The sequence below is a fragment of the Hemitrygon akajei genome, chromosome 26, assembly GCF_048418815.1.
Source record: "Hemitrygon akajei chromosome 26, sHemAka1.3, whole genome shotgun sequence".
NCBI classification, from domain to species: Eukaryota; Metazoa; Chordata; class Chondrichthyes; order Myliobatiformes; family Dasyatidae; genus Hemitrygon; species Hemitrygon akajei.
Genome location: NC_133149.1, coordinates 33,646,032 through 33,891,908, shown reverse-complemented (window position 1 = coordinate 33,891,908; position 245,877 = coordinate 33,646,032). Strand labels below are relative to the sequence as shown.

The 245,877-nt window shown below is 41.4% G+C and overlaps 1 protein-coding gene across 2 annotated transcripts; it reads right to left on the bottom strand.

The window, feature by feature from the left end:
- Positions 1–4,228: 4,228 nt before the first annotated feature.
- On the bottom strand, positions 4,229–129,430 carry grik4 (glutamate receptor, ionotropic, kainate 4). 2 transcript variants are annotated; one of them, XM_073029805.1, is made up of 20 exons: positions 129,238–129,430; positions 114,708–114,836; positions 111,271–111,435; positions 103,113–103,210; positions 100,782–100,947; positions 89,112–89,290; positions 80,232–80,285; positions 72,736–72,897; positions 68,837–68,989; positions 62,872–62,976; positions 57,098–57,205; positions 50,088–50,291; positions 44,530–44,643; positions 34,816–34,925; positions 34,291–34,464; positions 24,572–24,737; positions 24,270–24,495; positions 16,593–16,721; positions 11,705–11,823; positions 4,229–5,250 (listed from the first exon to the last, which is right to left on the bottom strand). In XM_073029805.1, exons 2-20 carry the CDS (start codon positions 114,781–114,783, stop codon positions 4,885–4,887), a joined length of 2,874 nt encoding a protein of 957 aa, XP_072885906.1. In that variant the 5' UTR covers positions 114,784–114,836; positions 129,238–129,430; the 3' UTR covers positions 4,229–4,884. The 2 variants fall into 2 exon arrangements, with proteins under 2 accessions (XP_072885906.1, XP_072885907.1); XM_073029806.1 differs by lacking the exons at positions 103,113–103,210; positions 111,271–111,435; positions 114,708–114,836; positions 129,238–129,430 and having other exon boundaries at positions 89,112–89,243; positions 100,782–100,831.
- Positions 129,431–245,877: the final 116,447 nt, after the last annotated feature.

Here is a 245,877-nt window from a genome sequence, read left to right as displayed (position 1 = left end):
TAGTGTCTCTATAATTGCTATAGGTCATGACCACGTGTCTTCTAGTCAGGTTATACAGAAATCATCATAAATCATCATGTGGAATTATACCCATTTTACAGCTGGGAATCAACTTGCAATCCAACAAGTTTCTCAAGGATTGTGACACAGAAGCAGCATCAAATCCAAAGTGAACTTCTCTTGCCTCTGGATAACTTCCAGTCTTGTCACATATTAAATTATTTAGGTACACGTCACCTGTACAGGTGGGGAATTTTCAGCATCACTCTTGGATCAGTATTGGCTCAGAAGTTTGTGTGTTCCACTTCACACTTAGGGATCAGGTGATGTACTTGTAGACCTGAATCCTTTTTAGAGCCAAGTGCTCAATATGTTCATAGTAGCTTTCAGGTGAGTGTTGAATTGAAGATCCATCTGCTCATTCAACTGAATATAATCTCTTATTTAATAAAGGGCACATCTTTAAAATGTAAACCAAATCAAAACTGCTTGCCACTTTGATAACCATTTATCCTTGTGCCAGATATGGAATCTTACTGCATGCAAATTAGGTGCCAGATTTGCTCACAAGGATGCAAACATCAAATTAGTTGTAATTTACTTAGGATGTCCCAAGACTGTGAAAGTCATTTGTTTAGTCTACTTTCCTTCTGTGTTTGATTTACAGTATGTAATGCTCTGACCAGGATGAATACTTCTTTTCAATCCCTGCTTTAGGGAGTAGATCAAGCAGTGGTGGCTAACTTTGCCAGCCAGAAAAGTTGTGAGGATTGTTGGGCAAACCAAATTTTACTCTAGGGGTCAACTACTTCAATAGCAGTCTTATGAATTCAAGCAGTTGTGCCAGGTCCACCAATCTTAATTTTAGTGTTGGAATACGGATGCAACCCCCAACCTTCCCCATTTCTGCTTCCACATGAGAAAGAGGTATTCTGGCATAACCCATGTATTACTTGGCAATTGCTTTAATAGAGATCTCATTTTCAACGTTTAGAATGAAAGTGTTTTCAAGTCAGCTTGTTCTAAGTTCATGTATTTTTCACACAGTGAGTGGCTGGTTGTATTTAATACCCGGTACATTCTGAAGCAATTGAGACTAAAATAGTTCTAAAACTTGCTGTGTATCTTCAGAAGATATAGCATGGAATTGAAGTAAATTTGGTCAGATTTTTAATTTTCACATTTACCTGAATAAGGTGAGAAACAGTATGATCGAAGAAGAGGATATTGCTTCAATTGGTAATGATTAATAGAAAAGGCAATACACACAAAGTTCATTGCCTCAGGAATTAGGAAGCAGATTTATTATCATTGTTTTATATGACATTAAATTTGTTGTTTTGCACCAGCAGCATAGTGCAAAGACACAAAGTTACTATAAATTACAAAATAAATAAATTGTGCAAAAATAATGGAATAATGAGGTAGTGTTTGTGGATTCATGAACCACTCAGAAATCTGATGACGGCTGTGAAGAAGCTGATCCTGAATCATTGAGTGTGGGCCTTCAGGCTCCTGTACCTCCTCCCTAATGGTAGTAATGAGAAAAGAGCATGTCCTGGATAGTGAGGATCCTTCATGCTGGATGCCACCTTTCTGAGGCATTGCCTCTTGAAGATGTCCTTGATGGTGATAAAGTTTGTGCCTGTGATGGAGTTGGCTGAATCTACAATCCTTGGCAGCCTCTTGCGATCCTGTGCATTGGCACCTCCACACCAGGTTGAATGGTATGTCAAGTCAGAATGCTCTCCACCATAGACCCATAGAAATTTGTAAGAGTTTGTAGTGACTTCTCCTCAAACTCCTAACAAAGGGGAGCCATTCTTCATGATTTCATCAATTTGTTGGGCTCAGGACAGATCCTTGGAGATGTTGGCATTCATTTCTTTAAAGATGCTCACCCTTTCCATCACTGACACCTTAATTTTGAATTTTTGAATTTATTTAAATCTTACATCCATCCCACAACGTGAGTGAGTAAAAATCTTTGTGTTAGGACTCCATCACGATGTACAGACATGTGAATTTATGTCTAATGGTTTATAGAATGAAGCTGTCCCATAGCCAGTTGGTCCTGGCTTTAATGGTATGGAATCATTTGCCAGATGGAAACTGTTTATGGTTGGGGTGACTGGTGTTCCTGATGATCTTCCAGGCCTCCTTTACACACCTGCTGCTGTAAATGTCCTCAATGGAGAGAAGTTCACATCTACAGATGCACTGGGCTGTCTGTACCACTCTCTGCAGTGTCCAGCGATCAAGGTTGATGCAGTTTCCGTACCAGGCAGTGATACAGCCACTCAGGATGCTCTCAATGGTGCCCCTGTAGAAGGTCTTGAGTTTTTGCGGGCTTATGTCAAACTTCTTCAGTCATCTGAGGCAGAAGAGATGCTGTTGTGCTTTTCTTGCTACATAGCCTGTATGTACAGTCCAGGTGAGATCTTTGATGATGTGTATTCTGAGGAACTTAATGAGATCTGGCATGTGTTCCCCCTAACTTCCCCTTCCTATTGACCTTGCTGACACTGAGTGCCAGATTGTTGTTGCAACACAAATCAACCAGCCAATCTGTCTCACTTCTGAATGCCTCCTCATTGGCATCCGAAATTTTACCAAAAGCAATGGTGTCATCTGCAAACTTATAAATGGTTTTTGAGCTATGCTTAGCCAGTCATGGGCGTAGAGAAAATAGAACAGTGGGCTAAGCACACATCCTTGAAGTGCACCTATGTTGATTGTCAGCAGGGAGGAGATAGTAACACTGACCAGTACTGATGGTGGACTGAGAAAGCCAAAGATCCAGTTGCTGATAGTGGTTGAAAGACACGGGTTTAGAGGCTTGGTGATTAATACCCAGGGGATGATGGTATTGAATGCTGAACTGTGATCATTAAACAGCAGCCTGACAGGAGTCCTGATGAAGAGTCTCGGCCCAAAAAGTCAACTGTCTATTCATTTCCATAAATGCTGCCTGACTTGCTGAGTTCCTCCAGCATTTTGTGTGTGTTACTCTGGATTTCCAGCATACGCAGAATCTTTTGTATTTATGAGCCTGTCCTAGTTTTGCTGTTGTCTCTGTGCTTCAAAGCAGAGTGGAGAGCCAATGAGGTTTCATCTGCTGCAAACCTGGTGCAGCAGTAGGCAAATTGCAGGGTCCTTGAACACTCCAGACAGTTGTTTGTTACCGATTTTCACTGTCAGGGCCTGATGCCTTGTGAGGGTTCACCCTCTTGAAGGATATTCTGACATTGGCCTCTGAGATAAGCTTACAGGGTTGCTAGGTTTTATGGCATTTCATACAGGTGTAGTGTTACTTTTCCTTTCAAACCATGTATAAAAGGCAAGGAGCTCATCGGTGATAGAAACATCACTGCCATTTATGCTGTAAAATTTTGCCTTAAAGGAAGTAATGACAGGCAAACCCTGCCACAGTTTTCATGCACTCAAATGTGTCTCTAATTTCACATAGAATAGTCTTTTGCTCTCATAATGGCCTTCCATAGGTTGTGTCTGCACTTTTTTAAAAGTAGGATTCGTACCTTAAACTAGCAATGTATTCTGAGTGATTATCACTGCAGGAGGGTCTGGCTGCGGGTTGTCAGTTGTCGATCTTGATCATTTTGATGAATAAATTTTGTGCTGAAATATAAAACCTGACAATATCTACTTCTGAGACTAAGCATAATTTATATAAGAACCTTTTCTGATATTAATAGAGAGGAAAGCCATACATCCTGACAGAAACATAAATCCTTGAGATGAAGACAGCAGTTATGTTCTGTCCTCCCCCAACTCACTGCTGTAAAATAAGTCAAATCTGCAACAGTAATAGATGCTTTGATGGCCCAAAAAATCCTCTTGAATAATTTTATATTGTATGAAACAATGATTAAAGGGAAGGAGTTCTAAATAAATAATTAAAATCAAGTAATCTTTGGAGGTTTAGTTTCTTAAAATGGAATAACAAAAATACCAACTATAGCTCCAGGAGACCCTGGGTGTTTTTGGGAGAATGATAAATAATCCCTCAATGGGAATTTACTTTCTCCTCTTTAAATAGATATATTATACATGAAGTTAAATTCTGACAGATGGAAATGTCCATTCCAGCATGCTTATGTTATATATTAAGAAAGCTTTCAGCTATGTATTCTTTACAATAAAAGAGAAAATCCAGAAGGTGGAAAAGAGACAGCAATTAGTTTTTTTTTCTAAAAAAGGCAAAATGTGAAGATCCTTAATTAAAGTTTAATGTACCGATCTTTGTAACACAGGAATTGCATAGAATCATTTCACAAATTTCAATCTAGGTTAGTGTGTAAGTCCAATTTCTAGCACACAGGATGATGAAACAGAGATTGAGGACTTATATAGGAATTGTTCTCTTTTCCCCAAACAGTCACCCTGGGCTTGTGAGAAGGGGGATTCACATAACAAAAATAAGACCTGCAGGCATGGGATTTGTACGCCATTGTAGAAACTGTTCACCAATGGGTTTCTCTCTTTGCCACTTATTCAGTGACATTTAATTAACTTGTGTTGATCATGACCCCCTTCCAGGCCTAGGGAGAGGTTTACAGAAGTGCATAGCTTGAGGTTCAAAACCTTGCTGCTCTGAGAATGGGAATGTGAGATTTGGCACTTTGTTTTATATTAGAATTTACAGATAGAATTCTGCTGCTGCCCTGATTGGAGAGAGAAGATCCACACAGTGCATTGTTAATGTCATTTTGCGTAGGACGAAGAACATTCATTATTTCAGGATCTGCTGCCCAGGGCTTGCAATCTGCTTTATCTCACCACAAAGAATATTTCCCCTCTTGCCAAGGGCAGAGCTTGCGCGAGCACAGTGGTCTTTGAGATGGAGGTCTTTTTGTCATTGTCCTATTGTTCTTGGTCACTGCTGTTATTTGTGCCCTTTTCCCACTCTAGACTCTCTTCACTTTGTATCGGTGACTCTATAGGCCGGGGCCTCAGGCCCTGAAATCGGCGGCATTCTGGACAGACGCGAATGTGGGTGCAGCCTCTTACTGCCAGGGCAGCCTCGTGTGCCAGACGCTGGGAGACTGGGTCTGGCAGTGTGCCACTGCATAGCTTCCCATTGCTTAGGCTCATGGCATTAACATCACGAGAAGTTTCAGTTTGATTGAAACGTGTCCTAATCAAACGCCGCTTCCGCCGAGACTTAATGCTTTCCTGACATGACACAATACTCCGCAACTCTTTCAGCATCTCCTGACAAACAGAAATCTGGGGGAATAAACAAAGTAAAAATTAGTGAATACATACAATGTTATATAATGCCAGGTCTCTAGGCATTGATTTCACAATTAAGCTTCTCGCATCCAATGGAACAATCTTTAGCAATACACACAAAATGCTGGAGGAACTCAGCAGGCCAGGCAGCATTTGTGGAAAAAAGTACAGTTGATGTTTGGGGCTGAAACCCTTTGGCAGGAATGGAGAAAAAAAAAAGCTGAGGAGTAGATTTAAAAGTTGGGGGGAGGGAGAGAAAAACACCAGGTGATAGGTGAAACCTGTTGGGGGAGGGATGAAGTAAAGAGCTGGGAAGTTGATTGGTGAGATGAGGTATGAGAGGGGAAAAGGGGATGGGAAATAGAGAAGGGCGGTGGGGATGGGGTTGGGGGAGGCATTACCGGAAGTTCGAGAAATTGATGTTCATGCCATCAGATTGGAGGCTACCCAAATGGAATATAAGGTGTCGCTCCTCCAACCTGAGTGTGGCCTCATCATGACAGTGGGGGAGGCCATGGATGGACATATCGGAATGGGAATGGGAAGTGGAATTAAAAATGGGCCACTGGGACATCCCATTTGTTCTGGCAGACACAGCATTGACGCTTGGTGAAGTGGTCTCTCAATTTACATCGGGTCTCACCGATATACAGGAGGCCACACCGGGAGCACTGAACACAGTAAATGACCCCAACAGACTCACACACGAAGTGTCGCCTTACCGGGAGTGACTGCTTAGGGCCCTGGATGGTAGTGAGGGAGGAGGTGTAGGGGCAGGTGTAGCACTTGTTCCACTTGCAAGGATAAGTGCCAGGAGGGAGATCAGTGGGGAGGGATGAATGGACAAGGGAGTTGCGTAGGGAGCGATTCCTGTGGAAAGTGGGGGGGGGGGGGGGGGGGTGAGGGAAAGATGTGCTTGGTGGTGGAGTCCCATTGGAGATGGTGGAATTTTCAGAGAATTATGTGCTGGACGTGGAGGCTGGTCAGGTGGTAGGTGAGGACAAGAGGAATTCTGTCCTTGGTGGGGTAGTGGGAGGATAGGGTGAGGGCAGATATGTATGAAATGGAAGAGATGCAGTTGAGGGCAGCGTTGATGCTGGAGGAAGGGAAGCCCCTTTCTTTGAAAAAGGAGGACATCTCCTTCATTCTAGAATGAAAAGCCTCATCCTGAGAGCAGATGTGGTGGAGATGGAGGAATTGAAAAAAGGAGATGGCTTTTTTACAAGTAGTAGGGTGGGATGAGGTGTAGTCTAGGTAGCTGTGAGAGTCCGTGGGTTTGTCCATCTCCACCAGAGAGCAGATGCGGCGGAGACTCAACCGAATCTCATCCATTTCATGCACATCTGCTCTTACTCCATCCTCCCGCCACCCTACCAGGGAAAGGGTTCCTTTTGTCTTTAACTACCACCCCATCTTTTTAATCTACCCCTCAGTTTTTTTTTTCTCCAGTCCTGCCGAAGGGTTTTGGCCTGAAATGTCAACTGTACTTTTGACATAGATGCTGCCTGGCCTGCTGAGTTCCTTCAGCGTTCTGTGTGTGTTGCTCAGATTTCCAGCATCTGCAGATTTTCTCTTGTTTGTGGAAGAATCTATAGCCCTGCTGAAAATGGAGATTTTGCTATTAGAATAACCTTCCCCTTTGTTAATAAACTGATGCCTAAGAATGTCAAGAACATGAGTGTTAGAATATCTTTGACAGTAATTCTTAAACTTGAAATTTATAAGATAGGAATTTGGGGTTATTTATTTCCAGGGAATAAACTATGTCCACAGATCTTATTTTTGCTCTGGTATTTTAAAGTTGATGGACACACATTTCTTTTTTAAACTTCAATATCATTAACTAAAGTTTTCTTTGAAAATGATTTTGAATGTGAGTAACATTCACATTTATTGTTTATTTCTCCTTCCTCGGGGAAAGCAGCTTTGTTGTTTCTGTGAAACTATTATTTTCTTCACAGCCGAGTGCCTTGCTGAATGAGTTCAAATAGATAAAAGAGTCAAGTACTGGATAGCGGTGGAAAGATATCAACAAGCCAGTTAGATTTGAAGGAAATATCACACAGTGAGACAGGGTACATGTTTTACAAGGAAAACCATGTAGACTTATAATGGGATAACTGTGACAGAAGACCTAGACACCAAAATAATCACAGGGTTCTCATCCAAAATAGTGAAATGACTTTAAGGTGAGTACATTTAATGAGGAGAAAACCAACTATTGGCAGTTATCGTTTCAACTCTCCATTTCCTTGATTATTACAATGGCATTATGTGGAAATGGAAGAATGACAAGTCATAAGACAAAATAGTCCAAATAAAATCATGTTGCTAATAAAGAGGTATATAATTGCATCATTCTATTATTGTTATTGGAAGGTCTTCTAAGGGACTGGATATATGGGTATTTGGATAGACAGGGACTGCTTAAGGATAGTCAGCATAGTTTGTGCGTGGTAGGTCGTGCCTAACCAATCTTATCGAGTTCTTCGAGCAAGTTACTAGGAAAGCTGATGAAGGCAAGGCAGTGCATGTTGTCTACATGGACTTTAGTAAGGCATTTGACAAGGTCCCACATGTGAGACTGGTCATGAAGGTTTAGTCGCTTGTTCAGAATAAGGTAGTAAGTTGGATTAGACATTTGGCTTTGTGTGAGAAGCCAGAGAGTGGTAGTAGAGGGTTGCCTTTCTGACTGGAGGCTTTTGCTAGGAGTGTGCCTCTGGGATCGGTGCTGGGTTCTTTGTTGTTTGTCACCTATATCAAGGATCTGGATGATAATGTGGTTAACTGGATCAGCAAACTTGCGGATGACACCAAAACTGGAGGTGTAGTGGACATTGAGGAAGTCTATCAAAACTTACAGTGAAATCTGGACCAGCTGGAAAAATGGCAGATGGAATTTAATATTGACAAGTGTGAGGTGTTGCAGTTTGGGAGGACCAACCTTACACATTGAACGGTAGGGCATGGAGGAATGCGGTAGAACAAAGGGATCTGGGAATACAGGAACATAATTGATTGAAAGTGGTGTCACAGGCAGATAGGATCATAAAGAAAGATTTGGCACATTGGCCTTCATGAATCAATGTATTAATTACAGGAGTTGGGATGTTATATTGAAGTTGAATAAGATGTTGGCAAGTGCTAATTTGCAGTATTGTGTGCAATTTTAGTCACCTACCTACAGGAAAGATGAAAATAAGATTGAAAGAGTATAGAAAAAATTTACAAGGATATTGCCAGGACTGGAGGACTGAGTTACAGGAAAGATTGAGTAAGACAGAACTTTATTCTCTAGCAAGTATAAGATTGAGGGGGGATTTGATAGAGGTACACAAAACTATGAAGGATATTGATAGGGTAAATGCAAGCAAGCTTTTTCCACTGAGGTTGGGCGAGACTACAATTAGAGGTCATGGGTTAAGGGTGAAAGGTGAAATATGTTAGGGGAAACTTCTTTACTCAGAGGGTGGTGAGAGTGTAGAATGAGCTCCCAGCGCAAGTGGTGGATGCGATTTCAATTTCAGGATTTAAGCGAAGTTTGGATAGGTACATGGATGGGAGGGGTATGGCGGGCTGTGGTCTGGGTGCAGGACAATGGAACTAGGCAGTTTAATTGGTTTGACATGGACATGATGGGCCAAAAGGCTTGTGTCTGTACTGAAGCTTTCTATGACTTTATGACTCTTATAATGTTTTGAATATATAGAAGCATTTTTAACTATCAATGAACAATGTGTGAGAGGTGTAGTTATTGATCTTTCACATAATACCTGAAGGTAATCCTCATATATATCAGATGGGTAAGCAACAAACCTATATAGAAAACAGCGCAGCGGCACAACAAATACACCTGCTGCTTACAGTGCCAGAGACCCAGATTCAATCCTGACTACAGTGTGGAGTTTGCATGTTCCCCTGTGGCCACGTGGGTTTCCTCTGGGTGTTGTGGTTTCCTCCCATATCCCAAAGACATTGCAATTTGGCAAGTTCATTGCCACTAAGATTGCCTTCAATGTGTGGGAGTGCTGTAGAATTTGAGAATGTTGATGGAAATGTGGGGAGAATAAAAAAAATGGGGTGAATGTAGGAGTAGTTTAATGAGTGGTTGATAATTAGAGGGTTAAATGGCCTGTATCCTTCCATATCTTTCTCTCTCTATGACTCTTATGGAAGTGATTTAGAAATGTGACAGCCCTTATCTTGAAGCACCAGTTCCAGGTTGGGTTGGGTTAATACTGAAGGCCAGGTAAGAGACATGTGGACTTTAGGAGGCTTTTGACGAAGATCCCCACAGTAGACTAGTCTAGAAGGTTAAGGCAAATGGAATTCAAGTACATTGGCAAAACTGGATCCAAATTGGTGATAATAGGAGGCAGAGAGTAGTGGTTGAGGGGTATTTTTCTGAGTGGTTTCAGTGTCGGGACCATCATTGTTATGTGTTTAAATGACTTGGACAAGGATGTAGGAGGATTGATAGGTCAAATGCCGATGACAAAAAAAAATTGGTGGAGTTGTAGAATGCGAAGAGATTGTCAAAGGATATAGAGCAGGGGTTCCCAACCTTTTTTATGCCATGGAGCCTTACCATTAACCGAAAGGTCCGTGGACTTCAGGTTGAGAACCCCTGGTATAGACGGACATAGATCAAGATGGGTGGAGCTGTGACAGATGGAGTTTAATCCAGAAAAATGTGAAGATAAGCATTCTGAATTATCAAATACTAACAGTTAAGTGGCAAGGACCTCAGGAGTGCTGATGTACAGAGGGAATTTGGGGTTCAAGTTCATAGCTCCTGGAAAGTGTCAATACAGTGGATGGTGTAGTGAAGAAGATATCTGGCATGCTTGCCATTATAAGCTAAGGCATTGAGAATTGGGGTGTTACGTTGCGGCTGAAAAAACATTGGTCAGGCAGTCCTCGGAGTGTTATGTACAGTTCTAGTTGTCACACCCAGGAAAGACGTGGTAGGATTAGAAAGTGCAGAAGATCACTGGGATGTTGCCTGAAATGGAGGACATTTCTTACAAGGAGAGATTGCATAAGCTGGGTTTATTCTCATCTGAATGTAGGAGGTGGAATAGTTTATAAAATAGATATAATGGATGGACTTTAAATCTAGAGGACACAGTTTCAAGGTGAGAGGGGAGAAAGTTAAGGGAAAACTGAGGGGCATTTTCTTTTTACAGAGCTCTGTGGTTATCCAGGACAAGCAGTTAAGAGGAAGTGAAAAATGCAAATATGATTACAAAATTCAAGAGGCATTTGAACATGTACTTGGATAGAAAAGGAGTGGAGGGATACAGAGTAAATAGAGGCAAATGTGATTAATGTAAATAGACATCTCCATCAGCATGGATAAGTTGGACTAAAGGCCCTGTTTCTATGTTGTTCAACTCTTTGATTCTACTATAGGTTTGGCCACTTTAAGCTAAGTTCCAATCGGCAGAACATGCATCAGTGGACCCTGACTCGAAGGTGTTAATAAGACACCCATTTGAAAAGCCTGGCATTCTGCCAAGTGGAGTAGTAATATTTTGAGAGCCAAAATTCCATTTCATTGTAATGGATCCATGAATCAACCCCAGCATTCTTCCCAAAGCAGTAAGTATTTAAGTATAGCTTTTAATTTCATAGATTACCATTGAGAAGACTATGCTAGGCTATTGCTTGCTTGATGGGTGGAGGGTGCTGCTGCTTTTTGCTGAAGTATGTGAGGAAGAGGGAGGCTCAATGCTTTGCTGCTTGTGCATGGGAGCGGAGAGCATTGGGGAATCTAATGTTTTTACTGTCACTCATTCTTTGGGTGTTAACCAGATTAACTTTGTTGCTACTAGACATAATTTAAATGGTTTGGTCTAGAGTTGCTTAGGGAAGTCTATGATGTTGGGAATTTACTTGAGAAAGGCTTTCTTCACTAGAACATTAAAGAGATAGAAGTTTCTTTTAGAGAATATGCTGTTGGTTTGTTTCCATTTATCAAAAGCTGGAGACAAGGGGGCACAAAAAGGATTGATAAGAATGTAAGGTTTATATACAGCAGATGGCGAACTTGCAAAACAGTTTACTATCATTTGCTGTTGAAGATAAATTCATAAATATAAGGAGCGAAATAAAGATTATGTGTATGTGGAGTTAAATTTAAGTATTCCTTGTAGGGAACAATACCAGCAAAAAGCATACAGGCCTAATCACCTGTTTCTCTAGTAGAACAATCTACAGCACCAATCTCTGCTGTGTTAAAATTGCTTTGTTTTTGTGTTAGGATCGTAAAGGCTAATCTATGAAATAGACTATCAATTATCAGAATATTGATTACATCTTTATCTGACTTTATCCAAGGATTAACAATTAAATCAGCCTTCAAAGCTAATTTTTAACTTTTGTGTAATGAACTTTTCTGAGAGTTTGTTTAAGCTTAAAAAGTAATCCCTTCAGAAATCATTACCTCTGTTTCTGTGGAGTGTCTCATTGTCCACATGAATTCAATCACTGCCATGACAACAGCAACAATCAGGCCACAGATCAGAACCACAAAAATACCACCGATATTTTCCATTCCTAAACCTGTAATAAAATAACAAAAATACCAGCTTAAATTAGTGATCTGGGCTTCACTGGGCCCAGCAGTGTTTGAAGGGACTTTATTCCAAATTATTTTTTTTCTCTCAACTTGTTTAAATTGTTTATGTATATTCTCATGATATAGGAGAGCAAACAGTCTATATTGATTGGTCTCAATCAAAGATGGTGCCATTAAACAATGATACCACGGGTGACATTTTCCAAATGGTCCATGAAACTGTTTCTTATACTTCCTATACTTCATTTACATCTGATGTTTCTTTTAAATATGGTTCTGGTACTATTGGAGCATGTAATCTATAGTTTGATGGTGTGTTTTCAGGCTGATTAAGTGATCTGGTGCTTTGCTGGCTCCAAGAAGGTTCTGGGAGGTGAGCAGCCTGGAGGCCAAGAAGCTTAGAGACAGGGCACGAGTCCATGATCCACTCCATTTCTCACTGATATCGCCGATTAAAGTGTAAAATATGAATCCAATCCTTAACCAATCCTCAAAGAGGGATCAGAAGTGGAGAGAGTGAGCAGCTTCAAGTTCCTCGGTGTCAAGATCTCTGAGGATCTATCCTGGTCCCAACATATTGATATAGTCATAAAGAAGGCAAGACAGCGGCTATACTTTATTAAGAGTTTGAGGTGATTTGGCATGTCAACAAATACACTCAAAAACTTCTATAGTTGTATTGTGGAGAGCATTCTGACAGGCTGCATCACTGTCTGGTATGGAGGGGCTACTGCACAGGACCAAACGAAGCTGCAGAAGGTTGTATATCTTGTCAGCTCCATCTTGGGCACTAGCGTACAAAGTACCCAGGACATCTTTAGGGAGCGGTGTCTCAGAAAGGCAGCGTCCATTATTAAGGACCTCCAGCACCCAGGGCATGCCCTTTTCTCACTGTTACCATCAGGTAGGCAATACAGAAGCCTGAAGGCACACAGTCAGCGATTCAGGAACAGCATCTTCCCCTCTGCCATCCGATTCCTAAATGGACATTGAAGCTTTGGACACTAACTCATTTTTAAAAATATGCAGTATTTCTGTTTTTGCACATTTTTAAATAATCTATTTAATATATGTAATTTATTTACTTGTTTTTTATTATTATCATTAGTTATTTTCTCTGCTAGATTATGAACTGCATTGAACTGCTGCTGCTGAGTTAACAAATTTCATGTCACATTCCGGTGATAATAAACCTGATTCTGATTCCGAAAAGAAGATTGAAAAGATCGAGGCAAGTGTGGAAAGCAAGCAAGTGTTCAGTGCCATCAACCAGCCTCTTGCTCACTGCTTTCGGAGGAAGATATCTGTGTGCGATGGACTTCTCTCTCCCTCTCGCTTGCTGCTCCTAAGGGACGGCCTCTACGTTTTGAATGATCTTTCTCTACTTGATGCCAGAACAAAGTTTAATCAACACAGTTTGTGGATTAGACTGTAGTTCACAATATGATGTGTTTTCCGATTTAGTCGCTCCTTTTTCTGTTGCTATTTTGGGCAACTTTAAATTGAGGCGGCCTGCAGACAATGAACACGGAGCTGAACTAAATATGGACTCTTCGCGTTCCTATTTTATATTCTGTGCTTTCACTTGTTCTTGTTGCTGTTTGCGCGATTTGTTGTTTTTTTGCACAAAAGCTTGATGCTCTTGTTGCCATTTGCGCAATTTGTTTTTTGTGTGAAGGGAAGGGTTTGATGTTTTTCCTTTGACTGAGTTCCATGGTTTTCTTTGTTTTTTTGGCTGTCTGTGGGAAGAAGGGCCAAAAGGCCTGTTTCTGTGCTGTAATGTTCTATGTTCTATGAATCTTAGGGTTGTATACTGCACACATACTTTGATAATAAATGTACTTTGAATCCTTTGACTCTCAAAGCACATCCATCAGTCAGATTTCCTGACTTATCGCCATGAAACCCATTCTCTCCCAAGTGTCTATCAACTCTTCTTGATTCTACTGCCACACACCTATACTAGAGGCAATTTACAGTAGCCAATTAATCAACCAGCACCAGTGCACCTGGAGGAAACATATGAGATCACAGGTAGAACATGCAAACTCAACATGGAGAGTATCTCAAAGTTAGGACTGAACATGGATCACTGGAATTGTGTGGCAATAGCATTGACTATAACATCACTGTGTTCACGGTGTCTCCATTAAACTAGATTGGACAAATTCTTCCTGTAGGATCTTTTCCAACACTCAAGTAGAAATCGGTATTTTGGGAATTTGAAGAAAGGATGGACCTCAGAAAAATTATAGTGCAAGCTGACAAATCTCAGCATCCTGAAGAACTACAACTAAGGATCCTGAAAAAAGTTGCTTAGGGGAAAGTTGGTTTTAATTTTTCAAAATTCTAAGGTTCAGCTAAGGTTGCATTTAATAGTAAAATAGCAAATGTAACCCTTTTGTTCAAAAAGGGTTAGACAGGAAGTAAGAAACTACATAGAGAAAATATTAGAAGCTAATGTTAAAAATGTTATACCAGGGCACTTAGACAAGTTCAAGGTAATTTGGCAAAGCCAACATGATTTTGTGACAGGGAAATCACATTGGACAATTTTCTTTGCGTTCTCTGAAGAATCAATACAGGCTGTAGATAAGGGAAACTGCTGGATGTACTATACTTAGATTTCCAGAAGGCATTTGCTAATGTATTGCATTAATTATTATTGCAGAAAATAAAATCTCATGGTGTAGGAGGTAATATATTGGGGTAGGTGAAGATTGGCTAATAGGAAATGGAGAAAAGTCATACACAGTCAGCAAGATGCATTGAGAGGGGTGCCATGGGGATTGGTGGTGGGAATCAGCTTTCCAATTCATATAATGTAGTGGTTAAAGTCACACCATTACAGTGCCAGTGATCCAGGTTTAATTCCAACACTGTCTAAGGAGTTTGTACTTTCTCCCTGTGGGTTTTCCTCCAGGCACTCTGGTTACCTCCCACATTCCAAGGATGGACGGGTTAGTAGATTGATTGGTCACATGAGTGTAATTGAGTAGTGCAGGCTCATTAGGCTGGAAGGGGCTGTTACTGTGCTGCATCTATAAATAAGTAAAAACAACTAGGTTGAAGAAATCGAAGATTTCATTGACACAAAGATAAGTAGGAAAGTCAATTGTGGAGAAGGCACAAGATGGTTATAAAGAAACGTTTATGGGTTCAAAGAGTGGACAAAGATCTGTCCAATGTAGAAAAATGTGAAATTGTCTACCATGTTAAGAAAATTAAAATAATATATATTATTCAGTTAGTGAGAGACTGCACATATTGGGATGCAGCGGATTCCTGACACATCTGGATACTAATTTTATAGTTTCTGCAGTACATCTATGCCTAAGAACTACTTTTATAAAAGATTTCCAACTACTCATAACACTCAGCTACTATCTGTGTGGAGTTTTGAAGGTTCTTCCCATAACTGTGAGTTCTTCGAGGTGCTCCAGTGTCCTCCCACTTCTAAAATATGCGCTGGTTGTTAGGTTGGTTGGATGCAGTGACTTGCCCCTAGTGTGTGAACAAGTGGCGGAATTGGGGGAGTTGATGGGAATGTGGGGAAAATAGAATGGATAGGATTAGTACAAGTGCGAGCTGAAAAGTCATCATGGACTGTGGGCTGAAGGGCCCATTTCATGCGACATCATTCTGAGACTCTGACTTGTCTCTATTCAACATAAAATAGGCCTACCTGAACTGCTGCCAGACTGATACAGGGATCACAACTTACGTAGATCCCCAATATGTTATTAAAATGGCTCTTTACTTAGTTCTTCTTTAGGACTTAACCCCTTATTTCCACCATTCCTTCCCAAGGATGAGATTTCCTCCCTCATTAAGAAATAGTGACCCTGACTCGACTTTCAATCCTTCACCTCCAACCCCAAGCAAATGCAACTCATCATGCCCCCTCCATCAAACACCCCCTACACTGCAACTACTAAATGTTAATACCCATATGGAACCTATGTAGTTTGGCATCCAGGACCTATTGCTTTACAGCCATAGAGTCACAGAGCACTACAGCACAGAAACAGGCTCTGCAGTCCATCTGGTCCATGCCAGTCTGGTTTTCTGTCTAGTCTCATCTAACTGCACCAGGTGTATAGACTTCCAGACCTCTCTCATCATATGCCTATCCAAACTTTTCTTAAATGTTGCAATTTAACATGCATCTACCAACTCCAGTGGTAGCTCATTCCACACATCTCGCTTCCTTCATGTAAACCAAGTATTGGTAACAAGATAGGTAACTAAAGCAAGGCAAAATAGGAGCTGCACTTTTAGAAGGTGTCCAAAGACAAAGATTTGTAGTTTGAAGCAAATCTATTTATTCCTAAATACTCATCATGAATGTATTGGAGAAATTGTCTGCAGTCTTTCATGAAATTGAAATTAGAAAGTAAATGAAGCAAATGGCAAAATATTTTTATGGGAAACTAATCGCCTGAATACTTGCTATTTGAAACACGCACAAATAAATTTAACATTCTGCAGTAAAGATTGGGAATTGATACCCAAATTGGATTTTAGATCCTTCATTAAACTTCCTGAACTGTGTTGTGGTTGTCATGGTGACAGCACAAGACTAAACATTCACGGCCAACATGGCCTTGAGTTAAACATAGATAAAGAGGTTATACTGAGAAATCCATTCTTTGAAACAAGTTTGTTTCATTAAGAGGATCGAGTATAGACTTTGTATCAAAATATATACTTAGAGCAAAGCTACATTATTGAAGGAAAGCTTTTTCCTTACCTTTTGCCCCGTACTCTCCCTCTTTTGGGCATTTTCCTCCCTCCCACCATTTCCGTTTTAACATTTCCAGCCGGTTATTTTCCTGAAGTTGAAGAATGGCCAAGTCAAACTCATTTCGAAAAAGCGAAGCTGTAGGAATAACACACACAAAATGCTGTAGGAGTATATACAATAATTAGCAAATGTAACTGAAACTCTGGATCAATCACTAAAATTAGAGGTCTTGCCCTGACATGCAAGGCCTTTAGTGCTAGTTTAGAAATCAGCACCTCTCTTTCATCAAGCTCTCAACTATAGGTTGGCAACTGAAAACTGACACTCAGTTTTTATAGATGTGAAACTAGATATCAATGAAAGGTGATTTTGGAAGAGTTGTGTCTTATCTCCACTTATTGGTGTTGGCATCTAGTCTTTGAGTTAAGAGACTTGTACCAGGCTGCTATTCATAACTTGAACAATTTTCTAGTAATCCAAAACAATGAGTGGATTAAGTGTAAAACTTCAGTAGTTATCGAATAAGAGAGCTGACTTCAAAGTGGTGTGTACATAATGTAACAACATTTTAGTCAACAGTAAACATCATAAAACATCTTATCTCCTTCTACCTTAGGCCACGAACTTATCAATCACCCCTCATATATTGGTAAGCTATAATGCTATTGTTTTCTGCTAATTAGTTCTACTTTAATAATTTATGTTCCCTCAAAGTGGCATTACAGGTAGACAGGTTAGTGAAGAAGGCATGTGGCACACTGGCCTTCATTAGTTAGGGCACTGAGTTCAGGGGTTGGGTCATTATGTTGCAGTTGTACGAAATGTTCGCTGCACTTGGAGTATTGTGTACAGTTTTGGTCATCTTGTTATAGGGAAAATGATATTACGCTGCAAAAAGTGCAAAGAAGATTTAAGGGAGTGCTGCCAGAGCTCAAGGGCCCAAGTTACAGGGATAGGTTGGGTAGGCTAGGACTTTAATCCTTGGAACATACGAGATTGAGGGTTGACCTTACAGAGGTGTAAAGGAACATGAGGGACATAGGGTGAATGCAAACAGTTTTCCATGGAAAATAAATCACAAACTAGAGGGCACAGGCTAGAGGAGGAGAAGATTTAAAAGGAAGCTGAGGGGCAACTTCACACAGAGGGTAATGCATATATGGAACAAGCTGCCAGAGAAAGTGGTTGAAGCATTTACACTCAGTAGCCAGTTTATTAGGTACACCTGTGCACTTGCTCGTTAATGCAAATATCTAACAGCCAATCAAATGGCAGCAACTCAATGCATAAGCATGCAGACATGGTCAAGAGATTTAGTTGTTCAGACCTAATACCAGAATGGGGAAGATACGTGCTTTAAATTACTTTGACTATGGAACGATTGTTAGTGTCAGAAGGGACGGTTTGAGTATCTCAGAAACTTCTGATATCCTGGGATTTTCACATACATACAAAAGTCTCTGGAGTTTACAGAGAAAGGTGCAAAGAACAAACAAATGAAAAGAAAACATCCCGTGGGTGGCAGTTTTCTGAGCAAAAACACCTTGTTCATGAGAGAGGCTGGAGGAGAATAGCCAGACTGGTTCAAGTTGACAGAAAGGTGACAGTAACTTAAATAACCACACATTACAACAGTGGTGTGCAGGAGGGCTTCTCTGAATGCACAACACGTAGACCCTGGAAGAGAATGGACGACAGTGGTAGAAGACCCCAAACATACACCAGTGGCCAGTGAGTATACAATAATAACACTTAAAAGATATTTGGACAGATACGCAAATAGGAAAGGTTTAAGGAATATGGCCCAAATATGGGACCAGCTTAGATCAGCATCTTGGTTGGCATGAATAAATTAATCTGGAGGACTTGTTTCTGTGCTGTATACTTGATGACTCCATAAATATTTACCATGAACAGGACAAGAAGTCCTGGTCTGAGCAGGTATTCAGTTTACATGCTGATAAATCTAAGCATTTTAAGAAGGTACAAATTATATTCCTGTAGGTTAGAACAGTCATAAAATTATGGCAAGAATACTTTTTAATCAGCAACTGAGAGGAAAACAGACAAATTAACATATAGACGTTAGCCTTCATCAGATTACAATTTACACCTGAATTGCTAATTTATCTGCTGTGTCCACAGTTGCTGGCCAATGCACTGGTGTTGTGTTTTGTTCAGTCCTTAGGCTCCACTGTTATTTACAACTGTACTGGGTAGTTCCATGTGGGCTCCTAGGCTCTCATACAAATGACTGATAAGGGTGAATACAACAAACTGTATGAATTGTTAACACAGACGTCATATCAAAGTTCAAAGTAAATTTTTTATTAAAGTACATATATGTCTCCATATACAACCCTGAGATTCATTTTCTTGTGGACATACTCAATAAATCCAATAACCCTAATAGAATCAACAAAAGATAAACTTGGGCATTCAATCAGTGTGCAAAAGACACAAACTATGAAAATACAAAAGAAATAAATAATAGTAATAAATAATATCAAGAACATGAGATGAAGAATCCTTGAAAGTGAGTTCATTGGTTGTGGGAACATTTCAGTGATGGGCCAAATGGTTCAAGAGCCTGATGGTTGAGGGGTAATAATTATTCCTGAACATGGTGGTGGGAGTCCTGAGGTTCCTGTACATTCTTGATGGCAGCAGTGAAAAGAAAGCATGTTCTGAGTGGTGGGAGTCCTTGGTGATGGATGCTGCTTTCCTGCACCAACTTTGTGTGCAGATGTGCTCAGTGGTGGGCAGGGTTTTAACTGTGATGGACTGGGTCATAGGCACTACTTTTTGTAGGATTGTTGGAGTTTCCATACCAGACTGTGAATCAGCCAGTCAATATACTCTTCACTGCATATCTATAGAAGTTTGTCAAAGTTTTCGATGTCATGCCGAACCTTCGCAAACTCCTAAGGAAGCGGAGCCACTGCCGTGCTTTCTTTGTAATTACACTTCCATGCCGGACCCTCTCCACCTCTGATCCTCCGATGAGGGCTGGCCCATCAACCTCTGGTTTCCTCCTCCTTAAGTCAATATCAACTCATTGGTCTTGCTAACATCGAGTAAGAGGTGGTTGTTGTGGCACCACTCAGCTAGGTTTTCAATCTCCCTCCTATATGCTGATTCATCACCACCTTTGATTCGGCCAATGGCAATGGTGTCATCAGCAAGGTTGAAAATGGCTTTGGAGCTGTGTTTAGCCACACAGGCACAAGTGTAAAGTGAGTAGAGCAGGGGGCTAGGCACATAGCCTTGTGGTGCACCTGTGCTGATGGAGATTGTGGAGGGGATGTTGTTGCCAATCTGAACTGACCGGAGTCTGCAAGTGAGGAAACCGAGAATCCAATTGCAGAAGGACGTATTGAGGCCAAGGTCTTGAAGCTTTTTGATTAGTTTTGAAGAGATGATGGTATGAAATGCTGAGTTGTAGTCCATAAAGAGCATTCTGATGTATTCACCTTTGCTGTTCAGATGTTTCGGGGTTGAGTGAACAGCCAATGAGATGGCATCTGCTGTGTGTGTACCTGTTGTGTCAGTAGGCAAATTGAAGTAAATTCAAGTCGCTTCTCAGCAGGAGTTGATATGTTTCATCACCAACTTCTCAAAACATTTCACCACTGTGGATGTAAGTGCTGCTGGACGATCGTCATTGAGGCAGGTTACCACATTCATCTTGGGCACCAGAATAATTGAAATCTGCTTGAAGCAGGTGGGTACCTCAGACTGCCAAAACGAGAGGTTAAAGATCTCAGTGAACACTCTAGCCAGTTGAACAGCACAGGTTTTTAGTACTTGGCCAGGCACCTTGTCTGGGCTGGATATTTTTTGTGGGTTCACCCTCCTGAAGGCTGCTTGCACGTCGGCCTCAGAGACTGAAATCACAGGATCATCAGGGGCTGTGGTTCCTCCATGTTTTGACAGTCAAAGTGAACATAGAAGGCATGGAGCTCACCGGGAAGTGAAGCCCTGTTGTCACCTATGTCGCTTGGTTTAACTTTATAAGAGGTAATAGTATTCAAGACCTGCCACAACTATTGGGCATCCTTTGTTGATTCAAGTTTTGTCTGGAATTGCCACTTTGCCTGTGAGATGGCTTTCTAGAGATTGTACCCAGATTCTTGTATCTATCTTGGTCACCAGACTTGAATGCCTCTGATCTAGCCTTTAGCAGATTGTGGATCTCATGTTCATCTAGGGCATATATGTCAAACTCAAGGCCCACGGGCCAAATCTGGCCCACGGTGGAATTATCTTTGGCCCGCGAGATAATATCTAATTACTATTAAAGCTGGCCCCAGTAATCGAAGCGCTTATGGTGTATGATATGGCTAATGCTGAGTTTATTCAGGTACCAGGTTTTCAGGATTTTTAGTGTTTATTCGGCAGTCTTCTTCATAAGAAACGGAATTTGTAAAGTGAAACACTTTGTAGTTATAGCAGAGACTGAGACACATGAGAGCAGGCTGAAAAAACGGAGGCAACGAAAGCTGCGTTCGCTCGCGTCCGACTGATCCGGCCCGCATGAAGCTGCATTTTGCTCAATCCGGCCCATGACCTAAAATGAGTTTGACACCCCTGATAGGGCTTTTAGTTGGGAAGGCTGAATTATTTTGTGGGGACACACTGGTCTACAACTTTTTAAATATCTACTGCTGTTACTTAAAAAAGGATAGGGATGGTGACTTAGTGGGACTTTCAAAGAACATAGATCCCTCAAAGTTGCTGCACAAGTTGGTAGGATGGGGAAGAATGAAATTGAGTTCAAGAAACACAAGGTAATGTTGCAGCTTTATAAATCCCTAGCTAGATCACACTTTTGAGTATTGTGTTCATTTCTGATTGTCTCATTAGGAAGGATGTGGAAGCTTTAGAGAGTGTGCAGAGGAAATTTCCCAGGATGCTGTTGGATTAGAAAATATGTCTTAAGAGAAAAGGTTGAGTAAGCTTGGGCTTTTTTCTTTGGAGTGAAAAAAGATGAGAGGAGACTTGTTAGAGGTATATAGGATGATAAAAGGCATAGATAGAGTTCACAGCCAATGTCTAATAGGAAAGGACATATGTTTAGGGTAATTGGAGGAAAGTACAGCGGGGATGTCAAAGGTAGTTTTTTTTTTACACAGAGAGCTGCAAGTTCACAGAATGCACTGCCAGAGATAGATATATTAGGGACATTTAGGAACCCTTAGATAGACACATGGATGAAAGAGAATGGAGGACTGTGTGGGAGGGAAGGGTTAGATTGTAAGGCAGAGGGAGACTGGTTGGACAATTCGACTGTCAGTGATGTCAGCTAATTGCATAACCGTGAGTGCCTGAGATTTGGTTTTACACACTTAATTTGAATGCATCTATTCTCCACTTACTGCATTTTTCTGTAAAACTACTTTGTTTGGTTTGGGAGGGTTGCTATAGCTTAGTTCCCTCTGGTCTGAATGAATATTGTTTTTCATGTAAATAGACTTTGGCTTAAAATAGTCTATTTTCAGTGAGCTCAGACTAAAGACTCCACAGAGTCTCCAGCTCTTTTGCTGATGCATGTTTGATAGAGAATTATAAAGAGAAAAATGGGATTTGGAAATTTCCCAATCAAGATGAGTACTTAACAGAATGAAAAATTATTATTGATTGCATAAAATAACCTCCTTTGGTTGCAGGGGAAAAACACCAACACCCCAACACCCCTCCTTATAATGCTTTCCAGTCTATCTAAAATTATACCTTAAAAAAGCAAGTTGGAGTTACAAGGAAAGTCTCATGTAGCCTGAAAGCATTAGTTGGAGAAAGAGAATTTTTAAGAATACAAATACCAGACAAGGTTAACATTAACCTTTCTCTTTTGTGGGTAAACTAAAATCAAAATCTCAGAATGAGCATTAGGCCAACAATAAGCCTTCTCATACAAAAAAATATTGTAAATTGGCACTGATAGAAAGTAGGGAAACTGGATTCTGAAGGAGATAGTCTGAATGGAAGGACAGGTGTGATTCAGGGTCCTCACTTCTGTCTCAACGGTACAGTGCCAAGTTGTCTTTGGTCTCCTGTGTCTCCTCCATCCTTCAGGGGTCCAATGAAGTGCTGCCTTGATGGCGGAGTTTGCTTTTCTTCTCATCACGTGATTGACGGCGTTCAGGGCTTCCTTCATCGTGTCAGTAGCTTCTTCTCAGTTTTCACTACTGTCAGTCATGCAAGTCCCAGGTGGAGACTCAGGAATACCGTCACCCACAGATTTAGGATTCTTCATTGTCATTTTCGTACCAATTTTTTTGATGAGTCAGGGATTTTTATCCCTGAGCTGAACCTCTAAACCTGAAGGACTGGTGGACCACTCTTAGTCTGGCTTCTACCCTTTGACCTGTTTGGCATGGGTGTCCTTACTAAGAGCCAAAGCACAAGCCCCGACTCTCCAGATCATTGAGGCATGCAAGACTCCAAACCCTATGACAAGGTTATGGTCCTTCTGGAGGTTGGTATTCTAAGTTAGCTGTATTTTAACTTACCTTTTCCCTTTTACAGCATCTTTACTTCTGTATTTGTTTTCAGGGTCTGTAAGTTTTCAACCTGAATGATTTATGCAGTCACCTATTCTTATAACTGTGTGCCAGTGATTCAGTAATGGGTATTATATCTTTAAAAGGTATTGAAGAGAGGATTTACAGATCATTTGTTACTCCCTCAGGCACAAACTCATCACTGCCCCTCCCCCTCCCTGCCATTTTTAGTTTAATTAATCTTATTAAAATGCTTGCTCATCTTTCAGTCTTCAGTAATCGTGAAAGGTCACACATCATAATCTGTCTTTTTCCTTTACAACTGTTGACAAATTTGCTCTGTGGATTATTTCCAACATGCTTTGATTTTCAACTTGCAAGGTGTAATTTTCTTTCTCTTAGCTTTGGGGAAGACTTTTTATTAAAGATATGAAAGGTGCAACCTTCCTTTAAAAACATCACTTCAGTTATGAATCTTTCAAAATACACTCAGTGGTTACTATATTAGGTACACCTGTGCTCTTACTTGTTAATGCAAATATGTAATCAGCCATTCATGTGGTAGCAACTCAATGCATAAAAGCATGCAGACAGAGTTAAGAGGTTCATCTGCTGTTCAGACCAAACATCAGAATGGGGAAGAAATGTGATCTAAGTGACTTTGATTGTGGAATGATTGCTGTTACCAGATGGGGTGGTTGAGTATCTCAGAAATTGCTTTTCTCTTGAGATTTTCATGCACAGCAGTCTCCAGAGCTTACAGAGAATGGTGCAAACACAAAAAAAAATATCCAGTGAGCGGCAGTTCAGTGGGTGTAAATGTCTTGTTACAGAGGGAGGTCAGAGGAGAATGGCCAGACTGGTTCAAACTGACAGGAAGGCGACACTAACTCAAATAACCACTTGTTACAACAATGGTGTGCAGAAAGGCATCTCTGAATGCACAACACGTTGAACCTTGAAATGGATGGGTACAGCAGCAGACGACCATGAATGTACATTCGGTAGTCAGTTATTAGGTATAGGAGGTACCTAATAAAGTGGCCAATGAGTGTATACTTATAATCTATCTTGAAACTTGACAACTCCTAAATGTGGCTTAAAGTTCTAAAAATTATTACTGATGCTGCCATATCAACAAATACATCACATGCAAAGCTTGAAGAACTGTTGGACGCACCGAGTGGCAAGCCAATACCATATCCCTTGGTATCCAGAAGCCCACCAATCTGTGTAAGGTTGCAATTGCGTTGTCGGTGGTACTCATTCATTGTTGACTCTAGTAAGAAGGCATAGTTGGAGTTTAAAACGCGAGAAATTCCTTCTTCAGTGCTTTTCACAAATACACTTGGCTGTTTGGAATGCATGTAGTTCCACATTCGCTGGTAGGTCTGGTATCGAGAATTCTGAAAGCAAAAGAACATTACTCAGTAACATAGAACAAATTAATAGCAGGAAGTGAAACTACTGGCTATTCTGTACCTGGAAGAATGTCATGCTTGATCCTCTTTGAATAGTTCCATATTCAATGTTAGTCTGGTCGGCAAGGTCATCAACTGATTCTATCGGCACGTCCATTCTCTGTACTGTGAGGAAGGCAGCCAGATTGGCTGTATATGACGATATGATAATGAGTGTAAAAGCCCACCTGATGAGAAACAAAAATAATCAGGCAATTGAAATATAAACTCTTTGGAAAAGAACACTGATATCCAGATTGGCAGGAGTTTCTCTATGGTTTCACAATACTGAACATGTCCTATGAATGATTATGTAAATCAGCAGCTGTTTATAGTGTTAAAGTTTAATTATTGTAATAATCCCAAACAGCCCAAAATAACCCAGATTTCCTCCCCTTTTTTAACTGCTACAATATATTTTTTTTATTTCAGGCAGGAATTTCCTGACAAAGTTTTAAAGATGAAGAAACTTAAATTTTCTTTTTAGCTGTAAACCATGGCAAGTTCTATGTGTAATCACGCCAATTTGCTTTATAATTAATTGGCTTTGTATAGCCTCTGGTGTCATCACCTCATGGTGTCCTCTCACTATTGACTCCTCTCTCACTAGCAACAGTTTTTTCCTTATTTACTCTAAAATATTTGGAGATTTAGAGCACTTCTGTCAAGTTTTCTTTTAACCTGCCTGTTTTGAGGTACTTGAATTCATTGGAGAAATTGAGGCTTCTAAGTTTCTCTAGAGAATTCAAGGGCCTCAAACCTGATTCCATTCTGGTATATTTCTTCTTTACCCTCACAAAGGCCCTGATATTCTTTCTAGAATATGGATTCTGCAACTGGAAAACAAAAACTACACCAGAAGCCTAACTAGTATTTTACTCCAGTCTTACATAATTTCCTTGCTTCTTTTGTCCTCTTTCCCTCATGATCAAAATGCTTTTTAAACAGGGTTCTCAACTTATAACCATATAACAATCACAGCACGGAAACAGGCCAAGATCTTAAGGCACAAACTAACGGAGATGGGAGTAGACTCTCACATGGTGGATTGGATAGTGGACTACTTGACAGATAGACCTCAGTATGTGCGGTTGGGAGACTGTAGGTCTGACATGGTGGTCAGCAGCACAGGAGCGCCGCAGGGAACCGTACTCTCTCTGGTCCTGTTCACCCTGTACACATCAGACTTCCAATATAACTCGGAGTCCTGCCATGTGCAGAAGTTCGCTGATGACACGGCCATAGTGGGGTGTGTCAGGAATGGACAGGAGGAGGAGTATAGGAAACTGATACAAGACTTTGTGATATGGTGCAACTCAAACTACCTGCGTCTCAATATCACCAAGACCAAGGAGATGGTGGTGGACTTTAGGAGATCTAGGCCTCATATGGAGCCAGTGATCATTAATGGAGAATGTGTGGAGCAGGTTAAGACCTACAAGTATCTGGGAGTACAGTTAGATGAGAAGCTAGACTGGACTGCCAACACAGATGTCTTGTGCAGGAAGGCACAGAGGCGACTGTACTTCCTTAGAAGGTTGGCGTCATTCAATGTCTGTAGTGAGATGCTGAAGATGTTCTATAGGTCAGTTGTGGAGAGCGCCCTCTTCTTTGTGGTGGCGTGTTGGGGAGGAAGCATTAAGAAGAGGGACGCCTCACGTCTTAATAAGCTGGTAAGGAAGGCGGGCTCTGTCGTGGGCAAAGTACTGGAGAGTTTAACATCGGTAGCTGAGCGAAGGGCGCTGAGTAGGCTACGGTCAATTATGGAAAACTCTGAACATCCTCTACATAGCACCATCCAGAGACAGAGAAGCAGTTTCAGCGACAGGTTACTATCGATGCAATGCTCCTCAGACAGGATGAAGAGGTCAATACTCCCCAATGCCATCAGGCTTTACAATTCAACCGCCAGGACTTAAGAACTTTTTAAAAGCTATTATTAATGCTTTTTGAGATAGTGATTTAGATGCATATCATATTTTTTTACTGAGTTAAGTATTGTATGTTATTAGTTTTGCTACAACAAGTGTATGGGACATTGGAAAAAAAGTTGAATTTCCCCATGGGGATGAATAAAGTATCTATCTATCTATCTATCTATCTATCTATCATTCCGGCCCTCCTAGTCCGTGCCGAACTCTTAATCTCACCTAGTCCCACCTACCTGCACTCAGCCTATAACCCTCCACTCCTTTCTTGTCCATATACCTATCCAATTTTACCTTAAATGACACAACTGAACTGGCCTCTACTACTTCTACAGGAAGCTCATTCCACACAGCTATCACTCTCTGAGTAAAGAAATACCCCCTCGTGTTTCCCTTAAACTTTTGCCCCCTAACTCTCAAATCATGTCCTCTCGTTTGAATCTCCCCTATTCTCAATGGAAACAGCCTATTCATGTCAACTCTATCTATCCCTCTCAACATTTTAAATACCTCGATCAAATCCCCCCTCAACCTTCTACGCTCCAATGAATAGAGACGTAACTTGTTCAACCTTTCTCTGTAACTTAAGTGCTGAAACCCAGGTAACATCCTAGTAAATCGTCTCTGCACTCTCTCTAATTTATTGATATCTTTCCTATAATTCGGTGACCAGAACTGTACACAATATTCCAAATTTGGCCTTACCAATGCCTTGTACAATTTTAACATTACATCCCAACTTCTGTACTCAATGCTCTGATTTATAAAGGCCAGCATTCCAAAAGCCTTCTTCACCACCCTATCTACATGAGACTCCACCTTCAGGGAACTATGCACTGTTATTCCTAGATCTCTCTGTTCCACTGCATTCCTCAATGCCCTACCATTTACCCTGTATGTTCTATTTGGATTATTCCTGCCAAAATGTAGAACCTCACACTTCTCAGCATTAAACTCCATCTGCCAACGTTCAGCCCATTCTTCTAACTGGCATAAATCTCCCTGCAAGCTTTGAAAACCCACCTCATTATCCACAACACCTCCTACCTTAGTATCATCAGCATACTTACTAATCCAATTTACCACCCCATCATCCAGATCATTTATGTATATTACAAACAACATTGGGCCCAAAACAGATCCCTGAGGCACCCCGCTAGTCACCGGCCTCCATCCCGATAAACAATTATCCACCACTACTCTCTGGCATCTCCCATCTAGCCACTGTTGAATCTTACACTGCTTTCATCAAAAATTCTTTTTGTTTATTCAGCCATAGGATGTGGACATCTCTGGCAATGCTGGCATCTATTGTTCTCTCCTATCCAGAGTTATTTAATTATTTAAATGTAATTTTTCATGGAGGTAGTTGAATTTACCTCTCTGGATCAAAAGACTAGGCCTAAGGCTGCTTGTTCAGTTACTTAACCATTACACTACCAGAATAGTCAAATGTGGTAGTACTAAAGGCATTGATGAAAATTTAAACACTACACATACCACAAGGCCTTTCTCTTCCTACTTAAGACCGTAAGACATAGGAGCAGAAATAGGCCATTTAGCCCATTGAATTTCCTCCGCCATTCTTTCATGGCTGATCCAGGATCCCACTCAGTCCCAGCCTTCTCGCCATATCCTTTGATGTCCTGACTGATCAGGAAGCAATCAACTTCCACCTTAAATATACGCACAGACTTGGCCTCCTCCACAGTCTGTAGCACAGTATTCCACAGATTTACTACTCTCATGCTTAAAAAAATTCCTCCTTACCTCTGTTCTAAAGGGTCGCCCCTCAATTTTGAGGCTGTGCCCTCTAGTTCTGGATACCTGCACCATAGGAAACATCCTCTCCACATCCACCCTATCCAGTCCTTTCAACATTCGGTAGGTTTCAATGAGATCCCCACACATTCTTCTAAATTCCAGTGAGTACAGGCCAAAGCAGCAAACACTTCCCATATTTTAACCCCTTCATTCCCAGAATCATCCTCGTAAACCTCCTCTGGACTCTCTTCAATGACAACACATCCTTTCTGAGATACGGGGCCCCAAAACAGAGTGTCTTATAAAGCCTCAGCATTACCTCCTTGCTTTTATATTCTATTCCCCTTAAAATAAATGTTAACATTGCACTTGCCTTCTTTACCACAAACTCGACCTGTAAATTAACCTTCTGGGAGTCTTGCACGAGGATTCCTAAGTCCCTCCGCATCTCTGATGTTTGAACCTTCTTCCCACTTCACACTATTGTTCCTTTTACCAAAATACATTATCATACATTTTCCAACACTGTATTCCATCTGCCACTGTTTTGCCTATTCTTGCAATTTGTCTAAGACCTGCTTCAATTGCATTGCTTCCTCAACACTACCTACCCCTCCACCTATCTTCGTATTATCTGCAAACATTGCCACAAAGCCATCAATTTAATTATCCAAATCATTGACAATGTGAAAAGTAGCGGTCTAAATACCGGCCCCTGAGGAACACTGCTAGTCACCGGCAGCCAACCAGAAAGGTCACTTTTATTCCCACTTGCTGTCAGCCAATCCTCTATCCATGCCAGTATCTTTTCTGTGACGCCACAGGATTTTATCTTGTTAAGTAGCTTCATATGTGGCACCTTATCAAATATCTTCTGAAAATTCAAGTAAACGACATCCACTGCCTCTCCTTTGTCCAGCCTGCTTGTTACTTCCTCAAAGAACTCTAACAGATTTGTCAAGCAAGGTTTCCCTTCACAGAAACCATGGTGACTTTGACTTATTTTATCATCAGTCTCCAAGTACCCCAAAACCTCATCCTTAATAATGGATTCCAACACATTCCCAACCATTGAGGTTAGGCTAACTGGCCTATAATTTCCTTTCTTTTGACTTCCTCCCTTCTTAGAGTGGATTGACATTTGCAATCTTCCAGTCCTCCGGGACAATGCCAGAATCAAGTGATTCTTGAAAGATCATGACAAATGCATCTGTTATCTCTTCAGCAACCTCTCTCAGGACTCTGGGATGTAGTCCATCTGGTCCAGGTGACTTATCCACCTTAAGACCTTTGAGTTTGCCTGGCACTTTTTCCTTTGTAATGGCAATGGCACCCACTCCTGCTCCCTGACACTCACGGACCTCTGGCACACTGCTAGCGTCTTCCACAGTGAAGACTGATGCAAAGTACCCATTAAGTTCATCTGCCATTTCATTGCTCCCCCATTACTACCTCACCAGCATTATTTTCCAGTGGTCCAATATCAACTCTCACCTCCCTTTTACTCTTCATATAACTGGAAAAAAATGGTATCCTGCTTTATATTATTGGCTGGTCTGCCCTCATATTTAAACTTTTCACTTCTTATAATTTTTTTAGTTGCCTTTTGTTGGATTTTAAAAGCTTCTCAATCAACCAACTTCCCACTCTCTTTTGCTACCGTATATGCCTTTTCCTTGGCTTTTATGCCATCTTTAATTTCCTTTGTCAACCACAGTTGTCTACCCCTGCCATTTGAAAACCTCTTCCTCTGTGGGACATATCTATCCTGTGCCTTATGAACTATTCCCAGAGACTTCAACCATCTCTGCTCTACTGTCATCCCCGCCAGTATCCTCCTCCAATCCACCTGGGCAAGCTCCTCTGTCATGCCTCTGTAATTCCCTATATTCTGTTGTGATACTGATACGTGTGAGTTATGCTTCTCCTTCTCACATTGCAGTATGAATTCAATCATATTATGATCATCGCCTCCTCGGGGTTCCTTTACATTAAGCTCTCTAATAAGATCTGGGTTATTACAACACCGAATCTATGATAGCTTTCCCTGAGTAGGCTCAAGCACAAGCTGATCTAAAAAGCCATCTTGTAAGGCATTCAACAAATTTCCTCTCTTGCGATCCGCCACCAACCTGATTTTCCCAAACCCCTTGCCATACATCTGATTTGAAATTGCACCGCTTAACTTATTATGTCTCTCATGATTATTCCTACCAAAATTAACCACATCAGACCTCTATGTATTAAATTTATCTGCCAATTTTACCTCTTGGTCTACATCAGGGGTTACCAACCTTTTTTTTCATGCCAATGAGTCTTACAGTTAACTGAGAGGTCCAAGGGCCCCAGGTTGGGAAACCCTGGTCGACTTGCACCTGAAGTCTGCTACTATCCTTCACATCAGAGGCTTAATTTATAGATTCTGTAACATCTCCAAATTTTAAAATTAAGCCCAGTATACCCAATTGCAAGTTTGTGATACTTATAAAAAGTCATTCTACTTCTGACCTCTTAAAAACATTACTGTACACTTCACCGCATTCTGAATATTCAGTTACCCATTGGTTTACAACAACTAATTTAATATAATTTATGGCTCTCCTTTAACTTTTATTCACAGGTTCACGGTGTTGTATTTTATTAGCTTTTGGCCAGGACACAGGGTATATTTAAAGTGGAGGTTGATAGGTTGTTGATTAGTAAGGGCGTCAGAGGTTAAGGGGAGAAGGCAGAAGAGTGGGGTTGAGAAGGAAAATAAATTAGCCATGATTGAATGACAAAGCAGACTCGATGGGCCGAATGGCTTAATTTTGCTCCTGTTTTATGGTCACATGTCAAGCTCATACTCACTTTTTAACTTGCCTCATTAGATTTGTTTTAGCTACCAGTAGATGTGATTCCATCCACTTTGTTACCGCAACTTCTGCCACCAAACACATCCTTACTTTCCCTTCACATTCTGTCTAGGGAGTACAGTTCATACTCTGTCTGGGTAGCCTTCAATCTGAAGGCATGAATGACAATTTCTCCAACTTGTTGTAATTCTCCCCCCTTCTGCCTTCCTCTTCTTCAACTCCCCACTCTAACCCCATTCTTACCTCTTCTCTTCTCCTCACCTACCTCTCACCTCCACCTGGTGCCCCTCTTCCTTTCCTTTCTCCCATGGTCCACTGTCCTCTCCTATCATATCCTTTCTTCTCCAGCCCTTTACCTTTTCTACCTATCACCTCTCAGCTTCTTACTTCATCACCCCTCCCCCACCCACCTGGCTTCACCTATCACCTTCTAGCTTATACTCCTACCTCTCCTTGTACCTTCTTATTCTGGCTTCTTCCCCCTTCCTTTCTTATCCTAAAGAAGGGTCTTGGCCCGAATCGTCAACTGTTTATTTATTCTTGTAGATGTTGCCTGACCTGCTGAGTTTCCCTAGCATTTTCTGGTTGCTGTTATGACTTTCCAATACCTGCCGAATTTCCTGTGTTTACACTTTATATCCTTGCCAATTTTCACCCTCAGCAAATACCTTGCATCTTTACAGGAACATCACTGCATTCATTAAGAATAAGGGGTAGGTCATTTAGAATGGAGTTGAGGAAAAACTTTTTCATCCAGAGAGTTGTGGATCTATGGAATGCTCTGCTTCAGAAGGCAGTGGCGGTCAATTCTCTGGATGCTTTCAAGAAAGAGTTAGATAGAGCTCTTAAAGATAGCGGAGTCAAGGTCTATGGGGAGAAGGCAGGAACGGGGTACTGACTGTGGATGATCAGCCATGATCACATTGAATGGCAGTGCAGTCTCGAAGGGCCGAATGGCCTACTCCTGCACCTTTTGTCTATTGTCTATAATCTGGGTCACACTACAAGATAGGGTGCATCCTGTACTGTAATAAAAGCAGCATCAGTGTGTGGTAGCTTACAGTATTTCTTCTATTGTGGGTATCTGGCTGTCTGATTATTTAAACAGTTAACTGCCATATCCCTTAGTGGAACAGAACATTGTGCGACTCTTCCATTCAATTTGTACTTTCCAATTCAATCCTTCTCCCTAATTATAGGTTATATTCTTCTCACTCAATGACTGGTTCAAGAACAGCTACGCCCCTTCAACCATTCAGTTCTTGAACCAATTGGCAATACCCTAATCACGTCCCTCCCCACAGAACTCCCACCTGGCACTTATCCCTGCATGCGGAAATGCTACACCTGTCCCCACACCTCCCCCCACACCTCCCCCCTTACCACCATTCCGGGCCCCAGACAGTCCTTCCAGGTGAGGCAACACTTCACCTGCGAGTCTGCTGGAGTCGTCTATTGCATCCGGTGCTCCCGGTGCAGCCTCCTCTACATCGGCGAGACCCGATGCAGATTGGGGGACCGCTTCGTCGAGCACCTACGCTCCGTCCGTCACAATAGACAGGACCTCCCGGTTGCCACCCACTTCAACTCTGCCTCTCATTCCCATCTAGATATGTCCATTCATGGCCTCCTCTACTGCCATGATGAGGCCAAACTCAGGTTGGAGGAGCAACACCTCATCTACCATCTGGGTAGTCTCCAGCCTGGTGGTATGAACATTAAATTCTCCAATTTCTGGTAATTCCCTCACCCTCCCCCTTCCCCTATCCCAGGTCCCTTTCTGCCTCTCTCCCCTTTCAACTTTCTGCTTCTTTATCTCTACAGTTCTTTCATGCTTATCCCCTCCCCCTCCCCCCTTTATCTTTCCTCTGATTGGTTTTCCACCTGGCGCCTCTAGGCCCTTCCCCCTCCCCTATCTCTATTACTGGGCTTCGGCCCTCTCTTCCCCCCCATTCCTGATGAAGGGTCTCCGCCCGAAACGTTGGCTACTCTTTTCTCACGGATGCTGCCTGACCTGCTGAGTTCTTCCAATGTTGTGTACGTATTCTTTGATCCACAGCATCTGCAGTTGTATTTTTGTGCCCTAATCACTATAGTTTAGCAACACTATGACCACATTGATCACTTTGCACAAAAATGGACATGGTATTTTTGGTCCTAGTTTTGTTCTTTCTTGTAAAAATTGTGTGTAATTTATGTTTTCATGTGAATGCTGCTTGCATGATGCTGTGCCTGTGATGCTGCTTTTCATAGCATCTGTACAGTACTCGTGCATTTACAATAAAATCATCTTTGACTTTGATTTTCCATCAACAGGTTCAGTCTTCATTACTTGCTCTGTCTGCAATTCAAATTCTTATGCAGATAAGCGCCTGGCCAGATTGAAAAGATCAGGGTGTCAGGGACGGAGACAAGAGACGGGTCAATGTTCAGCTCACTGCTTGGCAAGGTTTACTTTTGTGCTGAACTGAGACTGTGGCCTGCAACTAATGGGCTCCTGATTCAGCTGCAGTGATGCCTGGCTTCATGTCTGTGGACTCACTTTTGTGAACTTTAACCCTGAATGCTATTTGGTTACTTTTATTATTTGCGCGATATTTTTTTCTCTGCACATTGGGCGTTCTATTTTTAACGGGTTCTATTGGGTTTCTTTGTTTAGTGGCTGCCTGTAAGGAAATGAATCTCAAGGTTGTATAAAGTATACACACTTTGATAATAAATGTATTTTGAACTTTGAAGTTTGAGGTAAGGAAATACTCCCTAATAATGGATAATAACTTCATCTATCATTTGCAAAGGATGCTCATTGGTTGTAAATGTCCCTTTTTTAAATCTCAAATTATTTCATATGTGGTTAAATTCTTTTGAAATAAATTAGGCTACACTGTGTTTTATCACTCTTTATTTTAACTATTAATCTCTGATAAAGAATCTTAGAAAAGGATACTGAATGAAAATCACCAGTCATGGCAGAAGTCTTTACTGCTTACATTAAAACAGGAATTTCAATTACTGAAAAAAGATTCTAAAGTTATTTTTAACTAAATATTAAAATATTTCCATAGGAATCAAAGCTTCCTGTTCAGAAGATAACAAAACAGTCTTACTTAGTGATGATGGTTTACAAAAATCTCTGTGATTAACCTTGCCAGATACCATTTGGTCCAAGTTTATACAAATTCTAGCTTTCTTACCATACTCCACTAACACAGCGTGTGGAAAGTGCTCGGGGCATAATCTCTGATCCTTGCTGCATGAAACCACCCACTGGGAACCAAAGGCTGTTTCCTAATGAGTATTGATTGACCAACACGTTGCATTTTCCTTTAAAGCAAGGCTGAGGGTTATACCACTCATACGGAGATAACCTGCAAAAGAAATCACTGCATCTAAAATTCAGCAACTTCAGTTAAGGAAGTGTATTCAGCATTGTATAGCAGCTAACTCGTCTAAAGCCATCAGCTTTATTACAGGACGCTAACAATTTTTGAGTCGCCTACATCACTAACTAAAAAAACCCTCAAATCTACAGAGATCATTAATGAGCTCTAACAAGAGCTTCTTAGCTCTTGTTTCATTAGATGTGACTTAGATAGATATGCTACTTTAATCAACATTAGGATTTGCAGACAATAATAAATGCATTGACATGCTCATGTACATACAGAAGAAATTAATAAAACAAACAATGGTTTCACAGGACTCCCAAGTGACTATACCTGGCTACAAGGAAGAGAACACAACTGACTGCAAGATAGGCAAGCACCATGAAGAGCCAAACACCAGGAGAGAAAGGGTCCAGGAAGGAAAAATAACCAGGTTTCCTACCCTGAAATACAGCAAGGAAAGGAGTCATTGGCATGGGGTCGTTGCACTACACAAGAGCAGGAATAACAATAAACAACATACATAGCAACAAGAATGAGGTGGGTGAAATGCAATTTCACAGATCTTTAAACAGTTTATAGACATCATCTTGCAGATGGATAAGTGGTTTGTGTTCAAATGAATAATAGTCTGTTTATTATCTGATCTCCTTAACCAGTAAATGACACTGGAACATTACTCTCTCCTCTGAAAGCAATGTCATGGTTCATTCAGTCTGATGCTGAGATAGAGCCAAGAATACGCAGGGACACATCATCAATGATGCAGCCTGGGGTCATTAAGTGATTTGGGTCTTTCAAAGTCAGACATTCTTATCCAGCCAGGGTTGATCAGGCCCTGGCTTGTGTCCCAGCAATATTGGTCCACGGGTCACACCTCTTGATCCATAGTCATCTGGAGGCTCGCTCAGCAGCCTCTGTGACGGTCCTGATGGCTTTTTCCTTTGCAGCCCCCATAATGCCAAAGAGATAGCAGGTTCTGCACAGTGAGCAGCCAGCAAAATCTCTACACCAAACCTCTACAGGACAACGATAGTTGACGTGGTCTGGAATCATCTATCAACACCTCGTTTGGCTATTACCTCAATGATATGGCTTACTGAATGTGCTTCACAATGCTTCCTTGCTATCAAGAACAATGCCATATCTGCTATTTATTTATTTGTTAGGATATGTATGTTGCTGGCAAGGTCAACAGATTTTGCTCGTCTTTAATTGCCCTAGGGAAGGTGGCAGTGAGCCACCTTTTTGAACTGTGTCAGTACTTCCTGGAAGGAATGCTGCAAGTTACACCTGGTGACAATGAAGGAATGGTTACATAATTTTAGGTCAGGATGGTGTGTCTTTTGAAGGAGAGTATACCTATGTACCTGTTGCCCTTGCACTTTGTTGTGGGATTTGGGAGATAAGCTGAGGTGAATAACTGCAGTGCATTTTTTAGATGGTACACAGAGTTTGGTTAGTGTGTTGAAATATACACCATGTGCCTGTGGCACTTACATAGCTTCCTTGTATCCTTTGTAGTTAGTTAATTTTTATTTTTGCAACCACACATATTAACCGGTGGGTTTTCTCCACATTAATTTTGATTACATGGTTTTGGGGAAATGGGGAAATTTGGAAAACAAGCCCCTCATTTGGCATTCTTGCATCTCTTTAGACAAATTTATAAAAAGCTCTCAGAGTACCTAAACCATTAACAAATGTATTAAGGTCAGCTCTTTAATATCCTGGCCATGTCTTGTTCCCCAATACTGGTCATATCTCCTCGCCTCATACGAATGGAACAGAAGCATAAAAATAAGCTGACCTCTTTAGTATTTACGCGACAAAGATTTTTACAGAAGGTAATGATCAAGCTGTCAAAAGTTAGTTTTCATCTTGCCTCTATAATTATAATAAACATTTTGTCAATAAATAATTTATTATTAACCTTATGCTCTATTTGATCTCCAAGTTCATAGAAATTCAATGGAGCTGTGAAGATAAAAGCAATTGCTCACATCAGGCTCATTTTACAGATAATTTCTGCATTTCTGTTCATTTTATTTTTACCAAACTCAACCGCAGCTTTGAACTACAAAAAAAATTGATTTTATGCAATTTACTTGTATGCATAGTAGCTGTTTTTTCAACCTTTGTAATGCTTTAGTGAACTCAAAGAGCTGGCCTTCATTCTTCTCTACTTATTCCTTCATGGGATATGAACACTACTGGTAAGACTGGAATTTATTGTCCAACATTTATTGCCCCTGAGTTGAGCATCAATAATATTGGTGGGTCCAGAGCTATATAGGGCAGGGATTAATGAACCAGACAGCTAAGGAGATTAATGAACCAGATGGATCTCTACAACAATCTGGTAGTATCATGATTACTGTTACATTATTCCTAATTTACTTAATTACTTGAATTTAAATTCCATACCTGTTGTCCCAAATTCAAACTCTCAGTTAAGGTCTCCGAACACCAGTCTATTAAATTAACCATTCTTACTCCATTGGTTCTAAAGCTAAAAGAACTCTTAATTTCTCTTTCCCTTGGATACATTTTTTAACTTTCTTATTCTTTAATAATGACTAGTTATTCATTCACTTGGAGTCCTGCCATGTGCAGAAGTTCGCTGATGACACGGCCATAGTGGGGTGTGTCAGGAATGGACAGGAGGAGGAGTATAGGAAACTGATACAGGACTTTGTGATATGGTGCAACTCAAACTACCTGCGTCTCAATATCACCAAGACCAAGGAGATGGTGGTGGACTTTAGGAGATCTAGGCCTCATATGGAGCCAGTGATCATTAATGGAGAATGTGTGGAGCAGGTTAAGACCTACAAGTATCTGGGAGTACAGTTAGACGAGAAGCTAGACTGGACTGCCAACACAGATGCCTTGTGCAGGAAGGCACAGAGTCGACTGTACTTCCTAAGAAGGTTGGCGTCATTCAATGTCTGTAGTGAGATGCTGAAGATGTTCTATAGGTCAGTTGTGGAGAGCGCCCTCTTCTTTGTGGTGGCGTGTTGGGGAGGAAGCATTAAGAAGAGGGACGCCTCACGTCTTAATAAGCTGGTAAGGAAGGCGGGCTCTGTCGTGGGCAAAGTACTGGAGAGTTTAACATCGGTAGCTGAGCGAAGGGCGCTGAGTAGGCTACAGTCAATTATGGATAACTCTGAACATCCTCTACATAGCACCATCCAGAGACAGAGAAGCAGTTTCAGCGACAGGTTACTATCGATGCAATGCTCCTCAGACAGGATGAAGAGGTCAATACTCCCCAATGCCGTTAGGCTTTACAATTCTACCGCCAGGACTTAAGAACTTTTTAAAAGCTATTATTAATGCTTTTTGAGATAGTGATTTAGATGCATATCATATTTTTTACTGAGTTAAGTATTGTATGTAATTAGTTTTGCTACAACAAGTGTATGGGACATTGGAAAAAAAGTTGAATTTCCCCATGGGGATGAATAAAGTATCTATCTATCTATCTATTCAGCTCCTTTCACTAGTTGAGGACACAGTGCAGCACCTCACAAAAACTGGTCTCCCTTCCATGGACTGTCTCCATTTTTTCCTGCCTCGGTAAAGCTGCCAGCAACATCAAAGACCCCACCTACCCTGTAGATTCTCTCTCTTTTCCTCCTTCCCATTGGGCAGAAGATAACAAAAGCCTGAAAGCACTGTCACAAGGCTCAAGGATAGACTTGATGTGGCTTTTGTATTGAATGGTCACTCACTATGATAAGATGGACTCTTGACCTCACGGTCTACCTGGTTGTCTGCCTTGCACCCTATTATCTGCCTGCATTGCACTTTTCTGTAACTGTAGCACCTTACCCTGCATTCTGTTATTGTTTTTCCTTGTATTGCCTCAATGCACTGATGTAATGAAATGATCTGCACGAATGGCATGCAAAACAGCATAGTACACATGACAAATATAAACCACCACTGTTCAATGGGACAGTCCATGTTGTCACCATTCGCTGCATTATAACATCTACCACTAAACTGACCAGGTAATGGATAGGAATGAAAATACAAGTAATACAAACAATGAATAGAACTTTAGGATGCAGGAACATGGGATCTAAGTCCAAGGACATGGTTGGGTTCCTGCTTTATGTTTGTTTCTCCTCTTTACTTCCTCCAACATCTGTCTTCTGCTCAACATACTAAATATCTATTCCTATGGAGAACTTGAAGTCTTTCATTTAGTGCTTCAACTGTCCCATGAAAGAAGATTAATTAGCAATGTTCGTTCAGTCATCATTGGCACAATAGAAGCTGTTGCAACAGTTATGAGACAGGTCATTAAAGGACCAACCAGGAGGTTGGCAGCAGGACATTTCACCCACTGGGAATCCGGCACAGTGCTGGCACATTACAGGGCACTGGACTGTGCAGTGGCATGGCATGCTGAGAAGCAACATGGAGCCATAAACTTCATTCCCTCTGTTTCCCTAATTCAAAAGGTTTATGCCCACTTATATTGAGCTTGTAGTAGTTTTTTTCCCCCTCCTGCTAATCCATCTTGACAAGATGGTAGGAGCAGGAGCAAAATTTTTACCTGGTTAATTGTGGTTAAGACATAGATAAGGAAAATATAAGGGGATGAGAAGATCATAACCTCCCATGAGTCCTAAGCTCTTGGACCATGGATCTGATGGCAGAATCCATGAGAGAGCTATTTAGTCATTTCTGACCAAAGGGTAGTGGAAAACAGTGATGGTACCATTTAAATTTTTTTAAAATTTTATTTAGAGAAACAGTACACTAATGGCCCTTCCAACCCAATGAGCCAACACCACCCAATTACACCCATGTGACAAATAACCTATTAACCCGTATGTCTTTGGACTTTGGGAGTAAACTGGAGCACCCGGAGAAACTCACGTGGTCATGGGGGAATATACAAACTCCTTACCAAAAACAGCGGAATTGAACTCAGGTCGCCAGCGCTGTAACAGCACTACGCTGACTGCTAAGTTACCGTGCTGCCCCTGAACCTCTTTGTAGCAGCTCTCCAAGTGAGTTGAAGAAAATGTTGGCTATTTCATGAGCATTAACTTCCCCCCCTTATACCTACTCGTAAATGATTCTACCTTTGCTCTTCCTGATCTATTAACCTTACAATGTCCCAGATTCTCAGTATTGCCAATAGTTATAATGTGTCAGTGCCTGTGCTAAATCTGAGAGAAGTACAAAATGAAACACTTTTTGCTAAGTATATTTAGCTCTGCTATAAAACAATGCTGTTACATTGTTTGCAACACATGAAGAAAGCAGAAGCAACATTATGGCCAAATAACTGCATGTCCAATTAAATATTGTATTGCCATTACATGAATTATTAAGCATCTGCAGATTGTGTATGGAAATATTAATGTAAGTTATGGAGCTAAGCATAAATGATGATCATGATGAACAGTTTGATCATGAAATGAATGTGTGCCTCTAAAGCCTTGAAGGGCTCTATGCTTCAAATCCTTTGCTATTATAGCAGCCTTTTCTTTGCCAGGGTTTTCCTTGCTGTGTCATTTATTCTGGTTCTTACTCTCCTACACCGGGCGACTTCTGATGTTAAAAATAAACACAAATGGAGCAGAAAGGACAAAGTTGATTTGATAATGGAACAGAGAGGGCAATCTTGATTTGATATTGAGCAACTCAGCTTATTTTCTATGCACTTTTCTATGTAGCTGTAACATTGGTTTGGGTCACCCTGCTTCTGAGCTGTATCTGCTGACTACGGTTTGCTCCATCCCATAGCCGCACACACATCTTGTAACTACTCTGCTCCCAACACACTGTTGGCGAGTTATGTGAGAAAATGTTTTTATTACATTTAAGTATTGCTAATGGTCAGAGATATTTGGAGAGTGCTGAAAAATATAAAATATAAATAATTAAAAATAACATTTTAAAACTCATGAAAATGTTAATTAATTTTTAAAAAATATTATAAATTTTAATAAAGTAAACATAAACCACACTTAAATTTTAATAGAAAATCTCTAATTTTATTTGAATGAATGCAGAAAGGATGAGGGCCCTGAGAGTATAGTGTTCAGTTTCTTGCTCAGCTATCAGAACAATGCAGTGAAGTACAGTCAATTTGGGTACATGCATGGAAATTCTTGAACGCAGCGAGCTGCTGGTTCATCATGGATCTGTTGGCTAACTAGAAACCTGCTCCGGCTTTTTTTAAAATTCAGTAAAATTGCGTTTTTGCTCTTATAGGTTTTAAACAGCTTGCCTTCTGAATGTTTGGCCATTTCATCTGGCGACCAGCGTTTTATTAGAGCATCTACAACAAGTCAGGCCATGGTCTGCAGTGTTCTGCTGGACTTCCCGCTTGCAAAAATACATTTTCTTGAAAAATTCTCTAGTTGCCTGCACTTCATCCTGGACTGCAAATTGTATTTGGCATAAAGCCACTAAGGTACAGCTTTGTTTTCTCCTGTGACCCAGACCTGCTGAATTAATGCATTAATGCAGGATTATTACAGATGTTTCATGTTTAGTCACTTTCCTCCAATTCACCACTGAGTTTCTAACATTAATTTGACAAGGAAATAAGTGGAAACTTTTTTTTTCTTTTGAATATAGAAAAACACAGAAGTATTTTCCTTACCTAAAACAGCAGAAGTATTAGAAAAAATGGGAAGGCTCTGAATGTAACACGCTCAATAAATTCAACTATATCAGGAGAAATAATTTAAAAAATATATGAGCTAGATGCTTTACGATGCCTGACGTGTCACATTAAAGTACCGTAGTTTAGTGTGAAATCTCCAGTAATGTAATTCTGTTGTACACACAGACTGCAAAACAGGCCTTGGCCACATTGCCTATAAGGAGGGGTGGGAGGGTTGGTTGAGGGAGTGGATATGGTGGATTAACCAGTATTCAAGCAGCAATTGGAGATGACCAGAGCTATTCCAGTGGCTCTTGGTCAGAAAGAAGCAAAGCATTCAGGATTATTGCTCATGCAGTACTGAGTAGCCAGAAGGAGAAAGCATGTTGGTGTGTACATACACTAGTAATTGTGGGTGTGCCCAAAGAAGTGACCTTTGTCCTTCATGATGATGAACACACATTGTCATTGATTTTCAAGTACTCAACCAAGCTTATATATCAGAATTGCTCATAATTTGGTGGCTACAAGAGCAGCCAATGCATAGGCCAAGAACTGCACAGAAGTGAATAATAAGATAATATTGCCAGATGATAAGTCTGTGTGCCAACTCAATGGTAGAGACTTCTAAAGATTTTAAAGATTAGCTTTATTTCCCACATGCACATCAAAAGATACAGTTAAGTGCATCGTTGTGCTGGGCAAGTGTCGCCACGCTTCCAGTGCCAACATGGCATGCCCATAACTTACAAACCCCAACCTGTAAATTTTTGGAATGTGGGAGGAAACCAGAGCACCCGGAGGAAACCCACGTGGTCACAGGGAGAACGTACACACTCCTTACAGACAGTGGCAGCAATCAAACCCTGATTGGTGATTGCTAGTGCTGTAAAGCTGGTTTCAATGGGCCAGGCTACAAATGGGAATGCAGAGTAACGTGCCTGATGGATCTGGAAGCCTGAAACCCTGCGGGCAGTGTTAAGCAGCATGAATTCCACCCTTTCCAGCTAACAGGTGGGTCCGTGCACTGATGGATCTGGTGGCCAATGTCATGGCCCCCAGTGCAACACAAAGAGCAACCATCCCAGGTCTGTTTGTTGCCATGCAAGTTCAAATGACTGCATCTTGGGTATAGACAGAAGAGATTTACCAGAATGCTGCCTGGATGCTTTTCTCTTTGGAACAAAGGATGATGAAAGGTGACTCAAAAGAGGTGTATCAAATTATAAGAGGCACAGATAGAGTGAATAGCCAGCACCTTTGTCCCAGGACAGCAATGATCAAAGGTCATCTGCTCAAGGTGAATGGAGGAAGTTATAGGGGAAATGTCAGAGTGGAGGGTACCTAGAGGGATGGCAGTAGAGGTTGGTGCGTGGCCAAGTGGTTAAGGCATTCGTCTAGTGATCTGTAGGTCACTAGTTCGAGACTTGGCTCAGGCTGCGTGTGTGTCCTTGAGCAAGGCACTTAACCACACATTGCCCTGTGACGACACCGGTGCCAAGCTGTATGGGTTCTAATGCCCTTCCCTTGGACAAGTGTGTTGATGGTCAGTGTGGACTCTGTGAGCTGAAGGGCTTGAAGAGCTTGTACCTCACTATGACTCTCAGAATTGTTTCCTGACCTCCCTGAGCAGGTATGTTTCTTGTTCTGAGCTTTTCCCATCATAATCCAGATGCCTGTCCTCTGTGCTCAGTTCTGTAATTTCAAAAGGAATGCTTAATAGTGCACCATGTCTCAGTACAATTGATTTGTGCAGACACCAGGAAATCACTGAAGCTCCTTCACCATGACCTGTTTAGAGATACAGCATGGTAACAGGCCCTTCTAGCCCAACGAGGCTGTGCTGCCCTATTACACCTATTAAGCATTCCTTTTAACCTACTAATCCATGTGTCTTTGTGATGTGGAAGAAAACTGGAGCACCCTGCAGCCACAGGGAGAATATACAGCAACAGAATTGGACCCAGTCACTGGTGCTGTAATAGCGTTATGCTAACTGATATGCTACCGTGCCACCCCTACAGACTTCTAGAACTTTCCCGACTGTAGAGAATTGAAATGGCCATCAGAATATATCAATGAAAAACAAAAAATGCAGTAATAGATGATAAACACAAGAAATTCTGGAGCTGCTGCAAATCCGGAGTGTGTACACACACACACACACACACACACACACACACACACACACACACACACACACACACACACACACACACACACACACACACACACACACACACACACACACACACACACACACACACACACACACACACACACACACACACACACACACACACACACACACACACGTCTCAGTCTGAAATGCTGGCTCTTTATCCCTCTGGATAGATGCAGCCTGACCTGCTGAGTTCCTCCAGCATTTTGTGTGTGTTACTCTGTAATAACTGATCTGTTTAATGAATATTTGATGGTTGTGAAGAGAGAATGGATGAGTAAAAGGGGTTCCTTTCTGCTATTCATCTTGTGTCGGATTTTGAAAGTTATTTTTAGCAAATTGCATTTCTGGAATCAAAGCCACACTGTACACTGATTGACACAATTATCTACCTGCCCTGCTTGATTGAGTGATAGCCTTTTAAACAATGAACCATTACCTAGAAATTATCCTAGTAAGTGTGTGAGTTCATCACAGTTGGTATTTTAAAATGCTCGAGGCACTCAAAAACAGGATTACTGCGCGCAATTTTGAGGTCATGTCTTTCGTCGTCAAAGGAATGTAATTTTGGATATCTTTCCCTTCCTCTTTGTGAAAATGTGTCTGCTCTCTGCCCATCCTATATCTGCTCAGATAGTCTTTTCTGCATTTTTGATTACAGTCCACTTGGGCAAATCTATTTCCAATTCATTGAGATCAGCCTTCTCCCTGATGAGTATTTTCACATTTGATTTCTCCATAATTACTTAAAACCTCATGGTGTTACAATCACTGTGCCCCACAATATTCCTTGAATGAAATGTCCCTTTCTGACATTTCTGCAGAGCCTGAACTGGAAACACACAGTTCAAGGAACATTTGTAAAGAGTTACTAGATTCTTTCACACTTGCTTAGATTGGTTACCTTTAGAACTCTACTTCAGCAAAGAAAGACTTGCATTTATGTCATGTCTTATATAATTCCAAGAGAAGATGAGGAGATAAGTGTGAGTGGTTGAGGAAAATGTGTTAGTCTGTTTTTTCCCCAAGAGTACCGTTGCATATTTATGTAACTAGAGGGGGAAGATGGGCCTCTGTTTCATACTTTACTCAAAGGTAACAACCAACTTGTTCTGCATTGCAGCAGAGACTGTCACTGCATTTGGCATTGTGTAAAAGGAAAGCAAATTGCACGAATAATTCGGTGCTATTTAATGGGATAGTGACAGGACGGCTGATCTCTTACCATCTGAACACGGTACAGGATGCTAATTCCAAGAGTCATAAATGGTTTGGAGAAATCGATGACCTTCTCACGTTCAGCTGTAATGGTTAAGCCTGCTACTGCCAGATCAGCTTTCTGTAAATACATGTATAACAGATAGATCAGAGGGGACTGAATAAGACATTTGCAGTATCTCTCTTTCTCTCTCTATCTCACATAAACACACACACACACGCCAAATTTCATCTAAATTGGTAAATTGGTTTATTATTGTCACATGAACCGAGATACAACATAAATCTTTGTTTGTGTGCCATCCAGTAACATCATGCCCTACACAAGTACATCAAGGTGGTAAAACAAAAACAGAATGCACAAAATGCTGTTGCAGACACAGGGAAAGTAAATATCACAAAGATAAAGATTACCTTTATGTAATATAACATGTACATCAAAACATTGAAACATACAATGAAATGCAAAGTTTGTGTCAACAAGCAACACAGTTCAAGGATGTGCTGGGGGCAGCCCACAAGTGTCACCGTGCTTTCATTGGCAACATAGCATGCCCACAACTTACTAAACCATCTGCCTTTGGAATCTGGGAGCGCCTGGAGGAAACTCACGTGGTCGTGGGGAGAACGTATAAGCTATTTACAGACGGGAGGGAATTGAACTCCAATCATTGACACTGTTAAAGTATTAAACTAACTGCTATGCTGCCATGCTGCAAAAGTCCGGTGCAAGTGGATAAATAAAGTGCAAGGCTATGATCATGTTTTCTGCAGCTCCACCTATGTTACTGGCTGCCCCAGTTCCTCATGGAGTCCAACTGTTCTGCCAGCTCGCAGGCCACAAAAACTGTCCCTCAACAAGTGCTGGGTGAAATCCTCCAGCACAAGCACCATGGATGGGAGACATTTTCTCCTGGGAAATGGGTAAGTAATTATGTTTTTATTATTTATGCAAGTTGTCAAAAAAAAAACCTGTGGCTGAGCAGGCATACAGGAGTGAGATAGATCAGATGGCTGAGTGGTGTTGCAAAATCAACCTTTCACGCAGTGTCAGCAAGGCCAAGGAATTGATCATGAATTTCAGGAAGAGGAAGTCAGGAGAACACACACCAATCCTCAGTGAGGGGCCAGTACAGGAAAGGGTGAGCAGCCTCAAGTTCCTGGACATCAACATTTCAGAGGATCTATTCTGGCCCCAACATATTGATGCAATCACACAGAAGGCAAGTCAGTTGCAATACTTCATAAGGAGCTTGAGGAAATTTGTTACGTCATTAAACTCTAGCAAATTTCAAAAGATGTACTGTGGAGAGCATTATAACTGGTTGCACCACTGCCTGGTGTGGAAGCTCCAATGCACAGGATCAAAAGAGACTGCAGAGTGTTGTAGACTCAGTCAGCTCCATCATGGGCACAAGCCTCCCCACTATCAAGGACATCTTCAAAAGGTGGTGCCTCTACTAGGCGGCTTCCATTGTTAAAGACTCTCACACCCCGGGCATGTACTCTACTCATTACTACCATTGGGAAGGAGGTAAAGGTGTACACTCAAGATCCTAAAACTTCTTCCCCTCTGCCATCAGATTTCTGAATGGTCTATTTCTTTATTTTATTTATTGAGATACATTGAAGATCAGGCCCTTTGAGCCACGCAGCTCAGCAACCCTAGTCTAAACATGAGACAATTTACATTGACCAACTAACCTAACCTACCAACTGGTACATCTTTGGATTGTGGGAGGAAACCGGAGCATCTGGAGGAAACCCATGCGGTCACAAGGAGAACATACAAACTCCTTACAGACAGTGGAGGGAATTGAACCCAGGTTGCCTGTATTGTAAAGCGTTGTCTATACTACTATGCTACCATGCGGTCCAAATGAACCCATGAACACTACCTCATAATTTGTCTCTTGCACTATTTACTTATTTTTATTGTAACTTAGGGTAATTTTTTACAAATGTTTTCCACACTACCTCTGCCACAGAACAACAAATTTCTCAACATATGTCAGGGATAATAAACGTGATTTTAACTGAGAATTCATGAGACACTTTTCCTCAACACCAGCTGCTTTTTGTTTTGTGCATTGAGAATGATAGAAACATTCACATGACAGTATTTTTACAGAAAATTCTAGACCACTGCATTTTTTTTGCAACATATGATATATATAGGTGAGTCTATTACTTGGATTTAACACAAATATCAATACTGTTATACATGGAATATCTTACATGAATAATACATACACAAAATGCTATACAATTTTTTTGTGGGTAGGTAAAGTCTAAACCACACGATGAATTACTATGCACACAAATAACCTCGAGCTATATATTTTTCCTTTCTCTTGCCCGTGTTATTATGTTTATTTGATCTTGTTTAAGTATGTATAATTTATGTTAATTTAAGTTTATGTTAACTTATGTTTGTGTTTGCCTTGAAATGTACTGCGCTGTTGCTGCAAAAAGCAAATTAGTATGGCATTTATTCCCCGTGTATGCATGTCTAAAAACAATAAACCTGAACTTAAGTGCCACTGGAAAAGGCATTCCTAATGTGGAAATTAAAAAAAGCAAGGAAGCAGTCAGTTGTGATACTGATCCAGATACTTGCAGCACATTGGAGCAGAGGGGACATGGTATGGCAGCAGGATTGACACTAAAAACTATTTCCATCGTTGCATCCCACCTATAATTATATTTCAAAGCTTCAAATTATTTGCACCAACAGTTCATAATGGGTTGAGTTACCTAGTACATATGAACCTGTGCTAATTGAATTTGGGAATTTGTGGGTCGTTAAGGAGAAAGAAACAATGAATGTTTTTGACCATAAAAACTAGAGCAGGAAATGGAACTAGTCACCCTGACAGAATCATCTTCATCCTATCACCTCATTACATTTGGCTCCATGAGACTTGACTACATTTCCCCAAACATCCTGGTCCATCACTCACGTAGGACATAGAAGAGTACAACACAGGAACAGGCCATTCGACCCACAATGTTGTGCTGAACCAGCTAAAAATCAACTCAAAAGACACCCAAACACTAATCCCTCCTACCTACACTATGTCTGTATCTCTCATCTTCCTTACATCCATGTGTCTATCCAAATGTCTCTTAAAAGCCTTTAATGTATTTGCCTCTACCACCATACCAGGCAGTGCATTCCAGGTATCCATCACCCTCTGAGTAAAAAAACTTATCCTTCATGTTCCCCTTGAACCTAGCCCCTCTCACCCTCAATGCATACCCTCTAGTATTAGACACTTGAACCCTGGGAAACAGATATTACCTATTTACTTTATCTACGCCTCTCATAATCTCTATCAGATCTCTCTCCTCAGTCTCCACTGCTCCAATGACAACAGCCCAAGTTTGTCCAGCCTCTCATGATAGCACATACCCTCAAAACCGGGCAGTATCTTGGTAAACCTCTTCTGCACCCTCTGCAAAGTCTCAACATCCCTCTTATAGTGGGTGGCCAGAACTGTATGCAATACTCCAGATGTGGCATCACCAGAGCTCTATAAAGTTGTACCATAACCTGTTGACTCTTGAAGAATTCCATAAGCCTTCTTTACCACTTTATCGACCTTTGTAGCCACTTTCAAGGAGCTATGAACTTGGATCCCGAGATCTCTCTGTACTGTCTCCTTGCATTTGCTCTACCAAGGTGCAACACCTCATATTTATCTGGGTTAAACTCTATCTGCTTGGCTTCCCTAACCTTGTCATCTTCAACAATCCTGACCACCATATCACTCTTAGCTCTAGCGTCCCTGTATCTTCTACCATCTATCACTTAATCTGATCACCCCGGTGCTGTTGGTTTATTGACAATTCCAATCCCGTGTTATAGCTGACTCACAGTGTTCTTACGCCAATCATGAATGATGATTTACTAATATTGAACTACGACTTGTATGTTACATCTTCTATATCTTTTCAAATGGAACTAAATGTTTTTTATTTGGCTAAAGGCGACTTGAGTTGCAATAGCATGTAAATATAATGGAGAGTGCAGAACAGAATGACAGAGAGAGGAAGCTAACTGTTAAATTGGTGCAGTACAGCATAAACATAAGAGATTCTGTGGATGCTGGAAATCTTGAGCAACACACACAAAACGTCAGTGGAACTTGGAAAGTCAGGCAGCATCTATGGAGGGGAACAAACAGTAGATGCTTTTGGCTGAAACCCTTCATCAGGACTGGAAAGGAAGGGGGCGGAAGCCAGAATGGTGGGGGCAGGGAAGAGAGTGCAAGCTGGCAGGTGACAGATGAGGCCAGGTTGAGGGGGAAATTGGGTGATTGGGGGAGGGAGGAATGAAGTAAGAAGGTGGGAGGGGATAGGTGGAAGATGTAGAGGGCTGAGAAGAGGGACTCTGATTGGAGAAGGCTGTGGACCATAGAAGACAGGGAAGGAGGAAGGGGCATCAGGGGAGGTGATGGGCAGGTAAAGAGAAGGGGTGAGAAGAGAACTAGAACGGGAATGGAAAAAGAGAGAAGGGGAGGGGGGAAAATGACCAGAAATGAGAAAAAACAATGTTCCTGCTATCAGGTTGGAGGCTACCTAGACAGAATAATAAAGGTACTGCTCTTACAGCTTGAGAGTGGCCTCATCATGGCAGTAGAGGAGGCCATGGACCACCATTTTAGAATGGGAATGGGAAGGCTAATTAAAATGGGTGGTCAATGGGAAATCCTGCCTTTTGCAGTGGACAGGGCAAACGTGCTCAATGATGCGGTCCCCCACTACATGAAGGATTTTACTGACGTAGAAAAGGCCACACTGAGAGTCCTAGATCCTAGTGTAGTACAAATAAGAGTGAATCTGGGTATAAAGTGAATGAAGATGATCTTCAGTTCTCTCTTTTATGCTATACGTCTCACCTGGGGGTGCTTGCTTCTGGTCAGGACTTAGCATGAGAGGTGCTCCATTTCCCTCATGATGATGAGCACCAAATTTACCAATGAAATATGATGAAGTGTTGTCATGTAGGCCAAAAAGAAAATGACTTGGCCCCTTGAGTGAAATCTCTAGTTCTGAGCTGGAATCTCAACTTCCAATCGATTGCTGTATGTCCACAAATTGCTGAACTACTCTGCTGATTTTCAGTGTTATTTTGAATAGCATAGAGAGGTTACTTAAGCCTTCCATTCTAAACTGATTATTAATTTATTTGCTGTATGCAACCTATCAAATATTGAAAGGGGTAGATAGAGTGGATATAGAGAGGATGTCTCCTATAGTGGGGAGTCTAGCACAGCCTCAGAATAGAGGCACGTCCTTTTAGAACAGAGGTGAGGAGGAATTTCTTTAGCCAGAGGGTGGGGAATCTGTGGAATTCATTGCCAAAGGCGGCTGTGGAGGCCATCGTTGGGTTATTTTAAAGTGGAGGTTGATAGGTTCTTGATTAGTCAGGGGATCAAAGGTTACGGGGGGATGGCAGGAAAGTGGGGCTGAGAGGGAAAATCAATCAGCCATGATGGAATGGCGGAGCAGCAATGGCCTAATTCTGTTCCTATGTCTTTTGGATTCTGCAGTACTTACCCTCGAAATCAGCTCACCAATCATTCCAGTCCAAGTGCCATTGGTCTCTGCTACCCCATAAACGCCATCAGCTACCAGTTGGATTTTGTAATGAAACTTCAGGATTTCTGATAACTCCTTCAGCATATCCACACAGAACCCCTCATACCGGTCATTCCCCTGGAGTTCCTGGTGGTTCGGTTTCAGCATCACGTATGGATTTTCCTGAAGGAAAAAGGGAATCTTATTTACACTGAGGCTACCAAGCACAGATGCTCCACTGGAGGAGAAATTAATCTATATTCAGCTTTTGGACATATTAAACAGGTCTGAGTTTCAATTATAAAAATTGTGACCAGAAAGCAGATCAGCAGCTGAAACTATGAATCACTGATAGTGACAGACAAAATCGCAGCATATCAATGCAGTGTTCGCCCCTCTGCAGTTTTAATATTAAATTCTTAAAATGATGAAAGGCAGCTGAAGACTATAAACATGGGATGATATGCTGAGTATCCCCTGGGAAGAATAAACAAAAGGTGCAATACCTGATTTTGATATTTGAACATAATGCATTCTACCACAGATGTGGTGACACAGCTAACACCACAAAATACATCTTTGTAAAAGTTATCCTTCCCTCCATAAATTGTGACTCTACAGGACAACAATCTCCAAACTGGCAAACTTTGACCTCAAGGCACAGTATAATTCCACTAAAGTTGCCATAACCCAGTCGGCTGATACAAGTTATTTAGCAAGTCTTGAACTACAATTAAAAGCTATTATGGAGCGTTAAGAGTGAAGTCTAACTGCAGAGACAGAACGAGCCCCATTCTGTTGATTTCTTTCTACCTCATTTAACTGCACTGAAACCCTGTACCTGAAACATAATATTCAGCAAGGGCTGGCGACTGAATCTTCCCTCCAATTCTGTATAGCTCACCAAATAAATTCACTAAAGATCTATGTGATTATTGGACTGAACTTTATATTGGTTCCCTTCAGGTTTTCAATATTTTCTTTCTTGTGGCATGGTGGCGGTGTGGGGGGGGGGGGGTGTGTGTGTGTGTGTGTGTGTGTGTGTGTGTGTGTGTGTGTGTGTGTGTGTGTGTGTGTGTGTGTGTGTGTGTGTGTGTGTGTGTGTGTGTGTGTGTGTGTGTGTGTGTGTGTGTGTGTGTGTGTGTGTGTGTGTGTGTGTGTGGTTTGATGCTACTGTTGCTGTTCTTTTCTGCGAGTGAGGGGGGTCAGGGATTGCTACTGTCACTGTTTTATTCCGCAAGTGAAGGGGTCAGGGATTGTTATTGTTGCTGGTTTTTTTCTCTGCAGGTGAGGGGTTCAGGGACTGTTACTGTCACCGTTTTTTTCTGTGGAGGGGGATTTTGGGGTCTGCAAGTTTTATTTCTTTTCTTTTTCATGCTGGAGGAGGGAGTTACGTCTTTTCTTTCATCAGCATCCATGGTCTTTCTGTACTTGATGGCTATTTGGAGCAGACATATATCAGAGTTGTATTGTACATGCATACTTTGACAGTAAAATGAACCTTTGAACCTCTAAACTACACACCAAACCCAATACTGTTTCTTTATTACTCAGCTCAAGCTTGCTTTGCAGATGATTGGAGAATGGGATGATTGTCCTTTAAGCAGAGAACAGAGTGAATAATGAAGATTAAAACAAAAATATAAATAAAAACAAAGATGCAATATGGACAAATAAAGACAGCCATAGGAGAGGTGAAGTTATTCAGTGTCACTGGCTGTACAATCCTACCATAGGGAGCCAAACATTGAGTTAATGGCACAACCAACAATCTGATGGAGGAACTCAGCTGGTTGAGCAGCATCTGTGAGAGGAAAGGTATTGACGACATTTCAGCTTGAAACCTTTCATCAGGAAAGGAACTGTTATGTTTTGGGTCAAAGTCCCAATGTTTCGACCCGAAACATTGACAATTCCCTTCCTCCCACAATTGCTGCTGAGTCCCTCCAGGAGATTGTTCACTGCTCCAGATTCCAGCTTCCGCAGTCTCGTGTCTCCATTGAGCTCCATTGAAAACTGTAGAAGTGTGACCAGAATTTTGGGGTGGGGCAGACCAAAATTAACTCAGAACCACAAAGAGTAGGGGTGAAGCAGAAACCCTATCATTTTGCATTAGTTTCAAAATAGCAGCTAGGCCACAATTAAACCAGGTGATTATTTGAGAATTGGTGCATTTCCTGCTCTTCCCACACACTGTTTTACAGCCAGTGAAGGACAGTCACTCTGTAATGCAGGAATTGTCACTGTTCATTTGTACAAGGCCAGATCTCTCAAGCAGCTCTGTGACACTGACCACATAACCTGTTGTTGAGATAACAATTGACCAGAAATATAGGGCCAAATTCTCTACTCCTTCTCAAAATTGTGTCAAGGGATCTTTTACATAAACTGAAGTAAGCAGGTGGAGCTTCAGTTAACCACCTCTCCCGAGGGCATGGAATGCAGATAGTCTGGAGAGAACATGGTTCTTACCATTTAACTTACAGTTTAGGTACAGTAATGCAATATGAGATCATGAAAATATAGGATGGTGGGGCCAGTGGTCCAAATGAAAGGTAGATTCAAATAGGCCAGCAGAAGGTGATAAATGTTTCTATTAATCTGCCAGGTGGGACAAAGGAACATGCATAGCATCTGGCGGGCGAAAGGAATAGCTTGCAACTCAAACTGTGAGCACAAAAACCGGCTGAGTGTCCTGGCTATGAATAATTAACGTTAGATGTGCAGAGAATTAACATCATGTGGTCTGTGTAATTAGCAGGTTGTGAAGATGTGCAAGCGTAGAATTCGTGGGAAGTAAGAAATCACAACATGGCAGGTTTGAACCACCTACAGAAGCTCAAAGAGACAGGCAAACTTTTCTTGCTCTTAGGTTCACCTATACCTTTTCCAGCTTGGTTTACTGCATTTGGTACTTGCGAAGTGCCCTCCTTTAAACTGGAGAAAACATGCATAGACTAGTAAGCTGTTCTGTGGAGCATCTGTGCTCTGTTGGTGATGGAGATCTCAAGTTTCTGGTTGCTTGCCATTTTAACTTTCCTTCTCACTCCAACTGGTTTGTTCTTGGCTTCCTCCATTGCTATGGGAAAGTCAATTTCAAACTGGAAGGACAACATACCATATTCTGCTTGGAACGCTTACAACCCAATGATATGAATACTGACTTGTCCAGTGTTTGTTACTCACTCCTGGTGCTCCTCTCCCGTTCAGACTCACTTGTCTACCTAATTTTCTTCTGTCCTTGTTCATCCCTCTCATCCCCTCCCCTCCCCTCCCCTCCATCTGGTTCTATCCACTCATCATCCCCTCCTCCTCTGACTCCACCTATCACCTGCCAGCCTCTCTCCCTGCCTGGCCTTCCCCACACTTGGCTCTATCCCCTCCCCAACTGGCTCTGCCCACCATCCACTAGCCTCTATCCCACCCACCTATGGGTGACTATATATTGAAAATCTTTCTTTTCCCCTCTCAGCCCTAATGCAGAATCTCAATCCAAACTGTTGTCTTCTATTTATTGCCTCCCAAGATGCTGAGTTCGTTCAGCATTGTTTTTATTTAAATTAAGAGTGGAGTTCTGAACTATGAAATGGCAGCAGTTTATAGCACTGATGGGGGTTACTTGGTCCAATGTGTGCATGACAACGTTTCAATACAAACCAATCTCGCTGTCCAATACTTTTCATTTACTCCTGTACCTTATCTTGCTTCAGAAGTACATTTCTTTTTGCAGGTGCTTCATTTGTGGCACGGTTCCCATATCCACTAACTTTGCACAAAAAATTTAGCCTCCCTCTGCTCCGAGAATGTTTTAATTTGTTGCATTTGCTTCACGAACAATTGATTCAATCAAAACTTTTATTTTCAGTCTTGTTAATTCCAGTGGAAATAGTTCCAGGACCTCCATCTTCTCTTTTGGCAACAATTTCTATGTTGCTGGCTCCCTACAATTTAATGTCCTTTCAACTGGCCAAATTCTTATATAAACCAAGATTAAAATTGCATCAGAAACCTAATAAATATAGACACCATTAAGTTCATCTTCTGTTCCAGATCTAGGTAGATGATGCTCCATATTGCAAATCCACTTAGCCACCTAAGGTAATGATACAAAAAAGTGACTTTGTTCAAATATATTAATATTTTGAATATATGCTTCTGGTTAGAGGATATGGTGAGCAATTTAGGTTTCCTTACCCAAGAAAGGATACAGTAACATGGAGGTAGTCCAATAATAATCACCAGGATATTTCCTGGGCTGAGAAGCTTGGCTTATCAAGAGAGACTAAATGGCTCTGTGTTTACTGCAGTTTAGAGGAATGAGAAGTGATCTTATTGACACAAGGAAGGCATTACAGAGTAGAAGTCTTAATATTTTTCCCAGTGGTAGAATGAGAGGTCATAGTTTCAAGATAAAGAACTGGTCATTTAAAATAGTCTTCTCACCTGCCTATTACTTGCTGGTTTCCCTCCTCCTTCCCTTTCTCCTATGGTCCACTCTCCTCTCCTATCAGATTCTTTCCTCTCCAGCCCTTTACCTCTCCTACCCACCTCATTTCACCTATCACCTTCCAGCTGTCCTCCTTCCCCTACTTCCACCTTTTTATCCTGGTGTCTTCCCCCTTCCTTTACAGCCCTGAAGAAGGCTCTTGGCCCGAAATGTTGACTGTTTATTTAATTCCATAGATGCTGCTTGACCTGCTGAGTTCCTCCAGAATTTTGTGTGTGTTGTTTTGGATTTACAGCATCTGTAGAACTTCTCGTGTTTTTCATTTAAAATCATGGTACTAAGGTTCCTAAGGTTGTCATATTTACGGGGATGGTAGTGGAGATAAGCTCCCACTACCTATGAAGTGCTCCAAATGGCATGTGACTCCAGCAGCCTCTGACAACCAAGTCCAATTCACGTGTGACTTAGCTACTAGGCCCATCAAAACAGTTTCTACTGACACGAGAAGGGGCAAAGGTAGACTACTGGCCCCTCAAAGCCAGTTGCTTTGGGCAAGTGGGGCTCGTCACCCTTGGACGGCAGCACACCGAGGAGAAGGGAAACTCTGATTTTAAACCTCCGCTGCCTTGCAGCCGGACCCCCCCCCCCCCCCCCAATGGGAAAGGCTTCAGGAGTAAACCCCAAGGAAGAAATCCGGAGCCGGGGTCCCTAAGGCAGTTTGATGTTGTTTACAACTTCACTCTGGCAACCTCTGCAACGACACTGGTGCCAAGCTGTATCGGCACTTGCCCTTCCCTTGGACTACATCAGTGACGTGGAGAGGGGGAACCCGCTGCATGGACAACAGCCGGTTCTTCAAATCTTCCCACCCAGGCTTGTGCCCTGGACAGGACACAGTCTACCAGAGGTGCAAAACCCATCATCCCCTGGGATTGACGGCTGCCTACTACTATGCTCCTAGAGAGGGGTGAATCTCTGGAACATTCTTTCGCAGAGGGTTGTCGAGGCTAGCTCACCTAAAGTGGAGGTAGATAGATCTTTTGAAAAATCAGGACATGGAGAACTAAGGGGATATGGGACAAGTAAAGAACTGAGGCCTGGGGTAGGACTGAAATGATACTGAATGATGGAACAAGCTTGCAGGACCAACAGTCTACATTTTCTCTTTTTTGCTGTGTTCTTGTGGTTATCCCCAAGCCACTGCTAAACTGGATGTCCTCAGGAGGGGAAAATCAGAATAGATCTGATTTCACTTTGCAGCTTGGTACGCACTTTGGTAGATGGAATAAAGGCATAGACTACTTTCTAAATTGAAAATTGTAAGCAATTATGGCCCCCATATCCAGGAAATGATGTGCTGGCATTGGAGAGAATCCAGAAGAGATTCACAAGAATGATTCTGGGAATGAAAGGGTTAATATTTGATGGCTCTGGTCCTGTATCCACTGGAGTTTAGAAGAATGGCGGGGATTTCACTGAAACCTACTGAATATTGAAAGGCCTAAATAGAGTGCATGTGGAGAGGATGTTTCCTTAAGTGGGGGAGTCTAGGACCCGAGGGTACAGCCTCAGAATAGAACAGAGATGAAGAGGAATTTCTTCAATAACAGTGTGGTGAATCTGTGGAATTCCTTGCCACAAATGGCTGTGGAGCCCAAGCCATTGGGTATATTTAAAGCAAAGGTTGATAGGTTCTTGATTAGTCAGGACATCAAAGGTGACAGAGAGACGGCAGGAGAATGAAGCTGAGAGGGAAAATAAATAAAACATGATGGAATGGCAGAGCAGAGCTGATGGGTTGATGGCCTGTTTCTGATCCTATGTTTTATTCCACTACAACTTGTGACCACTTTAGTGGTATTCAGGGGATCAATTCTGAAGTTTGTAACCATTGCCCCGATGTCCTAAAGCACAACTCGGAAGTGTCTGCCATTATACTGCAGCTACCTTGTGAATAATATTACACTTCTAGTGCAAGTTTGAATCATGATTAAATAATAATGTTAGAAATACAAGGGAACACATGCCAGGAATAGAGGTACAGATACTCAGTCTAGAGAAAAGAGCAATTAGTGTGATCTAACATTGGACTTTAGAGTGGATGCTGAGATGTTTCCCAATTATGAAGAGCAAAATGTAGGGGCCATGAACATAAGACAGGCACAAAAAAATTAATAGGAAGCATGAAAAGCTTGTGTGGATCTTATTACTACAAGTAATGGTTATACCATTAGTATTTAAGGAGGAAGCATATTAGGAAGAAGGAAACAGAGGGTTTGCTGATAAATTTAGGTGAGGTAAGACAGGAGAAGGCCTGAATGGAGTCTAGATACTGGCACAGGATAGCTTGTTCCTGTGCTGTATATCCTATATAATCTTAGGGAACAGATCCATAAATGGATGTTCTTGCTGTGTGCATCAGATGAACTGTTCTAACTTCCTCTCTGGCATAAAGGTTAAATGTACAATATGAACTGCTCTAACTTCATTTCTGGTATAGAGATCAAATGCACAGTAAGTACAACTTATTGCTATTTCTTACCAAGATAGTTGTCACTATCAGAGTCTTGTTGAATAAACTTTCTGAAGCATTTAAGAAATAAAATCTTCGGTCCATTACTAGTCCATTCTCTGAGTGCCAGACCCCAACCTACAGGAGGAAACAAAAGCTTAAACCTGTCAGAAGCTGAAGAAAAGGGGATAAATTAAAAATATGATATTCTTGCTCTTAACGTGACTAGAATTTCACCCAATACACATTAATATTCCAAACACACCTTTCAGGAGAGTGCTTCAGCATTTTATTCCTCACAATCTTTCAATTCTAAAGAACCTTCTAAACCAGGGGGACCACAGGCCCCTTGCTTAATGGTATTGGTCCATGATATAAAAAAAGGTTGGGAACCCCTGTTCTGAACTGACTTTCAATAAATTGTGAACACCTTCCTTTACCTCAGTAATGTCATTAATAGGATACCATAGATAGATTCATTTGCTAGTCTAGATACTGTATATGAAATAATTTAAAATTGACTGACTGTATGTGACTCGAATCTTTTGATTCTTCCAATGACAAATGAGTCAATTTTAACCTAATTTGTCCATTCTGAAACCCATATGACTGATAGCTGGTCTGGTTTTACACTCTAACCGTAAAGGAATACACTGATGAGGTGTAAAATTAGTGTTGCACTCAATCCTGTTGGTTTCTCAGTGGCCTTATTTGGTTAAAATTGTCCCCAAGACCTCTTTTTTATTCATTCTAGTGAGAATATAGAACATAATACAGTACAGCACAGGAACAGAGACTTTGGATCACAATGTCTGCACTAAACATAATGCAAAATTAAACTAAATCTCTTCAGCCTGCACATGATCCACATCCTTCCATTACTTATATATTTGGTGTCTATCTAAAAGTCTCTTAAAAGCCATTATTGTGTCTCTTCCAAAACTAAACCTGGGAGCCTGTTCCAGGCACCTAACAACCCTTGGGTAAAAAAACTTGCCATGCACATCTCCCTTAAAATTTCCCCCTCTTAAATTAAATGCATGTTCTTCAAATCTAGGAAAAAGCTTCTGACTATCTACTCTATCTACAGTATGCCTTTCATAATTTTATAAACTTCCTAACTATTTTTCCTCAATGCCTCAACCAATAAAGACAAGAATACAGTACCACATGCCTTCTTTACCACCCTGTCTACCTCACTTAATTGCTCATCATTCCCCCTTTGGTTGTTTTGCTCATGACCTACAGAAGGGGATAATTTACTGTTGGCCACTCAACCTTACTTGGGACATGCAAGGAAAGAGTTACACCTTGAGGAAATCCACCAACTTACAAAGCTCTCAGCTTATCTAACTTTTATCCATTGTCTGAAAAACTTGGCACAATATGGCCTTTTTTTTTTAACAAGCATTCCATGCTCCTCTGAATTTTATCCTTTGATTCTCAAACTCCTGATTAACATACCCTCACAATTTTCTTCCTCCTCTACATGGCCACAAGAAGTGTGCAGGAAAGGAGAAAAGAGAATAGAGAAAAATATAAAACAAGGGGAAAAATAGGACAGAGAAGGAAGAGATCAATAAATAAATGGGATTTTAAGAAAGAATAGCTCTAATATTTCCAGTGATCCCACATCTGGGTGATGTCTTTCTATATAAGACCCCATTGTGCCAGGATTTTGTTGTTCTAAATATGTTTAAAGCTTCAACATTAAAATTTTCTTTTTCTTGCAGAGATTGCAAAAACAAGGACTTCAAAATTAGTGACACTGATAGTAGCTATTATTCATCCCACATTACTGATGACCATTCTTTCTGATCTCTATTGTCTGTTGATCATTGGCTGAAGGCAAATTCCTATTTCCTTTTATTCATCTGATGCTGAGTAATACCAAATGTTGTGTAAAGTTCTGTTTGTGTGATGGGACTTTAATAGGCATCAAGTTTGATATGGATTGGGATGGGTAATGAGGAACAAGGGATTTTAACAGCCTAGTTTCACTGACACATGATTGGCAAGGTGTCTGTCTGATTGCAAGAGATGAGCTTATTCAGACCTCATGCCTCTGACTTGAAAGCCCAATGCATACTAAAGGGGGGGATGTTTGTGTTTAGTTCTCTGAGATGTCATTGCTGTATTCCTGGCCAGCGGTCAGGATTAATGGAGGTCAACTTTAATTGTTTGACATATGATCTAAGTGCATTGTTTTATGGTGTAGCTAATTTGATAAATTACTAATGAGAACGTTATGGATTATCTTTATGGTTATAAGGTTGCTAATGAATCGCTTTCCACCCCTTTTATAAAAAGCATCTTCCAAAGCCCTAACCTATTGCAGAAAATACTTTTCACCTTTGATCATTTTGTCAATGATATGAGCAGTGTCTTTTGATTAATGATGTTTCGACATATTGAACCTGTCCAAAACCTTTGTAGTTGTGAATGACTCTTATTAAAACTACACTTAATCTTTCTTGTTTGGAGAAGAAAAAGCTGCAGATGTCCCAGATCCTCCATGTAGCTGATCTCCCTCATCTTTGGTACTGGTCTCATGAATCTCTGCACTCTCAAGGCCCTAAAATCATTGACCAGCTGATGTGCCCATGAATTGGCACAATACTGTTGTCGAGGAATAACCAGTGTTTTATAAAGGATTAGTGTAATTTCTTAGCTCTTGTATATTACGTATTGATTTGAATTAATCCATTCTGGTATGCCAATTTGATTGTAACATAGAAACATAGAAAATAGGTGCAGGAGTAGGTCATTTGGCCCTTTGAGCCTGCACTGCCATTCAGTATGATCATGGCTGATCATCCAACTCAGAACCCTGTACCTGCTTTCTCTCCATACCCCCTGATCCCTCAACTGTTTCCTGTGGCAGAGAATTCCACAGATTCACCACTCTGTGTGAAGAAGTTTTTCCTCATCTCGGTCCTAAAAGGCTTCCCCTTTATCCTTAAACTGTGACCCCGTGTTCTGGACTTCCCCAACATCGGAAACAATCTTCCTGCATCTAGCCTGTCCAATCCCTTTAGAATTTTATACATTTCAATAAGATCCCCCCTCAATCTTCTAAACTCCAGTGAGTATAAGCCTAGTCGATCCAGTCTTTCTTCATATGAAAGTCCTGCCATCCCAGGAATCAATCTAGTGAACCTTCTCTGTACTCCCTCTATGGCAAGAATGTCTTTCCTCAGATTAGGGGACCAAAACTGCACACAATATTCTAGGTGCGGTCTCACCAAGGCCTTGTACAACTGCAGTAGAACCTCCCTGCTCCTGTACTCAAATCCTTTTGCTATGAATGCCAACATACCATTTGCCTTTTTCACCGCCTGCTGTACCTGCATGCCCACCTTCAATGACTGGTGTACAATGACACCCAGGTCTTGTTGCATCTCCCCTTTTCCTAATCGGCCACCATTCAGATAATAATCTGTTTTCCTGTTCTTGCAACCAAAGTGGATAACCTCATATTTATCCACATTAAATTGCATCTGCCGTGAATTTGCCCACTCACCTAACCTATCCAAGTCACCCTGCATCCTTTTAGCATCCTCCTCACAGCTAACACCGCCGCCCAGCTTCGTGTCATCCGCAAACTTGGAGATGCTGCATTTAATTCCCTCGTCTAAATCATTAATATATATTGTAAACAACTGGGGTCCCAGCACTGAACCTTGCGGTACCCCACTAGTCACTGCCTGCCATTCTGAAAAGGTCCCGTTTACTCCCACTCTTTGCTTCTTGTCTGCCAACCAATTCTCTATCCACATCAATACCATACCCCCAATACCGTGTGCTTTAAGTTTGCACACTAATCTCCTGTGTGGGACCTTGTCAAAAGCCTTTTGAAAATCTAAATATACCACATCCACTGGCTCTCCCCTATCCACTCTACTAGTTACATCTTCAAAAAATTCTATAAGATTTGTCAGACATGATTTTCCTTTCACAAATCCATGCTGACTTTGTCCAATGATTTCACCTCTTTCCAAATGTGCTGTTATCACATCTTTGATAACCGACTCTAGCATTTTCCCCACCACCGATGTCAGACTCACCGGTCTATAATTCCCCGGTTTCTCTCTCCCTTCTTTTTTAAAAAGTGGGGTTACATTAGCCACCCTCCAATCCTCAGGAACTAATCCAGAATCTAAGGAGTTTTGAAAGATTATCACTAATGCATCCACTATTTCTTGGGCTACTTCCTTAAACACTCTGGGATGCAGACCATCTGGCCCTGGGGATTTATCTGCCTTTAATCCCTTCAATTTACCTATCACCACTTCCCTACTAACATGTATTTCCCTCAGTTCCTCCATCTCACTAGACCCTCGGTCCCTTACTATTTCCGGAAGATTATTTATGTCCTCCTTAGTGAAGACAGAACCAAAGTAGTTATTCAATTGGTCTGCCATGTCTTTGTCCCCTATGATCAATTCACCTGTTTCTGACTGTAAAGGACCTACATTTGTCTTGACCGATCTTTTTCTTTTCACGCATCTATAAAAGCTTTTACAGTCAGTTTTTATGTTCCCTGCCAGCTTTCTCTCATAATCTTTTTTCCCTTTCCTAATTAAGCCCTTTGTCCTCCTCTGCTGGTCTCTGAATTTCTCCCAGTCCTCAGGTGTGCTGCTTTTTTTTGCTAATTTATATGTTTCTTCTTTGGACTTGATACTATCCCTAATTTCCCTTGTCAGCCACGGGTGCACTACCTTCCCTGGTTTATTCTTTTGCCAAACTGGGATGAACAATTGTTGTAGTTCATCCCTGTGATCTTGAAATGCTTGCCATTGCATATCCACCGTCAACCCTTTAAGTATCATTTGCCAGTCTATCTTAGCTAATTCACATCTCATACCTTCAAAGTTACTGTAACAGTATTCAGAGTTTTCCTGTTCATAAATCATAGTCTCTTTGTTCTTCCATTTGCAGCATTTACATTATATTGGCTCCCATTCTTCATCCAAAATGATTTTGTTTTCTGTATTCCCTTGCGGTAAATTTCATCCCACAATGTTCCTGACCATTTCACATCCAAGTCTATTTCCTGGTCAGTCACTATCCTCTACAGATTTTTACATCCCCTGTGATGTTCTTAAAATTAATTTATCTTCTCTGTCAATAAATTCTACCCATACTAAATCAAAATTTTAATACCTACATCCTATAATCTAAGTATTTGTGAATCTGATAAAAACACATGCAGAACAGAAGAAAATTCCTTAACTGTTATCTGCTAATTCTTCTAAGAATTTCACAACTTATTGTAGTGAAGGGATGCTGGAGCAAAAAAAATCTGGCTTAAACTTAGTTGTTACATTCCCATGTCTAATTGAGTGGGAAAGTGGCTTGTTTGCTCTGCTCAAGAAGAGAGGCACAGAAACACTATGGTGAATACTTACAAGGAAATGCTTAGTTTCATGGTGGAAATTAGAACTGCTTTCTCTTTTGTGAATCTCTGTAGCAGAGAGCTTGTTTCTGGCTCTTGGGTTTAAACTGATCTCATCCCAAATAATCTAGATGAGTAGCCTCTCAAGGTCCAAGTTCGATTAAACTGCTCTGTATGATTGGTGTCACAGTAAACGTTAACCTTCAACAATATAAATTCAGCACTAACAGTTCAGTATTTGGCCGGCAACAGGTAATTAAAAGCATCCCCTTCAAACTCAATAAATCAGCACTGTCCGTCATTGACACTGTCCAATTTCAAATTCTAACAAGTACTTTTCCAAGATCTAAAACACACTAGAGAAATTGCAAAAAGATTTGGAGAGGGTTGATAACAATCTGATTACCTGTTTGAGTCCTTCTTTACTGCGTTGAACTATCTTCAAAATGTAATTAGTTCTCTGACCCTTGCTGTTGAATTCGATGTGACCAGTTAGACCATCTAATTCCACCTGGACTCAGGCACACAGAAAATTGGTCACTGACATAGGTTCATTCTCAAAATAGTTCACTGCAAAAGCCTAAGCACAGAATTACTTGCATATATTGACATGCATTTTATCTCTACAGAGAAATGCGCGAAGGTCAATTTGTTGCATTTTTACAGTTCTAATTTTACATGATATACTAGTAACTTCCCTTGGCTAAATGACCACACTAGACTTTTCCCCATTGGTTGCAACATTTCAGGCAAATAGGAAAACGGGAGATGGTTGAAAGGGATTAGTCTAAACATGGTGAGTCTAATTATCAGGAAAGTTCAAATAGTCTCTTTTCTCTGAAGAGAAGGTTGAAAAATACCTTCACAATGAGGTCCTTTGATAAGATTTCAAAAAAAGAAGACTTTCTTCTATGTAATAACACTGTTCCTGAAAAGGCCAGCATTTATTGTGCGTCCTGAAATGACCTTCAGTGGAATGGCTTGCTGTAAATTCAGATCTCTGCTGGGGCTTTAAGTTATGTCTAGGGATGTTTGAAGGCTTCATCACCACTATTACTGACATGAACTTTTTGGTGCATATTATTTAATTAAATATATTTAAATACTCAGTTGCTGTGGCTGGATTAAACATTTGTTAGGATCCATTTTCAGAAGGTCTTTGACAAGGTGCCACACATGAGGCTGCTGAACAAGGTAAGAACTAATGGTATTAAAGGGAAGACACTAGCACAGATAGAACACTGGGTGATTGGGAGGAGGCAAAGAGTGGGAATAAAGGTAGCCTTTTCTGGTTGGCTACCAGTGACTAGTGGTGTTCCACAGGGGTTGGAGTTGGGACCGATTTATGTTGTGTGCTAATGATTTGGGTGACGGAATTATTGGCTTTGCGACCAAGTTTGTAGATGATACGGAGAGAGGTGGAGAAGCAGGAAGTGTTGAAGAAGCAGGGAGTCCGCAGAAGGACAGACAAATTAGGAGAATAGGCAAAGAAGTGGCAGATAGAATAGAATACAGCGTCAGGAAGTGTATGGTCATAAACAGGGAGAAATTTCAAAAATCCAAGGTGTAAAGGGACTTTGGAGCCCTCATGCAGGATTCCCCAAAGGTCAGTTTACAGGTTGAGTTGGAGTTGAGGAAGGCAAATGCAATATTTGTAGTTATTTCAAGAGGACTAGAATATAAAAGCATGGTTGTAATGCTGAGGCTGTATAAAGCACTGGTGAGGCCTCACTTGGAGTATTATGAGCAGTTTTGGGGCCCCTTATTTAAGAAAGGATGTGCTGACATTGGAGAGGGTTCAAAGAAGGTTCACAAAAATGAAGAGTAATTGGTGGCTCTGGGCCTTCACTCACTGAAAGTTAGAAGAATGGGGGGGGATCTCATTAAAACCTATCAAATGTTGAAAGACCTTGATAGAGTAGATGCAGAGAGGATATTTCCTATGGTGAGGGGGTCTATGACCAGATGGCACAGCTTCAGAACAGAGGGACGTCTATTTAGAACCGTGATGAGGAGGAATTTCTTCAGCCAGAGGGTGGTGAATCTTTGGTATTCAGTGCCACAGGCAGCTATGGAGGCTGGGTGGAGGCTGATACTTTCTTGATTAGTCAGGTCATGAAAGATTACGGAGAGAAGGCAGAAGAATGGGGTTGAGAGGGGAAATGGATCAGCCATGATGAAATGGTGAAGCAGACTTGATGGGCCGAATGGCCCAATTTTGCTCCTCTGTCTTACGGTCTAATTATTCAGGATTCTCCAGATTACTAGTCCAGTAATGTAACCACCGTTCAGCCATATCGCGACAGTTATAAAGCAGTCCAAACCTAATGGCCATATGTGCAATTGGCCACTCATAAATTAGGACTCCGAATAAGCAACTAACCTGCAAGTGCTTAATGATCCCTTCAAACAATGTTGAAGGGAGTTTGTTCCTGCTGCTGACTGACTGTTCAGCCATATAAGGTGAAGACAGGGCATGAGGTGGTGAACCAAGCTCAAAGATAGCAGCACTGTTGTTAGGTTAACAATGCATAATGATTAACTTTATGCCCTGTTGCTCTGCGTACATCTAGCAGATGTTAGCTTGATCTGTTTGAGTGCTTCAGCAGTGTGACGTTCATCTTGATTCACAGAAGCGTGTGTCAAATGTGTCACCAAATCACACATAATGGCCTAACAACAAATACTGTCGTTCTCCTCATTCATAAGTACAACCTGTACATCTTTCATACCCGTTGTTGTGTCTGTGCACAACTACATATCAATTAAATAAAAGCACACACGCAGAAAATGGCTTTAACTGGTGTTTTCACATTGCAGCGAGAGAGAGAACAATGCACATGTGCAGACAGCAGATCAATATGTAGTGCTGGGGGGGGGGGGGGAAGTCATTACTCTAAAAGAAATAGATTCATACATTGCACTTCCTCTCCCTTTAGAACTGTATATGTACGAAACATTCACTTTCCCTTTCATAAACCCGTATTTCAAATAAACATACTCTCGCAAGAACAGTCCATAACTAATTTCACAGTTCTAAAGATTCAGTCTTTTGGGTGGCGCTCTGTTTCTTTCAGGATAGCGTCTCTGGACCTGTGCAGTGGCATCTGGTTTGGCAGGGGTCTTGTCAACGATAACGTTCTCATCATGCCTCTGGACCTGTGGAGAGGCATTCGGTTTGGTAGGTGTCTTGTCTAAGATAACGTTCTCAGTCTCTGGTGTCACATCGCTGTCAGTGACATCATCACAGTGACATCATAAGTCTGGTGACTGTCATATGTCCACCTTGTTGAATGCAGTCAACTCAGGTGTGTTCTTCGGTTGAGCATCCAGTATCTGATCCACATGACGTCTCCATGTATGATCTCCAACATCCACTATGTACATCAATGATCCAGTTCTTGTAGCTATGAGCCGGGTGTCCACTTGTCTTCTCTGTAATCACGCGCTAGGACTTCCTGTCCAACCTCGAAGCTCCTTGCTGCCTCACTTGACAACTGGCTGAGCTGTTCGCTCTGCACTTCCCTCCAGAGATCTGGTTTCAGGAGGTCAATGCGAGATCTCAGATTCCTGCACATGAATTGCATTGCAGAAGTTTCATTAGTTGTCGCATCAACAGATGCCAAGTCTTTGATCTGTTTATTCCCTTCTCAAACACCTTCTGATTAGCACTATGCAGCTGCAACAGCCTCTCTTGTTGGAGCTACCATTTGGGCAGCAGTTGCCTGTTGATGTCACACTGAGAGCTTTGACTGAGTGCCAGTCTAGCTGGATTTTTCTCAACCACTCACATCCAAAATGTGCTGCCCTTCACTTTTCAAAACATAATGCCCTAACTGTTGTGTTTGGCCTCCATACGTCACATTTGCCTTCAGTTTGCCTTTGAGAGACACTTCTTCGCCTGTGCAAGTCTTTAGCTTCTTTAATGGTATCTGAGAAAACTCTCTGTTATAGTCAGCCTCTGGAATTATGAACAAAGCTGACCCTGTATCTGGCTCCATTTTCAGTTTTACACCAGACACATCTCTTGTGATCCAGAAGATTTTGTGATCTGCTTCAATTATACTATAGAGTTCTAGGCATGACAGCTCACCTTTGTTAGACTCTATGTTGTCTGATTCTGTTTTACATTTGGTAACTTTATGCATTTGCTTAGTTTTGTGTTTGAGACTTCTCACTTGGTTGTGCTTTTTGTCTGCCTTGCACACTCTCTCTCTGTGACCTTGTCTGTGACACGTTTTGCAGACTTTTTCTTTGAACCAACAGTCATTTGCATCATGGGAAGATTTGCCACATCAATAACATTTTTAGATTTTTGCACTATTCAGGAACATTTTGTGCATTTCACATTCTAACCTCCTTTTCTGTAGTTCTGCTACATCCTTTGCTGCAGTTTCTAACAATATTGCAATGGTCAATGCCTGTTCTAAGATTAGGTCTCTTTCAGATAATAGCCTCTTTTGAGTGCTTTGACTATGCATGCCACATACAAGCCTGTCCCTTAATGCATCAGAAAGTCCATCTCTAAAGTCACAGTAGTAGGCTTGCGCAGTTCTGCAATGTATTCAGAAAGGCTTTCCTCTTTTGACTGGTTCCTTTTGTAAAATCTAAATCTCTCAGCTATTACCAGCAGTTTAGGACTCAAGTGATTTTGTAAAATTCTAACAATTTCATCGAACGTCTTACTTGCTGGCTTTTCAGGGGTTATTCGATTGCGTAACAGACGGTACTTTTTGGGCACATTAAGCTAAGAAGTACAAGGGCTTTCTTTTGCTCCTCCATATTATTCGTGTTACAATACTGTTCAACCATCTTGATATATGTCTCCCAGCCTTCATTAGTGTGATCAAATTCATCAACTTTCTTGACTGAAGCCATTGCCTGTCACGGTTTCAAATGTTAATTCCCCATTTTCTCCTAATTTTCTTTGATAGCGGCACACCTGGTTTTCATCAAGACCTGCAGTATAAGAACCCTGGCTTTGCACCCACTAGTTGCCAGATCGTTGGTTTTGCCAGTGTGGTAATTAACGTTTCCCGGCCACTTAGGATTGTGTGTTCTAAGTTTTGCTTCAGGATTCCAAGTTTACTCCAGTACCGAGGTTTACCTGTGTAACTCCCTCTCTCCGTGCTAAGAAAAGTTTTGTCTGCCGCTTCCCTTTCTATGCTCCGTGTCAAGATAAGTTTTGCCTGCCTCCTGCTTTCCTGCACTCCGTTTGCCGTTCAACGCTGACGCCCACGTCTGCATCCTAACTCTACCTCCATGCCTGTGTCTGGCGTTTGGGTTCGCCCCGTTCGTTGCAACATTGCCACATTATTTTCACTTTAAATTCAGCTTGACTTTCACTGTTGCTATGCAATGTACTCACATATCTGTTAGCGTCTGTGACGGCCTTCTTGTGCCGTTTAACTCTCGCTGTTTCATCCCGTAACTGTCAGTGCAGTTGGTGATATTCTGACATTCAGGTTCGTACTCAGCGCCAATTTGTTGTGTCTGTGCACAACTACACAATAAAAGCACGCACATGGAAAATGGCTTTAACTGGTGTATTCACATTGCAACGAGAGAGAGAGAGAGAGAGCAATGTGCATGTGTAGACAACAGATCAATACGTGGTGCTAAGGGGGGGGGGGATCTTTGCTTTAAAAGAAATAGATCCATACATCACACCTGTCATAAATTTATACAGCACGTGAAAATGCTCTTCAGCCCAATTAGATCATGGCAACCTCAAACATCCATTTACACAAATCCTATGCTATTCCCATCATCTCTCTGGAATAATTGGGTTTAATGAATGAAAATAGCTGATGAGAAAGATTCTGTTACAATAAAACACAGAACAACATATATTTACAGGTGAGGTCCAACAATAACACAAAGCACATGCCACAGGTAAATAATAAGCAACTCCTCCAGAGATCCACTTTACATATTCAATTGATAAATTATACATAAGACCATAAGACATAGGAGCAGAATTAGGCCATTTAGCCCATTGAGTCTGCTCTACCATTTCATCATGACTGATCCATCTTCCCTCTCAGTCCCAATCTCCTGCCTTCTCCCCATTTCCCTTCATGCCCTGATTAATCAAAAATCTATCAAACTGTGCCTTAAATGCACCCAATGATTTGGCCTCCACAGCTGCCTATGGCAAAGAATTCCACAGATTCACCACTCTCTGGCTAAAGAAATACATGCATGAATTCCACTGTATGGATTCCACATGGACAATAAGCAGCAGTACCACATATAATATCTTTGGAAAAAGAGCAACCACATCATATACATATATTTCATAAATAGGCAGAACAGTGACATCATATCACAGTTATACAGAGTCCCAGGCAGTTCATTCTCTCTCTCACCATTCTCAGGTAGTTCATCAGACTGGTTCCATGTTGCCATATCTGTGCAGAGCCACAGGACAAGGATTTGACAGCAATTTCCTGGCTGCGGTTAAGTTCATTGACGGCGTTTACAATGACAAAGACAGCATCAAACAGGAGCGCGGAGGAGAGCTAGTTGCAGGAGACAGAAGATCACTTATAGAGAGAGTAAAAAGGAGCTTATCAAAATTCAGAAGTAAATTCAATATGAATGTGGAGAAACATTTGTTGCAAACAATCCTTTTTAAAAATTTAATAAAAAATATGCAAAGCACCATCAATCTTGTTATCATTAACTGAAAATTAAATTGCCTAAAGCTGTGATTACATCTTCATGAAATCTTCACTAGTTTATTACACAGAGTTTCTTGATAAATTCTGTTGAGGATTGAACATTCTAGATTCATCCATCACTACTAATTAGCTTCACTCAAAAACAAATTAACCATTTCAGATTTTCTGTATCACTAGAGTTGTAATTTTGAATATGGAGAACTGTATGTGTGAGAGAGAAAGGGGGGGGGGAAGACAGAGGGAGAGACAGAAAGAGAGGGGGCAGAGAGAGAGAGAAAGGGATTAGAGATAGAGAGAGGAGGGAGAGAGATAGGGGAGAGAGAGAGTGAGCAAGAGAGAGAAAGAGATAGATAGACAGAAGTGCGAGAGAGAAAAAGATAGAGACAGAGAGAGTGGGAGAGAGGTATTTTTAGTTATAAAAAGATGAAATTTAGTAATTTAAGTCAGGTACTTGAGAGGTGGAGGACTAAAATTCACTAAAAATTATGTATTGTAATATACTATTTTCAGCTATGAGGAAAGAGCAGGGAAAAGCTAATTAGACAGGAGTTTTGAAGAATCAGTCTTACTGACCTTTGGCAGGCTTCTCTCCCATCAGAAAAAATATCCAATCATCTCTACTTTTTGCTATCTGTCCCTCAGCAAATTAAGTTCCAGAGCTTTCTCTATTTCTTTATTATTGCACGCTTCCATTTTCCAGGCATTATGTGGTATCTCATAAAGTACCTTTTGGAATGTTGACTATAAATCTCACTTCCTAAAAGGAAAGTATTACCTCAGTATTGAGGGAGGATATCACAGAAAAGCTCCTCAAACAAGGCCACATGGATAGAGATTAGGAACAAAGTGGTATCATCTGGGGGATGTATTCCATACCCAACAATCAACAGGACATAGAGGAACAGACATGTGGGCAAACATACAGAGATGTAATAAAAATAGGGTCAAAGTAATCGAGGATTTCAGTTTCCTGAAAATTAACTAGGATTGCATTAGCATTTAAGGCTCAGAGAAGGTAGAACTTTTGATATTCTGGAGGGTTTTATAGTAGAGTATGTAGATAGATCAATGTGGGAAGGAGCATTTCCAGAAATGTTTCCTTAAGGGAAAATCCTTCTGACAAATCTGTTGAAATTCTTGGACGAAATAACAAGCAGGATAGACAAAGGAGAGTCAGTCGATGTTGTTTACTTAGATTTTCAGAAGGCCTCTGACAAGGTGCTTAACAAGACTAGAGCCCATGGTATTACAGAGAAGATATTAGCGTGGATAGAAGATTGGCTGATTGGCAGGAGGCAAAGAGTGGGAATAAAGGAAGCCTTTTCTGGTTGGCTGTCAGTGATTAGTGGTGCTCACAGGGATCTGTATTGGGACTGCTTCGTTTTATGTTATATGTCAATGATTTCAATGATGGAATTGATGGCTTTGTGGCTAAGTTTACAGTCGATACGAAGATAAGCCTCACTTGGAGTATTGTGAGCAGTTTTGGGTCCCTTATCTAAGAAAGGATGTGTTGACATTGGAGAGGGTTCAAAGGAGGTTCATGAAAATGATTCTGGGATTGAAAGGCTGATCATATGATGAGAGTTTTATGTTTCTGGGCCTGTACACACTGGAATTCAGAAAAGTGAGGGGGGATCTAATTGAAACCTATCGAATGTTGAAAGGCCTCAATAGAGTGGGTAGACTCAGACCAGAGGACACAGCCTCAGAATAGAGGGAGGTCCATTAAAACAGAGATGAGGAGGAATTTCTTTAGCCAGAGAGTGATGAATCTGTGGAATTCATTACCCCAGGCAGCTGTGGAGGCCAGGTCATTGGGCATATTTAAGACAGAGGTTGATAGATGCTTGATAAGTCAGGGCAGGGAGGGATATGGGGAGAAGGCAGGAGATTGGGGCTGAGAGAGAAATGGATCAGCCACAATGACCTAATTCTGCTCCTATATCTTAGTACTGGATTCTACCTTGTAGCTGGTCACGTGGAGGTAAGTGTCAGTGGGGAAGCATTTTGGAGCCAGTGGCCATAACCCCGAATATTTCAAAGTGGATATAGGAAAAGATAGGGACGGACCAGTAATAGAGGTCTTAAATTGGGGGAAGGTCAATGTAGTTGAAAGGAAACAAGATCTGGAAAAGGTAGATAGGAATCATTTACTACAAATGGTGAGATTTCAGTATCAAGTGTTCCTGTGAAGTTTAAAGTCAAGGGTAACAAGCAGAGGGAACACCAGATGTTTACGGGGCCCTGGATGAGAGTGAATAGAGATAAAAGGAAGCATATTACATGTATGGAGAGCTAACGATGGGGACAGTCTGCAACAAATATAAAATGTGTAGGAATACGGTATATAGGAAGTTAGGAAGGCAAAGAAAGGTCATGAAATAACACTTCAGACTGGATTAAAGTAAATCCAAAGGTATTTTATAAGTGTATTGAGGCCAAGACATTAATTAGCGACAGAATAAGCCATTTACGGACAACTGGGCAATCCGTATGTGAAGGCCGAAGGTGTAGAAGTCCTACATGATTAGTGTTCATCAGTATTCACAAAGGAAGCAAACGCATAACTAGAAAACTTAGTGAAGATGATATTCTAGTACAAGTTCCATAAACAAAGATACCTAAAACCAGAAACTGCTGGAAACAGGGTGCACCTGTTGAAAGAGAACAGTCAAACACCCTTCATCGGAACTGAGAAGGAAATAAAGGTTTGTGAAATGATGAGGATGGGGGAAGGGCATGCCGTTGATAGGGTAAGACCAGACTGACCATGGGGGGGTAATTGGTCAATGATGAATGGCAGCAGAGAACATTGATGAAAGAACATTGTGGGGGGGGGGGGGGGGTGCAGGGTGGCAAAATGCAGAGCTGGAGGATATGCGTGGCACATCAGGCTGGGTTTGTCCTCCACTTCCAGACAGAAAAATAGAAACAAAAACAAAAAAGTGTGTGAAAGGAAGCTAGCGAGCATAAGTTTAGGGAGGGAGTAAGAGATTTCAGGTGGATCCAAGGGTGACTTTTTTCACCCAGAGGGTGGTAAATACCTGGAATACACTGCCTGAGAGAGTGGTGGAAACAAAGCTGTGAACAGTTTTAAAATGAGTCTAGATGAGCACCTGATCAGCGTGGACCAAGTGCTGGACAATACGATTGATACGAATAGGTGCCTACAGGTTGGTGAGGAAGGAATAGCCTGCTTCCATTATAACTGTATGGCGAGACTTCATCTAACCACTCTGATTTGGAGATCAGACTCAATCCAAGGTAACGGTATCACTTTTGCACGACTTAATTACAGGATGAGTAGCTTGCTCTCTGTCTGAATCTGGCCCCAGGACTAAAACATTAACAAATGCAACCAATCAACTCTCCCACAGCCAAATCTATTGGTTCATACCACTGACAAGAAAGCTCCCCATAATAACATTTTAAAAAATACAGAATTTATTCTCTGAACTGATACTGCACACATTTTTATTAGCTGTTATTGAACTTCAGGTTCATGTATAAAAATAAAGCCTGCCAATTAATTCCAATTACTTAGATTATTTAGATTAATTTATATTAAATCAGGTACTTACTGCTACTCCAAGATAAGTCGAGTGTGCACAGTTTTCCTGCCAGGATTTGTTTAGGCTGTTAACAAAGTCACCATAGTATGGATGATCTGGGTTAGTGATGGAAAATCCCAGGATATTCACATGATCTTCATTTAGCCCCTCAAAATGGAGAAGAGGAAATTCCTGGAGTAAAAAGGGCGACAATAAACAGACTTATTTTCTAATCTCTTCTTTGGCATTATTCTTTTACTCCTCTCCTCTAGAAGCAATTCATCTTGCAGAGTTCAACCCATCAACCCATCTTTATCCATGAAACATTGCATTACAAACCATTATTTTAGGGACCTCTTATGCTTCTCCTTTCTGTCTTTTCAAAAGCATCACTGTGAAACATTTAGGAGCTTGAACCCTGGGTGACTGCAGTTCTCTCCAACACTCCAATATAAGAACACAAAATGCTGGCAGAACTCAGCAGGCCAGATAGCATCTATGGGAGGAGGTAGTGACGACGTTTCGGCCCGAAACGTCGTCACTACCTCCTCCCATAGATGCTGTCTGGCCTGCTGAGTTCTGCCAGCATTTTGTGTTTTTATTTATTTCCAGCATCTGCAGATTCACTCGTGTTGACTCCAATATAGGAATTACTGGGCAGTTTTCTGGAAAGCTGTCTGATTTCCCCTATCACCAATCCTGGACAGTGATAAGGAGAGTGAACCTACATTGTATTCTGCTAGCTTTAACCCACTGTTCACTAGACAGGGATCCTGGCTGTATTTCCCTTCCTGGTACAAAGAAGAAACACAACCACATGATTGACTGAAAATTCCAATTTCTATTTACCATAACTTATGATTTTGTTGCTGAAGAGCACTTTAATGAATTACAATCTGGATTTGGTTCTATTATTATTAACTAACTTAACATAGAAACATAGAAAACATACAGCACAATACAGGCCCTTCGGACCACAAAGTTGTGCCGAACATGTCCCTACCTTAGAAATGACTAGGCTTACCAATAGCCCTCTATTTTTCTAAGCTCCATGTACCTATCTAAAAGCCTCTTAAAATACCCTATCGTATCTGCCTCCACTACCGTTGCTGGCTGCCCATTCCACGCACTTACCACTCTCTGAGTAAAAAACTTACCCGACATCTCCTCTGTACCTACTCCCCAGCACCTTAAACTTGTGTCCTCTTGTGGCAACCATTTCAGCCCTGGGAAAAAAAACCTCTGACTATCCACACGATCAATTCCTCTCATCATCTTATACACCTCTATCAGGTCACCTCTCATCCTCCGTCGCTCCAAGGAGAAAAGGCCGAGTTCACTCAACCTATTCTCATAAGGCATGCTCTATATTAACACTATATTCTGCCATCATATTTGACCTACCAAAATGAACCACTTCACACTTATCTGGGTTGAACTCCATCTGCCACTTCTGAGCCCAGTTTTTCATCCAATCAATGTCCCGCTGTAACCTCTGACAGCTCTCCACACTATCCACAACACCTCCAACCTTCGTGTCATCAGCAAATTTACTAACCCATCCCTCCACTTCCTCATCCAGGTCATTTATAAAAATCACAAAGAGTAAGGGTCCCAGAACAGATTCCTGAGGCACACCACTGGTGACCAACCTACTTGCAGAATATGACCCGTCTACAACCATTCTTTGTCTTCTGTGGACAAGCCAGTTCTGGATCCACAAAGCGATGTCCCCTTGGATCCCATGTCTTTTTCTCAATAAGCTTTGCATGGGGTACCTTATCAAATGCCTTGCTAAAATCTATACACACTACATCTGTTGCTCTACCTTCATCAATGTGTTTAGTCACATCCTCAAAAAATTCAATCAGGCTCGTAAGGCAGGAACTGCCCTTGACAAAGCCATGCTGACTATTCCGAATCATATTATACCTCTCCAAACGTTTATAAATCCTGCCTCTCAGGATCTTCTTCATCAACTTACCAACCACTGCAGTAAGACTCACTGGTCTATAGCTTACTGGGCTATCTCTACTCTCTTTCTTGAATAAAGGAACAACATCCACAACCCTCTAATCCTCCGGAACCTCTTCCATCCCCATTGATGATGCGAAGATCATCTCCAGAGGCTCAGCAATCTCTTCCCTCACCTCCCACAGTATCCTGGGGTACATCTCATCCGGTCCCGGCGACTTATCCAACTTGATGCTTTCCAAAATATCCAGCACATCCTCTTTCTTAATATCTACATGCTCAAGCTTTTCAGTCTGCTGCAAGTCATCCCTATAATCACCAAGATCCTTTTACATACTGAATACTTAAGTATTAAGTACCTCTGCTATTTCCTCTGGTTCCATACACACTTCCCTACTGTCACACTTGATAGGCCCTATTCTTTCACATCTTATCCTCTTGCTCTTCACATACTTGTAGAATGCCTTGGTGTTTTCCTTAATCCTGCTCACCAAGGCCTTCCCATGGCCCCTTCTGGCTCTCCTAATTTCCTTCTTAAGCTCCTTCCTGTTAGCCCTATAATCTTCTAGATCTCTAACACTACCTAGCTCTCTGAACCATTTGTAAGCTTTTCTTTTCTTCTTGACTAGACTTATTACAGCTTTGGTACACCACAGTTCCTGTACCTTACCATAACTTCCCTGTCTCATTGGAACGTACCTGTGCAGAACTCCACTCAAATATCCCCTGAACATTTGCCACATTTCTTCTGTACTTTTCCCTGAGAACATCTGCTTCCAAATTCCTGCCTGATAGCCTCATAACTCCCCTTACTCCAATTAAACACTTTTCTAACTTATCTGTTCCTATCTCTCTCCAATGCTATTGTAAAGGAGATAGAATTATGATCACTATCTCCAAAATGCTCTCCCACTGAGAGATCTGACACCTGACCAGGTTCATTTACCAATACCAAATCAAGTACAGCCTCTCCTCTTGTAGGCTTATCTACATATTGTGTCAAGAAACCTTCCTGAACACACCTAACAAACTCCACCCCATCTAAACCCCTTGCTCTAGGGAAATGCTAATCGATATTTAGGAAATTAAAATCTCCCATCACGACAACTCTGTTATTATTACACCTTTCCAGGATCTGTTTCCCTATCTGCTCCTCGATATCCCTATTACTCTTGGGCGCTCTATAAAAACACCCAGTAAAGTTATTGCCCCCTTCCTGTTCCTAACCTCCACCCACAGAGACTCCATAGACAATCCCTCCATGGCGTCCACTTTTTCTGCAGGCGTGACACTATCTCTGATCAACAGTGCCATGCCCCCACCTCTTTTACCTCCCTCCCTGTCCTTTCTGAAACATCTAAAACCTGGCACTCTAAGTAACCATTCCTGTCCCTTAGCCATCCAAGTCTCTGTAATGTCCACCACATCATATCTCCAAGTACTGACCCACGCTCTAAAGCTCATCCACTTTGTTCACAATACTCCTTGCATTAAAATAGACACATCTCAAACCTTTGGTCTGAGTGCGTCCCTTCTCTATCACCTGCCTATCCTCCCTTTTACGCTGTCTACAAGCTTTCTCTATTTGTGAGCCAACCTCCTCTTCCCCGGTCTCTTCAGTTCCTACCCTCCAACAATTCTAGTTTAAACTCTCCCTAGTAGCCTTAGCAAACCTCCCCACCAGGATATTGGTCCCCCTGGGATTCAAGTGCAACCCATCTTTTTTGTACACCTGCCCCAAAAGAGGTCCCAATGCTCCAGAAATCTGAATCCCTGGCCCCTGCTCCAATCCCTCAGCCACACATTTAATCTCCACCTTATTCTATTCTTATTCTCACTGTCGCGTGGCACAGGCAGTAATCCTGAGATTACTACCCTTCTGGTCCTGCTTCTCAACTTCCTTCCTAACTCCCTGTAGTCTTTTGTCAGGACCTCTTCCCTTTTCCTACCTATGTCATTGGTACCAATATGTACCACAACCTCTGGCTGTTTTCCCTCCCACTGCAGGATATCTTGGACGTGATCTGAAACATCCCGGACCCTGGCACCTGGGAGGCAAACTACCATCTGAGTTTCTTCCCTGCATCCACAGAATCGCCTGTCTGACCCCCTAACTATAGAGTCCCCTAACACTACTGAGTTCTTCTTCCCTTCCCTACCCTTCTGAGTCACAGGGCTGGACTCTGTGCCAGAGGCACAGCCACTGTCGCTTCCCCCAGGTAGGCTGTCCCCCCAACAGTACTCATACAGGAGTACTTATTGTCAAGGGTACAGACACAGGGGTACTCTCCAGTACCTGACTCTTCCCCTTGGATAACTCCTTTCTATCATCTCCTCACTCTCCCTGACCAGGCGAAGGTCATCGAGCTGCACCTCCAGTTCCCTAACTCGGCCCCTCAGGAGCTGCAGCTCGACACACCAGGTGCAGATATGAACGTCCGGGAGTCTGGGCAACTCCAGGACCTCCCACATCTGACACCGAGCACAGATAACTGGCCTCACGCACATATTTCCTTTCCGCAATTAACACAGGTAAACCTACCTCGCCTCATCCCGTTACCACCTAAGCCCATTGAGCCAAAGCCCTCTCACTCTGCCACCCTGTCACTCCACTGCCCGCTGGATATGGCGGTCTTCTTTTTAAACTTTTCCCGCTCTACTGGCTGACGTCACACTCCTGCACAGTCTTGCCTCTCTTTTACCCCGAGTAGTAAAACTGCCTTCACTCCGGAAATCCTTAGCCATTTACCCGCAGCCTTCTTGCTCCGAATCAACTGATTAGTTTTTATATCTGCAATGTTAATCAACTGTTCAAATTGGAAACTAATAACAAACCGAAAGCTCTTTTTCATGCACTATTTCAAGAGCAGGAGAAAAATCTTGTTTGGAAGATCTTGTAACTCAGCCAGTGTTGTTTTCTTGCCAATTTCTCTTCTCTCTATATGGCATCTCATCCTGACATCACACAGCACTACATCACAACCCTTCAACAATTATAGAACAATGGCTTCGAAATAGTGTCTTAGAGCACAATGTTCCCATGTACTGTGCAACAAAATCTCTTCAGGAAACCAACTCGAAAGTGTGATCGATTATTAACACAGGACATTCACAGCGGAGCTGGGCAGAGAAGTGGCAGATAGAATTCGATCTGGAGAAGTGTGAAGTGATTTACTTTGGAGGCTAAACTTGAAGGCAGAGTGCAGGGTTAATAGCAGGATACTTAACAGTGCGGAGGAACAGAGAGATCTTGGGGTTCACGTCCATAGATCTCTGAAAGTTGTAGCACAAGTTGATTGGGTGGTTAAGGTGTATGGTGTGTTGGCTTTCATTAGTCGGGGCATTGAGGTCAAGAGCCACAAGGTAATGTCCACATTGGAGTATCAATTTCATTTCTGGTTGCCTCATTATAGGAAGGACGTGAAATCCTTTGAGAGGGTGCAGAGGAGATTTACCTGGATTATAAAGAATGACTCATGAGAATAGGTTGAGCAAACTAGGGTGTTTCTTTTTGCGGAGAAATAGGATAAACGGTGATTTTATAGAGGTGTACAAGATGATAAGAGGCATAGACAGATTGCACAGCTGGAGACTTTTTTCCAGGGTGAAAATGGCTAATACACGGGGGCATAACTTTAAGGGAATTGGGAGGAAGGTATAGGGGAGATGTCAGAGGTAGGTTTTTACACAGAGGTTGGTGGGTGCGTGGGACGCACTGCCAGGGGTGGTGGTAGAGGCAGATACAGTAGGGACATTTAGGAGACACATGGATGAATGAAAATTGGAGGACTATGTGAGAGGGAAGGGTGAGATCGATAAAGAAGTAGATTAAAGTTCATCACAACATTGTGGGCTGAAGGGCCTGTACTGTTATGTGTGTTGTGCAACGTCTGTGATTTTTCCCTCTTCCAAGCTTACGCGGTTGAGACACACAAGGATGAGCAACAGCATCCAACAGCATGTAACGCAGGTATGGAGCCACATCTGCAAATTTTACTGGTGTGTGTGTGTGTGTGTTGTGTGTGTTCAGGGTAGTATGTTCCACTGCATGTAATCGTCAAGGGACCTGGTGGGAAGTATTTGTTGCTTCAACACACATCACACTTAATAAACCGTTCCTGGTAGAGAATTTTGATGGGCAGTACCTTCCAGTTCAGTGTACATTACTCTGCATAATAAGTGACAGTTACTATGCTGACTGAAGATTTGATTTTTTTTTCAAATCATAAACTATGATTTAGTTGCAAAAGAGCACTTCAATATATTCTAATATAGACTTGATTCTATTATCTGCCTTCTTGTTCAGGGAGATTCTGTACTCCCAGAGAAGTGTGTGAAATTTACATGCATTACCAATACCCATATTATTACTTTAGTGATTGGGGAAATGGCACAAAGACAGATATAAACATCTTTTACCAGGGCTCGATTCAAACACATCAACATTGATATAATCTTGAATCTTACATAGAACTAAGCCATCTCTACTTTCTCCGGTGCATTTACAGAACCTGTTCCTGATTTTAACAATAAGATATGTTGTTGTCTTCAGAGACTGAGCAAAGGTTGAGCGAGCTAAGGCTTTTCTCTTTGAAGAGAAGGATGAGAGGTGACTTGATCGAGGTGTATAAGATTAGAAAAAAGCATAGACAGAGTGAACAGGCAGTGCCTTTATCCCAATTCAGCAATGGCTAACAGCAGGGAACATCCTTTTAAGTTGAGGGGAGGAAACTTTAGTGAAGATGTCAGAGGTAGAATTTTTTTTTGCATAGAGAATAGTAAGTGTGTGGAATTCACTGCCAGGGGAGGTGGTAGAGGGAGATCCATTAGAGACATTTAAGAAACTCTTAGATAGGCACATGAATGAAAGAAAAATGGATGGTTATGGGTATGTAGGAAGGAAGGGTTAGATCGATCGTGGAGTAGGTTTAAAGGTTGGCACAACATCATGGGCCAAACGGCCCTTACTGTGCATCACTGTTCTATTTTCTATGTACTGGAACAAAGTGTTTCAGAATTTCTTTTTCTTGTGCGCCTTCTCCATCATTCCATCTCACCAAAATTGCTCCTGCCATCACCCGCTAGCAATCAACCTTCCACCCTCACCAACCTCCGACCCATTTCTGGGTGTTTGAGCCACACTCCAGTGATGTGTGGACACCTTGAGGGGTTTTCTTTGTTCTTCATAAAGAACACATCTTCCACTCCCTTGTTAATAACTCCTTGAAGACCTTCTGAAGGGATCATCGTTTGAGACTTTTGCTTAGCTTCTATATTTTAAGAGGCGGTCCAAAAGAACTGTTCATGCCATTACTTCAAGATCTTTTAAACAGCTGAAGCATAATTCTTGGCCCGATGCTGCCTGACATTATCTAAGATCAGCAGATACCAATGTTGGAAACTCATAAGATGCTATGAGTGGTAGCGGTTTAACTGGAAAAGGAGCAGATCCAATCCCTCTCCAGCAGTATTCAAAACACTTCTCCATTAAAGAAAGAAAAAACTCTACTAGGCAGATAATTGTAACCATTGGTTGCTTGACATTACATTACCAGAGATGTGAAGATGTAGTTATAGTAGGCAGATGTCATTCCTAACTCCACAGCCTGAAAAACAAGTAGAAAAATACAAGTTACAGCATCCATTCACACAGGTTTTAGAATGCACTATGTTCTTTAAATTTGAGAATTCAAGAAAGGAGCATTTAATCTCACTTTATCATTCTGTTCGCCAAACTAAGCATTTAACTGCACCTAAATGTCATATACGGTAGATTATTTTAAACATTTATCACCTTCTCAGTCAAATAAAATTGTAAGACCTGTTATAAATTCACTCATTTTTCACTGTTTAAATGTTGCCCTTTACCGCTGGCATTTGTCTAGAAGAGACAAATGTAATTTGCTGACATTCTTTCAGAACTTTGCCACAAGATGTCTGTAAAGTGACCGGAAATGTTAATTTAAAGTAATGATTAACTTGACAACTTTTATCCTGTAGCCTATCAGTCATTCCTTCTGTTCTTTTTTTTTAACCCCATTGAGAACATCTTCAAAAGGCGATGCCTCAAGAAGGGGGCATCCATCATGAAGGTCCCTCACCATCCAGAACACGCCCTCTTCTCATTACTACCATAAGTGAGGAGGTACAGGAGTCTGTAGACGCACACTCAACATTTTAAGAACAGCCTCTGCCCCCTCTATCATCAGTTCTCTGAATGGCCCATGAACACTACCTCACCATTTTGTTCTCTTTTTGAACTACTTATATTTTTTATATATTCTTGTCGTAAATTATAGTAATTTTTATGTACTGCTGCCACAAAACAACAAATTTCATGACATATGTCAGTGATAATAAACCCAATTCTGATTCTACATAATAAATCACATTTGTTTTCTTACTCTCATCAAGACAAAAGATCATTGATGGTGAAGTGTTAACTTTTCCCCCCTCCATAGATGCTGCCTGACTTGCTGAGTATTTCCAGCATTTTCTGTTTGCGTTCTGTAAAGGGAGGCTTATGTTATGTCATAATTTTCTTCTGACGGAAACCAGGTGGGCAAGGTTAGAATGGATTAACTAACCCTTCTTGTACTTCTTAACCCTATTTAATTTTCAGATATTGTTGGCAGTTCTATAAGTTTATGAGCCTGTGTTTTCAGTTTGCCATTTTAATCTTTTTCTGCCTTCTTTTTATCTCTTTTTTTCTGAGGAAGAGCATGAGGGAGGGAAGTGACTGAGGGCAAACTCAGTTTCACGAGAGGCTGACTGGCATGGAAGGCTTCCACAATGCATGGATAACTATAGATAAGGGCCTCTGAAAGTGAATCACCAAGCTCGCAAGAACATATGCTCCTTCCACAGAGGAACCAAGGACCATAGTAGATTTGATTTAAACTTAGTATCTTTTGGCACTGGAGTCCATTGTGCCTGTGTCAGCTCTTTAGAAAAGCTATCTCATTTAATCCCACTGAAGTTTTCTCCCCTTATTCTGGAAATTAGTTTCCCTTAAACATACTTCTAGTTGTGTTTTTAAAGTCTTCATAACAACTGGATTTTATCTCCATTTTGGTTTTGCATCCTGGATTTTAACATGTATGAAAATAATTTTCAAAGATTTCACTGATTTTAAGACTATAATATAATTTTCAAAAGAAACAATTTTTACATAGCCCATGAGTTTTTGAAAAACTGTTAGGTCTCAATCAGCTTGAAGAAGACATTTATTGCAGCAGTTCTTTTCTGTACTAGAATTTACACCCAGCACATTGGTATATCTGGCCTTATTATGAATTCCTATTGGACCACATGTTGGGATGCAAGACTACAGGCATTCCCTGAGTTACAAACATCTGTAAATCGATGTGCCCATACGTCAGAAAATACACAAAAAAGTAACCATAGCTTCACAGCATTGTAATGAGGGCCAATTAATATGAACATACTGTATAAAGTATTTATTGTCCTTCCCTGCCTACTTACAATGGCACAGAATCAGGATGTCCCATGGACAATGACTGGTTTCGATGGATGTGAAATATTAGTGGCTGTTAGATTGCTTAATATAGTATCCGAAGAAGTGATCGCTAGTCAATTTCCAAAGCAACTCCCTTAAGTGGCTTCTCACAGTGAAACAAGCAGCCCATGTTATTATGAAACAATGCTGTCTCATTGCTACAGGGAGGTTACATGTAGTTTTTTTTTTAAAAAAAGGCTGGTTCTTTCTTGAATTTAATAATACTTATGGGATTTCACTTGTATGTATGGGGTGTCTGTAAGTTGGCTTTGGCTTTCATAAGCAAGAAAGGATCATATCTGGGTTGCAACTCTAAGAGGCACAACTGTCAGTCACATGGTGTGATACTGGACACACATGTCGGACAAATTGCACATTGGCACCAGCAGCCATCTCAGGTCCCATGGAAGTAGGTCCCTAACCTCAAGGGATTTAATAACAATATTATATCATGCTCTAGATGCTAAGCTTACTTGGTGATCCAGTAAGATTTTTAAAAACATGAATCAGGATGCTTTATTTTGATTATCCAGTGTCAGATCACACATTCCCAGGTTTTGTGAATCAAGTTTGTGTTTGAGAGAACATCATGAATTTCAAGCTAGTTGCCTAGAACTCTAACCCTACACTACTCTTGCCTGCTAGTCAAAAGGACCTGCACGGTTCAAACTTGCTCTGTGTGAGGGAGAACATCCCGGTATCTCTCTTAATACAGCAATGTACAGGTACATCTAAACTTTTGTACTTCCACTTGATTTACAATGTTTATTCCAATGTATTAGTCTTAATAAATTATTGCTATGCCACTTATTACTCCATTTCCCAATATAATACCATGTGGACTGATGGCATGATTTAGAGTTCAGTGTTAAGCTGCATATTTTTTAGCCAATTATTTCAAAACAAGTAACCCTCCCCACATCCATTCCAATCTCAGCTTTCACTGGGAGAACCTATTATCCTTATTTTTTATGTCATTTCCATCTTTATTTTTCCCCAAATTTCCTTTTTTCTATTTGCATGACATCCAAGCCAAATAAAACGCAGTCAGCTGCATTTTGTGCGATATTAAATGCCACCCACTAACATTCAGTGCTAATAGAGTTTGAATCTGTGCTGCCAGTTGCCAGCATAACCAGATTCTATACTGCTCCTGTGACCTACTTTGAATTCAAAGAATGAGACATCATAGAGGCAGATCTCTCAAGCTTCTTCCTACTGCGGCAGCTCTTTGAAAAGTGTTCGCCAGTGTCCCACTTGTCCCATCTTTCTTCAAACGTTGCAAGTTTTACCTTTTAAAAGTATCTGTCCAAATTCCCTTCTTAAAGTTGTCGTTGGACCTGCTTCCACCCTCTGCAATAACTGAAACTGTACCCAGACTGAATGGAAGTAGTACTGGTTCACGGAGACCAATTATTGCAGCCACAGGAAATAACTGTAGTCCTTCAGGACAGCGCTCTATTCCAAATAGTGGCAGCTGCTTCACCAATGACCTTCATCCCATCTGGTCAAAAGTGGGGAATACACTGATGACTGCACAATGTTTAATTTATTTGCAGCTGCACCAGTCTAAGTCCATGGACAGCAAGACGTCAGGCATGGATAGCTAAATGGCAAGTAATAATCAAACCACATGTTTCAGGAGATGATTAACTCCAGTAAGGGAGTATCTAATCATTTCCAGTTAACATTCATAGCAGAACAATCATCAAATCTTTCACTATTAATATTCTGAGTGCACATCTGAATTAACTGCACAATCCAGATATAGTACTGTGGTGACAACAGCAGGTCAGACACAGGGTATTGCAAGGTGTGTGACTTGCCTTCTATCTCTCCTTCTCATCATCTACAAAGTGCACGTCAGAAATGGGATGGAATATTCTTCACTTGCCCTGAATCAGTGTACATCTATCAACTCCCGCCGCTGTCTGTAAGGAGTTTGTACGTTCTCCCTGTGACTGCATGGGTTTCCTCCAGGTGCTCTGGTTTCCTCCCACAGTCTAAAGACGTACCGGTTGGTAGGTTAATTGGTCATTGTAAATTGTCCTGTGATTAGGCTAGGGTTAAAATCAGGGGGTTGCTGGGTGGCGTGGCTCAAAGGGCCAGAAGGGCCTATTCTGCGCTGTGTCTCAATAAAAGTAAAAAAAGACAAAATAATTGCAGAAAGCTTGGAGCTTTGAGGACAAAGGCAGCTCTTCCCTTTCTCTCCACAGCCACCAAAGCACCATGGCTGTTCTTTGACATCATACAGCAACTTAGCAAGGGTTGGTCGGTCGTACGCCCTACACAAGATCTAAAGCGAGGACAGAAGGTGCATGGAAACCCCTCAATCTACACATTCGCCTCCAAGTCACACGGCATCCTGACTTGGAAATGTATTACCATTTCATTAAAATAAAAGAGGAACAAAGAAGTTTCCCTTGATATCCAGGCCATTCCTAAAACAAAACCCCTAACTAAAATAATTTGGTCATGGCTGATTGAGAGTGTTTGCTGCGCTCAAAACACTTCTCTGTTTTCTTTGCTGCAAAAGTGATTATGGTTCAAAAGTACTTCACTGGTTATAAAGCATTTCAGTAATTCTTTGGCTAAGGGAAGGCATTCACAAGTGTAAGTCCTCCTTACATTCAGTGCATGATTTGTGTGCACTTCCAAAATCTTAACTCAGCTGTTTTATTACCATCAGGAAATGAGCAGTACGGGAATACTGTCCTGCATTCTCAACATTATTGCCAGTCTCGGCCCGAAACGCTGACTATTTATTCATTTCCATAGACGCTGCCTGGCATGCTGAGTTCCTCCAGCATTTTGTGTGTGTTGCTTTGGATTTCCAGCAACTGCAGTTTTTCTCATGTTATAATTGTTGCCAATTGCAGCACAATGCAATGAAATGAGCACAAGTTTCATAAAGAATTTGCAGAACTCTTACTCCGATGTTATCAGGAGGTGGAGAAGGGAGTGAAGCATAAGTAGGAAGGGATAAAGTAGCTGTGTTTTGTTTATGGGGTACTCCATCAAGGATCATCTCTTTGTCATGGTGGAGAGGCATGTGAGTCCCTGAGTTTCCAAGAGTGATGCCGTCTGGAGTTTAGCTCCTGGTAGGATCAAGGGGGACGTTCCGGATAAAGAGCGATCCAACCAAGACCTCAGCGGTGGAGCTGGTGGAGGATGATGACACATCACGATGGCAGTGAAGGTGGAGGAAGGCTGCAGCAGTGAAGGGTCCCCAGTCATCTTGCACTCCATGCCACGGGATCTTGACGCCGATCCGTCAAAGACTGTATGGTGGCTGCTTGTACATCAGCCTCCCCACGTTAAACAAAGTCATGCACAGGCGTTCCCCATTACGGGAATATGCAGGGACGATGGAATGGGGCTGGGACTCAGAAGGAACTGAGTCTGAAAGTTACAGATTTGGAGACGAGGCATGTATAGAGGATACATTTAACTGGCATGGAAACAGATGATGCTGATGAGCCACCAATTGTTGTGAGTTCTTACCACAGCATTTACAAGACAATCTGAGGGATTCTTATAACGTTTTACACAAATGTATACATTACTATACCATAATTTCTATCATAAACTTCAATACTTGATCAGGAAATGTTTTTGTTTAGAGATCATCTTGCCAGCTTTTAACAACAATTATCTTTGAATCCAAATGCTTTTTAACTGATTCAGTTGCTTGTTCGGAGCCAAATGCCTTCTCTGTAACGCAGTTACAATAATTCCATTGTTCATTTGCTATTCTCACACTTACAGCTGCAGGGTCCTCTCTCACTGATGCAAAATGGTGAGTCCTGATAGCCATCCTTTCTGCTCAGAATGAAGACATCAAAATCACCTCAAAATTACAGCAAATCCCCTCACTATCTCTATAGGCCTGAATCTAGTTATAATTCCTATCCCAGTTTACAGGCAGAGAATACAATGAACAAAGATAAAGAATGAGGTACAAAATAATTTTATCCCCTCATTTGGAAATCACAGCAAATTGACGATACAATTATTTGAGAACTATACCCTTTATTTCCATATTAATCACAACAAAAGTGCCTGCTACAGTTTTCAGGACAGATGGGAAGGAAGCATCACTAAATTTGATGAACTTCCGGTAATTGTCCCCCTTCTCCTTCACCATTCCCCATCCCATTTTCCCTCTCTCACCTTATCTCTTTACCTGCCCATCTCCTCCTTCTGGTGCTCCTCCCCCTTCCTTTTCTTCCATGGCCTTCTGATATCTCTTTCACCAATTGACTTCCCAGCTCTTTACTTTACCTCTCCTCCTCTCCCGGGTTTCACCTCTCACCTACCACCTTGTACTTCTTCCTCCCCTCCCCCCACCTTCTTACATTGACTTCTCATCTTTTTTCACCAGTCCTGATGAAGGGTTTCGGCCCGAAACACTGACTGTGTACTCTTTTCCATACATGCTGCCTTGCCTGCTGAGTTCTTCCAGCATTTTGTGCATATTACTGAATTTGTATGTTGGAATTGCAAGGGCCACCAAAACGACTGAACTAGGTCCCACTGAGGATGAGCATGAACTTCTGATAATCTGATAAACCACAGGAGAATGAAGTCATGGTGAGTGCAAGTTCTGTCACTGACCAGATGGGCTGAATGGCCAGCTGTCATGTAAATTCCGCTGAATGTCTCAGCCGCTCTGTTCAGCATGTGGGTCGGAACAGTTGATTGGAAATTGAAATTTTGTATGAAATTATTATGCTAACTAAACGTTAAAAATCCTTTAGCATTATTAATGGATTAGGGGCTGCAGCTCCTAAGGCCTTTTAAAGAGGTGGTGTGCAGCAGACCACTCCAGCTCTTTGTGATGCCTTTATTGCTGATGTTAGAGGCCTAAGATATTGTGCAAAAATATATATGAAGGCTTCCAAACATTCACAATGGTCTATCATCAGTGTGCGCCCTCAGTGAGGAATGCAGAGTCTTGGTTGGGAGTGTACCGTTTAGGTGAGGGGGGTGAGTGGGAGATAATCAGTCCATGAGATAATCTGGCAGAGATGATGATTGCCGAACATTGGTAATGACGGGGCTGAGGAAGAGCTTTTTTGCAAAAAAAGTAATTTAGAGACACAAGAGATTTTGCAGATGCTGGAAATCTTAAGCAACACACACAAAATGCTGGAGGAACTCAGCAGGGCAGAATAAGTACTACCTGCCAGCTCGTACTCCTCCCACCTCCCCACCCAGCACCTTCTTATTTTGGCTTCGTCGCCCTTCCTTTCCAGTCCTGACGAGGGGTCTCAGCCCCAAACATCATCTATTTATTCCTCTCCACAAACGCTACCTGACCTGCTGAGTTCCTCCAGCACTCATTGTGTGTGTGTTGCTTCAAAATAATATTATTATTTTTGGGATGGTGGTGTCCATTAACTGCCCTTGAGAAGGTAGTACTAAGCCACCTTCTTGAATCATGGAAATCCTTCTGGAGAAGATGATCCCACAATGTTATTGGGTAGCAAGTTCCAAGACTTGGACCCATCAACCGTGAAAGGCTGGCCATATACTTCCAAGTCATAATGGCAAGGAACTGGAAGGGGAACTTGTAGGTGTTGGCCTTCACTTTTGTGGTTTCCCCTCATCTTTGAAGCTGCAGTGGCTGGCAGTTTGTGTGGTGCTGGCCCTTCGGAGGAGAGTAACTGCATTGCATTTAGCACACTGGAACACGCTGCAGCCACTGCACGATGGTGCGTGGGGAGCAAATGTTTGAGGTGGTGGACAGGGCACCAGTCAAAAGGCTACTTTGTCCTGGAAGGTGTTAAGCTTCCCCAGAACTGTAATCCTCATCCAAACTATTCAATATTCCATCACATCCTGACTTGTGCATTGTAGTTTGTGTTGTCTTGAACACACAGTATATCCACTCTTTAATCTGATCTTGTAGTCATGGTAATTATGTAGCTGCTTCATGTAAGTTCCTCATCATTAGTGACCTCCAGGATGCTGTTGCTGGGGGAACACAGTGATCGAATATCACTGAACGATAAGGGAAGCTTATTAAACCTTCTCTTATTGTCATTGTCTGGATCTTTTTGCTGTAAATGTTACTTGCCACTCATTAGCTCACACCTATGATCCTGCTGCATGCAGGCGTGGACAGCTTTATTTGCTGACAGTTGTGAATAGAATTGAACAGTGTGCATTCATCGAAGAAAAATCACTTAATGGGAGCGTTCTGAGAAGGTAGATGCTTTGGACTCACGATCAGCAGCCCAGGTAAGGTTGGAATTGGTTAAACGAGTTAGCTGTCTGGTTAAGGCCTACTTCTACGTGTTTGCTCATTATACACACCTGGAGGACACAGAGCAAAAAAGTCCCTATGTTGCACAATGCAACAGAATTTCTGGGCACCACTCTTGTGTTATGGAAGTTACTGTCCTCAATGAAACTTCTAATTCCAGGGAGCCTTTGGTGACACAAGTATGTAGAGCTTGTGCATGGCCGTAGTCAGCGGAACCTTTGCAATCAAAAATATGGTCACATACTCAAGCTTACGTTATTAGCTTGTGCAAAACATCATGTCAGCTCAACAATCTGCGAGCGTCGAACTAACGGATCCGAGTATAAAATGGCCATGTCTACACCAGAGGATTATTTAAAACATTCTCATCAAAAATAATGACCATTGTACTGCACTATAAAGGCAGGAAAACAATTTTAATCTTTCACATACTCAGGAGGTCTTACAGTTTAGAATATGAAGTGGCCATATTTGATTATCGTGTACAAATCTTCTGTTTCACATTACAGTATAAACAATGCGTCAGTAACTGACAGAAATAGTCATTTGAAGTAACTGAAGTTTCCATGGTTTCATAGAGACCTTTAATTAATCGTTAGATGCTGGTTGAATGGAATTTAGTAAGCTTAGGGTTAAACCTACCTTGTGAAGGATTGATTGTGACACTGAAGTACTGGCATCAATAATTATGGTTGCAATTTTGTCATCTCGGATTTCTTTCAGGAGTGGTGTTGAATCCTGATTTTGATCCAACATTCGCACCGACAATGTGTCCTTGGAAATAAGAAACTGGCGCAATAACTTTTCCAAACTCAAAAGGCCTGCAGAAAAACCAGGGAGTGAGGTGACATCTGGAATAAATCAAACTGCAAGGCCACATCTAAATTATATCAGAATGAAATATCTTTCTGGGATACTTGGCAGGGAATTTTACCTGGAAGGCTTCAATTAAAAAAAACAAAGTGCTTTAAATCACATGTCAGCTTTGGTCAAAACTACTGGAACATACTTACTTAAATTGTCACAGAATTAAAATGCTGAGAAATGAGCTTATCAAGCTGAAGAGAATACTTGTGCTCTTGACAGCTGTCATCAACCACAGCTCACAGTACCAAGTGTAGCGGTTACTGGAAAACCAACCAAAACCACTGAGGGACTAAGCCAGGAGATTGACACTGTATGACGCGCTTCCAAGTAACGAATTTCCAAATCAATAAAGGTACGTTCGATCCTTTATTACGAAGCCAGCAAAGACGAATGATCTTGTGGCGATAAAAAACGAACGAAACTAAATTAGCAATATAGCGTTCAAATTAGCGATACTAAGCAGTATAATAGCGTAATTAGCGATCTAGTTAGCGATATAACTAAGTGTTCTGATTGCGTGATTAGCGTTCCAATTAGCGATCTAGTTAGCGTAACCAAGCAAAGTTAGCGGTCAACAAAAAAAAAAGTCATTCCCTGTGGCTTGCCCTCTCTCCACTAGACTAAACCAAAGCGTGAACACTTAACTATACTCATTTGCTTCTACCACACCCCAACCCACATGATAGATTACCACAATAAACGCGCCACAAGATACAATATAGTCAGAAAATAGATAAATGGCTCCTACACCAAGCAAGCATCCACCTAATGTTGAACTGCTCTAACTATGCTAATTTCCTCTCTAAATATCTCACTTTTGTGCCATTTGCTGTCACATGCAACTTTCCTAGACGTGACTGCATTAATGAACAGTGCACACTTCCCGGACTTGGGGCACTAAGATAGGCACAAGGATGATAGAAAAATGGAGGGCTATGCGGGAGGGAAGGGTTAAATTGATCTTAGCATAGGCTAAAAGGTCAGCACAGTATAGTGGGCCGAAGGGCCTGTACTGTACTGTGCTGTAATGTTCTATGATGCATATGATTCAAATGCATTCACAATGTGCATACAGTGATCATCAACAAAGCAAGCATATTATTCTCCCCATGCCCCCACCCCCAAGTGTCACCCTTTCCTCTATAGCCCACTGCCTTCCAAAGTGCTGGCACAGTCTAAATGGAGCTGTTGCTGCAGATTCTAGTTCTTTTGGCCAGAAGCATCACCTTCTAACTCCTCTTTCACAAGCCTCTATACTATATTACCCCCGTTCATCTTCCTCTTCTTCCCAGTGGTACCATTTTGGTAAACTGCTCCTTGACTCTACTCCGATTCCATTTGAACAAGCCCATGCCTTATCAAACTTCTCTCTTGTACTTTCTTGCCCAAGGCACTCTCCCATCTCCTGAAGGCAAGTATTCCTCACTTTGTCTTTCCCCAATGCATCAGAAGTCTCATCCTTATGACATTCAAGCTGTCCTCTCCAGTTTCATTCAGGGTCTGCATCTCCACTCTATAGAATAATGCCACATAGGCTTTCCTGTTCAGCTTCACCAATACTATCACACTGTACAACTTCCTTGTGACCTGCTTGCTCACCCTTCCATTATTGAAGGATTCAACCCTATGTTATCGGATAAACTGGACCTGACCTTCAGGTCATGTCTTTCCTTTAGTGAGGTATCCTCTTGTGAACCTGTCAAAGCACTTATACAGGCTAAGAAATTTTGCACTGGCAAAGAGATGCTGGTTCAAGCTGGGAGTGCGATTCAAAGGGCTGGAAGGGCCTATTTTGCACGGTACCTCTAAATAAATAAATATTGTCAAACACAAGGATATACAGTAGATCTGAGAGGGGAAAAGGGAGAGCAACACCTATAATTCAATGCAGATAAGCATGATGCAATGCAGCATAAGTGAATAAGAAAAGAAAAATGGAGCTAAACATGTAAGAGAAAGGCAATACAAAAGGGTGTATATGAACACAGGCCCAACGTTTCAAATACCGGTATACTGTTGAATACAAGTGGCACTGCAGGTATATAAGGCAAAGGATGATTTGAGTTTTTAAATGACAAAGCACAGAGTAAAGATATAGTTATCTCTTTGAATAAGACTTTTACCCATCAGACACTGTGCAGTTGTCTCTGCAGTTTTAGATTGGAAGGACGATTTGGATGTAGGGATGGCAAACAGAGATGAGGTAAAAGGGCAGGTTTATGTAAGAAAGCTTATGTAAGGTTTGGGCAGCTTAAATCAGACAAGGGTCTTGAGGAATATAAAAGAAGCAGGAAACAACTAAATAAAGAATTTAGGAGGGTTAAGAGAAGCTGTAAAATATCCTTAGCGAATAGAATAGAACTAAGAGCAAGGAAGTAGGGAAGGAAAGAGTAGGACCATTCAAGGACAAATGAGGGAATTTATGCATGCAACCAGAGGAAGTGGGCAAGGTCCTTAGTGAGAACTTTGCATTGGTATTCACCAAGGAGAAGGACATGGATGATGGTGAAAGATTAGGGATGGTACATTGATATTCTAGGGCAGGGTGTATTAAGGAGAAGGTGCTGTTGGGTGTTCTGAAAAAGCTTAAAGTAGATAAGTCCCCAGGACCTAATGAGATCTGAATCAGCAAACTGAGGGAGCCAAGGGTGGAGATTGCTGGGGCCTTGATGGAGTTATTTGCATCCTCTTTAGCCACAGGTGAGCTCCCAGAGTGTTCAAGATGGGAAATGGGGATAAACCAGGAAATATAGGTAGTGAGCCTTATACATCAGTGATAGGAAAATTTTTGGAGAAGAATCTTAAGAAAAATTTTATTGTTAGATTGTTAGGGACAAGATTTACTTCCATTTGGAAAAGCATGGATATATTAGGGATAGTCAGCGTAGCTTCGTGCAGGGCAGGTCCTGTTTTTTTTTTTGAGGGAGTGATGAAGATAATTGATGAGGATAGGGTAATGGATGTTGCATACATGATATTTGCATTGACCTTCTTAAGGAAAGGTTAGATAGAACAAGTTGTATTGTTTACTTAGGAACATCAGAGGCGGAGGAATGACCTGATAGAAATAAATTGAATCCTGAGAGAAAGAAAAAGCTCAAAGTACATTTATTATCAAAGTTTGTTCAGGCAGCCACAAAACAAGAAACCTGAAAGAACCCAATTAAAAAAAAGACCAACACCCAATGCACAGAGAGAGAAAAAAAAAATCATGCAAACAATAACGAGAAGGTACAGAGTTTATATCACACAGTAGAAATGCCAGATACTAGTGGACATACTGTAAATGTAAGATAGGATGGGAAAGTTTAAAGGAGACCTGAGGGAAGTTGTTTTTTTTCTAACAGACAGAGTGATGGGTGCCTGGAATGTGATGTGCCAGGGAGGTGGTAGAAACAAATACAATAGCAATGCTTAAGAGGCATGTAGATTGCGACATGAACAGGCAGGGAATAGAGGGACACAACCACACGTAGGCAGATTGGATTAGTTTAGTTTGGCATCATGGTCAGCACAGATATGGGGGTCCGAAGTGACTGTATCTATGCTGTACTCTTCTAGGTTCTGTATTCTATAAACAGGAATACCATGTATTGTTGCAAGGCTCTGCTTCCATTACCATGCTATGTTTTATATTGGTACATATGTATATTTGTATGTTATCATTACATTAAGTTATTGCCCTATTTACAAATATTTGACATCTAAATTTTCAATCTGATGTCACTGACTCATTGTGTTTTGCATCCTTGATTTATACTTTAATGATAAGTATTACACACTCCACTCATAGGGTTACAATAAAGTAGAGTACACATAATGTAGTTTGTTTAGCCTTTTTAGGTTTACAGAAAACTTTTGGCCAGTTTAGAAGAGTGTATAGTTCTGAGCATACCTATTAACTTTAGTGTTGCACTAAAGAACATTCTCTATTATTTATACTCAGCACCGGGTCTACACCATCAACACAGATAAAATGGCCTAGAAGTTGCAGTTCTCACTGACAATGAAAATGCAAAACCTGGGTACACTTTTTGAATATTTTGGATGTGCAAATTCCATACAAAATGAACATCAGTTTTCAATCTACTAGCTAGGAATTCTTGCAGCTGTCTCTGTAACTGAGTTAAACTGCTTTTGAAGCCTGTAATCGTGAGGAGACAAATCGACTTACTTAATCTAATTGAACCTAATCTGTCCATTTCAACCAATGTGGAAAATATCCATTTAAATCAACAGTAATGTGCCGTGCACTAACTGAGCATGGAATTAAAGGGGCAACAATTACACAAAATCTCAGGATGCATTCTGAGCCGACCTGTGTCCTGGGAAAGTGCTTGACTTGTTTGAAGGGGCAACAACAGACAAATTAAAAACATCTATTCAATTTGATGATATTTATTAGCTGTTGTCATTGACAAGTTCTGACTATTTGGAGCAATAATCAGGCATTCCCCAAATATTTTACTCCATAGAAGATGATGGTATATGAGATAATTAAAACCATAAGACCATAATATATAGGAGCAGAAGTAGGCTATTCGGCCCATCGAGTCTGCTCTGCCATTCAATCATGGGCTGATCCAATTCTCCCAGTCATCCCCACTCTTCTGCCTTCTCCCCATACCCTTTGATGCCCTGGCTAATCAAGAACCTATCTATCTCTGCCTTAAACGCACCCAGTAATTGGTTCCCTCCTATAAAGCATGAAGCAGAAGAAATAAATTATCAACAATGCAAGTGTCTGAGATGAGTTACTGATCTAATTTTTAAAATCTTGGGTTGTGACTTAAAACACAGATCATTGAGGATGTACATCAAAGCAACTTTGCGAGAAACCACTTGAGAAAAAATATCAAGATAAGATGCTGAGGGGCATTGATCGTGTGGATAGCCAGAGGCTTTCTCTCAGGGTTGAAATGGCTAACATGAGGGGGCATAGTTTTGAGGTACTTGGTAGTAGGTACATGGGGGGTGTTAGAGGTAAGCTTTTCGCACAGAGAGTGGTGGGTGTGTGGAATGCACTGCCGGCGGTGGTGGTGTAAGCAGATACAACAGGATCTTTTATGAGCCTCTTAGATAGGTACATGGAGCTTAGAAAAGTAGAGGGCTCTGCGGTAGGGTAATTCTAGGCAGTCTCTAGAGTAGGTTACATGGTCAGCACAACATTGTGGGCCAAAGGGCCTGTGATGTGCTGTAGATTTCTATGTTCTATGTCCCATGTTCTCCAAGCTCCTGGACTGAACAACAGCATTGTCACTTTGAGAGAATGGGGCAGTTGATATAAAGCAACCATAACATGTTTAATTTCTCCTTCCAATGATTTTTTTCCTTTTCTTTTCTTCTTCTTCCCTCTTCCTCCATTCCCCATTCTGGCCTCTTACCTGCCTATCACCTCCCCTTAGTTCCCCTTCTTCTGTGTCTCCAATGGCCAACTCTCCTCTCCTATCAGATTCTTTCGTGTCATCCCTTTACCTTTCCCACTCAGCTGGCTTCACCTATCACCTTCCAGCTAGCCTCCTTCCCCTCCCTCCACCTTTTTACTCTGGCCTCTTTCCCCTTCCTTTCCAGTTCCGAAGAAGGGTCTCAGCACGAAACGTCAACTGTTTATTTATTTTCATTAGATGGTGCCTGAGCTGCTGAGTTCCTCCAGCACTTTGTGTGCATAACCATAAGATGTTATTAGGTATGGAACTCAAGAAGAAAATCATCATAAGAACCAAAGGCCAACTGCCTGCAGTAATGAGATGAAGAGAACTCAAAGGAGTGGCAGCTACTCCCACAAGGTAGAACCACCAACTAAGTGGAAAACTCGGCTATTCTGTATGTTGACTCGTTACAGAGACAGCTTTACAAATTCCTCTTCACTTTGGATGGAGCTTGCGTATGCAAAACGATCAAGCTGATAGCAACCCAATGAATCTGTCGCATCAAAGCAAGTAGGTAGTGCAGAGGGCAACATTAAAATTTGGTGATTAGAAGTACACACTCATTGGATTAGTCATCTACAGGTAGAAGTGTGCATTTGCAACAAGCAAATCAAAGTACTGATTGAGAAAGATGCATCTGTCACTTCAATTGTTCAGGTGTACTCCGGAGTTAGGGTACATAGCAAATATTAACTTCAGCACCCAATCTTTAGACCTGAATGTGGATTGTAGATTAAATTTAAAATGTAGCCCTGGACAATCACTTCCTGGAGCGGACATCAGTTAATTGAAAACCAGACAATGCTGATTAGCATTCATTTTGGGTGTCTGGAGTATGGGTGCGAGGAAGGAGGTGTGAAATTCAAAGGAAGCATTGTAATTACATTGTAACTATAGAATTGTTCCTACTGCTACCTTTGATCTTTAGCATATAAAATGTCATGTAACATTGGGTCAAACGGGCCTCTTCCTCCACGAGTGTCTCGTTTTGTTGAATAAAACACTTCTGTATCCTTTAGCTTGTGTCTCTCCAGTGACTTAGTTCACATTACAACAAATCATCCTACTTTACTTGGTAGTGGAATGGCATCGAAAGGTCGTATAGTACGATCCCTTTCATACTCTTCTGAGATTTGACATAATCTTCACGTTGTAGGGAACTCTTACATAATGCCTACAACTGACCCTACAAGTCATGAAGGAAAGGTTTAAAACTCCATATTGGTTATGAATATGAAATGCCCAAAGCAGTGACACTGAGCAAAATCAAAGTTGCAAAAGAGCAAGGGGTTTCATTACAAAGGACAATTCAGCCATAAAAAATGCAAATATATCATGGACACAACACCCTCTCCTGACTACGCACATACATTGCAAGATTTGCGCCAAATATCAGGTGATATCAAAATTACATTTTTCTCAGATCTTGTGATTGAAAGTAATTACTTTGTCGCTAGTCATGAATGGAACACATAAAAGCAACCATTACCAGAAAGAATGTCGGGCACAGGAATATATTGTTCAGCTGAACACAAAATGAAGGATGACACTGTGAAATCGTAAAGAAACAATGTAAGTGTTGGAGCTATCCAAAGAGTTTCAGGTTAATATTGGCATTGACTTTGTGGGCCTATGTTCTGGTGAACATTTGCTTACAGTAACCAGAGACTACAGGAGATAAACCATTATAAAAATGGTCAGTTCTACATCAAGGAGATTTGGTTTGTCACCAAAGACAAGCAAATTTCTATAGATGCACCGTGGAGAGTATTCTGACAGATTGCGTCACAATCTGATATGGAGGCTCCAACGCACAGGATCAGAAAAAGCTGTACAGGGTTGTAAACTCAGCCAGCTCCATTATGGGCACTGGTCTCATCACCATCAAGGATATCTTCAATAAGAAAAGCCTCAAAATAGCAGCGCCCATCATTAAGGACCTCATCATCCAGGACATGCCCTCTTCTCATTACCATTAAGGAGGAGGTACAGGAGCCTGAAGAAAACACTCCACATTTTAGGAACAGCTTCTTCCCTTCCCATCAGATTTCTGAATGGACCACAAACCCATGAACACCACTACATTTCTTGCTCTATTTGCACTATTTTAAAAAAATATTTCTTATTGTAACTTAGTTATTTTTAATGTATTGCCCTGTACTGCTGCTGCAAAACAACAAATATCACAACACATGTCAATATTTCTGATTCTGATGCTGACACAAAATCTGCCGTCCCAGCACTTCATCCTGTCTCTGTGTTGCTTGGCGTTCTGCAAACAGTAACTAGCTGCTTCAATGGCAATGAACCATACTTCACGGCCTGTAAAATCTCACCATAAGACCATGGTGAAGCAGAGAGCTTTTCATAGATTTGGAGGAAAATCCCATCCTGCTGACCATGAGACCAGGGTGAAGCAGAGAGCTTTTTGTGGATGCTGAGGAAAATCCCACCTTGGTGATCGTGAGACCGTGGTGAAGTGCTGAGCTTTTCCTAGACTCTAGGGAAAATCTCACCCTGCTGACCATGACGCCGTGGTGAGGCGGAGTGCTTATCATGGCTGCTGAGGAGATCGCACCCTGCTGACCATGACCCAGCGGCGAAGCAGAGAGCTTTACATGGACATCGAGGAACATCCAAACTGTGCTGACCATGAGCCCATGGTGAAGCAGAGGGTTTTTCATGGACACTGGGGAAAAATTGCACACTGCTGACCATGAGACCTTGGTGAGGCAGATAGTTGTTCATGGACACTGAGGAAAGTCCCACAATGCTGAACATGAACCCATGGTGGAGTTTTCCATGGATGCTGAGGTAAATCATCTCAGTTGATTGGGCAAAAGGAAAATCAGGGAAGCAAAATCTCTATTTCTTTCTATGAAATGGCAAAGCAACAACACATTCAGTGACAGGAATACAGCAAGCTACATCGACCTTTCCACAACTAATGTGTACTCTTCTTTTTTAATATAGCCCACAAAAAAGAGTGAATGCCAACATGAGCATGGGAAATCCAAAGCAGCAGCACGGAATGGGATACAGACAATTCCGATCTAAACTGTCACAGCAGGGGATACAAAGCTCGTGAGCGCAGTAGCCACATACCGACCAAAGCAATTCTACATCACTTGCAGCCATTTGAAGTAAATTTGATGGAAGGATCCATGATCACAAAGAACCACACAAAACGCTTCAATTTTCAGAATGTTCAAATCACCATCCACTGTCAGTGAATCAGAAATGTATAATGCCAAGATCAAAAGGAGATGGTGAACAATCCCAGCTGGAGTAACAACTAGCTCCCCCACTCCCTGGAATCAGCTTGTGTTATCCACTCGCAGAATCCACCCTCATACCTGAGAGAGCTATTAACAAACTGATGTAAAGACTAGGTAAATCAATGTGTTTCTTCTAATTAACATGGAGAAGGATGTGGTGCCACATTATTGTTAGATGTTTCTGTATTCTCTTTCCACTTTATACAGGCCTGAATGTGCCCAATGTCTCAGGTATGGCAATAAAGAAAGCAGGAATGGTCTGCATGATGCTCAGCTGCAAGCCTCTATTATTAATCCCAGTTACAAGGATGTAACATTCATGGCAAAGTCCCACCATTACTTTATCCCACCTCAGTCTCAGGGACAGATCAGTTACCACAGCCCTAACAACCAGACAGTACAGATTAAAAAAAACCATAAGATAAAGGAACAGAATTAGGCCATTCAGCCCATTGAGTCTGCTCCTCTATTCTATCATGGCTGATTTATTTTCCCTCTCAACCTCATTTTCCTTCCTTCTCCCTGTGACCTTTGACACCCTTACTAATCAAGGACCTATAAATTTCCGCTTTAAATGTACCCTGATGACTTAGCCGTCTGTGGCGATGTATTCCACAGATTCACCACCCTCTGGCTAAAGGAACTCCTCTTAATCTCTGTTCTAAAGGGATAGCCTTGTATTCGGAGGCTGTGTTCTTTGGTCCTAAATCACCCCCACTGTAGGAAACATTCTCTCTATGTTGACTCTGTCTAGACCTTCCAATGTTTGGTTGGTACTCTACTCTATCAACAGAGTTACTTAGGTCAAAATCCCAAGGGTGGGACAACATCCATTATTGATATAATAGATGGCTCAGGTGATTCCATCATCTGTTACTACTGCAGCTCAGGCACTTTTTCCATTGGCAGAGTGCCAAGTGATTTCTCCTCCAATTCCCTAAACGGTTACTGAGGGGGTCTCAGATGAACCCACCACCATGTTGTTAGGGTGGCACTCCCCTCCCACACCATCTTTAATGGCACGAAGTGCTCCCTTCCCTTCTGCGAACAATAAAGATTTGAATTTTCCCTCAATGACCAGGTAATCGGCTGGTTGACACACTTGACAGATTATTTCAGCAGGTTTGATGGAATATCCTAAACCACTTTGCTAGTAACATGAATATTAAATTAGAGGTCAATGATCACGCAGTGTAAATAAAACAACAAGGTCCTTAAAACCAACATGCGTGGCAAAACTATTCAACACTCAACAGTGCTCAATGGGCCAAGAAGCTTCTAAATCTAATTAAACACCCAACAGTTAAATTTGCCAACCCTCAGGGCAGGTTTCATATTTGGTGTTGATGTAGATTAGACTCAATCATAACGCCTGAAATTAATTTTAAACAAAAGTCACTTTCAATAAAGACACACAGCAAACTGTAAAGGGAGCCGAAAGAATCAGCAGAACAGAAATGTTTGAGCAAACTCTAGTCTTTGTAATAGAGCTGGTATGCTAGAGTGTGGGAGGGTAAATTTATTCAGTCAGTGACTGTTTGTCAATGCAGCACAGTGCGATGAGACAGTTCCCCTAGCTATGAGAGGAACTTTCCTCAGGGCAGGGCAGCCCAAAACTAGGGGACAAGGGTTCAGGGTGAGAGGAGAAAGAAGTAAAAAGGATCTGAGGAGCAACTTCTTCACACAGAGGTGTTCGGCATATGGAATGAGCTACCAGAGGAAGTGGCTGAGACAGGTCGATTTCTGAATGAACAATTAATCCATGCACACTACCTCACTATTATTTTTAATTTAGTTATGTATATACAGTACTGTGAAAAATTCTTGGGTGCATATATATAGCTAGGGTGCCTAAGACCTTTTGCACAGTGCTGTATTTGTCAACGTGGAGCGTAGAGCGAGCTTGTGAATATGATGGAAGCAAAGGATGTTGGGAATGGTGAGGGTGCAGCGCCAAACATTTGATTCCAAACAATTGGTTTTTTGATCATTACAGAATGTCTCTCTGGTGCTTCCCACTTCCTCCCCTCTCCCTTCCCCTTTTCCCAACCACGATTCCCCTCTCCCTGCCCCCTACCCACTCTCAGTCCACAATAAAGACCCATATCAGAATCAGGTTTATCATCACTCACTTATGTCATGAACTTTGTTTTTGCTCTCGTGGCAGCAGTAAGTACAGTACTATACATAAAGCTACTACAGTACTGTGCAAAAGCCTCAGGCCCCCATATATATGCCTAAGATATTTTGCACAGTACTGTATATCTGTATGCCAGTGATATTAAACCTGATTCTGATACAACAGTATAATTTAAATGTCACCTGGATAGGTACATGGAGGGGCGGGGCTTAGTGAGATTTGGGCTGAATGCAGGAAATTAGAACTAGCTGGATGGGCCAAAGGGCCTGTAACCCTGCTGTTTCACTCTAGGACTCTATAACCTCTCAACAATCTTCTTGTTAAAATAATGGGTGAATTGATTTTTTTTCTTTCCTAGCCATACCTTTGTTACAATCATGAACTGCCCATCAGCCTCTGACACACTGTACACCACAGGGTTTCCCCACATTATCCCCTCTTACACAAGTTATGATCAACCTTGACTTCTGACAATCTCAGAAAGCAAACTAAAAAATAGCAGATTTTCCTTCAAACATTAAGTGAAAGAAGTCATTGTAAAGAGGTGATGTTTCACCCTGATACTTCCGTACACGTCAATTGCTTTTGACAAACTCACATTCAGCTTTGGCACAGATCAGACATGCCATGGTCCTGTTGAAGAAGTTCAAGATGCTGGCAATAGCGAGGCTGATGTCTGTGTTACTTGGATGGAGGTTTAATGCAGTGAACCGCAAATACTGCAGTTTAGGAATCTCTTCAGCTGCTACCTTCACGTGAGGGACCTGCATCGAGAGAGACAGCTGGTCAAGGAGATGTGCTTGCCAGATAAACAACATGCAGTTCAACTATAGAGTTTTGTTTGGTCAATTTCCCTATCCCTTGACCTTATCTTGATTACACTAAATGTTCCCAACTAAAATGTTCATAGTGAAAAGCCAGTTTAGGTTTGAACTAACAGTCCCTTTTGAAATTTGCTTTAAAATTACACATTCTGATCAAGCATCTTTCTACAGATTCAATTTTTATATTTTTAAACACAGAATATATATATTTTAAATCCCAGCTGCCTGATGGAGGAAGGGTAGATTTGAGTGAGCTGATTACTCACCCACTCAGATCCTGATCCCTCTTGCGTCAGTTCTGACTTAAATGTATTGAGTTCAGCCGACTAATGAGGCAGTATTTTTGAAGTCCACATTCTATGATGTTGCTGTGACCAGGTCTACCTTTTAACAGTAACCTGAGTGGGTGAGTTATTGTGGCTTCAAGGAGAAGAGGTGCTGCAAAGCTCAGTGGGCAAGAGAGATGTGAGGATACACAGAAACTACAAAGGGTATCTGAATGGGTAAGGAGATGGCAGATGGAGTACAAAATTATTATTAAGAAAAAATACACTTTAAATGATGAGAACTAGAAAATGTTCATTGGGTTTGTCTGTGAGACACAGAGAGTGAAAACATAGACACCACAAGCAACCTGAGGAGAGAGGTTGGAATGAGAATTAAGACCCAGGAAGTGGAGGTGTTGGAGATGGTTAGGGAGACTCTTGAGACTTTACAGACAGATAATTGGGGTTGGAACTTGAGGGCATTGATAGTGATATGTGATGACCTTCAAAGGCGAAATGCTAAAGAGATTTAGCTTGGAGGGGGGGGGGTGGAGGAGATAGGGCTTCCAGCAACAGCCCATGCAAGATCAGGCCTTTCAATTAATGCTGAATAACCAACACAGCCAGCCAGAGACCCAGGTTCGATCCTCATCTCTGGTGCTCTCTGTGTGGAGTTTGCACATTCTCCCTGTGATCTTCAACATTTAAAGACATGCACATTAATAGATTACTTGGCCACTTGCCCCAAGGGTAGAGGTAAGTTAGAGAACTGTGGGGGAGGGGCTGATGGGAATGTGGGGAGAGAAAAATGCAAACAAGAGAAAATCTGGTGATGCTGGAAATCTGAGCAACACACACAAAATGCTGGAGGAACTCAGCAGGCCAGCAATTATATCTATGGAAAAGAGTACAGTCGATGTTTCAGGCCGAGACTTTTCATCAGGACTGGATGAAACAAGGGTGAGTAGATTTAAAAGATGGGGGGAGGGGAGAGAGAAACACCAGGTGATGGGTGAACCCGGAAGGGCGAGGGATGAAGTAAAGAGCTGGGAGGTTGATTGGCGAAAGAGATACAGGGCTGGAGAAGAGGGAGTCTGATAGGAGAGGACAAGGGCGTTAGAAGAAAGAAAGAAAAGGGGGGAGAAGCACCAGAGGGAGGCGATGGGCAGGCAAGGAGATAAGGAGAGAGAGGGAAAAGGGGATGGGGAATGGTGAAAGAGAGGGGGTCATTACCGGAAGTTCGAGAAATCGATGGTAATGCCATCAGACTGGAGGCTACCCAGATGGAATATAAGGTGTTATTCTTCCAACCTGAGTGTGGACTCATCGCGACAGTAGAGGAGGCCATAGATTGAATAAAATGTATTAGCAGATGATTAGTGTAAATATATTAGTGCAGATCAGTATGGACTCAGTGGTTCCTGCTTCTGTGCAGATCTCTCTATAGTCTCCCAAATCTCCACTGAAGAGCTGCTGCATGCTGTACCAATCATGAGCCTCATGTACAGATGAATGTTGTACAAGTGAAGTCAAGCAACCATCTTGTACGCTGCTTGCTGAAACTGGCTGCCCGGCTCTCTCTGTTTAAGCAGAAAGTCTCAGTGGTAAGCTGCTCTGACCTGAAAATGGCCCTTCAAGCACAGAATCTTTGGCATACAAAATGTGACACAAAGACAGATGGATCTTTTTGAGTAAAGGCATTAAGGTGTTATGGAACACAAGCAAGCAAGTGGAGTTGAGGTATAGGTCAGTTATGATCTCAATAAATACTGAAGTAACTCAAGGTTCTTCAATAAGGAACAGTACTAACATCACATTTATTATAAATATCAATATTACCTCCTTCTCGCCACATATATGGCTGATAATAGAGGCAGATGCTGGACTCGAGGAAGGACCCAAAATTGCAACCACCCCCTTTGGGAGAATCTGACAAGCTGCGGAAAAGAGAGATTACAATTACAATTCAGTCACAGTAACTGTCACGCCACTGGCCGAGCGCTAATATTGCAGCAGATAATCACTGCCCAATCCAGTACTCTCAACCTTCCAAAAATATATTATCCAAACAGAATGATAGATTGCAACATTGTCAATTCAAGATACAGTCACAATATAATAAAGTGTGATATTATGTTTCCAATTTCTAAAAAAATCTGAAGTTTCTTCTGGTAATTTCTGAAATGCTTGATCTCTCATTGCGATTTTTCCATTTCACATCCAAACTTCTTCCAGCGGGAAGTGTTGGAAGCAGATAGTTCACGACTTCTCTTGGTTTTAAATATCTCCTCAAAGGATGCTGGTGTTTCTTGCTGGGCCATCCATTGTCCATTTCTAATAGCAAGACTATGTCAAAGCTCAGCTCATTGCTGAACAGAACGGGGGGGGGGGGGGTGATGGCGGGGAATAGATCTTGGACAGAGATAGCAGTAGGGGATTATATTGTAAGGGAGGCATACAAGTGTTTCAAGTTCAAGTGCAAGTTTAATTTTCGTTCAACCATACCTGTGAATACCGAACAAAACAGCACCCCTCCGGGGCCAAGGTGCAAAATACATTACCAACAGTGCATGATACTATAGCACATATAGTTATGGTAGCAGAAAAGCATGCAGTCGCAGAAAAATATATAGCCCAGGTCAGGTTTCTGCAAGAGCAAGTACATAGCAGTTGATCACACACCAGAGCAACCACAGACAAACCCAATCCAGCTTGCAAACACCAGAGAACAGCACCAAAGGGAGGGGCCAGCCCCTAACCCAGCGTGGACTCTAGTTCTCTCCTACACTGCCTCCGGAATCTTCTCCACCGGGTGGCTACAACAGGCAACGCCGCGGCACGAGGGCCTGGCCCGCACAGTAACTGAGGCAACGCAGCTCCCCCATCGATGAACCAGTGAACCGCACTTGCAGTATTCTACATTGCCAATGTCTATGTCTGCAAAAGGGACTCCAGGCGGGCATGTTGACTCCCTGGCCAAGGATGTTTCACAACATCTGCAGGACATTCTGAGAGGGGAGTTGAGGAGTTGTGGTATACACAGATTCCAATGGCCTAGGCTGGGGACTAGATGAGATCCTGTAATACGAGTTTAGGGAGCTAGAGAGCCATCTAAAGAGCAGGAGCTCAAAGGCTGTAACCTCTTATGTAACAATAAGTCCAGTAAGCAATGCCGATGAATTAAGTGTGTAGGAAGGGAATTCAAACCTTAATTACATCTATTTTAATGCAAGGAATATTACCAGTGGTTCCTCAAGGTTGTTATAGCTGGGGGTGGCTCCCAATGGCGTGTGTCTCAAAGAGCTTCTGACAACCAAGTCCAGCTCCTGGCCTTCACATGTGGCTTAGCGGCTAAGCCTGGCAGAACCATTTCTACTGACAGGAGAAGGGGCAAAGGTGGGATACTGACGTCTTAAAACAAATTGCTTTGGGCAGATGAGGCTCGTCAGCCATGGTTGGCAGCTCATCTAGGAGAAGGAAAACTCTGACCTCAAACCTCCGCTGCCTTGCGGCTTTCCCCACTCATGAGGAAGGCTTTGGGAGTAAACCCCGAGGGAAAAATCCAGAGCTGGAGTCCCAAAGGCAGACTTATGTTGGTTTCAACGCTGACTGACAAATCTGCAACACTGCTGGTACCAAACTGTATTGGTCTCTGCCATTCCTTTAGATCCATCAGCTGCGTGGAGAGGGGGAGCCTGATGCATGGACAACAGCTTGCCCTCCATATCCTACTGCCCTTGTTGGTGTATCATACAGACAGCTGGAATGCAACATCATGGTCGACCCAACCAGTGGAGGGCCTCAAGTATCACCTGTAAAATAGGTGAACTCAAAGCTTTAATTAACATGAAGGTCTGCAATATTGTTGCTATCATAGAAACACAGTTGAAGGTTGGGCAGGACTGGCAAATCAAAAACACAGCAAAGAGAATTTTCAAACAAGAAAGAGCGGGGAGTAAAGGGAGAAGAAGTACTGCGGTGTTAATTAAGGTGTTGGCAGAGGATTGTTTTTGAAATTAGATGCCTGTGACCAGTAGTGGCCCAGAACGATGGGTGATGGGATGCTTGATGTTTGCATGTAATATACATGAATAACTTGGATGTGGATGTAGGAGGCATAATCAGTAAGTTTGCAGACACAAAGACTGTTATAGTTGTTGATAGCATGAACTCTAGCTACAGAGAGAGATTAATGAGTTGGTGAGATGAGCTGAGAAATAACAGATGGAGCGTAATCCAGACAAATGTGAGTTAATACATTACAGGAGCACTAATGAGACTAGAACATACACCATGAATGATAGGAGCACAGGGAGTACTGAGGAACAAAGGGACTTTAGGGTACTAATCCATTGATTCTTGAAGGTGGCAACACAGGTAGCTGAAGTGGTTCAGAAATGTCATCTCTTTATTCCCCTCCATAGATGCTGACTGACTTGCTGAGTTCCTCCAGCATTTTTTGCGTGTTGCTCAAGATCTTCAGCATCTGCAGAATCTCTTGTGTTATTGGTGCATTAAGGGGGGCGTTGGGAATGAACCCAAATGCAGGACACAGACACTGAAGTACTAGGAACAGGACGTGACAAAACTAAAGGACGGGACAGGTCGCAGTCTAGGCTAGGGATGCAGGACCAGGATGAGGGACTGGGAACAAGGAGCCTGGGCATGGACTCTGAGCCTGAGACTGGACAAGGACCCAGAACCTGGGTCTTGACTCAGGCTCGGACCCCAAACCAGGCAAAGACGTGACGAGGCCTGGGTTCTTGGAGCCTGAGGCTGGGGTCTTGAGGCTTGAGGCTTGAGGCTTGCATAACTCAGAGGCTGGAGCTTAGAGGCAGACTAGGAACTGTACATCAACATAGAGCCAGGACTTATCCATTGACAAGCCAGGACTCATCTTTAACAAGACACTAACATGAGACTGGACAGTACTGATGCACCATCAATAACTCTCAGAGACGTGGGTTAAGGTAGGCTTTTATTGGCTGGAAGAAAGCACAAGCAGCAAGTGACCATCACACAACATCCTGGAGACTGAGGAAGGGTCTGTGTCTCCAATCGCCTCTATACCGGGGTCTGTGGGAGGAGCCACAAGAGCAGTCAGCTTGGGGGGGGGGGGGGGGGGCGTGTCCAGACAGGTATACGTAGTTCACCACAAGTACATAGACGTAGAGCCAGGACTTATCCTTCAACAAGCCAGGACTCAACTTTCACTCCACACCAAGGTGGGGTAGGTCCATCCGGCAGGTAACAGCAGAACGGCCTGACTTACCCCACGGGGCGAGGACAGGAAGAGAAAAACACCAAAGAACGACAGACAGTTCCATCTCTGCATCGGGGTTGCTCCGAGTGGCAGTTACGGCCGGCAACCTTGGCTGGCTACAGAAACAACCGGATCCCTACCTAGCTCAGAGTGACTGACAGCCACCCAGCTGGCCCAGGAAACGGCCAAATCCATTCTACGATGACCGCTTTGACTACTGACAGTAAGGCTCCAAGAAGCAACAGTTCTCCAACGCAGCCTAAAGATAGCAAGTGTCCGTTCTAGCCTTCCACCAGCCACTTGCTCCCAGGGAATGTTGACAAGACAACACAACACCCCCCAACCACACTCAATCCCAAGGTCACTTATATTCCCAGCCCCAATATGAGCATCAGGTGCTTATGATTAAGTCCAACTGAAACAAGGGACAGCGGAGGACCCGGAGTCCAGAGTCCGTGGACCGGACCGTGAACCGGAATGCAGACTTCAGACCGGACCATGACAATTGGGGGTATATTGTGTGCGGTCCTGGTCACTATGCTCTGGGAAGTACCTGGTGGCACTGGGGAGGGTGAAGAGGAGATTCACCAAAATGTACCTCGTATTGCCACAGTTCACTTATGAGGAGAGACTTTTGAAGCTGGGCCTGTTTTTCCCAGAGCGGAGGAGGTTAAGAAGGGACACGATTGAGATGCATAAAATAATGAGGGTATAGATAGGGTAGACCCTCCAAGAGGACGACAACCTCGTCGTGGTGGGGTCACCCATGCCAAACAGGTCAATGGGTAGAGACTAGACTAAGAGAGGTCCACCAGTCCGCCAGGTTTGGGGGTCCAGTTCAGGGCTAACAACCCTGACTGGTCAAACAAAACTGTTACAGAAACAGCAATGAAGAATCCCTCTACATCTGTATGTGATGGTATTCCTGACTTGCATGGCTTACAGTAGAGAAAACCGAGAGGAAGCTACTGGCATGATGAAGGAAGCCCTGAACACTGTCAATGAGATGGAGGACCTTTGTTACTGCCCTATGCACCAGAAGGTGTAAGTAAGATAGGGTACACTGTAGGAAACATTTCCTCATATCTGAGGTAAATAAAAATAGAAGGCATAGATGTAGGAAAAAGGGGGAAGAGATTTAGAGGGACCTTCTTCACCCAGAGAGGGGCAAGTACCTGGAATACAATGCCTAAGACAGTGGTGGAAGCTGATAACATTTAAAAAAAGACGAAATGAGGGTTTGAATTGCCTAGGCAAAGAGGTTATGGCCCATGTGCTGAGAGATGGGATTAGTATGAAAGGCTGTCATTAGTCAGTGTAGATGAGTTGGCCGAAAGGCCTGTTTCTATGCTGTACGATTCTATGACTCTAACATTCAGGGCCATTGCTGTGGGCCTAGATGCATTGACAAGCCAGGCTGGAACGCCTGAAGAATACTAGTGCACTGGGTAACTTTTCATTGCAAGACTGTCAGCTTCATAGCCACCAGGCTGAAACTAGTTTTTAAATTCCTAATTACTCAATTATAAGACCATAACATCATAAGATATACCAGCATAATTAGGCCATTTGGCCAATTGAGTCTGCTCCACAATTTCATCATGGCTGATCCAATTTTCCTCTCAGCCCCAATCTCCTCCCTTCTCCCTGTATCCTTCATGCCCTGACTAATCAAGAATCTATCAACCTCTGCCTTAAATATAAATAACAACTTGGCCTCCACAGCTGCCTGTGGAAAGAAATTCCATAGATTCACCACTCTCTGGCTAAAGAAATTCCTCCTCATCTCCACTCTAAAAGGATGCCCCTCTATTCTGAGGCTGTGTCCTCTGGTCATAGACTCTCCCATCATGGGAAACATCCTCTCCACATCCACTCTATCAAGATCTTTCTCCATTTGATAGATATCAATGTGGTCACCCCTCATTCTTCTGAATTCCAGTGAATACAGGCCCACAGCCATCAAGTGCTCTTCATACGACAAGCCATTCAATCCTGGAATCATTTCCATGAACCTTCTTTGAACCCTCTCCAGTTTCAGCACATCCTTTCTAAGATAAGAGGCCCAAAACTGCTCACAATACTCCAAGTGAGGTCTCACCAATCCTTTACAAAGCCTCAACATTGTATCCTTGCTTTTGTATTCTATATTCCTCAAATCACTGTATTGCTGGTCTGTCTGTTTAAACATCTTGTTACTGTATCCCTGGTGAGTGCACATCACAGCAACAATAATTCTGAGCTAGACAGGTGTTAGAAAGGGAAGAAAGCAAGCTTGCAGTGGTTGCTAGTGACAATCATCATGGCCCGCAACATCAACACAGGAGATGTTATTCTCAGTATTATGTTATCTTCAGCTTCAACAAAGATCTCTCCTCCATCATGAGGTGAGGAACGGGATTGTTTATTGTGGCATTTGGCTCTACAGACATCACTTCTAATAGAAATAGAACAGCCAACCTATGATAAGATCTGGGTTACCATCACACTTGGTGCTATGTCGAACAGGTAACAGGTAACATACATGCCATTTAATTGAATAATTAAATGACGTGTATGTTATACCTCCTCTTGTTGTTGTCCATAAGGTTTTTGTGGCAAGATACAGAAGTAGATTGCCAGGCTTTTCTTCTGTGCAGATACTGCTGCTGCCCTGGTGGGGTCCTGGCTGGATTTGAACTCAGGACCATCAACTTCAAAGTCTAGTGATGATGCCACTACACCACCAGCCAGCCCAATACCTATTCTACACAGCACCAAGTCTCTATGTAGAGCAGGTATACCAAACATGCCATTCAATTGTGGGGGTTGTTCAAATTTCCCTAGTGTTTGCCTCAGCTAGTGTTAATGGCCAAGCCATATAATGGGGTCAAGATGTACTAAAGTTTAATTTTGCTATTTTTCTGAGGAGTGATGCATAGCAGGCGGTTGATGAGATTAGGATGAGATTTTATTGGGTTTACTGCTGATGGTATTTGAAAAAAAAAACATTCCAAAACATCTACGTTCCAATTCCCACTGCTGCCTGTAAGGAGTTTGTACATTCTCCCTGTGACCACGTGGGTTTCCTCTGGGTGCTCCGGTTTCCTCCCACAGTCCAAAGATGTACTGGTCGGTAGGTTAATTGGTCATTGTAAATTGTCCTGTGATTAGGCTAGGGTTAAATCGAAAGACTGCTGGGCAGGGGGTCTCAAAGGGCCGGAAATAAATAAATAAAGTGTGCCGCTAACAGGGCCATCTTCGCCAGTCGGTGAATTGCATTAATATTTTTGGGCATGTGATGGAAAGATTAATACCAACAGTTCTGGCCACATTTTCCTCATTGGTGATATCTTTTAACTTGTTAAAGGTGTTGAATTTTACCTAATAACATCACACTGCAGGCTGCACAAATGAAGGCTTTAGACTGTACCATGACAAATTATATCATCAAATTGTAGATCAAACCAAGGACTGTTCGACAGCCTCATCACATGCAGAGGCACACACTGATAATATATATGCCACAAGTGTTGTCAATTGGGTTTAATTAACAATTAAATTCTTTGAGTTTCATGTACAGTCATATAATATTTTATAACATACATGAAATTAAATTCTATTCAGTACTGATTATAATTAACACCTTGCAGGCAGAAAGAACATTTCAGAAGTTGTAAACATATAACTAGAACATAAAAATGTAAAATGTGCAAGTTTATATATCAATGTGGGTGTCATGTCTCATAGGCAGCAAATAAAGAGATCGACTTGCTCCTCCATATTCAACAAGCAGTGGAAACCTGGAGGAATGAATTTGCCTTTGGGACATGTCATTGTTTCTATTTGTTCCAATTAATAGGAACGGCTGCTGGCTAGACAAAGACATTGTGCTGGTCAGATACAAAGCATTAGATGCTTCAGCTTTAACACTAATCGTGATGATATTAAGTTTTTCTCCTCAATATCCTACACCCTACAATTTCTGGGAACACACACACGGGGGAAAATCATTCAATTTTCAACAAATGGTAAATCTATCAGATAGATTTCATTGTGGTTTAGCCTGGAAAAGGACACTGTATTTGTCTTCCTCAGATTAGGAAAATCAAAATACATTTACACTAGTCATGTATTATTCGATGTGTAGGATTCAAAAGCAACACCCCCCCTCCCCCCCACGCCACCGGTGTTCACAGAAGTTCACAGAAGAATCCAGAATGAGGATAGACTGGGTCATTGAGGAAGGACTATTTATTGCTCCCTTTCTTCCAGTTTTACTGCTTTTGGACCTGATGCCAGCTCAGACTGATGCCAAACCAGGGGACTGAACCTGTGATGTGCAGGGAAAGCAGCAGTTCTCGCACTCCGGCTGAGTGGATTGGCAGCTGCTGTGGGAAATAGAAACTTCCTCCATGGAATCTCCAGTCCAGGGCTCTCCCTGTCACTTACAATAATCCCCACCCCACCCTCCTCTCTGAAACTCTTTGCCGTCCCTAAAACCCCCACCCCCGATCCCTTTGCTTCTGCCAGGCTGCCTGACAAGCTCTATTCTGTTATTCCTGTAGTTACCCTCAAACCACCCAATCTGCTCCCCACAAACCTATCCAACATGCTCTCTGTCCTCACTGGCTCTCAACTGGAGGTGCACCGGTCCTCTTTAGATGTGTGGTTAAAAATCACAGCCCTAAAGCTTAGACCAACCCCCTTCTTCCTGCTGACACGAGACGATGCTAGACCAGCGTGGGTACCTACTGGTTTCTGCCGTTTCATATTCACTGTCCCGCAGCAGCTCAAACAGGTCGATCTCCAGCCGTGCCCTTTCAGACGGATCCACCATGCTGTTGACGTGGTTTTTCGCCAGGCTAATGGCGAGCCTTTCGCCCCTGTTGCACTCCATTGGGTCATCCAGGATCGCAGCTGCAACACACACATTTACACATTGATCTCAATGGCCTGGCCTCCACCCGCACCAGGAAAAGACCATCACTCTTGTTCATGGTGGAGTAGGATTAGGGGTCGGAGAAGGGAAGGGAAGGGGGGTGTGAGAGCAGGGTAAGGTTGAAGGGGTGAGGCTGAGAGGTGTGGGAGGGGGAGGAAAATGAGGTGAAGGAAGCCTTCCTGTTCCTGTAACCATGTTCATTTTTTTCTGCAGAAGGTAGCTGGTAATATCGAAAAGTGGGTAAAAATAGAAAGCACAATTTCACAAAAAAAGAGTGGAAGTGTGAACTCTCTCCTCAAAATGGCTATGAATACAGAAACTTTCAGGACAGAGGCTGAGTGATAGTTATTGGGTGAAGGTATAAAGGGACAGAGCTAAGGAGGATAAATGGAGTTCAGGCACACCTGAAACCTGAACCGTTTGCACATACAACATAGCCTTTCAGCCTATGAGGTCTGTGCCAAGCCTGATGCCAAATTAGATGTAATCCTTACCCTGCACATGATCCCATCCCTCCACATTCATGTGCTTCTCTTAAAAAGATCTATTAAACACCACTATCATATCTGGTAGCCCATGACAGGCACCAGGTGCCCTCTGTGCAGAAAACGTGCCTGCACAACCCCTTTAAACTTCCCCTTTAAGGGGATTGTTAATTCCTTTAACAATTGTCCCATGACTAGGCTAGTGTTAAATTGGTGGGTTGCCTTGAGGTGTGGCTCAAGGGGCTGGAAGGGCCTATCTCTAAATGGATAAATGAGAGTAAGCCCAAATGGTGCAATGGCTTCCTCATAACAATGGAGAGGATGAATTTCCCATTTTGGCAGCAAATGACTCTGAGCATAACTGTCAAGGTTATGGAAGCATGTAAACTTCTTACCATATTAAGGCACTGTCTTAAAAACTGGGACATATATCAGACTGAGAGAAAACTATGAATACTTAGCCTGAAATGTTTATTGCCATTATGATGGATGGTTTTCAATCAATACCCTACTGCTGATGGATATGGTTCTATAGGCTTTCACACTATATTAGGCTCAGAATGAATGTGGAGTGTTGTGACTGGTCAATCAGAAGACCTGTGAAGGGATGGACTTTGCTACCTCCCAGAGAAAGACAAATGGAATTCCATCTGGAGTCAGGGCTGTGTGATGAGAAAGAGAAGGGGAAGAGTTGGATAAGAAAAAATAAATGAATGAGAGAGAGAGAGATTGATTGAGAGGATTAGGGAAAGAATTTGGAAGAAGGCTAGATCAAAAGATAATAAAGAGAGCGTTGTTTGGTGAATGAAAAGAAAACCAGAAAAAAGAGAAAACAGACCAAGAGCTAGGCAGTGATTAAACTGCCTCCTGTAAATTGTTTCCATCCTTTATCTGACACGATGAAAAATTCACCCATGTGCTCACTGACCCAGTCAATATAGGTATTACTGGTCTGATCCTCATATTTATATCCTTTCCCATTTCTGTAACCACTTCCAGCCCTACATCCCTTCATGATTTATGAAGATCTCCAATTCTAGGCTCTTGGATGGACTCACTCCTTTACTACATCTTGACATCAATGCCTTTATCCAACTGGTCTAGTATTCCTTTCTCGGACCTAACTGCCTCCCTATATTTTCTTTTAAAATCTATCCATTTTTCATCATTGTCCTAATGGCCTTGATGTTAGAAAACACAGAACAGAACATCACTGTACAGGCCCTTCGGCCCAAAGTGTCGTGCTGACCTTTTAACCAACTCCAAGATCGATCTAACCCTTCCCTCACACACAGCCCTGCATTTTTCTTTCATCCATGTGCACATCTGAGAGCCTCTTAAGTGACCCTATTGTATTTGCCTCTAATATCATCCTTGGCAACACATTCCATGCACCCACCACACTTCTGTGTAAAAACCTGCCTCTGATATCCTGCCTATACTTTCCTTCAATCACGTTAACATTATGCCCTCTTGTATTAGCTATTTCCACCCTGGGAGAAAGGTGCTGGCTATCCACTCTATCTATGTCTCTTATCATCTTATACACCTCTATCAAGTCAGCTCTCATCCTCCTTCGCTTCAAAGAGAGAAGTCCTAGTTCACTCAACCTTTCCTCACAAGACATTCTTTCTAATCCAGGCAGCAACCTGGCAAATTTCCTCTGCACCCTCTTTAAAGCTTCCACATCCTTCCTATAGAGGCAACCAGAACTGAACACAATATTCCAAGTGTGGTCTAACCAGTGTTTTATAGAGCTACAACATTACCTCATGGCTCTTGAACTCAATTCCCTGAATAATGAAGTCCAACCAACACTTACCTTCTTAACAACCCAATCAACTTTGATCTATTGATGTGGACCCCAATATCGCTTTGTTCCTCCTCTCTGCTAAGAACCTGTCATTAACCTCATACTCTGCCTTCAAGTACGACCTTCCAAAGTGAATCACTTCACACTATTCTGGACTGAACTCCATCTGCCGCTTCTCAGCCCATTGTAATTATGCTTGACTATTGAAGGGCAACGTGAATCAACTTTTTTATGTAATGGAAACCAGGAACCTTCCCTCTCAAAGCCTGTTGAGACTAGATGCCTATTTAACATTTGTAAAAAATGTTGGGTTTAATTAGATGTCTGTCAGGCAAAGGTAGTAAGGAACAATGTTCTGAGGCAGGTAGTTGGAGGCATGCTGCAGACCAGCCAATATCTCACCAGATGGTAGAACAGGCTGCAGGAGCTAATCCTGCTCTGGTGTCCTTCTGAAATATAATCAGGCCCTAAAGGTAGAAAAAAATCTAAAACAGAAGGTTTTCTTTTCTTTCCCATATTGGATTGGTGTAGGAATGGAGAAGAGATGGATGTTGGAGAACTGCACAACATGCAGGAACTCAGCATTCCCATTTCTAAAGATCCCAACAAGGCAATCCTGAAGCAAATCCCACCATCCACATCGTGCCAACAGAGCCACATCAAAGTATATTCCTAACTGCTTGCCGAATTAAATAAGTCACAGGAATTAAAATAGATTGGTGTCATTTCAGGTGCAGGGTAGAGATTTCCAGGTGATTTAATTAATCCTCCTCTCCTATCCTTTCCAGAGTAAAGATGAATACAGTAAAAAGAAGGACACTGAACAGCACATGCAAGTTCTGAGCTATTCAATATAATTTCCACTTGTGACTTTCCAAAAACCTGGAATAATTAGTTCTTCCTTCCACAAAACTACAAATCAAGAAAGATGAGGGATAGAGTTCATACCTACCCATTCGGACTGAATGTGGTAATTCAGAACTTTTCCTTAAAGTTAAAAAGACCAGCAATATCAAGAAGTGCAGCATTTTCTGTCCTCCTTCATGGAGATTGTTACTTGCTCTGGCCGGATCCCAGCCACCTGGGACAGAGAAGAAATGAGGCTTTGAGGAAAAGAAATCAAACCATCCTTACTAGCTCGCTTCCCTTTTTGCCTTTGGTTGAAGGTGAACACTGGTGGTGCATCATGTTTCGTTACTGCGCTAACTCAGCAATGACAAAATGACTTTAGAAACATTACAGGAGAGCATATTCTGGTCCTTACTTTCTTACCTTGACAATCCAGCAATAATAGAGAGAATCTAAAAGGAATATTTGGTCAATTCCCAATTTGATTTTTAAAAAATCATTTATTTCCATGAAAAATGAACTAGGAATCATTTAAGTGTTGCGATTTAAAATGAAGTGCATCCACAGGAGGTATGAGTCAACAGACTGGAGTCATGGAGAGTTAGAGAAACGTACAGCACAGAAACAGCTCAAAGTTCATCGCAACCATCAACCAATGGTGTATAAGGTGATGAGAGGCATTGATTGTGTGGATAGTCAGAGGCTTTTTCCCAGGGCTGGAATGGCTAGCACGAGAGGGCACAGTTTTAAGGTGCTTGGAAGTAGGTACAGGGGAGATGTCAGGAGGAAGTTTTTTTATGCAGAGAGTAGTGAGTGCGTGGAGGGTCTTTTAAGAGACTCCTGGATAGGTACATGGAGCTTAGAAAAATAGAGAGTTATGGGTAACCCTAGGTAATTTCTAAGGTAAGGACATGTTTGACACAGCTTTGTGGGCCGAAGGGCCTGAATTGTGCTGTAGGTTTTCTATGTTTCTAACCATGTACACCAATCCTTTGTTAATACATGATTTTTCATTCCTCACTATCAACAACTAACCCCATGTTCTACTTCTCCCCTGCACACTAGAGACAAGTTATAGTGGCCAATTAGACCATAAAACCATTGGATATAGGAGTAGAATTAGTCCATTTGGTCCATCAAATTTGCTCCACCATTTCATCATAGCTGAGCCAATTTTCCTCTCAGCCCCAATCTCCTGCCTTCTCCCCATATCCCTTCATGCCATGAACAATCAAGAATCTAGCAACCTCTGTCTTAAATATACACACAGACTTGTCCTCCGCAGCCGCCTGTGGCAAAGAATTCTACAGATTCACCAGCCTCTGGCGAAAGAAATTCCTCCTCATCTCCATTCTAAAAGGACACCTCTCTATTCTGAGGCTGCATCCTCTGGTTGTAGACTCTCCCACCACAGGAAACTTCCTCTAGACATTCACTGAATCAAGACCTTTCACTATTCGATAGGTTTCAATGAGGTCACCCCTCATTCTTCTGAATTCTAGTGAATACAGGCCCAGCGCCATCAATTATATTGCTAACCTACACACCTTTGGGATGCAGGAAGAGACTGGAGCACCTAGGGGAAGACCGTCATGGTCACAGACAGTACATGCAAACTCCACATGAACGGCACCAGAGGTCAGGATTGAACCCAGATCTCTGGTGCCGTGAAGTTGTGCCTCTACTAGCTGCACTAGTAATAATGCCTCCGACTGAGTCGCTGGGTAATTGTGTCAGTGACAGCACTGCACTTATGGTTTACCAGCAATCACCAGGTGACACTAAATAGTCAAAAGCAGAATGTTGCTGATGGAAATCTGAAACAAAAATAGAAAATGCTGGAAATCGGTCTTTTCTATCTTATCCATTGTGTTAATTTTCTGTAGTTTCTTCCACTTCTTAACCCGCATGCTGTTAACACTGCACTGTATTGCTTCTAATTTGTCTGTCAGTTCTTCACCAACTATCCACAGACATTCACCTTGTTCTTCTTTCATAACCTGATCGTATTTTTAAGACAATTATGCTGTACATTTTCCAAATTATTTTGAAATCCAGGAAATACTCAGCAGGTCGGGCAGCATGTACAGTGAGAGGAACGGGGTTAAAATTTCAGGTTGATGAGCGTTCATGAGATATGAGAAAGTGAGCACAAAAGTGCATTTTAAGCTTGGAGGAGGGGTGAAGGAATTGTCTGGTGTGGGGTGGGGGCTGGTGGGGAGAGCAAAATTGTTTTTAACATCACAATTCTTCTGCAGATATCTTGTTAAAGATTTGGAAGAGAGAAAAAAACAAACAGAAGAGCACACTGGAAGTGTGAAACACAGAACAGAGCAACTGAAGGGAATCAAAAAACAAATGCGAATGCTGAAATTACCCAGCAAATGAGGAGGAGGGAGAAAGGCAAGGTTAATGTTACAGGTGGATGACTTCAGTCAGTTCCAAAGCAAACAGGAAAGACTGGTTAAAGTCAGCATCAGGTACCAAGAGTGCCAATGTGCTCAAGCAGAAGATAAGGTATCATCTTTCAAGGATATTATGGGCTGTATTAAAACAGTGTGGGTGAGTGGGTGTGACCACTGTTGATTGGGAACAGAGACAACGCTGTGAACGCAAGAATATAATCTTCCAGATTGGAAGAATGCAAGCAAATTGCTGCTTCACCTGGATCCATGTATGATGGGAAGGAATAGAAAGCATGTGCATGGTCAGGTGTCAACAGTGGAGATTTGGTTGGTGGAGATGGAATAGCAAAACAGGGAGTAGTAAAGGGAACAGAACTGCCTGGAATGCTGGAAAGGGAAGAGGGGAAGATGTGTTCAGTGGTGTACATTATTAAGGATGATCCATTGAATGTGGAGGCCAGTAGAGTGGAAGGTGAGAACAAGGAAAATTGCATCCTTGTTCTGAATGAGATGAAAGGGGAATGGGGGCAAATGTGTGTAACATAGAGGAGCTGCAGTTGAGAGTGCTGTCCACTATGCTTGAGGGAAAGATGTAGGTAAGGAAAAAAGGAGGACATCTCCAAAGCTCTCATATCATTGTCAGAACAGTTCGGCCAGAGATAGAAAAAGTGGGAGAAAGGAATGGATCCTTATAGAATGCAGTGTGGGTGGAGATGTAGCTGCCATGTGGGCTTGAAATGGTCGTGAGTCCACCTCTTGAGATGGAGACAGCAATTGGGCCTTGATGAAAAGAACGAGAACCAAGCAGCTCGTAGGACGGGGGAGGAAGCAGAAAGAGCCTCTTGCTGGATATGGAGCGGGTGAGAGGAGTTGAGCTGGAAGTCAGGAGCATTTGGGCAGTGACTTGACCACCACTGCTGACCCACCAACTAGAGGGTGTAGTGGTTAACACTCTATGAAGGTTGGGCACCACCTGACAACATCTGCCCCTGGCCAAAGGCTATGGTTACCTCATCAGTAACTGAAGAGAGCACCCCAGTGTATGATGCCAACACAAGGGAAGCAATTAGTAATGAAATTTTCAATAAGTGTACAGTGTAGAAAACAGCACTAATATTATTAACAATGTCATGGAAAAAGAGTTGAGAGACTGGGCCAGTGCAGAATTTAAATAAAGATTGTTCCACAAAGAGACAGGCATAAGTTAGGTTTGCACAACTTGCCATGGTTCCACCTTTGAATTGGAGACAATGAGGAAAGTTGAAGGAGATTTTCTTCACTGTAATAGCAGGTTCAGCCACATGAAGGAGAGGGGCCGGAAGGAGATTGGCTGGGATTTTGTTCGAGGAGGAAGTGAAGGGTCCTCTGACAATCCCAATGTGGGATGGAGAGGTAAGGGATTGGATGGTCAAGGCAGAGATGAGCCATGAATTGGAAGGAAAAACTGTCAAAAGTGGGAGAGATTAAGTGGGAAGAAACCGGGTAAGGGAAGAAAGCATATTGTCAAGTTAGGAGGAAATATGTTCAGTGGGGCAAGAGCGGACTGAAACAGTGAATCTACCATAACAATCCTGTCTGTGGATCTTGCGGAGGAGGTAGAGTCGATAGTATTAGGCTGGGCAACCAAAGCCATGAATATTGGTTCTCTTCACTCCGCCTCCCCTCAGCTACTTAACCTTGTGAGGCATAGGAAGCTTGCACCCAGCTCTTTGTACACTGACATGCTGACTGAAAAAGTGGTAACAGGATTCACATAAAGGATTGTTTCACAGCTATAAAAATAAAACACTGCAGATGCTCAAAATCTGGAATAAAATCAAATTTGCTGGAAATACCCATCAGCTCAGGACAGAAAAAGGAAGTGTTGACATTTCAGGTCAATGATTCACTGACCGTTACATGGATAAATTGGTGTATTGGTTTATTATTGTCACATGTATCAAGGTACAGTTAAAAACAGTTTTGCATGCCATTTATTCAAGTCATTTCATTATATCAGTGCATTGGGGTAGTAAAAAGGAAAACAATAACAGAATGCAGAATCAAGTGCTACAGTGACAGAAGAAGGGGGCAGCAGTGCCAGGAGGTTGTCACCTACCCTTACAGATTGCAATCTGTTGGTCGGGAGGTTTAAGGATCCAGTTGCAAAGAGAGGAGTTGAGTCCCAGGTCTAGGAGTTAGTAGATGAGCTTGCTTGAATTATAGTATGGAAGACAGAGCTGCACTCAATAGACAAAGGTCTAATGTAGGTGGCTTTACTGTCCAGAGATGAGTGTAGGGGCAGGGAGATGGCATCTGCCTTAGACCAGTCTTGACTGTAGTCAAATTGCAGTGGATGGAGGTTGTGTGGAAGGTAGAGTTAATGCGTGCCATGACCAGCCTCTTGAATCACTTCATGATGGAGGATGTCAGAGTCACCAGGCAGTAGTCATTAAGGTTTTTCTTTTTTTTCTTAGGTACCAGGACGATGGTGGTCTTCTTAAAGCATGTGGGAACATCAGACTTAAGTAGGGAGAGGTTAAAAACACCTGCCAGCTGATCTGCAGGATCGGACAACATCTGGGCCAGGTGCTTTCTGTGGGTCCACTCTCCAGAAGAACGATTTGGCATCTGCACTATGACTGTAGGTTCTGATGCACTGAACCTGTTGGGGTGTGCAGGTTATTCCACTCCCCTTTTGTTCAAAACACGCATAGAATGAATTAAGTTAATCAGGAAGGGATGTTGCCCAACTTTGTTTTGTAGTCTGTTACAACACGAAGCCCTGCCACTCCTGGTGGCTGGTCTGGGACTCAATATTGGACTGGTCTTAGCTCTCAGCATCCTTTATAGCTTTACATTGGAATGGCATCTACCAAAACCACAAGAATTAAAAAGTTATGCCTTCCAGCATTGCCCAATCTTGAAAGAGTGAGGCAGACCGGAAACTTGTCCTGGATCTCTGTGTAGTAATGGGGTGCAGCTGTCAGATTCACTCATGCCTCCACAGCATCTCATCCACCTGGGCCATTGTGCTGGGAGAGAGTTCCAGCACTCTGCGAAAGTCTTAGGCACATATATATAGCTTGGGCGCCTAAGACTTTGGCACAGTACTGTAGTAATTTTATGTATTGCTCTGTACTGCGGCCATAAAAAAAAAAACTTCACAGCATACAATAAGTGAGTGATGATAAACCTGATCGCGATATGGGTCCCTACTATGGAATGAGAGTGGGAAGGGGAATCATGGTTGGGAAAAGGGAAAGGGAGAGGGGAGGGAGCGGGAACCACCAGAGAGACATTGTTTGGAATCAAATGACCTTGCCTGGTGTCTCAGGGCTGGATGTATCTGCACACGTGCCATCCTCTGCCCCTGGCACTCATTCTCTGCCACCTGATCCACACCCCTCCTGAAGCACTCCACCTTCACCATTCCCAAAATCCTTTGCTCCCGCCAGATTTACAAACTCGCTCTCTGCTCCACATTGACAAATACAGTACTGTGCAAAAATCTTAGCTACAATGCTATATATATATATGTGCTGAAGACTTTTGTACAGTACTGTACATGGGATGGAGGGATTAGAAGAATGGATGATTGCATTCAGATGTGGCCCAGAGGAATGCTTTGGAGTCAGAAAGTATATTATTAAAGGGGTGTTTCTTAGAGAAATGTCAAGAGAACTCACTGTGATTTATTTTGTGATTTTGTCACATTTTTGATGTCTGAACGAGATAAGGTGAAAATAGCACAGCTATTTTGGACTCGCTCTAGTCCAATTTATGCAATCTAAGTACCTACCAGGAACACTGGCACGATATGATCTGCCAGATATCCTGCTCAGGTCACAAGGTTACACCCTGAGAGGAGCCTACTGCATTATTAGTGCCCACGGAGTACGCACACTGCATTGGTTTCTGCCACCCATGCCTATCTCTCTCTGCACCTGTCATTATGAATAATTACATGGGTGAGCTGGCATCTGGGATAAGTGATATTTGCACTGACCTTCCAAGCAGCATTTATTCTAGCCTCTAATCATTGGGAATTCACTTAAACAGAGAAACAAAATTTTACCCTTTCAGATTCGAAGCACAAAGTGGGACCCTTGGAAATGCAGACGTCTCCCTGCCTACTGATCCCCTCTGTCTTTGTGCAGTTAGAGAATGCAGAAGGACAATGATATGTTAACTCACTTCCACAGCAAATCTCTTCTATGGCATCATATTAAATATCTCCTGAAAAATTGCAGCACCCATTGCCTTCCTCTTGCCGACACAGCTTTATTTACAAAAATGCAATTAAGTAACTCGTGCATGAGCCATCTTTATAAATCCACGATGACTATTCAAAGTTAACCCACTGTAGTCTGGTGGAGAACAGTGCTGGAGTTTGATTGTCTCTATCAAGGATTTGTTCTGGCAATCATTCATCTTCTGCCCATAATAAATTTAAGAAACACAGAAAACACTGTGATGGTGGGGAGACAATTCTGCAGAGGAGAGCATCAATACTGGAGCATCCTAATTGCAGATGGATCATTAAAAACAAAACTGACATACAGCTACTGCGAGTGCACTGACATCCAATACCTTTACAATGCTGCTGAGCAGTCTGCTTTGTGCAGGCCTGTTGGAGATCTGGAGCAGAAGGGGGAAGCACTATCATTTATAGTTTGGCGGGTGACATCATCTTGCCTGCCACTACTGCAGAAGCTGGCTTAGATCTCGGAGAAACAGGTTTATAAAACAATTCCTTCCTTTTTAAGTAATGGTGGTGGTGAATAGTTTCCATAAAATGAAGTCAGCACGGGATATCCCAGAGGAATGAAGGTTCATCCAAGTTATTTTGTAGCCCACCAGGGTGCTTTTGGACAGATTCAAATTATTTATCACATATACCGGTACATCGAAACATACAGTGAAATGCATCGTTTGCATTAATGACCAACACAACCTAATGATGCGCTGGGGGCAGCCAGTAGGTTTTCGCAAATAAAACAACGTGAGGCGTTTTATGTTTTAGAAAAACCGTAACAACTCATTTATTGTCATCCAAACACTGAACACAAAGCGCAGTGAAAATACTTCACGTAATTACGTCATCATGTCAGACCAGCCTCTTAACGTGAACCCCAACTCAATGTTGGTGGTTGTGAATTATGTACGTTTCCACCAATTATATTACCCTAGAAGCCCACAAGTTCCGCCACACATTCTGGTTCCACAATGTTCAGCAGAACAACACAGCCAACAACAGCAAAACAAGCCTCTTTCCTCCCACTCACACATACAGATAGTCCTCCAACCCCAGAACAATAAATGACAATAAAGTACCATGCTCTGTAAACACAGCAGAGAACCAGGCCATTCGGCCCAACTGGATCATGTTCGACCTTCTTGTAAGCAGTCAGATATTGTACAAACAGTATTTTAATGATATAAAGGGCTCCATGGGTCACAGGGCAATGTAATGTATATGTCCCAAGAGACCTAGGCAAGGATGGTTGGGATCAAAGTGCTGGAGTATCTGCGGCTAGAATTGAGACTCGGTATGAGAATGAAACTAAAACAGGTCCATGAGTTTCCAAAAGGCAAATTGATCCAAGCAAATCCCCAGTGCTACCAGCAGTAGTGCTTCCTAACCACACTGACGTAGCTGGTCACCTGGGGCAATTCATCCAGCAGTGAGATCTTCAATGCAAAATGCATGTATGACTCAGCAGGCAATCATGGGCAGCCGATGCACAAAATGTGATCACTGTGGCCCCTCTGACAGTAAGTGAGAGTGCCATATGTTGTTTGCTCATCTACTGTTTTGATGGTGTACCCACACCACAGCTACGTAAGCCATTGCTTTTCAATTAGCCTGAGGTAATTATGTTCAGTATCACAGGCACATTGATAGAACCTTGTTTTGCATCATGGCATGAAGTCCAGCAGATATCACATTCTTATCTTGTTTCTCCTGGAGTTTTTTTTTCCCTGAAATTACTTAATCCTATAAAGTGCCTTGGGATGATATACTATATTAAAAGCACCAGATAACTGTGGGTTGTTGCTGTTGAATTAATTACTCTTTGGAAACTAAGTATTCCATGTTTAAGTTCAGCTGCAGTGCTGTATTGATGTAAGTTGAGGAATACAGTATTTCTTCTATGTTTAAATCCAGTCAGTTGCATTAAACATACTCTAAAGATGTGCCAGTGCATTGCACTTTGACACCTAAATTCATTTCACTGACATCAATGGGTAAATTTCAGAGGCTGAGCAACACCGACACTGGGAGTGTTTAGTGCTCCCGCGAAGGAATAAAGTTTTAGGCATTTATGTGCAGTGAGAGCCTTAGAAAATGGAGTGAATTTACTTTCTGTTACCTTGTAAAATGGTGACTTTACTCTCTGTAAAGCTGACAACAAGTCTAATTTATGGACAGTGAAATGACATTGACAAGGCAATGTTTTTATTCAATGTTGCAATTCTTTGCAATTACAAGCTATTGTCTGTTATTCAATACTTCTCGTCTTTGCATCCTGAATGAAGGAAGCTTAGAGCTGACTTTATAGAGGTCTATAAATTCATAAGGGGCACGGTAGTGTAATGGTTAGTACAACGCTTCACAGTCCAGGTAACTGGGGTTCAATTCCCACAGCTGCCTGTAAGGAATTTGTACGTTCTCCCCGTGAACCCATGTGGGTTTCCTCCCACAGTCCAAAGACAAATTGGTTGGTAGGTTAGTTGGTCATTCTAAATTGTCCTGTGATTAGGCTTGGATTTGATATGGGATTACCGGGCGGTGTGGCTCAAAGGTCTGGAAGGGCCTATTCTGCAGTGTATGTCAACAAATAAGGTGAATAAAACTTTTTTTCCAGGATACAGTAATATAAAACCACAGGCCACAGGCTAAGGAGAGCGGGGAAAGATTTAAAGGCGGTCTGGGAGATAAGGTTTTTACAGAGAGGGTTATGGATTTGTGGAATGAGCTGCCAGAGTTTGAGGTGAGTATAATTAGAATGTTTAAAAGACATTTGGACAGGTTCATGGATAGAGCATGAGTTCCCCACCTTTAGGGCTTCTTAGACCCCAGTTTGGCTGCCCCTGGTTTTGAGGGTTATGGGTCCAATGTAGAGAAATGGGACTAAATCAGGAGGACACCCTGGTGGGCATGTACAAGTTGAGCTATAGGGCTTATTTCCATGTTGTAAAACTCCCTGATATGTTTAAAGAATATGTAGATATTAATTGTATTAGAAACACTAATTTACATAATAATACTTGCTCCTCAATAACCAGCATTTTTAAAAATAGTGCACTTCTTAAATAAAGTTCTTTCAGAGTTTAACCACTGTCAATCAAATAAGGAATCACTCTCATCTCTGAGCCAGTGATTTGTGTAAGCTACTTTAAAAAGTTTAAATAAAAAAGGTACAAATTTCCCATGTCAAGTTGCCTCAGAAGTAAAACTTCAAAGTCCCCCGTATATCATCTACAATCTTGATATTTTAGACAATAGTTAAAATTATGAGATTCCAAAAGGTTGCTTCCTGTCAAGTTGCATTACATTACTTTTATAGAAAGGAATATTTTATGTATTGGTCACCTTGACTTTAGTATTTTGAGTACAATTTTGAACTGTGTGCATGATACAAGAACTGGCAGAGCACACAGCAAGCAGAACACTTGCAACTTCACAAGCATGCAGATAATCAGCTGAAATGGGCAGACAGATGGCAGATGCAGTTTGATGTAGACAGATATAATTTAGGGCAAGCTGCACAGTGGAATAATCAAAATTGCACTATGCTACAGAGGATTCAGAAGTAGAGGGAACTATGGATGCACATTCACAAACCTTTGAAGCTTAAAAAGAAAGCTTAAAAATCTGTCATTTTAAATAGATGCTGTGAACAGAAACATAGGAAGTCATGCTAAATGCTCACAAATCACTGATTATAATCCCCAATGCAGCACTGTGCGCAGTGTACACTTAAAGCTATGAAGCCAAGCCTCTGTTGAGAGTTTAGAGGACTTATACCGGGTTGATATTGGGAACAAGGGACCGTATTTATTTGGAGAGATTGTATCTGCATTTGTTCTACTTACAGACACATAAAGAGGGGAATATTTATCTGCTCATTGTGTGAGGAAAGAGGAAGGAATTGATCACTTTGATATAGTCAGTAGTCAAGAGTTATAGATTTAAACTGACAGCTGGAAATATCAACTGTGTTTCAGTTGGTAGTCTTCTCATCTTGAGTCTCAAAGGTTCAGAGTAGAGAAATGAGCACCAGTATACAGGCAGAAAATTCAGTGAAATACAGAGGGAGTATAACATCAGAAATGCCACCAGTTTGATGAACTGTTACACAAAGTCAATGGGTATGACAAAGCCTCAAACTACTCTGAATATCAGTGGAGTCTGACTGATAATAATTTCTCAATCAACGTTACAAAAACAGATTACTTGACCATTATCTGTGACCTTGCCATGCACAAATTGATTACTGCATGTCTCATATTACAACAACAGTCATACTTCAGAAGTACTGTCTCTCCATGTTTGAAAAGCTGTTTCAGGCATCATTCTGGAAAAGCAAAAAGTGCCACAAAAGTACAAAACTTTCTTCCTTGTCTTCTCATTTCCCCCTTCTACTTTTCAGAAGTTGATAAGACTCTAACTAAGAGTGGTGAAAGCAGATTTCACTGAGGTAGATTATAGGGTCATACATATAGTGGAACACCATGCCCATTTTGACCTTTATGCCCTTAGCATGGGAAATGGACACACATTTAATTGGGACTAATTTGCCAGGTTATTGGGCAAAATCTAGGTCAAAGTTTTATTTCAAAAAAACTGGCACAGATCTGTGAAATTTTATAGTTTTATATTAAATGTTCTGTCAATGTGATCTGTTTCTAATCAGCTACATTTAATTTCTTGAAAAAGAGGGACTAATTATGCTGGCATCATTAATCACATTGATATGAGGGGCCTTGATAGCATAAGTTATTCAAGTGCAGAAAATGAAGATTAAACAACATGCACTACACTCCAGTGGGCATTGTGGTGAAGAGACCTAAATCCTGACCTCTTACTTTCTAATTTCATATGGACAAAAGGCAAATTATTGACAAAGTTAAGCTGTCATGGATAAATCAAATGAAGATGACAACTGTCCATTGACAGTCTTGTGACAATGATCTGGCCTCCTCGTTCCTTTGTATCTAGCCATTGCAGTTTACCCTCCCAATCTTTTATAGCCTACCGGTAATTTTGATTATAAACCCCTGTTCACTGAATAGCATCTTAATCCAATGGGCACTTCACCTCTTAAGGCCATTTTTGCATCAAGATTGTGAAGAGTAGTTCTGTGTTAGTGCCAGTGAGCAGGTTTCTTAGTAAATTGTTGCTTGTTAATGGTACTAATGCTTCAAAGTAGAAATATTACTAATTCGAAAATCACCAATATTCAATCCCATCCTATCCTGATATTCCACAGCTGCCTCTTCATCATCATTTGGTTAGCACTGAAAATTCTGACCAAACACAATTGTCTGAGCCAAGACATCACAAAGATTATAGCAGTTTAATTGACAGGCTGATCACCATTTTCTCACAGGGATCAATTTAACTTATAGTCCAATAACAAATTGAACACAAATTGTAAATTAAATGGCAAATTGCAAAGACGAGCACGAGAAATTATTGATAACATATACAGGTTAGAAGATTTACTTCAGTGAAAAGAAATGAGGAGCGCAGATATTGTGGAAAACCACACAACAGAGTTAGTGAAGAGCATGGAAGATCTGTGAAATTTAGGAATACAGAGACTTTAATCTTTAATGATATAATTATGAGAAGGACCAACATTCTTGGGTTTCATTTTTGTTTTAAACACTAAAAGACTGAGGCAAGTTACTTTGTACTAAGTATTGCCTTGGCCACAGCTGGAGTATTGTATGTTCCGGATGCCACATTATACAAAAGATACTGGAGGCTACAAGCAAAACAAAAACGATTCAAGAAAATAATGATATTTCAAGAAACTACACTGATAAAGGCACTTAAAATTGCTTTTCTTTATATATTATTCACCAGAACATAAAAGGCTAAATCAAGAATCCAATCAGCTCTTTCAAAATGCTTTGTTGCCAAATTGTAGTAAAAGATAATTTTCAATAAAAGAGATAAAACTTAACTAAAGCTAATCTTCAATAGAAAGAATAATTAGAACTTGCGACTTACTAATAAGGTATCAGGAATCTCATTATTTACAAGAGAACTGGGCATTTTTATGTTAATGGAAAAGGAAGATGGGGAACAGGCAATAGGAATGGATTACAGTGGATAGTGCAGAGAGGAGCTGGAACCACAGTGACTGCCATAGGCCAGAACAGTCTTTCCTTTTCTCCATTTTATTGTTATCCTGAATGGGCTATTGCTTCCAGGACTACCAATACTTAACATCCCCTCCCTCAATTCATTTTTTTTCTTTCGCTTTGCCTTTTAATCTCCACCAACATAGGTTTTAATTTTCTTAGTTACTGATCTAGTCTTTCCTTCCCTTCTACCTGTACCCCTAAATGCCATTTCACTGCCAAGTAACCAAATGGCTCAACAATGATCAATGCTAGATATTCTTTGCTCTCAGTGTTAGATGCGCTGCTTTTCAATATATAACTTATCCCATGCAACACAATAAATCACGAGAGGTCAAAAGTTCAGAGGTCTTGATGTAGCAGGTCAGAGAGTGGTAAATACTCCCCTCTGTTTGAAATAATTAGCCTAGACTTGTAATATGCATTCTCTTGTTCCCTCAAAATAAAAGAAGGTAAGTATTTTAAGATAAATAAAGTGTATAACTTGGTAGTGCCTCAACTGCAGCTGGACGTATTTGTGATAGTGCTCTAAAGAAGCAACCAAAAAGAAACATACCTAAACAACAAGCAGAAGCACTGTAGAATAGACATTGGGAAAACAATTATTTTGGGTCACTAAAGATTAATACAGTAGCAAACTAGTTTTTTTAAACTTTAGACGAGAGAGGGTTGTTATCTGAAGGAAGATTCAGCACACATAAAAAATTGTTTTAAACATTACGAGGATATGTGCATTGGTATATTTACAGAAAAATACATGCTTTGTTCATGACTCAATGACTGCAATCAACATGATTCACAATGACATTTCTGTTCTGATTCAATCGCTAGCACTAATGTAAATATTCTCTGCAACAAAGAAAGAACCAACATTAGAAATTGTTGGGTCTAATATTCTAAAGATGGCAGGATCCCCTTCGGTGTCACACAAGGCAACCTATGACAGATACCAAGGCCACGATGATTTACAGTGAAGCCATCAGGTGAAACAGGCCCACCACCCCCTAACTCCAGCACCCCCTCCGCAACCCCAACAGCCCTTCTCCCTCACCCCCTCTACTGCCCCCTCCCCAAGGTCTTCATCGTCATCCTCCCACAAGAACCGTTCCGATATTAAAGCTCTTTTTAATCCCCAGTCACGATCGACAAGGAAGCGCTAATTACACAGTTTTAAACCCTTGTACAAAAGGTAAAGCATATAAACATACAAAAGTGCGACATGTGCAGATGAAGCAAAAAGTCTGACATTTTAAGAACAATGTCATATGTTACTGAGATGACAACTAACTTGTTTTGGTTAATGTGATGGTGGCTCATCGTTCAACTGCCTGCGCTGGGGCTATTTGTGGTTTATCCCGGGGTCTGGACCCCTGTCTTTCAGCACGTGTGTGCTCCCCTGGATTGAATCGGGTCGATCGGCGAACGCTAACATTAGGATAGCTAACGGATATGACGGCGAAGTGTGGCTGCAAAATTCATTCAAGTGCTGCCGATTTGTGATTTTGTGGTTCTCATTATACCCAGTGAATACTCAGTCCAGATTACAACCAGCGGAAGGACCATCAACCGGCCAACCAAATGCAATGTGCAAAAATTAGTGATCTCGGTGTAATTTATCAGTTTAGCGGAATGATGCTGCGCGCACTGTCTACTGCCTATTAAAAACGGATTATTAGCAGTTAGGTTTGAAGTACCCGAAAATTGCAAATTGCAGATATCCTTGTATTTTTCAAACGAAATGAACAGCAAAGTCCCGGCCTCACTAGTAGATTCCTTATCAATTCATTCAAAGGTAACCTAGACTGAGACAAGTCCCCGAAAAGGCAGCAAGTAACGCGTTCCGCAGTAAGAAACAAATCCACTCACCAACAGTCTCAACAGAACATCGATCCCTTTCAGAAAACTTGGATCAAACGGTTAATGAATGTTGCAAAGAGTTAATAGTAATTCCAATGTTTTCTTCCGCTCTTGCGCCCTGGAATCGAATTGAGGGAAATCAGTCTGTCATCGGCACTCAAAAATCAAACGTCGAACCGCAGTTTGCACAAAATATTCAACCGGCGGCGACGTTCAAAATTTAGTAAACGTATATACACAGAGTGGAATTGAGGCAAATGCGAGCGGCTATAACCCAGGGTTAACATTCTGCCTAAACCGCGCCAAGAGTCAAATTAGGATTCAAGCGGCATAGGCGTCAAAACTAAAGGAAATACTGCCCCTAAAGCCATGCCTGGGAAAGACACGGAGCAGCTGGCTCTGCCGGTCCAATGGACCCGAGCGGAGAGCTATGACACATCACCAAGCGGAAAGGCCATGTTCACATTGAGAGTCATCATACTGAAGCGCGCGGCGGCGTTAAGGCTGCAGTGAAGACCTGAGGGGGAGGGGGGTTGCTGGTGGAGGACTCTGTACTTCGTGGTCTGGAGAGAAAACAGGATGGTGAAGGAGGGGGGGGGGGCGGTGAGAAGGGGAAGGTGCGCAGGGTAAGGGAGATGACGGGGAGGGTCTAAGTGAGTTGGGTCAGGGTTAACAGGTTGAAGAGACATGTCTAAGGACGTGTGGCCGCTGACGAGGATGCACAAGCTCTTTGGAGAAGTGGAAAGATTTCGCACACGAAAGGGTTTATGTACATCGCTGAGAGGGAGAGTCGATGACGGCGTCCGTGAATAGGTTCCAGAGAGGTTGTTTTGGCACTTACAGAAGCTATTTGAGATGTGGGCGCTGGGGCGGGATCTGGGTCAGTGCAAGGGTCAGACAAGGCACACACGAGGCCAGGAGAGTGGGCATGAGGATGTGCGGGGTCCAACAGGTTAGTGATCGAACCGAGGCTGCTGTAAGAACCAAGGCTCTCCGCGTTTAGCACACAGCAGTTGATGAAGAACACGGTGCACTTGTTATTACTCAGGAGCAGTTGAAGTTTGGGTCAGCAAATTGTGTAAATTGCACAAACCAGCATCTGTGTGAAGAAGTCACATATCTACACACATCACTAAAAACAGAGAAGGTGGCTTGGCCAACTGCTGTTCTGGATGTTGCTCTGCATCTTGCCAAATGACAGCAGTAATTGTTCTTAATTAATATTAGCCATCCATTAAAATTCATCTCTGATTGAAATCAGTGTGTTGTCATCTCAGCCTGAGGTCTAATGAATTGTACTGTAATTTGAATCCTACAATCTTTGCCTAACATGGGCTCTGGTGTGCCAAGACATAGATAGCGGGTGCTCAGCCAAGCTGTACCATGAAGACTGCACTCTTGGAAATACAGTTGACATTACACTACTGTTGATATTACACACACAAAACAGATTACTAGCAATTTGGGCCATTGTTATGACATAAACTCCAAGTACAGTTGGAGCATGGAATGGAGAAAGAAATATGGAAATCTGTCAATCAGAGACTACTTAAGCAGTGAGAACAATACTCAGAGGTATATACAAGTACAGCTGTGCAGCATATCATTGAGCAAAGCCAGAACTTAAATAGAGGAAAGCAATATAAAAAGATGTAACAGACAGCAAAAAAACTACTCAGCACCATAGTGTAATTGAAAACCAAAAAGAACAAAATGTGAGATTTGAATTTCAACAAAAATGGTATCTGTTAGAGTAATTAAACCAGGACCTTTCTCAGGAAAAGTGTTTGATTTATTATATAATTAATCCAAGGGTTTAATATATGTCAAAATTTGAATTAATTTTAATCCCCTAGATATGAGTTATTAATTAATTAGGTGGTGAAATGATGCAAATTTTATTATATCAAAATCTGAAATATATAAATAATAAATAAATGAATTAAATAATGAAATGAAGTAAATAAAAAACAAATCTAATTACCTGTAAATTAATTTCAGATCAAGCTAAATCAAAATTTAATCTCGATCTGAAGTAAAATATTGGTATTGGTATTGGTTTATTGTTGTCACATGTACCAAGATAGAGTGAAAAGCTTGTCTTTCATACTGTTCATACAGATCAGATCATTACACAGTGCACTGAGCTAGAATAAGGTAAAGCAATAACAATGCAGAATGAAGTGTAAAAACTACTGAAGAAGTGCAGTGCAGATAAATAATAAAATGCAAGATCATAATGAGGTATGAAAATAGCTATTATATCTAAATCTAAAATTAAAGTAAAGAAGTGGAAAATAGAAATAGCCATACAGAGCATGTGGAGCTTGCATGATGTATATGGCACTGTAATTGAACTGAATGGGATAGGCTCAGAACAGCTCTGGCAGCTCAGTACTGGGCACCACTGAAGCACTATAGGCCATCAGTAGAGGCAGAATTGTCATAGATTTGCTCAGCATACAGTCGAATCAGCTCTTCCACTCACCATGTTTATGCCAATCATCAAGCACAATTGCACAGGAATCAGAAGCCAGAACTGGAGGAGAGCAGCTCCCTTGAAGGGTTACTGGGCTGCAGGAGGTCAGTATGATGGCGGATATATGGAGCCAGGTAAAGTCATGGAAAGATTTAAAATATAAATGAGAACGTTTGGGGCTAGTAACACTGGACAGCAATTTTTTTCGTAAGTGTTGCTTTTTGCGGTTGTGATAGACTGCTTGAAGCTGAGCGCAAATAAGGTCAGAAGGTTGACCTAACAATTAAGGGCCCTGAAATCAAATCCCATTGTGCCAACTACGATATTTAAATCCCGTTAATAATTTGGAACCAAAATCAAAAAAACTGGTCATCAGTATTGATGCCCATATGTCCTTCAGGGGAAGAAATCTGCTGATCTGACCAAGTCTGGCCCAGATGTGGTTGGCTTTTAAGTTACTTCTGAAAGTAAGCCACCCAATAACAAGTTAATTGAAACAGACAGGGAACAAAACTAGACAGGCTGTTCATCATTGGCTGTTCGATGTGGATACGACCAGGTCTATGTCACAAGTATACGGGGACTAGTGTGTACATTGGGAGATTTGTCCCTAGTCAAGCTGGAACTCACACTCCATCTCCATTACAGGAGTACCTTCGTTTGTAGGACTACAGTAGTTCAGGAAGGCTCATTGCCACCTACATGAGCAACTACAATTCAGTAATAGATGCTGGTCTTGATTCTAACAAATGATTTATTTAAAAAGCAGAGTTATCGTTTTATATGCAGTATATATTTATATATACCAAAATTGGTTGTAAAAGGGAATGGTGCCAGAGTACTGGCTGGCAGCTAATGTTAACTACATATTCAAAAAGTGAGATAGAACAAGCTCTGAGAATGATAGACAAATTAGTTTAATGTCAGTGATGTGAAACATAATAGACCTTAATCAAAAAATTGATAGTATGTCTCTAGAAACAGAATACATAATAAAGTAATCAGTGTGGATTTCAAAAGGCGGTGTCATGCTTGACTAACTTTATTAAACTCTTAAAACAACTGGAAAAGTCAAATAAGGGCAATATTTATTATTTGGATTTCCAAAAGGTATTTAATATCATTTCTTAAATATGGTTAATGTTGGAACATTTATAGAAGATGGACAGCAGAATAATAGTAAATGGAGAGAAGATTCACTAACTAATTTGCCTGGCAAAGGTGAGAAGCAGATTTCCACAGGGATCACTGTTGGGACAATTGATCAAAGTCAATCTCACAGAAGGTGAACACTAGTTCAGAGACATCTCCTCATTGGATTATGGGCCCACCACTGAACATTAGGTCATTGTCCCCTAGACTGTCGTTGACATCAGTTCCTTGTGAGATCTCCCTCCCACAGCTTTCAGCCTTACTGAACCACCCACCCTCCACCACTGACATTCTCTCAGTCTTGCTTCTGCCTTCTCCCCAAAATCCATGAGCAGGACTGTTCTGACACAGTCTACTCTTAACCTGTAGAACTTACTTCTTTCTTTTCTGATTGTCCGTTCACCCTTTATCAAATTCATTTCTATTTATGTCCACGACATTTATGATGCTATTCTGATAGCATCTACAGCCCCCAAGACTCAATAGTGAATCGAGAAATTTTAAGCAATCAGTTTTTTCTCACTTTTTCTACAAAAGTGCCTGTACTTTTCTGTCCAAGTTGTGTTTTTTCCCCTTCTTCTGTCTCTATATGATGGTTTATAAAAAAAGTATTACTTTGACAACTTTGGTCTGCATCCTAACATAGACATTCCCCCATGCTCTCTGTCACCACTGCTCCTCCTCTGTGCAACATAAAACACTGGGGTTGTCTTTTCACTTTCCCAGTTCTGATGAAGAGTCCTTAACTCAAAACAATGCCCACAGATGCTGCTTGAGTAGTGGATTGCTTCCACCTTTTTCTGGTTTTCTCTGGGTTTATGGACGTTCATGATTTACATAAGCAATATGCATTTAACACAAAGATGTCAATAATTGTGAGGAATTATAGGCATATGAATTTTAACACAGATATTTTGAAATGGTACATCTTAATGGGAAATACATGAAGATCAGACATTGCTTGTAAAATCTTTAAATTGGATAGGAATGCAAACTTATTCTGTAATGCAGCTACACAAATCAATAAAGCTAGTGAAACAAATTAACTGGAGACACAAGGGACAGTACATGCTGGATCTAAGCCATCAAACATTCTGTTGTCAGAACTCGATGGGTCAGGAAGCATCTGTGGGAGAAAGGAATTGTCAATGTTTCGGGCCAAGACCCTGCATCAGAGAGAGGGAAGGGGTGAAACTTTCTGTGGAAACTGGCCAACTGCCTGCTTGAAACTAGAAGCCCAGGTGTACCTAACAGAGTGGCCATTGGGTGTATATCCAAATAACTTATCAAGATAATTTCTCTGAAAATCAAAGATCAGAAAATAGATTTTGGAAGTGTGGCAAGTCAGGAGTAATGAGCCAGGAACATTGATGGTTTAGAGGAGGAATGGAGTGTTGCTTTGAGGAGGATTTGAAGACATCAAGCACCAACATGGAAACATTTCCCTTCAAGAGGTAAAACATGTCCTTAGGAATAATGGGATCCTGCTCCTTCCTCTCTGATGAGAGACAAACACACCCAAGAAGGCAATAGAATGGAACAAAGAGACACCACATGATGGTTCCTGGCTTCCATAAACATTTTGAACACATTCATGGTGGTTAGTTATGAGAGAGCAGATGCATCTGCCCCTGTGGGAAACTAGCAAAACGTTTTTCAAAAAATCTATTTTCAAAAAGCAGTGTTTAAAATGCTGGATATTGTTAATTTGAATCAGTTGATCTAACCTGATTTAATGAATATGCAAGCAGCCATTGCTGAACTCGGGTATGACTGCAGGTACGTGCAACCAAAGCTAAAATTTCAAGACTAGGACTCCCACCCATGCAACGATAGAACTGCTGTTTGGTCAGTATGCAATGTTGATGGAAACAACACCTGGAAGATACTGGGGGCAATCAGAAAGGGGTGACTAATGGGAAAAGGATTGGAGGTGGGGTCTTCTTGATATTGGTGTGGGGGTATGGTGGGGTGGGGGAAGAGAATTTTTTCATGTGCAGTTTTAAAAAATAATATTATTCCTAATTCAATATCTCCATAATATAAAAAGTAGAACTTGAGACAAGAAAAATATTGTTTTGATAGATTACTAATTAAGTTGAACCATGGATTGTTCAAACGAGTGGAAATAGAAATGCCGAGAGATGAACATCTTAATTTTGCAAAATTTTATCTGTTAGATGTATGGGCATTTTTTGCTTTATTTATTTCTTTAATTTATATTTAACATTGAGAGTCTGTAAAGAGTATTGTTCACACAGAAAAAAACATTGTACAATCTGCCTTCTGGAGTATTTGTCACTGTTGATGCAGACAGTAGATTTGAAAAATGCCTTTAACAGCTTTTCCTCCATGGACTCTTTCTACGCTTCCCACTGCCCTGGGAAAACAGCCATCATAATCAAAAACCTCTCCCACTCCAATTATTCTATCTTCTTCCCCCTTCCATCAAGCAGAAGAGCCAAAAGCTTGAAATTAAGCACTGCCAGGCTCAAGGATTGCTTCTATTCAGCTACTCGTAGACCTTTCAATGATGTTTTGGTATGATGAAGATGAACTCTTGACATCACAATCTACCTTATCATGGCCCTAGTACTTTATTGTCTGCCTGCACTGCACTCTCTCTACAAATGTAGCTCTATATTCTGCATTTATTATTGCTTTTCCCTTTGTACAACTTTGATGTATGGAAGTTTGAAATAATCTGTACGGGTGGCATGCAACAGAAAGTTTTTCAGTACATATGACAATAATAAAACAATTGCAAGCCACAGATTAAAAAATGTTCTGTCACATTCAGAACAATTCCATATTAAATAATTATTACTTTATAAAACACACTGCAGATAAATTTTAGAATGTTTCCTTGAAACATCTAACTATCCAATAAAATTTGAAACTAGCTGATCAAAGTGGTTATCACAAAAGTTGTGACTGAACTAATTAAATTGAACATTTGCTTATTTTAAATTGCTAACGAGATATTAATTTGGCATATAAAATCATGGATTTCATTGAAAACATTTATTCATTGGAAATGCTTTTCTTCTTTACAGGGTGAGGGCGTTGCTGTCAAGGGCATCATTCATTTTTCTTTTCTATGTACCCTCCTGAAGGTTGTGTTGAACATTCTTAAACTGCTACATTCTTGTGAAGGTAATCCCACAGCGCTGTTGGTCAGAGTTTTAGAATTTAGACTCAGGCATGCTGAAGGAAATTATCTATTTAAAGATCGTGTTAATACATGGCTTGTTTGTAGTAGTGGTGTATGCTGCCCTTGTCCGTCAAAATGGGAGATTTCACAGTTTTGGAAGGTGCAGTTCATCTAACCACGGCAAGGTAATTTGTCATGCAGTATACCGGTGGTGAAGCAAGTGAATGCTTAGTGTAGTGCATCCTGTGACAGTCAGGTGGGTTGCTTCTTGTGCTGGAGAGACACTTAGGCAAGTGGAGACTATTCCATCCAACTCCTGAGTTCAAAGTTCAAAGTAAATTTATTATCGAAGTACATATATGTCACCATATACAACCCTGTGATTCATTTTCTTGGAGGTATCATTAACAATAGAACAAAGCAATACAGTGCTAGACTGGTCCGGCTTTGGCTCAACAGGCTTGGACAAGCACAGACGCAGACTCTAAGTAAGTTTCCAGTAAGGTTTTATTTCCTGTTAGTTCATAGCTAGTGCGCTGAGGATGGGTCCAGAGTTAGTGGTACGTTCCGTGTGTGAGATGTGGGAACTTTGGGAGACCTCCAGTCTTCCTGATAACTACACTTGCACAAAGTTCACCAAGCTACAGCTCTTCAGAGACCGCGTTAAGGAAATGGAGCAGCAGCTCGATGTTCGTTGCCTCAAACAGGAAGATGAAGAGATGATAGATAGGAGCAACAGGCAGGCAGTTGCAGGAGGCAGGTACATGGTGACTGTCAGGAGAGGGAAAGGGGCTAGGTAGCCAATGCAGAGCACTCTGTGGACATTCCCCTCCATAATAAGTATACTGCTTTGGATACTGTTGGGGGCGGGTAATGATCTACCAGAGAGAAGCTACAGCAAGCAGGTTTCTGGCTCTGAGTCTGGATATGAGGCTCAGAAGGGAAGGAGGTAAAGAGGCAAGCTGTGGTGATAGGGGATTCATTGGTTAGGGGAACAGAAAGGAGATTCTGTTGATGAGAATGAGATTCCCAGATGCGTTGTTGCCTCCTGGGTGCCAGAGTCAGGAACATGTTGGATCTAATCCATAGCATTCTTATGAGTGAGCAGCCAGAGGTCGTGATCCGCATAGGTACCTATGTCATGGGTAGGAAGAGTAACGAGGTTCTGCAAAGTGAGTTCAGGGAGTTAGGTGCTAAGTTAAAGGCAGGACCTCCAGGGTTGTGATCTCAGGATTGCTACTGATACCACGTGCTTGTGAGGCCAGAAATAGGAAGATCATACAGTTTAACACATGGCTAAAGAGATGGAGCAGGAGGGAAGGCTCCAGATTTATTGAATCATTGGGCTTTTTTCTAGCAAAGGTGGGACCTTTACAGAAGGGACAGTTCACACCCGAACTGTAGGGAGACTAATATCCTCGCAGGAAGGTTTGCTCGTGCTCTACAGGGTAGGGGTGGGGAAGCTTAAACTTGAGTTGTAGGGGGATAGGAACCAGAGTGCCAGAACAAATAGTGGAGTGGTTGTGGAGAAAGATGTTGTTAGACCTACATACAACGTCAGGAATCGAAAGGTTGAGCACGGTGGGACTAATATTCTGACATGCATATATTTCAATGCAAGGAATATTGCAGGGAAGGCAGATGGATGGATCAGCATGTGGATTTATGACATTAAGGCCATCAGCGAGATTTGGTTGCAGGAGGGTCAGGACTGACACCTCAATGTTCCAGGGTTCCATTGTTTTAGACACAACAGGGTGGGAGGGATTAAAGGAGAGGGGTGCTATTACTAGTCAGGGAAAACGTGTTGGCAATGCTCAGTCAGGACAGACTACACATCAATCTGCACAGGTGAACCACAGGCTGTGTGCTTAGCCCCCTGCTCCAATGCCATACTGAAGTTTGCTGACAATACCACTGTCATTGGATGAATCAGGCGGTGATGAATCAGCATATAGGAGGGAGACTGAAAATTGAGCTGAGTGGTGTCACAATAACAGTCTCTCACTCAATGTCAGCAAGGTCAAGGAGGAGGAAATGGGAGATCCACGAGCCAGTCCTTATGGGGGGATCAGAGGCAGAGAGGGTCAGCAACTTTAAACTCCTCACTGTTATAATTTCAGAGGATCTGTCCTGGGCCCAGCATAAGTTCAATTATGAAGAAAGCACAACAACACCTCTACTTCCTTAGAAGTTTGCAATGATCTGGCACTTCTATAGAGTGTATATTGATGGAGAGTATATTGATGTCCTGGTATGGAAACACTAATGCCCTTGAATGGAAAATCCTACAAAAATTAGTGAATATGGCTCAGTCCATCACAGATAAAGCTCTCCCCACCATTGAGCATATCTACATGAAATGCTGTTGTAGGAAAGCAGCATCCATCGTCAGAGATTCCCACCACCCCTCACTGCAGCCATAAGGAAGAAGGTACAGGAGCCTCAGGACTCACACCACCAGGTTCAGGGACAGTTATTACCCCTCAATCATCAGGCTCTTGAACCAGTGGGGATAACTTCACTCAACTTCACTCATCCCATCGCAGAACTGTTCCCATAACCCATGGCCTCACTGTTAAGGACTCTTCATCTCATGTTCTTGATATTTATTGCTTATTTATTTATTGTTATTATTTCTTTAGTCTTTTGTATTAGCACAGTTTGATGTCTTTTGCACACTGGTTATTTATCTGCCATGCTGGGTGCGGTCTTTCATTGATTCTATTATGGTTCTTGAATTTACTGAGTATGCCCACAAGAAAATAAATCTCAGGTTTGTATATGGTGACATATATGTAGTTTGATAATAAATTTTCTTTGAGCTTTGAACTTTGAAATAGAGAGAGCTCATCTAATGAGGCATTGTGTGTAGAACTGAGGAACAAGAAATGTATAACCACATTGATGGGATTATACTATAGACCACCCACCAGCCTGTGGGATATTGAGGAGCATATTTATAGAGAGATTGCAGACTGTTGCAAGAAACATAAACTTGTGCTAGTAGGCGATTTTAACTTTCCACATATTGACTGGGACTCCCATACTTCAAAAGGGTTGGATAAGAAAGAATTTGTCAAATGTGTTCAGGAAAGTTTCCTTAATCAATACATAGAGGTCCCAACTAGAGAGAGTGTGATACTAGATCTCCTGTTAGGAAATAAGACAGAAGTTTGCATGGGGGAGCATTTTGCATCTAGTGATTATAATGCCATTAGTTTCAAGGTAATTATGGGAGAAAATAGGTCTGGTCCTCGGGCTGAGATTCTAAATTGGAGAAAGGCAAACTTTGATGGTATCATAAAGGATCTGGCAGGTGTCAATTAGGACAGGCTGCTTTCTGGAGAAGGTGTACTTGGTAAGTGGGAGGCCTTCAAAAGTGAAATTTTGAGAGTAAAGAGTTTGTACGTTCCTTGTCAGAATAAAAGACAAGGATAACAGGTTTAGGGAACCTTGATTTTCAAGAGATATTGAGGCTTGGGTTAAGAAAAAGAAGGAGATGCATAGCAGGTAGGAACAAATGAGGTACTTGAGGAGTATAAGAAATACAAGAGAACAGTTAAGAAGGAAATCAGGAGGGCTAAAAGAAGACATGAGGTTGCTCTGGCAGACAAGATGAAGGAGAATCCTAACAGCTCCTACAGATATATTAAAGAAATGGATAGCAAGGGACAAAATTGGTCCTTTGGTAATCTATGCATGGAGCTGAAAGAGATGGGAGAGGTCTCAAATGTTTTTTTTTTCATCTGTATTTACTCGGAAAGCAGATGGACTCTACAGACCTGAGAAAATGCAGTGGCGAGGTCATGGACCCTGTACAGATTACAGAGGAGGAGAGGTTAGCTGTCTTGAGGCAAAACAAGATAGATAAACCCCCAGGGCCTTACAAGGTTTTCCCTTGGACTCTGTGGGGAGGGAGTGAGTGCAGAAATTTCAGGGGCTCTAGCAGAGAGATATAAAATGTCCTTAGCCACAGATGAAGCGCTGGAGGATTGGAGGATAGCCAATATTGTTGCATTGTTTAATCAAGGAAATTACAGGCCGGTAAGCCTGTCATCAGTTGTAGGAAAGTTATTGGAAGCTATTTTAAATGACTGGATATATAAGTATTTGGATCGTCACCATGGCTTTATGCATGATAAGTCATGTCTAATAAATCAGATAGAGTTTTTCGAGGAAGTTACCAGGAGGGCAAGGCAGTGGGTGTTGTCTATATGGACTTCAGCAAGGCCTTTGACAAGGTCCCACATGGGAGATTGTTCAAGAAGGTTGAGTCACTTGGCATTCAAGATGGGGTAGTAAATTGGCTTAGACATTGGCTTTGGGGGAGGCCTCTCTGACTGGAGGCCTGTGACCAATGTTGTGCGCAGTCATTGGTGCTGGGTCCATTGTTGTTTGTCATCCATATGAACAACATGAATGATAAGGTGGTAAATTGGATCAGCAAATTTGCAGATGACACCAAGATTGAGGGTATAGTGGACAGTGAGGAAGACTATCAAAGCTTACAGTGGGATCTGGACCAGCTGGCGAAATGGGCTGAAAAATGGCAGATGGAACTTAGTGTGAACAAGTGTGAGGTGTTGCACTTTGGGAGGACAAACCAGGGTGGGTCTTACACAGTGAGTGTTAGGGCACTGAGGAGTGTGGTAGAACGGAGGGAACTGGGAATACAGATCCATAATTCCTTGTGGTGTCACAGGTAGATAGGGTCATAAAGAAAGCTTTTGGTGTATTGGCCTTCATAAATCAAAGTATTAAATACAGGACACACAAAATGCTGGTGGAAGCACTTATAGATGCTGCCTGGCCTGCTGTGTTCCACCAGCATTTTGTGTGTGTTGTTTGAATTTCCAGCATCTGCAGATTTCCTCATGTTTGCTATTAAATACAGGAATTGAGATGTTACGTTGAAATTGCATAAGACCTTGGTGAGGCTTAATTTGGAATATTATGAACAGCTTTGGTCACCTACATACAAGGAAGATGTAAATATGATTGAAAGAATACAGAGAAAATTTACAAGGATGTTGCTGGGACTGGAGGACCTCTGTTATAAGGTTAGGACTATTCCTTGAAATATAGAAGATTGAGGAGAGATTTGATAGAAGTATACAAAATTATGAGGGGTATAGATAGGGTAAATGCAATTAGGCTTTTTTCACTGAGGTAGGATGAGACTACAACTAGAGATCATGGGTTAAGGGTGAAAGGTGAAATGTGTAAGGGGAACATGAGGGGGAACTTCTTCACTCAAGGGTGATGAGAGCATGGATCGAGCTGCCAGTGCAAGTGCTGGGTGCGAGCTCAATTTCAACATTTAAGAGAAGTTTGGATAGGTACATGGATGGGAGAGGCATGGAGAGCTCTGGTCTTGGTGCGAGTCGATGGGGGTAGGGAGGTTAATGGCTCAGCACAGACAGGCTTGTTTCTGTGCTGTCGTGTTCTATGACTTCTACGATTTCTACAATAGAATGAATGAAAAATTACACGCAAATAAAGACTGACAACCAAAATGCAAAAGAAGACAAACTGTGCAAATACAAAAAAAATAATAATCAAATAACTAACACTGAGAACATGAGTTGTAGAATTCTTGAAAGTGAGTCTATAGGTTGTGGAATCAGTTCAGTGTTGAGGTGAGTGAATTTATTGTGGGTTCGGGGTGGAGATATGCCTATACACCCAGCTTTCTGTTACAGTACCTTGTTCATATAGGATGAACTTAATACTGAAACAGATTCAGCAAGTTGAATATTTAATTACACTTAATTAGTGGAATTAAAATAGGATTTCTCAATCAATGAGCAGAATGACTTATAATCTATCTCCATTATGTGTGGAAGAAGTTATAAAAACCTCTTGCATGAAACAACTTATTTTCAGGGAAATTTCTAAGTTATATGCTTTGTGTGAAGATAATAAATCCATGAAGCTGGACAGTTGCCATATTTTGAAAAATGTACATCCTGTAATCATGTCCTTCATTGAATTATCACAGAAAAAAGAGCTTGCATGACTTCGTCTTTTGTGAATTAAATGTGAAAAGAGATTTTTATCGCAGGTATCGTTTAAATTTAAATATCTTAACTTCCGGACTGTAAAACACAAGATCTGTTGTAATTAGTCTGATTAAGCAAACTGACTGATGGTTGGTTTCCTTTATTGTGCTTCTGATTACTTGTGCATACTGTCAGACAGAGGAATGATCAGCATCTTTTTATAAAGCAAATGAGATTTCTATGTGCAAATGCAAGTTGTGATTAAAGTCCCTGTTGGAATAAGCTTGTGCCGTGAAATGATTGTTACAACAGGGAGAGCATTTAAATTAATGTGTCTGTTTGTCTTCTACAGATGCATCTTCTTTTTAAAGTAGCCGAGGTAGAAACCTAGTTTTACTGTGAATTTGTATGTTTAAGAGATGAACAATACAACTGCCTGAGATATAGAAATATAAATGGAGGAAATCAGTTTCCTGTAAGCTGTGTTTCTAATATTGAAGTCTTGGTTGACAAATTTATTTATTGAATGGATGCGGTATGATCCTGTTTTGTAATCCTCTATACACTGAGATTTGGTACTGGGAAAAATGCATTGTTTAGTTTTAATATATTGACAATTAAGTTCCATGACAGAGTAAAAGATTAAACCTGTTTTACAGTAAACATGCCTTCTATTCTTATTGTGTTTTCCCTTTTATATTCATCTAGATTTTCCCATTATTAGTGATCTGTGGCAATGCCAGGTCACACTTTTTTTGTAAATTGGTGCTCTTTAACATAAGGAATATTAATCCTGGTTAAATACTGGTAGCCAGCTCCACAATAACTGTAATAGTTCCCCAACAATTCGCCTTAAAAGCAATTCGAGAATTCACTTGCTTTGTTTGAGGCCTATTTCTAGTTAGTACACCAATCATAGCAACGTTGAAAATGAGATTTGATGGTAAATTTGGATAGCTTGCACAGTCCAGTAAGAGCTGGACGGAATCAGGCCAGAATCATTTTCATTGTTTTCTCCTGTCAAGATATTAATCACTGAACCTTCTCTGGGGAAGTGCACTGAGAGTGTAAGAGCTTTTAGCTTCTTGGTGTTCCATGATATGTTCCCACTCCAAGTCTGCACCATTAATCTCTTTTGTACACACACCTTTTGAGCCTGAAACTGTGAAAGAGTGTTTTGGAGAATCTCATTCAGGACCATCATATGGGAAGCGGGGGTAACCTAAATTGCTTCATTTTTGGTTGTCATGGACACAGAAAGGTCCAATGGTCACCTTCTGCACTATAATTTTCCATGATTTTTTGATCAGTACAAAGTGAGAGAGACCCAAGTAGGCATATTATCCAATTATTTTAGTATCTTTTTGTTGGTTTTTGAATTATGTTCACAATGAATCCAATCTAATATTTAATGTGGAGCCTTGCTGGTAAGCTTACAAAGAAAATCAAAAAGTAAAATGATACAACAGATAACAATAAGCAATGCACACTGACGTGCTTTATATCAGTAATGGAAGCCTAATCAGAGTGATGCTAGAGATAGTGAGGTGAGGTTAGAAACATAGAAAATAGAAAACCTACAGCACAATACAGGCCCTTCGGCCCACAATGCTGTGCCAAACATGTCCTTACCTGAGAAATTACCTAGGGTTACCCATAGCCCTCTATTTTTCTGAGCTCCATATACCTGTACAGGAGTCTCTTAAAAGACCCTATCATATCCGGCTCCACCACCATCGCCGGCAGCCCATTCCACGCACTCACCACTCTCTGCGTAAAAAACTTATCCCTGACATCTCCTCTGTACATACTTCCAAGCACCTTAAAACTATCATGCTAGCCATTTTAGCCCTGGGACTAAGCCTCTGACTATCCACATCTCTCATCATAGGTTGAGTGAAATGTTTCAGGTTGATGGCTGTCTCAGACAGTTTTCATTTTGAAGTTTTCATTTTACAGATGCAGACTGACCTGCTGAGTATTTTTGACACTTCTGTTTTGAATTTGGATTTCCACCATCTGCAGTATTTTGCTTCTGACCCTTTTTGGGTGACATGTAAAACTGAAATCAGTAAATCTTGTGTACTGGCACCAAAATTAAACAGTGATAATACTGCTGGATTGTCATTAAAACCCATCTCGATTGTTAGTATCATTTAGAGAGTCTGTGTATTTTTTTAACATACAATTCCATTGCTACTTTATACGATTGTCTCTTAATGTCATCTTAAGTGTTCCGGCAAGCCATTCAATTACAAAAACAAATGACAAGGGAAAGACTGCCACTTTCCCCCAGTAGCTAAGGATGGGTAATAAATTATGCTTTGCAAGTGTTAATCACATCTAAAGCACAAAAGGTTTTATTTCAAATAATCACAGCCTCCTAATTTATCTCCTATGTTAAGTTTCTCATGTTGCAGGTTTCTCAGTAACACAAATACTTGTGAGCCTACGTAGGGTATGTTCTGTAAGTAATCATATATTTCTATAAAATTAATTGTATAAATCAGAAATAAGAAATGCCAACACCTTCTGTAACTTCTCCTTGTGCAACACCCTCACATGCATTGTTATTGTGGTCCTGATCTCACCACTTGCATTGATGTATTTGTCATTCAGTCAATCAATCACTGTCCTACCAGTCTCTCCCTCTTCTGAGCTGTCAGATTCACTTTCAATAATCCACGCCTGACCTTCATGGTGAAAATAATTGAATGGTTTAAAATTTAGTGACACATTATTCATCGAGCTTCTTTTAAGCAATGCTGGAGTCAAGACACAGGTAATAAATAATACCAAGCAGAGATACAAAAATTTGCAGAGAACAATATGTTAATGAATTCCCAAACTGGTGAATGAACAGTGAGGGAGATCTTAATTTTTGGTTACAGGGGATAAGCATGTGTGTAAGTGTCTACTCCACAGGAATGTTCCGCTGAAGGTAAAAGAGATGTGTGGATGTGATTGCCTCCAGTACTTGATACTCTTGCCAGTTTTTAACAGCTTCTCCTCCATACTTCTGTTGAAACTGCCCAAGATTGTGAGATTTATGATGCAAGGGAGGTCTTTGCATTTGCAAATTTAATCTTACTGTTGTGCACGGAAGCCTCTTCAAGACCCCTTTTCTATGCGAAAGAAGGGTGCCACGTTGCCATGGCACCTTTTAGAGTATTATTCTATGCTTCATTCTTTCTCTTGCATTTTTCAATTTCTATAAACAAATAATTTTCAAAGTCAAAGTCCTGACATAAAGTTGTGAAAATTAGTAGTAAAGATTTCCATACATGGTACCACATTGATGAACATAGAGCATTAAGGCCCTTCGGCCTATGATATCATGCTGAACTTTTAACCTGCTCTAAGATCAATTGTTCTTCTGCAAGTGCTCCTCCCAGAAATGGATTGTCTGGATTGCCACCATCACAGCCTCCTCAAACAGCAGAGACAATAGAAAAAAATATTTAGTGCAGTGTCCCAACGAGATTTTGGGTTAATGAGGTGTTTTTGGAGTGCAGTCACTGTTGTACTGAAGGAAATGGACAGCTGTGCGCAGAAAGCTCTCTCATTGTGAAAATGATCAGTTAATCTGCTTCTTGTTTGAAGGATAAAAGCTGTGTCTATTTCATCTTTTGGTGGAACATTCCTTTGGAAGCGTACTGCCCCTGATAGTACGGAAATTCTTCTGCCCTGCACTGGAGTTTTAGCCTGGATGATATGCTCACGTTGCTGTGATGGGGCAAGAAACTGCAGGCTTCTGGCTGAGAGATGAGACTGATGTCCCTGGCATTGCAGGATCCAAGCCGCTGGCATGTTTCCTATCCGGACTGCTCCTCACGATCTTCTAGCACACACCTTCTCCCACACAAAAATATATTAATCTTATTCTGCATCTGCACCACTCATGAAGAGCTTACGTTAACTTGGCGAGCTCCTCATGATGTTTAGAGATACAGCACAGTAACAGGGCCTTCCTGTCCAATGACCTTGTGCTGCCCAGTTATACCAATGTAGCCAATTAAGCTACTAACCCATACGTCTTTGGAATGTAGGAGGAAACTGGACATCTGAAGGAAACCCACATGGTCCCAGGAAGAACGTACAAATTCCTTACAGACAGCGGTGGGAATTGAACCCGGGTCACTGGTGCTGTAAGGGATTACACTAATCCCTACGCTACCATGCTGCCCCAAAATTAAACACTCAAAGGAAACCTATGCAGACATTGGGAGAAAACCTCACACAGAGATTGCCAGAGGTCAAGATCGTACCTGGGTCACTGGAACTGTAAGACAAAACTTCTACTTGCTGTCCCTCTAGGCTGCCCTGTTAATGTGATGACATGAAGAAACCATAATTTCCCTCCCCAATCTGATGCATGCTTAGAATTTTAAAAGATTTACTTTCTTTCTGAAAGCAAGTTAAAACTTCACAATTAATGATTTAGCAGTTGGATTATTAGTGTTTCAGGAGAAAACTGGCTCTTTCATGTTGTCATAGCTGTGGGAGATAGAGGGGATAAGCTCTTGCTACCTATTAAATGCATCTCAAATAGCCTCTGAAAACCATCTAGCTCCTAGCCTTCACATGTGGCTTAGCCACAAGACCCAGTGGAACCGTTTCTACTGACAGGAAAAGGGGCAAAGGTGGGAGTTGCTCTGGGCAGATGGAGCTCGTCAGCCATGGTTGGCAGCTCATCCGGGAGAAAGATAACTTTAATCTCAAGCCTCCTTTGCCTTGTGGCTATACCCGCTCATGGGGAAGGCTTAGGGAATAAACGAGGGGAAAATCTGGAGCTGGAGTCACTCAGGCAGTCCGAGGTTGAGTTTGACAATGACTCACAACTCCTGCAACACCGCGGGTGCCAAGCTGTATCGGTCTCTGGTATTCCTTTGGATTCATCAGCTGCGTGGAGAGGGGGAGCCTTCTACATGGGCAACAGCTTGCTCTCCGTATCGTACTGCCCTGGCTTGCGTATTGACTTCAACATCCATGGTTCACCCCGGCCAATGGAGGGTTATCAGGAGCAAACTGGGGAAACAGGATTAAATACAATGTTACTCCGCTGAAGTATTAGCACAAGATGCTCACTTCCACAGGGCTGACGATGTTCATTTAGCCTTCCAGCCACAGTCTGAGAACAGTAAGAACATTTTTGCAAGTCCCCTTAACATTGGGAATTTTCAACATGTGAATGCAGATTCCACCGTGGTAGAGGGGATATCTAAATTCATTTAAACAGACTCCTGAACTTTTTGATAAGAGCTGGTAATATTGCTGAAGACAGGAGCATTGTAGCGAGGTTGTAAAATTCTACCTGATTCACTAATTTTGCTTACCAAACAACATCCTTACTCAGTTTGGCCTTCGTGTAATGGTATATCTCACCTCTTCTTCTTCTTCTGAAGCCTATCACCCCTTCTAGGGCATAGGCCGTTGAGAGCAGCTCACCAGAGACAAGAGAAAATCTGTAGATGCTGGAAATCAAAGCAACATGCACAAAATGCTGGAGGAACTCAGCAGGCCAGGGAGAATCTATGGAAAAGAGTAAACAGTCGACATTTTGGGCCGAGACCCTTCATCAGGACTGGAGAAAAAAATGAGAAGTCAGAGTAAGAAGGAGGGGAGGAAGACGTACAAGGTGGTAGGTGATAAGTGAAACTGAGAGAGGGGGAGGGGTGAGGTAAAGAGCTGGGAAGTTGATTGGTGAAAGAGATAAAGGGCTGGAGAAGGAGGAATCTGATAGGAGAGGACAGAAGGTCATGGAAGAAAGAAAAGGGGGAGGAGCATGAGAAGGAGGTGATGGGCAGGCAAGGAGATAAGGTGAGAGAGGGAAACCGGAATGGGGAATGGTGAAGGAGAGCAGGAGGTGGGCAATTACCGGAAGTTCGAGAAATCGATGTTCATGCCATCAGGTTGGAGTCTTCCCAGATGGAATATAAGGTGTTGCTCCTCCAACCTGAGTGTGGCCTCATCGCGGCAGTAGAGGAGGCCATGGACTGACATGTCATCTCACCAGAGTCCTCTGTCCTGGGCTAGTCTTTCAAGTTATTCCCAAGTGTAACCCATCGAAGATCCTTCCTCTCCCAGGAATGAGGTCTTTGGAACTTTTGTTGCCGTTTCTGTAAAACTGGGTTTTTACATGATGGGGTTGCTAGCCCCATGCCCAACCCTCTTCCTTTTGCAGCCGGGCTTGGGACCATCCATGGCAGAGTTGTACATCCCACCACTGTGGTTTAAAATGTGGCCTCTGGAATGACCAATCAGATCACTCATTTGAAGATTAGTTAGACATGGACATTAAATCCTGACCTCTTTCATCATGTGAATGTATAAAATGAAATATTTCAGATTCTGCAGGCCTAAATGTATTTTTTTCTTCTCCTGCATGTTATTGCTTTTACTGAAGTCAGGTCTCAAATCATTTTCTCAAATCAAGATGATTGTTTCTCTTGAATCAACCTAAAGATGAAGTATGAAGATAAGCTAGCCAACAATATAAAAGCGGATACAAGAAGAATTTTTGAGATATATAAAAAGTAAAAGAAAGGCGAGAGTGGATACCAGGCTGCTGGAAAACAATGCTGGAGAGGTAGTAATGGGGACAAAGAAATGGTGGACGGACTGAATAATTATTTTGCCTCAGTCTTCACTGTGGAAACGTTAGCAGAATGGCAGAAATGTGAGTGTGTCAGAGGACAGAAGTGAGTGTCGTTATTATTACAGGAGCAAGTGTTTGGGAAGCTGAAAAGTCTGGAGGTAGTCCACCTGGACGAGATGGACTACACCCCACAGTTCTGAAAGAGATAGCTGAAGAGATTGTGGAGACCTTGGTAAGGATCTTTCAAGAATCACTGGAAAATTGCAAATATCACTCCCCTCTTTAAGAAGGGAGGGAGACAGAAGAAAGGAAATTATTGGCCAGTTAGCCTGATTTTAGTGCTTGGTAAGAACTTGGAGTCTATTATTAAGGATGAGTTTTCAGGGTACTTGGAGGCTCATGACAAAATAGGACAAAGTCAGCATGGTTTCCTTAAGGGGGAATCTTGCCTGACAAATCTGTTGGAATTCTTTGAGGAAATAAGAGTCAAGATAGACAAGGGAGAGTCAGTGAATGTTGTGTACTTGAATTTTTTAAGGCCTTTGATAAGATGCTGCACAAGAGGCTGCTTAACAAAATAAGAGCCCGTGGTATTACAGGAAAGATACTAACATGGATAGAAGATTGGCTGATTGGCAGGAGGCAAATTGTGAGAATAAATGGGGCCTTTCCTGCTTGGCTGCTTGGGGAGGATGCTTCCTATAGTGGGGGAGTCTAGGACCAGAGGGCACAGCCTCAGAATAGAGGGACGTTCATTTAGAACAGAGCTGAGGAGGAATTTCTTCAGCCGGAGGGTGATAAATCTATGGAATTCATTGCTACAGGTGGCTGTGAGGCCAAGTCATTGGATATGTTTAAAGTGGAACCTGATAGATTCTTGATTAATCAGGGTGTCAAAAGTTATGGGGAGAAGGCAGGAGAATGGGATTGGTGGGGATAATAAATCAGCCATGATGGAATGGTGGAGCAGATTCAATGGGCAGAGTGGCCTCATTCTGCTCCTATGTCTTATGGAACATTGCAGATCTGTTTTAAACCCCAGATCAATCCCTGGGCTGTTTCATTAGAAATCAGCAAGTACTGTGCTTTCCAACTAAACAAACTAAAATATATAAACGAGGAAAATCAGAATGAAAGACTATGAAAAGGTCTTGAACTGCTGAGTGAATATTCAGGAGAACAAGAGGGTGATAGAAGTTAACAGGAGGAACCCATGAGTTTGTGTGTAGAATGAAATTGCCAGATATTGGTTGCAATAGTTGGTTGAAAATACAAAGTTATAAATTTCCAGGAAATATGAGGCAAAAATCACTACTTGCTTGTTGGCCTGCTGGGATAGTTTCTTCTGCATCATGACAACTTTAAGTGGCATTTCACTGTATAAAGCAGCTCAGCTTGTCTCCTTGTGATAACTACTGTATCACTGGAGGTTTTCCACAGGTCCCTGTATTGCCAACTATATATAATGTCTGCTTTTATTACGCTTGTTACTGGCAAAAAAGAAATCTAATACAAAAGCTCCATCTTGTGGCTATTCCTTTTGGTTTCCTTCTGAAGGAGTAATTGAAAAATATTATGCATTATTTTGTGACTAGTATTCAGTCAGACATCAAGCTTATTTATGAAATGAAATATATTTAACAACTATATTGATTCTTAAACACATTGTTAAATATTATTTTATTGCCTAATTAAATAACTGAAATTGATTGTAAATATCCCACAGCACCTTGCATTTAGATAGTATATTATCATAGAACCATAAAGTGATGATTAATAAAAATATTCTTATCACTGAGACACAGAAAGATAGATTAGAACAGATGTCCAATTGTTACCAAAGCAGCAGATTTTAATGAATGTTTTAAAGGAAGTAGGAGAAGACGAAATGTTTAGGAAAGCCATCATCTACCAATGAAGGAATGATTAAATTTGGGGACAATCAAGAAGCCAGAATTTGGGACTGGTGTTACCATGAAGCCCTGGTAGGGCCTCGTTTGGAGTATTGTGAGCAGTTTTGAGCCCCTTATCTTAGAAAGGATGTGCTGACACTGGAGAGGATTCAAAGGAGGTTCACGAAAATTATTGAAGAGTGTTTGATGGCTTTGGGCATGTATTCACTAGAATTCAGAAGAATGAGGGGTGACCTCATTGAAACCTATCGAAGGGTGAAAGGTCTTGATAGAGTGGATGTGGAGAGGATGTTTCCTTTGGTGGGAGAGTCCAAGACCAGAGGACATGGCATCAGAATAGCGGGGTGTCCTTTTAGAATTGAGATGAGGAGGAATTTTTTTTAGCCAGGGAGTGGTGAATCTGTGGAATTTGTTGCACAAGGCCTTTTAGTATATTTAAGGCAGAGGTTGATAGATTTTTGATTGTTCAGGGCATGAAAGGATATGCGGAGAAGACAGGAGATTGGTGCTGAGAGAAAAATGGATCAATCACGATGAAATGGTGGAGCAGACTCAATGGGCCAAATGGCCTAAGTCTGCTCTTATATTTTATGGACTTATGGTCTTATTATAGAGCTAGAGTGGCTGCAGAGAGTAGGGACAAAGCCAGGGACAGATATGCAAACAAGGAGTGTTAGGAGCCATTGTAAGTCAGTAGGCACATCATGAAGGATGAGCCAAACATGAACTAACTTACAACCCTTAGTATGTTGGGTGAAAACACAATTTATGACAACTCAGGTATCGGAATTCGGAGTTCAGTTTGGGGGCAGTCTGTATGGAGTTTATACATTCTCTCTGTGACCACGTGGGATTCCCCTGGATGCTCTGAAGTCCAAAGACATACTGGTTAGTAGGTTAATTGGTCATTGTAAATTATACTGTGATTAGGCTGGGGTTAAGTAGGTGAGTTGCTGGGCAGCGCAGCTTGGTGGGACAGAAGGGCCTGCTCCACGCTGTATTTCTAAATATAAACAAACAAACAAACAAACAAATAAATAAAATAGGTCATTTTCTGGAATAAGCTGCCAGAAGAAGTGGTAGAGGCAGATACAATTACAACACATGAAAGGCATTTGGACAGGTACTTCAACAGGAAGGAAGTAGAGGGATAAAGGCCCCACTTTTGTGAAGACAGTAGGGATCATGGACGCTAGAATCTGGAACAAAAACAGAACGTTTCTGTGCTCTTCAGCTACCTGAATTTATATGACACTATCCAGTATTGAAGGTCAGGTTAACACCACGACAAATCAGAGGGAAGGGGACAAGGAAGGTGTGAGATGGAGCTGAGTTTTGTCATTGTACATATGGAGACTTGTACTATGTTTTTGTATGGAATACCTGAGAAGCAGTAGGTATTTGAGAAATTGAAATGATCCCTAGGTAGGTCCAAGGAGAACATCAGGAGTAAAGATGCAGGGGTGGGACAAGATGTCATTGCAGTCAATTCTTTGACTATTATTGAATAGAAAAGGAAGGAAGCGGGAAATTGTGACCCCATCCAATTGGATGAAAGATGTGAGGTGGTGGTGTGGCTTTGTGTGGCCAGCTGTGCCTAGAGCTTCAGATAGCTTGAGAAGGTCAGGGAAGGATAATGTACTGGACATCAAAGAATATAATCCAGGACCTTGAGTGGAGTGACAGGTCAGTTTGACTGAACTAGGATCAATCAAACAGAGATGGTTTGCAAATCCGTGACAAATTGGAATAGAGTCCAGAGAATAATGTGAGGTCAAGTCTAGGGCAGCAGGGGTCTTTAGGAGTTTTACCTTAGTGGACAAGGCCAAGGGCAGAATGTCATGGGAGCAGATGAACAGATGGCCTTGATCTTTGTATTAAAATGCACATGAGCTCTCACACCACTGATGCTGATTGTTGAGGCTAGGGAAATCAAAGAGTGGTGGATTTCAATGTTTAAGAGAAGCCATTATCTCTTCTTCTCCAGATAACCTTTGAGTAATGATCATTTCTTTGCAATGGACAACAGATCCCAATAATGCTCAGTATGACCTGGTTAAATCTGCTGATAGGTGAATAAAAAATTTTAGCACCAAAATCATTCCATCCTACCAAGTCCAACCAAGTGAAAATATATACAATAAGGAATGATCAGGATGAAAGCGAATCCAGGGTATTTCAGAAAATGGTATTGTACGTGTAACACCTTGGGAAAGGTTTCACTGCTAATGTAATGGTCTTTCTGTAGAAACAGTGTTTGGGTTACGGGGTTATGGTTAGAGATAACTTTGGAATGAGAGCCGTCCAATGAGGGGAGTGTGTGTTTTTCGTGTTGTGTGCCTGACACCAGTGTGAGCGGGATCTTTTGTTCAGCAGGAGATAAAAGGGGAAGACACCGGAGAGAAGAGGTCGTAGGACTCAACCCGGAGCGGGGCCATGTTCCGACGAAGCCCGGGGAGATCGAAGGAGGACCTGCGAAGGGAAACCATGAGCTCCAAATTGTGCACGTTAGACTGTTTCATTTAAAATGGGCCCTATTCTTTATTTGCTTTTTCTTTACTAACCCTTTAGTCAAATCAAGAATTATAAAGCTAAATCTTTTACTGTACGTGGTGTACTGTCTGTTATTTTGTGGTACTTATTTGTAACAGGGTTAAGAATCACGCCACGTCCACACAAACAGGGGTTTTGGGATTTTGTACCTCAATCTCACACGTTTAGTAGGGCCAGAAATTGTCTTCCCTAGACTTGTGCTGCTGACAGAACCAGAGTGTTTCAGTTTCATATGCATTTCTTGTTGCAAAGCCTCATGGTGAATCAGGAACTTGGGGCCAAATAGTTAGAAATTTGAAGAACCACAGTGGTGGGCAAACTATAGGTGTAATGATCTCTTTGGGTCTGTGTAGGGAGCTGGAAAACATTGGTCACCAAAGATTTTAGAGCACCTGGATTGCTTAATTGTTGTGTAATAAGAGTCATTAATCATTTAGAGTTCCTTGTCTTTTTCTCCAGCGACTTGCACTTTGTAATGTGGTCTCCTGGTACTTTCTGTTTAAGCTTGTTAAGTTTATCTTCATAGGCTCGGGGATTCTGTGTTACTTGTATTATTTAAGTGGATGCTTGATTAGTGCTAATTAGTGGGGTCCTAGTTTTGAGGATGTTACATCCTGCGGTGTTGCTCGACTAAGCCACTGGTGTTCTGTTGGAATTATTATGAGTAAACTCTGGTTGCCGTCTCCGTTGGAGTCTGTCTTTCCTCCGCACTTGAATTCCGACAGTGCCTGTGCGCATCGTGACAATTGGAGAGGGTTCTTCGAGACAGGATTAAAGAGCATATGTAGAAGCATAGTCTGAATAGGCTTTGCGAGGGGTAGGTTGTGCCTAATGAGCCTGATTTACTTTTTCAAGGAAATGACAAAACAAATCAATGATAGTAGAGTGGTGGGTGCAATGTATATGGATTTAAGCAAGGCATTTGACAAGGTTCTCCATGAGAGGCATATTCAAAAAGTCAGGAGGAATGGGATTTAGGGAAACTTGGCAGCATGGATTCAGAACTGGCTTGCCCACAGAAGGCAAAGAATGGCTGTAGGTGGAGCATGTTCTGCCTGTAGGTCCATGAGCTGTGGTGTTCCACAGGGATCTGTTCTGGGACCCCTGCTCTTTGTGATTTTTATAAATGATTTTGATGATGAAGTGGAAATGTGGGTTAGTAAGTTTGCCGATGACACGGAGGTTGCTGGTATTGCAGATAGTTTAGAAGGTTGCTGTAGGTTACATGGGGACAGTGACAGGATGTGGAGCTGGAATGAGAAGTGAAAGGTGGATTTTAGTCTGGGAAAGCGTGAAGTGATACACTTTGGAAGGTCAAACAAAGGTAGAGTACAGGTTTAATGGCAGGATTTTTAGCAGTGTAGGGGAACAGAGGGATCTTGAGGTCCAAGTCCATAGATCCCTTAAAATTGCCACACAGGTTGATAGGGTAGTTAAGAAAGATGTGCTATCCTCCATTAGTAGGGGAATTGAGTTCAAGAGCCTTCAGATAAAGTTTCACTCTATAAAACTCTGGTTAGACCACACTTGGAGTGCTGTGTTCAGTTCTGGTCACCACATTATGGGAAGTCTGGAGTGAAGGAGGATGAGAGGTGATTTGACAGAGCAGTACAAAATGATGAGGCATAGATAGAATGAACAGCTAAAGACATTTACCAAAGGCAGCAATGGCTAATACAAGTGGGCATAATTTTAAGATGATTGGAGAAAAGTAGGGGGGTTATGTTAGAGTTGGGTTTTCTACATAGAGTGTGGTAGATGTATGGAATGCACTGCTGGGCGTGCTTGCAGAGGCAGATGCATTAGGGACATTTAAGTGACTCTCGGATAAGCACAGAGATGAAGAAAAAGTGGAGGGCAATGTGGGAGGGAAGGGTTATATTGATCTTAGTGTAGGTTAAAATGTCAGCACAACTCTGTGAGCTGAAGGACTTGTAATGTCTGTACTGTTGTATGTTCAATGTTCTAACCAATGGTAAATTACTTTAATGAAATACTTGCAAGGATGAACAGAGCAAGAGACAGGAGGAGTGGGAATGTAGATGGAGGACAAAGAAAGGAAATGACAAGGAGATTTCCTTTTTTGCAAAAGCATGATTAGAATATTACGATGCATTATGGCAGGATTAAAGCTGTTGTCAGTTGGTATGTAAGAAAAGATTCAGCGAAGAAAGGAAGGTAGAGGAGAGACCATAGACAATAGACAGTAGGTGCAGAAGTAGACCATTCGGCCCTTCGAGCCTGCATCGCCATTTTGAGATCATGGTTGATCATCTACTATCAATACCTGGTTCCTGCCTTGTCCCCATATCCCTTGATTTCCCTGTCCATAAGATACCCATCTAGCTCCTTCTTGAAAGCATCCAGAGAATTGGCCTCCACTGCCTTCAGAGGCAGTGCATTCCAGACCCCCACAACTCTCTGGGAGAAGAAGTTTTTCCTTAACTCTGTCCTAAATGACCTACCCCTTATTCTCAAACCATGCCCTCTGGTACTGGACTCTCCCAGCATCTGGAACATATTTCCTGCCTCTATCTTGTCCAATCCCTTAATAATCTTATATGTTTCAATCAGATCCCTTCTCAATCTCCTTAATTCCAGCATGTACAAGCCCAGTCCCTCTAACCTCTCTGCGTAAGACAGTCCGGACATCCCAGGAATTAACCTCGTGAATCTACGCTGCACTTCCTCTACAGCCAGGATGTCCTTCCTTAACGCTGGAGACCAAAACTGTACACAATACTCCAGGTGTGGTCTCACCAGGGCCCTGTACAAATGCAAGAGGATTTCCTTGCTCTTGCACTCAATTCCCTTTGTAATAAAGGCCAACATTCTGTTAGCCTTTTTCACTGCCTGCTGCACTTGCTCATTCACCTTCAGTGACTGATGAACAAGGACTCCTAGATCTCTTTGTATTTCTCCCTTACCTAACTCTACACCGTTCAGATAATAATCTGCCTTCCTGTTCTTACTCCCAAAGTGGATAACCTCACACTTATTCACATTAAACGTCATCTGCCAAGTACCTGCCCACTCACCCAGCCTATCCAAGTCACCCTGAATTCTCCTAACATCCTCATCACATGTCACACTGCCACCCAGCTTAGTATCATCAGCAAACTTGCTGATGTTATTCTCCCTCAAGAGAGGGAGGAAGAGTTGAGATGGAGTTTGAGATCACTGAGCAGTTGTTTGGGACAAGAGGCAAAACAGAGAAAAATATTTCATCAAGCAACTTGGCATCATACTTGGATGAATAACAACGGTTTCAAATGAGAAAGACAAAGATGACACAAAATGCAATCATGGAGGAAAAGTGAGACCGACTGATGTTTGCCTTTGGTGGGCCACATTCCAAAACTTCTGGTGTGGGTGCAGCCACAGAGCTGTTGGGTAGAGAGAATGGATCTTCGTGCAACAATGCAAGATGGGTGATATAGTTGCATATCAGGACAGTATGCCATTTCCAGGGGAACCTTTGGGTGGCAGCAGAGGTCACAGTTTTGGGAGATGCTGTCGTATTGCCTTGGGGGCAAACTGCAGTGCACTTTGCTGAAGCCGCTGTGTATAGGAGGAGGAGAGAATGGGCAGTGTGCGCAGTTATAGCTGCCTATTCACAGCACGATGTGCTCCACAGTTCTGCAGGATAAGAGGAGACAGGTACACAAACGTTTTAATTTACAATTGCTCCATGTCCAATATTAAACAGCAACTTGAGAAAAAAGCACAAAGCACTCAAAATCACCCATTCAAAGGCTAGGCAGCATCTTCCCCTTCAAATGCTTCAAATGGATCCACTGTTCAGGCACAATTACTTCCAGTGTTTGTCAAGGTGGCAGCACACATTTCAAGATAGAAGGATCAATAAACAGTTCCCTTTTTGTTTGCAATTTCAAAAATAAAAATGAACACTCGAGGGAACACACAGACTGATCAAGAAACGGAGTAGGAAATGTACATTTATTAAGCAACACATATTCATCTTCAAAGGCTAACAGAGAAAGAAAAGAGACAGCAACAACATCAAGACCAATTTATTACAGGTGGAACAACTGGAACTCCTCAAACACAAGAACCAAGCTGTCGACAGAAATATAATAGGAAAAGCCTGAGGTGAAGGCATCATCCAGTTACCATCCCGGTATTATTGACAGAAATTCAGTGCCACTGGGGTTGGAGGGGTAGGATTGGAGTGAAGTGTGAGTGAGTGAGTGAGTGTGTGTGTGTGTTGATTAAAGATGTTAAGTGTGATTAAAGATGCTGAGTGTGATAATTTCTGGGAGATGATAGAATAAAAACATAACTTTTCAATGTGATGAGATGACTGGTTCTTGGCCTTAGACATTAGTCTAAGTTGAGATGGACCATTTGAAGTTCTTGGCATGGGGTGTGGCTGCAGTCCCATCCTGCAGAACCAGACAGGTAGATCCAAACTGTGATGTACAAACATGATGTAAGCGATGGATACTACTGCTCCTTAGCAGTATTTGGAGATATACATTGTGGATTCAGCTCTACAGTTATGCAGCAATTCCAGTGGAGCAGAGGACCTCAAGCCATTTCTATAAAGTGAGTGAAAATCATAAGAACTGCCTATTTTGATAATCTAAAATAAAGGCAGAAGGTGGTGCACTCAAAGGATGCAGCAGCGTCCATTGCAAGAGAACCATTGTTGACGTTTCCTGCTCTGACGAAAGTTGTTCAACCCAAAATACTAACTGGTTCTCTCTCCATGGATGCTCCCTGATATACTGAGTCTTTCCAGCATTTACTGTTTCAATTCCGTTACATTTGGGTTCACCTGAATGGAATAAAGTTACTTTGGCATTTACACCTGTTTACATTGGAATCTGAATACATCTACGTCAAGCTTTACTCATGCTGTCTTCAAGGTACCTCAAAGGATCAAAAAAAAGGTTCAAAGGTTAATTTATTATCGAAGTATAGAACTCTGAGATCCACCTTCTCCAGGTAGCCATGAAACAAAGAAAACCATGGAATTTGCCCAAATTTAAATTGCAACGGCAACAAGAGCATCAAACCTACCCCTTACCCCCACCTCCACGCAGAAAAACAAACTGGGTGAACTGCAAGAACATCAAACACCAAACCCCAAATCCCCCTCACACAAAAACAACTTAGAAGTCACATCAAAATTTAATCACTCAAAATGCAACAAGAAAAGGCGGGTGAAAACACAAAATATACAAGACAAAAAAACATAAAAGAGTCTAGTCCAGTCCATAAACCTATTAAATCACAGAACTTCAGTAACATACTCCACAAGGGAGAGGGGGACCACTCGAACGCAGAGGAAGAGCAGGGAGAGAGACAGGCTGTCACACATAGACATCTTACCTGTAGTGGCCAATGTAACTTGCACTTTGAGGGAAGAGAGAAGCTGCATTTGGCTGGACATATACACTCAGGGAATCCTTTAAAGTTGACCCCCGGATCAAATAAACAAGAGTGATATTCTGCTTAACTATCACAGTGAAATAAAATATAAGTTTCTAAAATTTAAAATACGTGCTTTTACGTATATTCACGGCTGGTGGGATCTACCCCTTGTTTACTTCAAAGCGAAGCATGTAATCATGGTAATTTCCCAGCAGAACTCACCTGTATACTTTGGCTGCTATTTCTGTACCCATCACTCTTACTTACTCACCCCTTGAGCTCATTACCGCAGATTGAGAAGAAATGGGAATGGACAAAGCAGTCTGAGATGGCTTTCAAAAAGCTGAAGGAATTGATGACCTAAGACACTGTTCTCACACATTATGATCCACGTCGTTCAATGAAGCTTGCATGTGACACCTCGCCTTATGGCTTAGGTGCAGTCATGTCACATGGTACGAGTGATGGAAGTGAACATCCCATAGCCTTTGCATCACCTTCCCTTACCGCTGCGGAGAAAAATTACACACAGATTGACAGAGAGTCTGATTTGGGATATAAAATGTTTCAACCAGTACTTGTGGGGAGAGAGTTTACCCCCGTTAACAGATAATCAACCACTAGTGTCTGTTTTCAATCCACAGAAGAGTGATTCACTGACAGCAGCAGCACTAATGCAAGATGGGCTCTGTTTCTTGGAGGGACACAATTACAAGATTGAATTCAAGAAAATGACTAATCATGGAAATGCTGATGAATTGTCCCACTTACCCGTGGAAAAAGAAGTACTGGAAAAATTTACTCAAAAAAGATACTCCTTTAGACATATTCTCCCCAAAGCAAATTGAAAGTCTCCCTTTTGCAGCAGAGATGATCCAAAAGGAAACTAAAAGACTGTCTCAGGTGTACATGGCCGGAATGTGTAACAGAAACTCCAGCTTCCCTGTTTTGACTGGCACCGAGATGAACTTGCACTTGATGGGGGTTGCCTTACGTGGGGATTGAGAATTGTTGTACCATCCAAGCTGAGAGCTAAAGTATTGGAGGAGCTACACGGTTTGAAGCTTTGTCTGGTGGCCTGGGGTAGATCAGTAGATTGAGCAGCTTGCCCTGCACTGTTTGGGATGTCAACATGTCCAGAAAATGCCAAGAGCAGTGCCTTTCCATCTCTGGGAATGGCCTGCACTGCCCTGGCAGAGGACACATGTGTATTTTGCCATACTATTCATGGGTACAAATTTTTTGGTCGTGGTGAAAGCAGTTACGAAGTGGCCAGAAGTGTTCCCAATAGCCTGCACTACAGACTCACACACTGTTGATGAGTTGAGAAGCCTCTTCTCAGAAGGACTATGCAGGACAGACAACTGAGGCAAATTGAAGGCCCCTCAATGTTTCACTCCTGGACAAGCAGTCCTGGCGAGTCACTGACTACAGAGGTGATCAAAACTGGGTACGCGGAAAGAAAGTTGGCTACTGCTATCAGAACCCCTTCTTGCCGTCTCAAAGTTAACTCCCACAATCACCACGGAGGGGGCCCCAGAACCTGAGATTGTTTCATGGCCACAGGCCTCACCTGCCAAGCAGAGTGATCCCCTCATCAGGAAAGACATTATCCCACAAGAGTAACAAAGCCTCCACAGTTATTAAATCTTTAGACCTCTTGGGACAATTTAAAGTTTACTATGCTGTGGATGCCTGTATATAGTAGCTGTACTCTATAATATGCAGTGTATATAGTTGGGAAGTATTCTCGATTGTGTTGGAATTTATAGCCACACAGGGAGGAGTGTTGTATTTTTAATATTTCAGTTATATTGTAAATATATTGTTTGAGTAAGCATTGTTGTTTGTTTAAATAATTCATTATGGGTCATATGTATAAGTGCATAAATTGCATATGTCATTGTGCTGTTGAATTTAGAGCTGCATTCCTGGACTCCTGTGTCTTTCTTTTAATTGGTTTAATGTTTTGAAGTTATAAAATATGACACTAATCATGTCCAAAGGAATAATTGTTCTCACTTTGGAATTGCAGAGTTAATATAGGTGAGATCTTATTGAAAGAGGTGGTCACTGCCCTGTGTTGTTTGTGCTGTGAACACTTACTGTGTGAGAATATTTGTACAGGAGCATTTTCACTGCAGTGTGAGGCGTTGAACTGGTGTTTTCATTTTGCCATTTTATTTCCCTGCCTCTGTCAAGATTGTGCTGACAAACCTGGCCCCTGTATGTACTCCCAGGCCTCTGCTTGTGCCATTGAACTGACTGTCGGCAGGCAATTTATTGCTCGATATCTTCTCTCTCTCTTAATGCTTTACATCAACCAGAGGTGCTGAATTATGTCAATTCATATCTGATTCCTTTCAGAATTAATGTTCTGAGTCAGCAAAGAAACATCAGTGAGTATGCCTTGGGGTTAAATGGTCTAATCCTGTTACAATGTTTCTTCCAGTTATTGTTTAATTATGCCCTTACTTCATGTTAATGCTTTTCCAACTCTCATCATTGTGTTGAGATAGCACAGGGCTGCTGTACCTCATCACTGTGTACACTGCAGTGCAATATAAATGCACCACCAGAGACATCATTCACCATAATTTTGCTGCATGCCATTCAAATGAAATGATGAAAGACGCTTCCATCGTCACACTTCTCTGTCCTCTCATCTGAAGTCAGGAGAACTGAACTGAATGTCAATTCTGGCAGAAATGTAATGAGAGGATGAAAACAATGATCTCAACTGCTGAGGCCATCAGTCAGGATCACTTAAAGAGGCTACTGCAGAAAGATATAAATGAGTTGATGAGAATTTGCAGACAATAAAACCTGTAGGATTTGAACAGTATTCAACCTGTACTTTTGGTAGGCCCAAAGACCTGCTTCCATGTTGTATGACTCTATAATTAGATCTCAGTAACTGGTGCCACATCATAGAGTCATTGAGCCCTAGAAAAGTACAGGACAGAAGGAGGCCCTTTGGCCCATCATGCTGATGGTTCTGTAATAAATATCTGCAGAAGAGGGTATGATGGCAGAGCAGTGGTTAAAGTACTGGACTAATAATGCAATAAACCTGGACAAACAATCCAGAGGCCTGAGCTTGAATCCTGCCACAGCAGCTGCAGAATTCAAATTCAGTTGATTTGAAAACAAAAGTAGTGGCTCGCAATCAGAGACACAAGTGGTTCTGCAGATGCTGGAACTCTTGAACAACGCACACGCAACGCTGGAGGAGCTCAGCAGGTCAAGCAGCATCTGTGGAGAGGAATTATCAGCCGGCGCTTTGGGTTGAGACCCTCCAGCTGGACTGCTGGTGTGGCCTCCTCTGCGTCATTGAGACCGGGCATAGGTTGGGCTGAGCACCTTCACTCTGTCTGCCGCAGCAGCCGGGATCTCCCAGTGGCGATGCTTTGCAATTCTGCTTCCCGTTCCAATACCGCATGTTCATCCATCAGCTCCTCTGCTGCCACGATGAGGTCAATCACAGGTTGGAAGAACAACAGCACCTCATATTCTGTCTCGAGCCTGATGGCATGACCATCAACTTTCTACCTTCTGGTAACCTCTCCCCTCAGTTTACAGCCCTTGTTTTTGTTTTCCCTGTTTATTTATTTATTGACATACTGTACAGCTTGGAGTTGAGCCTTCTGGTCTTCCAGCCACATCGCACAGCAATCTCCGATTAGCCTAATCATGGGACAATTCTCAATGACCAATTAACCTACCAAACAGTGCATCTTTAGACTGGGAAACGCATGCGGTCACAGGGAGAATGTACAGACTCCTTACAGGCAGCAGTGGGAATTGTACCAGGATCGCCTGTACTGTAAAGTGTTGTGCTAACTACCCACTATGCTACTACTATGCCACCATAGTAGCCCTGTCAACTCTTCTCTTCTCTTCCCCTGCCCATCATCTCCCTCTGGCTTGCCACTTCATTCCATTCCATGAAAACCTCCACTCATGCACTTCAGGGGTGGCTATCTACTGTCCTTATCTGGTACGGCGCTCTGTGCAACTCCAGACCCACTAATGTAGTTGACTCTGAACTGGTGTTGCAAGTTGCCTAGTTGGTGGGCACATAGGGAAGGGTAAGAAATGCAGGTGATGCCTAGATCCTAAAAATGAATTTATAAGTAAAAGGACATCGAGATCCAGACTGGCTTCATTTTGTCAGTTCTCTGCCTTTTTTCTCCCTTTTCCAAAGGCACTGGTTGATGGTAGGGTAGCCGGAGAGCTACAGCTGCTCAGCGGCACCTCACCAAGCAGCAGTCTTTCACTTTCAAGCTCAGATGTTTACCTTTGGAACTGGAAAGGAATGGGTTTGTGCCCACCTATCCTGGTGACGTTTGACCACGTTGTTAGCGTGAACCCAGGCAGTATTCACGTTAGCCCTGGGTTACCTGTAACGGTGAGAGGGAGTAGAGGAAATGGCCACAGGACTGGCCACTGTAAAGCGTTGGTCAGGATGTTCCTGGTGCTGGTCTGTACCTTGCAGTCACTCTGATGTCGTTCATGCATTTACCCCTTCTGCCTACACCCCTCACTTGTTCCCATGGCCATTCCATGACAAGCAGTTCCAAGGGCAATGAAAACCATGCCCTGTGCCACAGTCCAGGGACACCCTCCACTGCTTGTAGACCTTTTCATTGTTTCATATGCCACTAGTGATCAGTAACTGTTGAGAAAATTAATTAATATCTAAATAACAAAAATAACAAATTAGCCAAAAGCACAAGTAACAGATATAAGTTAATATAAATGTAAAAGTTAATTGTAGGTAAGTAAGTTAAACAAAACACAGTGGAACTCTGATAACCCACACATTGGGACCCGAGTGTTGGATTAGTAGATTTTCTGGATGTTATTTAAAGTGCCTTAACACTCCTTTAATTTGCCTTTTTCAGATGTTGAATAGTATAAAAATAACATTTTCATTGTACTAAGTGTGGTGAACTACATATACCTGTCTGGACACGCCCCCCCCACCCCCGCTGACGGCTCCTGTGGCTCCTCCCACGGACCCCGGTATAAAGGCGATTGGAGACACTGCCCCGGCCTCAGTCTCCAGGATGCAGTGTGGTGGTCACTTGCTGCTTGTTCTTTCTTCCAGCCAATAAAAGCCGATATCTCGCCTCACGTCTCCGAGAGTTATTGATGGTGCATCACTAAGTAAGTTGAAAGGGAATCAGGGTGTTGGGAGCAGGGGAATTGGGGCCTTGGTCTCTGAAATGGAGTTTGGAAACCAGGGTCCTACAACTCAGCTCCAGCTGGTCAGGAATATTCATTGTATACAATAGTGAGTCCAGTAACGGAGCTGGGATTAAGATACTCCTAACATCTGACCATCAGCATGTTCTGTACTCCGTGCAGCAGTTCAGTCTGGAGCTTCTGGCCAGCACCAGTGCATTCTGATACACCTGCAAATAAAGGAAAATAATTATATTGATTTGATTTTAATCTTCCAGTTTGACTACTGTTATACATCTTCCTCTGATTAATGACATTTGGCAAAAGTGGCACATTGATTTTTAAAAACTCCTCACAGTATTAGCAAGGGTGGAGTCCATCAATGTCAGCTTGCAAAGTGTTAATTTGATAAATCCGTGAGTCAGTGTACAGCCCTGTGTAAATGGTTCTACCCACCTGACCAGTGCCTACAACTGGTAAGGCTGACACATGTTCTCTTCTCCATATGGCTAGCTTATTCAGTTACAGAAGGCCCAATCCTCTCTGTTGCTCTACTATTAATACTTTTTCAGGAGTACTGAAAGAGGGACAAGAGCAAAAGTAGCTGAGGTACCTACCCAGTCTGTATGGGAGTTCATGTTACAATTGGACTGGTCCGGACTTTCTCTTACAGTGGCTTTAGTCTCTGCCTGAGATCGCTTGTCAATAGTGAAATGAGGCTTTTGAGCTCTACTCAGGCACAGGCATCCTAAATTTGTTTAATGAGACAAAAAATGCTGGCAAAACCTGGGGCTAACTTGGAGAGCAAAACCAAAGCAACACTTCAAATTGTGGTCTATTGTCCGAAATTAATTTTCTGCAATTGGAGGTGAGCTGAAAATTTGGTTCACAATCAGCCTGTTGAAGAGACGTAGGAGAATGCAGATGCTGGAATCTGGAATTACAAGAAAACTGCTGGAAGAACTCAATGGGCCAAGCAGCATCTGTGAGGCAAAGAGATGGCTGAATTTTCAGTCAAGGACCTGCATCGAGACTAAATGAAGAGGGAAGGTAGCTAGTATGTATACAGAGGCTGGTCAGTGATAGGTAGAACCTAATAACGGAGGGGGTAGGAAAGGTGGTCTAAGTGAGAAGAAACCAGGATAGATGGGTGTGAGGGTGATGAGCAGATGGAACTAGGTGGAGGAGGAGGAGGAAGAGATGGGAAAGGTGAACAGAAGGTGTTTGACTTCTAATTGCTTTGGCTCATGTTTGGAAGACTGCTGATCAAGGTAGAATCCCCACAGGTCTTCCCATTTAAGTCTAAAATCTCCTTTGATATCAACGCATGTTACAAATTGCTCACAAGGTGAAATGAAATGAGGTTCTTCAGTCCATACCTGCGGTCTTTGATCTGATATATTAGTTTTATTTTGTAGAGAAAGTGAGACATTCTGACTATTCATGCATCAAGATCTCTTGCTCAGCACCACTCCCCATCAGCTCATCAACAGCAAATGGCAAACTCCAGTATCATCACTTAGTCTTATTTTATCAGCTCTTCAAAGTGTGAGCAACTCTAAATCGGACACTCGACTCAACACTCAATAGATTTCATATAGAGAGTGTAATAAATCAGTTCTAAATACTACAACCTGGGAGTTCTGCCACCTTCCTTATACCTGTTACCCTCCCATTGTGACAAGAGGCCTAGGCAAGGATGGTAAGGACACAAGAGCTGGAATAGCTGAGACTAGAATCAAGACACAATTTTGAGACTGAGACCAGAACAGGTTCTCGACTAGATGCTAGACAGGAACCTAACGAGACTAGACAAGAATCTGAATGAGTCAGAAATCCTAAATGCAACTGCACATTCAGCCAAAGTTGAGCTGACAATTGAGCCCTGAACCTGAGTTCAGGTGCTCTTTAAATGTCCAAATCTTGGTGCCAAAACGCAGCCACCAATTAGTGGAATGGGCAAGAATCTTTAAAGGGACTTAAATATCCATACTTCAGAGAATCAGAGCATCTAAACCCTAGAGGCTGGTGCAGTTGGGTGCATATTATTACACCCATAAGACCAAGAGACCATAAAACATAGGAGCAGCGTTAGACACTTTGACCCATCAAATCTGCTCTGCCATTCCATCATGACTGAATTATTATTATTATCCCTTTCAACCCCATTCTCCTGCCTTCTCTCTGTAATCCTTGACATCCTTACTAATCAAGAAGCTATCAAGAAGCTTTAAATATTCCCAATGAATTGGCCTCCACAGCCATCTGCAGCAATGAATTCCATAGACTCAGCACACCCGGCTAAAGAAATTCCTCCTTATTTTTGTTCTAAATGGATGTTCTTGAATCCTGAGGCTGTGCCCTCTGGCCCTAGACTCCCTCCCTACAGGAAACATCCTCTCCACATCCACTCTATCTAGGCTTTTCAATATTTACTAGGTTTTAATTTTGATCCCTCCTCTCATCTATTAAACTCCAGCGAGTACAGGACCACAGCCATCAAATGCTCCTCTTATATTAACCTTTTCATTCCCAGAATCATTCTCATGAAAGTCCTCTAGGCCCTCACTAACATTCTCTCTTAGATAAGGGGCCCAAAACTGCTCATAATTCTCCAAGAGCAGTCTGACCTTATAAACCCTTAGCGTTACATCCTTGCATTCTAGACTTCTCAAAATGAATGCTAACATTGCATTTGCCTTCCTTACTACCGACTCAACCTGCAAATTAATTAGAACTAATCAATGCTCTTCAGGATATGCTGCCTGCCTCTTTGCTGACCACAATTGACATGATGGTTCCAAGGTATCATGTGAGCTTTATTTAACATACTGTACTCACATGCTGAGTGAATTGCATCAAGATGGAAGGGATAAGGAACTTAGGGAGCACACAGTCAAGATATAACAATCATTAGGATACTGAGTGCTGTCCTGATATTCTCACTTGATGAAAGATATATAGACTCCATATGGTTATGAGTAGAGATGGAAGATTTTTGCTGAATTTAAAAGTCAATAACTATCATTGCTGGTTCAGAAGTTATGTTTATTTACTTTAATAGTGTGTAATCTATTGTGGGCTGATTTGAAATGTGGGAAAGATGAAGAATTTAGCCTGAGCACACACAGTCAGACTAATTGTTATAATCAGTGGAGCAAACCGGTGACATGTACATAGGTATCAAGAACTAAGGACATAAAATGTACCTGATTAATGTTTTGCTTTACCTGGGTTCAGGAAAAAGAGGTTAATCTCTTCTGTCATTGCACCAGAACTGTTACATCTTCTGAGAGGTTTAAAGTACATTGCAGTGACTGAGTTAAAAGGTAGAGGGGGTTAGGGGTCACTAGATTGATTGGTCAGATTGACTGCCTGGAGGAAGAAACTTAAGATGGTGCACAGTATTTTGTTTTAAAAGCCTTGTAGCGCTTTTCAGATGAGAGCTTTTAGGAAAGACAATTTGGAGGGTGGCTAGTGTCTAAACTGATTTTTCCTATTTGTTTCTTTGTCACTTAGTACATATTGGCACTAACGACACAGGGAGGAAAAGGGAGGAGGTCCTGAAAACAGACTATAGGGAGTTAGGAAGGAAGCTGAGAAGCAGGACCTCAAAGGTAGTGATCTCGGGATTACTGCCTGTGCCATACGACAGTGAGTATAGGAACAGAGTGAGGTGGAGGATAAATGCGTGGCTGAGGGATTGGAGCAGGGGCAGGGATTCAGATTTCTGGATCATTGGGACCTCTTTTGGGGCAGGCGTGACCTATATAAAAAGGACGGGTTGCAGTTGAATCCGAGGGGGACCAATATCCTGGTGGGGAAGTTTGCTAAGGCTATTGGGGAGAGTTTAAACTAGAATTGCTGGGGGGTGAGAACCGAACTGAAGAGACGGAGGAAGAGGCGGTTGGCTCACAAATCAAGAAAGCTTGAAGACAGTGCGAGAGGGAGGATGGGCAGGTGATAGAGAAGGGATGCACTCAGACTGATGGTTTGAGATGTGCCTATTTTAATGCAAGAAACATCATGAACAAAGTGGATGAGCTTAGAGTGTGGGTCAGTTCTTGGAGCTATGATGTTGTGGCCATTATAGAGACTTGGATGGTGCAGGGGCAGGAATGGTTACTTAGAGTGCCAGGTTTTAGATGTTTCAGAAAGGACAGGGAGGGAGGCAAAGATGGTGGGGGGGCAGCACTGCTGATCAGAGATAGTGTCATGGCTGCAGAAAAGGAGGAAGTCGTGGAGGGATTGTCTATGGAGTCTCTGTGGGTGGAAGTTAGGAACAGGAAGGGGTGAATAACTCTACTGGGTTGTACTTGATCTGGTATTGGGAAATGAACCTGGTCAGGTGTCAGGTCTCTCAGTGGGAGAGCATTATGGAGATAGTGATCACAATTCTATCTCCTTTACCATAGCATTGGAGAGAGATAGGAACAGATAAGTTAGAAAAGTGTTTAATTGGAGTAAGGGGAGTTATGAGGCTATCAGGCAGGAATTTGGAAGCAGATGTTCTCAGGGAAAAGTACAGAAGAAATGTGGCAAATGTTCAGGGGACATTTGAGTGGAGTTCTGCATAGGTACGTTCCAATGAGACAGGGAAGTTATGGTAAGGTACAGGAACTGTGGTGTACCAAAGCTGTAATAAGTCTAGTCAAGAAGAAAAGAAAAGCTTACAAATGGTTCAGAGAGCTAGGTAGTGTTAGAGATCTAGAAGATTATAGGGCTAACAGGAAGGAGCTTAAGAAGGAAATTAGGAGAGCCAAAAGTGGTCATGAGAAGGCCTTAATGAGCAGGAGTAAGGAAAATGCCAAGGCATTCTACGGGTATGTGAAGACCAAGAGGATAAGATGTGAGAGAATAGGACTAATCAAGTGTGACAGTGGAAAAGTGTGTATGGAACCAGAGGAGATAGCAGAGGCACTTAATGAATACTTTGCTTCAGTATTCACTACGGAAAAGGATCTTGGCGATTGTAGAGATGACTTGCGGCAGACCTAAAAGCTTAGCATGCAGATATTAAGGAAGAGGATGTGCTGGAGGTTTTGGAAAGCATCAAGTTGGATAAGTCACTGGGACTGGAGAAGATGTACCCCAGGCTACTGTGGGAGGCAAGGGAAGAGATTGCTGATTCTCTGGCGATGATCTTTGCATCATCAATGGGGATGGGAGAGGTTCCGGAGGATTGGAGGGCTGCAGATGTAGTTCCCTTGTTCAAGATAGGGAGTAGAGTATAGCCCAGGAAATTATAGACCGGTGAGTCTTAATTCAGTGGTTGGTAAGTTGATGGAGAAGATCCTGAGAGGCAGGATTTATGAACATATGGAGAGGTATAATATGATTAGGAGTAGTCAGCATGGCTTTGTCAAGGACAGGTCCTGCCTTGCGAGCCTGATTGAATTTTTTTATAATGTGACTAAACACATTGATGAAGGAAGAGCAGTAGATGTAGTGTATTTGGAGTTCAGCAAGGCATTTGAAAAGGCATCCCATGCAAGGCTTATTGAGAAAGTAAGGAGGCATGGGATCCAAGGGGACCTTGCTTTGCGGATCCAGAACTGGCTTGCCCACAGAAGGCAAAGAGTGGTTCTAGAGGGGTCATATTCTGCATGGAGGTCGATCACCAGTGGAGTGCCTCAGGGATCTGTTCTGGGACCCTTACTCTTCGTGATTTTTATAAATGACCTGGATGAGGAAGTGGAGGGATGGTTTAGTAAGTTTGCTGATGACATAAAGGTTGGGGGTGTTCTGGATAATGTGGAGGGCTGTCAGAGGTTACAGCAGGACATCGATAGGATGCAAAACTGGGCTGAGAAGTGGCAGATGGAGTCCAACCCAGGCAAGTGTGAGGTGGTTCATTTTGATAGGTCAAATATGATGGCAGAATATTAATGGTAAGACTCTTGGCAGTGTGGAGGATCAGAGGGAACTTGGGGTCCGAGCCCATAGGACACTCAAAGCTGCTACATAGGTTGACTCTGTGGTTAAGAAGGCATACAGTGTATTGGCCTTCGTCAATCGGGGGACTGAGTTTAAGAGCTGAGAAGTAATGTTGCAGCTATATAGGACCCTGGTCAGACCCCACTTGGAGTACTGTGCTCAGTTCTGGTCACCTCACTACAGGAAGGATGTGGAAGCCATAGAAAGGGTGCAGAGGAGATTTACAAGGATGTTGCCTGGATTGGGGAGCATGTCTTATGAAAATAGGTTGAGTGAAGTTGGCCTTATCTCCTTGGAGCAACGGAGGATGAGAGGTGACTTGATGGATGGGTGTAAGATGATGAGAGGCATTGATCATGTGGATAGTCAGAAGCTTTTTTCCATGGGCTGAAATGGCTAACATGACAGGGCACAATTTTAAGGTACTTGGAAGTAGGTACAGAGGAGATGTCAGGGGTAAGAGTTTTACTCAGAGAGTGGTGAGTGTGGAATGGGCTGCCAGCGATGGTGGTGGAGGTGGAAACGATAGGGACTTTTAAGAAACTCCTGGATAGGTACATGGAGCATCGAAAAGTAGAGGGCTATGGTTAACCCTAGGTAATTTCAGCACAGCTTTGTGGGCTGAAGGGCCTGTATCGTGCTGTAGGTTTTCTATGTTACTATGTCCTGGACACATTCAAATCTGGCAGCAATGATAGATTGCAGCTAATGACCTTTTCTTCCCTTTTCACAGTTCCAGAATCAGAATCAGAATCAGGTTTATTATCACCGGCATGTGTTGTGAAATTTTGTTAACTTAGCAGCAGCAGTTCAATGCAATACATAATATAGAAGAAAAAAACAAAATAAAATAATAATATTAATAATAATAAACAAATAAGTAAATCAATTACAGTATACGTATATTAAATAAATTAAAAATCATGCAAAAACCAGAAATAATGTATATTAAAAAAGTGAGGTAGTGTCCAAGGGTTCAATGTCCATTTAGGAATCAGATGGCAGAGGGGAAGAAGCTGTTCCTGAATCGCTGAGTGTGTGCCTTCAGGCTTCTGTATCTCCTACCTGATGGTAACAGTGAGAAAAGGGCATGCCCTGGGTGTTGGAGGTTCTTAATAATAGATGCTGCCTTTCAGAGACACCGCTCCTTGAAGATGTCCTGGGTACTTTGTAGGCTAGTACTCCAGATGGAGCTGACTAGATTTACAACACTCTGCAGCTTCTTTCAGTCCGATGCTGTAGCTCCTCTGCCATACCAGGCAGTGATGCAGCCTGTCAGAATGCTCTCCATGGTACATCTATAGAAGTTCTTGAGTGTATTTGTTGACATACCAAATCTCTTCAAACTCCTAAAGTATATATAGCTGTTGTCTTGCTTTCTTTATAATTACATCGATATGTTGGGACCAGGTTAGATCCTCAGAGATCTTGACACCCAGGAACTTGAAACTGCTCACTCTCTCCACTTCTGATCCCTCTATGAGGATTGGTATGTGTTCCTTCGTCTTACCCTTTCTGAAGTCCACAATCAGCTCTTTTGTCTTACTGACGTTGAGTGCAAGGTTGTTGCTGCGACACCACTCCACTAGTTGGCATATCTCACTCCTGTACGCCCTCTCATCACCACCTGACATTCTACCAACAATGGTTGTATCATCGGTAAATTTATAGATTGTACTTGAGCTATGCCTAGCCACACAGCCATGTGTATACAGAGAGTAGAGCAGTGGGCTAAGCACACACCCCTGAGGTGCACCAGTGTTGATTGTCAGCGAGGAGGAGATGTTATCACCAATCCACACAGATTGTGGTCTTCCGGTTAGGAAGTCGAGGATCCAATTGCAGAGGGAGGTACAGAGGCCCAGGTTCTGTAACTTCTCAATCAGGATTGTGGGAATGATGGTATTAAATGCTGAGCTATGGTCGATGAACAGCGTCCTGACATAGGTTTTTGCTATAGTTTTTGTAATTGTGAGAGGATGCTGTGCCAACCCAGACAGTAACGGCTGATGTGAGGATGCTCTCTATGACAGCTGTGTAAAATTGCACCAGTAGGTTCTGTGGAAGATGGAATTTGACCAGCTGCCACAAGAAGTACATCCTCTGCTGAGCCTTTTTGTTAATGAAAGAGATATTGTTCTCTGACATGAGGTCCTGTGAAATAACAATGCTCAGGAAGTAGAGTGACTAGATGTCATAGTCTGTTTTCACTGGAGAATAGATTCGGAGCAGATATGAGTTAAAGTTGTACTGAACAAGCATTTCATTTTCGTGTAGACATAAGCATGCTGTTTTATTAAGACAGTGACTGTGGAAGCTGCATAAAACTAAATCAATAAACCGAAAAGGCTCAAGTGGGACCAGGTTTTTCTCCAGCAATGGATTATGCAGGTATGGAACATATTTTCAACAAAACTAATTAATAGGCTGGTGATGAACTTTCTGAAAGTTTGCTGATTCAGAAAGTTTGACTGATAGCTTGTATGTTCAAGTGCCTCTTGAAATGCAGTGGTTCCCCTGATACTGTAATACACTAATCTCTGCACAGAGGTTGTGTGTATTAATAACAGTGTCACATTGATACTTTTAAGAATAAAAAAAGATGGTTGGGTTGAGTTGTTCTCCAATCTTGGCAATTTACTTGCAAATGTTTCAGTACCATACGAGGAGACATCATCGGTTCACTGTTAATTATGGTTTTCTGCGAACAATTCTGTAAAATTGTTATAGAACAATTATAGAGTTGCTCATTGAAAAACCTGAATATTGTTCGGAATCAACATAAATGATTTAAAATTTGAATTGTGTTCTAATTTATAAAACATTATGTTACATCTGAGTCCATTAGGTGCTGATTTATCACTGATATCTCTGTAGATCCTGATTAAATTTCCTTGCAAAGGAAATGCTCTCCATGGAACCATAGAATTGTTGAGGCACAGAAAGTCATTTGAACTCTGCCATGGATGTTCTTAAGTCCAGCTGTGAAAGGAGGAGGGCTGGACATGGGACTAGCAACCCCATCTGGTAAAAACCCAGAGCTACAGAAATGCCACCAGAAGCTCCAAAGTCCTCAGCCCTGAGAGAGGAAAGGGTTACGCCTTTTGCAGATGGGTTACACCTGGGGACAACTTGAAAGACTGGCTCAGGATAGAGGAATCTGGCGAGCTGCTGTCATCAGCCTCTGCCCCAATGGGGGTGAAGTGCTTAAGTAAGAAGGCCATTCAGCTCATCAAGTCTGTGCTATCTCCTCATAGATCCATGCTATTGGTCCAATTACACTTCTCTTTTCCGACTCTCTGCCAATATACTTTCTCAACCACCTATCTGATTTCAGTTTGGAGACACTCATTGATTCTGTCTCATCAGCCAGTTAATTTCAGGTAACATCCATGCTCTGTGGTAAAAGGCCTTTTCCCACAATCCCTTGCATCTTTTCAAAGGTCTAAAAGGTTCATATATTATCAAAGTATAGAACTCTGAAATTCTTCTTCTCCAGATAGCAAGAAAACCCAGAAAGAAAAGAATGGCAGCACCATCATCAATCCCCAAATCCCTCCTCCCTGCACAAAAAAAGAACAAAAATGGAACAGGGACATCGACTCCCAAATCCCCCTCCCCCGCACACAAAAATGATAAGGATCAGATGAAAACCACAGAATATAAAAACCATAAGGCTGAAAAACAATCTATAGTTCAAGTCCATATCGAAAACACAGAAAAGCTGGGTAACATTCTTTGGGTACAACGACAGGCCCTAAATCACCCTAAATTGTAATTTTGTCCTCAGTCCTTGCTGTTTCCTAAGTCTGAATATATTATAATCTTGTATATTACTAATGAATCCACTGACAATCTTCTTTGTTCCAAGGAGAGCAATTCTCTTTTGCTGCTGAATGAGAGAATAAGAATAAAAGAGGTAGAAGCAGGGGTTGGCTGCTTGACCCTTTATGTCCACTCTAATGAGACTTAAATAAGGTCATGGTTGGTTATTGACCTTAGCACTTTTCTTTACTAATCCCATATCCCTTAATTATTGAAAATGATATATCAATCTGTAGCTCAGAAATGCCCAGCAAATAAGTCCTGTCTTGAGCAGAAAGTTAGAAAGATTCATTGCTCTTTGGGTGAAGGAATCTTTTTTCATCTCCAATCTTATTTTGAACCCAAGTTTCAAGTACCTGAACCAGCAGAACCATCATTACATCAATACTTGATCAGTGCACAGAATTCTTGCCAATTGCTTTCATATTGATATTGTAGTGCAGTTAGTTTGCTGATTGCCTACAATCCTTTCACTGAATTAAAATGACAACTTGATGTTCTCATGTGGTGTCTTGATAATTCAGATCTGAAATTACAGTAGTTCGTTCTGCTTGCTGCCATGGTCTATTTACAGATCTATGAGGTAAGAGCACTTCTTAGAAAGGTGCAGCATGGACATTTTTTACTTACTTTCTCTTACTGTTGCCAGATCTCTTTGATAATTCAAGCAAAGCTTCATCACCACTTGCAATGGGTCCTTAGGGAGACCTTGAATTCTGCTGGAGTAGAGGTTAGCTCGACATACAAAAACAATTGCAAGGGACAGGAACTTCAAAGAAGGATGTTACTTCTAACAGCAAGAGATTTCCTACACCCAGTTCTTATACTGTATGTGATATATATACATATATAATAACACATTCTGAGACCATATGAACTATATGAATTATACATATATACATCACGCAAAGGTCCATCTTTTCCACTGTTACCTCCATTGCAGATGCTCCCAACCTAATGGTAATTCCTACCATTAACTGAGGTGTCTGTGGACCCCAGGTTGGGAACCACTGGTCTGTGGTGTCTCTGATGCTATGTACCTATTGTGAGGCCTCCGTTGGTCAGGGTCGACCATGGATGTTGTGTCCCAGCTGTCTATGTGATATGCAAGCCAGGGCAGTACAATATGGAGAGCCATCTGTTGCTCATGTAGCAAGCTCCCCTCTCCACACATCGGATGAACCCAAAGGAACAGCAGAGGCCATTACAGTTTGGCACCAGTAGCATGACAGGAGTTGCCAGTCAGCGTTGAACTCAATGTAGGACTGCCTTAGGGACTCCAGTTCTGGACTTTTCCCTCGGGGTTTGTTCCAGAAGCCTTCCCCATGAGTGGGTATGGCCACCAGGTGGCGGAGGTTTGAGATTAGAGGCTTCCTTCTCCTAGATGAGCTGCCAACCACGGCTGATGAGCCTCATCTGCCCTAAGTGACTGGTTTTAAGTAATCCTCCTTTGCTCTTTTCCTGTCAGTAGAAATGGTTTTGCCAAGCTTAGTAGCTAAGCCAGACATAAAGGTCCAGAGCTGGTCTTAGTTATCAGAGGCTATTTGAGGTACATGTCATTGGGAGCATTTAATAGGTAGTGTGAGCTTGTCCCCATTACCACCCTTGGCTATAATAACCTTAAAGAGCCTACATATCCACGATCCTCTGACAAGTAAGCTTTTCATTGCATGTGTCCATATGATGATAAGCTTGACCTTGTCATTGAGTTGTTACCAATTCCAGTTTCCCATATGTCTTATTGAACCTATTCTGTACAGGTCTGACACAGGTCCCTCTGTTCAAGCACACATTTTAGAATTGTAAAGGTTTCCTTTAAGTAAGAAGTGTTATACCAAATTAGGTATGATATCTAATTCTGCTGAGCGAATCTGGATCCAGAAAGTCTGATAGCTGAATAAATAATTAAAGCTTTCTTGTTGTTTGGTGAGAGGAGCTTGTCACACTCAGGCCTCAGGGACTGAGCATTTAAAATGAAAGCAGAAAATGCTGAAAATACTGAGCATTTGTGGAGAGAGAAACGGAGTTAATCTTTCAGGACAACTGTCTTTCGTTGAGACTGATGGTCACAAATCTGCAATGTTAACTTGTTTTACCTCTCCACAGATGCTAACTGATCTGAAGATTTCCAGCATTTTCTGTTTCTCTGTCAGATTCACAGCACCTGCAGTTTTTTTTTTGCTATTTGGGGAATTTTAAAGTTGTTTTGCACTTTTAACAAAGTGTGACGGCTGGCACATCATGGACTAGCATGCCAGCTTTTCCACTGTATTTATACTTGGGCAGCATAAAGTATCCACATAAGTTAATTAGCATGTCACTAGAGGTAAACTGGCAGCTATAAGATGAGCTGGAAGTTACTCTGAATCTCAAATGGGCAATTCTCTGATTCACTGAAAGTAATTTCAACAGGTTTAACCCCATGCATTAAGAAATCTTTGAGAAAACAGCATGTCTGGAATATTAGCAACTTGTACAGTCTGACTGGGAATTGCATATCTTTCAGGTTTTTTTTGTAATTTGGAGTAGAGTGGCTCCAGGGTAGGGACAACCAGCCAGTAACTGTGAAGAATAAAACGGGACTAAACATTAGTACATTATTGTTTCCTGCTAAGAGAATACGAGAGGAAGTGTAGGTTTGACTGAAAGATCAGTGACCAGCATCCCCATTCAGTCTTTTATTTCTAATCCAAAACACAAGTCCACAAGGTACAGTACAGAGACCATATTATTGTCCAGGGTCTCCTTCAAAACATGGTTTCTATTTGTATGTTCTGTCCTGTTAGGCATTTACACAGCCTTGCCATTTGCAACACATTACACAAAGAGGCATAATCTGACTCTAACTGCATATAACTCATTTGGTCTCACCCTGGTCCACAAATCCATTCCTTACCTCCTATGCTACTGAAACCTAATCTGTCCTTTATCTTCCTCATTTCTGATTGGGGCGGCGGCATGGTAGCCTAGCGGTTAGCAGGAAGCTATCACAGCTCGATGCGGAGTTTGGAGTTCCGGTGTCATCTCTAAGAAGTTTGTACATTCTCCCTGTGACCACGTGGGTTTCCTCCGGGTGCTCTGTTCCCCCCACCCCCCGCATTCCAAAGACGTAACGACTAGTAGGTCAATTGGTCATTGAAAATTGTCCTGTGATTAGGCTAGGGTTAAATCGGTGGGATGCTGGGCGATGTGGCTCGTTGCACCAGAATGGCCTGTTCCGTGCCGTATTTCTGAATAAAAAAAACAGAAAATTAAAATAAAAGTCATGGACCTGAAATATTAACATGTTTCTTTTTCCACAGATGCTACCTGATTGGAGTATATCCAGCACTATCTGTCTTCAGTTTTTTTAATAGGTTCTGGTTGTGGAGTGTGAGATCTGAGATATTCTGTTTCCAAGTTAGTTCCTGAATATACTAATCTGCAAGAAGACAAGAAAATCTGCAGATTCTGGAAACCCAAGCAACACATAGAAAATTCTAGAGGAGCTCAGCAGGTCAGGCAGTATCTATGGAAAAGAGTAAACAGTTGACGTTTCGGGCCGAGAGCCTTCATCAGGACTGGAAAAAAGTCCTGGAGTAGTCCTGAAAGAAGTCCTTTTTTCCAGTCCTGATGAAGGGTCTTGGCTCGAAACGTTGACTGTGTACTTTTTTCCATAGATGTTGCCTGGCCCGAGGACTTCCTCCAGCATTTTTTTGGTGTGATACTAATCTGCAAATCTATTGTGTGCATACTATAGGAATTTGTCCTGTAGGTTCTTCATACTAATTTGATTTGCCCAGTTTACACACACATTAAGGTCCCCGAAGATAATTACATTAACTTTGTTACATGCACTTGTAATTTCCTTATTTATACTGTACACTACATAACCACAATTCTTCAGAGGCCTTTAAACAACTTGCACCAGTGTTTTCTGTCACTTGCTACATCTTAATTCCAATATGATTCCAACTTCAAAATGGTATCTGTTTGTGCTGTTATTATCCATTTTGAGCAATGTTACTGCACTTTATTTTCTACTTTGCTTATTGAATACCCTGAAATATTTAGTCCCCAGCTTTGACCACCCTGCTGCCATGTTTGTTCAATAGTTATTGAATCAAACCCATTTATCATTTACTTGTGCTATGATTCATCCACTTGTTGTGGATGCAGTCTGCATTTCAATATAGAGCCTCTAAATCCTTGAAGTGAGGCACATGATTTAAAAATAATCTATTGCTTGCCATTGAACGATTCAGCTTGTCAGGCTGTATTTGAGGGAGGAGAAACAGAGTTAACAATTCAGGCCCTTTGTCAGAACTGAACATGATTGTTTGTCATAATGGTTTTAATGATCACGCAGACTAAACGTTGGTAAGTTTTTAATGGCTAGTTAGCCAACAGAAATACATTGTTTGCACCAATTAATTAGAGGTTATTGAAGACCCTATTTTAATGTTTGATTTGCATCATGAACCATAGGTGGTGCTGTTGCATAACTCATGAGGTGAGTCTGCAGGCTGGCGATGGTAATTGTATCTTCAGCAGAATGTTCGATGCACTGAAAATGAGTTTAGCTTCGTTCTTGCTTCTTTAGATCACCAGTGACAAGTGAGTTCCCCACCAGAGAGTGCTTTGAATGTAATTTGCACGTTTGGCAGAAGTGACATAGGGCTGTGTACTCTTCTGTGTTCAGTCGAGACTTGTAAAACTTAGAGGCAGATAATCTGTGAGTCCCAGTTGGATAGCATTAGAACGGTCATGCAAGTTCAGGGTAAGGTTTCAGGGCTTCTGAAATCCCTTCTTCGATGTAGACAGGTTTGTAGTTAATTGGGACCCATCGAGACCAGTACATTTTGGCTAAATTATGCGGCTGTTCCAATCAACTGAAATTTCATGGAAATAATTAAAAAGGTATAAAAAGGACAAACTACCATTTAGTTGAGTAACAGATTTTGTATTTAAATGAAATACAGAACCAATTAGAACACTACGAATACTACTAAGTACTATAAACTGTGTATTATTTCCTAATATTTATCAACAGAGGAATTCATCCAGTGTACACTGCTGTGTTCTTTTGATTGACTGTAAAGGGACACAATCAGTGCTGACACCTAGTGCAGATAATGGACTGCCTTCATACAATGCTTTTCAATGATTGCATCCTTCTAATCTTCAACATTTCCAATGGAACTTTCAAGATGATTGTTTCTAACTTGTTAAAATAGTGAATATGTTTCATTTTCACTCCCATCCTTTTCTGGCATCCCCAAGCTTGATTGCTTGAAACCGCAGTGAGCAAAACAGTTCCGAGTTGTCTTACTGCTTATTTCTCGCCAACTATCAGTGGCAAAATCGCTGCTTTTTGAACAGAAGCACACACAACTAAAAAAATTTTACAAAAGTTTACTTCAGCATGGTGTAGTGTCTAATGGCCACACAAGTGCACGCGACTAGAGCCAGTTAGAAAGTCACCTGTCCCAATTAAGCAGCATAGTGTCCCAAATAAATTAAGGGGATCCTGGTTATTTTCTCACTTAGTTTTTGTTCTTTAACAGTTGTCCAAAATAAGTTTCTGCCCAGATTCAACTGATGGTCTAATTAACTGGAATCCACTCTATTTTCATTTTCTTTCCGGCTGGTTGCTTTAGATCAGAGGTTCCCAACCTGGAGTCACAGACCCCTCATTTAATGGTAGGGAGTCCATGGCATGAAACCCTGCTTTAGATGTTACTAACACTAAGTCATATGATTCAGAATTGGCTTGCCCACAGAAGGCTAGTTGTCAGATGGTTGTAGATGGAGTGTATTCTGCCTGGTGGTTCCATGACTTGTGGTGTACGCCAGGGATCAGCACTCTTCTTGAATTTTATAAGTGACTTAGATGAGGAAGTGGAAGGGTGGGTTAAAAAGTTTGAATGCTGGTGTGTTGTGGATCGTGCAGAATGTTGTTGCAGGTTACAACGGGGTATTGGCAGGATACAGAACTGGGCTGTGAAGTGACAGGTGGAGCTCAATCTGGAAAAGGTCAAACTTGAAGGCAGAGTACAAGGTTAATGACAGGATTATTAGCAGTCTGGAGGAATAGAAGTTCTGGAGTCCAAGTCCATGGATTTCTCAAAGTTGCTACTGAAGTTGAAGTGGTTAAGAAGGCAGATGGTGTGTTGGTCTTCATTAGTCAGGGGATTGAGTTCAAGAGCCGTGACGTAATGTTGCAGCTATATAAAACCCCGATTAGACCACACTTGGAGTATTGTGTTCTGTTCTGCTCGCCTCATTATATGAAGGATGCAGAAGCCTTAGGGAGAATGCAGAGGAGATTTAACAGGATTCTGCCTGGATTAGATGAACATGTCTTAAGAGGAAAGGTTGGGTGAGCTATAGGGATTTTCTCTTTGGACCGAAGGAGGATGAGAGGTGACTTAATGGAGGAGTAAAGATGAGAAGAGGCATAGATAGATCGAATAATGGAGGGCTATATGGGAGGGGAGGATTAGATTGATTTTGGAGCAGGTTAAAAGGTCAGCACAACATGTTCTGTTGGCAACTGTGCTCTGACTTGGCTTAACTTTCTGCAGATGCAAGTGCAATCTGTCCATGGCAGTAGGGGAAACTAAAATTTAATACAACCAGGGTTTAATGGTAATTTATGATTATTATGAAATCACCCTACTGTAAAAACCCGTAGGTTTTTACCATCTTAACCCTGCATGGCCTCCATGTGACTCCAGAGCCACAACTAGATATCACCCTGATGAAACATGAAGCCATCTTCATGATATGGTCTAACTACTCACTCGATTTTAAGGCAATTGGATTTGCAATAAGTGACGTCAGTGTCAGAGACATTCAGCCCATGAATAAAGTTCTTCCGTACAAACAGCCTGGTGAGCTGTAAATGTCTGTCTGCTCTTTACACCAGCAGCTTCACAGGCTTTATACACCACTGCATGAAGGAAAGGAGTCAATGTTGTCCACTTGACCAATTTGTCAAGGTGCCACCAATCTTTCCAAGGAGCTCTGTCAAACCAGAACTGTGATGGCCTGCCCTGTCGAAGTGTAGCAGTTAGCGCTGTTTACAGTGCCAGCTGCAAGACTGGGGTTCAATTCCTGCCCATGTTTGTAAGGAGTTTGTACGTTCTCCCCATGACACGTGGGCTCCCTCTGAGTGCTCCAGTTTCCTCCCACATTCCCAAGACATATGACTAAGCTGTGGGCATGCTATATTGGCACTGGAACTTGGCATGCTTACAAGCCAACCGCAGCACATCCCTAACACATGGCACACATTCAGCTGTATGTTTCGATGCTTTGATGTCATCATCATTACAAGCCGTGTTGTATGACATGTGCGATCGTGGTCTTTCCATGACCATGATTGTTCTTGGCAAATTTTCCTACAGAAGTAGTTTGCCATTGCCCTCTTCTGGGCAGAGTCTTTACAAGACGGGTGATCCCAGACATTATCAATATTCTTCAGAGATTGTCTGCCTGGCGTCAGTGGTCGCATAAGCAGGACTTGTGATCTGCACCGGCTGCTCATACGACCGTCCACCACCTGCTCCCATGGCTTCATGTGACCCTGATCGGGGGCTAAGCAGGTGCGACACCTTGTCCAAGGGTGACCTGCAGGCTGGTGGAGGGAAGGAGCGTCTAACACCTCCTTTGGTAGAGATGTATCCCCACCACTTTGATGTATATGTGACACATAAAGCTAATCTTTTCTGTACCTGCAGAAGGCAAGGTTCGAATTCTGTTTCCTGCTATAAGGCACAAGTGCCTACCAATCACTGATGGTAGGCATATGTGTTGGGACCGCCATGTCCTGTCTTAAAGTGTATGTAACTACAAAGTGCATTTTAAATGATTTTAGTAATTTCATTATGTCCTTTTGAGAGCAGTGGGTTGTGTGACAGTCACCAGTGTGGAATGTCAGATCCATTGCCTGGGCTTCAGCAGGTCAGTCAGCTTCTGTGGAGAGAGGAACAGTTGACATCTCAGGTTGCAGTGCTGACTCAGTTTCTCTGTCCACAGGTGCTGACCAATGGAAAGGTTATCCTATTAACAATTATGCTAATTATCCCCAGCAATGACTGCCCCTCCTTGTAAGAATGTGGACGAGCTGTCACATGGCTTACTTTGCTATATTGGAAGTCTGAAATGTTGTCTCTCTAAGTAATAAAAATAAAACTGGAGCACCCAGAGGCAACCCCCACACACGTGTAGAATGTACAAGCACCTTACATAGGATGCTGGGATTGAACTCTGAATTCTGATGCCCTGAGCTGTAATAGTGATGTGTTAACCGTGTCTATAGTTGTAAAGCATTACAACATAGAAACAGGCCCTTCAGTCCATCTAGTCTGTGCCAGCCTGGTCTTCTGCCTCATCCAATCTACCTGCACCGGGACCATAGCCCTCCACACCTCTTCATCCATGTACCTATCCAAACCTCTCTTAGATGTTACAATTGAACCTACATCTATCACTTCTGCTGGTTGCTAGCACTACCCTGAGTGAAGAAGTCCCCTCAGGTTCACCTTTCACCTTAAACCTATGACCTCTAGTTCCAGTCTCACCCAGCCTCAGAGGAAAAAGCCTGCAAGCATTCACCCTATCTATCAGGAGATCTCATCCTCATTCTTCTGAGCTCCAGGGAATAAAGTCGTAACCTATTCAATCTCTTCCTATAACTTAGGTCCTCAAGTCCTGGTAACTCCTGTGCTCATAGAACTATAGAACCATAGAACATTACAGCACAGAAACAGGCCTTTTGGCCCTTCTTGGCTGTGCTGAACCATTTTTCTGCCTAGTTCCACTGACCTGCACCTGGACCAGATCCCTCCATACACCTCTCATCCATGTACCTGTCCGAGTTTTTCTTAAACGTTAAAAGTGAACCCACATTTACCACTTCATCTGGCAGCTCATTCCACACTCCCACCACTCTCTGTATGAAGAAGCCCCCCCTAATGTTCCCTTTAAACTTTTCCCCCTTCTCCCTTAACCCATGTCCTCTGGTTTTTTTCTCCCCTAGCCTCAGTGGGAAAAGTCTGCTTGCATTCACTCTATCTATACCATGTTTATGAAACAGGTAGTCTTTGGGGACTTCAGTTTAGGAATGCACAAATTAGGCGTAAACTGTGCGAGGCTAGTGATTCTGTTACCCGCACAGGGAGGATTTGCATACGTTAATTGTTTTGTGAGAGCAACTGTTGGAAAAGTGACATTCATTCAAGGTCGGCGGGAGAGTAACCTGAAGGACTCCAGCAGCTGTTGTCGCCTCTGGGAGGTGAGTTTGCAAGAGTCCTGTATCGTGCGGGCCACTGTTCCCAGAGCCGTCAAGTGTACCGTAGTGGCGGCTGTGTGCAATGAGTAAGAGGAAGGTTGCTCCGTGTGGCATGAAAGGGCATGCTTGACACATGGCAGTGACCTGGACAGCTGAAATTCGACAGGATGCAAATGCTTGCCAGCACTCAGGGCACACAGCTCCACAAGCACAAGGTGACAGACTGAAGAAAGCTTCAATGCAGCAACAACCCAGACCCGGCCATCAACTGCCGATCTTTCACTATCTCTTCCAAAATAATTCTGCGACTATATAGCCCTCGAACAACTGTCACAGCAAACTCCGCTGGTCACTTGCAATGGAAGCTGTTCTCATGCGTAAACTTTAGAAGTGCTTCATGTGACAAATCATTCCAACATGACGTGCTGCACAAAGCCAAGTCTTTAGTAAGATATCGAATTGGCAGGGAAAGATTGGTTCTCATGTTACTTATTATACCTTTTTAAACTTGCAATATCCTAAGAATTTGAACTGCTGAACTGGAAGAGGGAATAAAATATTCAAGCATTTGATCCTCTAAGGAGGATGCTTACCCTCTTGCTCAGCACACTGTACATTCAAGCACAAACCTAATCCCCACTGATGCTGCAGTGCAGTCAGTGTTTGAAGGTGCCTCTTGAAGCCAGTGTTTGTCTATAAACGTTAGGCTTTCTAGTTCCAACATACAACCTGGTGTTAGATTGAACTGAATTTCCAGACCTTAGAATTTTTGCCCTTGGCTCTAGTTACTCTCCTTGCTGGAATCTAACTCCAGTAAAGGTTCTTGATAGGCTTAAGTGCGCTTCAAAATATATTCTTAGTCTCATTAGGTAGAAGGTACTCCTCAACCATCACCCCCCCCTTCCTATCCCATTCATCTCAATGGGGGACAACTGGAGAGAGACGCATGCAAGAACCAGGGTACTTTTTGAGTGTTAGTCTGAGATCCTCACTGTGAACCCAGGTTCCATTGTTGTTCCAGGGGTAAGTAAGGGGTTAAGTTCTGTTTCCAAGAGACATCTCCTCCAGTTGTCCTCTAACGAGATGAAACCACATTGATGTTCAAAATCAGACCATTTCATCCATCTTTGTCCCATTGTAGCTGGACTATTGGTTGTTGCACTGTCAACTCAATCTTCTACTTCTACTCCACCAGCTCCGACTGAATCCTATGAGGAACAACCCAATGCTTGGGCAATTTTTAACGCCGGGCCAAATGGATTGAAAAGGCAGGGTGTCAGTACAAGTGGCAAGGGTCATGTTGGTTCTGCTTCCTGCTCCGTGACATTTACTTGGTTCTGCATCAAAGTGAGGCTGAGGCTGTGGCCTGCTTCGGCTGCTCCAGGCTTCGTGTCTATGGACTCACTTTTGTTCTGTTTGCATGATTTGTTTTTTCTCTGCAAATTAAATGTTTAACAGTCATTTTTTTCACTAGTTCTTTTCAGTTTCTTTGTGGCTGCCTGCAAGGAGACAAATCTCAAGACTGTATAATGTATACATACTTTGATAATAAATGTACTTTGAACCGATAGTTTTGCACATGACCAAGTCTCACTATAGGCGTGTTTCACAGTCTTAACCTAGCCCTCTAGTTATCTCTTATTATTACTATAGCAACAATGAGCTTTTTTGTGCCTACTGTTGGATTTTCGGATGCTGCTTGAGATGTTACAGAGTGGGTCCCATTGTCACTTCATCCTAATGGCCACTCTCTTGTTTCTAATTTATTAAGCCTCTGACACCTTGAGTCCTAGGGAAACCAGGCAACTCTCCAGTGAGAGAACTGTCAATGAATGAATGTTCCCTCCCAGCCTCATTCCTTTATCTCATGAAAGTCTAGTTTCAGTCTGAAGTTAAGTCTAATTCACAGTTTAATTGCCACCGGTAGCTGCTCAAAACAGTTCGTAATCCACAATTTCCCGATCAATCAATACTCAGTGATTTCCTCTTTCAATTTAGTCCTTGCCAATTTCCTTATACAATATTTTCTTTGCCTTCTCAGAGAATTTCATGGACTATTTCAAGTGTTTCTTCAAATTGCAAACATTTTTCTGTTCTGAGGTCACTCTTTTGACTATCACAGTCTGTACTCTCTGCAGTGGACTTTGTTCAGAACTTACTGAGATGATAAAGAATAACAGTTTTTGACTTTTTGACTATATCACATTGGTAATGTGAATCTTTGGTTGGCTGAGTGGAGATATGTCTCTACCAATGGAGGTGTAAGGCAGTCCTTCCCCTCCGCTAGTCACCCTTGGACAAGATGTAGTACCTGCTTAGCCGCCCACTGATCAGGGTGACTTGAAGCCATGGGAGCAGGTGGTGGATGGTCGTATGAGCAGCAGGTGCAGATCACAAGTCCTGGTTATGTGACCCCTGACACCAGGCAGACAATCTCTGAAGAGTATTGTTAATGGGGCTAGGGTAACCCGTCTTGTAAAGACACTGCCCAGAAGAAAATGATGGCAAACTATCTCTGTAGAAAAATTTGCCAAGAACAATCATGGTCAAGACCACGTCATATGACACAGTACATAATGATGATAATGATGAGTGTCAATTTGGGTGCTTTTGATTAATTGTAACAAGTCTGATGTGTAGATTTGAGCACAAGGTAAAAACAGAATTGTGCTTGAATTGGTACCATTATTAGGAGCACTGGAAGAACTCCAGCAGAAACTCAGCACCTGTGGAAAAAGAAAGCAGGGATCCTTCTCAGAACATTTATCCTCCTGTGCTGAGGAGGCTCCCTGACCTGAAACATCAGTTGGTTTTTCATCCCACAGATGCTGCATGGCTAGCTGAGTCCTTCAGCCATTTTGCGATTTTGTTTCAGGTGTTAGGGGTCCACAGTTTCGATTCCTGTATATGTCACGTGATATTAGTTTTGTTTATTAAGTGTGACGTATCTATGGTCTTGTTTTGCTGGAAGCTTGTAGTTTTGATTCCTGAGGGCGTCACGTGATCACAGTTTCGCTTTGCTGGGAATCCGTAGTTTCGTTTCTGTAAGCTTCACTTGATGACGTATACTGACAGTATAAAAAGAGAAACACAGACCGATTGGCAGAATTCGGGAGTCGCTCGGTAAGGAGTCGTTAAAGAAATTGACGGGAAGCGAGAGTGAGAGTGAAGATTGCAGGCTTCGAACGAACCCAAAGGATTGGGTTGGCCGGCAGCACTCTGTGCATTTCGAATGTGACTGACATTTCGTATAATCCCTACGGGGATTGTGGCAAACACTTTTGGTTAACCCCTGCATGGTCTCGGGTGTTGTGTGGTGACCATTTCGGTGAAAGGTCAGTTACTCTGTGAAATCCTGCTCTTCTTGGACTCTTCGGAAAAGGTACTCCGCGGCTGAAAACTACACTAACTGTTTCTCCGAGATCGCTTCTTCGCTGTATTGTGAATCTCCAAGATCGTCTCTTCGTTGCATCGTGATATACAAGTCTCTGCTCTCACTTATTTCATGAATCACCTGGACTTTCTAAACTGCCACTCTAAGACTGTGCTCGAGTATGACTTTGTTAAGAATTGTTTCTAAGTTTGACTGTTTGGGAGCTATAGACGCATAACACCGTTAACTTCTGTTTAAGTTAGTCGTTTGTTTAATTTTCTATCTTTCTGCGTAAATGTTAATAAATTTAGTTGTTTTGCAATAACTCCCTGACCCCATTCTACGTCTATTGTTGCTGGGCCGTAACACAGGTTCCAGCACTTGTAGTTCTATTTGTGGTTTCTCATTGGGCGTGAATTTGTTGAGAGTATAGTGTCAAGCAAGTCAGCTGTCAACACGGAAGGCGGTAAAAAGACTGCCACTGGACAGTGACGGGTGGATGTGGTATATCTGCTGCTCAAAAGTTTTGTGGGTGCAATGTTGAAGGAGGAAAAGCACTGACTCCCATTTTCTCCTTAAAAATGTGCCCATGAAGTGTTTGAGAGTGTATTGAACTGATAATACAATGACTATAGATAAATACCATTTGAATTTACTGTGCTGATATTATGAGTGGAGTATATTTTTGAAATTAAAGGACAGATGGCAATGTAGTCAGACTGGAAATCTTGGTAGTCATGATAAACTATGATGGACATAGTTTTTGGGAAAATAACATTGAAAAAGTGGAGGCTAAGTTGGAAATATTCGGCTTGGTGCCTTTTGCAAATGCAAGATGGAATTTAATTGGTGTTAGTAGGGACAATTACTCATGCATCATGTGCAAACTTACTTTGGACAATAGATGTTCTACTTGAAAAAGCATGACAAAAGCTGCAAAGTCAGGATGTCGGAGGAGCCCGTTGGGATGTTGAAGGAGCTGGTTTGGGAATGGAGGAGCTGACCTGGCTGCAGACCGTGTCGCTGCCCGCTACTCAGAAGCATTGAAGTTGTTTCAGTATAACTATGGGAAATTGTCTTGGACATTTCACTTGCGATCGCAAGACCCTGTTGGACAGAGATAATGTAAGTTGGTGCAGGCCTGTTACCCTTGTCTGGTGGAGGGACAGTGGACATGGGAGCTGTGTAGCCTCAGTAAAGTTGCAGCGAGAACTAGGCCTTGAGCCTCAGGCTTGCCTGCTGCTGCAGACCAGGTGAGAGACGTGGAAGTGCTACAGTGTGGTTGAGCTCATCTGGGGGCTGGCCTCTCCCAGCCACTGCTGGGAGACTGTACCATCCATTGCTGGACATTGTTGCTCAGGCTCTTGGACTACTATGGGTTTTTTTTGAGTAAATTTGCTTCTTTACTCTATATTTTGTATTGTGTTACTCACTATTTTGAATGTTTTGCACATTGGCCCCAGAGGAACGCTGTCTCATTCAGCTGTATCTATGCATGGTTTGAATGATAATTAAACAATTTAATTTTGGTTTGAGTTCAGCATACTGCTGTAAACATTCAGAAGTTTTCAATCTGTACCAGAGATTAGAAAAATGATTTGTAACTGCATTTACATTCTCAATAATCAGTGTCCTTAGATTCTGTCTTGCAATGTATGTATGTGCGTGGACTGTCTAATGATAATATATAGTTCAAGTTTTTAAATATGTTAAGTGGGTGTACATCAAAAGATTTTGCCTGTCAAAAAAGGTGAAGAGATTTTGACTGGTACAAAATGTTCATGAATCACCAACAATGAGCAATGGCAAGAACTTTGACGTTAATGTGTGTGCAAGCTCTATGAAGGTTGCAGTGTAAGGGGGCACTGAGGAAACAGAAGCTTAACTGGAAATTACAACGAAGCATTGTTGCTAGCTTCATTTTTTCCAAACTATAGAATAAGCTCCACAATACCACAGTCAGAGTACTAGTTCGCAGACAATTGAATTTCATCTGGATCATTTTGGAAACAAAAGTGGACAAAAGGCACTTCACTTCAAACACAGACAAAGCAAGCATTGTGACCTCAAAGTTTCAGAAAGTTTCAAAGTACATTTATTATTTAGTGAGGTGAAGGCCTCCGTTGGTCAGAGTTGACCATGGATGTTGTGTCCTATCTGTCTAGCTGTGCAAGCCTGGGCAGTACAATATGGAGAGCAAGCTGTTGCCTAGGTAACAAGCTCCCCATCTCCACACATCTGATGAACCCAAAGGAACGGCAGAGACCGATACAGTTTGGTACCAGCAGCATCGCAGGAGTTGCCAGTTAACATTTAACTCAATGTAGGATTGCCTTAGGGACTCCAGCTCCAGATTTTTCACTTAGAGTTTACTCCCAAAGCCTTCCCCATGAATGGGTATAGCTACAAGGCAGTGGAGGTTTAAGATCAGAGATTTCCTTCCCCTAGATGAGCTGCCAACCACGGCTAACGAGCTCCACCTGCCCAAAGCAAATGGTTTGAAGGTGCCAGTAACCTGCCTTTGCCTCTTCTCCTGTCAGTGGAAATGGTTCCTCAGAGCTTAGTAGCTAAGCCACATGTGAAGGCGAGGAGCTGGACCTGGTTGTCAGAGGCTGTTTGAGACGCACGCCATTGGGAGCACTTAATAGGTAGTGGGAGCTTGTCCCCGTTACCATCCCCAGCTATAACAACCTTAAGGAACCATACTTATTATCTAAGTACTTATACATTATCCAACCTTGAAATTCATCTCATAATAGGCAGCCAGGAAACAAAGAAACCCAGAAGAACCTATATATAAAAGACCATTGAATACCCAATGTGCAGAGAATAAAAATGTATCATGCCTATCAAAAAAGAACCTATAAAAAGATAAAAGAGCCTATTAAAAAAGACCATCGAACACCTAATGTGCAGAGAGAGAAGAAAACCCTCCTGATTGGAGTTGAGAGAATAGGCATCAGGGAAAGAGTGGAAGTATATAGTTCTAGGAATTATCTCCTTCTGATTGGTGAAAGATACTTAAAAGTCCATCTGGACCACTTGCTTCTTGAGCATGATGCCCTAGTGCTTAGTGAAGACTGTGAGATTGAGTATGTCCCTGATTAAATTCCATGATTGTTAAAGAAGAACATATAATATTTCCGACAGGAATCAAGATGAGACAATATTATTTGACTCCAGATGTGGGTGATACTCCATCAACATCTGGTGAACCTACCAGCTAAGCACAAGATACACCAGTGTTGCTACGGAAATCACAGCAAATGAGACAATCAGAGATTTACTTAAATTTGTAAAATGTGTAAATATGTTGATCAGATTTTAAAGAAGACTTGGGTGTTGCATCTGTGATATTAGTTATGGGTGATAATTGCTATGTTGAGGCACTTGCTTCTCTCCATCTCACTACACCACTTTAACTTCTTTCTGTTGTAAATTGGGACTCATCACATTTACTTGATCTGAATTCCAGCAGGAGCAAGAAGAGTGGAAGAGTGGAAGAAAGAGTGGTTTCCAGTGGAATTGCAGCTCTCAGGGGTTGGCTGCAACTTGGCATTGTAACTTGTGCTTGGGACTCCACCACCTCTAAGAACGAAATAGAAAAAATGAGATGTACTTGCAGCAAAGAGAATTCCATGGAGATGGGTAAGAGCATCACATGGACAACCACAGGAAAGTAATTATGTGAAGTTAAGTATAGGTCTGTGTGGCTGACCAAGCATTGCATTCAGAATTGTACAACATCATATCTCAATAAACAGATTGGGAACAAATACAGCCGGGGAGTTCTTGAATTTACTGTAGGCTTTCATTCAGAATCCTTCAGCCATTAACTGTAGTCACCAGGAACATCATACTGAAGTACAAACTCAAGATCTTAAAAAGCTTGTAACAGGAAGAGATCAGTATCCTAAGAAACGATATTGCTAAGAAGTTTGATCTGACTGAGCTCACTATCTGTTGACAAAGCGGAAAACTCTGCGCCATGCAGGAGGTTGAGTATTGACTATCACGATACACCGTGCATTAACATTCAATCTTGTCAATTATGCATTACTTCTACTCTTCTTGGATTCCATGAAGCCACAAACATCACTTACTGCTCAGAAGAAATACTTTCCTGGCAAGAGAAGTACTCTACAACCTCTGTCACTTCTTCGGGGGACTCAGATTTTTAAAAAAAATCATCAATATTTTGGGTAGCATCGATGTGCAGCAAGTTGTACTGTTACCTTTCAGCTCTGGCTTCAGTGTTAACCTTCAGTACGCACTGTTTGCCCATTCTGCCTGTGGCCATTTGGGTTTATCCTGAGTGTACTGCTTTCCTCCCACAAACCCAAGCTATTAATTAGCCATGTAAATTAGCCACATGCATGTCCACCCCTCCCCAACTCTGCGCAGGCTGCTGCTGGGAGAATCAGAGAGGGGGTTACATGGAGAATATGCTGAGGAATCTTTTTATTATTTGGAGCTCATTGCTTATTGGTGGAAGCAACATTAATTAGTGTGTTCCATGGGAATTAGATAGATATGAGAAAGAGAATAATTGGCAGGAGTATGGGAATAAGAACAAGGGAACCAGGGTAATGAGATTCCTCTACCAGGACCCCAGCATGTGTCATAACAATTATGTAATTTATTGGCTGGCTCCAGGTTTCTCTGGTTTCCAATATAGACATTTGCCCATCATTCTATACCAGTTCCTTCTCACAGCTGCCTCTTTGGCCTGTCTAGGAATGAGCAGCAAGCATTGGTGTGCTGATATTGCCATATTCCATGAACAGAGTCAAATATTGCAAGGGGAATATTTAATGTATGAGGAGTAATTTAGTGTGCTTCATAGCAGTGTAATTGAGGGTACTCAATGTAGTAAATGGTGGGCAGAGACATTACATGCTGTCTACATGATGTCAACTGAACCGTCTACTGATGGTGCTTGCCAGGCAGAGTTCCTATCCCACTATCTTTCCTCGATAGTGCAAGCCCCTCCTGGATTACTGACAGCAGACTTATGGTTACCCAAATGCTCGGGACTGTGGGGCTGCTGGCATCTTTTGCCATGTGGAAATGGGATGCCTCCTCCCTCCAACATACCCCTCGCAAAGTCAAAGCAATAGATGCCGGGTTGAGCCGAGCAGAGCTGAGAGCACTGAGCGGACTCGCCCACTTACTCATGGAGTCCGTGCGGAAAGCTGGCGCATGCTCTTCCCAAGCCCGCTTGCTCGCCTGTCGCAGATGTTTCCACGATCGTCTCTTGCACATGGTTTCTTGTGTATTCCCTACTCTGAAAAATTCAAATTATGAACAGTTCTCAGGACACAGCCCATTTGTAACCTGGGGATTGCCTGTCAGAAAATTTTGAAGCTATAACTTTCAACAGTTAGCAAATAAACTAAAGAGAAACTCTGCAAGTGTTGAAGTTATTTAATGCTGTTGCCACTTTCAACTATACTTAATTTTAAACAAGTTAATCAAATGTATGAATGTACATCAAATCCATAAATTTTATGACTCAATTATTTTTATGTATTGCACAATGTTCTAAACTAACATCCACTATCCAGTTTGATTGCATTCGTTTTTTATATATATATATATATCTATGCATACGTGAATAGTTTTAAAATATACATTAGTGCTTTGGTAGAATATCATTTTCAATGGATTAATTCAAAGGCCTGTGCATAATTACTTTTATTGATGCAATATAGCACAAAATTAAAACAAAACTTGCTTGAAATGTAACTCTGTTTCTCTCCCCACTGATGCTAGTTGACCAGCTGAGTATTTCCAATGTATTCTGTCTTTATATTAGCAGAAAACTAGACTCATTAACATGATGGTTTTTTACATCTATTACTCCAATGAGTTTATGTGAATGAGAATATTTCATTCATAAATACATAATGCAATTGAGGTGCTGATCCAGGCCATTAAAGGAGATATAAGCCCCAAAGATTTGAAGGTGGGCTGGGCCATCTTAGGATACCTATTGTGATGTTTATCCATTCTGTTCATAATCTTGATCAGATGTATTTGAAACTGTGTTCCACTTTCTCCGACCTCCTAACTCATGCAGTATTATATTTTCATAGCAATTTGCCAATCTTATGAAGATCCTGCCCAATGTTTTCTGACCCTGTTATCCATGTCTTGTCTTGACTGATAACACTCATGGTCTTCACAGCCCAATGTCTTTTACTTTGCTGTTCTCACTCCCTTGTTTGCTCTGTCGTCTCCACTTACTTACTGCCCATTACACCACTAAAATTTAGGGCAGCAATGGAGGTCTTCCACCTGTCTGTCCATACAGTCACACACAGATATAGAAGGATTCTTCAATACCGTTTCCCAAACAATTTATTTTTTGCAGTTAGGGTTGTTAGCCCTGAGCTGAACCCCTGAACCTGGAGGACTGGTGGACCACTCGTGGTCTGCCCTCTACCCTTTGACCTATTTGGCATGGGTGACCCTACCAACAGCCAAAGCACAAGGCCCTGATTCCAGCCAACATACTGTAGCTCTCTGGGTCAAGTCTCCAAAGCCTAGACTAGGATGTGGTCCTCTTGGAGATGTCCTCTCCACATTGCCCCTTTACTGTTCTGTCTTCTTGAGGCCCTCATCCTTTTGGAAGATCTGCTCTAAGAAACTCTATGCTTGATACGTGTTGCTTTGCTCTCTTACTGTGAAATGGGCTGAGAGACTTTATATGCTGATTTGGTTGACCTGGGTTATTTCTGCAACACTGACTCTGTACTGTTTTTTTCTGTGTCTAAATCTAATGATGAGGAAGTGATGCTGAAGGCCAGACTTTGTACCTGACCACTGCAAAATACAAATAAACAGCCCAGTACATCGAAACACAATGAAAACAAAAAGATCTGGAAGCCATGATCTGATCTTAGAGGCATCAGAGCACAGAAATTCTTTTTCCAAAATTTATTCACATGGAGGTATTTATTGCCATTCCTAATTGCTCTTTGAGAAAGTAGTCTGTTGGCTATTTCAGAGTTGAGATTCAGCCTCATTATTGAGGCACATATCTATCAGGCTGCCCAGAGTGGCAGCCATGTGTTAGTAGCCAAGCCTATAATCCCAGGAGGCATTGCAGGAGACCCAGTACGAGTAGCTGGTTGGTGGTGTTTGAGGTGACTGGTCCTGGGTTCGAATCTAGCTGGCTTTCCATCCGTCGAGCTGGCAGCTTGGCCTCGTGAAAAAGCAGACCAAAACAGAAATGTCGCCTAATGTCCCACAAGGCACGAAGAGGAGCAACAATAACAACAAGATTACAAAGGGTGTAACATTGACTAGCATTGATATAGTTCATTTGATCCAAATATAATAAATTTTAACCAAAGATGAACTTCATTCTCCAAATCGTTAGTTACTTCATCTTCCTACACTAAACTTTATATTTCTCCTTTTTTTCCAATTTAAAACAATGGAAAAGCTAAACTTGTGATTGTGCATTTATTTACTGGACAGAAGCAGGCATATTATCAAGCTGATTTACTGAATAATACTATCACTTTCAGGAAACACATCTAACTTCCACCTCACTTTATTTCAACGAGCTATAAGGGCTCGGTAATAATTCAGCACACATCTTCTAATTTCATGAAAGGAAGTATTGCATGAATTGTGTCTCCCAGCAGAATTCATTAGTTTCAATATGTCATCCTTGCAGTCATTTAAAATTGCTGTGTCCCATCGCTGTAATGCATTCTTCTGCGTATAATTAATATTTAATTTGTACCTTGATACTATTTATTTGTTGACAAATTTTGTTCATAGAAAGGATCAGTGCTAGGAATAATGTGCAGAATACAAAGATCTTTGAAATGCTATAAACTGAATGAGAATAAGATTGGTTGCGTAAAATCAAATGAATGGCTCACCATCTGATTGGTTGAATGAGATATTTCTGGCTCCGTGCAAATATTCTAAATTGCAAATTACTTCAAATGGATAACTTGAATGCAATTAGCAAAAAAAAGAGAATACATTTATTTTTAATGGACTATTTAATATGTATCTTACAAAATGAACTTGAGTTCCACATATCAAAGCACAAGATTAAATAAGTTTGGTAAAAGACTGAGGTGTGGTTGAGGGAAGTTTTTTTATGCGGCAAAGTTTTATGAACTGGAATAGGTTGGCTGGAAGTGTGTTGAATGCATATTCAATAGCAGTTCTTAAAAGGGAAAATAGGCTAAATGTACACAAGTAAAAATATGCATGGACATGAGGAAACCATCGAGGCATATGGAAACAACTGAAATGCTCTACAGAGGATCAGCAAAATTCCCATGTGTTAAATGGCCTCCTTTTGCATTTATATGGTAAAAAATGTCATGATTCTGTAACATAGCTGATATTTTCAGTCTCTTCTTAGGAAAGCGGTTGATCAACTCTTGGGCAACAAGCATCCCAGAAATGAATGTGTTTAGATATTATGGACTTGATGAATTACAAGGAAGTGGTGTTGAGGTAAAAAAAATCAACTCTGATCATAGTAAGTGACATGAGGACTTGAATGGCCTGCTCCCGCTTTTTATTTGTGTGAATGCTTTCCAGCGAGACCTTAGGGCTGGCAGTGGAAAAATAACGTTTTACATTCCTATCAAAATAGTCAAATGCAGCTTGTGTGCCCATGTTACTGAGCAGGCTGGGAATTTAAGTAGTGAGTAGTAAAGCAAACTGATTGTTTTCTGTAGACATGCAAGCTGAAGGCAGTCTGTGGAGTTTATTAATTTAATTTTTTGGAAATTAGCCATTGCTTACTCTTCTGAGAAGACATGAGGCAGCTGGGGATCCTTACAGTGTAAAACTGAGTTATAGCTCAGTTATTTCTCACTGCAGTATATTTATGGATCAGAAGAGCTCTTACCAAAGATAATTTAGACCTTTTAGCTTGGCTGGCATGGTCTTCTGTTAAAGTCAGGACTCAAAAGATCACTGGGAGCTGATTTATTAGTGCATCAATTTTATTCACCATTTAGGAATTAAAGTTCTTAGACTGTAAACCAGAAAATAGATGTTTAATTTGAAATGGTGATCTCTTTTATTGTTTCTCAGTAAGATGTTCTGGTTGAGTTAAATCCTTTGTTGATGTGTTAGTGTGCTCTTGAGGAAATTATATTTGAGAATATTTCTAGCCCATGTCTCCTACTTTTTCAAACCAGTGTTAAAATGTGTAGCTGTACTCAAAATTTAGATAAGTAAAAAAAAAATTGTGCTGTTGTAAGAGTTAAATATAGCAGCATAGAGATAGGAATGAATCTCAGCATGATATGCTCTTGAATAACTGGCATTGTAGAATTGAATGTTAACAGAATTGAAACCTTACTTTAATATTCTTGGATTTCAATAATTGTTGATGAATACATTTAAGGGAATGCAATATAGCAGGTAAATGATCAATGATGTGCTTCAATATACCTTCAAAATATTTTGTGTGAAGGAGTGAGTTTTTAATAAAGAATGAAACCATAATTATTGCCTTGACATAATTATTGGCTCCAAAGAAACTATTGTTATATCATTCAAATTTAAAATTTCAAAGCTGAAAGTAAATTTATTATCAAAGTACATATATATCACCATATACAACCCTATGAATAATTTCCTGCAGGTATTCACAGTAGAAAAAAGAAACACAATAGAATCAATGAAGATCTTCACACAAAGACAGACAAGCAACCAATGTACAAAAGAAGACAAGCTGTCCAAATACAAAAAAACTAATAATAATAGCTGCAATAATAATAGTTATAAAAATACCCACACCTGGAAAAGTACTGACAGTGATAATATTCATAATTATTGGTATAAAGAATTTATTTGCCCTCATCCATACCTATTAATGCAGATTTACAATTTTCTTAAAAATCTTGAAAAATCCCTGAATTTCAAAGGTTCAAAGGTCAAATTTAATGTCAGAGAAATGTATACAATATGCATCTTGAAATGCTTTTTCTTCGCAAACATCCACGAAAACAGAGAAGTGCCCCAAAGAATGAACGACAGTTAAACGTGAGAACCCCAAAGTCCCCCCAGCTTCCCCCCTCCCGTGCGTAAGCGGCAGCGAGCAACGATCCCCCCTCCCCCCACCAGCAAAAATAAACGCGCATGGGCCCAAGCATGTGCTAAGCAATGGCAAAGACACAGACCAAAGTTACCCCAAAAGCTTAACATTTCATCCAAAATTCTGTTAAAGTTAGGACTCAAAAGATCACTGGGAGCTGATTTATTAGTGCATCAATTTTATTCACCATTTAGGAATTAAAGTTCTTAGACTGTAAATCAGAAAATAGATGTTTAATTTGAAATGGTGAAGGGAGAAGGAGGTGTCCCCCATTTTCACAGCGAGTGAGAGACATTACAACAACCCGCTGGTTTACGATCTTAGAAGTCCGTTTTGTCGCTTTTTTTGTTGAATTTTTTACAGAAGCTAAAACATACAGTATTTTTTACCTAAAGGAAAAAGCACAAATGACCCATTAAAATATCATCCTACTACTTGTTTACAAACAATGTATAAAATTGTAACATCATGCATCTTGCAAATAATCTCCACTCACTTAGATAACCACAATATATTTACAGAAGAACAGAAAGGTTGCCATAAGGGTATGACAGGATGTGAAGAACCACTGATACTAGATTCTCTAATTCTAAATCAAGCCTGGTGGAAAAGCAGAAATCTTTCATGTTGCTATATTGACAACCAAAAGGCATTTGACTCTTTCCCACACCCATGGTTAATAGAGTTTTTTAATATACACCCAATGCTTATGAAATTCCTGCAACATCCGATGAAGCATTGGCGTACTATAATCACTCTATCTATTAGCAACCAAAAAAGACCAACCACCCTTATATCAAAATAAACCACGGCATTTTCCAAGGCGACTCTCTAATTCCACTATGGTCCTGTCTAGCTTAAAATCAGCTCTCTAATTTACTGAAACAAACAAAAATTGGGTATCAAATTAGAAAGAATGGAATTGTCGTCACTACCTCCTTCCATAGATGCTGTCTGGCCTGCTGAGTTCTGCCAGCATTTTGTGTTTTTATTTATTTCCAGCATCTGCAGTTTCACTCGTGTTGAATTTGAATAGTAGAACTATTTTCGAAAGATATAAACATGAACTTTGGACTGGATAAATACAGAACACTAAACATAAAGAAAGGTGCAATAGAGCTAATGGAATACAAAACAGAGCAGCAGGATACAATACAACCGATGGATGATCTTGAAACATATAAGTATCTGAGTTATCAACAAAAAAAGAAAATAGATCATAGCATGATAAAGGAAAAACTTTTGACTGAATTTACTTCAAGGCTTAAGAAAATCTGCCAAACAGAGCTCAGCAGTAAAAATATAACAAAGGTCATAAAGAATTCTGCTATACCTATATTAATGTATTCTTTTGGCACAATATCTTGGTCCGAAACTGATCTGGAAAATTTACAAAGAAAACTAAGAACTGAAATGACAAATTTCAGGAAACATTATGAACATTCGAATGCGTTTAGATTAACACTACCTAGGACAGGATGGGGAAGAGGAATAACAGACATTAAAAATCTACACAACAGGCAGATAAAACTTCTAAGGATATATCTCCATCAATAAAAACAGGATTCAGCATTCCACACAAGCATATGCAATTCTGATAAGTATACACCACTAAACTTAAATGAAACTACAACACAGAAAATAAAGACATTAACCAGTGGAAGAGCATAGCCCTCCATGGAAGACATCCCCACAATCTGAGCAGACTAGATGTTGACAAGGAGGCATTGAACGCCTGGCTCAGAGTTGAAGGCCTCTTCCCAGAAACAGAAGGGTTCCTTGTGGCAACACAGGACCAGGTGGTTAACACAAAAAAATGATCAAAAATACATAATAAAAGTCCAACAAATTCAGGATGATAAATGTAGAAAAAGCTAAGTAAAACCAGAAACAATCCAACACATTACAGGATTCTGTAGCAGTTTACACAATCTGATTTTTACACAGGCACAAACAAGTGGCAAACACCATTTACCAAAATCTTGCTTTAAAATACAAACTCATAAATGAAATCACATCTTGCTATAAATGCAAGCCTGGTCCAGTTTTAGAGTCAGAGTCCCACAAATTCTATTATGACTGATCAGTTATTACAGATAGGGCAATCCATAATAACCGTCCAGATATAATAATACAGAGTAAACAAACAAGAACAAATTATTTAATAGATTTAGCCATTCCAAACACACAGAACTTACATAAATCAATAAATGAAAAAAACCAGAAATATGCTGAATTAAAAGAGGAAACTAGAAGACTATGGAACATGAACAGGGTATACATTGTCCCAATAGTTATATCTACAACTGTTGCCATCCCAAAGTCGCTACACAATAGCATTACATAATTAGGTCTACACAGTAGTATCAATATAAATCTTCAGAAAACCACAATACAAACACTACTAGAATGGTCTGAAAGTTCCTAGCAATTGACAAATGAGCATGCTTGGCTATGCTCGTACCTCAGGTTTTACCTGATTGAGCCGAGAAAAAAAAAATTAAAACAAAATAAGTGAATAAATAATACAAATAACACAAATTGTAGTATCATTGAAACTGAGTCCATAGGTTGTGGAATCAGTTCAGAGTTGTGAAGAGTGAAGTTATCCACATCCATTCAAGAGCTTGATGGCTGATGGGTAATAACTGTTCCTGAACATGGTGGCGTGAGTCCTGAAGCTCCTGTTCCTCCTTCCTGATGGCAGCAGTGAGAAGGGATCACAGCGTAGATGGTGGGGTCCTTGATAATGAATGCTTCTTTCCTGTAACAGCTCTCTTTGTAGATGAGCTTCAATGGTCTATAATTCTTCTATGAATATTCCAATATGTAGTGGCCTAGAAATTTTTTATTTTCTGTAAATAGTAGATAGATGAAAGTCTTTTCTGGGGCTATACTGCTGCAAAATTCCAGAGTTCATGATTCCCAAGATGTTGGTGCTTAATGTGCAAGGAAAAATAAGATGTTGGTGGTTCATAGAATGGATGAACAATTGGAGGGTTGAGGAGGGATAGTGGAGAAGGTTCTCATAGTTTACTAAAGGACATTGGTAGGGTGCAGGTCTGGGCTGAGAAGTGGCAGATAGTGTTCAGTCTAAAAAGTGTGAAGTGGTTCACTTTGGAAAGTTCAACTAGAAACTAGAGTACAGCATTAATGGTAGGATTCTTTAACAGTGTGGAGGAACAGAGGGATCTTGGAGTTCATGTCCATTGATCCCTCAAAGTTGCAGTGTAAGTTTCCTAGACTTTATCCTAGGGTAGAAATGACTAATAAAAAGGGGTATAACTTTAAGGAGTTTGGAGGAAAGAATAGGGGAGAAATGTCAGAGGTAGAATTTTTTTACAGAGAGTGGTGAGTGTGTGAAACCCGCTGCCAGGAGTGGTGGTAGAGCAGATACATTAGGGGCATTTAAGAGACTATTAGAAAGGCACGTAGTTGAAAGAAAATGCTGGTCTATGTGGGAGAGAAGCGCTGGAGTGTTTTTTGAGTAGGTTAAAGGATTGGCACAACATTGTGGATTGAAGGGCCAGTACTTTGCTGTACTGTTTTATGTTCTGTGTTCTTCTAAACCTCAGATAGGGAAGTTCCAAACTTTACTTTATACTTGTTGTTCTTAAGCCCATTGGCCCTACTGGGCATAGGCTGCCCACAGCAGCTCAGCAGAATCCTCCATCCTGGGCTGAAGGTTCATCAGCCCTGTGGCTTCCACTTTCACCACACGACTTTGTACGCCTTCTAGGAGAAGATCCTTCTTCTCCCAGGGATGAGGACTTTGGAGCATCTGATGATGTTTCTGTAGCTCTGGGTTTTTGCAGGATGGGGTTGGTAGCCACATGTCCAATCCTCCTCCTTTCACATCCAGGCTTAGGACAATCCACCATGGAGTTTTATTTTGCACTCTAGAAATATTTAAAATAGTTGCTATGAAGTACGTCCTTTGCCTGTCGAATTGCTGTCTGTGAGAATATGTGTGATTGGCAGCTCAACCAGTATGGAGGCAGTGCAGAATGTATTCATGCCATCAAATACAAAGTTGAATGAGCAGGGTGAAGAATGAACTTTTAGATACCAGTGTTTGTAAAAGATTTAAGAGTTTGACATATCTTCCTAAGTCTTAGCCAGCTGTCAATTATTGTCCCTTAATTAACAGTTGGGGATTGTTTAGGTTGCCAGTGTTAAGTGCTTCATGACGCAGAAGAGCTTTCCAACACAGGATCACACATCAGGGTATTTTCTCAGAGGCTTCTGGAGTTCCTGCTGGGTAGAGAACCTGCAAAGAGCGTATGAGCATGGGACAGATACAAGGACTAAGCTGGATGGACCGTTCAGCTTCTTCTGTCTTTCCATGGCTCCTCTGAGTTTGTAACCACTTTCCAACCTGACCATCATATGGAGTCATAGAGTCATAGAAGAATACGGCATAGAAACCAACCCTTTGGCCCATCTAGTTTATGCTGCACTATATCCTTTTGTTTTTTTTGTAATTTATTTTTTTAGAAGTTCATCAAACAAACATTTCCATAAGATGTATTTCAGACATTGTACATATATATCATATAATCATATATATCACAAAATCTCTACAAAGTATTTATCTGGGGTATACACTTATAGAAAAGAGTGGAAAGAAAAAACAAGCAAAAGGAAAGAACTATGTACAAGTAGGGAGTGATCTTTTTTTAACAACAGATTCATTGATTTGTGAGAATAAAATCAGGCCTATGAGGCATTATGTAGTTAAACCATTTTCCCCAGTATGAATCAAATTGTTCCAGCTTATGATTAACAGCTGCTGTTATCTTCTCCATTTTGTAAATGTCCATTGTAATTTCCATCCATGTATTTAAAGTTGGGCTCTCCTGTGATAACCATTTCCTAGTAAGACTCTTTTTACCAGCCACCAACAGTATATTCATTAAATATTTATCTCTTTTCAACCATTCTTGAGGTATATATCCAAAATATATGGTCTTACTCTCCAAGGGTATTTCACATTTAAAGATGTCTTGTAGGGCATCGTGTATCCCCCTCCAATAGTTTTTGATAACAGGGCAGTCCCAAAAAATATGATAATGATTTGCATTTTGATTTCCACAATTTCTCCAGCAAACAGGAGGTTACCATCATAATGGGATTTCTGAGAGGGTGTAATAAAATATCTTATCAAGTTTTTCCATCCAAACTCCCTCCATTTCTGTGAATTGGTACACTTCCATTGATATCTCCATATTGTTGTCCATTCTTCCTCAGGTATAATTATCTCTCCTTCCTTCTCCCATTTTGTTTTAATGTATGAAGTCGAATGTGTTTTAAGATTTGACAACCCCTTATACATGCTTGAAATGATTCTACTATCATTATCTGAATTATATGCTTTTCTAAAGAGCTCTATCAAGCATGTATTTGCCTTGGTTACATTTTTAAGCGTCTTATTAACATATTGTCACATCTGCAAATACCGATAAAAATCTTGTTTTTCTAATGTGTTTCTCTTTAAGCATTTCAAAACTGAACAGTGTTCCTTCTTTCATTATGTTGCAAAGAACTGCTATTCCTTTAGCTGTCCAGTCCTTAAATCTAGCATCCAATTTATTTGGTGTAAAATCAGAGTCATATGCACACCATTTAAGAATTGCAGTATCTCCCTCTAGATTATATTCTTTTATAGTGGTTTTCCATATTTTAAGAGTCAATTTCACCCGTGGGTTATCAATAGTATTTATGTACCTTTGCAGGTTGTTATCAGCCAAAATTGCTTGTATGGGGATGGGAAGTACCCGCTCCTCAATGTTTTTCCATTGAGCGTCATATGATGGGTTGCACTAATATATCACAGCTCTCAACTGTGCTGCAAAATAATAATCTCTAAGAGAAGGCAAGCCCCATCCCCCCTTTTCCTTTTCTAATTGCAACGTTTTGAGACGAACTCTAGGCCTTTTACCCTGCCAAATGTACCTTGATAGCATCTTGTTCCATTCATTGAATTGATTTTGATTAATCTCTATTGGTAGGGTCTGAAAGAGATATAACAGTCTGGGCTGTATATTCATTTTAATAGATTCAATCCTTGAACTGAGACTGAAAAAAGGAATTCAATGAATCCTTAATTTTTTTATATAAAGGCTGATAATTACATTCTGATAATTTTGCCAAATCTTTTGGCATAATGATGCCCATATATTTGAAAGACTCTGTGTGCCATGCCCAGGGATATCGACTTTCAATTTCTCTTGGTGGGCTATAGTAATATGAAAGTAATTGGGTTTTATCTATGTTGATCTTGTATCCTGATAATTGACCATATTGTTCAAAGGATTGCATCAATTTAGCTAAAGAGTATGTTGGTTGCCCTAGATAGATCAAAATGTCATCCGCATAACAAGCCAATTTATGCTCTGTCCCTTTAATAGTAATTCCCCTGATATCTTCATTTTGTCTGATGTATTGAGCTAATGGTTCCAGATATAACGCGAAGAGTAGTGGTGACCATGCACAACCCTGTCTCGTGCCCCTTTCTAGGGTAAGACTATTTGATAAATATCCATTGATTTTAATCCTAGCAATAGGATTGTCATATAGTGTCTGTATAGTTTTAATAATTGTGTCTTGGAAACCAAATCTATGTAAAACTCTGTAAAGAAAATTCCAATTAACCGAATCAAATGCTTTTTCAGCGTCCACGCTTACCACTATTGCTTCGATTTAATTTTTTTGTATATGATCCATAATGTGAAGCGTCCTTTGTATATTGTCTTGAGTCTGGCGTTGTCGTATAAAACCTGTCTGATCATTACGTATCAGTATGGGTAGAAACTCCTCTAATCGTTTGGCCATGATGGAGGTAAATAACCTATAATCTACATTAAGAACGGATATTGGTCTAAATGACCTGCATTCCATTTTATCCTTGCCTTCTTTCGATATAGCTGAGATTATCACTTCCTTCCAACTGGGTGGCATTTGTGCCTTTTTTAGAGCCAAGTTCAGTGTGGGGAGTAAAACAGGAATTAACTCATTTTTAAATTCTTTGTACCACTCTGCCGTATACCCATCTGATCCTGGTGACTTGCTTAATTTAAGCCTACTAATTGCAGCTTTTAATTCAACTTCAGTTATGTCAGCAGTCATCCTTCTATTTTGTTCTTCGCTTAAAGTGGGTAACTCCAGAGAATTCAAGAAGGTGTCAATTTGGGTTATGCTTCCCCCTGGAACTTTGGAATATAGCGTTTTGTAAAACACTTCAAAAGCTTCTTGAATTTCACTTAGCTTATTTTTTTTTATCATTTTCGTTCTTGGGTCCCTAATTCTATGAATTGTATTTTCTGCTATCTTTTTTTTCAGTTTCCACGCCAGTATTTTCATAGATTTCGATCCACTTTCATAATGTCTCTCTTTCAGAAACATTAAGTTTTTCCTGATTTCTTGCATAGCCAAATTATTTATTTCATTCCTAATTCTTTTAATTTCCCCTAACGTATCCTGTGCCAAATTCAATTTGTGTTTTTTCTCTAGTTTCTTTGGCCTATTTTGTAATTCCTCTAATGTCTTATTCCTTGTTTTTTTCTTATATGAATATATCACTATAATTTTCCCTCTTAAGACTGCCTTCAGAGTATCCCATAAAATGGGAGGTGAAACCTCTCCATTATCATAAAATTCTAAGTAGAGACCAATTTCTTTTTTAATTTGTTCCTTAAAGTACGGATCATTGAGTAGACTTGAATTTAGTTTCCAAATAGTATTCTTTGGTTGTAGGTCAAAATCAACAGATAAATATATAGTTGCATGGTCACTTACATCTATTGTCCCAATTCCACAGTTGTTTATTTTGTCTTTGTCTTTTCCAAATGTTATGAAATAGTCTATTCTTGTATATATAGAATGTGGAGCAGAATAATGAGTATAATTCCTTCTGTCGGGGAAAAGGTCCCTCCATATATCAATTAAACCAACATCCTCAAAAAGTGTATTAACTTTCTTATGTAAAGATTTTGTTTCATAGGTTTTTCTATTGGAAGAGTCTAAGTTTGGTTGTAATTGTAAATTTAAGTCTCCCCCACATATCAGGAGACCTTCTGATTCTGTTACCATAATATCAGTAATTTTCTGAAAGAAACCAATATCACTTCCCGGGGGTGCATATATATTCAATAGAGTAACTGAATTGCCATCTATATTCCCCCTTACCAGAATATATCTGCCTTCTTTATCTCCCATTTCGAATATTTTTTCAAAATTTAGCTTACTTGAGATAAGAATAGCAACTACTCTCCTATGTCCTGACTTATATGAGGAGAAAAACAGATTAGTGAAGCCCATTCTCTTTAGTATTTTATGCTCATTATCACTTAAATGAGTTTCTTGTAAATATACGACATGGACTTGTTCTTTTTTCATTTTGGATAAAATTCTCTTACGTTTGATTGGATTTAATAGCCCATTTACATTAAAAGAAATTAATTTTACCTTGTCCTTAGCCATCTGTATTTATCTGTCAATGTTTCATTGAAATTAGAATAAAACTTAATCGATCTACTCCCTGAACAAATAAGAACCAAGAAACTCGAATAATAACAAAAATGGCAACGAATGTGTGATTCCAAGACTGAGGTCTCTAGTAAATGACCCTGCGTTGAGCTAGAGGAAATGTCTAGCTGTGGGAGATAACCCCTCCTATTTGTGAGTTGAGGGCCCCCATTGCAGTATTCATAAAAGTCAGTGAACAAATCCATTACACAGAAAAGATTTCCCAGTGTACTCCTCCTATATATATATATACGTACATACATATATACACACACACATATACATATATATACATACATATACACACACACACACACACACACACACACACACACACACACACATTACAATCATACACATATATGCACACATATATATATTCTCATTTTGGTAGGGAAAAAGGAGTAAGTGAGCGAATAAAGAATAACAACTAAGTAATATAAAATCCACATTATAATAAGTATTTCTCGAGATAGGTATATCACCGTATACTTTTGCTTCTGTTTAGCTTCTCAACATTTTTAAAGTTAGCCAAACCTTATGGCTCTTCTGATGGGGGTGAGGACTGTCTTTGGGAAACTCCCGGTCTCTTCCTGATATGTTTCTCTCGGCGTCACCCCGTCTCTTGCCTTCTCGATTCTCGCACTATTTCCCAAGCCGAGCGGGACAATTCCTCAGCCAGGCTTTCTTTCATTTTGATCATATCGGGCCCTCCGCTCCTTCGGGAATGTTGTAGATTCTGATATTTTTCCGCCGTGATCTTCCCTCCAGGTCAAGCAGTTTACCTTCTTGGTGATTTAATATTTTTATTGTCTTGCTCAGTATCTGTTCCACGTTTTGAACATGATCTTCCACCTTCTCAATGCGAGTCTCTGCCACTGCTATTTTTTGATTAACGCTGGCGAGCTCGGCCTTAATATCACGGAGCTGCTGCTTTATATCTTTTTTGGACCTCCATTATTTCTTTCAGGATTTCGAAGACATTTGCCGCTTCGACTGAACGAGGCCCGGCGGCCGCCTCGCTAGCACGCGGTCGGGTCGGAGAGTCGCTCGCTGCACTCCTCTCGGCCGCAGGCTCCTCAGTGTCGCTTTTTTAATTTCCATTTCTTCTCCCCATTCTTGCCCCTCTTTTCAGTTCAAGTATTTTTTGAAAAATATTATATTTGACGGGTTAATGGGGCTTAATACGTGTTTTTCCGGAGGAGCTAGTGACTTAAGCTGCCATTCTCGATGATGACGTCACCGGAAAAAACTATATCCTTTTGGAGTTCTAAAAAATATCATGCTGAGTCTCGAGTTTACTCAACAACTGACCATCACCATCCCTAGAGAATGTGTAAAACAATCCATGTAAAGTTTATTTATTTATTTAAGCTGTTACATACCCCGTAACTGGGTGACTTACCAGCAAAAATAGAAGTATCCGTTGGAGTCTGGTACTATTTTCAAAACAGTGTTTATTAGTAAATATACAAATAAATATCAACAATGCAAATATACAGATAATACACGGTAGCAATACTAAACCTAAAAGTGTGGGTATAATAATAATCAATAATAAACAAGCTCTGTCATTGTCTAGGGGATAATGAACTGTCATATGTGAGTATAAAGTTCAGTTCAGTTCATACAGGCTGAGGTAGTTGTTGGTCGATGTGTCGTAATTGTTGGAGAGAGAGAGAGAGAGAGAGAGAGAGAGAGAGAGAGAGAGAGAGAGAGAGGGAGAGAGAGAGAGAGAGAGAGAGCGAGCAAACAGTAACAGCTATTGTCTTGCAAACCTTCCTTTACGATCTTGATCCGTCGATGTGTTGTTGTGGCCATTCAGGTATGACCCCTCTGTCCTTTAGCTAGACCGTTCTTCTATAGTGGACTCGTCACCCAGGCAAGGGTGGACACACACACAAGCCCCCACCGGCCTCGCTATAAACACTGAGTTAAAATTGACCGATCCTTCGTTCGGTCTCCAATGCCCCACACTTTTCTCATGGGTTCCAACACTTAAACAGTGCTCACTAGTGTGTCTCTTGGTGCATCTCCTGGTGCGTCTGAGGGGTGTCTCCCCAGACCTCACTTTTATGCCTACTCACGGGGTCTCAGGTGTCAATCAGTTTTGAATGGCTTAGCCCATCAAACCAGCCCACTCTGGCTGTCCACTGAGGAATTTTAATGAACAGAATAGTACCAAGTAAACAGCCCTCTCCGGAGCCGTGAGTCTTTCAGGAGTCATAATATGGTCTCTCTCCCCCGGTGTTATCAGCAGCAGATGTTCCAACTTGTTTTCCTCTTATCTGTGTCTCTCTCTCATTCTCTCTCATGAGCAGCGTGGTAACAGTAACAGTTTGTGATTCTCCCGGGGGGGGGGGGGGAAGATATGGGCAACTCTGTACCCTTCTGCCCATCAGAGTTGTTCATCCTTCGTAACAAAGCCAACTGACTGTAATGTCTGCCCTATTAGCTAGATACAACTCTGTTCTTTCAATGAAGGAGTTAATTCTGTAATTTCATTTGTTTTAAATGAGTTACTGCCATCATTAATATAGCAGGCTGATCAATGTGCTATGAATATGTTATGCATTACACACTGATGTTTCCAGGAGTGATTTACAAGGTACGTTTTTGGACATTATTCATTACAGTATTAAAAATATCACAAAAAGGCTCTGTTGAAAACTTGATCCTTTCTGGTCTGGATCACTAAGTTAAGGTTTAGTTTTATGAAAAGGAAAACGAGATTCAGTGAAGTAAAATAAAAGAATTGAAATAGGTCTCATATGATTTAACTTAATGAATGAATCTGCACACCCTTGAGGCATTGATTAGAAATAAACACCCCACCATCAAGTCAGCAGCTTTTGTGAAATGCTTTTTATGGCATTCAGCACTTTTGATGTTTTTATAAGTTTTGATTCAATTAGGAAGCAGAGAATCCAAGTGTTGAATGTTACTTTGTTTAAAAAGCAACCGGTGAAACGCTAATCAATGCTACATAGTAATTTTCTGGCTTTTCTTTTATATTGTTTAATGGAACGGTGACGGACCTGCTCATTTAACTGTTCTGTTCTTTTAGATTCAGCAGTAAGGTGCTTTGGTGGCTTTGAGGCGTACCTTGTAAATCACTCCTGTAACACACCACGTTACAGGAATGGAAACATTAGGTTGTGAGGAACAAAAGACCAGGTTATGCGGGTTCCTTCTATTTTTGCAATTTATTTTTTTATTGAAGTTCATCATCAAGCAAACATTTCCATAAGATGTATTGTACATATCTATCATATAGTCATATTTGTCACAAATCTCCACTTAATATTTATCTGAGGTATACACTTATAGAAAAGAGAGGAAAGAAAGAACAAGTGAAAGTAAAAAACTATGTACAAGTAGGGAGTAATCCTGTTTCTTACAACAGATTCATTGATTTGTGAGAATAAAATCAGGCCTATGAGGCATTATGTAGTTAAACCATTTTTCCCAGTATGAATCAAATTGTTCCAACTTATGATTAACAGATGCTGTTATCTTCTCCATTTTGTAAATGTCCATTGTAATTTCCATCCATCCGTTTAAAGTTGGGCTCTCCTGTGATAACCATCTCCTGGTAAGAGTCTTTTTACCAGCCACCAGCAGTATATTCATTAAATATTTATCTCTTTTCAACCTTTCTTGAGGTATATATGGTTTCTAAAGAATAATTTGGATTGTAAATTGGGTAGTAAGTGATTAGAGCAGAGCAGAGAGATCCTGGGATCCAAGTTCATTGCTCCTTTAAAGTGGCCACACAGGCCGATAAGGTAGTTAAGAAGGCTTATGAAATGCTTGCCTTTACTGGTCAAGAGATTGAGTTCAAAAGTCAAGAGGTTATATTGCGACTTTATGTAACCAGGTGACTGTCGAATATCATTTTTGCTGTTAAAGTGCACTTATGTATTCACCCTGGTAATGTTAAAATAGTTGTCTGTGCCTTTAAGAGAAACCAGTGACATCATTATGCACATGTGGAGTAGAAAGAAGTGTTCTAGAAAGAACATGGAGTGCTGGTCATTTGGCGAGGAAAGGTGAATAATATTTGTTAATATCCATGTAAATTGCTTTATACTTGTTTGTAAATCTAGAAAATTGGTAATTTGACATGTTTTACATATGGATTTTCGCGAGGAAGGTTTTGGTGTTGGATAGCGTGGTTCTGTGAAGTTCCTTATTGGTCTAGTAGGTTAGTCTTTCCAGTGATTTAAATGAAAAGGCAATATATTGTAAAAGTTTTTGTAAAGGTTTATTTTTGTCTTACTTTATTGTTTCATGAACAAATGAGAATATAACGAGTAATGTGAATGTGTTAATCTCTGTTTACGTAGAGCGAGTGAGGAGAACTCATTTCAGGGTCTAGCCTATGTGTGTTTGGAAGTTAAGCACATGTGTGCCAAAGTGCGTAAGCCTCTTAGTTAAGATGAGATGTATTCATTCATATTTTTGATGTTGTGTATAAAGTACAGGGTTGGTGGGATTCTAATGTTGTTTGTATTGTTTTTTGTTAGAATTGCCACTGCCATATTGGTTTTGTATATTTTGTTTTAATATATTTTCATACTGCAGACATAACTAGTTGGTACACAAGTATGTGGACTGAAATTAAGCTGAGATTGTAACAACAAGAACTGTATTTACAATTGTTAAAAATTAATTTAGTTGTTTTTGTTTTGTTACCCTCTTTCTGCATTAAAATATCTAAAACATATAAAGGAACTAAAGAACTGAAAAAGTATTTGTTGTCCTGAGTGTGCATTTTTCCCAGGCTATATTTATAAAACTCCTGTTAGGCCACATCTGGAGTATTGGATACATTTCTGGTCACCCCACTGTAGGAAGGATGTCGAGGCATTGGAGAGGGTGCAGAAGAGGTTCACCAGGATGCTGCCTGGTTTAGAGGGCATGTGCCATCACAAGAGGCTGGACAAACTTGGGTTGGTTTCATTGGAGACTGAGGGGAGATCTGATAGAAGTTTATTAGATTATGAGGGACATAGAGAGAGAGTATCAGGGAGCATCTGTTTCCCAGAGTTGAAATGTCTACATAGGGAGTGTGCACATCAGCTCACTGACATCTTCATGGGCTTCAAATCAGCCAACATCATCCCTGTACCAAAGAACTCTACACCTTCAGAACTAAGTGACTACTGTCTGGTGGCACTGATGCCAATCATCATGAAGTGCTTTGAACAGCTGGTAATGGCACATACAGAAGCCTCTGTTCCTGCCACATCGGACACTCGCCAATATGCTTACTGACAGAACTACTCTACGACATGGCATCTGTCATGCACCTGGCTGTGACACACCTGGAAAACGAGGACACTGATGTCAGAATGCTGTTTCTGGATTTCAGTTCTGCATTCAACACCATTGCCCCACAGACCTTGGTGAACAAACTCCTACTTCTTGGTCTAAATACACCACTGACCACCGTGCAGCTGGGTGTTGGACTTCCTAACCAGCAGACTTTAGAGTCAGGATGAATAACTGCTCTTCCCCTCCCCCTCGTCCTCAACAGGAGTGCTCCCCAGGGCTGTGTGCTGAACCCATTGCTGTCCACTGCACGGTCAAAACCCGATTAATCACGTTGTCAAGTTTGCTGATGACATGACAACGGTGGGGCTCATCACTAGCAATGATGAGACGGCCTATAGAGCAGAGGTATAAGAGCTCGAGGCCTGGCACCAGGCAAATAACCTCTTCCTCAATGTCAGCTAGACAAAGGAGATTGTTATCGACTTGAGGAGAACTCGCACCATTCACCCCTCCCTCCCTTTTTGCGTCAGTGACACAGCAGTGGAAACGATGAGCAGTTCCAAACTCCTGGGAGTGCACATTTCGCACAACCTCTCATGGTCCCAGAACACATCCTATATAATCAGGAAAGCTCAGCGATATGTCTACTTTCTGAGGAGGCTGAAGAGAGCTGGATTGTGTACATCTATGCTCGCGTCATTCTACAGATGCGTAGTGGAGAGCATCCTAGCGTGCTGCGTCACTGCAGGGTACGGAAGCTGCAGTCTGGTGGTCAGGAAGGCTCAACAACGGGTAGTCAAACTGCACCAGCCTACCCACCGTCAAAAACATAGACACAGAAAAGGTGCCGGAAGAGGGCCAGAAACATCATGAGGGGTGTCACTCGCCCTGCTCATGGAGTGCTTGTCCCACTCCCATCAGGGAGGAGGCTACGTAGCATCCACGCTAGGACCACCAGACTCAAAAATAGTTACTTTCCCCAAGCAGTGAGGCTGATCAACACTTCTACCCACTGACCCACCCCTCCACACACCCAACCACCACTACTTTATCATTTCCTGTCAAAGTCACACCATGTACAGACACACTCCTGTACCAAGCATCACTTTATGGACATACAATCAACCTATAGAAGCTACCTTACATTTATATTTTGTGATTTTTATTATTGTATTCTTCATCTTATTGTGTTTTTTGGACTGCATTGGATCCGGAGTAACAATTATTTTGTTCTCCTTTACACTTGTGTACTGGAAATCACATTAAACAATCTTGAATATAGGATATCGAGGGAAGACTTAATTATGGTGTAAAACAATACAGAGTGAATAAGAAAGACCTACTGATCAAGGAAGCCAATAACTAAAGGACATAGATTTGAAATTAATAGAAATAGAAGAGAGATGAGGAAGACTGGTTTTGGCTGGAACTGTGGAAGATCTTATTGCTTTAAAGAAAGGATTAGTGACAGAAACCTCAATCACATTCATAGTAGAAGTACCTGGATGAGTATTTGATGTGCCAGCACTCACAGTTAGTGAACTGAGAGAGAAAAAATAATCATGTTCAGATAGGACCTTTTTACCTGGTATGGCCATAATGAAACTAATTTCTTTTTCTATGCAGTGAATTTCTGCTATTATTAACAATTTGAGAACAATTAGTAAGAAATGAGTTCTTATATTGGGTACAAATTAATTTTCTTTCTCCACTCCACTTTTCTATCTTTTTACTACACTGCGGAGTTATAGACTAACTGGATGATCACAGATGCAGGTAATATACAGTATAGTCTTTTAACAGTCATATATATAACCTTGCACTCCACATCAGCAAAACCAAGGAATTGATCATGAATTTCAGGAAGAGGAAGTCAGGAGAACACACACCAATCCTCAGTGAGGGGCCAGTACAGGAAAGGGTGAGCAGCCTCAAGTTCCTGGACATCAACATCTCAGAGAGTCTATCCTGAGCTGAACATATTGGTGCAATCATGAAAAAGGCACACCAGTGGCTATACTTCTTTAGAAGTTTGAGGAGATTTAGTGTGTAACTAAAGATTCTAGCAAGTTTCTATGGATGTATCGTTGAAAGCAGGTTGAATCACTACTTAGTATGGAGGTTCCAATGTATGGGATTGAAAGAGGCTGCAGAGGGTTGAGACTCAGCCAGCTCCATCACAGGCACAATCCTCCCCAGTACTGATGATATCTTCAAAATGTGATGCTTCAAGAAGACAGCATCCATCATTAAGGACTCTCACCATCTGGGGCATGTCCTCTTCTCATTACTACCATCAGGGAGGAGTTTCAGGAGCCTGAAGTCCCACACTAAATGTTTTAGGAGCAGCTTCTTCCCCTCTGCCATCAGATTTCTGAACAGTCCAATAAAACTATCTCACCATTTCTTCTTTGCACTATTTATTTTCATTTTAACTTGCAGCAATTTTTGTTTCTTACAACAAAACAATAAATTTCACAATATATGTCAGTGAAAATAAAGCTGATTCTGATTCTGACTATATACTGAATTATATAAGACTATTAAACAGTCCCCTAGTATGATAAGATGGACTCTTGACCTCACAGTCTACCTCATTATGGACTTGCTCCTTATTGTCTACCTGCATTGCACCTTCTCTGTAACAATAAATATTGACTTCAAAAATGCATCTAATGATTTGTGATACTGTGAGATGGTCCAAAATGCTATATTAATGCATGTCCTTTCTTGTACATCTTTGCAATTTGTGCAATTTTCACTGGCTTCTGGTTACTGTGCTGTTTCTCATAAAGCCTCTGTGTGTTAATCCAGAGAGATCAAAGGAGCTTATTAATCAGGCCTGACAGATATGGGTCTTCTGGAGGCTTGGTAACAAACTACAAATAACTTGATCATAGCTGGAAATGTCAGCACTCCCTTTGGAATTCAGTGAAGCCTATTGAATATTAAAAAGGCTTAGATAGAGTGGACGTGGAGAGGATGCTTCCTATAGTGGGGGAGTCTAGGACCAGAGGGCACAGCCTCAGATTACAAGGACATCCTTTTAGATCAGAGATGAAAAGCAATTTCTTCAGCCAGAGGGTGGTGAATCTGTGGAATTCATTGCCACAGGTGGCTGCAGAGGCCAAGTCATTGGGTATATTTAAAGTGGAGGTTGGTGTGTCAAAGTTATGGGGCAAAGGCAGGAGAATGGGGTTGAGAGGGATTATCAATCAGCCATGGTGAAATGGTGGTTGAATAGCCTAATTTTGCTCCTATGTCTTTATGGTCTTATAGAATGCAAGTTATTGATGGCTCCAGCTCTCCCTCTCCTTTAGTAAATCTTGTAGGGACGCTTGTTTGCCCATTGTTTCATCTTTTACCATCAAAGCCAGTCAGCAGCACAGTGAACTGACTCTTCCAGTTTTCCCTTCATGGACTTAAACTTTTATGCATAAACAGAAAATGGGGGAAAGGCCCAGCTGTCGAGTAGCATCTGTGGAGAAAGAAACAGGCCCAATATTTCAGGTCGATGACTTGCCTTTGAAACTGATGAAAGATCAACATGAAACATTAAACCTGTTTCCTACATTTTCTGTTTTTCTTTGCTTTCCAACATCAGCAGCATTTTTTTTCAATCTTCATTTATAATTGAGGCGGCAAGTTTTTGTAAAGGGAAACAGGCTTAAAGAATGTGTATACTTGAATGCAAGTGATCGCATATGGGGTCAACTTTGTTCTGTCAAGCATGAAAGCAAAGTTTAGATTTCTCCCAATCTTGGCAGGGATTAATTATGTGAAAATAATACTTTGGTAAGAGAGTGCAAGATGCCATCTTTGGGCAAGTGATGTGCTGGTACATAGGAAGTGGAACAAGTTCATTATTCATGCCAGTTGGAAATAACAAGTCTGCAAGTTTTTGCTCAGCCCCCTGGATACAGGAATAGAACTATAAGGACTTAATGGACTGATGACCTAACACTATCATATATCTCACAGATAGTCTGAGATGGCTTACCGTAAATGTTCCTATCAACTAGTTCCACGTTTAATGCTCCCTCAGGTCAAATCTTCACACAGTCTTACAGTTCTTTCATTGCCTTTCAGGGACATCAGGAGGGCATATATTTAAGATGCAATGCCAATAGACGCTTTGTTGAATTTACATCTTACAGGACCTATACACCAGATCTTTTTATTAATAAAACAGTCTAAGCTACTATATATAGTGTACATATCCCTGTGAATTCCTAGTCTTGAGTTCAGGAATATACAGTATGTAAATGTAATGTATGGGAACAGAAGCTAAAAGGACTGTTTTGTTTAGTTGACATGTTTCTTAGATTGTGCATACAGGATCAAATACTTTATATGGTGTCGCACATTTACTTACATATTCTCCCTTTAAAAGAAAAGGTGGAAATAGGTAATAATGATTATATGGAAGTCTAACCGAGTCACTGGCTTTGAGAACCCTTGAACTTTTGTCTCCATACAGGTGTTGCCCCTGATCATGTTGAAGCTGTAGCATCCACTCATTGCACGTCTCACTCCTTGATTCTCTCCAGCCATGTTCTGGGTCTTCAATTCTGGAAGAATTCACTTCAGTAGTGCGTTCAATTCCCAGCCTTCCTCAATATCCTCCTCTACACTTGCTGATGAGATCAAGTGGTCAATGTACTGAACCTTTCTGATTTTCTCTCCAATGCTTATAAAATGATCATTGTAACATACAGTACTGTGCAAAAGTCTTGGGCACAGATATATATAGCTAGGGGGCCTAAGACTTTTGCACAGTACTGTATTAATCAACATGGGGCAGAGAATGTGTTTGTAAATCTGGCGGAAGCAAAAGCTGTCGGGAATGGCAAGGATGGAGGGCTGTGGGAAGGGTTGGGGCAGATAGCAGAGGAGGAGTCCTAGGGGTGTGGGGTGGTGTGGGTGCAGAAACCAGGTAAGATAATTTGATTCCAAACAATTGGTTTATTGATCATTACAGAATGTCTTTCTGGTGCTTCCCTCTCCCTTATCCTTTTCCCAACCATGATTCCTCTCTCCCTGCTTCCTTCTGGCTCTCATTCCACAATAGAGACCCATAACAGAAACAGATTCATCATTACTCAATATGTCATGAACTTAGTTTTTTTGTGACAACATTTCAGTGCAAAACATAAAATTAATACAGTACTGTGCAGAAGTCTCAGGCTATATACTATAGCTATATACATGTATGTGTCTAAGACTTTTGCATGGTATTGTATGCCTCCATAGTTCCCTCTGATATTCGACTTTATAATCTCTGAGTGGTTTACTGTTTTCAGCACATGAATTTTATCACATAATTTGAAATCTCTTCTGCATATAGATAGATAGATAGATAGATACTTTATTCATCCCCATGGGGAAATTCAACATTTTTTCCAATGTCCCATACACTTGTTGTAGCAAAAACTCATTACATACAATACTTAACTCAGTAATAATATGATATGCATCTAAATCACTAACTCAAAAAGCATTAATAATAGCTTTAAAAATACGTTCTGATGTTTGATTTGATCTGCACTTTCCCTTTCAGATTTGTACTCAGGCCAGCTGAGATGCATCTGATGGTCCTGATGAAAGGTCCCAATCAAAATGGCAACTGTCCACTTCTCTCCTTAGATGCTCCCTCACCCACTGAGTTACTTTGTGCCTTGCTCCACATTTCCAGCATCTGCAGTCACTGTGTCTCCTCAGACACATTTGAGTCTCTGTGCATCAACGTTTATGCAGAGGTGCAATCTGTAGCTCAGAAGAAATTTAGGGTGGGGTGTGTCACATCCGGAATTATTTCCAGGTGGCGGACGATTTCCTTCCACGCCGCTCCGACATATTGGGAAATCGCGTACTAGGCAAGTTACAGCAGTGGTTTGCCGTTGCCTTCTGCCGGGTGAGTTTTTTTTAAGAGATCACCAGCTCTTAACGGGAGCCGGCTGGATTCGAACTCTTTGTCTTTCCTTCCCTTTCTGTTTCCCGATCCCTCTGTCCTCTCGTTTTCCTTCTCTTCTTTTCCCCTCTCGCCCCACTCTTCCTGGAGTCCCTGTTCTCCAGAAGACAGGTGATTGATGTTGGTAGAGACTGTTTCCTCAACGGCCTGGTTGCACAGGAGACCGCCACATATCTTGACACCATTCAGAGATCCTTCAGAGTGGTCCAGTCAGCAGATTTGCACTGGAAAGTTGACAACCATGTACTTTATGCTGAGTGTTGCAGTCACCAGCACAACATCTGTCATTGCCTGTTCAGTACAAGCACATGGGCTCAAGATTATAGTTGTGCTGATGTCCTCATTAGCCAGTGGCCAACCTTTGACTTGCTATGGAGCCGACAATTGTTATAGAGTGAAATAATTGTTACTGCCACTGGGTTAATGGCTTTGAAATGCAGGAAGTGCAGCCTATGACCACACACTAGAGTACAGGAATCACTTCTAGCTGATGACGTATTGGAGTTTTGTGAGCAGTTTTGGGCCCATTATCTAAGAGAGGATGTGCTGGCATTGTAGAGGATTGAAAGGAGGTTTATGAGAATGACCCTGGGAATGAAAAGGATCAAGTATGAAGAGTGTTTTATGGCTCTGGGCCTGTACTCACTGGAGTTTAGAAGATGAGAGGGGATCTCATTAAAACCTATTGAATATTGAAAGGCTGAGACAGAGTGGATGTGGAGAGGATGTTTCATATAGTAGGAGAATCTGGGATCAGAGGATACAACCTCAGAATATAATTACATCCCCTTAGAAAAAAAGATGAACAGGAATTTCTTTAGCCAGAGTGTGGTGAATCTGCGGAATTCATTGCCACAGATGGTTGTGGAGGCCAAGTCATTGGGTATATTTAAAGCGGAGGTTGATAGGTACTTATTTAGTAAGGGTGTCAAAGGTTACAGGGAATGTAGGGTTGAGAAGGAGAATAAATCAGCCATGATCAAATGGCAGAGCAGACTCAATGAGCCAAATGGACTAATTCTGCTCCTCCTGTCATTTGATCTTATGGTTTAAACTGGCTGTATTTAGTTGAGGAACAGGCAAGACAACGTGTACTTCGTTCAGACAAAGTCCAATTACCTTGTTTACACAGCAGAACAGTACAAACTGGGAGTGGCTTACCTCTCCAACACTCTCCTCAAAGGAAGCAGATATAATGGTCACCCATTCAACCGCTGGCTCCAAGGCTCTTGTTTATGTCCACACTGAAGGCATTAATCTGCATTAAGAGCCTTAAATAGATGGTGTCAGGTTGAGAGTCTTCTTCCTCCCTCTTTTGCCTTATTCTGCCAGAATCAGAATTGGATTTAGTATCACTAGCATATGTTGTGAAATTTGTTGTTTTGTGGCAACAGTATAATGCATTACATAAAAACTATAAATTACAATGAGAAGTATATGCATTCATATAAAAAAATTTAAATAAGTAGAGCAAAAATAGTGAGGTAGTGTTCATGGATTGGTTCATAATCCATTCAAAAATCTGATGGCGGAGGGGAAGGATCGGTTGCTAAAACGTTGAGTGTGTGTCTTCAGGCTCCTGTACCTCCTCCCTGATGGCAGTAATGAGAAGAGGCCATGTTGGATGATGGGGGTCCTTGTTTGTGTGGGCTCTTCTCACTCTCTCACGTTCAGTTCACAGGAGGAGTCCTAACAGGTTACACACACGTGAAAAATTAAAAACAAACTACAATAACTCAGCTCATTCCCTGTGGGTTAGCCATGTTTAGAAATATGTGTAATTGCCAAGCAGGGTTGGTGCTTGATGCTTCCCTTCAACAGTAGGAGGATGCTTCATTCTGTTTCATATTGTGTGCAGCTAAGGTTAAAGCAGGACAATGGCTGGAGTCACAAAATGGCAGTGACAGCCTTAAGGGGCTTCGGTACAAGGTTGGGCACAGTTTGATGCCCATCTCACTGCTGGCAGCCATCCAGCACATACACTACAGGATTTTCAGTGTATGAAGCCTGCATCTGTAAACTCGACCCCATTTCTTAGTTGTCTTTGCCCCTCTGATGCCTGAACACAAACACGACTTAGCCCAATTTCATCTATGGTCCATGAAGTCACCTCAAATGCATGCAAAATGTACATGAAAATTCAGAATAATCATTCAGACTATTTACAATTAAAATGCACTAGCAACATAATTAACAGAATGATATAAAATTAGTGTTGAAGATCTTTAAAATGCAATATGCGTTTAAATACACTGTGACCTGATGTTATATCAGTCATACTTTGAATGTAACTAATTATTAAAATTGTGTGAATTCTGCTGAGGGATCCCAATTAAGCCGACAATTACTGTTTATTGGGAATTGGAACATGCAGCAATTTTCCGCAGAAAGTTTCATCATTTGTTATACATAAGAAATCAGCAGCACATGTTAAATTGCCATTTGATGGACAGATGCTTTAATTTTCATGAGAAGGGAGAACAAACTGAGGCCAGAGAATATCTCACATTTTATTACCTCATTCACTCTGTGAAGGGCTTATATATTTTCGCTCGCAGTGACTGATGACATACTTGGCATGAATCAGGATGGAGATAAATGCTCTAATTATCTGGGAATACAAGTAGAATTGACTTGTGGATTCTTATGTTATTCTAAGTTGTAGTCACAAACCAAAGCATGATTAGCTTTGTGTACAATACTAGGACTTGAAAAATTAGGGTTATTCCTATAATGGGCCAAGTAAGAACAAAGTCATTGCAAAGATAATTTTATCTTTCTGAAGGAAGCAAAAAGGGCTACAGGAAAGATATCAATAAACTTGAAAGAGCACAGAGAAATTTTACAAGGATGTTTCCACGACTTGAAGACCTATGTTACAGGGAAATGTTGAATAGATTAGGACTTTACTCATTGAACCATATGAGATTGAGGGTCGATTTGATAGAGGTATGCAAAATTATGAGGATTATCAATAGGGTAAATGCAAGCAGGCTTTTTCCACTGAGATTGGGTAAGGTTAGAACGAGAGGGCATGAGTTAAGGGTGGAAGGTGAAATAAGTAAGAGGAATAAGAGGGGGAACTTCTTCACTCAGAGGGTGGCGAGAGTGTGGAATGAGCTGCCAGTGCAGGTGGTGGATGCGGGGTCGATTTCAACATTTAAGAGAAATTTGGATAAGCACATGGATGGGAGGGGTATGGAGGGCTAGGGTCCAGGTGTGGGTCGATTGGACTAGACAAAATAACAGTTCGGCACTGACTAGATGGGCTGAAAGGCCTGTTTCTGTGCTGAAATGCTTCATGACTCTATGACTCTTTGGCACTCAGTGAGTAAAATTAATAAGTTTAATTTTGACCTAGTGCGCTGCTTGAAGATGTCAATTACTTTCATAGGTCAGATGTCCAGACTATCATGAAATCATTCATTAAATCCTAGGATATTTCAAAATAAACATATTATCTTATGATAATTACTTAGGACCCAGAGGTCCAGCCGTTGGATTCATTACGTTTTTTTAATTCAGCACAATGAGATTCAGCGTGGATTATTAAGTGACAAAATGGTAGTGCAACCTCTGTCACATTCAGCATATGCTGGGGATCTGCGTGGGGGTTTTCTGACTGGGTTTCATTGTTACAGTGGTCATGTGATCAGTGTACCTCAATTAGTCGTATTATTTTAGGAACTGTGGTCCTCACAGTGCAGTTACATTTTATAGAGGTCATACTGGAAGGATTCCCATATATATTTTTTTCAGTTTTGTATCCAGGCCAGACCTCACTCAGAACAGACCTTGTCTGCCAATCTCCATCCTCTCCTCCCCCCCCCCCCCCCTCAATTTGTCAGTGTAAGTCAAGAGGCATGGGATCCGTAGAAACTTGCCAACATGGAATTGGAGTTGGCTAGTCCACAGAAGGCACAGTGTGGTGGTAGGTGGAGTGTATACTTCTCGGAGTTCTGTTAGCTATGGTGTTCCACGGGGATCTGTTCTGGGATCCCGCTCTTTGAGATTTTTATAAATGACTTGGACGAGGAAGTGGAAAGTGGGTTTGTAAGTTTGCAGATCCCTTGAAGGTTGGTGGTGCTGTGGATAGTATGGAAAGTTACAATGGGACAGTGATAGGATTCGGGGCTGGGCCGAGAGTGGCAGATGGAGTTCAATTAGAAAAAAGTGTGAAGTGATACGCTTTAGAAGATTGAAATTGAAGGCTGAGTACAAGATTAATGCATGAGTCTTAGTAGTGTGGAGGAACGGAGGGACCTTAGGGTCCAAGCCCACAGATTCTTCAAGGTTGCCACACAAGTTCATAGGTGGATAAGAAGACATTTGGTGTGTTGGCCTTCATTAGTGAGGGAACTGAGTTCAAGGGCTAGGGTAAAACTCTGGCTAGACCGCACTTGGAATATTGTGTTCAGTTCTGGTCACCTCATTTTAGAAAGGATGTGGAAGCTTTAGAGATGGTGCAAATGTGTGCATATGTGTGTGGTGGATTTGTGAAATCCTCTAGAATGGAGGGCTGCAGAGGTCCCATCACTGAGTTTATTTGAAACTATGATCAATAGATTTCTGGTTATTAAGGCAATCAAAGGAAATGGGGATAAAGCAGAAAAATGGTGTGGTAAAATATCAGCCATGATGTTGATCAATGGATGAGCAGTCTTGAGCGACTAACTGACATTCTGCTAGTGCTAGTTTTCCTGACTTATCTTCATGCATTAGAAGTTCCAATATTGAAGCAGTTGATTACAAATAATTGCTTGGAAATTGTATATCACACATTTTTGGTGCATTTGGTCATGTTATGTTTCTGGCAGTAAAGCCCAATCAGATGCCCCATAAAAATAAAGAAATTGGTTTAAAAAATGATAAAGGTATCTGTGGTGGTTTACTTCCAGAATCATATAGAACTTGTGCCGTTCCTGACAGGATGACTGTCAGTTTAGCACCCCTGCCAACAACTTGCCAGGTACCAATCAGAGAAAAGTGTTTAGCCCTTAAAGGTGTTACCAGATATCTAAGTACACAGTATAGCGGAGATAGCAGTTATATGGCAGAGGGAGAGATCCCTAAGTTTAATGAAAGAGACCTGATTTCTTATCAGTGAGTTAAGTGCCAGGAAGGAGGTCTTGTGTTCCAGAAGTTGACAGGAGACCCACTGGGACCAAGATAGGAAGGAGACAGCTCCTCCTTTCTCCTTCAAGTGTGAGATCTTCACTCAAGCTGTGCACAAGTAAATTTCATGACCTCACAAGGTATTGCAGGTGAGTTGCTGCGATCCATTTCAGGAATTTGATCAGGGGTCAAACATTCATTGATATCATGATCAGCATGGTTACCTTTGCAAAATAGGATGTGTACTGCATATGTAAGATAGGATGTGTACTGCGCTACAGATGTAAGAGACAACCATGTGTCATCTGGGCTTTCTTAATTGATGATAGGTGAGCTATATTGGGGTCAATATATATGTGGAGAGGGTCACTTTGTCCAGATTGAGTGCAACGAGTAGACAGCTCCCTATCAAAATCATCTTTCTCTATCGCAGAGTCAATTGTGTAGTCAATTACCCTTTTCATTTCCCTGTTACGTTCCTGCTTAGATTCATAGATTATGCAGCACAAAACAGGGTCTTCAGTTAATTGAATCCACACTAACCATCAAGCATACCTCTACACTCATTCTGTTTTATTTCCCTAGATTTTCCACAGCTTCCTTCCAATTTTCCATTTGGCTGTATGCATTCAACACCATAGTTCCATCCAGGCTCGACAAGAAGCTCAGAGACCTCGGCCTTGACCCTGCCTTGTGCAGCTGGGTCTTGGACTTCCTGTCAGATCACCAGCAGGTGGTAAGAGTGGGCTCCCTCACCTCCAACCCTCTGACTCTCAATACAGGAGCCCCTCAGGGCTGTGTACTGAGCCCCCTCCTTTACTCCCTGTATACCCATGACTGTGTCGCCATCCACAGCTTCAATCTGCTAATAAAATTTGTCAATGACACTACATTGATTGACCTTATCTCAAACAATAACGAGGTGGCCTGCAGGGAAGAAGTCATCACCCTGACACAGTGGTGTCAAGAAAACAACCTCTCTCTCAGTGTCACAAAAACAAAGGAGCTGGTTGTGGATTACAGGAGGAATGGAGATGGGCTAACCCCTATTGACATCAATGGATCTGGGGTTGAGAGGGTAAATAGCTTTAAGTTCCTTGGCATCCACATCACCGAGGACCTCACGTGATCTGTACACACCAGCTGTGTGGTGAAAAAGGCACAACAGCCCCTCTTTCACCTCAGACAGTTGAGGAAGTTTGGTATGGGCCCCCAAGTCCTAAGAACTTTCTGCAGGGGCACAATTGAGAGCGTCCTGACTGGCTGCATCACTGCCTGCTATGGGAACTGTACTTCCCTCAATCACAGGACTCTGCAGAGAGTGATGCGGACAGCCCAGCGTATCTGTAGATGTGAACTTCCCACGATTCAGGACATTTACAAGGACAGGTGTGCAAAAAGAGTCACTGGGGACCTTAGTCACCCCAACCACAATCTATTCCAGCTGCAACCATCCAGGAAGCGGTACCACAGCATAAAACCAGGACCAACAAGCTCCAGGACAGCTTCTTCCACCAGGCTGGTGAACTCATGCTGATCTGAGTGTACTCTATATTACGTTGACTGTTCTATTTATTATAAATTATTATAAATTACTATGATTGCACATTGCACATTTAGATGGAGAGGTAACATAAAGATTTTTACTCCTCATGTATGTGAAGGATGTAAGAAATAAATTCAATTCAAATCAATTAGAACTACTGATGAACCTACCAACCCATATGCAGAAGGAGCTTGGGGGAAGCTGTGCCCAGACAACATTGAAGGTCAGGATTGAAGGTGAGTCACTGTAGCTCAGAGGGTAACTGCTTCTCTTCAGGCTGAGGCTGATGTCCCTCGGCTCCGGGTCTACACTCCGATCTTCCTCCAGCACCAGCTGCTGCCTATGGTTGACTGGGTTGTGTAGCACACAGAATGAACGATGGAGTATCTGCAGCCTCTTGGCATGTACCCAGTCATGCACCTCATCACCCTAAAGAGGTCCTGCTTTGTATTAATGGCAGCCTACAAAATCCTTCATATAATTCTGAAAATGCTGGGACTGTGTAGCTGAAAATTGGGTTGTGCTGTTGGGTCTATTAGGAAATTGACCATCTTACCTTTTTGGTGGGATTTTTGTTTATGCCAAAGCTTCTTTTGGACATCAAATTTCCTGAATGATATCAACACTTATGTAATGTGAAAAGTTCATCGCCAAAATGATTTTTAGCCTCACTGGAATGACAAACAGCTTTTAGTGACCGTTTCCTTCAAATCTCACAGTTTGAAGTGCCGGCACTCAAAATGTATTTTTATCCTCATTGAAAGCCGTGGGGATTAAAGACGTGCATGGAATGCTTTGCCATTGGAACCTGATGTTTTGTCACACTCAGATTCAGGTACAAAAAGGACATTTTTATATTAATGGCACAGTAGTTCTTGTTGGTTACTAAGTGATTCATGCCAGTGTCATAGAGTCATAGAAAAGTACAGCACAGAAACAGGCCCTTTGGCCCATCTAGCCTCTGCTGAACCATTTAAATTGTCTACTTCCATCGATCTGCCCTGGGACCATAGCCCTCCATACCCCTACCATCCATGTACCTATCCAAACTTCTCTTAAATGTTGAAGTCGTGCTCGCATGCACCATTTGCGCTGGCGTCTTGTTCCACACTCTCACAACTCTCTGAGTGAAGAAGTTTCCCCTCATGTTCCCATTAAACTTTTTACCTTTCACCCTTAATCCATGACCTCAAGTTGTAGTTCCACCCAACCTCAGTGGAAAAAGCCTGATTGCATTTACCCTATCTACACCGCTCATAATTTTGTATATCTCAATCTCCCCTCAATCATTTATGTTCCAAGGAATAAAGTCCTAACCTATTCAATCTTTCCTTATAACTCAGGTCCTCCAGTCCTGGCAACATCCTTGTAAATTTGCTCTGTACTCTGTCAACCTTATTTACATCTTTCCTGTAGGGAAAACTCCAAATGTGGTGGTGCTACATCGGTCTTTAATCTAGTTTGCCACTCCCCTTCATTGTTGGTGTACTCTGAATTGGCAATACCAATAACACACTGGGTTGGAGAACATCTCAATAGTTCAAAAACAAAGTTCAAATCTCAAAGTAAATTTATTATCAAAGTACATATATGTCACCATACACGATCTTGAGATTAATTTTCTTGTGGGTGTTTATTGTAGATATAAAGAAACACAAAGAATCAATAAAAAACCAGATCACCAATCTTGTATCGGTGATCATGAATAACAAGAATTGCATTTTAAAGGGCTCAGAAATTTGAAGCTATTTATTGAAGCAAAAGTTGGTGGTGTTTAGTAAGGTGTTTTGTCTCCAGTATAGAACTGACTAAATGTTTTCTTAAATATGAGTAGTCCTAAATTTGCTTTAGGACTGGTGAGTTATGAGGGTTAGTTGCAGTACTGATTCTTTATTAGTTACCTTAAACTATTACTGAGTGAACTTTTTCCTGTCTATTAATTTAACATAAATTTTAATAGATCAATACTCAGTCAGAGAGCCTTTGATTTAGTTGCCTTGCAGATGGCATCTCCTTTGTCAGGGATTTACACAGAACTAGAGTGGGTGTTTGTAGATGGCAAGAAAATGGTATTTTCTTTCTGATATGCAGGGTGCTCAAATACCCAAACTGTGGTGATATTACTTGTGGGGGAAAAAAACAAAAAGGTAAAAGTTATCAGTAATTTATTTTTCAGCTTTTTGCATCTAATGTTATGATCAATTAGATATTTTGTAACATTGTTTACTAAAGTCCATCAGACTGAATAATATTAGTGCACTCTAGATACTTACTGATTTTTTACTACACAGAATGATAATAAATATTATAACTCACAAAGCAAAATACTTAACACGTTTACTCTTAATTGGAATTATGTTAATTGGAAAATCCATTTAAACATTGTCTTCGGTAAAGATTAATTTTTGAAATATTCTAATAAGAAAATTTAATGTAGAAGTGAACTGATGCATCATAAGTATATTATCTTAACCAATGTTTGTGAGCTATTAAGGGATTTAGGTTGCGATTGCTTTAAACGGGAATAATGGGATTGCTTTTCCAGAGAACAGTAAGGAAATTTTGTCTCCCTTTTTCAAAAAAAGTATGTAGATGTATTAGAAGATGTTTGGAAGGGAATGAGCAAGATTATCCAAGGCTTTGGAGGAGATTATGGATCAGTAAGAAACCACGAGTATGAAACTGCAGTATATTGTCTGTCAGGAGAAGAAGGCTCAGAAACCTCTTCTTCATTGTGTTCCAACTTATATTTTCATTGCTGCTACTATAGATGTCCCATTTAAAGGAAACAGCTTGAATGAGATAAAAGTAGATTATAGCTTTAATGCATAATATTTTATGGAAATATCTATTGATATTTCTACTGAGCATTTTTACTGAGTTAAGTATTGTATGTAATTAGTTTTGCTACAACAAGTGTATGGGACATTGGAAAAAATGTTGAATTTCCCCATGGGGATGAATAAAGTATCTATCTATCTATTGGAATAATGGAAATTCTAATAATTTTAAACTGCTTATCACTCTTTCAAAGAAGATAGTTAAATATTTCTGTAAGGTAATTTACAAAAGAATCGGAGTGGAGACAGGGAGACATATTTCTAATACAGCCAGTAAAAGGAATTGCAAAGAAGGAGGGATGAAGGTGAATTTACAAAGAAAATGTTTGTAGGGTTGTGAGGGTAGATGAAAGGGATGAATTGGATAAATCCTTCAAGCAGACACAATAGGGAAGATGAACCAAATGGCCTCTGTCTACGTTGTCTGATCCTGTGTTGATAACATTGCTCAGCTGATTAATACATTTTTCCAGGAGAAGTGACTCAAAGACTTGATGAAGGTCTTCCAAACCATGAAAGGAATAAAAATAGAAAGTGCTGGTGGCTCTCAGCAGGTGATGCAGCATCCATCGGGAGAGCAGCAGTGTTGATTTTTCAGGTCAAGGACCCTTCTTCAGTACTGGAAGAGTGAGGAAACCCATTTAACTCTTCCCTTCCCACCATCCAAGGATCCAAACAGCTCCTCCATTCATTTGCCCTTATTTCAAATTAGTTTACGGCATCACAGCATGGTCTCCTCTTCACTGGAGAAGCCAAAAACAAATTGCATGGCCGCTTTGCATATTATCTCCATAAGGGCAATGCTGAACCTCCTGTTGCCTGCCACTTTAATTCTCCACCTCTCTCAGACTTGGACCTTTCTGTCTTTAGCTTCCAAACAATGCCTAACATGGTCTTGGGGATGGCATTTCATTTTCTGTCTAGGTACCTAGAATATAGAACAGTGCTGCACAGTACAGGCTTTTTGGCCTACGATGTATGCTGGCTTTTTAACCTACTGCAAGATCAATCTAACACATCCCCCCCATATAGCCATCCAGTTTTCTTTCATCCATGTGCCTATCTAAGATCCTTTCAAATGTCCTTAACACATCTGCCTCGACCACCTTTGGCAGTGCATTCCACGCACCCAGCACTCTCTGTGTAAACAAAAACTACCTCCGACGTTGGTATATTGGTACCCTTTGGATTTGTTTTTGAACTTAACAATTTTCCACATCCACATTTTGTTTCTGATTGCACAGATATGTCATCGAGCCATAGCGTCAATCAACATGAAGAGAGGCCCTTTGGCCAAACCGGACCATGCAGATTGTGTTGCCCAGCAAGTTATTTATTTATTATTGAGTTACAGTGCAGAATAGGCCATTCTGGCCCTTTGAGTCATGCTGCACAGCAATCTCCCAATTTAATCCTAGCCTAATCATGGGACAATTTATAATGACCAATAAACCTACCAACCAGTACATCTTTGGACTGTGGGAAGAAACCCATGTGGTCACAGCGAGAACGTGGAAACTTCTAACAGGCAGCATTGGGAATTGAACTCGGGTCATCTGTACTGTAAAGTGTTGTGCTAGTCACTACACTACTGTGCCACCCCATAGACCTCTAAACCTCTCCTATCTGTAATTATCTAGATGGCTTTTAAATGTTGATTAGATGCTCACCTCAATCACTATTTCTGGCAGCTTATATATCTGTACCTTTCTATTTCTGTGTTTTTTTAACACTTCACTGTCTAACTTTTGATTATGAATTAATTGTTATCTTTACGACTTTAGGTTGCACTCTATTATGGATATTCCTACTGTTCTCTTCACCCCTTCCCTGCTCTGCAATTTAAAACACACTTGTTTTCTAACTTTTTAAAGGTTCAAAGGTTCATTTATTATCAAAGCATGAATCCATATACAACTCTGAAATTCGTCTTCTCCAGCTAGCCACAAAACAAAGAAGAACGTGAAAGTCATTCAGAGAGAAACATGAAACACACCTCCTCCTCCCGCGAAAAACAGAACAGGAACATTGACCCGCCCCCAAAAGAAACAACTCCTCCCCCACATAAAAAAACTAACAGAACACAACAGAACATCAACCTCCAAGCACCCTCCGCTCACACAACAAAACGGAAAAGGAGCGGGCGATTAAAAATACATTGATAAACAGAACATCGGCTTTTCCAGTTCCATTCAAGGCTGCTTGAACTGAAATATTGTTTCTCTCCACACTGATGCTGTTTGACCTGATGAGCACTTCCAGCTTCTGCTCTCTTTGTTTTGCACTTTCAGCATCTGCGGTTTATTTGGTTTGCTTTAAGGAAATACAGTAAGTGGGCAAGAGGAAGCACACCAGGATCCTCGGGTAGTGGGCAGAGGAGTAGAGGGCACAATGTCACCATTCTCAAACCCAAAGCAAACTTTGAGATTTGCCCAGGAAAAGAGACATGGAACTGAATCCCAGTGAAATCATTGGAAAAACTGCTCAATTATTCAGCACTTTGATGGTTTTAGAGATACCCAGCAATCCTCCATGTTTTTGCACGAGGAGGATAATAATCACAAGTTGACCTGGAATGGAACTCTATGCCAGATCAATCATGCTTGGTATCTGAATGGGCCAGTTTTAATGACCTTCTTCCATTATGGTGGGTATTTATTTATTATTATTGTTTATTTCTTTTCTTTTTGTATTTGTAGTTTGTTGCCTTTTGCACCCAGGTTGCTCATCCATCCTATTAGATGTGGTCTTTTATTGATTCCATTGTGTTTCTTGTATTTACTTTGAATGCCTGCAAGAAAATCAATCTCAGGGTTGCATATGGTGGCATATAGGTACTTTAATAATAAATTTACTATGAACTTTGAACTTTGAGCTTTTAAGTGTGATCTGTGATGACCATTGTGTGCTATTGTTTAAGCACAAAGTTGTAAAATTGTATTCATATCATTCAGATATGCTGGCAGTTAAATAGAGTTAGCAAAGATTTTCAAACATTTTTTCATTAAGAATTAAACTTTGGCTGATTATTATTCTTTGGAAAGGGAGAGTTGATCAGAATTTTTAATAATGCAAGATGTAGAATATCTATGAGTCGGCCCAGTGATTACTTTTTTATCCACATAAATTGCTATTGATGTTTTATTTTTACCTGTGCTTCCCCAAAAGCTCTCCAAGAATATAAAACTAACTTGAAATGCTTTAGTCTTTCTCTGGACTTCTCACATACCAGATTAATCCTCAGACTTAAAGAATAAAAGGATTGCTACTCCTAACAGATGCTTGTTCTCTCCTGAGTCTGTGAAATATAACTTATGTTCTCTGATTTTTCTCCTTCCATTTGAAATTACACAAAGTATCCCAGTGGCCTACAGACTGGGGGAGAAAATCTGAATCAGGATCAGGTTTATTATCACTGCACATTTTGTGGCAGCAACACTGTGCAAGATATAAAAAACTGTAAATTACAAATACATGAATAAAAAAACCAACCAAATAAATAAATAATGCTAAAGCAGAATGGTGAGATATTGTTCATGGGTTCATAGACCATTTAGAAATCTGATGACAGAGGGGAAAAAGCTGTTCCTGATACTTTGAACATAGCTCTCCAGTCTCCTGTACCTCCTCTTTGATGGTAGTAATGAGAAGGAGGCATGCCCTAGATGGTAAAGGTTCTAAATGACGAATGCTGACTTCTTGATGTGCCACTTTTTGAAGATGTCCTCAATGATGGACCTGGTTGAGTCTACCACCCTCCACAGTTGTTTCAATCCGGTGCATTGGTGCCTCCACACCAGTGATGCAAACACTTAGAATGCTCTCAGAGTATATGTGTAGAAATTTGCTGGAGTCTTTGATGACATCTCCTCGAACTCCTGACCAAGTATAGCCGTTGGTGTGGCTTCCCGGTGATTGTATTAATGCATTGAGTCCAGGATAGATCCTCTGAGATGCTGACACCAGGAACGTAGAGCTGCTCACCCTTTCCAACACTGGCATGTATTCTCCTGACTTCCCCTTTCTCATGTCCGCAATCAGTTCCTTGGTCCTGCTGTGAAAGGCACGTGGGAGATGGTACCTTAATGATCGGATGGAATGTAGTAAACAGGTCAGTGATTGGATGGAATGTAGTAAACAGGTCAGCAAGTAGAGCAAATATGACAGCTTCCTTGTAAATTAATGTTAAATATGAAACAAATTCATGCTAAGTTTGAAGTTTGAACGAAGAGTCAGGGAACTATGTATGAGTTCATTCAGGGTTGGTATGACAGTGAACAATCTAAAAGTCATAGTATTTCAAATATAACTAGTTGAGTTCATCTGATAAATAGAGGCATGGCAAGGCCCTGTAGACCTATGGATTGCAACTTGTGGCCTCTGAGGATATTTCTGTGTCCTGCACAACTGCTAAGAAGTGTCATTAGCTTGAGGAGTTGAGCTCTAGACTTTGGAGAATTGACAACCCTATGCTGATATCAGCAGACTGATGAAAGGTATCACTGACTGTGCTATCAATTGGCTCTTCCTCACAAAGCCCATGGACTGATGCCCAGTTTGGTTTTTCCACAGAATAGCTCAGCTCCAGACTTCATTCCAGTCTTGGCCCAAATATGGATCACATAGCTGAATTCCAGTGTCGAGGTAAAAGTGATATGAAGGCAGCATTTGACTGAGTTTGGAATCAGGGAGCCCTGGTAAAGCAAAGTCAGTGGGCAGCAAGGAGAAAATGCTTACGTGGCTAGTGACATACGTCATGTGATGGAAGATGGTTGTGGCCTTTGGAGGTCAATCATCACAGCCCTAGGACAGTGAGGAACTGTAGAGAAGGAATGGACAATCAACTCTCCATGCTGATCTCTTCATCCATTTGCACTAATCCCGCTTGCTCCCATTAGATCCATATCCTCCAATACTTTGTCCATTTGAGTACCAATCTAAATGTCTCCTAAATTGTATCTGACTCCAGTACAACTGAGTGTATGAAAACAATCCCTTTAACACTCCTTCCCTTCCCTTTAAACATACGCCCTCTTGTTTTCAATACTCCTTGTAGTAGATAAAAGAATTCTGGCTATCTGCCCCATCTATATCCATTGTAATTTTATGTCCCTCAGCCTCCTCTGTTCCAGGGCAAACAAAGTGAACCATATTGGGGGACAGAGGTTTGTGGGTTACCATTGACCAGAAACTCAACTGGATCAGCTATATAAGACAAGGGCATATCAGAGGCTGTGTATTAGTGTCACAGAGTTGCACTTTGGTGATTACTCATCCAAATAGTTTTTTAACTGCTCTGAGAATTTCCTCCTCTGCCATCTGTCAGCAGTGGATTCCAGTATCCTGAAGTGATTGACTCACCTCCTGACACCCCAAGGCCTTTCCATCAGGGTCATGATGAAATACTCTCAATTTGCCTGGATGAATCTGCCCCAAAGACAGACAAGTTCGCCAACATCCTGGACAGAGCAGCCAACATGATTGGGGAAACCATTCACCAGGCTAAATATTTATTCCACACAGTACATACTGTTCCCAAAGATTTTGTAGTTCCATGCCTAAACAAATGCAAGCATGCCTTCAATGATCTATTCTGTTACTCGTAACATGAAAGAATGCCAGAACTTTTTTTTAAAATCATGATTTCTCTTTTAGAAGTCCATGTAGATTCCGTCCAACCTCATAGTTATTTTCCAGGTGACCACTATCACTTCCTTAATAAGATGTTCGAACATTTTTCCTTCTGCTAATCTCAGCCTGATTGGTCTATCCTTTTAAATAAGATTGGTGAGCCGGAAGTACAACCAACCAAGTATGATTATAGTAGAGAAATCCGGTTAAAAAGTGGGGACGAGTTTTGCAATACATGCCTTTGGGAAAAATAAGGAAGGGCTGATAGGAAACGAAGTAGCAGTATAGATGTAGGATTATACTGCAGTGCTGGAGAGGGGGGATGGCCTGTTAACAATGAAGCATAGAATCTATCTGCTTTAATTAAGAAACAATAGTGGCGCAATTACACTACTGGGACTACTTTATAGGCTGCCAATTAGTAGAAAGTACATTGAGGAGAAAATTTGCAGGGAAGCTGCAATGATGTAAAAAAAGCCAATGATTTGTGATAATGGGGGAGTTCGTCTACGCAAATATAGACTGGGACAGTGATAACTTAAAGGGCAAAGCTGGGAAGGCGTTCTGAAAGGTGTTCAGACAAACCTTATTTTTAGCCCAATGAGGAAGGTGGCTCTGTTGGAGTTAGTTCTTTGGAGGATGATTAAATAGATAGAGAATAAATTAGATAGTATCCCGGTTGTTAATACAGAGAAGCCAAGTGGATTACAAATGATTCAGATGGGAAATACTTCAGATTTAAGAATTTGGGACATAGAATGAAGGTGAATAGCAAAAGAATCAAGCATAACACAAAGGGGGAAAAATCCTCTCATCAATAAGTCTTTGAGAGAAAGCCTACTGATAATACCCTGCTTATGAACTTAGTTTAGTGAACCACTTTTGATGGGCAACCTTACATTACTTGCCTCTTCACATCATTGGCACAGCAATGGAAACTGCGAGCATTTCAAACTCCTTGGAGTGCATCGCCCGCGCACCCTCTCACGGTGGCAGGGCACATTTTCCGCAAATTAAGACTATTCATCAACGTCTCAACTTTCTGAAGTGGCTGAAGAGAGCTGGAATCAATACTCACCACCTTCTACAAGCTGCATCACTGTGTGGGATGGAAACTGCATTGCAGCAGACAGGAAGGCTCTACAACGGGTAGTTAAAACGGCCCAACGTATCACTGGCACCAGCCTACCTGCCATCTAGGACACCGATACAGAAAGGTGTTGGATAAAGGCAGTAATATCACGAGGGATCCCACCCTGCTTATAGACTGGTTGTTCCATCCAGCAACATTAGATGTAATAAATCAGAAAGTACAGGTAATTGTTAAGTGTGGCCATATATACAAAAATTTAGCTTGTATACATAGACTGTATGTACGTTAAGTGTCGCTAGATGCGGGAGTATCTGAACAGAAGGTGACTCTGACAGTACATGATGAAGTGACAAAGTGACTCTTGGCAAGAGGAACTCTTCTAGGCGGCAGCAGGACATATGGAAACACAGCAGGACAGGGACTGTGTCAGTGTAAGTGTAAAGTGGCAGCGAATGGGGGTGATGAAGGGTGCTGAGGGCCTGTGGAGAGGAGCGGCTGATGTGGTTGTACTGGTGGTGGGAGAGGTTGGGTTCATGGGTGGAGGTGATGATCAGCCTGACAGCTTAGAGGAAGGAAGGGTCTTTGAGGCTAGTGTTGCTGGTGTGGATGCTGTGTTTTTTATGCTGATTTGGATCCGGAGCAACAATCATTTTGTTCTCCTTTACTGTGTACTGAAAGATGACAACAAACAACTTTGAATCTTGAACAAAGGGCATAGGGGACACATGGCTGTACAATTCTGTAATTGCTAAGTTCAGCTCTTTAGTTATTTTATATTTGCTAAATTTACCTTAATTTATCTACATCATCTTCCTTAAATGCTTCATTAGGTTCAGTCAATAACTTTCCCGATGGTGATTTGATAGAAAAGTGACAATTCAGCCAGAAAGGTTTGTGTCATGAGATAATTTTATATTTCTGGAGCAATACACAAAATGCTGGAGGAATTCAGTTGGTCAGGAGGGAAATAAGCAGTCGATGTTTCCAGTTGAGGCTCTTCTTCAGGACTGGCCAGAAACATTAACTGTCCATTTCCCTCCATAGATGCTGTTTGGCCTGCCGAACCTCTCCAGCGTTTTGTGTGTTGCTCCAGAATTCCAGCAACTGCAGTCTCCCGTGAGTTTACACTTCTGGAGATTGGTTCTAGCTATAGAGTGCTGAGGGAGGTAAAATTTATTCAGGTACGTTTATGTGATATAAATTCAGTTTACTAACATAATAAACAAATGCTTCAGACTTAGGAAATAATGTTTGAAGTTAGCATCTCCTGACTATTGATATTGAATAAAAGATTTTGTCTTGTGCTTCTGTCTCCGATGATGCATTAAATTCTGTGTCTGGAAGAGATAATTTAGTATGCACCACTACTTTAAATTTACATTACTATGTTGAGTAAAGACTAGAAAAAAATCATGGCTTACGTAAACTCTCTGAGAACTGAATTCAGTCTCTGAATAGTAACTGAACAACAGCAGCAAAAGTATTTGAATACAAAGGGTTCATCTTCATTGCTGGGGAAATTAACTTGGAGATATTGCTTTGGAATTCTGGCTGTTGTTTTATGGTAAAGAATTTCACAGAGATTGCTATTGGCATGTGAAATTATTTAGAATGAGAATTCATTTCTTGTGCCCACCTTCTCTATGTGTAACTGTTGTGTTACCTATGATTGGAGAAACTCTTAAACACAAGATAATCTGAGATAATGCTCCTTCCTCGACCACGTGTTGACCCACAGAGGCATCAGTGAAAATTCAGAGGCTCTAAATATATGCTAAGGGCGCTCAGTTTTATTTACCACCATTATTCCAAACCGTTATGCCTACTATATCACATTGCTTTTCCCAGATTTAGGACTAGATGAGCAGTAATTCCCTCTAATTAAGCATTGATAAAACTTGAGCAAGCACCTTCAGCTCCAGCACGTCTATCTTCCAGTCTGTATGATGCTGACTCAGACATGGTCGTCATGTTTGCTGAAAGCAGGTGGACTCAAAGTAATAGAGCACGGAACAGGCCCTTCAGCCCCACCTGTCCATGCTAACCCATTTGCCCATATTTGGACTGTTTCCCTCAAACCCCTCTTATCCATGAACTTCTCCAAATGTCTTTTACATGTTACTATTGTACCTGCCTCACAGGTACAATAGTTTTTTTATGCCATTAACTGAGTGGTCCATGAACCCCAGGTTGGAAACCCCTGCGTCTGGCAGCTCGTTTCATATACAAAATGCCTTCAGTGTGAAGACATTGTGCCTTAGGTCCCTTTTAAGTCTTTCACCCCTCTCATCTCCCTGATATCAAAAGTTGCTTCGTTACTTTCCTATGAAATGCCTTGAAACATTTTTGTCACATTAAGAGTGTTATATAAATGGAAGCAATTACTAGGCAAATTAATGTAATATTTAAATAAGGATTGAGGGAGGGAATGGTATTTATAATGCTAATAGTTATTGATTGCTTCAAAGTGGAGTCAGCAAGAACTCAGAGGTGGGACAGGGAAGGACATCGAATACAACCCTGGAAATATATTGTAATATTTAAACACTGTCCTTCATTTAACCCTGGCCAATTGAACTTTACAGGCCTCAGAAAACCCCAAAGGGAAAGGAGAGCATTAGCAGCTAGATTCAGGAGGCATTGCGTATCCAGTTACCCCCTGGGTATGGTTTTACCTCTTTCACCTCAGGAACTGAACCACATCCCACCAGAGCCCGTCTAATATATCTCTGTTTCTTCCAATCTCCTCCACATTGGAGATACATCGTTTCCCAGTGGTCCTGATGAAAAACAAATACATATTGCCACTCAATATCAAACTGCCATCTTTGTTTGCCATCTCCCAGCATCCCTCCTGATAATCTCCAGGTGACCTCCCCTTGCCCTGACTTTTGATCTTCACTGGATGTTGAACTTGGCCCTGCTTTAGCAGATGATCTTTATCCCACCCACGTGCTTCTCCATAATTTCCGATCCTCCCCTCTGCTCCTGGCTGTGACCCGGTATGGAAGGTCTGACAGGAAATCCTGCATAGTATGGGCAGCTGGAAACCCTTCAAGGATCTAAGCATGCAACAAAACATTAGACTTTCAATCTGGGAATATCTGGAAAGCATAAAAATTTAAATCAAGACCTGTCATTAGATTTGGCAGGACCTGTGGGCAGCACATAATTCAAGATTTCCCAGCCCCGTTTCCATTCCCTTCTCTGATATAATGTACAGCCTAATATGACAAATTGCCTTTCTCTGTTGCAACCCTAAGTAGCTGTCATAGCCTTGTGTATTATATTTGGATTTACACTCTGTGGCCACTTTATTGTGTACCTCCTGTACTTAATAAAGTGGCCACTGAGTGTATGCCTGTGGTCTTCTGCTGCTGTAGTCCGTCCACTTCAGGGTTCAATGTGTCATGGGTTCAAATAGGCTCTTCTGCACACCGCTTATAAAATGTGTGATTATTTGAGTTACTGTCGCCTTCCTGTCAGCTTGAATCAATCTGGCCATTCTCCTCTGACCTCTTTCATGAACAAGGTGCTTTCGCCCACAGAGCTGCTGCTCACTGGATTTTTAATTTTGTTTTTCAAACCATTCTCTGTAAACTCTAGAGACTGTTGTGTGGGAAAATATCAGCAGATCAGCATTTTCTGAGATACTCAAACCACCCCATCTGGCACCAACAATCATTCCACGGTCAAAGTCACTTAGATCACATTTCTTCCCCATTCTGATGTTTGGTCTGAGCAACAACGGAACCTCTTGACCATTTCTGCATGCTTTTATGCACTGAGTTGCTGCCACGTGATTGGCTGATTAGATATTTGCATTAATGAGCAGGTGTACCTAATGAAGTTGCTCCTGAGTGTATTTGCAGCATTTGCTTGATGCACTTCAGAGAAAGATTAATCTGAAACATTGGTTTATTAACGTCTCTGTCACAGAGATGCTTACACCTTTCACATTGTCAGGCCATGCCAAAACACTTTTCAAAAGTATCCCAAGAAAAGTCACTGGTATGAACTAGGAAGCAAGTCAGCTGTTGCCTGTGCTGGTGAAGACAAGATGCTGAAGAAGGTGCAGGGATAAGTTCCGGAAGGGTTGTGAGGCGTTCTGAAATCACATAAAAGCCAAGAGGGGACTTATTCAAACAGGCAAACATTGTTAAACGAGGTAAAAACAGAAAACACTAGATTTTATTTAATACAGTTAATATTTCAGGTTGAAGACTCTTCATCAGAACTGGAAAAGTGAAAACACAAGTTTGTTTTGTCTTGCAAAGGGGGTGAAGGATAATGAGGGCTTGAGAGAGAGAGAGAGAGAGAGAGAGAGAGAGAGAGAGAGAGAGAGAGAGAGAGAGAGAGAGAGAGAGAGAGAGAGAGAGAACAAGTCAAGTTGTAAGAAGTTGCTGAAACCTGAAACCAAGAGGAGAATGCTGCAAATGCCCTTCAAATCAGACAATGTCTGTGAAGAAAAGACCAACTGGTTTCATGTTTCATAATTACATCCCCAATATGTGCAATCTTATGCAGGGTAGGACACAAGTGCTGAAGTTTTAGATGAGTTTATAAAAGTGAAAGATTGTTTAGGATAGAATCGGCATCTATCCAATCAAGATAGTGCCCAACTGAGGTTGTGGTTCATCTTAATTGATTTTTAGGATTTTTTAGCTTTGTAGAGAAGATTTTGGTGCTAGAGAGTGGAACTAGGGGTCAGATTAGGGATGAGGACAGGGCAGAGTCTAAGCTTCTGCTCCACATTCGAAAGCCAGCTCTGTGGATGAGGTTGGATGATGGGATGGCAAACCAGCGAGGACAAGGGTTCTAGATACAAGCAGGCAAGACCAGAGTTTGAGATCTAATGTTCGGGGTCTCTTCATGGGTGGGTCTGGAGCTCAAGGTTTGGAGTTTGGGTTCACATCCAGGGTCCTCATTCATTACCACTGGTGAGTCCTCGGCCGATACCAAAGATCGAAGCCCAAAGATTGAAGTTGAGGCCTGGTGGCCATAGTCTGAGTCTGCTGGGGAAGTTGAAGGCCTAACGTCTGCAGATCCATGAGCGTGTTGGAGGCTGGAGCCGAAGATGGCCTGTCCTGGGGTTAGAGGACTGTGTACGTGCACAGGTAGGTGGGTGGGTGGTCGGGACGATTAGGGCTTGTTTGCCTGTTGTTGTGTTGTCGATTGGTACGTGTTGTTTTGTTGTGTTTTATATTGTCCTGCTGAACATAGTGGGCATGCTGTGTTGGCTCCAGAATGTATGGCAACACTTGCAGGCTGCCCCCAGTGCATCCCTAGATTGTATTGCTTGTTAACACAAAGGGTACTTTTCACTGTACGTTTCCATGTACACGTGATAAATAAATCCGAATCATTCATTCCGAAGCTGATTTTGTGCAGATGAAGACAGAGCAATGGGGTAAATACAGAGACATTCTGGTCATGGCAAGCATATGGAGGTAGTAACTCAGAATGGGGTTGATAGTAAACTGATATTGTGATTTAATCTATGACAATGGCTGAGTGACGATAAAGAATCATTTTCCAATATCCAGAGTTTATCAATGGTGGGAAAGGAGAATCCATTGGAGCATCATCCCTGGATGATAGCACGAAAGCTGATCTACTCCAATCCCAAAATGATGTTTTATCAAATCCAAAGAAACTGAATTTCTGAAATGAATAATTGAGTAACATGCGCCTGCACTAATTCTGTTCATTGTTTAAAAGCAGAAAACTCTCAGCATATCTGTGAAAAGGAAAGCGACAGAGTTAATATCTAAGAGAAAAAATCTTCATCAGAACTGAACAGGTTAGTTGAAAACTAACAGGTCACTTGCAAGAACTCTAAGCTTGACTTCTCAGTATTTTTTTGTATTTGCACAGATTATCTTCTTTTGCACATTGGTCGTCAGTCTTCGTGTGTAGATTTTCATTGATTCTTTTGTATTTCTCAGACCTACTGTGAATGATTGCAAGAAAATGAATCTCAAGGTGACATGCTGTGTACTGTATTTGTCCTTTGATAATAAATTTTCTTTGAACTTTGAATTTTTTATTACAAGCCACCTGGCTTTTCAACATTTAACTGGATAAGATATCAGACAACACAAATGCACTAGAGTGGTGAGGGGAAATGTTAAAGATATGGAGCAAAAATGTGTCAGAATTTCTCTGGAAGTTGGTATGAAAATTGCTGATGGGAAGAAGTAGAGATCAAGGCTGATGCTTGGGGAAACCTAGAGATAATGGTTGGAAGAAGATCAAGAAGCCAGTGATGCAGGTAATTTGGGCTTTGACCACACAGGGAAGAGTTAATTGTTTGAGCTGACAACTTTAGGTGTCTGGATTAAAGACTGCAGAAAGGTTAATCAAGATAAGGGGACACAATGTGTCAAGGTCTTCATTTGAAAGTGCAGTGTTTATCAGCATGCTCACCTCTGAATGAAAACAGTTTTAATTTCATTTTAGAAACTTGGGTAACTTCTGCTCTTTTGGAGATACTGACCGTTAGATGAAGGAGTGAACCCTGTTTGCTCGCTTTCGCCTGGTCTCGTGGCACTATTCTGACGCAGAACTGGGGAGTGACTCCCAGTTCCTGTACAACAATTTCCCTTCAAACAGCACAGAAACAGATTTAGTTGGTCATTATCCCATTGCTGTTTGCGCGGTGCTCGTAAGGCCTGCTACATTGCCAGCTTTACAACATGCTACTCATTTGGTGCTGCTGAAGTCAGTGGAATTGAAGTGCTTGAAATGTGGACAAACTGATGGCTAACAGTCTGACACATATGCAGCACCATTGCAAAGGGTGAATTTCTCTCCTGATGTCTTCCAGCTGCACATGTTAATGGAGTTATGAGCCAGTTGTTAACAAGTCTGGATCTCTCAGGCATGAAGCTGCAACACAAAGAGTCCAACAGAGATGAGCAAAGGAGTCATAGAATAGTCATAGAGTTATAATGGACTCTGGCTCACGACGTTCATGCCGACCTTTTTGCTACATTAAGACTATTTCATTCTCTGCCTTGCCCAAGTATTACTTGCAAGGGGGAACAGTTGCGAGTCTATCAAAGCTTGAGAGAGTGACTGAACAATTTGCACCACAGAAGAATAACGGGGAGTGAAAGATTAAAGGGTAGACAATTGAGTGTTTAAAAATACAATGGCAAAGCATCTGAGAGCTCTTTCCAAGTAGAGGCACAAAATAAAATGCAGTCAAAGAGTGAAGTGGATTGTTGGTGGACAGTATAACATGAAACTGGCTGGAGATTACTACAACAGTATGATTCTGTTATACGGGGGTGGAGGGGGGCGTGGATGAGGCCAAGGAAGCTTGGAAATACAACCTGTAAAGATATGGAAGACAGTTTACACAAAGAGAGAGAGGTTTAAAGAAGACATGGAAAAGTGAAAAGGAGGAACAAAGGTAAAATAACCTGTCATGTAACTGAAATGAGAAAAAAAAGTTCAATACAGAGAACTACACTCAGTGGCCACTTTATTAGGTACATCTGTGAGCCTGGTCATCAATGCAAATATCTAATCAGCCAAACATGTGGCAGCAGTTCAATGCATAAAAGCATGCAGACATGGTCATGAAGTTTGGTTGTTGTTCAGACCAATCATCAGAATGGGGAAGATATCTGATCTAAGTGACTTTGACTGTGGAATGGTTGTTGGTGCCAGATCGGGTGGTTTGAGTATCTCTATTGATCTCCTGAGATCTTCAAACACGACAGTCTCTAGATATTACAGAGAATGGTGCAAAAATGAAAAAAAATCCAGTGAGCAAGCAGCTCTGTGGACAAAAACACCTTGTTAAAGAGAAAGAGCAGAGGAGAATGGCCAGACTGGCTCAAGCTGGCTGTAAGAAAGTAACTCAAATAACCACGCATTACAACAGTGATGTGCAGAAGAGCATCTCTGAATGCACAACACATCGAACCTTGAAGTGGATGGGCTACAGCAGCAGATGATCACACTGGGTTCCACTCCTGTACCTAAGAAAATGGCCACTGAGTGTATAAAAAGTTATTTTTTTGTATGTGCAAAGTGTGAAAGGTTCCAAAAGCACTTTATTTGTCCATGGACAAATCACACTAGTTTCTGTCCAATAGCCACTTGTGGTGTCTGATTCATCATGGCCATGTTAGATCTGTCCTGATTAATTTATATCATCAACTAATAGCTCAGATTTTCCAGCACTTTGGTGCACTTAGTAACTGGTTCCCCAGCGCCTGTTAATCAACCTTATTTTTAAGTGCTTCATAAAGAGCTAAAGGTTTCAAAGCTATTATCCCTACAGGCAGCCACAGAAGCACATTGAGGATACGCATTTTGAGGGAGGCAACTTTATAAAATGGATCTATTTTTAAGCCAAGACGTTTCTGTGTCGTCACAGCAATAATAGCAGACGTGTTCTCCCACTGTTTCAGTACCATTCTGAAATTTAATAGATGTTCAATGTTAAAAGTAAACTTATTATGAAAGTCTGTATATGTTAAAATATATTATCTTGAGGTTCATTTTCTTGCAGGCGTTTACAGGAAAAAGTAAATACAATAGAATCTTATGAAAAAGACTGCACATAAACAAAGACTGACAAATAATTAATGTGCAACAAAAGATAAGCTGTACAAGTAAACATAATACTGAGAATATAAGTTGTAAAGAGTCCTTGATAGTGAATCTGTAGGTCATAGAATCAGTTCAGAGTAATGGTGAATGAAGTTATCCACGCTGCTTCAGGACTCTGATGGTTTATGGTAATAACTGTTCCTGAACATGGTGGTGTGGGACTTAAGGCTCCTTTATGTCCTAAACGCAAAGTACACTGCAGATGCTGGGGTCAAAGCAACATGTACAACACACTGGAGGAACTCAGCAGGTTGGGCAGCATCCATGGAAGCGAGCAGTCAACGTTTCGGGCTGAGACCCTTTGTCAGGACATTCCTTTATGTCCTGCCTGATGATAGTAGTAGGAGGATGGCATCGTCTGAATGGTGGGGACCTTTGATGATGGATGCTACTTAAGTGTAATCAATGGTGGGGAGAGCTCTGGCTCTGCAGGACAGGGCTGTATCCGTCACCTTTTCGTTCCTCAGCACTGGTGCTTCCATACCAGGCCATGACACAACCAATTAGGATACTCACCACTGTGTGAAATTTGGATCCACAGAGGCATATTTTTGGCCAGCAAGGGCACTGTCTCAGTTCTAAACTGGGATTCAATTCGTACGTGGACATTCTTAACATGGCTTATTTCAGGCACCATATGGACAAGAGTGAGGCATTCTGGGGAGGTGACCAGGAGTGCAGTGGAAGCCGTCCAAGACGTGAATGACTGGACACGATCCAGGAGATTGGCATTCCATCCACTATTCACTCCCTCTACTGCTGACATACTATGACTTCAGTGAGTACCATTCATAACATGCACAAGAGCATAACATCATAAGACATAGGATCAAGCTAGGCCATTCACCACTCTCTGGCTAAAGAAGTGCAACTTCATATCTGTTCTAAAGGGACATCCTTCTATTCTGAGGCTATGTGCCCTGATCCTAGACTCCCTCACTGCAGCAATCCATCAAGCCTTCCAAAGCATCGCAAGTCTTGAATTCTATATAGACAAAGACATTGTGATAGATATTTGCTCCCATCTCACATTTGCTAAGCTGGCTTTCCAAATAGCAGCTGTCATTTGAGAGGTCACAAACAGTTGTAAGTGAACTTCCAACTATATTGCTTTATTTAACTTGTCATAAATGGAAGTCAGTCTTTAGTTCTTAAACAGCTTCAAGTTTAAAAATCACTCCTTATTGAAGGGCTTTGAAAATAGGCTCTGTACTTTGAAGACACTCTGTCTGTAAAGAGTCACTGCACCTGCTTTATTATTACTCAAGAGTAGAGTAGAAGGCAATGGGTTGTTTCAAACAGACAAGCTGACTCTTGAGTTGTTTAGTTCAAGGAAGCTTGCAGAACAGATGGATACTATCATTTAGCACCTCAATAACTAATGTGTTTATAGTTGAGCGTTTTATGTACTCAGAATTTAGCTTTACAGCATTAAGGTTAACTAGCTAAGATCTATGTCTCCAAAAAATGCTTTTAAACCGTTTGTGTTAAAAAAAAATCTGAGGAAATATCACATGCTTGTGAAATCACCCAAGTGGCTAGAAAGGGTATAGATGTAGAGAGCAGTTCAGGCTTGTTGGGAATGAGGTAAGCAACATCAGGAAACATGGAGGAATCAGAATCAATTCCTCCAACTTCGGTTTCTGCGACGGACAACTTGTTTGCATCTTTCGCACGTCTTTTTAGTATATAAGAATTGTACCTGTGTTTTGGAAATTCTTAATCCTTTGTGCTTTGGAAATAGTTTGTGTTTTAGAAATGGTTTGCAATTGGGAAATGCTCAGGATAGAAATCATCTGTGAGTTTTAAATGTGTTTTAAGAGTGTTGTGTGGATTTAAATGTGTCTCCCTGAAAATAAATGAACTGTGTTTTAATCTACTTTGTAAGCTGGAGCTATCTTCTCCTTGGTAGGCAGAGCAGATCCACCACTTGAATAGTGGATATTTGCAGCTAAACTCGCCATGGAGAATTAAGAGGGAAGTAAGCTAGCCTTTGAAGATTGGATAGTTCCAACAGAATCTCCCTTAGTGAGAGTACTCATGGTTATTTATATCCAATAGGGATTAAAGTTTTCATCTGAGTTTAGAACTTCGCAATCAGCAAACCCAGTACCATCACAGTTAGCATCTGACGTGTTCACGCTATACCAAAAGTATTATTTCAGAAAGAATTATTATTTAGCAGTAGTTCAACTGGGAGTGCTCTTGACAAGTGGTACAGCACGCTATCTAGTACTATAAAGTGGTTGACAAACTGGTTTCCAGCAGTTGCGCAGGCAAATGCTGGTCGATGTTATGAATGTGCCAATAATATATCAGAAATATGGGATAATACCCCGACTGCTCCTCAAATTGAACATGATGAATATTTTATTCTTCAAGTCAGAGACCGGAATGATGAAGGGATCAAACATAGAGTAGGATGCCCATTAGACAGAACAATTCCCGCTAGACTCAGACCATCACAATTTGATTCAGGTCCCAACAATAATTTGTGCCTGGAAACAACAAATTGGCCCTTTTTTAGATAGAAACCAAGCAACCGGGTGGCGACCACATGATAAACCTGGTGACCCATATCTTAATTCTGATGCAAGCGGATATCATGAATTCCATAAAGGCTACGTAAGGTAGTGGCCACAATAGTTAACCTTAGAGGTACTAATGAAGCCTGGAAAGTAGATACTTGGGAAAATGCACTAGAATTACTAAAAGTTTTGACTATAGCCAGTAAAAGAATACAGAGACCCGTTCCTGTACAGAGAGCTGCTGCAGCTTCCCCAGTACAAACTTCCCATCAAGTTTTTGAACATTTGACTATTCGGAGTTTGCAGGCAGTATGTGCCTCATCTCCAGATGATGTTGAAGGAATTCTGAAAGGGCTACTTCAGAGTGCTGGGAGAATACAGGCCTCCAGGACAAGTCATGCTCCCCAACATATTCAGCAACTCTTATTAATGTGCTTTCCCATCGCCTTGGTACCATTTCTGCACAAGTGTGGCAGTCCAAATCAGATATATGCGTGGATTTATAAACAAATAAGTGCTGGAGGGGTCCACAGAGGAGTTGGTACTGTATTGAGTAAATTAGTCAAAAGCTAGGGCTTAGCAACAGTTTATAAGATTGGAGAACAAATGGCAAGGGCAGACTGGGACCTCGTTCATTCTATAATGTTACCCCTTTATCCTAGTGATAATCTCCGCATTGTGTGGAATAGCCCTTAATCAACACCTGATACATGAACGGTTCAGGTTGTCCAAGGGCTGCAAGGTGCCGGAACAGCGTCCTCCCCTTCTCCCTCTAACTGGCATGTAGGGTCAGTAGCAAAGTCATTGAACCAACCTTATCCTTTGCGTCAATTGTATTCACAGCATTGTCGTACAACAGGCCCTCAGCAGGGAAGACATAATCAACAAACCACACAAGTTCCCTAGAGACCACCTACTGTAGGAAGAGATATTCACCCACAACCTAGATAGCTAGGCTCCAGGTGTAGGTCATGACCTTTAGCTCCACCATATTTTTTTATGTAAGAAAGTCTTAGACCTTGATTCAGAGGCCCTATCGATATTATGGAGAAGAGTATCCAATTGAGCGTACACCACGAGACCTGCCTTATCCTTCACCCTCTAAATATACAAAGGAACAAAGTCTATCCTAAATATCCACTCCTTTCCCTGCAGCTCAGGAAAACAAGCTGTAAAGAACAGGAAGGCCAACATTAACGTAATAAAAACTGCACAGGAGAATTTCAACAACAACTCTACTTAACATGCTCCATCTGATGAATAGGATGCAGGCCTTTCCATATGCCAAAATTCGTATTGTTGGAAAAATTTGACCTTGCCATTTTGATACAGCAACAGTCGTTACAACAAATGCTGCAAGGATTGACTCATAAAAGGTATAAATCTTCCCTATATCTGGCCAATGGCTTCTGGTCACACCCACTTCTTGAAAGTGACAGATAGAGGCTATGTAATTAATACTAAAATATCTCAGTTTTGTTGTACAAAAGTAAATTTCCTTGGTATGACAATTACCAATCAGGGATATGGTTTAACCCCTGAATTTAGACAAAATGAAACTCAAATAGGCTATCCAAAGACCATAAAAGCCTTACAATCAGCCTTCGATCTTTTGAATTATGCTATAGCTTTCATACCTGACTATGCTCAATTGTCAAAACCATTATCTGACAGATGTAAACCAGAGAGATGCAAAGCTTTTTGTTTTTATCCCAGAAAAAAGAAATGCAATTCAACAAGCAGTTGACCTCCGGACAAGGGACCTAACAACATTTCTTGTTCTGGGAATTTGTGTTTCTTCAAAAACCATTGTAGACACCTGGTATAAGAGGGAGAAGAAATAGAACCCCCCATACACTATGCCTCATATAATTTCACTCCAACAGAACAGAAATTTACTGTCTTATAACAATGACTTCCTATGGTATTCCATACACTTATTGTAGTAAGATCACTGGAAGAGAGCAAACCAATTATTACACAGAGTTTGTGGTTTTGAAAAATGATAGCAATTTACTAACAAATGAATGAAGAGCTACCATAACTAGATATAGGGAATGGCAAATACTTTTACAAGACAAAACCTTAAAGTGGGAATACGTTTCTGAGAGCTATGACTTACAATCCTTACCTTTCATGGAAGATATACTGTAGACCTATCTTTTCTATGACCTAATATAGGATGAAATTCTGAGAGCACAGTTCTCAATTATGATACTGTGATGGATCAGTAATCAAAATCCAGCAAGATGGATCCACTCAATTATAATCCTTGATTAGAAAAGGATTTTTTTTATCGGAAACTGCATTTGAAACACATGAGTTGCATCAGGGCATCCTTTAGGGAAACATACAACTCAATATGCAGAGTCGAAAGTCCTAGAATTATATCTTAAACAAGTAAGTACAACAGAACCAGTCTTAATATGTACTAACTCTAATTATGTAAGAAATGCAGTAGAAAGAGATCTTCCAATCGGGTCATCGCCTGGATGGAGAACCCACAGAGGTGAACTACATCCACATTTGTCCACGTGGAAGA

Excerpts from the sequence above, each read along its gene's own strand:
- grik4 (XM_073029805.1), bottom strand. The coding sequence starts at position 114,783 with ATGCTGCACTTCTTGATATTGCTGGTCTTTTTAACTTTAAGGAAAAGT. Across the intron at positions 24,738-34,290 it reads CGCTGTGTTAGTGGAGTATG|GTGGGCTTTTACACTCATTA; the intron begins GTAAGAAAGCTA and ends GTTTCTCATCAG. Across the intron at positions 5,251-11,704 it reads GACACTCCACAGAAACAGAG|ATTTCTGTTTGTCAGGAGAT; the intron begins GTAATGATTTCT and ends TTATTCCCCCAG.